Source organism: Acanthochromis polyacanthus, chromosome 10 (genome assembly GCF_021347895.1).
Source record: "Acanthochromis polyacanthus isolate Apoly-LR-REF ecotype Palm Island chromosome 10, KAUST_Apoly_ChrSc, whole genome shotgun sequence".
In the NCBI taxonomy this organism is placed as follows: domain Eukaryota; kingdom Metazoa; phylum Chordata; class Actinopteri; family Pomacentridae; genus Acanthochromis; species Acanthochromis polyacanthus.
The window spans coordinates 25,901,378-26,144,262 of NC_067122.1; the positions used below are offsets into that span (position 1 = coordinate 25,901,378).

Sequence of the window (242,885 nt, forward strand, 5' to 3'; positions counted from 1 at the left end):
TGATCTGCTGTTTATTTGTTCCCTCAAAACAACTAGTTTTTTTTATTTATAAAGTTGAAATGAAGAAAATAGGGAACAATCGCATGAGCACGAGGAGATAATAAAATGCAGTGTCTAGTTATAGTGGGGACACAATGAAAACTGTCTTTACTTGTTGTTCTTGAAGGTGCATATCACATCACTGTCTTACCACTTTTTAGATTGATAGAAGTTATCCTAAAATTGAAAAAATCAAGTATAGTTTTGCCATTTCAGCACTGTCCGCTGTACATGCTTCCTTCAAGCGTGGAATTGTCTATACGATAACTGTGCTTGTAGATAAATTTATCTGATGCAAAGTTTCACCAACTGATTATCAACAGATCAGTGTTCAGATTTCCTAGAATCTAGTAATAATTAGTTCTGCCTCAGTACATCATGTTCATGCATTCTGAATTTCTAATTAGTTAGTTGGGGTTCGTGGTGCCGGTAGCAGCAACAAAACCTCTCAGTTAGAACAAAAGGAGTCAACAGTCTTTGGAATGAATTACATAACCCTAGCCTGGTGGATGAAAAACATGCCTGGTAGTGGTAGTGACCCCTGGTGACTGAATCAAAACATGTGGTTAGTAATAAACTATCTGTTTTGATTTTGCCAGTTTTCAGGTTGTTTAAGTGTAGAAACTTTCAGCTGCTTTGTAGAGATTCTTTTAGAATGAATATAACAGAATGCAATATTTGTGTTGCACCTCTCAAAGAAGACAATCCATCCATCTGACCTTACTTTTGCCCAGTGTTGTGTACTATACAGACTGAGCCGAGACTCAACTTTTACTTCCTATTTGCAATGTCTGAGCAGACAGGAACTGCTACGAGGCTGGGTGTGTGTGTGTTGAGGGCCAGAAAACAAGAGAAGAGGGTGGGCCGAGGAACTGACCTGTGGCCTTGAGGAAATAAGGCTATGGAAAAATTTCTGAGAAAATGATGGGGTTAACAACAAGGTGAACACAATTCTACTCGATAATAGTACATGACACAGTGCTGACCTGTTAATACGTGACCTCAGGAAACTTCATCACTAATATTTGTTTCTGCAGCTTCAACCTGTAACTCATCGGTCTGATAACCTCTCAGCTTTGACTTTCATTTGCCAGTTAAAACTTTGAATGAAGCATTTACACATAAGTTCTTCCCTGCTATGATAAAGGATATAAGCACCTTTTTAATTTTCAATGTAACATCTGAGGATTGATATACATATTTACAGAGGTTTAATACAACAACATTTAATTATTTAACTAAATCAGTATACACTACCGTTCAAAAGGTTAGGGTCACCTAGGCAGTTTCATGTTTTCAGTGAAAACTCACACTTTTAGTCATGTGCTAGCACAATTGCACAAGGGTGTTCTAATCATCAATCAGCCCTTCAACACCATTAGCTAACACAATGTGGCATTATAGCACAGGAGTGATGGTTGCTGGAAATGTTCATCTGTACCGCAATGGAGATATTCCATTAACCCTTGTGTTGTCCTTACCAAAAAATGTTGATGCCTTGTCTGAAAAAAGTCCAAAAATTCAGAAAAAATTTCCCCAAATTTATAAAAATTTGCGAAATCTTCAGGAAGAAAATTCCTGAAAAGTTTCTCTCAAAAGTTTTATTTTTTTAAACAAAAAAATCCCCAAATTTGACAGCGAAATTCACTGGATTTTGGTTGATTTTTTTGTGAATGTTCTTAAACATTTTTTTTCATTTGTTTTTTTCCACCAAAAAATGTTCAAAAAATTTCCTAAAAAAAATGTGAAAATGTGGAAGTTTTCGCTGTGAAAATATATATATTTTCCACATTTTTAAAACTTTAAAGCGGGTCACTCTGACCCGCAGGACGACAAGAGGGTTACAAATCAGCCATTTCCAGCTAGAATAGTCATTTGTGACGATTGTGATGACCCTCCACCTGGACAGGTGTCCCTGTCTTTCTGGAGCTGAGGGTCGTCAGCTGATGAGCTACACCTGGGATCAAGTGGCTCAACTCTAGATAACCTCCCTCACTTCTACTGCAGCTCTCTCTCTGACAGAAGCGGCTGCCTGCGGGAGCTTCAGCCACATGCTTTTGGGTTCTCTGTTTGCGGTTTGTTGTGCCCATTTTGAATTGGTTGGTTGCAGTAGAATAATTTTTATTCACTACACTGTGTTTGTGTTACAGCTTTCGAGCCGAGTTGTAACACAATGTTTAGGCTATATTTCTGATTAATGTTATCTTCATTGAAAACTCTGCTTTTCTTTCAAAAATAAGGACATTTCTAAGTGACCCCAAGCTTTTGAATGGTAGTGTATATATATTTTTACAGTGCACATATTCAACTCTAGTACGAGATGTGCTATTTGGCGCTAACCTAATTTTTAGCAATGAAATAAATTCCCTCTTGACAGTTATGCACTAAGCTGTTCATTGATACGTGTCTGCTTTGAAGGTTAATTTACAGTATGTCAGTACGATATTATGTCACATACATATGCACACAAAAACACATGTCGAAGAGAAGAAACAAAAGTAGCTTCCAGCCACTAAAGCATGAGCCAGACTAAAAAGCTGTAGCTGTGAAATCGATATGGTCTTTGTCATTTCAGAACTAGCTCATGTTGCTGAACATAGGTTCAGGAAGAAAACTTAATATCAGTTTCTATTGTTACTAGAGATTTTTAAAAATCTAGTTTTAAGGAGAATAGAACATCCAGGTTTCTGACAGATTGTAGCAAAAAAGACAAAATGAAGGAGATAGTTCAACTTGAGAATGAGGCAAATGTATTGAAGTGATTACAAACGTGTAAGTGTTGAAGTGTTTGAACCATGATCTTCCAAAGTTACTGAAACTGGCTTTAATTATGCCAATATTTAGTTAGTTCTCCAGCAACTTTGACAGAAATATTAATTATTGCAGCTTCTTTGCAAGTAATGTGTGCAGTCCGTTTCAGCATAGTAAACCTGACACACACCCATGTATACTTTGTCGCCTTCCAGCACACAAATACATTAAAACTGTGGCATTGAGCATGTAAACCCACACACCAAGAGTTGACAGACAGAATCCCTAAATGTACAGACTTTTATTTACAAAGGCTAGGAGCTTAGTCCAGAATATAAACACTTACAAAACAGTGTTTACATGCAGACTAAATGAAGACAGTTAAGAAAGTTTACAAGTGGCCTGTAGCTCTTCCCAGTTTCAACATTCCACAGATTCGTAGCTACCATCCTGTCATCCACAGTGTGAGTGACAATTAGGTGGAAGATGGCATGCAAGGATAGTGTGTTCTTCTGTGGGAAACATGCACTTGAAGAACCTGCTTCAATGGACCATTCATCTTCCAAAAAACTCCTGACATTGTGCAGTTGTCCACGTTTGCAACAGTAGCTTTGGTTTCATCTGTATTGCATGTATAAAAGTGTATAAAAAGTATATTTTCTTCTTTTTTATGTAACAAAATGTGACCGTACCATCTTACACACTCTTGAAAAAGGATACACCTGTAGAGGAGCTAAATTGAAGTGTTTTGCTCAAATTCTCTTGAATATTGAGTGTTTTGTCTTATTAATGTATTTGTGCTGTTAGCACAAACTCATTCACCAGTTACTGCTCATAAATCTTAAACAACAACCTACAAGCTGCTCATTTTTAAAGCAGCTCCTGTGGTCATTTATGAAGATCAATGCTACAGTCAATCACTGAACAGACACAACTCGTGCAGGCAGTATTTGTAATGAGGAGAGATGAGTTTTGTAATTGAAGACGGAAGGATAAAAGGCCACAGTATCTGATGCAGTCTTAGGATTTGTATGAAAACTGTTTATCACAGAGCAGTATTGATCATATCAATGTGGTGTAATCACAGGGCTCCATTTGGCCGCACTGGACTCCAGTCTCAACTTGTGCAGCCCAAGGTCAGTCCATTCACAGAGTGGAGAAGGTCACAGCAGGGCTGTGTAATTAGCTAAAACTCAGTTTGCATGGTCTTGTTGACAGTGAGTGCAGGTCGATGTTTCTTTCTGTAAAATAGTTTCTTATTGTAATCTCAAATCATAGAGGACATTCATAAGACACGAGTACTGCTTGTTTTACCCTTAGATGCATGAGTGATTGTACCCTAAACTCTTCCATAACTGGGTCAAAATGATCTGTATAAGTGTATCAGTGTAGTTTTATGTATTTTTTGTCATTTTGGTTTAGAGTAATAATTTGTATTATTGTTTGTGTTACATTTTTTGAAAAATGAGTTCTCAAAAAGAAGACTATTACTCAGAACAGCAATAGAAGAACATCAGCATCTATTTTGTTGATATTTTTCCACTCTTTTCCTGTATCTGTTACTGCTCTCCATCCTTTCAAGTTTGTGCATCACCTCTTGTATGATATTATCACTGATATAGAGCTTTGGGTAGTAATACAAACACTACAATTTCTTTAAAAGTATAAAAGGTACCTTAAAAATTTAAATGTAATGATATGAAAAATACTTTTAAAAAGAATAGCTGGAAATGAAAACGACCTCACCAGGTGGTTTTTTTTTTATCCACTCATACATCTAAGGGTTAAAGAGGGAGGATGTAGAGAACACCACCCCATGTAGTGATCGTTTTGTTGTATAACAACACAAATGCCCTGAAGGAGAGACTGTCTGAAGATGTGTGCTATTATCCCCGTGTCAAAATGATTATCATGTCGTGTCTTTTTGCCCTGCCTTCAATTGTGGCAGAGTGTAGACAGAGACAGCTAAAAACATTCGGGTTGCAAGGTCACTAGACAGTTAGTCTCACAAAGTAATTATTTTTGAGAATACTGTGTGGCCTTCAGCAAACCAGTTTTTAATAAGATAGATTTTTGAAGTCATTTTCTACTTGCATGGCATTTTTTGGTCATATTTTGTCACATCTTGCAGATTTTGCATTTCTGCAGCAATAAGGGCATCTGCTGCTGCTGCTGCTCACCCTAAAAAGGGGAAATGCTCATTCTTTAAATGTAAATTCTCTACTGCTTCCTATGAACTGTAGAGTTCAAATGGAGTCCATCGTTTTAATGTGAAAATCTGTCATTTCATAAAAAAATTTGCCACCAAGAAATTGCACTTAACTGGTGGTTAAAGCCATGAAATACAGATGCTAAACTTAGTCCACCAGTATAAGAAGTCACATACCACCAAAAGTTAATACTAATCCATTTCACCATAATCACTGGTAAACAGCATAATCGATTAATGGTAAAATTACACTTAATGTCTACTTCCCTGTCATAATATGTGCAAATGGCCAAAACAACTGGTGCACTGACTTGCAAGTGCACACAGTCAGGTTTAGGCTGGTTTTCATTATTTCGACACTGCATTTTTAGTTTATGAGTCCCTTTTATGTAATGTTTTTACTGCGGTTGACCCATCACCTACCTGCAAATACCCTAAACACTGGGTGTTAGGTTTTTGAACTAAAGATGTTGTAGAGAGAGCTGAGGTGGTGGAGTATTGATAATTTGATATATGAGGCATTCCTAGAAAATTTACTATGCCACAAACAATCATTTATCAAGAATGAAATGTTTTAGCTTCAGGAATCAGTTACATTTCAGAATTAGTTTGAGCTACCGTATAAAATCTTCTGTGTACAACACAATTTAGTATAGAAACACAGGTTTGAGGGGTATAATAATGGCAACAAATTCCTTTTTCTATCTACCAGTCTAGCTTAGATACCTTTTTGTTTGTTAAATCTGGTTTCTGTCAAGTACTTTGTAAGATAAAGTCTGCTACATAACAGTTTTGCCTGCTTGTTCACTAACGGCAGAGCCTATTGCTTGCTTTAAATGCAAAGAATAAGACTTAGGAACTGACTGAATGACTGACTGACCAACCGAGGCATTTAAGCTTTTCTCTCGGATCTTGGCCGCTGTCCTCACCAGAGCTATCATTAGGAGCAAACTGTGATCCTCGGGGGTGGCTTTACAACTGTGTGTGTGTCCTGGCAGATGCATGCCCATGTGTGAATATTTCTGACTGCTAGACATGTCAGCGTTTGTAACAACTGTTGGACGTCACTTTTCTGCTAAATGAGGTTTCCAATTACTCAGGCTGTTGGCTGCAGCCAGAGTTTGTTGCGTGGCTCTGACTGCACCCTATCTCTCTCCAAACAAGGAGAATAATCAATGCCTGTTGTCAGCATGCAAATCGGATGAGATTCTATCACAGAAAAACACAATAAAAGTAAATACAGGTTGAATTGGTAGCAGTGCACAGTAAACTATCACCATATGGAAAGCAGTTGTTCACCTTCTTCTCCATAGATTGAGGAACACAAGCATCACATGTCCATACCTTTGTGTGCTAAAACCTGGCAAGAAGGGGAATTCCTCTCACTCTCGCTCACCCTCCATCCGTCTTTGTATTCACACGCACACACCACGGGGCTCCACCTCAAAGTCAAGAGTTTCCAAGATTGTCAGTTCTGTTTTCGGATGTCAGGGAACATTAGTCTGGCTGGTTGGCTGACCACAGAATGAACAGTCATGCGAAACTGTCGAAGTAATGGCGCAAAGACAAAGAAATGAGGCTGACAAGGAGGAATCAAATGACACGGTTTGCCAGCAATTATGTGGTGATGTTTAAGCGTTTGTAACAAGATGGGACTAAAGAAACAACAGGAGTAAAGTGTTGGATTTCCTTGTTGTTTATGAAGATTTACGAGATGTATGGCCTGTGGGAAAGCTGTTAAAAACTGAACGAACAAAACCAAGCTGTGAAAAATGCATGATGTGCCCTGAGAAATGCATTTTTTTCTGAGACCAGAAGTGCCCTGGTGACATTGTGTACATTTCATTTTACTCAAGTGTCCTTAAGGAACACTTTAAATCATCAGCTATGCGGATGTAGTCCTCTCAGTGAGAAGATATCTTCATGTTATTGAGAATATAGTAAAATGTTTGAATACTATAGAAGGATGATGTGCAGAGATGACGTCAGATCAATTCATTGAGCGGTCAGTAAGATTTTTGATGAGAAACTTCATCAGGTTCGACCAACCCCATTGATTAAGCTTGGTGAATTAGTGGATTGGGGTTGTTGATACTGGTTTGTCTTTGGAAAATTGTTGCTGCTTTTTAATAAAGCTAAATGTACTACATTGAGTAACACTCTGAAGAAAATCCAGCATCTCACACTTTAAAGTCGTTGACATGAAGAAAAGTTACAGATCTTTGACGCTCTATAAATAAGAGAAGTGAGATCATTTGACCACATTATCGTCAGTTTTTCTGGAACTGTTTGGCCAACTAAATCTCATAAATTCCATTGTAGTTTTTTTTTTCCACAAGTGAGGTCAGTGTTCTATTGTGCCATGTTTTGTTCTTTACCAAGCAGAAAACTGACAGTGAACTGAAACATTTATTTTGGGTAAAAACACACAGACCAGAGGATTTGTCAGTATTCATCTGTTCTGATTTCCATGGTGGAAGTACAACGATGTCCACAAATTTTTTTAGAGACACAGGACAATAGGAATCGTGCACGCTCTTCATGCATTATTTATGGTTTTTAATAAGACCGTGACCATCTTGTTGAAGGGAGGAGTCAGAAATGCATTATGACTAACACAAGCAAGTCACTGACCTCATTCTTGGCTCCTAATTAGTTATGCAATCCAAATTTGCTTCTTCCTCTGATAAGTGCTGAACATTGTGGCTCCTGGCAGCAGAAAAAAAGAACTAGAAGCAGAAAAAATAAAGAGCACCATCCATCGACACGGTTCAGCAGCCTAAGACTAGCAGTAATCACTTCCCTTACGAAACCTGACAGAGAAGAGAAAAAAACCTTTTGTGAGAGAAGATCAATTTTCAGATCTCCTTTACCAGATGCACAGAAGAATAAGATTAGTATCATTTGAGCTGAGATGATACTGAACTCTACATTCAAGCTTACAGGGCTGAGAGAAATACCACATCTACAGTCGGCTTACATTTTCTGACCTTTAAATTTCTTTAAAGTTGTATCTGATTTTACGCTGACAACAGCTTACAAAGTTTATCCCATATATGTGTGTATATATATATATATATATATATATATATATATATATATGTATATATATTCTACGTATAGTACTTTTCCACTTTTACAGTTCATTCTTCTTCTTTGATTCCTCTTTGATTCTATTGCATCTGGCTCTTTTAAACATTTTATAAACCATCCTAGCAGGGTGGCTCTCAAGAATCTTATGCCGGTTTGTCAGCTTCCTTGGTTCCATACTGCCGTATCTTAATTATTGTTCTCTAAAATGTAGAAATAGTATATGTCACTGGTACAGGAATCCAAAATTCTGTTGTTCTAAATCCGGTTAAGTTGTAAATTGGGTTTATGACACCAAAACGTTCCCTTTCAAACCTAACATACTTCTAATCGGTCCTGGCTGTCCTTTGTGTTTAGTGTTAATTATCAAGTGTTAACATGTCAACATACTTACTTAATATGGCCTTTTTTTTATGAAACTTTTTTAATACAGGTGGCAGAATTAGTTGGCACAGTCGATTAGAACAAAGTTTTTCTCATTATCAATACATATCTGCTGTATCATTGCATCTGTCAGTTTTTGACAGATGCTTTGAAAAAGCAGCTTGTTAGCCAAAGGTAGTGGCAGCAGACTCCAATTTAATTCAGTGTAAAAGTTTCTTAAAGACCCTAGACTTTAGAAGTTTGCTGCTCTCTGTGCTCACATAGCTGTATTTTATTATAATCCAGTGCAATCATGGCCGCTGCTCTGAACTGCTAAAATCTGGATTTCATAACCGGGATGTTGTCTTAGAACTTACAATACACAGAAACCAAAGACATCATTAGATTTTCCTTTCCTTTTTCTCTGTGCGGAAAAATATCCACCGTCCAACATGCACGTTATTTAACGTACAAAGTTTTTACTCGTTAAGGAGTTTGATTGAATTTCAGTTTCTTTTGGAGCTGCGCTACTGAATGATAAAATAGGCTCTTGTTTTTATTTCTTTTTATATTGTTTGAGTTTAAACCCCTAAAACCCTCTAGTTTTGCATTTTAATAAGGAGAACTTTCTTTACTTTTGTACTATTGTGCAATGTCATGCAGTTTGTTAGCCTAGCCGTGCTAGACAACCCACGGCAACGAATTTAATTCTCTGCCAGGGTGGGTCTAGTTACCCTCCATAAGGCTCGAGGCTGGATTCTCCTAAAACTGGCCAGACGAATCACCATGACGTGTAGAGTCAGAAGGCGGGCGTAACTAAGTGACGACAGAGGCGCGACGATTCTGACAGAAACAACCGGAAACAACTAGCCTAGCCGCGCTAGACAACCCACGGCAACAAATTTAATTCTCTGCCAGGGTCAACAACAAAAACGACAACAGTCGTTGAGCTCCATTAGCACCAACTCTGAATAATCTTTCTGTTAACATGTCTGTAATATACTTGAGCTTCACCCATTGACTGTATAAATAAGGCTTCACCGAACTCCCGCATCCTCTGATTTCCGGCGCTCTAGGAGCCTATTCGTTGCGTTGATTGGTTGTATACCTACCCAATTGCTGCAGAGTGATTTGATATACAACCTTTTAGCCCACCTCCCTCCCTGTCGAGCGTGCCTAGACCCTTGTGCCTTCAGAACATGGGTCTAGCAGGGCTAGGCTAGCAGTTTGTCATAATATACCAAATAATTAAAAAAAAACACTTACAATTCATCATTTAGAAACTATGAGGTCCACACAGGTCAGACAGAACACATGTGAAGCACAAGGTGAAGAATCTCCCTTGAACTCACAGAATATAGTGGGACAGTAACGCTTGTCACCTGATATTCACAATTTACTGCCATATAATCATAGTGTAGTTTAGTTAAAATTAAGCTGCACAGCCTTTCCCCTGGCTTTATTTTAAATACAGAGCGCGTACCCTTTCTCTTTTTTTTTCTCCCAGTGAGTCGGGTCACAGATGGTTCACAAGCTGTACCCTCTTTGGCTTTGGCAAAATTTCATCAGTTCCACCATTAATGGGGAATTAAAGCTCGGTGAGAATTTGGTCTTGCAAGAATATTTCCACAGTGATGGCCATAAGCTATACTCACAAGAAATAAATCTTTTCAGTCCATCAAGAGACCAGCAGAGGTAATGTTTCATCTGTGAAGCATCACTCTTTTAAAGCCCTGTTTCTAGTTTCTATGTTTCTATAGTTTCTTATGTTTACTTTTTGCTGTTGCTTTTCTTCTTTCTCTGTGCGTTTGTGTGTGTATTTGTTTCACTCTGTATGTGTGTCTGTTGTCAGATTTGCAGAAATGGGTCAAAGATTAATTGATGACATCTGTGCTGGTCTCTTGTTTTGCACGGAGCAGTGATCTGACAAGGAAATGAAGAGGATGTGTCTGTTTTTACACAGGAAGTATTAACATAAATTTACGAGAAGGGCAGGAAAACATATTTATGTAAGAAAAAAGAAGGAAAAAAACAAGTGACACAAGCTTCTTCTGCTTGAACCTGCGATTTTGTACAAATGCAACACTGCATTATTGAGTCAAAAAGCCATTAGAGTGATAATGACGCTAATTAGCCTCATCCTGCAGGCTTGCTCCGTCCATCTTAGGTCAGGATTACAAAGGCTCATCACTGGCAGGCCGACTCTGTTACATTTATTGCCATTATTTTACTTAAAGCTGCTGTCCGGAGTTTGAATCGCAGCGTCTCCCAAAACACTGTTGGTCCCTCCCTCTGATGTCGCACCTTTATTTGTGCACGCGCACAGTACATGAGAGTGGTGCCCGGAGTGCTGCAGCATCTTGCCTGTTTTGCTGTTTTCCCCTCTTCTACATTTAGTACATTTAGTAAATAATAAAGGAATTACGTTAGAATTCTGTATTGAGTCTAACTTGTCCTAATACCAAAATAACATGAATCTGCTAGGACGAAAGAGTAAAGTTTCAATATGTGATTACACTCGTGTATCCCTCTCGATGACGTTGTTTATCAAACTTAGTGCATTTACGCGTGTATATGTGTTACATTGTTTATTTATTTCTATCTAGAGTTCAGAATTGCATGACTCCTCTGACGAAGAGTATGTCTCAGACGCCCCAACATCTTCCTCCAGAGGTCGGGCATCTAAACGAAGCCGTCAGGCGGGCTATGGAGGCCGTGGTCGGGGAGCGACGCGAGCACCCCGAGCCAAAAAACGTCCTGCAGTCTCTTGGCCTGACAAGCCGTGGGATTGGTAACTTTTCTGGAAGTTGCTGAGCCCTGATGCTCTCTCCTCCACAAGCAAAACAAATGTGTGCGCGGTTGCGTAGTGCGGAGCTCTCCCACAGCTCTGCATGGGCTTGCTTGCTGTGCGCGTAACCGTTGATTGACAGCATGACAAAGCTGAAGCTCGAACTTGATTGGTCGGCAGCCCTGGGGGATTCAACCTGATTCAAAGATTCAACCTGATGTCATTGATTTTACTTCTGAAGTGGTCTGCAAAGTCCTCACATACACACGTGGACAAAATTGTTGGTACCCCTCAGTTAAAGAAGGAAAAACCCACAATTCTCACTGAAATCACTTGAAACTCACAAAAGTAACAATAAATAAAAATTTATTGAAAATTAAATAATCAAAAACAGCCATTAATTTTGAATTGTTGATTAACATAATTATTTAAAAAAACAAACTAATGAAACAGGCCTGGACAAAAATGATGGTACCTCTATAAAAGATTGAAAACTATTTGACCAGAGTGACATGATTAACTCAGGTGTGTCATTTAATTGAGTGTTTCTAAACTCATAATCAGTCAGTCTGCCTATTTAAAGGGAGACAAGTAGTCACCCTGCTGTTTGGTGAAAAGGTGTGTACCACACTGAACATGGACAACAGAAAGCGAAGGAGAGAATTGTCCCAGGACATCCGAAAAAAAATGATAGACAAACATCTTAAAGGTAAAGGCTATAAGACCATCTCTAAACAGCTTGAAGTTCCTGTGACAACAGTGGCTCATATTATTCAGAAGTTCAAGACCCACGGGACAGTAGCCAACCTCCCTGGACGTGGCCGCAAGAGGAAAATTGATGACAAATTGAAGAGACGGATCGTTGGAATTGTATCCAAAGAGCCCAGAGCAACCTCCAAAGAAATTAAAGGTGAACTCCAAGGCCAAGGTACATCAGTGTCAGATCGCACCATTCGTCGTTGTTTGAGCCAAAGTGGACTTCATGGGAGACGACCAAGGAGGACACCACTGCTGAAAAAAACTCATAAAAAAGCGAGACTGGAATTTGCAAAAATGCATGTTGACAAGCCACAAAGCTTCTGGGAGAATGTCCTTTGGACAGATGAGACCAAACTGGAGCTTTTTGGTAAGGCACATCAACTCTATGTTCATAGACTCAAAAACCAAGCATACGAAGAAAAGAACACTGTCCCTACGGTGAAACATGGAGGAGGCTCAGTAATGTTTTGGGGCTGCTTTGCTGCATCTGGCACAGGGTGTCTTGAAAGTGTGCAAGGTACGATGAAATCTGAAGACTATCAAGGCATTCTGGAGAGAAATGTGCTGCCTAGTGTCAGAAAGCTTGGTCTCAGTCGCAGGTCATGGGTCTTCCAACAGGACAACGATCCAAAACACACAGCCAAAAACACCCAAGAATGGCTGAGAGAAAAGCGTTGGACTATTCTAAAGTGGCCTTCTATGAGCCCAGATCTGAATCCCATTGAACATATGTGGAAGGAGCTGAAACATGCCATTTGGAGAAGACACCCATCAAACCTGAGACAACTGGAGCTGTTTGCTCATGAGGAGTGGGCCAAAATACCTGTTGACAGCTGCAGAACGCTCATTGACAAATACAGAAATCGTTTAATTGCAGTGATTGCCTCAAAAGGTTGTGCAACAAAATATTAAGTTATGGGTACCATCATTTTTGTCCAGCCCTATTTCATTAGTTTGTTTTTTAAATAATTATGTTAATCAACAATTCAAAAGTGATGGCTGATTTTGATTATTTAATTTTCAATACATTTTTATTTATTGTTACTTTTGTGAGTTTCAAATGATTTCAGTGAGAATTGTGGGTTTTTCCTTCTTTAACTGAGGGGTACCAACAATTTTGTCCACATGTGTATATTGAATCTTCAATTATTACAAAATTCAGCCACACAAATGCTGACAAGGACCAGAGTGCGGGAGCATATTACGCCAGTTTTAAAATCGCTGCATTGGCTCCCCGTGCGCTTCAGGATCGATTTTAAGGTTCTTTTATTAGTTTATAAATGTTTTACTGGTCTTGGGCCTTCTTATTTATCAGACTTACTTTTACCATATCAACCCTCTCGAGTCCTGAGGTCCTCTGGCGCGGGCCTTTTATTTATACCACAAGTTAGATCTAAAACACACGGGGAGGCGGCATTCGGTTACTCTGGTCCCCGTTTGTGGAACAGCCTGCCGGAGAGCCTCAGGGCTGCAGAGACTGTTGATATTTTTAAAAAGAGGCTCAAGACTCATCTTTTTTAACCAGGAACTTGTTCTGATAATTCTTAACCCTTCTTCTTATGCTTTTTATTATTATTATTATTATTATTTATTATTACTCGATTTTTGAACTTTTAGGGTTTTATGGTTTTACATGTTTTAACCTTTATTTTAACTTATTTTTATATTTTTTATTTTATTTATTTCAGTTCTAGTGTTTTAATTCTCCAGTATTTTCCTGGCGGGGGGGCTCCCACACGGGAAATGGGAAGCTGTTTCTGTCCATGGGGGTGTAAACCCTTGGTCCCCATACCCCCTCCCCAATTGCCCCCACCCCCCTCCCCTACCTCACCCCCCTCCCCCACAACCCCCACTGTATTGTGACCCTCTCAGTGTGGTTGCCCCCCCTCTTCAAGGTAGTGTCTTCCTTCTAGCCTCGGTGCCTCGCCATGTACTGATGATGTCATGTTGTGTGTTGTGACTTTTTTTTGTATTTATTTATTGTCTTCTTTGTTTTTAATTCTTGTGAAGCGCTTTGTGTTGTTCTGCATGAAAAGTGCTATACAAATAAATAAAGTTTGAAATTTGAAGTTTGTATGCTCAACAATGCCCTCAACGGCACTAAGGGGTTGTTGACCCACAAAAGTTGGGGTCATGGTTTGTGCTCATGCATGCTGGCTGCTCAGTCGATTCTGACCCTCTCACGCAGCTGCTTTGAGCACGAACATGCACGGTTGCTTCTAACATGGTGAAGGTGAGCATCTAATTGGTAGTCAGCAAAGCACGAACAGTCAGCACTGCAGAAACGACACAGAGAAGCAATTGTCACTCCAATCTGCAGAATAAACACATGCAAGAGACGCAAACACCAGCAGCAGATGGTTTGTGACGACAGCATTCTTGTCTCACAGCCCACATGTGAATGCATGTTTAAAAATAATCGCATATTCTGATCTTTCTTTCTTTCTTTCTTTCAAGTTTATTTGAAAAAGGACAGCGTGCAGTTACATTAAAAAGATGGCTGCACCAGATTTAGCTTCATGCTAATTTCCATCTGTAGTCCTTGGTCCATACAAAACAAACATTCATTATTTAAAACAATGCATATAAAACACATTACATTAACAAAGCAAAACAAAATCAAAATCAAAATTAGAATATTTACAAATATGTGTGCAACGTTGTTGGTTTATAGTACAATTATCAAAATGCAAAAGTATAACGAGGAAGACTGTATTCAAACCAATTACAATATATTTAAAGTGCATTTAAATGACAAAAACAGAGTGCAAAAGTACAAAGTTAAAGTGCAGAGTTGTATGCGAAACAATAGTTTCGTAGATCCTAAAGGTGGTAGCTATCAGATGGTACCGATGAGGGTAGCATCTGATAGCTCTATACCAGATTGGTACTGTAAATACACGCTGTACTATTTTTACACTGATAGTCTGGTAGTCTGGCAGTTTCTCTGCATGTTTCACAATCTCCTCACCAAAGCAGATCATTCTGATTGTGCTCTGGAAACTGAGGTTGAATTTCACAAACAGGAGTCTGTAACTGTGCATGGAAAAAAAACCAGTGACCAACTGGGAGAGTAATGTTAAGTTCACACTTTGTTGGCAGTCAGTAACCCCCTACATACCTGTCTACACAGCAAAGAGGACTTTCTGGCTCTACTTCCAGGAATAGCCACATTTGAATCGGTGTTTAAAAAACTGATCTTCCATTGTAGAGAAAAAACAAGCAAGAACTGGCGAAAATAAATTGCTCTAAAATGCTGACATGCATAATTGATGTATATCGATATTCTCTGTTGCTATTTGTTGCTAATGCTAACACAGCAATTTAATCAAGAATCTCATCTACAGCATGGCCGCCAATTACATCACTCATGAACTTATCATCTGTGCACCATCAGCAATGGAATTATAAAAAAGAAGTAAAAGCAGAGTTCAGAATAAAATGTAGTTGTGGGTTGAAATTCGTGGCTTCAACAAAAGGAAACTCTGCTTTTTATAGTAGGAGAATATCAGATGAATTGCATTAATCCTGTTTTTTGAACGAAGTGAGATAACATGTAGCAGCCTCCTCCACAGTGTTATGTTAAGCTTTTGGTTAAGTTCCTATACCCTTTACATGCCCCTTCTTTTACTCATCACTGCTTCCTGGTCTGACTGTGATGTTCTATCGCAGCGACATCCTCAGTTGACAGGAAATCCCCTCAAAGGGAAACAGGAAACTGTTGGTCCGATTTTAGTCGGTACTGATGTGTTGCACCTTGAGCATCTGGCTGACCTCAGGCTTTGCAGATCCCAACCTGTGGAGAGGAAAACAAAGCTTCTCCTTTTCAATTTCAGGACCTGGTTGTTCATTTTATCTATACGCCAGACAAGAGTGTGACTCACTGGTGGCTCACTGCAGCAAAGAAAGAGCGGGAACAATCCTCTATTGAAGCAACTGTCATCAGAATATGCTACCTAGGAAGACACAATTTCAATACTATGTTGGTTTTAAATTAAGTTTTTTCTATTAACCCTAAGAGGAAAGTACGAACTTGTTCATACTTAATGAAAAAGTGGACTGATCAGCAGAAATTAAATGCATCCAAAAAAAATTCAGAGGACGAAAAAAAAGTTGCAGAGGAAGAGACTTTAAAGTATGAGTCCATCTGTGTGTGTGTTTCAGGACTCAAGCCGTACGTGACAATGGCTTTTCCATCTTCACAGGAATACATGTGCATGACTTGCTAGTGTGTGTTCATTTAGCTACTATGTTCCACAACAAATAACATTGCCAAACTGAGCAGTATAACACAAGAGGCTAGTAAATACTTCTTTGTCGTGTGGCTAACCTCAGTCACTGCTCCAAGAATGTTTTTTTAATTAGCACTATTATGCCCACTGAAAGATTAACAAAGAATCAATTTAATGCAGAGGCCACAATATAAATATGAATCCATTAAAATCCAAAGGAGTGGAGAAGAGACTATAACCCATCAGTAAAGAAAGCTGTTGTGTAATTGTTCTGTCCTCCTTATTCAGAGTTAATGTTAGTCTGACCTCCATCCTTATTTTCCTGGACCGACACCGTCATTTGATATATGAACAGATATTTTATCAGCCTTTAGGATCTTTGAATGTAAAGAATTAAGGGATTATCTTTGAGATGTTCTTTTGTGCAGCTGGTTTAATCTAATTAGTAAATCAAATTCAGGCTTGTTGGATGCTCTTGTATGTTCAGCTGCAGTATACATTGCACTGTAGCTGAGACAGCTGTGTTTGTATGTCCAATGTTTTCACGGCTGTAGCTGCCTTTATTTAACCCTATATACTGCAGTCAATTCCGCCTGAAATTTCTACTGAAGATGTACCCAAAGTAAATTGAATGCTGTTCTTGAACTGTTTGGAGTACATGCATGGTCCTGGTCTCATTTGAAAGCTGACAACCTGAATTTTCACCCAGTGCAGTCAGAATCACTTTAAGTGCTACTGGCACAGAGTATTTTATATTGGAACACACTCAATTAGGATGAATTTGTTTCCAAGGTTGGATTATGGCCGTTTTTTGTGGAATATTTTCATCTGTGGCTAGTTATGAGCCTTCAAAGGTGAGTTGTGCTGTTTATGTTATTTGTTGTTTGTTGGACAAATGTGTTTATATTACCTGCTGTGGTAATCACATCTGAAAGTGGTTTATACTGGTGGATTCATGAGAATCTAAGCTTTCCATGTGTGTATAATGTTTCTATCATCGAGTTTGCAGCTTCGGTCAGTTCCTACACAGTAAATCTAATTCAGAAGCACTGCCGTCAATGTTTAGCACCTCACAGCAAGGGAGTTCTCCATTAAAAGCTGCTGGGGTTTGCATGTTGTCCGGTTTTCTCCAGAAACTCCACATTCCTCCCAGAGTTCAAAGACATGCAGGTTGGGTTAAGTGGCTTGACTCTAAATTGCCTGTAGGTGTGAATGTGAGCTTGAATAGTTGACTGTCTCTGGGATGTGCTCCAGCACCCCGTGGACCTCAGGGATAAGCGGGTCTAGATAATGAATGGAATGAATGTCGCTGGACTCTGCAAAGCACTTTGTAGTCTATTTAACAATTTCCTTTCATGGAAAGTATGTGCACCATAAAAGTGTTAAAGACTTTTAAGGCAACATAAAAGCCTTTTAATTCATCTGATCAATGACTTAAATGCAAATATGCTCATAATTTCCACTCGTGCAAATTACACTTACAATGTTTCACTTTTATTATATATTTTAATGTCACATTGGTCATGAAGCTCATGCTTCTTTTGGCACATTAATTTTAATTTGAAAGAAATGAGCGACTTACCTGCTGTCTGTGACCAATTTCATGCTTCACTGCAATGAACTGCAGAGTCATATGGGATGTTTCTACTGCAGAAAATGAGATTTAAATGCTCCTCGCTACCATTGCTATATTATCCCTCAAAGTTCCTTGTAAGCTTACAACCCCAAAGCTTCAAAAAAAAAGTGTGCAGGCACATAACTTCGATCCAGACCTCATCTGTTCTTTGTATCACAGCAAAAATGGGCCTCCACCGGACTGTAATTGTTTCCAAAAAAAGTAGGACACAGTTATACAATGCAGTATACTGTAGATCACATAAAAAATAAAATAAAAAAGTGGCGGCAAAGCAGTAATTGGGGCACGATCTCTAGCTGTGTCAGTTTTGCTGCACAGTTCAACAGGTTTGTTTGTATTTTGTGTTGTACCACACATGTGGCTGCACAATTATCACTGCTGGACTTATCCTGATAACAGGCTCTGCTCATATACTGCCCTCAGATTTAGTATATCGTGATGATGCAGAAGAAACACACACCTCATTGTGGTTTAGACAAAAACAGACAATTCACAATTATTGTGAGCTTAATAAGTAAATATAATATGTCTTAAACTCCAAACAGCTCTGTAGCTCTGTATGAGCCAATTAAAATGCTTCCATCACTACTAGATACATAAAACTTAGTTTTATGCTTGATGTCTGCAGCAGCAGGACACACAAAGAGAAAAGCAGCATCAGAGGATAAAGTGGGGCCTTGCAGGGGTGTTGCAATCTCTCAAAGTTAATTTTGTGTCTTTTTTCTCTTTGAACTTCGTATGAGGTTGCTGTGAACTGTCTGATCCAGTTTTAATAATCTGAGGCTGTAAACAAAAGAATGGCAGACACAGGGCTGGTTCATGGTGGCATCTTTATTGCTCATTACCAAAAATACCAGTGCAGTCAGACAGATGGGTGGTACATTTTCACACAACAGAGTGATAAATAGGTGATAAACTATTGAGCTCTGTTCAACTGTTTGCGGTTTAGGCACTGCCAAAGGAATGGAGGACCCTCTTCTTTATTAGCATAATCCCGAAAACATAAAGATACCATCACAGCTGGTATGTTCTGCCCCCCTCTGTCTCTCTCACTGTCACTGTAAATGTGAAAAACACACTACAAGGAAAGGTAAAACGGAAATATAGCTACAACTTGATTATATTCCCATCTCATAGCTTTGGCAGAGGAACGTACAATACTGCAGCTAGTTGAATAGCTGCCAAATTAACACGGAGAAGCAAAAACCTGAGATTCCATAACGTCTCACATTTCTGTCACTTGTTGTGGTCAAAAGTTGATTATTTTCTATATTTAATCGCTACAACAGAAGCTTGAAGGTGGAACAGAATAGGAAGAGAGCCGTTTGAGCCGCTTCCTTAAGGGTTCCACAAGAAAGAAATCTGCCTGCAGTCTGTTTACTCACACATTAATCATTGTAGACGCTGGAGGAACAAAGGATTGTGCGAGTTCTTAATTTAGTAGAGCAAGTGAAAACAAACTGTGGAGTAAAAAGTTGCAAATGATGTGTCACTGGAGGTCAGAAATTCTAAATCTTTTATTCTATACATTGGGAAGGATAAATAACACCCTGTGGGATGGTCTGAGGGCTAACAATTAATTCAGGCGGGAAGAGAAAACAGCCTGCATCCTTATTTCAGTCCCATGAATACTAACTGGCACCAAATAAATCACATATAAGGTTAATCGCTGCACAATTGGTCCCCAGATGTCCCTGGTCCATCTCTTTCATTCAGCATGTTTGGGAGACAAAATAGTAGCTGCTCATTTATTTATATCTCGATTTACTTCCAGGACTTAAATGGCACTGAGATCTCAGAGCATAAAAAAACATTTCTGGAACTAGTTGAGAAAGGGGGATTTCATTTTTTTTAAGTAGTTAAGGGATTAAATCACTAGTGTTTTCCAAACAATGGATTAAGAATCCCCTCTGCGCTGACTAAAGGTTTGCTATTTGCTGAATGGTGCAGAAGGCACACCATAATTAAATCCTCACAAGGACAGCAGTGCATTACTTTTCTTCTCATACAATTAAACAAAGTAGTAATTCACCTCAGCCTTGACTTCCTAATTTACACTATTAATCCTGGTGTAAATCCTGCCTCAGACTCTGCTGTCTTCCAACAGGACACTCTGGTGAACCAATAGGTCACTGGGTCATTCCCAGCCTTCAACCTTTAACCTTCTCAAATGAAAGCCTCATACTCTCTGTGGCTGTTTCCTTTTCTATGTCTTGATCAGTAAGACTCCCATGAGGTCTTTGTCATGCCAAGCAATGAAAGAAAGAAAGAATTCTGCCCTTGGCCACTGAGTACAGTACTGTACGCTGGCATGGATATCACTTTTATTAGCATTACATGCCTGTGCAGGGAAGTGATAGCCGAGTGGTTAGGCTGCATACCACATGGCCTCATACGCTCTGAGCAGCGGATTCCTGCTTCGATTCCTGGACCATTTGTTGCATGTCAATCCCCTGCTCTCTCTGCGGCATTTACCATCCCTCTGCACCATATTGAGTAACGGTGAAAAACCCAGAAAATAAATCTCTACAACTGGTGATGTAGGGGAACTCTTACTGGGAATTGCAGGTGAAACAAGCTCAACTCTCCCGTATTTACAAGCTGTTAAGCAGAGCAATCTGTTATACACTAAAACATGACGGCATCCTATAGCATATACGTGTTACACTGGTCAGACCCTCTTAAAGTCTTTTTTTATTCATGCTTTGTATATGCGGAGCTCTCTCTGGAGGCCACGGGCCAAAAGTTGTTGAATAGCACAGTAAAATGTTTTTACAACCTCTTCCTCCGTCTGAACTTTATCAAGACGAAACTGGGTGAACAATGACTTGTATACCCGGTCAGTAGCTGTGTAGTCTATATATAGCCACATCTATTTAAGATATGCAAACGTGTTTTGTTCTGTTTTAAATTATGTGAACCACAAGCAATGCCAGCTTGGACGCTTCATGCAAATATGTTTGCATGAAAGTGCAAACGGCATTGAATATTTGGTTTTCGATGGTCATACATCCATTTGTTGTCGGGTGGAACCAGCCTCCCCATCCCATGGAGGCCTTCACCACAGAACCAATTAGTGGTCCATGTCCTGGATTATGCCCTTGAGGGAGGTCTTTGTTCCACTGAATTATAAGAACATGACCGACCAGAACAATAATTCCTGGAATCAGACAGAGATTGAATGAATGAGACACGAATGAACAGTCAGCAGGAGAGAAAATTATTATTTTTTCACATCATCACATTCAATTAGGGGATCATGTTCTGATTTTTTTCATCCTTTTTTTTGCCTTTTGGTCCACTGTAGATGACTGAAACTGATAAAAAATTATAGCTTGTATATGTATTTTGTTTTTACTGAGAGTCTTGTATTGTAACTTCCAGCAAGAAAACGTATTAGCTTTGGCAGTTTGTGCTTTCAGTGCCATTTGTCTACTTGTTTGTTTGCTTGCTTGCTTGGCTTATGCAAGAATTGCCAAGCTGAATTTCATGAGACTTGCTGGAGAGGTCTCTGGAGAGAATCTATTCTTTATGCATTTAAAAGGACATTGGCTTGGCTTTCTTCTGTCCATGCTGTACAATTTTTTTCCCCAATTTTTCCAATTTTTTTTACCAGTTAAAAACTTTGACATTTAAGAGACATTCAGGGGAAAGGGAGGATTTAGGACCTCTGATTTCCTCTCATGCTCCTGAAAACCTTTCCGTACAGGAACAATGCCTCCAGGTATTGTTTCTCATAGATTACAGGGAAAATATCGCTTTGGGAGGCGGGAGCAGCATGCGTAGGTCATCAGGCCAACACCACAACTTTCTATGAAAAAGAAGTAACGTGGGAAACAAAGAGGACTTTGTGAGGAGAAAAGACTGATTCATAGTAACAAAGTTTGATTGAACAGAGTCAATGCATGACAACCAAGTGTTGACATGATGTGAGACAGTTAAAGGGTTATCTAAATGTGAAACGGTTCTGCGCATAAGTGACAGGATACAGGAAGACAGATGTCACAGGTGGAGAGAACTCGTCATGATTAATTGAACATCAGGACTTGCATTTTCCAAAGCAAAATGCTGAACAGAAATTACATCTAGATAACATTTAGAAAATGCACTGCAGCTCTAAACTACAGTGATATGAAGTTTAATATGTGCAAGAGTTGACTGTTGCTAGACACAAAGGAGCTCAGGGCTCAAAGCCAACGTCACACTGTAGCAAACCCTCCTCCAAAAACAAACAGATCTTGTAAAGGTAATACGGTAGAATGAGTCTTTGCTGCTTCATTTTTCACATATCCTAAAATCAGTTTTTGTGAAGTATAACGGGACAAATGCATAATCTCTTAGGATGGCAACGGCAACACAACAAGCAAAGCACTGGATGTGTGCGGTGTTTAACGTACCCCCACAGTCCTACTGTGAGTGTTGCAAGGTGTTGATAACACACTGACTTAGCAGCAGTGTAGCTAAACACGGTGGGTTTGTCATGTATGTTGTGCAAGAAATAAAGTCCTGGGACTCACTGAAATCAAATGGGTATTCTGCGTGGAGCATTAGTTTGCTCATCAGATTTCATGGCAGTCTGTTTATTTTTTACCTCAAGAGGAAAAGCTCAAAACGCAAAGTCTTAGTCCCTCAGGATCGTAACAATGTGCAGTTTCAATTTCAGAGGAATGTGTGGATACATTTTTTTGACCCTTTTCTTTGTTTAAGTAAACATTTCAGTCCAGCTGTAGGAAGACAGGTCCGAAGGTCATCAAAACATTTGAATTAATCCTTACAATATGTATATTCATGTTCATGGAAATCTGCCAAGAAAAGTTGACATAGAATGAAATGTTTAACAAGACAAAAGGTCACAGAGGTCAACAGATAGCTTTCCATTTGTGTGATGAATATCTGTAGAACATTTTATGGTAATCAGCCAGCAGTGAGATTTTCCCAAAGAAGCTGGTTTCATGGGCCTCTACTCCAGGGGCAATATCAGATAATATTATTTTAAAGCTGCATAGGAATTTATAGCAGGAGATGGTGCATGGCTGTCTGGGATATTTATGATAAAAACATGTGTCACATAGAATAATTTCTTACATTTGTATGAGTGCCGAATATTGAGATTAAGATCATTGCAGTCATTGGTTGGATTTATTCTTGCGTCATGAGTCATGTGGAGTCTGTGAGAGCTCATTGTGGAGCACATGAAGGAAGCACAGTGCCTTTGGCATCTGCATTCACTGAAGGGCCGGAGCTCTGGAAACCATCATCACTTCCCTCGGTGAGCTTAGCAGAGACCTGTATTGCACATACACATGTGACACCCACAGTGAAGTGAAATCCATTTCCTCAAAAGCCTCTTCAAGAGCCATGGTCTAACATAATGGCGATGCTATTCAAAATCCTCATTTGATCTCCTGCTGAGCTGTATTTCAACAACATTGCCATGAGTCATGATTATTGTAAGAGAACTCCACCAGAATTATTATACAGCAAGACAATCCTGACACATGCTTATGTGTTGATGTGCAATTTCTGAATCAGCTCTGATCATTTCACTACAGTAATCTAGTATGAGGACAGAAATATAATAAATACTGACTGAAAAATCCTACAGCACATGCATTTTTGATGACTTGTAGGTACAGTCTTTCAGCTAATTGAGTTTAGCTCTCAATTTAAAGAAGATCTTAACTTGCTTTCTCCATAAATTCGTTCTCAGCTATGAATATATGTGTGTGTATATATAAACACACAGTGATAGTGATGGTTTTTAGAGCGGAACCATCATGCTGATTTGGTACGGGAAGGCTAAGAAAAACATCTGATCAGTTCCCCTTTTTCATCTGTCTGTGGCCGAGTTTGGTTCCAATTCTCTGTGCTGAAAACACATCATTAATACAGTTCATTAAGAATTTGAATTGGACTTCAGATAAACAGAAACCGGCCATTGAATAGCTAACAATTTTATCACCAAGACTTTGCAAATCTTTGCATGTAATGCAAATTTGTCCTGAATCCCTAAAACATACTTTCCATTTTGAGAGTATAGAGTGAGAGTTTGTTAGTGTCAAGCTGCTGGGGCCGCGGGTGCAGCATCATACCAGAAATAGGAGGGAGTTTTCTCTAGTTTAACCCTTAGACATTAATCCTACGTATCACATAGAAATAAGTGCTTTATTCTAATGTACCTGCAATGACTCATTCTACTTTTACAGTGTGTGCTGTAGTATAAATTTGTATGTTAAACAGGTAAAATATTATGGCAGAAATTTACACACGAACAAGCCAAGGTTTTGTCAGGACAAGAGAAATGGTAAAACTCAAACCTCCCAGTAAATCATAGATCATACAATCATGTTGGTTCGACTTGCCAGTTGGAAAACTCGTGAATTCAACCTTTTTTAAGAGGTGGAAAAAAAACAACAAAGCTTCACCTGCTTTTAATGCAATCCAGACTAATCGGAGAGAACTGTTAGACACGCCTCAGGGCCACGACTGCACAACTGGACTAAACACAAAACATGCATTCAAAAACCAATTTAGCATATTGTTTTTAAAAATAAAAACGTAATGTGAAGCTTTTCCTCGTGTTTGCAGATTGTGTCTCATGCAGCCCTGCAGCAGCGACTGCGGGGACAGTGTGTTCAAACTCCTGAGAGCTCTCAGCACCCTCCACAGGCTGGCTGTCTGATTGGCTGAGCACTGACCATGATGTCATCACTGCATGTTATAAGGGCTCTGACAAATAGCCTGGGAGACACATGAGAAGAAACACTGTTCAACTGAGGGACCGAGTTAGTGAGACACACGGAGCTCAAGAAAGACAGAAAGTAGGAAGTACATGTAAACCTCACTACTTTGAAGGAACTGTCTGAGCAGTGATATTTTTACTTTGTATGGGAGGCAGGAAGCAGAACAACTGTCTGTGGAGGTTTGTACTTATTTTTCTGTCTGACTTGTCTGACAAATTTTCAAAACTTGCTGGAGCCTAACAGGGTGCAATAAATTTGTTTTATGGGTTTTGGCGCCACATTTTTAGTTTGCTGTCAGTGCAAGCTTTAAATGCATGTATTATTTCTGGAAGCATACTATTTGCTGTTTTCTTCTATACCTATCAGACAGTTTTACATTTAAATAATGAAATTCACTTCCTTGTGTATGTGTGTGTTTTCCACATATGGTTTCTTCAGATGGGAAGTACAACCCCCCCAGTGTACCTCAATGTGAGTGCAGAGATGAACTCGTCTTCAGACCTCTCTAGGAATGAGGAGGGTTATAGTGAGGCAGCAATGATCCTGCTGGGCATGATCATGTCCTTACTGGTTTTGTGCATCGTCTTTGGCAACATACTGGTTATCATAGCGATTGCCCGCTTCCAGCGTCTCCAAAATGTCACAAACTGTTTCATCACATCCCTGGCCTGCGCCGATCTCGTCATGGGGCTCATTGTGGTTCCTTTCGGTGCCTGCTACATCATTTTCAAGACCTGGCACTTTGGTAGTTTCTGGTGTGAGTTCTGGACTGCGACTGATGTACTCTGTGTGACAGCAAGCATCGAGACCCTGTGTGTCATCGCCATAGACCGTTATTTGGCCATCACTTCTCCCTTCCGCTACCAGTCGATGCTGACCAAGTGCAAAGCTCGCATTGTGGTTGTGCTGGTGTGGGTGATCGCCGCCTTAATATCATTCCTGCCCATCCACATGAAGTGGTGGACATCAGATGATGAGAAAGCTAAGGAGTGCATTCAGAATAGTAGCTGCTGCGAGTTCTACACCAACATGGTCTACGCCATCACCTCCTCCATCATCTCCTTCTACATCCCTTTGGTCATCATGGTTTTTGTCTACGGCCGCGTTTTCCAGGAGGCCAAGCACCAGCTGAAGAAGATTGACCAAAGCGTTGGGCGCTTTCACAATAGCGACAACAGCAACTTTAAATCTTTGGAGGCCAACAATGGGCGTGGCCAGAAAAAAGTTAAGTTTTGCCTGCGGGAACACAAAGCCCTAAAGACACTGGGTATCATCATGGGGATCTTCACTCTGTGCTGGCTGCCCTTCTTTTTGCTCAATGTGGTGGTGGCCATATGGAAAGTGGAGGACATTGACCTCACCTTTAGGATACTCAACTGGATAGGTTATGCAAACTCTGCTTTCAACCCGCTCATTTACTGCCGGAGTCCTGAATTCAGGTATGCATTCAAAGAAATCCTTTGCATGAAGAGGAACCGACTCAGCACTCCCGGACACGTGAATGGATACATCTACAGCAGGCACAGCTGGCAGAGCGAGCAGCAAGGGAGGAGTAAGAACAGCTCAGAAGACAGTGATGCCAATGAAGGCTGTCTGGGGAATGAAGAGGGGGTCTGTAGTGCTGCGGACAGAGCAGTGGATCCAAACGGGAATTGCAGCAAAAGCTTATCGACTGTAACAACTGCCCTGTAAACTTGGAGCTCTGAGACTTCTGTGGGCAAGGAAATCCATGTGTTTACACTGCTATCATAAACCTTTTTTTTTTTTTCCAAATGACTGATAATGAAGGTAAGGCCAGTCGAACTGAGTGGCAGAATCTCTGTAAAGAAACTGTACAAACCATGTTCAACTGAGGAAAGCATTTCTTTCCCTTTTCAAACACAGTGAGTAAATACTGTAGGTAGATCACTTTTGCTTTTTGTTACATTGATTTAATTGCCTTTGCATCTACCTCATCACATCTTTCAATATTAGAATCTTAAGTGACATTCACATTAACTCGATTTCCACAGGAGGTTAACTAGGGCAGTATCTCAGCTGTTTATTTACCTAAATGTACTGTGGATTGTGTACCTGATATTCATCTGGCTTCAACTAAAATTGTGGGCATGCTATTTATCCCCAAATTCATCAAGAAAAAGCCCATGATTGTGATTGACTTAAAAAATGTTTTTGAATTGCAAAGTTAGTGGGGGTTGTCAGCTCCTATTGAGCACACCGGTTTGGCACGCCTATCAAGTAACTTGTTTCCATCAGAGAATGGAAGAGGTGCATGGCAGGATTAAAAATGATGCCTCTTTGGTGCTTTGTTTCAAGAAATACATTCCAAGTCAACCAAGATTTTAATCCTTTAGTTTGCTTTTTTTTTTATGATTGTCTGAGTGTGAAAGATGATCAGCAGCAGGTGTGACCAAACCTCACTCTATCTCTCCTCACTGCTCAGCAATGTTGTAAGGCCCTGCTCCCTGCTGTAGTCTTTTACAGGCTGTTGCATTTGAGTTTCTGCTGCCAGCAGATATCACCAAAGATATGAATGTTCGCAGTAAACTACATCTCTGGTGCATTCTGAGAAACGCCTGTGGACATCCTGAGTTAGTCATAAGATAAAACTTGCAAGTTTGTGTACACCCTATCAGCAAGATTCTGTTATCAGTGCGTAAGAGATCCAATATCTTTCACTGCAAAGCCGATAGCCTTATGGATAATGTGGCTGATACTGAATATTAAGCTTTAAATCTTGCAGCTGTTTCTTATATGAATTCCAAATCACATTTTTTTCAATTTTACTATGCACAGCCCAAACCTGTCACACCTTGCATTCTGTCGACCTGCTCTTCTGTGTGACATATAAACCACCATTTGGTACCCTGTCCAGCCATCAGACAAGTGTAGGAAAAACGATCAGTCTTTTCATTCCCCTCTATGCAACAATAGCAGTTGTCCCCTTCTTTGCACAAGCCTTGTTTGTTTATTAAATCTTGTGGTTGCTGCGTTTCAGCATGTACAGTGTTTACTGAAACCAGAGAATCCGTTTCCTCAGTCATGGCACAAGGGTACAAACCACACGTAATAATAAACAGTGCGTCAAAATAGCCAAGTGATAACAAAGTTCCAGGCCTGAGACATGACGCTGGTGACCACCCAGCCCAATAAACAGAGATGAAAAAAACAGTCAGTGCTCCTATATAGTGCACCTTTGTCACCACTCAGTGACAGTTCCCAGAGTCTCCTCAGTGTCTACAGACTCCTGAAATCAGTTTAAGATTCAGATAAGATTCGGAGGGGCCCACAGAAGAGTGCAGTTTCAGTTCTTTCAGTCAGTTTTGGTCTCTCTTCTCTAGACACTTCTTGATGACTCCAGGAAACGCCCTACATCCAGCTGAGCCCAGCCCAATAAACATGAATAAATACATTATCTCCGCTGTTTCGCTGCAGAATCAGATAACTTGCTTTGAAAAACAACATGAAAAAAGATTAGAGGATTACCAAGTATACAGTTTCCAATTTGCAGGTTTGATGAGGTCCAGAGGGCTAACCTAAAATGAGACTTTCTTTCTTATCGCCCATCTTGGGATCGCAGGCTCTTGGAAATGTCAGTTTTATACAGAGGCGAGCATTAATGGGGCATGAGCACTTAACCTTCAGGACTTTAACTGGAGAAATCAGCCACTTGTCCCCACATTAAATGTCTTGCAAGATTATTAGTACCAAGAGGGGTAATGAAGGTGTGGCTACAGATGTGACCCCTTTCCCCTGCCAGCATGGCTGTCTCGAGTATGTTCTGATCAAAGTGACAGCATGCTAAATGTGGCGACTGAAGGCGGGAGGTGGGGGGACCGGGGATTCTCTGCCAGTCTAAATTGGTGTCAGTGACCTGTGTTTTAGTGCATGTAGCATTGCCTCTGCATGGATAAGGTCAGATGACGCCATGAAACTGTGAACTTTGTTCTCTCAGAGGAATCTCTATGTACTGTATTGCTGAGTTTGATCAGTGCTGTTGTCACAGACCTTAGGAACAGACGTAAATACGGTGTCATCATACGTCAGTGTTTGCCATGTGAAAAACAAGCTTTCCACTACTTTGATCTTTTTCTGTTTTTCTTTTTACGTTTTACAGCAAAGTAAATGCAAGGGGTTGAATGTCGAAACAAGTGATCTCCAGCATCTTTTAAATGTTTTCACTGTCCAGCATGCACAAAGCACAAAAGATTGTAGACCAAGTTTTTTTTAATATGTTGCATTTATTTGCTTACAATCAATTGATGCCGTGGCTCTAAATGAAGTCCATGCTGTTTTTGAAAAAGTCTGTATCTAAAACGTGTAATTTCAGAAGCACTGCGGAAGTGATCGTTTGCATGTCTGCTTTATATTTGTGGTGATGTGTTTGTGATCTGTGTTGACCTAAGGTTATGAACTATATATCCACACTGCTCCCTCCTGGCAGTGCCCTATCCTTGCACCTCTGCTGTCTCAGAGTTATTAATGGTTACTGTTTTACCAATACGCCTGTATAATAAGGCATGTAATTCATGCCTTCACCTCCCCAGTTGCTGGAGGACACAACACTGTTATGTGCAATGAGTCTTGAATGACTAGCTGACACTACCACATTCCAAGCACAGCTGATGGTTTGGAACCATGCCTACTGATGCAGACAATGTACATTCAGTTCTCCTGCTAATGGCTGGTCCCAGATTCTCTATTTTACCCACTGGTATGGTTATACTGACTCAGCTAAAACAAAGGAGTCTTTTAAAAGTGGATTATGGGTCTCAGACAAGTCTTAGGATATTTTACAATGTAGCATGCACATATATTCAGCATAAAATCATGTATTTGAAAAGCATATATTTAAATATGATCCAAGTTTAGGTGAGGTAATACCCATGCTGTGCTCACTGATCCACTATTGTTTCTGTTAGATAAGATTCACTTTGCCCCATGAGAATAACTCCCACTTGATTCAGATTAAGCAGTTAACTTACTAAAAGCAGCACTATATAGCACTTTCATGAAATATCTGTTGAGACGTTGTACAACTAAATACACTTTTGAGTTCATGACTACAAACGATTTTGTCAAATCCCCCTGTACCACACTATTTATGTGGAAGTTCTGCAACACGAGATAAAACGTCATGAGAAAAGGATCACTGCAGCATCTCAGCACAAACGCTGCCAGAGGTGGACACTTGTAAATGTGAATTTTCTATGATAGCTAAATATTGCTTTCGCTGTTGTATGAAAACCTGTCACATGTGAACCTTTCCTGTGTGCAGAGTGAAAAAAAAAGGTCTTCACTCAGCTGAATGTTTACTAAATGTTTGCAAGCTATTTTCGCACAAGTTCTTGTCACTGTTTGTTGAGGTATTGGAGCCTGTGACAATATGTGGTGTCCTGTGGTATTTATTACAAAAACAACAACAAGTGTATGTAACATTTGTATTGAAATAAATTATTTACTTGTCGCATGCAACGTCTCCATTGATGTGTCCTTCGTGATCATTAAATAGCACAGAAGTGAGTGATGGATTCTCTCTTTGAAATGTGAAAGGAGGTTGAAGAATAAGGTATGCATTGTACATGGACGCTGACAGCAGTTAAGTCTATTTTAGTATGGGAAAATCATCAGCATGGGATCTGGATGGAAGGATGGACAGGAAGGAGATGGGGATACTATGACAAATGTTTCCATTCTTCTTTTAAAAGTGCATGCTTGCCCAATTCTCCAAATAATCATAGATTATACAGAGTACCTAGGGAGGAAGACAGTAGAGATATATAGAGCCATAAACATGTCTTGAAATTTGGCACTTAGTCGTAGTAGAAATTTTTTTTCATGCTTTGTTAAGTGTAAAATATGTCTGTCCTGGCCTGACCTTTGACCTTTTTGAATTTAAAATGTTACTTCATTTTATCCTGTTAGACATTTGTGTGGAATTTTGTCACAATCAGCGTATGGATTCTTCAGTTATGGCCAAAAACATGTTTTGTGAGGTCACAGTAAACTCAACCTTTGACCTCTGATCATTGAAATTTAATCGGTACACCACTGAGTCTCAGTGACCAGTATAACTAAATATTTATGTTGCCTGTTGGCTGTCATGTGCAGGAAGAAACATAAAAGCAGCATCATGATCTGGAAGGCAATCTGATAGAAAAACAAGAACCAAACAAAGTTTTGTTTCGTAGAAGTTGTCATCCTGAACAGACAGGACTGAACACTATTAAATTAGTATTTTAAATGACATATTACATCTATTGCTTTCTCCTTTCTTCATGTAACACTTGAAGGTACAAAATGAGGCATTTAGGCTATTCTTTGTATAATTTACATGCATATCTTCTGTAATAACTCTGGATGTATTTATCATGTTCATACAGTTTCTACTCATTTAGCCAAATGAGGCATGTGACCAGCTGTGAGGACTGAGAGTGCTGCAAATGTTAAGCTAACTTACTTACCTACCACAGTGACACTGCAAGCAAGCTTTACTTCCAAAGCCAAGTAAAACCTAATGTCACATTAGTTTGTGGGGCGACAGGTTACAACCTCAACAGAGCAGTATTTCCCAGCAGCGTGGGTGGTCTTAGATATCCTATCAGAGTGTAGACTAACCGTTGCGGCTCTTGTCCTTATTGGGAACGGGAACTACTCCTATGGAGGTGGATTATCTTGATCAAAGAAAAAGAAATAGAGTTTTCCTTTTGACAGTGATTGATGTCATTGAAAACTAATGCTTTTACATATTTTGAAAAGTAGTACAATTCTACAGTTTTATTTAACAGACGCTTTTATCCAAAGTGACGTACATCTGAGAATAAATACAACACGAGCAAGGATCTAGTCAGGAGAAAACAACCTAGATAAGAACCATAAAACAAGTTCAAATGTGATAATAAGACCGTGATGTCTACGTACAGGCAGTGCAGATGTAATACGATTATTATTTTTTTTTTTTCAGGCTGTCAAGTGTAAAGGTGTTTAATGAAGTGCTGGTTTTTAGTCTTTTCTTAAAGACTCAGGGAGACTCTGCAGATGGAACAGAGTTTGGTAACCCTTTCCACCACCGGGGAACCACAGAGGAATCAAGCTATCGGCCCCGTTTTTGTTGGTTGTATCAGGAGCCTTTTGTTGGTCAAGTGTTGTGAGCGGGAGGGAGAGTAGACCTGAATGAGAGGTAGGAGGGAGCTGTTTTCATTGCAGTCAAGTGTCAGACTTTTTAATTTTATGCGGGCGGCATCTGGAAGCCAGTGAAGCCATCTGACATTGGGGTGACATGAGCTGTTTTTTGGCTGGTTGAAAACCAGATGTGCATCTGCAGAGGTTTGACTGTGCATGCAAGGAGGCCTGTCAGTAAGGAGTTGCAGTAGTTGATGTGTGATATTACGAGAGCCTCGATCAGGAGTTGGGCTGATTCTTCAGACAGGAAGGGTCTGATCTTCCTGATGCTGCACAGGGAAAGTCTACGGCGGAGATGGGATTGACTGGGCTCGGAACAGGATCGTCAGATTGAAAATCCGCTACTCTTACAGGTGAGCTGACCAGATTATACCAGTACTAACATTCTCTGTGAACAGAAATAGAAGGTATTCAAAATTACTGTGGGTAACCTTGCATAGCCAGACCATTTTCAAGCACTGACAGCATTGTGTAGAATGGTCTGGCTGCACCTCATTATCATTCTGTTCTCGCATATTTGTATTTCTTTAAACCAGTCACAATTGTCTTAGATGGGGTAAGAACAGAATACACCAACAGTTCTGACTCAACATAGTGATGAGGAAATTGTTTTCATGGAATATTTGCATGAAGGAAGGCGAGTACTGCTATTAAAATGGAAAATTCATGGGGAAAAACTGAACTGTTTTGTTGCACAAGCCAAACTTTCAGCAAAACTTAATATTTTTAGTGAGTAGCGTACTGCCCAAAGGTTGTTGTTGTTGTTGTTTCCCATAGTGAAGGGGATTTTGTCAATCACAACCCATAGAAAGTAGAAAGAGATGAGAAATTCATGTGAAATGCATGGTCAGTACCCATAGTCCACTTCTGCTGAGTCAGACTACATTGTGGACTACAAGTACAGCCCTTGTTAAGTTAGTCTACATTGTGGAAGACTATTGGTGCCATTTTAACAATTTTTTAAATATTGAATTTAGATATGTTATGATAGATGTTGCTATCATTATTAGCAGTAGTGTTTTTATACAGCTGAAAACACACATTGTGGGGATCTTTATGTATGAAATACAGTGTTCATGTGTTGCTTCAGAAACTATGGAGCCAAACAGAATTATTTCTAAATGAATTCAGAGTTTGATCTTAAATTTTATTGAAAGTATTGCGAATTGCTTGGTTTTTTCCCCCCAGTAAAACTAGATAAAATATGATGAGCCCACTGAAGAGTCTAGAATTTTCAACCAACAAATGTTGCTGATGTGAGCTCAACCAGCCGCTACAGCTGATAAAATCTGCTAGCATCAGTTGCAATTTCAGCTGACAAAACTGATCATTGTTGACTAGAAATATCAGGCTGAAATCAGACCCTGCAGAAACTGTTCCTTATGGGAATGAAATCTATTTGCAGCAGTAACTAATGTGGGTGAGCTTAATAATTAGGCAATTAAAGGCAGCATGCTATGGCCTATGAAAACGTGTAAAACTGGAGTGCCCTAATTCTATAAAAAAATGTAAAAGCAATTTGTTAAAGCATTGTTGCTGTCTTGCCCTCTGCACTTGAATTTTACAGTGGAAAATGAGTGCTACTGCAGAATCATCTTCAGTGTAAATGGATTCTAGCCTAGCCACGCTAGACCCATGCTCTGAAGATGCAAGGGTCTAGGCACGCTGGACAGGGAGGGAGGTGGGCTAAAATGTTGTCTATCAAATCACTCTGCAGCAATTGGGTAGGTATACAACCGATCAGCGCAACGAATAGGCTCCGAGAGCGCCAGAAATCAGAGGATGCGGTAGTTCAGTGAAGCCTTATTTATACAGTCAATGGGTGAAGCTCAAGTATATTACAGACATGTTAACAGAAAGATTATTCAGAGTCGGTGCTAATGGAGGTCAACAACTGTTGTCGTTTTTGTTGTCAACCCTGGCAGAGAATCAAATTCGCTGCCGTGGGTTGTCTAGCGCGGCTAGGCTAAATGGATCCACTTCTGCGCCCTTATCTACTAATCCTACAAAACTCAAGATTTCCCCTGCAATTTCCGTCTAAGTCATGTCAAACACTCCGTGTCTTCCAGGGGTTTAGACATGCACTGAGGCCAATCCACCGGGACATGTGCAGACATAAGTCTGGAAGATCAGCCGCATGCTCTCTGGAGCTTGATGACCAATTTTCACTACCGACAGAGAAACTTCAAGCAATAATGTCTAACTTACTTCACCAACTTTCAGCTCAGGCCTTTAAATAAGTCCATGCATGGTAATATCTATCAACAGGCTTCAAGGACTCGAGATAAAAGGCAATTTTCCCACATCAAGACCTACCATGTTGTCTGAGTTATAGAAGAATAAAAGCAACAAGTGGTCTTTTTAGGCACAGTATGGCTATTTTCTCAAATATGTTAATCGTGGCATTGACAGATTGCATAGAGTGTGAGCATGTGAAAATATTGTCTCTAATAGATCAATATGTCCCCTGGTGACCACAGTGAACAAGGCACCACAATGTCTGCAGTCCCATCTCTCCCTGGGGCCTTACTAGCATATGTGCGTGAGTGTATTTGAGAGTGTGTGGATGTATGTGCACGCACTGGCGCATCTCAAATCGCAGTTTTTCCCCGTCTGAAAAAGTAGCTCCACCCGACCTGAGGTTATGAAAGCAAACATAACCTCGGAAGATGTGCTTAATTCTGCTTTCAAGGCCAAAGTAAATGCAATAAAACACATCTCTTCAAAAATATTTTACTTATCAAACATGCTTTTTTCCACTAGGATGATATTTTTACACACTACCTCAAATGCTCTGATCCATAACAGCGTGAAACTTATTGTTTCTATCTTCAGTCAGCCATAGCGCTATGCGGAAAAATTAGTGCTTCCCATGAAAATTGGTGACTTTTTTTGACATATTTGAACAGTAAACAAACATTTTGTCCTCTTGTTCACTCTTTTATTTAACAAAAATATGAATAAATGTAGTAGATACTTGTTGTGTGAGGAAAAAAAAAAATAATTAAACCCTTCACCTCAGAAGCTACTAATGCTATCTTTAGTCGAAATTAGTTCTTGTAGGTGCATAATTATCTACCACTCTCTGTTATTGACTTTCTGAGATTTGCTCTTCACTTCCTGCAAATTTTCCTCAGTTGCAAGAGCTTTTTTGCATGTACTTCCAATTCCATGTCATGATCACTGCAATATTTCAGTGGAATTCAAATCTGAGCTTTGATGAGGCCGTCCAATGGCTTTCCATTTCTTCTTTATAAGCTAGTCCTTGGTTGATTTGTTAGTGTGCTTAGGATCATTATTCTGCAGAAACAAGCCAAGAAGTTTAATTTCAGCTGTTTGAAAGATGGCCTCAGATCTCAGTTTAGTTGCTAACCAGAAGATGTTGTTAAGGCAAGAAAGCAACCTAGACCCAGAACATTTGCACTGCCAGGCCTCACAGAGGTTCTGAAAATCTGTCTGTGTGCACCAAACATCTCTATGCTTAAAAAGTGTTACTGTGATTTAAAAAAAAAAAAAAAAAAGTCCTGTGTTTGCCTTCATTATCATTGGCAAATTTGGATTGTTTTTTTTTTTTTACAAGAGTTACCTGCAGATATCTGTGATCAAATTTTGCATCAGTCATCCTGCTTTTAGGATTTAATGGGTTGGCCAATTCTGAGTCATTTAAAATCTAATTGTAGATGATTTTACTTTATGACAGATTTATTGTGTTAAGCTGAAAACCTGTCCAGGGTGGATCCCGTGTATGGTAAACCAGCCAAAACAGCAGCACAGTTTTTCATCTCCCTCCTTCAGCTTGAAAGGTTAAAACATTTACAAACTTGAGCTCACAGCAGTCCAGAGGACACCAGGGGCCTATTTCACGAAGCAGGTTTTACAAACTCTGAGTTTCTTCCACAACTCTGAGTTGATCTACTCTGAGACAGAAAACTCTGAGTTTTCGGTTTCACAACGGCTGATTTGAGTTGGGTTAATCAACTCGGAGTAGTTTGACCCGGAGTTACGCGCGTGCACCGCAAGTCTGAAAAGACAGCATCAATGGAACCCCGATTCGACGAGTCACCATGGAAACGGGGAAGCGAAAGTCTGCGTTTTTGAACTGGAAGTTTTTAACGCGCTCATATGGCGAGTTTGAACACGTTTTTAGAAAGAAGTGCAACACCGCTGCAGCTGCAAAAGAGAGAGCGACGGCGTGGAGAACACTGATGCCCGGATCAATGCCTAAGTTTAAATGTAGTCCTTTGTAATCGTAATAATATTACAGGGTATAACTGTCTGAATGGCAGCCTAGTAAGTTATTCCATTTAGGTGAAATCCCGCGGGGGAGAAGCTTAAGATGAAATATAAAAACATTGTTCAAACAGGTCAGACCTCGGCATTATCTCATGGAGGTACTTCATGTTGATCATGTTTTACATTGTAAAGTAGCCTAAATATTAAGTGGCTGTTTGACTGTGCAGTTGTTTTATCCACACATAGCCTAAATGTCTGCATCCATATCATGTCCTGTTAAATAATTAAGCCTATTTAAACTAACATAGACTTCTGCTCAGCCAACAGAAAGAAAGCAGATGCCTATAAAACGGTGGTATAAAATGTCATGGATGCATATATATATATATATGATTATTTAGTTCTCTTTTGTGTCTTTTTTTTGTCTTTTGGCCCCTTCACACCACAGACCTTGTAACTGTAAGTAGGCAACACTCCAAAGATTTATCCAAATGGTAGTTTAAGTGTACTGAAACATGTCACTGATCTAGGATGAAGAGGATGAAACTGTGTCAGCTGCCTTTACAGAGGGGGATCCAGAAAGGCATATAGAGGTATGTTACTGATAGTTCTCTTCTCATTCACATTTTGGGTGGAATATAGAGTGTGACATTTAGCCTACACTGAAGTATTGCACATTCTCATCCCTTTTAACAGAGCATGGCTGGACAGCAGCAGAATGGTTCCTCAACTTCCACTGCACAGACTGACACAGTGAGATGGATGTTCAGGAAACACCAGAGGTTCATTCTGTGGAATTCATGTGCAACTGTGTAATTTAATGTCCTCTATGTATTCCCAGTTATCAGTAAAACAGATTTACAAACTGCATTTGCTGAGAAAAATCCCAAAAAACAGATTAGGAGGGCAGATCTGGAAATTGAAAGACTGGAGCACAAGTTAGAGGTGGGTGATGGTCACAGGTGAATTATGTTAACTACTGGAACATGAACTGAACTATCTTTTATTTGTAGGAAATAAAGAAGACCAAATGAAATGTGCATCATGTCTTTATTTGCTGTGGTGGTGATGATGGTGACTTAAACTCTAAAGGGATTATTGCATACGGTGTCTCTGACTGCTCTGCTGTCCTGGATAGCTGCAGGTGGATGGGCTCATCATCTGGGTCTTCAGTTTGTAGGGCAGGGTGTTGCTCTCCTCTAATAGTGGTAATATTATGAAGAACAACACATGCCACAGTGATATCACAGGCCCTCTCAGGGGTCACCCTGAGGAGATGTAGGCGCTGAAAACGGGCTTTCAGCAGGCCTATGGTCATCTCCACCCGGGCTCTGGTCCTGCAGTGAGCCCGATTGAAGTTCTGTTGGGGGCCTGGTTCAGGGTCAGGGTATGAGGTCATCAGCCTGGGTTGGCATGGTAACCCCTGTCACCCAGCAGAAGACCATCAAACTCTCCTGTAATGTATAGTGGATACATCAGAGTATATTAAAGGAGGGAGACAAGAGAATTCTATTGTGAAAATCTTCAGGCTGCTGACCACGCTGCAGTCTGTTGCTCAGGTTAGACTCTCCATAAATCCTGGAGTCATGAACAGACCCAGACCACTTGGCCTCCACATTAGAAATGATGTATGCAGCATCACATATGATCTGGACAGTGCAGAGAATGACAGATGTTGAACTATGATGCAGTCTTTAACATTTAGAAACAGTAGTCAGTCTACCTGTAGCCTACCTGCACATTTATGCTGTGAATGGACTTCCTGTTCATGATGTGAGGGAGCTGTGATGGGGATGTGTGTGCATCTATGCATCCAATAACACTGGGAAATCCTAAAAGAAATTAAAATGACTTATCCCAGTCTGAGGCTGCAGCACAATGTCATTAACAGAATATGATTTAAAATGAATTTAACAGATCTCTACATCATTCACCTGCAATCCCATGGATCCTCCTTGATGCTCTGACAGGTTTGTGTCCAGGAAAACCACAATGACGAGTAAAAGTCGTTTCAGAGCCAGGAAAACTTTTCTGACTGTCCTGCATACAGTTGTCTTACTGTAGTGCTCTGCATCTCCGACATTATATAAAAACTTCCATTTGCAAAGAACCACAGCGCAACACACAAAATATCTGCTGGATGTGAGAGCATGACTACGGTTGGTAATGTAAATGTAAGGACGGATTAGGTTGTTTATGTAGATTATGGACTTGAAACGATTACGAAACGGTACCGCTCAAACCAATAATTGTCCGGAAATGCGAGAACATTTATGCTCGGTCTGATAACAATCTACCGACGAATATTTAATTATCTGTGCAGTAATGCTGCTCCTTTATCTACTGGATCGTTAATAAAAGCTGTTCTATGCCAAAACTCGCTCGCTTACTGACTGAATGAATGAGGAAATGAAACAGCGTGTGTGGCTGAAAGAGGGCGGAGACAGAGAGAAACTCGAGGTTTTCTCAGATAAACCTGCTGGTGAGCAGGTTAGAGTCATAGAGTCTGTTACTGCGGTAACTGACCGAGAGTTTAAGTTACCCCTCTTTGTGAAACAGGCTAGAGTTACCCCGCATTCCCTGGTTAGAGTTACCTCGCTTCGTGAAACGGAAAACTCTGAGTTTCCCTCATTTCAGGGTTAACAAACTCAGAGTTTTCCCTAAACCTGCTTCAATGAAATAGGCCCCAGGACACATCTGACCAGATGTGGAAAACAAAAACAGATCAGGATAGTGTGAAGTCTGTGTTCTCAGGAGAAGGCCGTGGGAAGATAAACCTCCAACGGATTCCACAGCACACACTTCCAGATGAAGACACCAAGATATGTATCTGAACCACATTTTGGCCCAGTGACTGACTCATACCCCCAGTTACTACCCAGACAACAAAGGACAAAACAGTCACCAGAACCAATCTGACTAGCTTTTCACCCTGCAGGAAGACAGGGTCAAAATCTTAATGAGCGGCATCAAAGGAACGACACTCACTCTTGGAAACTGACCCTTTGCCCTGAAGCACAACGCTTAAACTAAACCAATTTAACCAATCTATTTTCTTGGACTCAACTTTCCTTTATATTAACTCACAGAAAAAACACTTGTAGATGATGCGCTACAATAGTCTACTGTTTTGAAATTATATAAACCACTAGAAAATATCTTAAAAATATAGCCCTGTTGAGGACATCTGGACACCAGCCCTCTATGACAGAGGTTGCACCACGTCCCCTCCTGAGACAATGACAAGCAAAATTCAATTTTAAAGACCATTGCTGAAAGCACTATTTTGAGTTTTTCTCAACCTCTTTTTATGAGTACCAACTCAACCTTTCTCTTTGAGCTCTTTGTGAGATTTTTTTTTTTTTTACGTTGACCAGGAGGCTCCCCTCTGTCCACTGCTGATCACACCTCTCTAAATTCTCTTTCTTGGCAAATTGAATTCCACCAATTTAGCAGATGCTGTCAGGCATGGTCTAGTCATTCCTTCATCTATAACCCAATATTACATCATAATATTCACAGTAATATTCACAGCGCTGTTTGTTTGGTGTTGTTGTGTATCTTAGTGTGTGGTAATATTGTATTGTAGTTAATAGTTGCTATGATGTTGTTAGTTGAAAAAATGTTATTTTAAATGTGCTTAATTACATGTAAGTCCAATTGCGTGGATTGTTTGTTGTTTATGTTTAGACCCCAAATTGTATAGATACCAACATGTCATAATTAACTTTCCCTTTTAAATCACTTCGCCAATAATTCTGAAACTCCTATTTATGGCCAACAAAAAGAGCTGCATTTAAAGTATTATTATCACAAACTAACTTGATCATCTGGCTGAATGCAAAGTTGGATTGTGAGTCATTTATATCAAATAATTTGGAGGACCTTTTAAATCCCTTGTCAGACGAATGCGCATCAACGTTTTTTTCTGAAGGCCTTAAAGAGCTCTTTAGATCTTGCATGATGACACACACTTTGATGGCAACGAGAGCAGCAGAGCCTCAATTTCAACATGTCACTCCGTAAAGAAGTTCTAATCTGTGGCATCTAATCTGGAATTCATCATTCTAATTTGATATATTTGAAGGTGTGACAAACGTTGGACTGCACTAATTTCATATATGTGACTGATGTGGCTTTTCATTCACTTAAATTAAGAATTATGACTACAAAATTTCACTTTAATGTAGCGTTTCTTCGTGTATATAACCTCGCTTAATAGGTTTTGTCTCAAAGAGAATCAAACAAATTTGGCCAGTTATAGCAGCATGACAGTGTCTTCGTTCAAAAGACACCTTTCTTGCAATAGATATTCCCTAATTTGGTGTTTTGCTGATGGCAGTCTGTTCAAAGTTTCTTGTTTCTAGGTGTTGAGGAGTTGAGTTGAGATCTGGTGACTAAAGGCCACAGTATATGATTACATAATTTTCCTCATCATCAAACCACTCAGTGACTCATCACGCCCTGTGGATGGGGATATGATTTTACTTTCATCAAGATGGAAATGTGTCATTATAGGAGAAACATAATCGCTCAGAGTGACTTTGTATTGATTCACAGTGACCTTTTCCTCTACGGGGACAAATGGACCCCAGCTGTGTCAGAAAGTCCCCCCCCCCCCCCCCCACCAGTAAAACCATTGTAGTGGCCTGTCTTTTATTGTGCACCACCCATACTTTCGCCCACCTGTTGAGAATATGACTCATCCATACCACTTTTTTTCCATATCTTTGCAGACCAGTGCTTTTGTTTTTTCCTCAGATGAACTCTCAAATGTTCGATCATCTTTGTAATAACACTCACTGCCTAATTGTGGATGTACTGTTGCCGACAGTCCATTCACATCGTGTACTGCCAAATGTCAGTCATCTGAGGAAAAGCTGCTCTTCTATTTTTCTGCTTTGTGTGCTTCAGAACTTCAGAGGACAACTGTGCCCACATGGCAACAAAGCAGAGTAACCTAAAGAAGCGAATTCAAGTTCATGCGACTTGCGCTGTAAATCATTTTTGCAAATAATAAGATAGCAATGAGGCAGACTTGACATTATTGATATAATTCCCAGTGGAGCATGTAAGGGTCAAGAGTTAATCACATGATAAATGGTGTCTGAAATGTTCTCTGGGAGATAAATGCAGAGGGAGAGCAGATGATTATTTCTTCTTTATCTTTTAGTACTTCTTAAGTGTTTGCCCCACCAGAGAGTGGTACAAAAATGACTTATCTGAGTTTAAATGATCTTATCTATCCAGCTTATGAACTCACAACAAGCTCACTGACAGCAAAACACTTGGCCTGTTTGCGCAGGCTTTTTCCTGAAAAACCTTTAAAATCAAAAATAAAATTGTACTACCAGCTCTTAACTGTCTGAAAACCAGAGATTAGAAAAACCAGATGGTGTAACACATTTAGATCAGCACTCTGAATACAGCTTAGTGATCCAGTACATTAATACTCTACTGCTAATCCATTTTATGCATTCAATAAAATTATGAAACCTGTTATAAAATCCATTATCTATATCACTGGTTTTTCCACAAGTTTTAACATACAAAGTTATTGGCTTGTCGCACTCAGGAAAGCTTGAACCACAAAAATCAAACAAGGCCAACCTAAAGTATGAGCATTGGTCTGAACTTTTTCAATCTTTGTCATAACATTAGGAGAACTCCAATGATTCTCTTGTTTTTCCCCTTTGTTTTGCTATCTTTTCCCTTCTCTCTCTTTGCCCACCTTTACTATTTCCTTACATTGTTACCATTGTGTTTTGTGCTTGGCTGCGTGCAATAAATAAATGATTCCAACAGCATATAGTGTCTTGGTGTCGACTGCTTTATTTCTCATTTTCCACTTCTGTTTTCCTTGTGCACCCTTTTCTGTTTATTCGATAATAAAGTGGCTCTTGATTTTTTTTTTCTCTTCAGAGGCCACAGGAGTATTACATCAACACCTTCCCAGGGCGCTTGTGTATAGAATATATGAGCAGCTCTCCACAGAACAGACAGGCTACAAACTGCACACATCTGTTTGCGGTTTTCTGTAATGAAAAATGCATTCTGGCTATCGTTTCGAGGGTCAAGAAAGTTGCTGTAACTGAGCGTACGGGTGGTCACATATAATAAGTTAACTGCTTACAGTCAAATGGTAGGGTTGCATGAATTAATTTCAAGTGTCAGTCTCTTATTTCAAGTTTTAGTAGTCTCTTTTTTGCTACTGATAGTTGCAGGCACATTGACACCGACCAAAGGGAATGCAGTGTAATAATACCATTTAAAATGTGCCTTAGCTCTGTCTTTTTCTTTCTCCTCTAATGGCTCAATTAGACAAAATAACAGTCATAATTTGCTTCCATGGAATCAATTTCCCACCCAGCCAGCTCTAGTGCATTGTGTCCTTCATTCTAGGCCATTGTGTTTTTTGATGGCTTTGGGAAGTGCCACTTTTTCCTGCTGTAAAAAGGTCAAAGCAGTGGCTCATATGGTGCTGCAATACACTTGTGGACGTATGTAGTGGTGCTGCATGGTTCACTGTGATCTAAGCTGCAGGGAAGAAAGCATTTATCAGCCAGCAGCCTCATTGTTATACAGGGCAGTCATCAGCTCGACTGGCAAAATGGAAAACTGACATTAACCATGCACCTCAAAAGACTGCCCTGCAGCCGACACAGACGTAACAGTCCGACGAAAATCAGGTCATCGCTGTGCGTAAATGTGTCTCGTTCAGAAAATGTTCATTGTTTTAAATCATTGTTAAACTCAGGAACACCGGAAGGGGAATTACTGTAGCATTTTTGTCGTCTCCTAACAAGACTGGAAAGTCCTAGTCTTGATCCGTTGTAGCCAGACGTGTCACGACTAGACTCCGTGTGATTGCTCTTTATCCCTTTGACACTACAGTAATCCCCCCCAAGCATTCCCTGACATAATCATGTGGGACAAAGATGCTTGTCAGTTGGATGCCTAATATGGTGCTACAGATAGTGTGAGGCTGGTGTGCAGAGGTGGCCAACAAATGTTTCTAGATGTGTGTGTGTGTGGGGTTGTGTGCATGTATTTATGTGCGAGGTCTTTCCAGCTCATGGTTAGTGTCCGGTGGCAAAGAGGTATCCAGCCGTAAGCCACAACTCAACAGAGAAGCACTGCATGTGAAATGGAATCTATGAAATGAATTTTAAAACACGTCCAGTGCCAATAGTAAATACTTACTATAATACGGGCAGAGTGTTCCATCAGATTCAGGTCAACGAACACGCAGTACTTCATTTGCTATTCACATTTCCTAAATCTTGTCATGACAAAACAAAGTAAAGCCACTTTTTAAATATTTTTAAACAGGAAGTAGACCTACTGTATGACTTTTAAAAGGTCCCATACTGTATTTTCAGTTGTATTTGTCACTGAGTCAAGTCACATCAAATGTTCTGCTGCTGGCTACAAAATGAACACAAAACTCTTCAGGCTTTCCCAGCATCTGAAGAGGAACAACAACAGGCTAATCCTTAGTGTTAGCATGTTGTGTGATTAATGACAATCATGTTGGTATTAGCTTTGATCATATGCCTACAGGGCAGAGCTCATTGGAAACTGTTAAACTGAGATATTATAGAGAAGGCAAACACTCTAATATCAGTTTAAGAGTAAAAACAAAGGACTAGGTGGGCTCCTGTGTTTTCGTGTCTGGCTTCAGTTCAACCTAAACTCAGCTGGTGTTTACATCTGTTTGATTCTCTCCTGCTCTCTGTGCTCAAATATACTGCATTGTAACACAGCCGAATTCCAAATAAAGCTGTTCTCATTTGCAGATTTTTGTATTTCTGTCGTCAGACAATGGCGTGAATGTGAAATAGTGACAGCCAATTAAGAATGCATGTTAGCCAGCATTCACTTCAAAACCATGTTGAAGGTGCAGTTCTGCATCACTAAAATGCTGATTTTAAAACCGTAGTCTTGTGTGACAATCTTACTATACACAAGTTAAAAACAACAACCATGCTGTCAACTCCTAAACAGTAAAAAAAATCCCTCCTATGTCTGTGTTCGCTACTGTGCTGTCAGCAGTTTTGTTGTCAATCACAGATGCACAGAGACAGTCATCCTCCTGAAGGGAGTGTGGACAGCAGCAACAAAATAGTGATTGCTCAGCCACTTTTAAAGGTGCAGACACTGAAACAGCCCATTTAGAACAGGGCTAAGACTCGGTGTTATACAGTCACGAACCATTTCAGCTGAAAAATGGAGAGATGTTTGGAGACTTTTTAGAAAAGAGCCACACTATGAGACCTTCGGAAAGTAAAATGAATGGGGGATGGTGGATAAAAGGCAAATGAACCATTCCTACTTCCGGCACCTGTACTCATTTTTCATGGGTCAGAATACATACACACCCATCTTCAAACTCAAACTTCATTTTCATTTCAACAACCCACCTATAAAGTTTAGTGGCGGTCTCTTGCACTCTGTTGCAAAACCATGTTAATGGTAGGTTCTGGTACAGCGTGTGTCTCCAGGATCATATTTTGACCTGATGACACACAGAGACACACATAAGGTCAAAAACAAAACCAGTCACAAAGCCGCGGCAAGAATCCAGTTCAAACACAAGGAACCTGAAAAGCCTACCTGTAATGCTTTATCAGCGATAAAGCATCCAAGACAGTTACAACTTCATATATACATTGTGTCGAGTGAGAGGAGACATTTACTGTCAACATAAACCTCTTCTAATGAAAATCTGTGGAAGCAAAGAGTGAAACCAGAGCCAATCCTGCTGGCCAAACTTTCATCACAAGGTGCTCTAGCTATTCACCTCAACTCAATTGTACTTACAAGGTTGTACTGATTGAACGAAAATTTAGTCATTTGAGTCATTTGAGCTGGAGTAGTCAACCGTAGACAGTAATTTTGCTTAATACTGTAGAGAGCACGGACTCTGCAGTCACCCGTGATGGGACAAACTGAAAAACGATAGAGCATTGTGTGTGGTTTTAGTGCATATGTGTGTGTTGTTTGTGGTGGATGTGATGAACTCATTCACCTGTTACGACAGTGGAGGAGAACGTAGCCAGAGAAAAGAGTTATTATCCTTAAGGAGAGGTGAGAGATGTCATGGATGAGGACAGAGTGAGATAGAAAAGTCAGAATGAGTGCGTGCAACTGTTCTTTAAATGATGCAACTGAAGTCACACTGTGACAAATTAGCTATGTACCCTGTAACGTTTAACACTCAGTGCTTTTTGTTAGGATTATTCAATGAGAACTCAGCAGTGGCAAGTGCGTAAGCAGTAGCCCTGTTTACATTACCCTAATTAATAGTAATGTGGTACCATGTGGATCTCAAATACCATTAAGGGACTGCAGATGAAGCATTGAAAGCCATTAGCTCACAGAATCATGTTTGCTATGTGAAGAACTGGTTTATAGTAATTCACGTTTCCTTAGGAAAGAACTAGCGTACAGTTTAAATTTATACAAAATATGAAAGTAATTAGGTTTAGAATGTTCCTTGTATGCCATGTTGATTGCGACAAATAAACAATGCAAATACACAAACATAAACACACCTTCGAATTGTGCAACACTTTTCCCATTGTGTAAATAAAGTTAGTCATCCTGTACGTCATGTGGGAGTGTGGTATTGTGACCATGACTCTAACAGACGCAGGACCAACCAACCAAACTTCCCTAAAAGGATCAACTTGCAGCCTTAGCTGGCTTGAATACTTCCATGATCTTTCTTTTTGATGTATTTTCTTGTTTTTGCAACCTCATGTAGTGGACTGAGAAGCAGAATAAACAATAGACGCACAGAGAATCCAGAGACCTTTTCTCAGAGCTGTAAATTTGGTAAGAAACCATTTGAGAAGACAGCTAACTCAAAACTTTCACCCAAATGGAAGATCTGCATATTGGATGTTTACTTCAGACTGGCCGCTCACAGTCCTCTTGCAGACAACAAGACATCTCCTGCCTCTGCCAGAACCCGGTACTAGTTGTAAAATGTTGGTTGTGAAGAAAACCACACCTCTGGACGAGAGGAGGTTGCATTCTTCACTGTGACTTCCTGACCTTCTGCTCCTTCTAACACCCTGAACATTCTTATTAATTGAACAGACATGTATCATACTCTTAAACATTGTTGCAGACCACATACACCCCATCATAGCAGGACAATGTCACCCTGTCACACAGCAAAAACTGCTCAGCATCAGCTCGAGGAACGTGACCAAGAGCCATTGATGTTATCATAGCCTCCCAACTCAGTATATCTCACTCTGATTAAATCTGATCAGGAGCAAGCCTGGTCCATGGAGGTATCACACTGCAAATACTTAAAGTATCTTTTAGTTTGTGTCCTATATCCATGTCTTACACAACATTAAGGAGGTTTGTTTTCATTTTGTAGCTGATCAATGTATGTCGTCCACTGTGTATGTGTATGTAGTACTGGCACGTTGTATAATCTGTATGTGTATATATGTCAAGTCTTTCTGAGTACCTCCCAAACCAGTTTGTGCCATGTTTTCTTTTTGCACAAAAGCTTTCAGTAATGCAACAAGATTTAATTTACAGTACAGTACATTGGCATGCGGAAACCACTTGTTTGATAGATTTATAAAATAGCTTGATTAAATAAATCTGCTTCAGAGTTCAGCTGCTCTGACTGTTGTGTTCAGTTTCCTTCAGATCTTCTCCATCCCTTTGTCCTCAGTTGTGGGTCCAAGAGTCTTCATGGATTTTTTATATGAGTACACATAAATTAGACACAGATGTATAGAGAGCTGATGCTAAAATAGATTCTAGGCTTTTATCAGAGCATTTCCCCTCTTATTGAAAAAAATAAAAAATAAACAGATGCATTGTTTGCACTGATGAAAGTCGGAAATAGCTTTATATGCTTTTCAGGTGTATGTACTGAACAGGATAATTAATCTGCCAAGGAATGCAGCAGAGTTATGTGACAATCAACATATGTTTGTCTATTGATCTGTGCACAACATTACTCAAAAATGGAATGACGGATTTGGATGAAATTTCCAGGGAAGGTCAGAAATTAAACAAGGACCAAGTGATCAGATTTTGGCCGTAATGCAGCTTATAGTCTGGATCCACGGATTTGTTCAGTATTTCCGTATCATTGCGAGGTAGCAGCATGGCATCACTGTAACTATGACAACAAGTGAACACTGCTGCGTGCAGACGATCGCATGATTGCAATCCTACTACATATCCATCTCTGCAGACTCATCTGAAATAAGACAAGGAACAATTGATTAAATCATGGGAGTGTATCTGAGTCCCGTCAATTCCCGCCGGCTGCTACATGTTTAGGCCACCCGATTTGGTAACCATGCGTAATCTACACGTGCATAACACACACCTGTGGGTGGGTACATCAATATCAAATGGTCACATTCTATAGCGCTGTGATTTCTGATCATCAGTAACTAATAAAAAATGCTGCATTTCTGACAATGACATATAAGGGACTGAACAACCTTCTCTGAGTCCTTTTCTTGTTAAGGACTGTGTACAGTGACATAAAACATTTTCAGATCATATCAGCACATAGATATTTAAGCATTCAGTATACTTTCGGTAACACAAACTGTTCTATCTTCTTTCCCTTGGTAGGGAATCACAGCTCAGAACGGCAAAACAACCCGACACAAGAACAGTTTCTTCCCCCATGGGATCACTCTGATGAACATGTGAACCAGTGTAATGGCAAGAACTATTTTTAAATCCCAGTCCTGAACTACTGTACATGCTTTCTATGCTGTATGTCACATACCTGTTAATATTTCATGCCTGTAGTGCTGCTCTCTGCTCAATTGCATCACCCACCCACCTTGTGTAGATGACGTCTCGGTAACTCTCTATTAATTGTGTTGATTGTGGTGTGTGTTTTATTATTATTAATATATGTGATCTTTATGGATTAATAATGCTGCTGTATAATGTGTATCTTGCATTTTACTGCTGCAGAAGTTGAATATGAAGATGATTTTAACTACTAGATATACTGTTTGATAACTTGTTCTACAGCTGTCTATCATAGTCTGTAAGATCATCATATATTAGTGGGGTCACTTCCCTGTGACAATCATGTATCTCGAAAAAACCATGAGCTCAGAAAGAAAACAGTCTTGTTTTCCTTTTGGTGACAATGCAGTTTCCAGCTAAGCCACCAAGGTTTTCACAGTTTATTTTGCTAAGAAGTCACAGACGTCTCTCTACCCACACATAAAGGAACACTTAATTCTTCAGTTTGTGCTCACAATCACCAAATTTGGAGACACACAGTTTTCACTCAACAAGAAGGGGTATGAAATATTGTATGAGTAGAGTAATTACCGGCTAAAGCTCTCAGACAAATACACTATAATTAAAAAAATATCTGTCTCTGAGATGTAATGGTTTAGTGTAAAGCTGCATAACATGGAAATACATGGACGTACAAGTACCTCAGATATGTACTTGAGTAACGTTACTTGACTACATTCCACCAGTGGATGTGTATCACCGTTGAACGGCATAAATATGCTGTACAGCTGAATTGCTTGCTGATATTCCTGGCTTACATGATGAGACTAGTTACAGGGTCCCGCTAGTTTCTATGGTATCTCCACTGGTTTCCAAGTAATGCTATTTTTAAGTGTTTTCTCTCAATCTGAGAGCACAACTGAACACAAAAGGCTGTTGCTAAGAGCTGGGAGAAGTTAGTCACCTGCTTTTCAAGCTCTAAGTCTTGAAAGAACAACAAAGAACATGACAATTAATGTATGTTATTAGAGTATTTAACCTTTACTCTCTCCATTGCCAAACAACTTAGACAATAAACATTCATTTTGTGCACATGTGGTTTGACATGTTTCTTGGTGGAGAATTTGGGTCACATGAGATTATTCAACCTTTTTTTTCCCCAGTTGTTGGTGTTAATGAGCTTCTGTAGTTCCTCATATGGAGTGTTAAGTGTAAACTTCTTATGTCCCTAAAGATCATTTGAATGTTGTCCTGGGAATACTTAAAAAGGAAGAACAATTCAGTGCTTGTTTTGGCACAATTGGACTTGTTTTGAACTTGTTCGAAACTCATGCCTGTGGGGGGAAGGAAGATGTCTTGCAACTTTGTTCAGCATGCTGATCATGCATGCAAACATTCCTTTCCTTTGGCTCATTGTGTTACAATAAACTAATCTTGAGCAGGTTCTGTTTGTTTGGCCTTGCTCGAACTCTCATTCTTGCTCTGCCATCTTCCACTTTGCCAGCACTGAACTATAAAATGTGGGCTTGTCAATGTCTCACTGCTGTGATTCAAGAAATACCATCAGACACAGTATACTCTTGAGTGTGGTTGCAGCAAAGCAGCACCATCAAAAAGCTAGATATTACTGGCTGTATTTTAAGCTCATCCAGACGGGAAATGTTTCTCAGTAAAAGAAACACAGCTTCTTCTTACTTACTCTTTATGTCACACAAGGAGCATCCTGTACAAATGAATGTCATTACTGCACTTTAACTAAACCGAAGCCCAAAGTGTGACAGAGAGGACAGTTTCCATTACACACTGACTGGAGTGCTGCCATTGCCAGGAGGATGAATCTGTGTCTCTTTTTCACCTCTGTCCCTCTCATTCACCTGTTGTAGGGCAGCTGATGTAACACGTTTCAGCCTGAGACATTGTCCTTCACTGCCCACTTCTGGTGAAAATGACAACTGCATCGTGAGGGTTTCACGGAGCAGCAAACTGCAAAATCAATATAATACTGCCCTCTTATGGTGCATTGAAGACATGGCCAAGGTTATCACACTCTCCCTTAAAAACACATTAACTCATATAACTCATCGTATTTACTTAAACGCAGTTAAGGTAAGATACTTTTATTGTATTCCTTGCTTGTGCTTGTTCAAGGACTTTTGTTGTCATATAAAATATTTAATTGAAGCACTTTGTCATACTTTCCATGAAGTTTGATGAACTATGCAAGGACATGCTCATTATTTAGAAAATATAGTAATCAGATGCTGCCTTCTAATTGGAACTGCGTGTGCATGATGGGGAATGTCAACATCGTGTAGTCCTTCAGAATGAGTTCAGTTCAGTTCAGATCATATCAGTTGAGCTCACTGCAGTTCAGGTCAGGCCATTTGGGAGAGAGTGGGTGTACGGTATTTGTGAGTGGCCAAGGAGGGTAGAAGAGGTGAGTAGGAGGGAAAATGCAACCTAAGCTGAGGCAAAGGAAGAGGAGAACCCCAGAGATTTGTAAAAATAAGAATACTCATGCTCTCTTAATTACCTGGAAACTCAAAAATCTAGCTGCTTCTTGGTTTCAAAGTCACTCCAACATGACTAGAACTTAAACTGGTTTTCCAATCCCTCTTTTTTCAGCTCCGTTTCTCACTATGTTCTTCTTAAACAGTGGACAGTTTCAAGTACCTGGGTGTTCACCTCAACAATAAACTGGACTGGTCCCACAACACTGATGCTCTGTACAAGAAGGGCCAGAGTCGCCTCCACCTTCTGAGGAGGCTGAGGTCCTTCGGAGTGTGCAGACCTCTACTAAGGACTTTCTACGACACTGTGGTAGCCTCTGCTTTCCTCTACGCTGTCGTCTGCTGGGCCCCGGGCAGCACAGAGCGGGACATGAAGAGACTGAACAAGCTGACCAAGAGGGCCAGCTCTGTCCTGGGCTGCCCACTGGACTCTGTGATGGATGTGGGTGAGAGGAGGATGTTGACCAAGCTCTCATCCATCATGGACAACAGCTCCCACCCACTGCACCGGACTGTAGTGGAGCTGAGCAGCTCCTTTAGCACAAGACTCAGACACCCTCAGTGCAAGAAGGAGCGCTACCGCAGGTCCTTCATCCCCACTGCCATCAGACTGTATAACACTACTGTGTAGTTGTTATTATGTGCAATATTTATTATCTTGTTCTTGCACTTTCGTGACTTTTGCACTCCTCTGTTTTTTGTTTCTAAGAGCCCTGTAATGTTAAATTTCTCCTTTGTGAGATTAATAAAGTCTATCTTATCTTATCTTATCTTATCTTAATGCTGAGTTTATTCTCAGCTTACAGGCGTATCTGATTTATCTCTTCTCGTCCACCCTTCTTTCCTACATTTCCTGCTCAGTTAGAAAAACAAGCTGTTTTGTACATTTTCCTCCTCCTTTCTGCTACGACTACTTCTGTAGGATAGACAGCACCATGTCATCTCTGATGACATGTTAGAAGGCGGTCTGACACTTTACAATGTTGAGAGCATCAACGATCCGTTCTGTAGTGGCCTTCGTGACACCAACAGACAGTTTGCTGAGCTTCTAGGATTGCATGGTTAATAGGAGACAAGGAGGGAGGTCTGGGAATTACATCCATCATCACTTTTTGTAGGCTGAACACATTAGAGCTGAATGTCTCTCTCAGAATAGTGACATAATCTGGTGCTACTGTCATTACCTAGCAGTTTAACTGTTAATGTTTGTCAAATGTGACATTTTTTCACTGAAAATCAGCAGGTAAGGCCTCAGGGGACTTGAGGAGCATCTTGGCTTCAAACTCGACATCCCTCATTTTCTTGCTGATGCTTACTGCCACACTGTCGTGTAAAATTAGATTTGAGGAGCAGTTTAGAGGAGAAGATGAGCATAATGCAACAATTTACTGCAGATTATTGTTAAGTCATCTGGTGCTGGTAAGTCTTACCAGCGTCAAACGATGGTTGGCATCATCCTCATAAAAATCCTTCAGTTTAAATGTCCAAAGGTTTTACACACAGACAAAACAGACGCTTTATATCAGCTTTTACCTGTTAACCTGTTATTGATTACAGACAGCTTAGTGTGACATGAGTAGAGTTAAGCGACACAATTTCAGTAACTAACCGTTCGTTCACGGTGCTTGTGTTTGTCTCCAACAGTGAGTTGATCATGTCTTCAGCAGTCGCTTCAAATGGAAGCAGGTTTTTCTACTGAAGCTTTAGGAGTTCCACCATTAAAACAATCTCAAACCATGAAGGACACTAGACACATTTAAGTGTGTCAAGTCTGAATTCACTAGAATTTACCAAAAATTTCATGTGAGTTTTTAGCTTGAAAGGATTGTAGGCCTGACCTGAGACTTGTAACTATTAATAGTCTCACAGAGCTTCAGAGTCTGATCATATCTGGGTGCATCAAACAATACCTTTCAGAGAAATAAGACAGTGCTACTCATCAGTTTTAGTTAGTTTTAAAAATACACCACAATATCTAACTCTGGTAAAAACGAAAACTGTAGCATAACTTGATGAATCTGTAGATTCTTCTATTTCCTTTAAGAAACTCCATTGATATTTTGTATCTATAAAACAAATACAACTGTCATACTGACAACTAAAATTTCTCAAGTATAAGTTTGACGATAGACTTGAGAAGGCTCAAACGTGGTTGATCTTCCTGTACAAATGGGCTAAGTGTGTTTAGGGAAGATATTGTGTACGTTCTGAAACACAATTACGGTTGTTAATTCACAGAAACAATCGTAAAATGAAGTTCCCATGTCACACCAAGGAAACACTTCCTGTTGTAAATAAAAAGTAATACTTGCTAGTGCTGGAAAACGTATATAAATTCAATAAGGAGCATAATTGGTAACACATGCGCCTTTTTCTGTTGGTGCCCAGCTGTTCCAGGAAATTTTGGAGCCTTTTTGAGAAAAACAGAACCTGTTCATCAGTGACTTGATCTTAATTTTGTAAAAAGCTGTGAGCTTGGCATGCCATTACGTACTGAGAAATACACTAAAACATTACTAACTTTGGATTCTTCATCATTTAAGTAGGAATAGCATATACTGGAAACAGCAGCAGAAAGAAATAAAAAAAATATATAAAATGACGTGCTTTCTTTTTGTAAAAGCATTTGTGTTTACGATATGTTGTTATTGCCAAATAACCTCGTGTTCTGATTTAATCATGTACATGATGTGTGCTGCTCAGGGTCAACATATTTCTTCCATATTTGAATAGACAAACACATCAACATTTAGCAAAGTAAAAATAATTTTGCTTTTATGTTTCTGTCATATCTACCAGAGATACAAAATGTAGAAAACATATATTACAAGCACAGTGCACTATAATTACCACAGTGTATATTACAGATAAGGCACATGCTTTGAATCAACTAACTCTTTGATAGCTTTACAATATTAACATCATCTTTCATACAATTAGTGCCATAATGAGAGGCTGGAACGCTGCAACCAGTTTGCTGGCCAACAGAGATGTGGCCAGATGAAGAAAATGTCAGTGAAAAACATACATAAAGTGCCACTGGAAGACTACTTGTTGACGTCTGTGTGTTTGCTGTGTGTCTCAGAAACATCTTTTCCTGTGTATTTGAGAATGCTGTCCTCGCTTAGCTTCATCCATTTAGTTTAGTCAACATCAGGCTCCTTTTAAAGTCGATCTGTATGAGGCTCTGTCTCTGTTGTCGGAGTGTTTTGTTTGTCCTGAATATCAGAATCAGTGTCTCTGGCATCTGCATGTCCTGTCATGTCACTAGTGTGATTAACAGGTATTTGACTGTTCATGCTGTGGCCAGTGTCAAAGTCTTTCCCATCTGTTGCATTTTGGTGAGTTTGTAAAGTCTCAGTGGAGCTGCTGGAGTCTGAGATCTGCTCCTTAGCTGTATCAAAAGACTCAGTGAAAATACTGTCACTGTATGACCGACTGGCAATGGTTTCTGTCTCAGAGGCAAACACATCCGGATAAGGACTGTCTGTGTCGGAGAGATAGTGATTGTGATCTTCTTTCACATTGGCATCTCTGAGATTAGTGTCTGATCTGTGCTTTGAGTTAACATGGGTTGTACAAGTTCTTAAAGGTGGGTCATCTTCACACTTTGCATCTTTAGGTACGGAATCAAAAATGCCATTTCTCTTAAGTGGAATTTCTGTATGTCCCATATCAGCATCCAAGTTCTTTTCCTTCTTTTGGCCAGACTCTGTGTCTGCAGAATCCACGTTTTCCTCTCCAACAGCAGCGCTTTCCACTCCAGCCAAAACTCTCTTCAGACTCTGGGCTCTGTCTCTGTAAACTTGGCACAGCTGAGCGTCGGGCATGTGGTTGCCATGGATCTCGGCCAACTTCATGTACACCACATACAGAGCCTCGGGGTTAGCTTGGTCCTCAAGTGCTGCCGCCAGAGCCAGCTGGAAGTAGCCCACTGCATCAAAAGCATCCTGCAAAGGGAACACAGGTCAGAGCTGCTCTCATCAAAATTAAATGTATAATCTTCACATTGGAAGGTTGGATTTTGGCTTGCTCATAAAAGAACAACAGGCAAAGTTATAGAGTCCATATTATGGGCATCTGCAGGTTTATAAATTCATTTTTGAGTCTCCAAAAAGACAATAACATGCTTTACTGTTTTTTTTTTTTTGTCACATTGTATACTGCAGCAGCACCTCTTCTCATCCTCTGTCTGAAACACTCTATTTCAGCTCCTGTTACTTTATGGCCCCATCTAAAAAATCCCAGTCTGCTCTGATTGGTCAGCTGGCCAAATGAAAGCAAGGGACCTACTGAAACGCCAGATCTGTGAGTATAGAAATGCAGCTCAAGCAGAAGTGGCTTTAACAAGAAAAAATGTTAAATTGTATATTTTTTTCTTTAAGGGCAAAACAAGCTGATAGGCTTTGCAAATATATGGGATAGTGACATAAACAAGAAGGAAAGTTTGGATTATAATAGGCTCCAGCACCCCCCGTGACCCTAGTGGGGCTGCACAGTGGTGTAGTGCTTAGCAAGACTCCCTTGTAGCACTTTTGCCTTGCAGCAAGAAGATCCCCGGTTCAAATCCCGGGGTGGGCCTGGGATCTTTCTGCATGGAGTTTGCATGTTCTCCCTGTGCATACATGGGTTTTCTCCGGGTACTCCGGCTTCCTCCCACACTCCAAAAACATGCTGAGGTTAATTGGTTACTCTAAATTGCCCGTAGGTGTGATTGTGTGTGTGATTGTTTGTCTGTATATGTAGCCCTGTGACAGACTGGTGACCTGTCCAGGGTGTCCCCTGCCTTCGCCCGAGTCAGCTGAGATAGGCTCCAACACCCCCCGCGAACATAGTGAGGATAAAGCGGTATATAGAGGATGGATGGATGGATGGAGTTTGGATAATAAACTTGTCATGTCAGACAGGAAAGGGGCCATGTTTTAAATACCATTTTAACAGTTTTTTTTCAGAGAGAGGGTATTTTGAATTATTTGAAGATATCGCATTGATTTATTACTCAAATTGTTGATGAAAACTGATTAGGAAAAAATGACTTTAGAAGAAAAAAATACATTCTCTTTGCTTTGTGACAAATTATTCAGAATTTTGTAAAACTAATCAGATTACAGAAACTGAAACTAAATCGTTTGCTTAGGTGCAATCCTTGATTTTTATTGAAAGCTTGAGAAGGAGTGATTCAACAAAATACTCAGTTATGCTCATAATATATAGATATGTTATTCCCTACTGCCACAGAAAAGTACTAATACAACAAAAAGTATTTTTGCTATCTTTTAAAAAAAAATTATTTATTTTTTGGTCATTTTTAAATTTCTGTATGAAAGAACTGACATTAGGGAGATAAAACCAGATTAAACCACATAAAAGAGATAAAACTACAGATGCTGTGTCTCCTTGTGGGTGCCTTCAAAAGCCAGGGCGCCCTGTCATGAAACATTAATACTGCTTCCATGTATTTAAAAGATTCTTCAGTTAATTTAGCTGCGAAAAACAGTAAAACGCTTGACTGAGGAGAAAGCCTTGCACTGTGGTAATTTCACTAGCATTGTGTTTGCCACTTTCTCACAGCACTTCCTGTACCTTGAGTTTGTGCAGCGTGATGTTTCCCAGTCTACTGTAGACCTTAGTGTAGTAGCGAGCCTCCACGGGGTGCTGCAGGACAGGTGGACACAGAGACAGACACTTCAGGTAGTAGTTTTCTGCCATCTCATACTGCTGCAGGCTGTAGTAAATTGTAGCCAGACGATGGTAAGCTGTCCGCTCATTCTCCCGCACTCCTGGGAGAGAAAGCAAAATAGTGACTAACAAAGTAGGCACATCGTGAATTCCCATCTTTATTAAGACATGCTGCCACTCTGTACCTGTTTTGCTGGCGATCTGAACAGCCAGCGTTGCGTACTGCAGAGCCTCCTCCTGCTCTCCTTGATTCATCAACAGCTCCGTCAGTTTACTTAACAAACGGAACTCTGAGTGGACGTCTTTGATGCTCCGTGCAAATGGCAAACTGCCATCCTGAGAAAAAAATCTGAGTTTATTTTAAGATCCATGGTGCCAAGAGGGAAAATAATAAAACCACAACTTAATAGTTTGAAAAATACTGCTGGGTGTACTTTTTTGCATCGTCTCACCCTGTAGAAAGGCAGTGAGGCCATGCGGTTCCTGTGGCCTTTAAAGTAGACATCTCCTGCCTCCTCATAGATGCTCAGAGCAAAGTAGGAATCATTCATCCTCAGGGCTGTCTTCACTGCTGCCTGTCAGTCAAATCATATTGTTAATCACATGTGCTATTTGAAATGCTTGTGATTGTCAGGGAAATATTACACTTTATTAGATTTTTAAAAAAAAAACAAAGAAAGCGGTGAATGTGAAGCAGAGGGAGCACAGCAGGGACGCGATAAAATCAATAATCTCTGCTGCTCAGGAATGAGGAGTGCCTGCATACACCGGATGCCAGTTTTATTAAAGAGCAAAGGGCAGAACAAGGAAAAGAGAATGACTAAAATATGTTCCACTCCACACTCTCATATCATCCTTCATTCGCACCTGCAGGTACATGTCAGCCAGCTCGTCCTCCTGGATGAGATAATAGATGCGTCCCACCTGTAGCCAGGTCTCTGACTCTTCCTCTCTCTTGCCCAAATCAATAGAAATCCTCAGGCTCTGCTTGGTGTAGTCAAGAGACTTGCGAGACGATCTGCAAAACACAATGCAGAAATAAAAATCAAATAAATGACTGAGATGTTTTAATAAAGATGGACAGAGAATCTGGGTGAGTGGGAAGGAAAGTCAAATATTCACTTCTCGGTATTGAGCGAGAGGTAGAGGCTGCTGAGGATTTCCAGATACTCTCCCTCTAGTCTCTTGTCCTTCAGCTCTCTAGATACCAGCACACAGTGCTCGTAGTAGACGATACTCTGACCATAGAGCAGCATGTCGGCGTACAGCCGGCTTAGCACCTTGGCAACCACCATCTGACCTATGAAAAGTAGTGATGAAAATCACAAGTTGGTCCTGAGACAACACATACTGGTACATTAATGCCACTGAAAAAGAATTACATGAAGCACAGCCTGGTCTTCTCATTATTATGACCTGAATTATCAGACATTTCAACTTTCCATAAATATATTTGGGATAGATTTCAGTAACAAAGAATGATTTGACAACACTTAAAAACATTCTTTCCACTAAATACACCAATTGGAAATAATTAGTACTCCGCCAAGGAATGCAACAGAGTTATGTGATGAGCACTTGTCCGTCTGTCAGTCTGTTAGCAACATTACTCAACAATGGACGAACGGATTTGGATGAAATTTTCAGGGAAGGTCAGAAATGACACAAGGGTCAAGTGATTAGATTTTGGCAGTGATGTGGCTTTTAGTCTGAATCCACAGATTTGTCAAAGATTTCTGTATCATTGTGAGATAGCGACTCAGCATCACTGTAACTATGACAACAAGTGAACACTACGCCAACTGCCTCCTGGAGAGCACATGATCGCAATCGTGCTACAAATCAACTGGTCTGGACTTATCAGGACTTATCTATAAGAAATCATACGACTGAGCAGTCTTGGCGGAGTACTGCGCTCTCTGAGTGCTTTTCTTGTTTGAAAACTGTGACCACTGTTCCTGCTTCTTCCTTTTTTTTGTGTTTGGTAGAGTCATATTACGTTTTCTTCTTGAGGTTGTATTTAACAATGGCTTCCTTGCTCTACTGCTCTTCTGCACCAAGATATCTGTCTTTTAGTAATCTCACAATTCTCGTCTTTAAACAATGTAGTCTGGATTATCTGTTGACTTCACATATACACCCCCTGTCAAACGTTTTGAGACGGGTTCTAATTTATTTGAATAAGAAAATGTCTCAAAACTTTTGACAGGGGGCATACAGTTTTTGCACAAAATAATAGTTGCTCAAAAAATGTTTTCAACCATGTAATGTGAAGGTTAATTTTTTAAGTTTCAAAATGTCATATTTTAACATATCTTATTGCTTGTGTTGGCAAATTATAAGATTTTTTTCATGTATTTTCAAATATGCTGTAATTATTTACGATGAAATTCACAGTCTAATAATTATTTTCCAAAGCTTCAGATTTCATTATAATTATTATTATTATTTAGCTGTAAAACGTATTGCTTAGTTGATGGAAGACAAATGATAATCAGATGTTTAATTCTTTAATTTGATAAAGTTTTACATATTAACATTGGCACCATTTTTTTGTTTGTTTTTTACTGCAGTAATTAGGAGCAAATGATACTTGTGTTTGACCAGAATAAATGGCATAATAGTCTACAATTGGATTTATGTTACTTTCTGTGTGTCACAAGGTTGGTGTAGTGTGTGTGTTTGTTGGTTTATGTGCCCTGCTGGTGACTGTGAAAAATGTGCCTGAACGGGTTGTCCAGCTAGTCAGGTTCAGTGGCTAAGCTCTGGGACTTCAAATTACATGTGCTCACTTTCAGTGGTTGAACTTGTACTTACTGTGCAAGTTTCTGGCGTGTAGTGCAATTAGAAATCCCATCTCATAACAAGCCCTGATGTCCTGACTCCTTCCCCTGTCCTTGTAGCTCCGCCCGAGCCAAAGGTAGGTCTGGACATGCTCCTCGTCTGTCGGGCTTTCCCACAGCTCCAGAAAAAGGCACAGGGATCTAGATAGGATTAAAAAAAATGTACCATTTTAAAACATGATCTAGAAACTCTCACTCCTTTGCAACATTTTTTTTTCCATGAAAGAACAACTATCTGACCTGACAAGGAAGCGTTCTGCAACCCAAGATGCTCCCACAACCAGTGCCAGACAGCCCAGGTTGGCCAGTGCCAGGGCCTGATTCCTCTGGTTTCCACTTTCTCTGGAGATTACCAAAGCAGAGTGGAAATGCCAGCCTGCTTCTGGGATGCGACTTTGATGCCTCAGACACAAAGCCAAGAGGTTATGGATCACACCTCGCTGAGTAGGACAGTCAGTGCCCTGCACAAAGATTCATTTGGAAAAGACACACTGCTTATACAAATGTTCGCCATTTTCCCATGTGATTGTCATTGCTCGCTGTTTGCCTTTGGTTGCTGTACCTGTAGTGATGTGAGCAGTGGTTCTAGGAGACTCTGGGCCTTCTCAGCCTGACCCGTTAACACCAGCAGCCACCCAAGCAGCACAGACGCCTCGAAGCCCTCCTCCTCATTGATGTGGCCTCCCGTCTCCACAGCTTGTTGAGCACAGCACACTGCTTTATCCAGAGCACCGTACTGCTGGTAAATTGAGGCCAAGCCCAAGCACAGATCCCTCTGGGTCTTTTTATCATCCACCTGCTCAGCTACAGCCAGGGCCTGCTGCAGGTAAACAACAATCTGAGCTGGAAGCAGGGAGGTCCCTTCCTTCCAGCACGGGTTCAGACGAACAGAGTTCCTGATAAACAAGTCAATCCTCTGGAAGACATTGTGGAGGGAGTGGTCTTGTCTTGAATCCAGGCTCAGAGAAGCCAGCGCTAAGTAAGGCATGTATTTACGATGATAGAGCCAGCTCAAGAGCCAGTTGAGGTCCACTGGAGCTATGGGCCGACCCTCGGTGGCAGAGAGAGTCACTGAGAGAAACTGGAGTCGCTCGACAAAGGGAAGAGCATCATCAGTCTTCCTGAGAAGCAGGAAGAGGCTGGAGATGAGGTAGCAGACGCGAGCCTCCAGGTGTTTGTCCACCATCACCACTGATCTCCTCATGAGGAGCTTCAGGAGTTCAACTTCATCTGTGGACGAGAAGGAGTGGCAGGGGAGACAGAGGAGCAGGGCGCTGGCCTTCTCCAGAGTCTGGGGCAGTTTGTCAGTCATGCGTTGCTTCAGGTAGACGGCAGTGAGGTTTGTGACGAGAGCGATGAGGAGCGGCGTGTCAGAGAAACTCTCCACGCAGACGCTCAGAGCTTCCTCGTAGTAAACACGTGCCTGAGAAGAAATGGAAACGCGAATGTAGGAGATGATTTCAAGAGATGCAAACTGTAACAACTGGCCATTCCAGACATGAATGCCTCTCCATGTAGAATTTCAGTAGTAATCTGTGTTTACTGTATTTGTTTTAACCTTTGCTCTTTTTAAATGCTAATATTATTATGCTCACTTCACTTGATTGTCACTTCAAGAGAAAGTCACCTTAAAATTAAAAATATGATAGACACCGTTATGACAATTACCATAAGATTATATGAATGCTACCGTATCCTGTGGTGTCTTGTTCCAGACTCAGTTGCCTTGAATTATCTAAAACAGATACCTGGGAGAACTTGACCTTCCTGGCACACAGTCTTCCCAGGAGAAAGCATGCCCGTCGATGCGCCCAATGCATGCCCAGTCTCTTGGCACACTCCCTGACACTCTCAAGGTGTCCTGACAGCTCGTCCTCTGTCTTACCGCTAAAGGTCACCCACAAGAAGGAATACTGTAGGTCGTACAGAGGCAGAAATTCCTCCTAGAAGAACAGCAAACAAAAGATTTCAGTTACGTAACAATGGAGTTAATGGGATTGAGAAGTGTCAGTGTTCCTTTCATGCTTTTGTTTGTGAGTTAATTCTGAATCTTGCTACACAGAATGTGGTAAAATTTGAAGAATGTGTAGCCATTTTCAAGCTGATAGTGAAAGTGTGTTTGAACTCCATTCAGCTTCTTCAATTCCTGCCTTGGAAAACCTCTTAGTAAAGTCAGGAGGCTGTGCTGACTGATTTGTTGAAAAGTCTCTATAAAGAGTGGGCTGCAAAACCAAAACAATAAGCTGAGGAGAACTACCAAGTAATTCTTTGTGGTCTCCGTGCTCACATTTGCACTGTAGTCTTTGCAAATACAAGCTTGTGCTGATCCTTGTGATTTTTATGGATACAAAAGTTCAAGAGTTACAGACCAAGAAGTGAGTCGAAAGAAATAAAGAACAGTTGTGATGGTGGAGGAACTGTTGCAAACATGCACACAGGTACAATCTTTTTACTACTGGCAACACAGAGAAAGTACATATTTAGAAACTGCATTCAGCATTATTGTTTGTTACATCTTTGACTGTAAATGTGGCTGGATTAAAAATATTATAAGCAAGAAGGAAAGAAAGTAAGAAAGAAAGAGCCTGACCTGGAAGTGTTCGTGATTGAGCAGGGTCAGTGTTGGATCACTGAGCTCGGACTCCTCCCCATCCCAGCTGTTCTCTTCCAAGAAAAGAGGAGGATCTTCTTGGAATTCGTCCAGTTCTCTGAATGTGTCGTCCAGAGTGAAGGATAGCCGCTCTCCCTCTCTCGGCAGAGGATTGTGAGAGTGATAGACGGACACACGAGGGGAGGACTGAGAGACAGACGGCCGAGGGGACGACTGGTATGGGGGCGTCCCTCCACTTCTCTCTGACATGACACTCTGACGGGCGCTTGTAAGAATCTTATGATCTTTTAAAAAACAGATACAGTACTTTAGTGTATTGCAGAGAACAGAGAAGCTTTTCAAGTTGTATGAATGCATTAAGATCATAACTAAGATGATAACTTTACCATGTTTAGGTCGACTCCTGACGTACATGAAATCGCTGTCATCCAGTCTATCTGCAAACACACAAGGTAAACCCATTTAAGCATCAGTTTTCCAGTTGGAAGTAGAAAATGGAAACTATTCCTCCCAAAATGAATCCCAAACTATTTAGGAAACAAACAGAAGCTGCACATGAAACCAAACATGACCTATATTTCAGTTATGTGGCACAGCTCCTTTCCTTTCCATTTCCTGAAAGTATATCTCTTGATCAGTCCAGTCATTCCTTTACCTAGCCTGTACACGGAGCTGATTTCAGACGGGAAGAGTCTTTCCAGCAGGCTGCTGTCAATCAGCTCAGAGCCACATGGGTTAACTTGACCCAGGCTGGCCTTCTCCTCCTCTGTCAGAAAGAGCAGTTGTTCATCTCTGTGTGAGGGAGACAAAGGCAGCATTATTGTTTCAGCCATCTTTCCAACCTCATGATCCAATCCACCCTGTTCAGACTGCAGATACACTAAATAGGATTTCATTAAAGATAAGCAACAGACTTAAAATAAGTCATAATGAATGTGGACTTGATTATAATAAAGTGCTTCAAAGTTGAAATGAAGCACAACATCGTAAAATGACTAACAGCAAGGCACGATATGTATTATTAATAGCTGATAGAACTGAAAATACGGAACTTCTTACAGGGGTGAGGTGTTCAGAGGCTTGACGTGGGCCTTGTGTACAAAGCCAGTGTGTCCTGTGGAAGCGTGTCTGCCTATGAAAATGTCCAGGCTTCGGAGCAGCAGACCCTGGATCTCTACAGTATCACCTTGGCTCAACTGGAGCTCATCTGGGGCACCTGGACTGTAGTCGACTGTGGCTACACATGAACCTGTCACTGAGGTGATAAGACGAATAGGACTGGATGAGTAAGATGAGTGTTTCCAGGCCAATAGTTAAACACATTGTTTGATCAGGCATAAGATGATCTTAAATTATAACAAGGAATGAATGGGACATTTAAAAAAGCTTAAATACAGATGGGTTGGAGGTACTTCTGGTAAAGTAAATTCCAACATTTGCGCAACTTTATAACAAAAGACATCCAGAAATTCAATCGTGTTGAGCTGACCTAATCATTTAACAAACATTTCCATCAAACTCTATGCTGTGAACAAAAGCATGTCGTGAAATTCCTTCCCAACCACCTCCGAAAGCTTTACTTTAAGTAACGCAGTAAAGTATGTTGTATGTGTGAAAATTACATAATATGCAGAATAGCTTTACCAATAGAATGTTCAAACGGTTCCTTGTCTGTCAATGAGCATCCAGCATGGCCTGGGTACTTCCTCAGGAACCACCTGACCAAACAGGAAGTACGATTTAACAAAACGACACCAACTACCATGTAAGAACGTCCACCACAAGAGAATGTGTTAATCTTATCACGGTGCAAATCCAGGAAGTGGTCACTTAAGCGGCCAATTGAGCAACATAAAGTGACTCACTGGTAGAAGGGGTAGGGCAGCGGCTGCATGGCGTTTACTGGCACCAGACCATGATTTCCCGTGGAGAGCATGGTGCCCTCCCACATGTTGTCCTGCCCGGTGTCCTTCACCATCAGCAGGTCGTTCTTTTTGAATGACAGTTGTTCTTCGTCGTACTCATCCTGCTCGCTTCTTGTAAACAGCGCCTTGGCAAAGAAAGAACCTGCAAAGAGGCTGATGTATCAGTACGCAGCTTCAGCTTCTGCAAAGCCCTACACAAACATATAGAGATGGTTTGAAAGCACATGAATACATCCAGACAGTGATTTCAGTGCAAAACCACTGCAGCTACCGTGCCCTCATTCAGTCAAAGGCAAATGATGGATGTTTTATATCCTACCCCTATTAAGTTAATGTAATTCTCATCACTATTTGCCAGCACTGCAGTCCTATTACACATTTCCGTGAAGCTTTTTGCCTTAGGGGAACGTTCAGGGGAAAGTAAGGCTGTCTGTGTAGACCAGGCAGGAGGGAAATCAATAAGCATTCACAGTGCAAAGTAGTGCAATAGTTTTCGCTTTAGCAGAACAAATTTTGCAATACATTTCAAAAATCAGATCCAATTTTGATGTCTGGTTTCAAGTTAATCCAACTGTGGAAAATCTTTAAAAGGCAAATGTATGTTTTTTTGTCAAAACAATGCTGACTTCATTAGAAGTCTTTCATATTTGAGAATTTTTTTTTTCTGACTAAAGCAGAAAAGCTCTTCATCTAAATATAAAGCACCCATTTGTGTGGCAGTCTGTTCATTACGTCAATTGGGGTCGGTAAGAAATGGATTAAAAATAATGGGATCAAAAGGCAGCTGCAGCTACTTAATAGATAATTAAGTGTCCAGATTTAGGAGTCCTCTGACAATGAGTCCTTTCAATATTTTTTTAAGGTCTCGCACTACAGTTTTGACAATGTCAGTAATGTGTTTGCATTTTGAAATAAAGACCGAAGCTTTAAAATCTGAAGTAAAGAATAGATTCAAACTTTTAAAACTCAGTTTGATTGACTGGATTTGATTTCTGTTTGCAAAAGTAGATCACTTTGTATCAGTGAAAAATATCATTTTCTCTCCCTCTGTTATTACTGTATGTGTTGTTGACACCACAAAACATCCATTATATTCCAGAAAAATCCACTGTGGACTCTGCTTCTCAACTCTACTGACCTTCCTGGAGTAAAAGTCCCAGGTAAAGGGTGGCCAGATGTTCCTCATCCACTGTTACATTGATCTCCAAGTCACTAAGCAGCTCTGGGTCCAGCCAGACTGATTGATCACACAGGAAGTTCTCCAAGCAACGAGCCACATAACCTAGGACAGAGCACATGCAAAGAAGCTAAGATACCACCTCAGCAAAGACGTAATCCAACACTATTGCTCTGATGAGGATAATAGGAAAAGAAATACAACATATAAACCAAAGCGTCTTGCTAAAGAAACCCGCTTCCTACCTAATGATAAGTAAGTTGAAAACTTCCAGATTTCCTCCACAGTCTTGAATGTGAGTACAAAGCTATCCTTCTCAGCATGGACAGAGACCAGGCGTGCAGACAAGTCCTGCAGAAACAAGTCTCATGTTACATAACAGGGCATGAAGCCATCTTTACAAAGTGCACATCCTTGTATAATATATCATATTCCATCAAATGGACTCATTAGTGTTTTTTGTCATATCAGAATGTTTAGAAGTGCAGTAAAGTCTGTGCAACTTCTGCACTGTCAGGTCTGACTGTCACTCACTTTAAAGAGCTGTATGACGTCCTGGCTGTTGCTCTCCACCACTCGGAGTCGGGTGCGCAGCGCCTCCTGTAGGGCCCGGTCAGGATCCACACTGGAGCGCCTCCGCCCCGTGAACAACAGCACGATTTCTAGTGAAAAGGCAGAAAACATGTCGTGAACTTTTAGCTTATTTCTTGTCGTGAAAGAGAATGAAATCAAAACATATCGTATGCAATTAACCCTAGAAAAGGGGAGGCAAAAGTTTTAAAAATATCACACAAACTGAAATGAAATTTTGTTCTCTACAAGCAGACAAAACTTTCAAGAGTTTGTTAAAGATTTTCTTGGAGAGCTTATATATCGTTGAGATGCTTTGTGAGCACAATGTGAGCCCCTGGAGGAATAACAAAGCTATTAGGCCTCTTACTGGACTCTCACTGTGGCCATTTACATCCATTTGAGAGGAAGAACCTGGGGGAATGTGATGGATGGAGCTAAACTGCTGAGTGAGTAAAAACATTAGTGGCAGAAGGAATGTGCTTAATCAGTATGCATAAATATAATATCCATGGGAAATGCCTTTTTGTATAATATATTGCTAGTCTAGACTTGACGACAAAGAAGCTGGTTTTCTATCTGAAAGACACAAGTCAAATGGGCTGTGATTAGTGCATTGTGAATTGTACCTGAAGAGAATTTCTCTCCCAATGACACATTGCTTCCTCGAAGAAAGGCCTCTTTCTTCTTCCAGTAGCTATCAGCCTCCACTCCACCTTCACCTGACTCCACGAGAGGTCCGTCCTCCTCTTCACAGGCTCCTACAGGGGAAATATCAAGGAAATATTGGCTGGGTTGAATTTAAATGATCATTGGGTCAAGGTCAAAATGAGAGCATGAGGTGGAAAACTCACTCCGTCACTGGTTAAGCCAGTGTTTCCTAAACAGCATATTGTTTTTAGATTATTTTTTTGTGTGTGTTTAAGACAGGTGTGTAGTAGACAGGAACTACTTTATCAAAACGGTCATCACAAGGTGATGGTTTGTGCAGAACGGCTTGTATTCCAAGTGCCAGACTGGCGTGGAGATTTAACCATAAGTGTTACCAGATAACATAAACTACAAATCACTGGTGCTATTTAAGAAAACAATATCTGTGGTTGGTATTTAGACAGGCTGAACGCTTGATTTAGAGCTTCCAATATTTTTCTTGGTTGTACCACCACAGTTGTCAAATGTGTCTCTACTGGCACCACAGTCATAAATTCCACAGTTTATTTCATTTATTTGAAACTGGAAGTTATTTAGTACCATAAATAATACAGAAATCATTATTATTTCTTAATGCACCTTAACACCAGTACAGATAGATGAGCATTATTAGACTTTTCAGCCAATTATCCATTACTTTTAGTCAACTTTTTAAATTGTTTATCTACTACTTTTGGCTGGTACAGTCATTTATTCGCCTTGTCATCTTTTTTTTTTATTTTTATTTTTTTTAACTTTTTAGCCAGTACTTTTAGCAATTCAGTTCAGCATATGAACAGGATCTTAATAGTTTCAAACCCTTAAATACCAGGCCAGATGGCTGCACACATTATACTAGCTGACTGTATTTTTTGCAGTAAAGTAGTGACGGGCTTCCCCTAGTTTGTTCCATTGTGCAGGGAGGATATCCCAAAGACTTCCTTGGTTTGCGACCACAGAAAAAGCAGAAGTGCCCCCTCTTACACAAACTTTACGAGCTGTTCATACTAGTAGAGAATATATAATATTATGATTGACAATTTCAGAACAGAACTGGCTGTTCTATGCAACAGAGCTACTTTACCTTGAGTCATGTTGTCATTTCCTGAGAAGTGTTCATTTAGAGTATACGGTGGCTCCCTCCAAAGAGCATCCAGCTCTGCGGGAGAGATATCTGTAAAAAGAAAGCAAATCAATGAAGAATAACAAATTTTGGCTCCTCTGTGCTCCCTTTTAATCAATTAATCATCAGATACCCACTATAAAGTTCCAAATATGCCAGTGCATCTTAAAGGAATAGTTTGACATTTTGGGAAAATATGCGTACTGGCTTTCTCTCCCAAACCACTCTTATGTCTGTATGGTAAATATGATGTTACAGCCTGCAGCTACTTAGCTTAGCATAATGAATGTAAAAAAAAAAGAATGCAAAGTGGACAAAATCTGTTTATAAGTATTCCTAAAGGTTACTTATGTATTATACAACAGAAACCAAAATGTTACAAGGGTTTGCTAATGAGCTTATTGATTGGTAGGATGAAATCACCAGGTAACCAATGGAAACTCCTAGAAGTTTTTCTATATATTAGTCTTTATAGGTACGCTTTTGTACTAATTGGACAAACAGTACATAACTAGTTAAGCTGCTTTCGTTAGTCTTGCTGTTTCTAGTATTAAATCAAGCCAAGCTCACTGTTTCTTGATAATAGATTTACCGTACAGACATTAAAGCAATGTCAATCTTGTTATCATGACAAGAAAACATATCAGGTGAAGGTATTTCTCAAAAATCCCAACTATACTTTCAAAGAAAGTAGGTTTCTTGACAGAGGAGAGTGTTAACATGACTGGGGGAGACAAACGCAGCGGTTTATTGTGGAAACGTAAAGTTTGAGCCATTGGTTAGTTTGATGAGTCGTCGGGTGGGGTGGGGTTGAGTGGGGGGGGGGGGGGGGGGGGGGTGTACAATGACGCTGAGTCCACACAGGCCCAACACAGACGCACAGCTGCACTGATATCAGAAAAACCTTCACACACAGCCGCCCTGCCCCTGAGGCATGTCAGTGTGGTCACACTATCAAACACCATTTACACTGAAAAACGAAGCAACCAAATACAAACAGAAATACTTTTGATTAGACTGCCACTTGTTCATTTCCAACATGCTTTGTCAGTGCAAAAACAAAACACAACAGGACATTATTATCTTGATGCAAAGCATTCCCAACAAGACAATGGGGCGCGCACAATTTAGCAACACAATATGCAACATGACATTACGCCAACGAGGACAACAGGCTATTCTTTCCGTCCTACAACACAGAGCACAGTTAGCAGCAACAGGACTGCTTGAGTCAACACAAGCAGAGTCATGTTGCTACAGTGCAGAGACACACCATGCCCTTTTTACCTTCTTGGCTAAGTGTGTTACCCATGTCGCATATAGACCTAAGCTCCTGCCTATGTGAACGTAGCCCGCCTCATGACAGCACATAACAGAGAGTGAGATGGGACCGACCTGTGAAGGAGGAGAGGCAGACTTTGATGAGCGGTCCACAACAGGAAGAGTTGAGGAGCGGTCTGCAGCAACAAGACGCCATCTGGCCCAGGAGCCGGCAGCTCCCAGAGATCAATGCCATCCCATCAGTTCCCCTCAGCCTCTTTAACAACAACTCACTCTCTTCCTCTCTGCTGGACAAGCCCCGGTTCCCTTCCTATTTCTGTATTCCCTTTCCTGCCCCTCTCACTCTGTCTTTCCACCAGTTAACATTGACTGGATGTGTCTCTACTGTCCCCCCTGCAAGCCTTATCTCATCTCTGTCTGCTTCTCTTTGTAATATTTCTGTCTCTTGCTGCTGTCTCCATCTTCCCCCTCCCACCAGTCTCTCTCTCTCTCTCTCTCTCTCTCTCTCTCTCTCTCTCTCTCTCTCTGTCTCTCTCTCTCTCTCTCTCTCTCCAGTAGCTGCCCAGCCAGTCACTGAATGCACAAAGCACTCTGTGATTGGTATGTGTGTGTGGGGGGCAGGCCTCGGTGAGAGTTTCCCTGTGTGTTGTGTGTGTGTCCGGGTTAGTGAAAATATGCACAGAATGTGTGTCACAAAGACAATGTTTGTGTCTTTTGTGTTTTTCTCTGGGATAGTGTGTTGCTGATCCACTGTAAGGCAATGCCACGAGAGGGACGGGCTGCAAGGTCACAGCAAAGTGAGGGTGAGAGATGCCGGGTGGCACAGATTGAGGATCAGTTTATCTACAGCGCACAGTTTTACCGAGCTCCGCTTTCCACCAGCAGATGGGTAACAGATATGACATGAACACAGCCGGAGAGCATCGTTCTACACTGTGAGGTCGCTGGGAAGAAAAGGACGGGTGTGGAAAGTCAAGATTGCACAGTGAAAAAGCCAATGGGGCTTCTGACTGCTCTCAGTAATGATGTTTAAGGAGGATGTACATCCAAGAAAAAGTGTTGACATGGGAAGGTCACGACCATTGACCTTATGTGGCCCTTCAACAATGGCTCCGTTCAGGGTGTGCATTTATTTGCAAAAACAAATATATATATTATGTTCTTGTCAGCATACTAAGTGTAGACAGAGGCCTTTAGTTTGACAGTGGTATTCAATGTTCCAGCACACTGTCTCTCCAGTGGTACCAAACTTAATGCTACATTGGGAGTTGTGTGGATTCCTGATCTGACTGTGTCAAAATGTCATATTACTGAGAGTTTTTGTCATCTTTCCCTTTAATTAAAGCTGCAAGAATGTGTTTTTTTGTCATTTGGTAGCAATGAAAACAAGTTGTTTTTAGCCTCCCTGAGGAAAACGCTGCTGAATGCTAAACCAGATGCATCGAGTGTGAACAAAACAGCTGATTGTTGCAACCATTTTCATCACAGAGCGAAACAAAACGGCTTAAGCTAGTTGCAGATTTATTTGTTAAGTCATTCTAGGTTCATCATTTCCTGAGACCTCCAAGTGTTGTTTGCACAAAAAATACTCATTAAAGAACTCGTTGAATGGATACATAGAATGAAATGACCAACTGATATGTCACTATATAGTATGATGAAAAATATTAAATCTGTATGCAACTGCAAGGTATATTTACTATGCTGTTTTATTTGTGTTCTATTGTACATACAGTTTTGATAATTTTATGATATACTATGAACCCAATTAGGCTAACAGAATATTAGCATAGCCTGTAACATCATTAAACCAAATAACAGGTAGAAGTCTTGAATTTATTATATTATATTATACATTTTTTTATATTATGATACATTTTACTGTGATAATTTACAGTTTACATGCTGCTACAGTTACTTATATAAAAATTTTATGCAGATACAGCAAAATAGGAATAGGAATTTACATATCATTGGTGGTCGTGTATTTATCGCATTTTTCCCATGATTTATCTGCCCCAGCAGACTGAGACATAATAATCAGTATTGAATTTCAAATTTTATCAATTTATATATAAAATCCATCTCTGGATTTAAATGCCTTAGACGAGCAAATTTGGAAATTAAAAAACCCTATTTGTTACTTTTCTGATAAAATGACTGAGCCTAACTCCAAAAAACACAACTGGACCCAAGATTTAATGCCAATGCAACTTAAAGCATCTTTCATTCGATGCTGTCTCTATAAATACAAACTTCAACCTTAACACCCCAAGTTTACACCTTGCCAGTAATGTCATCTTCAAAACGAAGAACAAAATATTGATCAGTTTTATGATTTAATGACGACCCCAAAATATGTTGAAATCTTTAATGCATAATAATTGTGTCAATTAAAGCATTGAAACATCTGTAAAGACTGATGGCAATACTGTGCATTACTTATGACACTGTTAACAAAGAAAAGAGAAAAACTAATTTGATGTGATGATTGAAACAACTCATGTCTGACATGACTTCTGTCAGCTGTCATTCCATGTAGTCACTGATGCATGGACAAACACATAAAGTTTCTTCCTCCTTTAAACCCAGACTGCTGCATTGCTTCAGCATACAAGTGGCCAAGATCTACTTGTCTGAGATCACGTCTTCATTTTGTTTATGTGGCGGCTGATTGGTCATGATTGAATCTGTGCATGTGCATCTTGTGAAGCTGAAAGCTGTAAACAGACTGAAGGTGTGTCAGGGCATATCCTGACACTATCTAAACTCTCCTGCTTGTTTTTCATAGTGCAACAGATGTCTAATCTAATAAACACAGGGCTGATATGTGCATTCACGGGTCTTTGTTAGCCACAAAAGCTGCACAAAGGTCACTCGCTGTCCCACTTTCAGGCATACAGATTATCAATAAAACAATGCAATCTGTTTAGTGATGCTGTATTAGTCACAATGTCCTCTTTACGATACACCTGTGGATCTAGCTGCTGTTTCCTGGCAGCTGCAGCGTCAAAACTCCTTCCTCTTCCGAATGACTGCACTCTGTGGCACAACTTCACTAAAGTCTCCAACAAACAATGCACGTGATTACAGACTAAACCCCTAACTTATTGCCTGTAATGACAGGCAATAAGTTAAGTCTAATGACCACATACCATAAATGACCCTATAGTCTCGACACAGTCTGAAGCCACAGCAAAAAGCCGGGACTACAATTGTGACACTCGGCGGTCCGTGACAATAACATTCAGCCTAATGAGAAACATATGGTGTCAGCACTGTGTTCAAATGCATGACAAGCACGGGTTGTTTGAGGTGTTTGTGTCTAAGTGGGTCTGTGTGTGTGTGTGTGTACAGTGTGGGTTTGTAGATTTAGAATATGTTGCAGAAGAGTTAGTGGAGAGTAATATGAGACAGGGGTTATGGGCTCTAAGTTTAGACTAAGCCCCTGTTAGCTCACCACCATGCCTGTGTGTCTGGGGTAGAACTCCCTGCAGGGAGATTCCCACACTGTTGCATAGCGGCATTTGTAACTCTGAAACAAACATTGTGGAAGTATAATTGTACATTCTTGGGCTTTTGAGGATAGATCAGTTATATTCCCATGGTCTGACATTCTTTCATCTATTAGAACTAACGCATAGAGCCATAAGAAGTGTGTCATGTAGTGTGTAAGTCAGCTTGAATCACCAGTGAAAAGAAAAAGGAACTAAAATCACTGCTTGAAAATCGCTACCCATTTACAGATGCACTGTTTATCCTGTACACTGTGGGCTGACAGCAACTTTATGGTTACGTGACTAAGCACAAAGTACAGCAGTGATTCCTAAACAGAAGTAGTCTTATGGCACAGTGAGAGTTAGGGAGAAGATAAAGGCATTAAAAGCAGAAAAATACACCCTTACCTCCGTGCTGCTGCCAGCTCTCTTCCCTCAGTTCATTCCTCGTGTGCGTGGCAGAATGTGTCTATATATCACTTTGTGTGCGCGTGGTTTCACCGTTGTAATGGTGAGTTGCATGTGATGACAGCTGCTGAAACTGCTATCATTCTCCACAGCCAAAAACAAGACAGAAAGTCTGTGAGAGTCTGCTGGTATATGTGTCTATGTGTGTTGCAGAGGCAATCCAAGACAGCATGTCAGTGACTGAGGAAGTTTTTTGCTGTAACTCCTCCCATCATGGCTTTGGGACAATGGTACGGCCTCCTCTTCTCCCTCTCTCTCTTTTTCTAACTCACCCCAATTCCCCTCTCACTCAAAATCTGCTAAGGTGTGAGCCTACGAGAACCAATGAAAAGAGGTTGTAAGGTGGAAGTTATAAATAGAGTAGTATATAGCTTTTCAAAGCAGTTAAACCCTGGTAATTATCTGCTACCTCTTCCCAATTTAGAGCAACAAAAAGAACAATCACACACTATGTATTTCCCCATTCTACAACACCGGTCGCACCAGCTTGGTGTGTCGCACCCCCCAGAGATGACAGCAGATGACAGGCACAAACACTCGCCTGGTGTGAACAATGTCGAGTCCATACCTGAGGAATCACTTTTCTTCATTCCAAAGGTGAAAAGCCTTTGCGAAATCCTGCCTGTCAAGTCGAACACACACTGCCTGCATTCCAGTAAATGTACTGTAATGCCTGTAAATGTCAAGTATTTACCCTCGTGTGTTGTATGACAATGCGACAAAAAAGGGCAACCTCTCGTCATTCATTTTCTGGGTCATGTCCATCCCTATCTGTGCGAGGGGAGATAATAATCCCCAAGCCGACAGTCACTTTGGTTTCTCATGTTTTCTTTCTTTTTTTTTGCCTGCTTAGTTAAATATAAACTCAGGAACTGATTGTGTATACCCAGCCCCCAGTGCACCATGACAAAGTCACCCTGAACACAGAATATCAGCCGTGCACTGCACATGTGATAATGCAATGGGCTATGCAAGACTGCAGGACACAGACCATTTGTTCTGCTCTGTTTGCAAAAGTGTGTGTGTGTGTGTGTGTGTGTGGGGGGGGGGGGGAAGAGAGAGAATGTGGGTGTATTAAATAGCAACAAATTAGAAATAGGCAGGAATGGGTGGAGATAGTAGTGTAGCATTACAGCCCGGTAAATTGTGTGTGTGTGCATACTTTCCTCTGACCATGTGGACAGACAAAGGAGGTGGATTGTGAGACTTAGTGAGGAATGCAGCATACTGCTGATCAGTGCTATTGATGGTGGACACATGACCTCAGTGTAATCGACAAGCAAAGGACGCATAACCTCCAACAGAAAAACACTGAGCGGATGATTAGGCTCAAAACAATGCAGCAATACATTCAGACTACAGCCAAATCTTGATCATGTCTGTCATGTGCTCAGCAGTTCATGTGAAACATCTTTTGTGCTGACTGCTCCTCGGCACACTTAAAGAAACAGTTTCCATAAGAGGGACCAGGGTGATGTCAGGAATATTCCAGTAAGAACACCCACAAGGGGATGTTTACTTTTATTGTCGATCATGGGGGCACTGGCGGCTTTGCAGACGGTGACAACACTCCGCTGACCTGACGGCCTGCTGCCCCGCTGCCTTCAGTGCACAGGAAGACCAGCTTCCTGTTTTTCTGCCCCATCAGTTTGGAGGACAAAAGCACAACATGGGATTGACACAGGAGCACAATCAGTACCCGTCAAGTCCACAGAGCAGCCACCTACACACCGTCACAACCGTGCAAACAACCCAGGGATGATGGTTCATTTAAGTCAATCATTATCCCTAACAATCATAATCAGCCTTGACCTGAGCTGCAACAGTAAACATATACACTTACTCACTGGAATCTAGGACACTTTTATTGAGGTGTGCTTCATCTGAGTTATTTAAGCAATGTCAGATAATGTTTTAATTGGCTCAAGAGCAACCGGATGTTCATCATGTTGGTAAATCTGTTTGTTTTTAATGATTCACCATCATTTTCTCTGTAACTGAAGTCCACACGCTAGTTTTCCAAAGCTTGCAGATGAACCTAACTGTGTGAGTGACTGAACGACAAATTAAGAACATCATATAAAGCTACTGAGCTGGACAGCCACAGAGGTAAGACTGTGCAGGGCAGCAGAGAGAGAGAGAGAGTGAGGCGCCGCTCACATCCCGCCATTGTCCAGCTTCCTAAAGGCTTCAGAACCAGGGCTTCCTCAGGACACGGAGACAAGGCAGTGTGTTAACTTAATAAAACCACACACACAACCTAATAAAACAGCACACACATACACAGAAAATGTAGAGTTGGCTGCCAAATACTGACCGCTTTTGGATTTAATGGCCATTTGCAACTATATTAAACATTCAGAGCAGTAAGCTCTTCGGTTGTCCTTCATTTATATGTTAATTATCTGTTTATCATGTAGGCACACATTTTTATTTATAGTCAGAGAAACTAATTGCTTCTCTTGCCCACTGCTTATGATGATGGGAAATGTGTCAGTTACACAATAGGCATCAGAAATAGGGACTTGAGGCTTCCTCAGGCGGAGTTTTAGCTTGACGAGGTTACTGATAGTCAACTTATAGAATTAGACTAATCTCCAGGCTCAGTTAGGGGGATTCCCTCTCATCTGTATAAGCTGTTTTCTAAGAAATGTAGGACTTAGAATTTGTTACATGATATGGAAATCCTAAAATGGAGCTAATTGGAATGAACCAATAGAAAAAAGAGCTGTTGTTTTCTTGTTTTTCTCTTATCATTCTATTGCAAAGTAAGGGATTCATACTGCACCACTACGCAGTCTGATAAACTCACCTATGATACTGAGCTGTATGTTGTTTTTATCCAAAGTGCAATTAAATTCATGGTGGAATTGCTCTGAATAATCTCTCTCACTTGATTATTTCTGCAGTTTTGCAGGCAGTGCCTTCTTACTTTATCAGTATAAGGTTAATCAGCTCCTACCTTGTTTTCTCACATTCTGGATGTTGTTCAATGTCTGGGGTCATTGACTTCTCCTTGCATTGGACCAACCTCACATGTTTTCGTCTGACTAATGGTTGTGGGAAACAGCGGATGGGTGTCTCACCGTTACATGGAGATCTTTCCACGTTGATACCGCTGAACAAACACAACACTGAGCCCTGAATGCATAGATGGCAGCTCTGTTTTTAATACTACAAAGTATCAGGACCAAATCTGATTTATACCCAAGTGTGCTGTCTGGGTAGAACTTCACAGGCCAGTTAAGGCAGTTCATCTATTGTGATCCTTCAGTCAATACCAGAACAGCAGGCCCGTCAACAGTGTCATAATTAACCTGGCCTCCACCTCCTCCTTCTCCAGCAGCTCCACCGTAAATAATCCAATTAACTAATTTGCTTACGTCTGTTTTCCAGAAGAGGGCGGTGTCACGACAGTTTTAGCAACAAGCCCAGCCCAGCACTGCAAAAACACCAACAAGTCCTTTCACAAAGCCTCCCCGGACTCCTCAAATCAATTTCAAATATTCCTTGTAGTTCTCTAAATGTGACCATGGTGATGCGTAATACTGTGTCCAGTTTAAAATAAAAGTGACTTGACTAATTCTTAAAATAATCTAAAATGTTTCAAGCACTCAGGATGTGTAGTTAAAGACCCACCTGGTGTGACAAATGAATTCGGACCGGGCTCTTGTTATCATTTCAGACTTCTTTCTGAGTGATGTAGGGTACAGCGTCCCCAAAGCGCTCACAGCAGCTCAGGGTGACGTCGCCAACCCGGGATAAAAAGAAAGTGATCAAGTGAGCCATAGTGAGACAGAGCAGAACCGGGAACCAGGATGTTTTACTTTCACAATAACACGTGAAGAAAATTCTAAGAGATTACCTTCAGAAGCAATTAATGACAGTTTGTGCTCCTTTATAAATCCCAGAATAACATTAGAGCATAGCATCGTGTGGTTGGAGTAGTATTTAGTGTGAGTGGTGACACTGGGCTTCACATGAGCTGCTGAACACCTTATTGTGATACTGATAATAAAGAGACTAACTTTGCTAAGACAAAATGCAGTTTAGTATAAAACTAGAAGTGCAAAAAGAAAAAAGAAAAAAAAGAGGTGACTTAAGGCAAAGGCAGGGGACCCCCAGACAGGTCACCAGTCTATCAAAGGGCTACATATAGAGACAAACAGTCACACACATTCACACAATTTAGAATCACCAGTTAACCTCAGCATGTTTTTGGACTGTGGGAGGAAGCCGGTGCATAAATAATGCATATAGTTTATGGAGAATGTGAAATAAACAGTATGACAAGATATTACCAGCATGAACAGAGTCATATGAACATGTTAACTATGGATTAAAATCAGCTGTAGGTAAAATAAATATGCTAGATAAATAACAATGTGAAGTAAAATAAATATGAGAAATGGTAATATGAACAGTGCAAACAGTATGAACTCCAGATATGATAGTATTCTATTTAAGAACCTTTGTAATCAATGTTATCAGAGAGTTTTATTTTGATATTAATGAGCAAATTCAGTGATCCTGTTCTATTGTGCTTAAAACCCTGTTTTAGATTAAGGTTTGCTCAGGAATAAATGAAGGAATAACTAAAGGCAGGGACTGAACAACAAAAACAAAGCCGTGCATTGTTTATGTATGTGAATAAGACATGCTGTTTTTTCTTTTATATTTATTCTTTTTGAAATCCCATCATATTTTATTTAGTGTGTCAAAGTTCTTAACATAAATATGATTGGTAAAATTCAATAAAAAGGGAACAATGATTGCAAAGACCTTTTGTGTTTGAATTTGAGGATTTTACGGTTTCTATTATTTTCAAAAAAGCATTTGTGTAACATGGAATTTAAAAAACAATACAAGTAAAGATGGTGCTACACTAATGATGCCGTATAAGAAACATTTTTAGCTTCAGAAAAAACCTCTTAGCAAGAGGATCTTTAAAAAAACACCAAAAAATGGTTCCTTTCGGCACCTCAAGCAGCACTCAACAGGACTTAAGCTGAAACAAGTTCTTTCTTGAACCCTTTTCAAGAGTTAATATGGACCCATCTGGTTTTATTTTGATAATAGCACTTTGCAAAAAAAGAAAAAGAAAAAGGATTTAATGTAAGAATCTGCATAATTTCTGTTAACATATATTTAAGATTCGGGTTGTGGACTGTTAGTCAGACATAATAACATTGTACAAGACACCAGCTTAGGAGATGAGAAACTATCTGACAGGGATTTGTTTCTGTTTTCTGCTGTTTTCTTTAACAAATGATTAAATGATAATGAAAATAATCACAAGTTCCAGCTCTGATTTTTTTGCCATTAGCTGCCACCAAAAGTTCAATAAAAATGGAGAACCTTTAGCACTTTTTAAGAAAAATTTAAAACACATAAAACATTATTATTATTATTTATTATTATTATTAAGCTTGCTTTATGTTGAAAGGGAGCGCCGGAGCCCGTGCTGAACGCGTGTGAGAGGCGCTCGGTGACGCGCCGGGGAAGCGCGGCGGAGCTGGGATCAGCCGGGAGCGAAAATGTGAAGGTGGAATCCGAGTGAGCAGCATTCTGTTGTCACTGTTTGCCAGAAGAAGGAGGAAAAAAACACAGCCGACGTTCACACAGCGGGGAGGGGAGATTTTTTCCGGATTTTCTATTAATTACAGGAATTATCCTCGCTGATATTTCTTCTCTTACATTTTTTATACCCCTATTTCTGTGTGTGTCCACCTTCTCAGAAATTGACTGGAAGCAGTGTTGAGTGCTGAGAGTGAGGAGCATCATTTAATGGATATTCATGCTTAATTGCACAATTTCGGAGGGAATAAACTGCCTTCGTGAAGATTTTCTCGCGCTTTATGGGATTATTGTCTGACGGAGCCGCTTTGTTTTGGATGAGAACACATTGGGCATCATGAGTTCCAGTGGTAAGTCCATTCTTGCGCGCTTTATCTCTCCACTTGAAGCGCAAGGACAATACAAATGGGTGACAGAACTACCACAGAACAATAGCAGGATAGAAGATATCACATTTGCTGGAATATATTACAGATGACAAACATTCTTTATAATAAGGCTGGAATCAGTGTTTGACTTTAATGTCAAAAAACAGAAATATTAAATGTCATAGTCACATAAAATTAACATTTTACATGGGACTAATGTGCAAGTGTCTGTAAATGTTGTGTGCCGAACCCCTACAGCAGACTTGGAGAGAATAGTAGAGCTAAATATATCTGGAGGTCAAAGTGGCATTTGCTGGGTTCATCCACAAAGATGCATGATTGGGATTCTCCATCCACACAACAGCTGTTGCTTGAACCTTCATAATATCTGCTCATTTGCTCTTCTTTGCAGTTCTTTTTCATCCTCCTTAAAGCTCTCAGCTGTCGCCTCTTTTTGTGAAAATCCACCTGTCTTCTCACACGTTCATCTCCGGTGCAGGAAACCCTTGAGTCTGAGGTTTTGTGACCTGGTCTCATGGAGTTTAGTTGTGTGTGATGCACCGCGTGATGAACAAGTCTGACATCCTCAGGGCTCCTGTCATACTTATCCCAGAACACCCCGGGGTCAGCCATGATGCTAAGCTGACCTCGTATCAGCTGACTGTGACCCTGATCCTCTGACAGCTGAATCAGGGCTTTCCCTGCACGGCTGGAGGGTCAGCTCGTGTGCGCTCATATGCATGCCTCCACTATGTTGTGTTTACAAGTTGTCACTGGGTGATTTACAGGTCAGATTGTGTAGATCTGAAGGTTAACGCTTTAGGAAAATCCCTCCCTCTCTCCTGTCCCTTAGCTGTCAGGAGGGCCAGCTGCAGTCTGTTGAAGTTGATCTGCACCAGGTGCTCTGAGAACTGGCGGTGTCAAGCGCTTCCTGTCCGCCCTCCGGTATTACTGCATCATTCATAATCTGGGCTGTCATTGTGTGGCACTACATTATTCATCCGGTGCTCTTAACTCAGTGGTACGGAGACGTTGCCCGACTGCCTGACGGGAGTGAGGTTTGCAGCTTCTTGCGCTCCGAGACAATGAGCATAGTTCTTTTGTTGGGCTTCAAAATGCTTCTCTCAGCTGACACCGAGGGGGAGGAGCAGATGCAGCCAACATGTGGAGAGCTGTCATAGGCCCTAGTGACTTTTGCAGCAAAAGGATGGCACCTAAAACACACACTAGAGCAGCATGTGAACATGTGGTGTAAGGATGGACGCGTGCATTTAACAGCACGTGGGTTTGTCAGCATTGTCACGGCACACAGACGGTGGTGTGACGTGTCTGTACTTTGGCTTTAGGCGTTGAAGCACTACAGGCTTCTACACTGAGGAAAGAACATCTCCTCCTCCTCCTCCAGTCAGTCAAACATATGTCCCCCTCTTTGCTTTCAACACTCTCAAGGTTTGGACATGAATGGGCCTGCTACTCTTCGCTGTGTGCACTGTTTTCCGCTGCATTGGGTGTGATTGCCTTGAGGCCTTCGACACACACACGGAGTAATTACACACAGCTCTGACTGTCTGTCTTCATCTTCTGGGCCGTCTGTCTCTCATGGTCACTGGGTTTTGGGCGTACGTCTGGACTGACTCCTATTTTCTGCCTGGCTGGCAGACGACGCAGCACTGCGGGTGGAGCAGGTCAGCGTTTGATGGAGAAGGACCTCGGTTTTTACATACTTACTGTGGTGACACGGAAGATGAGAAACAGCATCGTCAGTGATGATAATAATAGTGGATTCTGAGAGGTTTCCGTGGGATTGGGTATGTACAGTTTGTGTGTTTCAGGGGAGTGATAAAACACATGTTGATCAATATACTGATCATTGAGCTCAGGGACCTGAGGGGATCTGCAGAGCCATACATCACAGGCAGCACTGACTCTTCCTTGCTCTTGCTGTTCCGCTACAGAGCAAAGTTCTCAGGTGTCAGACAAAATATGCATAAAAAACATAGAGAAATTTAACACAAGCATTCTTAGTTTAAAAAAATGTTCTCTTGAGCAAGCTACAGCTAAGACATTTATAGCAATCTAGTCTCGTGGGGTTTTATAGCCACTCAGAACTGCATATCAGTGACATTTCATAATAAATATCCACCGTTTCTAGACAACGTATCCTACAGACTTTGGCAATATGTGACATTTCAATCTGTGCGCCAATTAGCAAATATTGACCCATTAAGCAAAAACTGTGAACATCATAAACATTTCACCTACAAAATACCAGCATGTACAAGACCCACTGCTGAAAATCAAGTTTTTAAACCGCTTTAAACCTGATTTGACCTGCAGTAGCTTCAGCTTTGGCATCTCACATCTTGTCATTTATCAGAGTGTTTAAAGAGGGGAAAATGTGATTTTAAGATGGTGAAAAAAACTAAATGTCACAGAGTCCATAAAGTCATAATCAATGTTCCTATGGGATCCATGAATGTTAAATTTTATAAGGTAATTCATTAAATGAATTTGTTTTATTCTATATTAACTTCATGAAGAAATACAATAAACAACATAACACAGAGGCTCAGTGAAGGATAAGTACAGCTGAGTAGCTCATTTGTCACTAAAGGACATCTGTAAATGACCCTCTGACAGACAGTGTCCTTGAGCGTAAAGAAGAGAAGAAAAAAAATCCATACATAGGACTTACAACTAGATTAAATGGTCCATCCATCCATCCTCTATACACCGCTTTATCCTCATTAGGGTCGCGGGGGGTGCTGGAGTGTATCCCAGCTGACTCGGGCGAAGGCAGGGGACACCCTGGACAGGTCGCCAGTCTGTCGCAGGGCTTATATTAAATGGTGTTTTTTTTAATTCTGTGCTGTTTAGCTGTCAGTTATGCTTTCCTGGTTTTACGGGAAGAATCCGCTGGAACAAGGGCAGACAAGGAGGGGGGCCTCGTCATATATGATCCCTGCGCTTCTGCCTCATCTGGTGAGCAGTCCCAACCAGAGCCAAACACCATTTATCACTCCTGATGCCAGACGCCTTAGTTCAATAACACCGAGAACAAAGGTGGGAGACAAAGATGCACAGCTGCAATCACAGATCCTGGGATGGACCGATGAATATTCATGTACAGTCGCGTACAACTGGTTTGCATTTACAGGCCAGCTCCAGAACAAGCACATGATTTTGTTGTTCATTTGAAGCTACAATCATTGTGGCAACTGCACTGGTATTCAGTTTGATTTTTGCAAAACAGTTAAAACCAGCAGGGGAATGGAAATTTTGAGGACAGCATGGAAATAACAGCATTTCAGCTATAAACTCGAGGCGTTTTTTTTTTTTTGCTTGTTTGTTTCTTTGAATGAAAAGATTAATCAGGAGACTCATTCAGCTTAGAGCCAAATCATTGTTGTGTCTTGGAGGATGATGCGTCCGTGACCTTGGCTGGCGGAAGGATTGAGTGATCATTCAGACTGTCGGTAGCAGTCTGACCTCTCTCTCTCTCAGCAGAATGACAGCATGTTTGTGATATCACTGGACACTCCCATCGCTCTGATGAATGCTCCAACCCAAGGTCCTGACAGAGACAGAGGGAGATGAAGAGAGGGGATTGGGGGAGGCATGGAGAGGTCTGATCATTGGCTGCATTAGGTTGCAGACAGGGGAAGACATGGTGTTTTTTATTGCTAAAAGAAATCTTTTCTGTTTAAGAGAGAATTTGCTTTTTGGATGATGCAAAAGGCACTTGGGTTGTCTTTTTTTAAAAAAAAAAACAAAACTGTCAAATATTTGATAGTTCTAGTTTGTCAAATGCTAGAATTTGATGTTTTCCTTTGTCAAACATAATAGTAAAGTGAATATTTTAAGAAACAATACATCTGAAGATGTCACCTTAGGATGTGGGGTGTTACAACAGGCTTTTTCTGTATTTTCTGACATCTTACAGACAAAGGGAACAATTTACTACTCGCTGGTTGTGTGTTTGCAACTCATCAGCTCGTCTCTTAGTTACTTGAGGCAGTAAATCTTGTGACTTGTCTATAAATGGAGGCATTTTCGGCTGTCCAGTTGTAAACAGATGTGCTTCTGTTTTAACCAATACAGCGGCCCACATAGGATAGTGTTTTGCTTACAAATTGCTTGGTTATCTATCATTCAGGTCTGTTTTCTTATGTTTTAGGTGAGTTGTGATTGCGTATCGTGCTCCTTGCACAACAGTACTGTGACTGAAAGCTCAGTATAAACTAACGGAGGAATGAAACTGCTGCTTTCACTATGCAGTTGGTGTCGACAAATTGTAGACAAACTGTATTGTTTCAACTCTAAGGTGCACCTGAAGTAGCTATGTGGTTCTTGTTAGTTAATGCATTTTAAACCTGTCACCAAAACCCATATTAAGCATTGAGATTTCAAAGAGAAGATGGATTTTCCAGTCTACTCAACACAATGAGAGTTTTTTTAGTCAGTATGTAGTTGCCATTATGATATTGGAGTGGCTTCAACTTTTGGAGTCGCTGGTTGCTGCTCAGATTTCACAATACTTCAGAGTTTTATTTCAGGATTTAGTATCTGGCGCAGAAGGTGCAAAAAAAAAAAACTGAACTTGAAAATCCCATCAGCAGGGTCTCTGAATGGTTTGCATAAAGTTTTACTTGGTGGACTGCTGTATCAACTTTTTAGAATAGATGAATCTGTTATCAGATGAAACAATATTGTTTTTATTGCTAAAGTTTGATGGTGCATTACATTTTCTTCTTCAAGCCGTGCCAGCATTTGCATCTCTCATCTCGCTCACATTCTCTGTGCAGCTCCATCTCCACTGTCCCTCTGCGTTTGCGTGCAAAACCACCACCGGCTCACAAGTTCTCCTGCTGCACGGAATGAAGCACTGTGCAGCACAGATATAAATAATATCTCAAAGTTAGATGCATGTAAACTTAATGTGACAACTGCACATGGGGCAACGGTTGACAAAGTTGCCATTTGGATTTTGTTGGAAACACCACTGGCTTCCCCTAGGTGCTTAGTTTATTTGGGATATGGGAAATCTGACAGCAGGGTGGAGATCTTGGGTTCTTGGTCATGTTCCTCAAGGCATTCCACACCAAGGAAGTTGCTGGTGATGAGAAGTGTCGTTGCTTTGGAGGGTCTGCTTCACACAATGTGTAGATGGGTGGTACCTGCCAAAGTAGCGTCTACATGGACATCAGGACCCAAGGTTTCTCACCAAACATTGCATTGTAACAATATGATAAATGTCATAAAAATCACCTGTCAGTGGTTTTAATGTTGTGGCTAATCGTGTACCATGTATCTCAATTCAGTCTAAAAATACCAAAATATGACTTTCGGTCTGTATCGCCCAGCCTTACTCTCAGCTGTCTTTGATACATCCTAGAAGTCACAGATGAGATGTTCACACTCTGTGATGCCTTGTACATTAACCACTTGCTCACCAGCTACCACAGAGTTGTTGCTAAACTGAGAAGAACACAGCAGCTTCACGTATACCCGCACGTCTTCCACACAAGTCACATCTTTGTAATTGTCCTGCTAATAAACAAACTTTTCAGGTATAATTGCTGCGCTTAGGATTACAGGCATTAGTTGCTGATCATACTGAAGACTTCAGATATTAAGCACTAACAAATAAGTGGCTTAAATATTGTAATTGAGTTAGATTTGTTGTTTTTCAATTCTGGAAAAGTGCCTGGAGCTTATACTGTGAAATAGTACAGCTGAAAATAATGAACATGCTAGTATAAACTAAACAGAACTTTAAAAAGTAAACTTCAGTTTTATGCTTTTTTTGATTCATTTTATCTCCACACCATCTTTGTGTTTCCTCTGTTCTGATTCTGCCCCGCTCTTCACTCCCCTCACTTATCACCACCAATCTCCCAGCGTCCCTTGTGACTGAGCTCCCAGCATGCTCTTCCCTGCGGCTGTCAGGTCAGGGGCAGAAATAGCAGCAACCTCTCGCTCCGCAGGAACACTGTCTGACCGCAGCGCTGTTGTTATCACCTGTCTGCCAGCGGCGGTATTGTCCTGAGGCACTCTCTGCTGATTTAGAGTCAGTGAATTGCACCTGTAGTCTGGTGGCTATCATTAGAAGAGTGACTCAACACCTCAGCATGGGAGAGCACGGAGGACTGTTTGAGAGCTCTGTAATGGATTTGGACAAGGAGAGCTTTGCTGCATTCAATGAGAATGAACACCCTGACACAATTTGGTGGAGATATGTAATCCTTCGGCCCCCTAAGCTGATTGCGTACCTGGATTCTCTGCTTTCCTGCCATGCAACAAGTTAAATAAGCATCTCATTCATTAAAACATGGTTGATGAAAACTAGCAAAAAATCTTATAATCTTATCTCCACACCTTGCTCAGTTTTCATGCATGTTGTTAGTTTTGCACAACTTTGCCTTGCTGAGCTGCCAAAGAAGAGGATGTTATGCTGTGCCAGAGGTTGGTTTTGGCCTGCTTTCAGAAGGTCAGTATTGTAAATACATGTCCTGTGTTTTCAGTAGGTGTTGGCACAGGCTTGCATGTTGTGCTTTTAGTTCCCATTATCTCTCATTCACACCTGATGGGATCAATGTTGCTCGTTCAGTTTTACGAGGAAAAAAAAAAACACTTTCAAGGGAATGTATTGAGTTGAATGAGTGCTGGGGCACTTATGAGGCTGGCTAGTTGATCCCAGTGCTGCTGCCAGCATTGTGAGGCAAACAAAGAACTAACACAGACTTGAAGATGGGAGATGGGTGATGAGTGGGAAATAATAATGCTTGCATATTTCCAGTGCCCACGCTGCTGTCCTGAGAAGGGAAAAAAAAATCCCAACTAGATTCATGCATACATTTTCACCCACACCCATGAATGTATTCCCTCGCGCCCGCACACGCTGCGAATATGCCGTTGTCAAATTTCAAGCATGCAAAGAGTGCTCAGGCTTTGACACGTGAAAGGCTGTTAGACTTTTTAAGTGATGCAAGTCCTCCAGGATTCATCCAGCGAAATGGAATCAGTATTTCTGTCACACCAGCCCATATGCTTGTGCTGCTCCGACTGAAGCAGCAGAGTCCTTCAGTCAGCTATTCAGGTAGTCATGCCAGCTGGTTACCCTGCCATTATACCCCTTCCACAGAGAGTAGGACCACTCGTGCTCCTCAAGGAAGATGGAGATAAGTAAGAGACTGATCCCAGCTGCTCTGACTCAGTCTCAGTATTAGAAGCCTGCTTGTCTAATAACCTGAAGGTGCAAAGAGAATCTGTTTAAAGCCCAGAGGAGGTGATGGACCTTTAGAGAGCCTCTAATAGCCTATAAGTGTTTTGGATAAATTAATTTTCCTCACTCATCTATGATCGAATTAATGTATCTTTTTGACTTCTTTTTTCTTGTGACAGCATATATTCAAGTACTGTTAAGGCAGCATGTGAGAACTTGCTTTCCTGACTGTGTAAAAAAGCTGTCGGGCGTGCAGGAGTCTGACATGTAAGCTAATGTATAAGGGGTAAGGGGATCCAATCGCTTTCTCAAGTGACACAGCAGCGTGTGTGTGTGTGTGTGTGTGTGTGTGTGTGTGTGTGTGTGTGTGTGTGTGTGTGGGTATGAGTTTGTGAAAAATAGAGACTGTGGGAGAGAAAGCCTGGAGCTTACCCAGCTTACATAGGTGTCAGACCTCACAGCTTCACAACAAGTGTTGACAGAGCTACACACTGATCTTACTGTGTGAACTGCACTCGGTACAGTATGCGGTGTAGTCAGGCCCCAGGTCTGATGGTGGACTGATACATAAATTTAAGAAATATGTGATTAGAAAAGCAGTTTGCTTATGCCTGATGCTGAAATCCATCCTGATTTTTAATAAGTATACATTGTTTCAGCACCAAAAGGCTCTTTTTCAGGACTATTCTTCAAGAAGTCTGTCCAATAGAACATAATTTACCCTAATTTAGAGTTTTTTTTTAAAAAAAAAAACAACTGCATTTACAAGACACAGAGTTTGCTGACATCCAGGCTCCACTTGTGCTCAGTAAAATAAAGGAGGAATAGAAGAGACACACTGAAAAGGAAGGTTTAGTTGTGTCAAAGAAAGGCATGGTCAGTTTACTGGAACATTGATCCCAATCATAATTGTGACTTCCCACAATTACATGAACCAAGTGCAGTGTTGTGTAAAAGTATTCTTTTTTTTCTTATTTTCTGTGCTGAAGCACTTCCTATGAAATCCCCCACTCATTATAGAATGATTCATTCTTTTCAAGTACAGCTTTATTCAAGTCATCTGGCAACAATTTTGGTATTTTTTCACAATACATGTTGCAAAAGAACGAAATATCTCAATATTAGTTTTTCCAATATCACACAGCCCTAATTTTAATCTAAACAAAATGTGTTTTTCAGAAATGTTGAGTATGGTTTGTATGTGATTGCCAATATCAGCTTGCATTTAATGACTGAAAGCGGTGAAAAATGTCATTCAGTGTTTCTCAAAGCCCAAAAAACATCATCAAATGTCTCATTTTGTCCCCAACCCAAAGATGCTCAGTTTAGAGTGTCATAGAGGAGTTAAAAAAATAGAAAATATTCAAATTGGGGAAGGTAAAAGGAGAGATTTACAATTTTTTAAAAATAATTTCTCAAACTAATTAGTAGGTTTTTAAAATAGATGATTAGTTTTTTTTGAAATATGCTGTTTTTTCCAGGCAAAAAGATGTCACTTATATTTTTACTGTATTCCAGTAACTAAGTTAAACTACTTGTTTTAGAGGACGTAATTTACCATTTGTGGGCCCGTTAAGCCACATGTTTAAAATTCTCAAGACTTACAAGTAAAGCTCTCACTGAAAACTGCAAATGTGCTTTCAAAGAGTAGACAGCTTAGGTTCAGCTCAGTTGTGATTGTCAAGCCAGCTTGCAAAATAGTGATGAAATGTGTACTTTTGTTTAATACACTTTTCTGTCTTCAGCAGCTTATCACCAAGGCTCAACAGGCGGTGAGCGGAGCGCTGGACCAATCCGGTGCCAGCGATGCCGGGAAGTATGCAAAGGGGAAGTGGTCCGAGTACAAGAGACCCACTTTCACGTCAAGTGTTTTACCTGCACCGGTAAGAAACTGAATCTGTAACAACACCACACAGCAAGCGTTAGAGAAGACAATCATCTGAAGTGACCAAACAAACAGGTGTTGTCTTATACAGTCCCCAATCCTGTGTTGTCCTGGTCATAAATGTTAGTAAAGTTATATATTGTTGGATAGGAATTCCAGTGGTAGACCAGAAACGAGACAGTATATCTTGGTCACATTATCTGCCTCGATGCACACACGCGGACACACTGACAGATCCACTGTATGCACTCATTCATCCATTTCCTAGTCTACACTACCAGTCAAAAGTTTGGACACACCTTCTCATTTATTGGTTTTCCTTTATTGTCATGGCTATTTACATTGTAGATTCTCAGTGAAGGCATCAAAACTATGAATGAACACATGGAATTAAGTATCAAACAAAAATGGGTGAAATAAGTAAAAACACGTTTCATATTTTAGATTCTTCATAATAGTCACCCTTTGCTTTGATTACTGCTTTACACGCCCTTGGTATTTTCTGGATGAGCTTCATGAGGTAGTCCCCTGAAATGGTTTTCCAACAGTCGTGAAGGGGTTTGGAGAGATTCTAAGCATTTATTGGGCCTTTTGTCTTCACTCTGCAGTCCATCTCATCCCAAACCATCTGGATTGAATTTAGGTCAGGTGACTGTGGAGGTCAGGTCATCTGACGCAGCATTTCATCACTCTCCTTCTTGGTGAAATAGCCTTTACCCAGCCTGGAGGTGTGCTTGGGTCATTGTAAACTAAATGCAAACCGGATGGGATGGCATGTCGCTGCAGCATGCTGGTTCAGTGTATCTTCAATTTGGAATAAATCCCCAATAGTGTCACCAGCAAAGCACCATCACCTCTCCTCCATGCGTCTCGGTGGGAACCATGCATTTTAGAGACCATCCGTTCACCTTTGCTGTGTCGCACAAAGACACAGCGGGTGGAACCAAAGATCTCAGATTTGGACTCATCAGACCAAAGCACACATTTCAACTGGTCTAATATCCATTCCTTGTATTTCTTGGCCCAAACAAATCTCTGCTCATTTCCTTAGTAGTGGTTTCTTAGCAGCTATTTGACCATAAAAGCTTGATTGGTCAGTCTCCTCTGAACAGTTGATGTAGCGATGTGTCTGCAACTAGAACTCTGTGTGGCATTTATCTGGGCTCTAATCTGAGGAACTTATCCTCAGCAGCAGAGGTGACTCTTGGTCTTCCTTTCCTGGGGCGGTCCTCATGTGAGCCAGTTTCGTCATAGCGCTTGATGGTTTTTGCGACTGCACTTGGGGATACATTAAAAATCTTTTTGCAATTTTCCAGACTGACCGACCTTTAGTTCTTAAAGTAATGATGGACTGTCGTTTCTCTTGACTTATCTGATTGTTTTTTATCCATTCTAACAGTTGTCAAATAGGACAGTCCACTGTGTACCAACCTGCCTTCTGCACAACAGAACTGATGGTCTCAATCCCATTAAGAAGGCAAGAAAGTCCACAAATTAACCTTGACAAGGCACACCTGTGAAGTGAAAACCATTTCAGGTGACGACCTCATGAAGCTCACTGAGAGAATGCCAAGAGTGTGCAAAGCAGTAATCAAAGCAAAGGGTGAAGGGTGGCTATTTTGAAGAATCTGAAAGATGTTTTGACTTATTTCACACTTTTTTGTTTACTACACAATTCCATATGTGTTCATCCATAGTTAGTCTTGAAAGTAAAGAAAAACCATTAAATGTAAAGGTGTGTTCAAACTTTTGACTGGTAGTATACATGCTGAGTGCTACTATTAGCAATCGGTGGGGATTAGAACGGATCAGAGGTGCCTTGTAGGGGACTTAGGCTCCTGCTAAGGTAGCTTGTTGTTGTGCTGGCAATTTGTAATGGATTTTCCTCTGGTTGTACGCTGTGGTCTAATGAGACTGACTTAACTGGCTTTGCAGTGCTACAGGTGAGCACTGGTGACCTACAATAGAAACAGTGGTGACATAATCACACATCCTGGTCGGTTATGTTTAACATTTTAAAAGGAAACTTACCAAGTAGTGTGGTTTATAGCAACTTTATTTTGAGAGAGATACAACAAGTCAAGCCATAGTCAAACTTTTGCCTTCAGAATATAGGCCTAATTTAAGTTATTTATGAGAAAAGACCAGATCATTCCTAATGTTGCAAGTAAATAATACATCAAATGTTTTTTTGCTGTCTTCTAAGGCTTACATTGGCCACATGCTGTAGACTGTGTGGGCAGAACGATTTGCTGGAGCTTCATGTTGTAAGCAATTGGCTTGAATAAACGTGCAAAATTTAGAAAACTGACAATCTGATGCAGGGGATGTTTTTTTTTTCTTTGGCTCAGCAAAATCACCCTGACTCATGGTTCCTTTCCAAACATGATGCTGACGTGTAAAACTGGCAACATTTGCTGAGTTAAGGGCAGGTCTGAAATGGGCTTGTGGCAATCGAGTATCTGTGAATGTGCAAATTAGAAATCAAAGAACCGAGGAATGCTATTTGTCATGCCGCTTTATAGCCTGCAGCGAGTGTGCTCAGTATTATGTTAATACTTTCATTTCTACGGCAAAGACAGTCAGCCATGGGTGACTTTTTAAGTCATTTGCAGATGAGTTCAGATGAAAAAGCAACAAGATATATTAAGAAGAAATATGTGTCGTCTCATCACATTTTTTCATCATTATAAGCTGCATTACGTGTATTTACTCATACATTTATTGAGCTGTGTAGATGAATGCAAAAGTAATAGTAGAGTTTGATGGTTCTTTCGTTTACGTGGAGAAAATTTTGGTACAAATGAACGAGAGTATGCAGATCTTGCACTGTTCCTTCCTACTGAATACATGTTTTTTGTCAAACAGCCAAACAAAGAGATCCAAATTGAGGAAGCTTGGATTTTCCAGTTTGCATTAGATTATCTCTGCCACAACAAAAGAATAACAGTTTAATATCAGAGAGTTTTTTTTGTCTTTTTATATTGTCTTTGGATATTGTGCTGGCTGCTGTCATTGTAAATCTATTTTTAATGAGACAGTTTGGCAAATGTTTGTGCTTCTAATTTGATCCCAGTGCCCATCTCGGTAAATCATTCAGTCCCATACACGTGAAAATAAATTCAGCTCTTGGCACTAGAAATTATCGTCAGCCCTTAGAATGACTTATGATGGGGCATTTTGCAAACTTCCCTGGGCGGTCTGTCACAGAGAAGCTGAGTAAGTCGTGTTTATCGCTGTCTGAGCTGCAGCACAGTGTTGTTCGGCAACCAGACGCTGTACAGTAGATGAACTCACTCTGGGCTGTTCATTGGAAGGTTGTTGTTGCATGTTCCCCGCGTGTAGCTGTCACACACGTGAAAACACAAGTGTATAGTTCGCTCATGCATGCAAGCATGCGCATCTATACATGTGTGCACGCTCGCTGTGGTTGTGAGTGGTTGCTGTGGTAACGGTGTGAAGGGGCACCCGGTCCCTGGTTGGTGGATATTCTCAGCATCTCTATGGTGCTATTAACCAATCGGAAGGCTCTCTTCTGTGCCCCAGAGGAAAAAAACAAACAAAAAAAAAACGAGGGGGAGAGCACCGAAAGCGAGCAGAAAGGAGAAGAAGAAGAGGGGGGATGGGGGTGCTGTTTATGTCGCCTAAACATTACATCATCACTTGAATCTGGTTCTAACTTTCTCGTCTTCCTTTTCCTTTTCCTCTCACTCACAGCGGTGCGACAGTCATGGAAAACTGACATTGATCGCAACATGTTAGCACACCTATCAAACAACCCTCCCCTCTCCTATTCCAGAGAGTTCTCCTCTTCCCATGAGGCAACGGGGCACTATTGTGCGGCCAGACTCTTCCACATCCCTGCCTGTAATATGCTCTCCTGTATGTGCTTCTGCACAACCAGCAGTTTTCTAAAGCTTTCATTGTCCAGTGTGTAAACCACCCCCAGTCTCACTCACAAACATGTTGCATGTTCTTTTGAACTTCATAAACTCCATCTATTCTCTGTTGTCTGTTTCCATTCTCTGCTTTTCATTAGTTCTCCACCTATGTTCTGAGGTTAAATGGTTCTGAATGCAACAGCAGGATGTAAGATTGGATTTCCATTTTTTATTCCATCTCTTTGTTGCTTTTTCTAACATTTTACTTCCCGTCCGTCTGTCTTCTTCTTCTTTTTCTCTCTCCTTTTCTTTCTTGATGACAGTCAACCAAGCATAAAATCAATTTCTTATCTTGGGACGGGATGACATTGGCATGCAGAGTGCACGATTTGGAGGCTAATGGCTAAACTGTATTATACCATTGCGCCGCAGTGGCAATCCACAGCCAGCATCCAATTGCCTTATCTACTACATGTGTTTATGAACTCTGTGGTTGGGATATGCCTCAACATTTGATTGTTTATCTGGGTTATTGACCTTGACCAATGATAGTGTATGTGCCTCAGTCCGCCTCAGTTTCCACTGCAAAACCATGACATAAAATCCTAGCTATTTCCTCCCCTTTTTCCTGCATCTCCTATTTTCCTTTCTATATTTTGGTCTCCATTTTCCCCAAAAGGGCTGACTGTGCCCCACTGAATAGATCATGATCATTCAGTTGGACACACTAACAGTTACATTCACCCACATTCTCTTGTAGCATCTAAAAATACGTACAGCCACCCCATCCATCATTTTATCTTCACTTTATCTTTGCCCACACTTTATGAAGCTACAATGCCTCCTGGATGCCACATTATCATAACTCCTCTCTCATGCATTAGTCAGAAGAGGAACAGATCACTAATCATGTGCATTTAACCTCTCATTTGAACCCATTATGCAGCTGATTATAGCATCAAGAAGCAGCCACGCAATCAGCTCAAGAAAAGAAGTCTGGAAAATGCTGGAGACAGAAGCCAGCTCAGAGACTGATGCATCAACTCCAGACAAAGAAAAAAAAGCAGTGGGGGTGTAAATGTGGATTATGTGACTCCTGTACCACTTCTCAGTGTGGCAGCGGGCTGTAGTGTATGGACCATGTGGCGTTCTGTTCCTGGCGTATGGGCTGACTCGTGCATACTGGCCCAATGACATAGTAACCACATTAACCCAGCCTCCGAGGAATAATTGGCACCCTAAGATTCCAGCAAAAACAGCGGGGCCTGTCAGTGGCACGAGTACAGTGCTAACTTACACATAAACTGCAAGCGACGGCAAAATAGGTGCCCATGCAACCGACTCACATCCAAACAGAGAACACAGAGGCAGAGGAGCAAATATACAAGCAGGGAAACAGACAGATGCAAACACAGACACGTTCACACATAAACTGCCAAGCCGCTCCCAGTGGTTATTTATTTTTGGAGACCCAATAGATTTTTCTCATAAAACAGTGCTAAAGGGAATAGCAGATTTACACAGACAGGTTAGATAAATACATGACTGTTCTGCTAAAGCTCCACTTCTGGGTAGTATTCTCACCAGGGCTCCTGTTAAATCGCAGCATCTTTTTGCTCTCTCTCTCTGCAGACCTGTCTCAGTCGCTCCAGCCTCTGTTTTGGATGTCGTTAGCCCCCGTAACTCAACCTCTATATCAATAACATCAATCTACTGTACTGTACCGCCGTTGCTCTCCGAAGGCAAGGGAGAGACTGTGATAGAGAGACAGCTTTTGGGAACAGCCAGAGAGAAATAAAAGACAAATGGAGACAAGTGAAGAGGAAAAAGAAAGAAAACAAGGTTAGAAACAGAAAGAGAGACAGCACAGAAAAAAAAATAACATGGGGGGTTACAGGGAAGGGGAGCTTCCTGTAGCTATAGCAACCACTGATACGCTGGTCCAATCACCACACCAATGCATGGTTGCTAGGGAGAGATTCCGACGAAGGGAGAAGGGAGCGCGGCAGGAAGCGGTGCATCTCCCTGACGACTCCTCTGGATTTGGGACAGATGACAAGGATTATTCCTCTGCTTGATCCTCCCAAGCGTCACCATCCTGAGGGGTTTTCATACACCGAGGCCCTGACTATTTTCTTTATGTGTGTATTTATCTTAGGTGTGCAAGTGTCTGGCTCAGAGAAAGAAGGAGGGATTTCGGAATGATAAAGAAGATCATTAACCGACTACCCAGACACACACACACACATATACACACACTAAACAAGTGCATCATCTGCTTATTGCAAAGCGTCATCTCAGGTGGTGTGTTTATCTCTGTCTGTGATCTCATTCACGCCTATTTTCCCCTCAGCTGAATCCCTTATCAGCTCTCAGAGGGTTAAAAGCTGAAGGCCTCAGCAGCAGGGCTGGTCTTCTGGTATGAAGGGACTCCACTGGGCAGCCATCTGTCTCCATCAACTACAGCAGCCAAATACGAGGGGAACCCTGTCACTCACGCATGATTTCTCTCTGCTCTAGCCTTTAGCCGCCTGCCTCCCTCTCCTCTCTCCCTTTTTCTATGACAACATCTCCTTCTGTTGTCTGTGGCTGTTTTTCTTTAACCATGCTTGCAGCGTGGCTTTAGGGACAGCAGTGACGGTCAGACAGTCCACAGCTTTGATACAGACTGAACTATCAGAAAAACCGTTGTATGGATTTTCATGATATTTTGCGTAGATATTGATGGTTTCAGGAGGATGAATTGTAGCTTACTTGATTTTCACTGATCCTCCTCTAGTGCTATCACTAATTCAGTAAAACATCTTGACGGATTAGTACAAAATTTGGTATGGTAGTCTATACATCCGTAGATAGTTTAATCGATTTGTTACAGGTTCACTTCCCTAAAATACCAAATCAAATTTGTTGTTTGTGAAAACTTGGCAATGAAACATTCTGATTCTGATTCTGAATCTGAATTTTTGAACGAATCAAGAATGAATCATTTAGACTTTAGCATTTGGGGTTAACTCTACTTTTTCTTCTTGTGCCATCATCAGCACAGACTTCCCAGATACTTCAGAGATATTTGGTCTACGTTTCAACCCACATTTATAATCGTTATCTTTGGGTAGTGACCAAAGGAAGGAGATTGCTGATAAAAGTAGCTGAAATGGGTTACCTGAATAGGTTGGCTTGGTTCAACCTTAGAGGAAGAATGAGGACATGCAGAGGAAACTCGTTGTAGAGTCACTTCTCCTCTGAGTCAAACGGAGCCAGCTGAGGTGATTCTGGCATCTGATTAGGATGCCTCCTGGCCGACTTCTTTTGGAGGTTTTCCAGGCACGTCCAACTGGGAAGAAGACCACAGGATAGACCTACTACTCGCTAGGGGGATTGCATATCTCATCTGACCTTGGAACACCCAGGGATCCCTCTAGGAGGAAATGGAAAACACTGCTGGGAAGAGGAACCCCTGCCAGGCCCTGTTTAACCTGCCTCCACTGCAACCGGAGCTGACGAATGGAAGAAAATAGATGAATGGACGGATAGTACAGGGTGACACAAAAAAGGGAACTTTTTATCAATCCAATAAAACCAAAAGTGAAGGAAGAAAAAATATTTTATTCATAGTAATTGAAACCTTTATACATGCCATTTAGAAACATGGAATTTTCATTTTTTTTTTAAATTACTTCCTGTAGATGGCATCCTCCTGTACGAATGCATTCTTGAAATCTGCTGTTGAGATTCCTCATTGACCGCTGCAACATCTCAGCTGGGATACTGTCAATTTCATCCTGAATTCTCTGTTTTAACTCACCCAGAGTTCTTGGTCGAGTCGTGTACACTTTACTCTTCAGAGAGCCCCAGGTAGATTTCAAGAATGCATTCGTACAGGAGGACGCCATCTACAGGAAGTAATTTTTAAAAAATGAAAATTCCATCATTGTTTCTTAAATGGCATGTTTTAAGGTTTCAATTACTATGAATAAAATACTTTTCTTCCATCACTCTTGGTTTTATTGGATTGTTAAAAAGTTCCTGTTTTTTTGTTTCACCCTGAACTTGTATTTTCCATGAATTGTTGCTTGTGACCAAATCCTTCCCATCAGCCCTAACTGTTCTTGATTTAATCAGCCAACAGTAGTGTGCTAACATGTTAAAACTAAATGATGAGGATGGAAAACACACCTGCTAAAGATCACCATGCTGTTTATATAAGGCACTGGGCCTCACAGAGCTGCGAGTGTGCCTGTAGGCTTTTGTTTCTCTCCTCCTGTCTGTCTGATCGCTTCTTCTCCCTCCCCACCATTTGGCACAACTTGAGAAAACACATTATTTACTCTTGAAGTGTTTCCTCCCATCAGAGGGCCTCAGATCCGGGGGAAGGGAAAGGGCAGAGGAGCCAGGGCCTTGTGTTGGTAGCACAGATGTGGGGGTGAATAGGTGAGTCCTTCCCCTGATGAAACTTGTCATTGCCCAGTTATATACACATCCCTTTGCTAAACTGTCTGTGGCTGCCTGTATTGCTGTGATAAAAAAGCCCTGGAAATTAGCATAATGTTGACAGCAGCACTAAAACAATTAGAATACACAGTGGGGCCACTTTGACATCCTATCCAAACCATGTCCATTTACTTAATAGCACTTTATGAAGATCTAATAGGAGCATATTGACCTGAGGAAGAGTAACGGTGAGAGGAGCTGGAGGGGGACTGAGGATAGAAGAGAGACACTGTGAAAGAAAGGCAAGGTTACACTGAGGTTGAGCCCCCTAGTCGCGTGAAGAGAGGGTGCAAACAGAGATAAAGTGGAGACCTTGTGCTCCGAGCCACAAAGATTTGGAAGCAGTTTTGAAACGGAAAGACAGAGAAAGAGAAGGGGAGGAGGGAGGGAGGGTGTCGGGACTATTTCGGGGTTCCGGCCCGGGCCGACATTGAGAAGGGAATTTTAATTGCGTCTGTTGGCTGGAGATAAATACCCAATCAGGCAGACCCCCTGTGGATGCCTAATCAGTGCAGTTCTAATGACCACAGCTGCAGACATCAGCCTACATGTTAACCTCTAATCACTAGACTTGTGATCTGTAGATGCTAACTTCCTGCACTGCCCCAATAAAGAGCAATATGAACGGGAGAAGCATTTCTTTGAGCTTCCCTCATTAGAATGCCATTCGGGGAAAGATCATAAAAGGAGCAAATAGATGAAATGAAGCCTTTAATGTAATTTAGTTCTATGTTTGCCTTAAAAAAAATATAATCCTGATACAAACAAAACTTTTTATTAACTGAGGAATTCAACATGACCATGATATTTAATAACAGCTGCACACTCTCCCATGAGCAACTGCAGTACAAATCCCCAAAGGCCTTTCATAGGACAGTAAAACAGACCATACTGGTTCCAAGCTGGTTGTATCGGGCTGTTGTTTTTATGGGTGGGCATCCACACCATGTGGTGCTGGTTGTGTGGCTGTGACCAAAACCTTTCTTCTTGGAGCCAAGCGAAGCCGCCACTCTGCAGCAGCAGAGGCACTAAACTCTCTCCCAGCTCCACCCACTGTGTTGGCAACTAACATGTGGAGGGAGTTTAAAACATCTGCTTGATGGTTATGACTGAACTGAGAGACATGGAAAGTAGAAGACCTGCGTGCAAGTAGGCTGATAACAGTTTGCTTTTGAAGACATGTAAGAAGATGCATTTAGTTTAGGCTAGGAGTGTCCTCTAACAGGAGCAAGTGTCAGTTCCTTTTTATTTTGGGTATTTCGGGTTAATTTTATAGTTTGATCAGATCCATCATCTGCAGTTGTAATGATAGTGATTTCTATAACATGAAAAAAACTCGCAAAAACAGACGAGTCTTTAAATGCAAACAAAGCAGCGACTAAATCTCAGTTAATGTTCTCATGAGCTATAAAAGCTTTGTTTATCTTAGTAATGTTTGCAATCAGCTGTTGGAACATTTACAGTTTGCTTGAAATAATTTTTTATCCTTGCTTATTTGAATAAAAGTCCATTCCATAAATTACTAGCAAAATGTACCCAAAAGTTCAAACATAAACATGCTCAGTATGCAGAGTGCCCCCTTCAGTGTCAAATTATGTAGCTCAAAACATAATTATTCACTTTTCGGCGCAATAACCTATGTGCACAACACTTAAATTATCATTCCAGGCCTTTTATTTTTAACAACATGTCCTATTCTGTAAGTTATTGTCTGTTTTGTAAGTAAAATCACAATACCCTGCTTTAAAAAATGCATAAATTGGAAAGACTATTGGATAATAGGGATGGTACACAAGTATTTTCACCACTAATGTATTTCACACACTTACACACACACACATGTGGATGTACTTTTGTATGTTTGTATTATTTGTGGACGGTGCTTTTGATCATTTTTTTTTAATTTTCTCAGTTGTAACCCACATTTTCTTGTGGTGAAGTCGGAACAAAATACCTCAGACATTGATGGCCTCGTAGTTTTTGTCACATAGAAGTGAGAACATGGTATTTCAGTCTGCTTTTTGGTTCTAATCACAGATTATGTTTGGTAGTTGAACCACAGCACCTGCAAATATGCCACCAGCACATCAGACCTAGCTGTCTCTGGGGCAACCATGGAAGGCTTACGTCTCCTATGGCAACTGAGGAAGGGGGACGTCCTTAGCAATGCATCCAGCCAATCGTCCAGTCACAAGAAAACAATGTGATTACCCAACAGGTGAACCATCCATCCACCCCATCCAATCCAGTCTGAGCCGATCCGGTCGACCGGCTGTGGTTTGGTCAGGCGTCCGTATGCTAATGCATGCACCGCATTAAGCTAATTGAGCAGATTCCACTCATTTGAAAAGCAATCTGGGCGGAGATTGAAAAGCAAATCATTTTGAGAGAGAGGGCGAGAAATCGAGTGAAAGGAAAAGAGAGAGAGAGAGAGAGAGAGAGAGAGAGAAATAAAAGAGAAGCAGAGAAAATTACAGCAGTCAAATTTCTACAATTTATTTTTAGAAGAATAAAACATTGTTTTTATTAAATGAATGGCATTTTGAAGACACAATGATTTTTTTTTCCACGGGGAGGAGCTTATTAGATGTGGAAATATTTACCCTCTCGTTCCCCTTTTCCACGAAGGCATTGGATAGCCTGTGATTTAGGTTTCTGGTAAGAGCTTTAGTTAGTCTGCTTCAAAATGCAGCGGGGACACTTTTTGAAGCTCCGTGCCATTGTTCAGCGGTTCTGGAAATGTGGTTGCACACACACGCATTTTTATAAACCGGCTATTTTAAAACATAGAGCTCTGGTCTTCCTTATGCATCCCCTTTCCTTCCTTCTTCTGCAATCCTGCAGCCACCTTCCCTTGCTGCCAATGACCCGTCACAATGATAAAGATCCATGATCATGTCTCACTGTACACATTGTCCCATTTCATTATCCTCTCTCTCCATACGCACACTGCCATCTCATCGGGGATGGATTTATGTGTTTCTGTCCTCCTGAGGGAGCTGAGATTGTTTTGTTTTTAAGTGAGGGCCCATTGATCTTTTATTACACCATTAAGTCAATACGCTCCACTCATAAACAGCTTGAGATTAAATGAGCCCCTTTGAAGGGTTTATGTGCATGTGTGTGAGTCTGTGTGTCTGTGAACTCTCAGCCTGCCGGCTAATACTGAAAACTTGGTGCCTATAGGGAGCCAAGTGTAGCCTGGAGCAGCAACTCCAGCCTCAATAGAATATCAGTCATGGCAATAAGTTACTGGTAGTTGAGGTGCTTCATTCCGTAATTAGAAAAGGGATGCTTTGTTAAATTTAAAATGTTTATTCATAATGACACAATCTACTTTGATTTGGGGGCAGTGTAGTCGAAGCAACTGGAAGCATCACCAGCTGAATATGGTAGTGTTCTCGTGGCTGTTTATTCTTGCTGACAATATTTCATTATTTTCATGCTGGTTGGCTTCAGCATAGAAACAGCATTTTCCAGTATAATGAATACTGCTCAACTAACAATTTCAGGATATAATTTGATGAAACACACTCAGACTCAATTTTGGTCCATTTTTTTGAACAATTCTTTTGTGCTGCCTGTATTTTTTGGTGTTACAGGAGTCACATGTTGCCAGGTACAAGGATGTGTTTTTAATTAATTGAACTATTTCCTTTTATTTCAATCCATGACCTAATGAGCAGAAGTCAGTAAGATGCAAAGATTTCTGTATACCAAAGGTTCATTTATCTTTGAAGAAATCTACAACATCACAAATAGTTGGATTTCCATTGATATCTATTTTACAACTATTGAAAAAAAACTAACTGGTGTCAAATTTTGCAGTATTTTTCCAAGTGCCCACAGCTGTTAACAATACAGGACACAAATATGACTCATTACTTACATTTTTCATTTGTTTCCATATTGTCTCCTTTCTGCTTGGTGCACAGCCTGCAGTTCAACCCAGTTTTAGTCAACAGGCTGCTGGTTGCAGCTGAGTCACCAGTGGCTCCTAATATGCTCTGAGCAAATGGTTCATTTTTAGCACAGTATTGACTAAGACGTAATAAAATGATTTTGTTGAAATATCATATTTTAAGCTTAAATAACTTTTCCAACAGAAAGCCAAGTCACAAAATTTCACAGAAAGTGATTCTTTGTGTTTTCACAGTTTCTGTGAAATTGTGTAATTTGAGTGATGTTACGTAGTGAAAGCTTCTTGAATCATGACAAAGGCTCGGATGTCTTTGTTGAACATTACTGTTCAGTTTTTATTGAATGGAGTGACTGAACTTGCAGTTTCATTTGTAGTAGTCCGTACTGCGACACAACGAAGCACAGTTCCAGGTAGACGCCTTCACAGCAAAACACTTCCGGTTTTTCAAAATAAAACATTTGTGGCGCCTTTCTCAGTATATCTCATCAAACCTTTGGAATAATATACAATCATGTTCAATTCAATCAATAATCACAAACTGTTACACTCAGAGCAATAAAATGTAAATAAGTCACAAGTGATTTTTGGGATGCCTTTCAAAGCTGCCAGTGAGTTCTGGAATTAAGAGGGGTAACATAGACCCTTTATTTGTTTACAAACATTGTGACGTTTTATGGGGGCGGGGCTTATGCTGGAGGCAAAAGCGGAGCGAGAAGTCAAGCGGGACTGGGAGTATATAGTTTGCGCTGGGAGTTTGCGCTGCAAACTCGAGCATTTTTAACCCGTTAAACTTCAGTGTACCGCCGGCGGTACACTTACTAATTTGCATAGGAATTTAAAGAATGTTCGAAGGCTGTAAACGCGATTATATAAACACTATACGCCGATGGAAAGCTTAGATTCTCATGAATCCGCCGGTATAAACCACTTTCAAATGTGATTACCACAGCGGGCAATATAAACACATTTGTCCGACAAACAACGAATATCCATCCATCCTTTCTCTGTACACGGCTTTAACGTACACAGCGCGACTCACATTTCCGGGTTCATTATTACACACAGATGAAAATATTCCACAAAAAACGGCCATAATCCAACCTTTTACATCCAGACGACACAAGCCAGTAAACTATTTTGTCCAAAGCATGTCTTTAAGTCGGTATATAATCCACGAATCGGTCGTTTTCAAGGAAATGCACCTCGCGATGCGCGTCCAATATTCCCTGTATTTCTCGTCATATTTAACGGGTTATTGTTTTTGATTGTATTTTTTTCTGTGTCTTGTTGTGTCCTTGTTCTTATGGTGTGTGTATTTGGACCCGGTGTCTGGAATAAAGCTGAATTGAACTGAATTGAATATTTTTTGTTTACAAATAGAAAATTAGCGATTTTTTTGTACTGAAAATGGCTGGAATTGACTGCAGCTGATCGTCTCTGTCCAGTCTTTTCGCCTCAGTGCATTTAACCACAACTGTCTTCATTCCCTCTGAGCACGAGTGTCCTATAAAACTTTAATTTGCCTTCGCCAATGTCATTCCTCCTATTCTGGCATCCAAAAACACAGCAGGACGACATTTTAGAAAAGTTGATAGAGCCTAGTCCCTCAGTCTTTCGCCTTTCGGTCACGGCCGCGGGCTTCCTCTTTTGCCTCCAGCTAAAGCTGTGATGTCATTCGTGACGTGGGTCATTAAAGGGTCTATAGGATGTACAAATAAAGGAATTGCTTCAGTCATATGCTCGCTCTCTATTTTGTCAAGAGTAATGTGTAGATATCAATACTACTTTCATAGCTTTACAATAAATACGTCTATGTAGCTGGAGCTAGTTGCTTAGCTTAGCATAAAAACTTGGGACAATAACTTTCTGGACTAAAATGCAGATTTTTGTACCAATAAAGCAAACAAGACATAGCATGAGCTTAGATATGTAACTCTGAAGATGTTGTTGCTATACAACCAGGTGATAATGTCTCCATGTTTGTAGTTTTGGAAATTTTTGAACTGTTCCTTTTATGTACAATCCATTCTCTACCAGCTGAGCTGTTTCATCGCTGGTTGCAGATGTGTTTCCTGCTAATTGTAGCTATGTAATAATTATAGTGTCAGTGTCACGCCAGGGGAGTCACCTTTGAGTCAAGGCTGTAAGGGCCAAATAGAATCTAAATATGTGGTGACCTTCATCAGCGCTGTGTTTGTCAGGTCATAGCTTTTTTTGTTTTTCCAGCCAGAGGTTACAATAACTGTCAAGTCTTCCTGTTGGTAAACCACTCAGACTGGGTGAAACCAGACACCAGCAGCCACACTGGCCACTGATCTGTGAAAATCCTTCTCAGCTATACTGTTACACCCACTGGAATCTCCTGTCATTTACACAGCAAAGGCCTCTAGCGTATATATTCTGCTTAGGATACACAATATGGATACACATGCACAAACTGTGCACTCACCCAGTGCTGCAATATACAGCAAGTAATTTCTGTGCCTTCCTGAGTGGTATGTAATGAGTCTGCAGTCGATGTTCTGTTGATGCTCGGAACTTGTGGTTTGTTGTTTTGTCTCCGTCTTCACATTGTTCAGTGCAAAATGACTTTTCCACTGATTATGCCATTATATTCCCATCAGACCAAATTGGCTCACCACTGTCTGGAAGTGAATAACTTCCCTGGCAGCCATGTGTGAAGACAAACATACACACAGGACAAGCAAACAACCATGGCCACACAAACAGGTTCAGCACTCACACTGAAACAAACAGGGCAGCCTAGCGTAGGTACCAGAGCAAAACTCAGAGAAAAAGGACTCAATACTGCTGAGTGGTATGTTGTTGAATTTGTGTGGCAAGCCAGAAATAGCAACACTAATATCCACAAGTTGCTCCATATGCTTCTCTGTTTGTAGTGTCCCACTCTCACTCTGTCTCCACCTGTTCTCTCCACAGTGTGTAACTGTGATCTGGCACGATCTGGCTTCTTCCAGAAGAAGGGCGAGTACATCTGTACGGCGGACTATCAGCGTTTGTACGGGACACGCTGTGACCGCTGTGACAGCTTCATCACAGGAGAGGTGGTCTCTGCTCTGGGACGCACGTACCACCCCAAGTGCTTTGTCTGCAGTGTCTGCAGGTACGCAATCACCCACAAACAGCACACACACACAACAGATATTCTTCTACATGCAAGGTTCCAGGAGCGCATTTGGTTGGCCAATGTGAACACGATGGCAGACATTATTTTCTTTAGCTGCTAAATGCTCCACCATGTTCACCAGATTGTAAATAAGTTGACATATGATACTGCATATTATCACATGAATAAGTTTGTCAGTTTACTGTACTGGCAAACATATTTTGAAAAAAATGTTTTCACACATCACTGAGTGTGGCTGTTTTGGTGCAGTTTTGGATGTTTGGATAACTTTCACTCCGCCAACGAACGCAGTAGAGTTGCATCGCCCTCCATAATTATTGGCCCCCCTGGTTAAGATGTGTTCTTTAGCTTCTAATACTGTAAATCCATCCATCTATCCAGCCATCCATCCATTCTCTATACACCTCTTTATCCTCACTAGGGTCATGGGGGGTGCTGGAGCCTATCTTAGCTGACTTGGGCGAAGGCAGGGGACACCCTGGACAGGTCACCAGTCTGTCTCAGGGCACTGTAAATTCAGTTTTTTTCTAAATAATATAGGACCACAATGAAAAAAAGAGGAAAATCCAACCTTTAATTCCAGTGCATTTATTCAGTGAGGAAAAAAATCACACATTAAGAAATAATTATTTTACATCAAATCATGTATGCCAAAATTATTAGCAACCCTGATGTTAATACTTTGTACAACCCCTTTTTGCCAACAAAACAGCACCTAAGCACATTTTTCTACAATTTTCAGTGTGAGAGTATGCTTCTGCAATAAAAATTGAATTCAGTTTAAGGCTTTTAACACATCTTAACCAGGGGCGGCAATAATTATGGAGGGCGCTGTATGTGAAGATCGGCGTACGTTTGTCTGTCCTTCTGTTATTCCCTCTGTGTGCAGCATTACTCAAGAACGGACTATCAGATTTGAATGAAATTTTCAGGGGAGGCCAGAAATGATACAAGGACCAACTGATTAGATTTTGGCAGTGATGTAGCTTATGGTCTGGATAACACGTATTTGTTAAAGATTTATGTATCATTGCAAGATAGCAGCACGACAACAAGTGAACACTACTTCAGCTGCCTGCTGAAGATCACGATTGCGATCCTACTACAAATCAACCACTGCCGACTTATCGGGACTTATCCATCTGACATTTTACAAGGAACAACTGATTAAATTGTGGGGGTGTTTCCGAGTCCCATCAATTCCCACCACCCGCTACATATTTAGGTCATGCAATTTGGTATCTGCCCTGCGACAGACTGGCGACCTGTCCAGAGTGTCCCCTGCCTTCGCCTGAGTCAGCTGGGATAGGCTCCAGCACCCCCCGCGACCCTAGTGAGGATAAAGCGGTGTATAGAGAATGGATGGATGAATTTGGTATCTGTACATAACATACACATGCATAAGACATGCCTGGTGATTTTGTTTGTGGGTAAATTTATGTTAAACGACTACATTCTATGTTGCCCTCATATCTGATCATCAATAACTCATAAGCAAATGCTGCATTTCAAAAATAAAATGGGGGAACGAACAGCTTTGGCAGAGTACTGCGCTCTCTGCGTGCTTTTCTTGTACATTATTGTGATTAAGCATTTTAAATCGTTGTGTGCAATTAAGTGTGCAGAATTTATTGGCTACTTGGGAGCAACGCAGCATTTACTCACCTTTTAGCTTTGTTTTGGTCTCCACCAGTTCAAAATGACAGAAGATGTCTGGTTATTTAGCTGCTCACTTGCTAGCTGCTAAGTATATCCGTTAGTATTTTGATAAATAGCAAACAGTTTGGTTTCTTCTGATCCCATGTATGCATCTATTGTTAATATAAAATGTTGCCTATTTGATTATTTAGTTCATCTTAAAATTGCACTATAATGTTGCATACGGTAGCTGTTGCCCACTAGTAGAACACATTTAGCCTCCTACTTCACATAATATACAGTAAATATCTGTGCCCTGTGCGCATCACTTGACTTCTTTATCTGTACTATCTCGATTTCTCTTCTGTGAGGATTCATTAATAGCCAGTTAGTGAATAGTGTGATAGAAGAGAGGATGGAGAACAGGGGACGGATTGTGGAGACACTGAATAAGAAATCTAAGACTGTTTTCTATTTCTCTGCCATGATTCATTATATTCTGCCTCGTGACTCTGCAGTCTGCCTGAATCGATGCAGCACAAGTTTAAAATAAGAACTAGCAGGATGGCTTATGTTGATGTGGTTTGTTTAAGAATTAATGCCAGTCTGCTTATGATTGACATCGTGAGTGTCAACAAATGTGATAGATAGATAGATTCCCATTTTGCTCAGCTTCCAACAGGAGCATTAACCTGCTGTTTCGCACTGTTTGATTTAGTAAAAGTAGGCCATCTCTCTTCTGACCTCCATCAGCGTTCACGTTAAGCTCCTCCAGAACGAACACTCAGCATCACCGCTGGCTTCTCTCTTCTTTTGATTTCATCATTTTCACTCTCCTTGCAGATACGTGCATGTTGTACGGGATTACGCATCTCTCTCATTCGCTCTCCATCCCCGTTGGTTTTCATGTGTTATAGGTTTTGACATAAGAGTGATCTTTACTTACCTTGCCTCCAGGAGAGGAGTGTTTGTCTGTTGTCGGGTGTCTGCTTGACATTGGCTGATAAACACACGGCCATGCCCAGCAGCTGTGGGCAAGAAGAAAAAAAACTGAACTGACACCAACTGGCCAAAGACAGTCAGCGGAGCAGTCCTGGCAATGACAGGGATGTCTGTGTGTGTGTTGTCAGTGTACGTGGAGTCAACTGGAAGAGACAGCCAGAAGCCGAAGGGTGAATCTCCTCTTTCGTGCTCCGTCTGCCCCCTGTCACATTGCTCACAGTTCTTTCTTGTACCTCCTTTTATTCTTATCCCGCGCTCCTGTCTTTTTTTTTCTCGACACACCCTCTTTTCCTCTCGCTCCTCTTCATCATCCTCATTATTCCTGTCATCATCTTCATGCTCTTAATCATCCACGTTGTCTGTCTTTATATCTTCATCGTCATCCCTTTTGCTCCCTGTCATCACAGACTTTGCTCTAATGAAGGCAGATTGCAAGTTTCTAAAAAAGAGCCAGTGATCAAAGCCAGAGGGCATATCGCTAAAGCCAGAAATAGCTTCACTTTTGTGACCATTTTTTTTTTAAAAAGGAGGTAAAAAAAAAAACATGCATTAAATATGTAAACACAGTAAATTTTTAAAGTGCTGAGAAAGGCTGACAAGGCAAGAGCGTCTTGAGGGAGGGAGAGTAACATGCAGGTAAAGACAAGGTCAAATACGGACTGAGACACTTTTCTGCACCATCACAGCATTTTTGTTACTCAAGTTGGAATAGATGGTCAGACACTCATACATGGAGAAGATTTAACTTGTCAAAAACAGGCACCTATGTCAAAATCTGGCTCCTCCAGCTTTGCTTTGCTTTTCGCTCAGTGTAGCTTGTCAGTCAAATTAAAATCATTTCAAAAAATTGCCTGAGTTTAAGAACAGATGGTTAACCTTGGGACCAGCTCAGGGGTGAAATTAGAATAAAGCCTAAATGAATAATAGGCATTATCAGTTTTCACCAGCTTATTTTCCTTCCAGTATTTACCAGGGCCTTTGTTGAATAATTTGTGCGCTGAAATGTCTCTGCTGGCTCATCTGTTCAGCTCACTTGTCCGTCCTTTGTGTTTTATGTATGGACGTTGTTCTTCTTTGAATACAGTGAAAGCACACAGGAGCAAACGTGTAATACTGTATGTGCCAGATCCTCCCCGCACAGTTGTAAAAATGCTCCTGGCTCGCTAGAAGCACACGACTTTCTATATCCTCCCCTCTGAATGTCTCTAAGTGACGACATGGATGTACAGCACTCGTGTGTGCTGACTGTGAGCTCTGCTGGAGACTCAAGCCTCCCTCTGGGTCTTGGCTCCGGCTCCAGGCCTCGACGGGGGAGTAAAAGGATTACTGCCGTCTATGTCTTTTAAACAGCCTTCCCTAAGCCTTTTAGCTCCCCATTCATTCTCGCATCCTCCCTAGTCATAAAGAAATCAATCTGCCTCCTCGAAAACGAGAGGAAAGAGAGTCAAAACAGTACATCGTGATATGGCAGAATTGATTTTGTTGTCTTACTGTCATGTTCTCAGCCTGTCAGCACATCTGTGTGTGTGTGTGTGTGTGTGTGTGTGTGTGTGTGTGTGTGTGTGTGTGTGTGTGTGTGTGTGTGTGTGTGTGTGTGTGTGTGTACTTGTTTCTGCTATACCGGTGGGGACTTTGACCTGACTATTTGCTATAAAGGTGGGGACTTGTCTTACGGTGGGGACCTAAAATGAGGTCCCCACGGGTGGCAACACCGTTTTCTTGGCCATATTGTTGTTAATAAAAAATGTAAAAGTGCAAAAACGTTTGTTTAGGGTTAGGCATTGATTTGGTGATGGTTAAGGTTAGGGTTAGGGTAAGGGTTAGGAGTTAGATATGAATGGGAGTCAATGGTAAGTCCCCACCGGTATAGAAAAACAAACATGTGTGTGTGTGTGTGTGTGTGTGTGTGTGTGTGTGTGTGTGTGTGTGTGTGTGTGTGTGTGTGTGTGTGTGTGTTTCCTCGTCTTTATTGTCCTGTGACTTTAAGAAAACACTGACCTGGTGGCTCCCATTGTTTAGGGAGACAAACTGGATGGCTAGACTGAGACAGAAATTGGCGGTTAAGATCAGTATGCGCTCCACACAGTCCCCCTAATAAGTTTTTATTCTCTCTGTGAGACAGTTTTCCTTTTAGAAGCCTTTGGCAGCGTCACATTATTGCCTCTTTAATCACAGTGCAGCCAGGTGCTCCTGCAACAATCAACGTCCTATTAGTCCGTCATCACAACTGTTTGCGAATGTATTTTCAGGTTCATAGAGGATGTCAGCCTGCTTTCAGCTTGTGTCAGCAGGATTATGGCCTGTCTGTCACCCAATCATGTTCCTGCCAGCGCCCATTTGTTATTTTCATGCAAACAGTACACTTGGATGTAAACACAGAATCACTGCAGGCATTCTGTCCCCTATTGTGCTCTGGTTGTTAATTCTCTCTCTCTCCCTGTTTTTTTTTTTTTTTTTCAGTAAACCCTTCCCAATCGGAGACAGGGTGACGTTCAGTGGAAAGGACTGCGTGTGCCAGCAGTGCTCCCACACACTTGTCAAGTCAAATGAACCGATCAAGATCCACGGGCCCAGCCGTAAGTCCGGAGTCCGCCTCTCTCTGTCCATTCTGTTTAGGGCCACCAGGCGCTACCGTGCGCCGAGTCTAATACGATGTGTCCATAAAGCCTATTTAGCTCATTTAGCTAATGAAGTGTCTGTCAAATCACTGCTCTGACCTGTCGTGTTGATCTGCCAGCTGAGAATTATGCAACACAAGCAGACCCATCATTCATTCATTACCGTCAGTGCAGGGAATAGAGGATTTTACGTATTCACTGCACATTCATCCGTGTACAGTTGTTAGCATAAGTAAATCATGAGCTGACTATTTTGTGTGCACGTGTCAGGGTGCGCAGTCTTGCTTTTATTCAGCAGGAAAATGACAAATTATCATCGCCCAACAGCGAGATAGTGACTGATAGTGAATCATTTGTTAAGTATACAGACAGCAGGCTGCTGCTCACTGGCTGTGCAGTAATAACAGATGGTAGAGAGGCAGTGAATAACTGTCCCCCCCAGATTGCTCCATTCACGAGAATAATATCTAAACAGCTCCCCAGGTACATGTTCATCATTCTGTCTTATGAGGATGCAATTCGTGAGACGGGACGCAGAGTGGAGTTACTAAATTTAATGCACTGCCTCGTTTCGCAAAAACAAGCAGGATATTTAAGAATGCAAGTATTTGCTTTGGGTGGAAAAATGGCAGGCATACATTTGCAAAGTGCAAAATAATTATTTACATTGGAATAACCCAGTGTAATGCATTATTAGTTGAAATTTGCTTAATTCAGCACAAATGAAGTAGAGAATTAAATTTTCCAGTCATAGATAGATAGATAGACAGATAGATAGATACTTTATTAACCGAGGGAGATTCAAAAAGAGTCTTAGCTAGAGTTCATGCCCTGATCTGTCTCAAGGATGACCCCAATTAACTCCCGAAATCTCAAACCAATTCTGAGCGTTTCTGTTCAATACTGTAGGCTAATTTTTTTTACTGCAATATAAAGTTCTAGATCTCTATGGAAACAGCACAATCGTTGTTAGAAATAGAGGGAATTGAAAAATGTCTTTTCTACAGTATAACAGAATTGTAATGCCATAAATCAGGAAATAGAATAAAACAAAAACAAAAGTTTCATTTCTTTGATCATTTATTTAAAATTTAAAAAAATGAAATCAACATATGCAACATTCTTCCAGCTGTCCACAAGTGTCACAAATGCTGGAAAAAAATGGTGACTCTACGTGCTGCAGATATTTTACGGTTTACATTTTTATTTTATTTCTATGCTTCCATAAACACAGCCTGCAGCTCAGCCTAAACATCCCTGAATTTTTGTCATATTATTGTTATTAGCAGCTTAGTTGCTATTAGCTTCACGGATCTGCTGAGGAGCATAGAATTTTTTAATTTTTTAATTTTTTTGCAGAATCTGCATGCAGCAAATTAATTTTACATTAGACCGGTAAAATAAAGTGTGTATGTGGAAAGTTTTCCACTGGAACCACATGTCACATGGGATTCATTCACAGACTGCTGCATAGTTAAAAATCTGGTCATTCGTTTACAGTCTCTGGCTCTGATAAATGGTGTAATTTTGCAGTCTTTCACAAGAGAACATACCTTTCAAACCAAATGGCGGATTTCGGGCTGGAGATGGTTAATTCTAAAATTGTATTTTATGTCTTTTTTTATGGCTCATCAGGAAATTATCGAGCAAACTGGAGTGACACATGGATGTTATTAATTACAGAGAAATAACCTGCTTAATGTAGTGAATCTTCAATGCGAGAGCCAGTCTTCAATGACTAGACTTGACACTCAGTTAAATCCAGTTGAGGCTTTGGATACTTCTTATTCAACATCATAAAGTTTATATTTGGGTGTCACATAGGTCGCCTATAGGGTTCGTGTAAACCTGAAGCTTCTGCATGCCATCCCTCTCGCTTACTCTCTAGATTTTCTATGTGCCTCTTGCCTAAATGCTGCTATAAACCAAATGGAAAAACTGTTTAAAAAAGCAAGGATATATGTGTATGTCTTTATATACTGTAAAAATAAAAGAACATATAAAAGTCAAAAGTTGCACTTATGACCCAAATCAATAATGTTTTTTTTTCTGTAGGGGTACTTATATACTTCTGCATTCATCCAGTTGCCTCAGTTAGCAGTGAAATTATCAATAAATGGCAGTTTGCCAGTTCCATTTGCAGGTATACATGCCGGAGCGATAACAGAAGCACCTCTATATTTGACAGATAAGGTGGTAATGTTTGGGTCATGAACTGTTCCTTTTCTTCTTTACACTTTTCCCTTTCCATCACTTTGATAGAGGTTGATTTTTTTGTTGAATTACTTTTGAACCTTTGCAGTTTGGACGCTATGTGTTAAAATGGTTATTTCACCCACACAGTTCTTTCTAGGTTGATTTGCACCCACTCAAATTAAAACTGAGACTTGGCGCTTTAATCTAGAATCCATTAATTTTAAAATAGACTGCTGAAGCACGGAGCCCGAAGAACAAAAATTCTGCCCAAATAAATATAAGGTGTGAATTGTATAAACTTGTTTCCCAAAATGCCTCCTGTAGCGCTGATGTCTTCATGCTAAAACTGCCAAACATTTTGAACATCTGCCTGTGCCCAAGTATGTTGATTTGACAGCTGATGAAAACTACTTCAGTTACATCACAGGTGAAGGTGTGGCAAGAACGGGGCAGAAACAGCTTTCTTTCCTTCCTCATTTAGTTTTATGTAACCATATCCAACCATTCCTTGTCACAAATTCTGTTGCGCACTTGTAGATGATCGAATACCTTATTTTGCTCTGTTTCTAAAATAGGAACTGTAGAATGACTCAGTAGAAAATCACAATCTGCGGCTGAAGCACTGGACCTTTTCCACTCAGCACTATCACCACCGAATGACAGTAAAGATTTATTTGGACTGCAGAAACCAGACTCTATACACTGCAGTTTTTTACCGCAAAACGCTGTTTGTCTTGGCTGACAAGGCTGAGTGGAATAGTCCCCGGTGACTAGCGTGCTTCTCTCAGGGGCAGCAGACCGGGTCAGAAAAGGTTAAGCTAAGCCAAACGTCTTCCAAATAGAAACAAATGGAGCACTGACCCTTTTCCAGCTTTTTGACACTCTGCAGCCATGCATCATTGGGAGCCTCCGTGCTGTCCTTCTTCTTCCTTACCCAGTTAGTGATGGTCAATAACACCTGCTAGAGAATCTTATTGAGAGAAATAGAATGTGCAGCAGGCTTGTATACCGTGCAGGCGGGCTTATGACTGAGGAAAAGACATAGATAGAGATTCATACACGGCTCTTGTGAAAGGGATTTTTATGAATCTGTTTTAGCCCCAGGGCTATTTAGCCTGCATGAAATCATATTCAGCGGTGCTTACAGTTGAGAGACTGTGCAGAAATACAACATCCCACATTAGTGCAGCTGTTTATTAAGGAGGTGGCTATACCAACGGGGTGGAAAACTACACTTAAGAGCACTGTGGTTGTTTAAATATGTACAGTTACACCCCTTTTCTGTCTCTTATCATCCCTTTCAACTCCGCAATGTTTCTTCTTCCGTTCTGTTTGCGTCTCCTCTTTCTGTCACTTCAACTGTTCGTCTTTTTCTCTCTTTCACGCCCTCCCCGTCTGCAGACTGCGCTGGATGCGGAGCCGAGATCAAGCAGGGTCAGTCTCTCCTGGCGTTGGAGAAGCAGTGGCATGTCAGCTGCTTCAGATGTCGGACCTGCAACATGGTCCTCACAGGAGAGTACATCAGCAAGTGAGTGGTAATAGGGATAAAACATAGAGCGAAACAACATGCAAGCAACGTACAAATACAAAAATGTCTGATGAGAAATGTATGGTGTTTGCTTTTGATGGCATTGACTCTGCTTCTTCTTCATATCCAATTTCGCCAGATACGGTTAACAGTGCATTTGCCACACTACAGCAGCTTCCTTTATATGTTGCAGGGATGGAGTCCCGTACTGTGAGGCAGACTACCACGCCCAGTATGGGGTGAAATGTGAAACCTGCAGCAGATACATCAGTGGAAGGGTGCTGGAGGTGAGAATGCAACCAGATTTCAACATGAGATGATGCCAGCGGAGATTTACATGCACCAAATCTGTACAGATCTGCAGTGGTTTTGGAAATCCAGATTGGGACTTGACTGTGTGTAATCGGCATTATCAGAACTGCGCTGTTGCAGTTTATCCTCAGCTCTGTTTAAGCCGCCCTGTGCTTTAGGGAGTGAGCGACTTAAGATTGAGAGGTGATAAAAAATAAAACATTTCTCCGCTTTATTAAGCCAAAACAAATTCAGCTGCTCTGTGTTAGTCCAACGTTGGTCTTTTTCGCTGTTTCTTCTTTGAGCGGCGCGTACCTGCACTAACACGAGGCTAAAAGCTCGGCTGAACCCTCAAGATTGTGGAAGGAGTGGAAAGTGCAGGGGAAGTTATAAAAAGATCAGAGGGTAAAGACTGAAGGGAAAAGATGGTAGATGGAGGGACGCACACCGAAAGCAAATTCTGCAGTGATAGAAATGAACATTTGAGCATTTTTTAAAAAGAGATAGGAGAAGTAGTCAGCAGTGATGTAAAGACAGCAGAGGAGAAGGAGCTGCTTCGGGGCGGACGGAGGAAAGAAGTGAAGGGAAGGTAACGACGGGAAGAGGGATGAAAATAAGGAAAGTGATAAAGTGCAGATGCTAATTAAATGTTTTGGAAGAGTCTCGGGAGGGTCTCGTTGGTCTGTTGGGACCTGTGGAAAGGGAGCAGACGTAGTAAAACTTTGTGAGACACACACACACACACACATCTACACACACACACACTCGGGGCCTTGTTGTCCCTGTGCTCCTTTGCTTGTCAGAATGGCTGGTGTAAAGTGCTTTGTTCCTGACTGTCAGCCTCTCTGGGCTATTTATAGACATCGGGACATGTCAGCCTTTATCCGCATGTCTCTCCCTCTCTTTCTCTTCCCTCTATGTCTGTCTCACTTGCTCTCTAAACATGTGTGCGCTTGCATGCCTTTGGTCTTTTCTTCTGTCAATTTTTGATACCGTAATGATGCTCTTAGTTAAGATGCAGCACGCAACTGATCTCAAGCAGCCTAAATCCAGAGAACATGGTGCCCAGGCATACAGAATAAAGTCCATTCAGGAGAAGAACAACTTATGAGCTCAGTCTTGCCACTGTAACATGTACCAATAAGTCAGTCATATGTCTGTTTAAAAATGTAATGCTATTGTGATTTTTGGGAATTTGTCTAAAATCTTTGCTGTAATTATTTCCCTGCTATATGTGTGAAAAACCCAGACTAATTTGTCTGCACAAGTGGCTGTGCTGATGATTAGGCTTGTTGTAGAGCATCTCGTCTGCCCAAATTTCCAGAGCCAAAGGCTGTTAGTTTAATGACTAGTTTTAGAGAAGGTGGAGAAAGGGGAGAAATAAAGTGAGGAAGTGGAAGACAGAGGGTCATAAAATCTTCCTTCCTTTCTTGAGTTTCACTTCTCATCTCAGTTTGGCAATAAATTTAGCAGCTTGTTAATGCCACCGGAGAAAATCGGGGGTCTCATTAGAAATGGTAGCAGCAGCTGCTGAATTGATACTATGTGACCACAGTTGGTAAGCGCTCTGTTGCTCGGAAAGCAGGAGATGGAAATGCTGCATCCTCTCCTGGCTTTCCTTTCACAGTAACCTGAGCCGCTGGAGGAGCACGGTTATTGGTTAAGATGCGGCTCAGATACAATTAAGAACCCTGCTGCACGCTGGCAGTTCTTGGAGAGAGCTCATTCGTCGAAGATTACCGATTTCCTGCGGATCACATGAAAGCATCTGTTTTATGGAGAGCGGGATAAGTCAGTGCAGCATAAAAATGACATAATAGCCCACCGCCCGCACACAATGCTGGGTGCGTTTGCTTGACACAGTTCAGGTCTCAGCAGTGCTTCTATAAATAGACATTCTCTTATGGTGTGTCAGGGAAGGCAGAGGTGATGGGACGGGGCCACGCCTCGGCCATCAGCCCCACGGAGACACATGTGAGAAACATCAGGACCGTGAACTGCATCATTTTATGTGTCCATTTCAGCTGTGCCATGTGCTCCGATATGTTCCCTTGAGGTGCTCTCGGTGTCCAAGGACATGTTTCACACTCTTGTGTCCTTCACTTATGTTACCGCCCTCCTTCTCTCGCCATCATACACAGACTTTTCTTCATGTGACTGACCTGCAGGGATCTTTGCTCTAATTATGGCATGGGGGAAGAATGGGTGGTGGCAAGCATATGATGGCTGCATGCTGATGAACCTGCTACAGGCTATTCAGTAATGTCTTCATACTTTATGAGGTCATTGGTGGTCAGGTGATACACAGTAGAAAACATATGGAGACAATGACCTGCTGATGGTGGGGGTGCAATTTGTAGATTAGCCCTCAACCTGTGAAACTATTTATGATGATAATTTATGTTCCGTCACGCCTCTTTTTCGCTCCTCTCCTGTTCACAGGCGGGAGGGAAGCACTACCACCCGGCTTGTGCAAGGTGCGCCCGCTGTAACATGATGTTCAAAGAGGGAGAGGAAATGTACCTGACAGGTAAAACGAAATGCAGCCACACACATTCTTTAGAGCACACTTGTCCTTGTACAATGCAGAATGCAAGGCATGTGGGAACACCCAATGCTGAAATGTCTTCCTTCTTTCTTTTGCTCTTCAGGATGTGAGGTGTGGCATCCATTATGCAAGCAGGCGGCGAGGGCGGAGAGGAGACTCAGGGTGAGCCACAGTTTTCAAATGAAAACGCTCAAATGAAATCAAAGTGTCATTTCCTGACTGTGTACGTTTCCCCCCTTTCTACTTCCATCTGTGTTATTGTACCTCACAGCACAGACGCCTGTCAGAGGCCTCCATCTCTCCGCCGGGTTCCTCCATAGGTTCTCCCAGTAGAGTTATATGTGTAAGTAACCTGTGACCCTACAGCTTTCAGTCGCTTTTGGCTGCCACTGCCACTGAACTTACCCCTTAAATCACACCAGAAACACAAGCACTACCCGTACACCTGCAACGGTTAAACACAAGAGGCTGCTCACTCCCTTGGCCTGTTCACTTGTCTTTGTCCCAACCTCTGTTTTCATTAATGGTGTGGCAGTTGTTGAAAAATAGTCAGAGCTTTGTTAATGTTGTTACAGTGTGAACAACAAGAAAAATGACGCCAGCACACACCAATAATGGCCCTGTTCTGTTTCCCTTATTTTCAAAAGAAATGAACACATTATTGATGTGTCATATTTGTGATGTTAATTTTCAGTCATCAGTAACCAAAATGCACGACTATGTACTGAAAGCATAGCATTTTAGCATTGCTAGCATTGTGGCTGTAGGGATGTCACTACTTTAGTCCAAACAAGGTCAATGACGTGTCCTGCCCTGTGCAAACCTGCTGCCCACCTGCAAACATATACTGTATGACCCAAATTCTGTTTCTCTTACTGACTTTAAAGATTGTTTGTTTTGAGTGAAATATCTGTCAAACTTCATACATTTTCCGTAGATATGGAAAGGTTTCAGAGGAAGAAACCTACTGACATCGGTGATCCATTGACTTTTCATCTAATACCATTTTTAGGCCTGAATTTGCCCAGTTGTTTGAAACTGATATCATATCCATCAAGCTCAGCTGTATTATACATGGATATGAATTCTCTGAGGTCAGAAGTTAATCAAGATTAACATGCAACCCCTAAAACATTTTATAAAGAATCATAAAAAATACTTTGGTAATCAGCAATGCTGTTAATTTAGGACAGTGGTGGCAAACACCTTAGATTGAACCAATATCAACATTTAATCATGGTTGATTTTATTTGACTTTTTTGACACAATTTTGCACTATAATACTTTATTGTTTAAGTGAAAATGGATTCCTACAAGGTAATGTCAATTTATTAAAAATATAAAACCCAAAATGAGTGAGTGCGTAAGTATTCACCTCCTTTAATGTGACTCACTGAATACAACACCAGTGCAACCAGTTGGTTTTCAAGTCCGACAATCAATGGAATGGAGATTGTCTGACTGCATGAATGTGTCTCATGATTGTAGTATAAAGATATTGATATCCAGTAGTTCTGGTCATTGGTGAATCGGTACAACCTAGCTATAACTACAGTATACGAAGACAAAAGTGCACGCATCATTACAAACACAGCATGCCACTGTAAAGCATGGTGGTGGCAGCATCATAATGTGGCAAAGCTTCGATCAGCAGCAGGCCCTGGAAGGCTTGTAAAGGTAGAGGCTAAAATGAATGCAGACAAATATAGGAAGATCCTGGAGGACAAACTGATAGAGTTTGGAAGAGAACTGTGACTTGGGAAAAGGTTTATTTTCCAGCAAGAAATGACCCAAAGTATACAGCCACAATCACTTATTTTAGGTTAGAATGTTTAATTAGTTGACATTACTTTGTTGAAATATGTTTTCATTTTAACATGAAAGAGTCTTTTTTGTTAATTCTTATCAACAATGGCTAAATTATGACCATGATTACATTTTGAAAAGTTATGAAAGATGTCAACCTTCCAAGTAAGGTGAATACTTTTTATAGGGCACTTAACGATATATGTATATACTCTATAAGTGCACTGAAGAGTTGGACCAGTTCCATTTTAAAACTGGACCTCAGTCCTTGTGTTGCTGTATGACGGTAGTATTAGCATGTCAAGAGTTGTCTGCATGCAAGCAGGAGTCCCCACTCTCTGCTCAGCCCTGCTCTACTCTGCTCTCGTCTCATAATCAATGACCTTTCTGTTTAAGGTGATGGATGAGGGAGAAATGCAGCGTAAGCACGCTTGTCGTCCATACTGTCTCTACTCCTCCTCCCTGTCTCTTTCTCTCTCTCTCTCTCTCTCTCTCTGCTTTTTTTCCCACATATGCTGAGCTCCTGAAGGTCAACAACTCGCAGTGCTGTCAGCTTCTGCAGCGTGCATGTGTGCGTTTGTACTTGTATGTGCTTCATCAGCTCTTGCTGGCCCACACTCCTCTCACTGCTGCATGATCTGCTCACTATCACCAGTGGAGCTCTCATTCTACTTTTGTTTCTGTGCATTGTCCCTGTGCTTGACGTTGGGTCTCGTTGCTGTTGTATCTGTCTTTGGTGGGTGTATGTGTGTCCTCTTCCCAGGCCAGAGTGGAGAATGAGATCCTAGATTATAAGGACCTAGCTGCCCTGCCAAAGGTCAAGGCCATATATGAGGTCCAACAGCCAGACCTCATATCCTCCTCATACCAGCCGTACCACAGATACATCTCTGATGACAGGCTAGACACTAACAGCTATGGGGAGGTACTACTGCCACACACTCCAGGCCAGACGTAGCATCGCTCTCATCAGTGGTCTATTTTCAGAAGGAATGAAAGTATTTGTCTTCATTAGACGTCTGTCATGTAGTTTGTTGGGCTTATTGTTTTGCTGTTTTTGCCATTGTTTTCTATTTGTCAGAGAAAAACTGTTCAGGAATTTTTGGTTCTTTATTTGATTATTTTGATTTGGTCAGATGTGACAAAATTGAAAATTTGGATCTTAAATTGTATCTATAAACTCCATCTGCAGAGCTAGTTTCACAAGGAGGCACAATTAAAGACATTGGTTTCTCTCTTTACTTTCTAATACAGGAAGTCTGCTTTCAATTTTGCAAAAGGTCCTTGACAGTTAAAAAAAAAAAATCATGAATCTTGTCCTTTTTGCAGAACTCATATTTGAGAAGAATATTTTTTGATCAAACTTCATTTCAAATTTTCAATAGAAATCTGGTAAAAACTGAAAATGATGAGCCTCAAGTGCTGCCTGACAGTCAATTCACATTAGTTTCTGGTGCATTTCTTATTACAGATGGATCACACACAGGGATAGTTGGGCATTTTTGAGAACTTTGCTTTCTTGCTAAGAATTAGATGGAAGAACGATACCATTCTCATATCTTCTGCTAACTATTAAGCTAGAACCAGGAGATGATCAGCTTAACCTAGCCTTACGAGTGGAAACTTGGGTAAACAGCCAGTAATCCTATGTCTAAAGTTAAAAGAAAAATCTACGCATTAGCAAGTCCTAACAAGACATACATATCACCCAATAAAAGCACTTGACAATTTTACATTCTAGTTTCTGTATAGATGAGAAAAACACATATAAAGCTTTAGTGAGTCTGACAAATATGAACGTTGTCCTCAAGTTCTCATCTAAGAAAGCGAATAAGCTTATTTCCAAAAATGTCAAACTATCCCTTTTATCAACTCCAGTATAATTCCATGTCTACTTGAGATCACTTTGAAAAACTGTCTGATAATTCCTTGTGTTCAGGTAAATACATATGTGAAATATAGTTGTTTTCTTTTTTTCCCCCTACAATCTTAACCTACTGCTCCAATCTAAATGAAAACCTTTCTGTCTCCACTGATTTTGCAGTCACTTGGGACGCTCTCTCCCTATTCTCAGGTGAGCATTCTTTCTTTAAATGTAAATAGCAGATCAGTTGGGACAAGTTCAAACCAGTGAAGTGTTGTTATTTTGGCTGTCACTAAGCTATTTGTCTCCTCGTTGCCCCCCTGCTCTTCTTTCACTCAAACCATCTCCTTTGTTTTCGTCTAGGACTACGACAGCCTGGATGCAAAGCAGAGGCGGTGCTCCAGTCCAGGTTATATTGACTCGCCGACATATAGCCGCCAAGGCATGTCGCCCATAATGCCTCGCTCTCCACAGCACTATGGATACCCTGGTAAGAAAGCTGGCATTTAATCCTTGTCTGCTTATAACATCAGTGTTTAGGGTTACAGCTTCTGAAGTTGCCAGGTAACCAGTGGAGACACCAGGAAGTCCTTGGCTCCAACCAAGACACAGTCTGGACAATAACCCCTTTATATAACCACAATGTATCATTTTTTTTACAGTTTGTTATTGTAATAATGTCTTAGTTGGAGCTTTTAGAAATCGTAGAGTCATGATAATTGTTTTTATCCTAATTGTGAAATGATTCCTCTATTATACATCAAATTGCTTGTCATTTCCATCTGTTTGTCATTACCTCTATTTTAGCGACAATAACTAACCCCTCATATAGTGTAAGTCTCGTAAGATTTATAGATTCACCGCCTTAGGGCAGAATGTCTGTCGGAATAGTTCTCTGGCTGTCTCATGTGCTGCGGTTGCTCCTCTGCTTCCATTTCATTTAACTCTTACACATGTGCAGTGACACTTTGAAGAAATCTGCTCTACTGAGTCAGTAGTCTTTGTCGTTGCACAAGTGGAAAAGTTGTCACTTTGTAATTTGAACGGGAGCTGTTTAGTTTTCATCTGCATGTGTTGAGGCTTTCCTTCATGCTCTCGTTTCCTCTGCTGTGATTGGCTGTGGCTGGCTGCAGGCTCTGAGAGTGGCAGGAGTTCACCTTATTACGGCCAAGAGGGGCGGTCAAGCACACCCACCACAAACCAGCCCCCTAAACATTTTCATGTACCAGGTAGGAGTCCTCATCTCCTCTCTGCACTCGATTTCTTTTGATTACTCTCACAGAGATTTCATCATCCGTCACTCACTACTGCAAATCATACAGAAAGGTTCTGTTACGTTCCGTGGGAAAGAGGATGTGTAAAAATGTGACTAAGTTGTATTTTTATACGACACATTACCGCTCTGGCATATTCTTCCCCTCGTACCGCATCTTCTTTTTATCTTCCCGTACAATCATCCCTCTTTCTTCCTACTTCTCCCGTTACCATCATCCCATCCAGCAGTTCACATCCCCTCCTCCATGTTTCACGTCTTCATCTCCTCTTTCTCTCCTCAGCCACAGGGGATCCCAACATCTACAGGAAGCCTCCCATCTATAAGAGAACGGGTACAGTGCAGTTAGCCCCGCCTTAGCCTGCCTGTCCTCCTGTCGGTTTAGTCATGCTGTGTTTTGGTGTAGATGTTTTTACCGACCTATCGATGTCCCTCAACAGCCCTTCATACTAAAGCATCGATTAGTATTGATGTTCCAGTTATTGCTGAAGCTGAAGCCTTCACCAAGCAAAACAGATGACTGGAATGGATTGATGTTGTGCTAGAGAGAGGAAACAGAATTTGACAGCTTGTTTTGAAAAATGCAAAAGAAAAAAGAAATATCAGTCGGACTTATTGCATTAGTGGCAGTAGAGCTGCGTTTTTAGTGTGCATGCCACGAGCATATGTATGCTGCTTCTGCGTGCAGCTCCCGACAGGTTCCTGATGGCAAATAGGGCTGCAACAGGCCATGAATGAAGTGAAGGTTGCTCAGGCGTGACAAGTGTTGAGTACATGGGACTCTGAGGACACACAATTCACCAGAATAGAACAGACCGACGGAACAAAGCACAGTGGAAAACTGCATTATAATAGGAATTTATATTTGCTTTGGGGAGTCTTCTTGTATTCGTCAGTCTGGCCTGGTTAGCCAGTTTACGGTTTAGGGCTACTGTGTTGTAAAGGATTAGGCAGAACCTGGAGACAGCTATTGAGCTAATTGTAGAAAACAAATGTGAGTTGTTGCTCAATTAAATAGCATGGCAGCATGGTTAAAACAAGATGCTATTTGTGCCTCTTTTTTTTAACAAGTCATTAAACTTAAATGCACTGAAGCCATCTGGATAGCGTGCTTGAGTATAAACATGCATAAGAAAAAGATTCATTCTTCCCTCATCACATTGCACTCGAGAAGGCTTTTCAGCTGAGAGTCACAAGATGTCCTGATTGAGAATAGTGTATCTTTGTTGTTGTCCTGCATGCTTCTCTGTACAGTATGTGTGGGTTTAGTTAGTGAACAGTGTGTCCACCCGTGTGCAGATACTTTCATTCTTCTCAGTTATAACAATTATTACATCACTGGCTATTATATGTCTGTGTACAACCTTTATCTTTTGCATAGAATTAGGAAAATAATATTACAGCATATTTTGTAAATGTCAAGTTTATGAACTTTTCAGCTTGCCTTCTTAGAACATGTAACTCAATCGTCCCCATCAGTTATATTGATCCTTACTGCCCTGTAAGTCTTCCTAAATAGCTATTGATTGTGATTTTCTCTTATTTCAGCACTAAACAGAATGTAAAGCCACGTCAGATACATGTGAAGTTGCTTTGTGCAGCGAAGGCCAGTTATGTACTAATCTTGTTTGCTACCTGTATGGAAAGGAGGCTGTGTCAAAAGCCCGTTTTTTTTTCTTTTGGGGGGGGGGATTTACACCTTGTGCTCTGTATGGGTAGCAAAGCTCTCACATTCTCACATCTCCCTCTGGGATGCCTCCAATAATGTTTCCCTTTTCTTTTCACCTCTTTTTTATTGCATCCAATCACTTTTATTCACTTCCCTCCTCCACCTTCTGCTCCACTTTACCCGGTGACCTTACCACTGTAAGTATCTCCCTCCTCTCGCTGTTTCATTCACTGTTGGTAGATAGATATTTCATATCTGTGTGTGTGCGTGCGTCTCTCTCTTCCTGTATTTGTCATCCAGTGTCAATATTTTACAGCCACGATTCCTCTGATGGAAGTTTCAGTCTGCTGTCAATCTTTGCTCTGAATGTGTTTCTTTGTGTGCGTGGGGCTCAGTTGAGGTGAAAGTGTGAGTCTTGAAAATGAGAGCGTCCGCCATTGTTGTCATGCACCATGCGTATAGGAATTCAGTGGGTCGTGGATTGGGGCTGGCATGGCTAATGGCTAACAGAGTGAAGAGCGATCTATGTAACATTACACTGCATGTTACGTCCATTGACTTCCATTGACTTCCATTGACTGTGCTTCAGTGCGGAGTGTCATCAACATCATCATCTCACACCACTCATGGAATGACTGTGTGCCTCAGGCTGAGCAGTAACTGAACTCACTTTAATGTTATTTTCCCACTGTTGGCTAAAATATTGATCTGCCCCGACAGAAGTGGTGGATATGATGACTGAGAATTTGCTGCGTAAATGTACTCTCTCGCTGTACATTTCTCTGCTCTTCATTAATATGTTTTGTTTGGCACCGTAAAGTGCTAAGTCTTAAAGCAATAGTTTGACATGTTGGGAAATTCACTTTCACACCAGGAGCCAGATGAGGAGATCAATGCCAATCTTTTAAAGCGTCTGTCTTTTCAGGATGCAGCCAGGAGATGACTGACTTAGTTTAGCATGAGAACTAGACACAAAAGAAAACTGAATTCACTGACACCTCAAAAGTTGACTAATTAACATGTTTTGTCAAAAACTGGGCACAAGGTCTTCCAGCCTTTTCATGATAGTTGAAAAGTACAGAAGGTCACTGCTTTAGCCAAGAAATGCAAGAAATGGCAGATGACTTTCTTCCACGCTCTGGTTTTTCTATAGATGAAAGAAACAAGATACAATGGTCTTTTTGAAAGTTAGATAGAGACGTGATTGATGGAAAGCTGGAGCCAGAAGGCAATTTAGTTTCAGGCTTTGTATCAGCTGTTCTCAGACTTAATACTCAAAGGTCCTTATCTGATTTTTTTCAAGGTCAGAGGTTAATAACAAAATAACTGCTTTCAAAGTCACTCCTTACTTATAAGCAACAGACATTCAAGTTCAAGACCGTCAAACCTAGCGGGAGAAATGTCACTGTTTGCCTGCAATAAGTCGCATCACTGTGACTACCAACATCACTTCATTAGTACGGATTTATTTTGATTTAGATGTGATCTTACATTTACATTAGTTGTAGAAATTGATAGAAAAAGATATATTAGTTATAAGTTCTGTTTTAGTTGCATATCACTGCATTACTTGGGTTATTCCACATATTTACAACACTGTAGGGTCTCAGCCTAAATATTCATTATGCACATTATACATAAAGAAGTACTTTGTTTTTTTGTAGAGTTTTACTTAATTAGTAAGATTAAAAGCACACTATAAATAACAATATAGAGTCTTAACTTCAAAAACCACATGTGTTAGTGGAAGGTACTTTGACACAATAGCTGTTAAATGTGATATATAAAATGTCTAAAATCTTGATTTAGCCGTTTCATCTTGTTTGAATCTGTTTTCATCACTTGTCAAATGTGGCAGTTGTGTTAATGTAAAGCGCATTGTTCCTTAAATTTCAAAGGATGCCATATGATCAATTAATCAATTAATCAAGTTGATTAATTGACAGATTAATCAACAGTGACCGTAATTGCTAGTTACAGGCCTGTTGTGCACTGGAAAAAACGAGCCATTCTGTGTCTTTGATTTAGAAGTTGAGTACTTTCTCCATTGTAAAGTTAATCGCTAGCAGCAACAACACACAATACTTTCAGAAGCAGTTAATCCACATTTATCTGGCTGTAGGATGACTGTAAATGGTCTCTTACTACACTGTGCAAAGTAGAAAACGTTACACTTTTCCTTCTTCAAGTCAAGTTAACTGACTCGTAATTCTAGGTTCCTATTGAACCAACAGATACGAGAATGGTTTCTAATTTCTCATTTAACTCTTGGGGAGAAACTGAAAGAGCATATTTTCCAAAATGTCAAACTATTCTTGAACAGAAGTACTCTTTTTTGTGTTTCTGCTTGTTTTTTTTCCTTGATCACTCGATCCATCTTTTTCCAGACAATCATGTGGAAGCAGCCACCAAAAGCAGGACCAGCGAGGACATCCTCAGATCCTCCAGACTGTCCACCTACTCTCCAGAGCCATATACCCAGTCAGAGTGTGACTACTACCCCTACACCAGCTCCCCAAAGGGTAGGAAACCCTGTCACTTCACTTATTTAGAGCTGCCAGCTACATCTTTTTTTTTTCTCACAGACATCGGAGTACAGTTCACTTTGTAACCGTGTTGTCATATTTCTCACTTACTCTGTTGCTGTGTTCCACTCGGAGCTGTGCATTCGTACGAGAGAATCTCTTTTATCTCTTTTCTCTCTCAGCCTATCGGGCGCCGAGAAGACGCTTCTCGACGGGAGGAGATGAAGAGAGTTGGAGTCAGAGTCTTCAAAGAGTAAGAGCTTCATTATTTTCTATCTCGCCTTCTTCATCATCACATGCTGGAGTCCCCTCCTCAAAAACACCCATAAATAATGCACTTTTAATGCTATGGAGCCTAAACTATCCTCATCACTTTATTTGCTTCTCTCGTGATTTCTGCCGTACGTTGAATTAGCAAATTTTCCCTGATGTCGGTTTCATTTTCTCTCCCTCCTTTCTGCTCCTTTCCTCCCTCTCTTCCCTCTCAGATTGGGAGTGGCATCGGGAGGATGATCCTAAAGGAGGAGATGAAAGCCAGATCTGGTTCCTATGACAACGACCCCTGGGGCAGTGCGAGGAATTCTCGAAGTGGGAGCAAGGAAACACTGAACACTACGGGCTACGGCACCACAGCGTACAACAACACCATTAACGGCTGTAAGGATCCACCCTGCCCCCCTCTGCGTATCACCCTCTTTTGTCTGTTTCTGCAAGTTCAGGGACGCCGGCACCTCCGACTGTATCCCTCAGTGTGATCATATACGTTGCCACAAGGGCTTTTATTTCTGTTTTTTACCATCTTCAATATCTGCTGTCGTTGGGGTTTGAGGCGAGGGCAGTGAGGCTGTGGATGCAGGTCGCAGAGGGTCACGGCTGCTGCAGGCTGCTGGGGGGGTTTATTGAGATGGAAAGATGATGAGTGAGTTGAACAGCTGCTGCTGAACCCGCGGTAGGCCAGCAGCGGCACCAGATGTGGCCTGTCGTTGCTGTGAGGATGTCCGATCGCACCGATTCTGAACATTTCAAGCCACTGAAAGAAAAACGGCGTTCAACTGAGTGTGCAGCAAACGCCAGATGTGATACAGTCAGACCTGAAGCTACCAGAGTTGTTGCTGTTTGTAATCGCCAAGCTTCACTGCTCATGCATCGGGGCTATTGTTTCAGCCTCTGATATCCAGACATCGGCCTGTCTTCATCCTTTCATCACTTTCTTTTCTAGATCTCCATCAAAATCTCCCTCCTCACCTTGCATCCTTATCACAGCTTCCCCCCCCCCCACCTCCCTCTTCTGAAATCTCTCTCTGTATGCTACTCTGCTAGATCGCCGTCCATCCGTCTATCTGTGTATCTATCTCACTCTATCTGGCTCTCACAGCTGGTGTCCCATATCCTGTTTTATTTATGAGCCGTAAGATCTCTCATTAAAGCTGTTTCTCAAATGGGAGGAAGCACAACTGAACGGGACTCGGCTGGCTGTGGTTGAGAGGCAACAAAAGCTTGCAACCGTACAAGCCTTGTGTTGTGCGATTAGACGGTGAAGCATGCAGTGTGGTTTTGTGCTGGTGTGCATGTTTTTGGATTTTCTTCTCCTTTTCTTCACTGAGTCTTTGCCTGGCCTCTTTCTGCCTTATTGCCCCTTTGATGTTTTGTGTTCCTCCCAGGGCTTGATGAGTTCTCAACTTGCTCCTTTTTAGTTTCTTTGTTTGGCCTCTAACTAGACAGATGGCTGTCAAATGAGTGCAGAAATTCCTTTGAATATTGGGGAATTTAATCAAAATTTAGAGCAGGCTAAAATGCAACAGCAATTGTAGTTTTTTTGTAGAGTGTAAGATGTCATGTAAATGTATGATCTGTTTATTTCCCAGCTCCACGATCACAATACAGCACTGATAGTGGTAAGTTTATTATTTTGAAAAGCTGCAGTGATTAAGCTAAAACAGTTTACCCTGCATGTATTTCAGTTTGTGGTTCTGGTGTATTTAAACAGTAGCTGTTAAGTTTAAATTTCCAGTGAAAGTTGGTTCATTAATGATGTGTTCAGTGACCCCACATCAAACAAGCACACATCTGGAACTATAGGAATTTTTTTGTTAGTCTTTACCGCCATCTTCTGGCACTAACCAGGGACTGATGTTTGATTTTAACCCTCTGAAGAAGCATGACAAGAAGTAGAGAGAACTCACAAATGTCTCCTGTGCAGTAACACACACCAAAATGACAAAAAAGAATGAAAGTTGTGTTTTTTGATCAGATATTTTACAAAAATAAACTGTAATAAAGTGTGTAATTAACACATGCAACATTTTTCCAAATGGCAATACTGGAAAAAACTGTGCCTCTACGTGCTACAAATTGCATTTTACAATCTACATTTTGACGCTACTCTGTACATCAATTCTACAAAGGTATTTCACCATCCTGGATGTGACTTACAACAACTTGCTCCAATGTTAACTGTCTTTAACCACAGATGCTAAGGAACACAGAATTTTATTTTGTTTATTTGTTCATTTTTTAACAGATAACTCCTTATTGTATGTGAATTTTTCAATGAGACACTTAGAACATATTGGTTTTTGATGAAAGATGTTTATTTTATGCTAGGGTTTGGTTACTTTTTGTGACAGAAAAACACTTTTTCCACTTTCTGGCTCTGACAGATGGTGTGATTTTGGCAAAATTATCACACTTTTCAAATCCACTAGCAGGATTTGAGGTTTTTAATGTGCCAGAATGCATAAAATATATCAAAAATGTAAGCAGCAGTTGGTAATATTTGACTGCTGCTGTTCTCTATTTTAGATTTTGGTTGTAAGTCAGCTTCACTACCAGGATACCGGCGCAACGGCCTGCAGCGGGTGAGACCACAGTGAACGTCACATGAATCACATGACATGATGAGCTGCTTCTTTGACATATTTCATATTATGTGTCCGAATATCATACAGCTCTTTTCTGATTTCTGCTTTCTCACCTTTTGCCTCTTCCATTAGGCTGTTTTATTAGGAAATTCCCACCGCACTTGTAAATCTCATTGTCCTTGTCTGCCCCTGCAGCCTCAGAGTGCAGATTGCTACCAGTACCAGTACGACAGTGGCAGCGAGGTCAACTGGGGCAGCAGAGGTAATTTAATCTGAATTTAAAACACCTCACCCATGTTAGATTGAAGCCTTTAATTAGGGGCTTTTTCTTCTGTTGTACTGACTTGATTTTCTTTGTTTCTTCTCCCAGCAGAGTACAAGGTAAGGTTTTACACTTTACCCCTCCTTTTTTAAGCAATTCAATCCATGTCAAGAAGTCTATATGTTGAATAGTCCCAGTGATTCTGTAACTACACAAGTGTTTGAAATGTTTGAAAATGTGGTTCCTCTCCTTCCCTGTAGATTTACCCTTATGAATCGCTAATTGTCACCACCAGAGGGCGGAACAGGCTGCCTAAAGATGTAGACAGAGCCAGACTGGAAGTAAGTTCTGAATGGGACAGTAGGTTAAACAAAGCTGGGAGGAGAGTCCGGTTAAAAACATGAACAGGACCACACTTTTCTATTCGAATTCTGCCAAACTGCCAACCACAGTTTGTGAATATTAAAAACAGTATTCAATTAACTGTCCTGTCTTCTTTAAATTTTGTTTCCTCACATTATGCATTTTTTTGGCCACATAGAGGAAGAAAGCATCTACAAATATAAAGATATGCAGTATAGACATGTTGTTTCATTGACCATCTAGAAAAGAGGAGGAAAATCCAACAATGTAGCTGAAAAAAGACGACTGCATAAATGATACGTATACCTATTCAAAAGTAAATGTCAATAATAAAGACAGTAATTTTGTCAAAGTGTCATAGTTCAACTTTTTGGACGTAGCACCAGCACCAAAAATGATATCATTGGTTTTTGAAGTGGTTGGAAATGACAACATGCACAGATTACTTTTTACTGTACCTGGACCGGTCATGTTTGCTGTTTGTATGTAGTCATTCCCTAAAGGCCCATTCTCAGCCAAGAAACCCCCTGATTACTTTCTGATGCCGGGAAAAGCTCAACATGTGTGGAATCATTGAACGTACACTCATATTTCGGAGGTATTAATCCCCCAAAATTTCCCAAAACATTGTGAAGGACGAGACCTTCTGGAAATGATAGTGTAGTAAAGGAATGTGAGACTCAATTGGGTTCTTTTGAAAACTGTGTGTCTCCTTGTCCCTGTGTTTTCAGCGTCACCTGTCCCCAGAGGAGTTTGTGCAAGTGTTCGGTATGACCATGGAAGATTTCGACCGGCTGGCTCTGTGGAAGAGGAATGAGCTAAAGAAACAGGCCCGACTGTTTTAATCGCTCACGGACTTCCGTTGAATACTGCCATAAGTAGAGCCAGACTGCAGGAGGGGACAGGAAGATTCTTTTACTCAGTTACACTGCCATGCCTGAGATCCTGTTCTAGATCTCCTCACACGACAAACCAAATTCTGGTCACACCAGAGTGGACTTCCAGGACACCGAGGGAAGGCCACACGGACATTATGCACAGATGGACTGATAAACTGTTAGACGGTTGCCTGTGTAGGTTCTCATTCATCCAGGTCATGGTTATTCAAAGTAGTTTAAATCAATCCACTGGACTTTAAGAAAATTCCTTGAAGACGTTTCACCTCTCATCCAAGAGGCTTCTTCAGTTCTGGTGGTGGTTGGTGTTGCCTCAGCATTTTAACCTCTATGAGGTGTGTCCAGGGCTATTTTCCAGACTAGTGTCTGGTGTGTCTGAAAAACTGAGGAGGATTTTCAACAAACACCAGATCCCTGTCTTTTTTAAGCCAAATAACACCCTCAGGCAAAGACTGGTCCACCCAAAAGACCCCACACCACACAGCCAGAAGAGCAACCTGGTGTATGCAGTTAAATGCAGCGAGGAATGCTCAGATCTCTACATAGGGGAAACCAAACAGCCACTTAACAAGCGCATGGCTCAACACAGGAGAGCCAATTCCTCAGGACAGGATTCGGCATCCATATCTTCACCTTAAGGAAGAAGGACACTTGTTTCAGGACACCAATGTTCAGATTCTGGACAGGGAGGACAGATGGTTTGAGAGAGCAGTGAAAGAAGCCATCTCTGACATTGTCTTTCACCAATTTACAATCAGGTCCTTTCAAAACTCCCCAAAAGAACTACTCAGCAGACTCATGCTAATGACCACCATTAGCACACAAGGGTTCAGTGACATCTGTGCATTTCAATGACCCCCACCGATACTCACAACGACCATCGTTGAGTAGTCAGACGAGTTTTGGTATCGGTCGTTGGAATAATAACCCTGGACACACCTCACAGAGGTTTAGAAGCTGAGGCAACACCAAACACCACCAGAACCGAAGAAGCCTCTTGGATGAGAGGTGAAACGTCTTCAAGGAATTTTCCTAAAGTCCAGTGGATTGATTTAAACTACTCTGAATGTTAGACGGTTGCGATGCAGCCGCAGCTACGTGCAGGAGTGGAGTGTAAGCAATAGAGACTGTCGTACGGTGGTGTTGTGCTTTTCTAAGCCTGGAGGATGGAGTGGAGGATGCCCCTATAAGGCCACATGAGAGTGTCTGTGACCAGAGCTGCAGGACGAAAACATAATGAGGAGAATTTTGGCTTTGCCTTATTTGTTATGCTCTCTTAGTTATGACTGTGCAGCACCAGCAATCTGAATGAGTAGAATGTAGATACAGTATATCATTTATGACACTTTATCGGTGTGAGTGATTAGAATGAGTGGGAGCCTGCAGCATCACTTCGCTTTGGTTTATGGATGCATTTTGTTTACCTGGTCCCTTGGGTTTTTTGTTTTCTTTTTTTGCTCTTTAACATGAAATAGCGTCCCCTCTAGTTTACACTAATTGATATGGAAAGAAACAAGCAATTGGAGGTGGACAAAACCTTTTCAACTGTATGCGAGACCTGCATTGATTTGTGTGAAAATGAAAACCAAAGTGAGAATGCAAATATACAGTTTAGCAGATCACTTCCATGTAAGCTAAAAGGTCATCAATAGATACAGTTCACTGTGCAGCTGTACGGTAAACCTAAAAGAATGTGCAATCCAGTAGATGAAATAGAGAAAGAAAACTGCAGTTGCATCCTCCTGTTCCACGTTTTCTACTCATTGCAATAGAATGATGACTAAATGTTTTAGGCTGAGGGCTGTAGTCATCCATACATTCACTATTATTTATATTCTTTTAGAATGATAATCCAATAATTTTGTAGCTACAGAGATTATATTCACTCACAAAGAAACGCTCTGCAAGGAATTTAACACACCGACCAAGATCCAGGGTTGTTGAAGACTTTACTTCCTTTGAATACTGTTATTTTTGATTTTGTCACGAAAATTAAACTTCAAAAACTTCAAAATCCGTCTGCTCAGTTTATTGGTCCTACTTGCTATAGTCTGTTTTTTAAAGAAACTATTTTGCTTATTCACTTCACAGTTTAATGTGAAGATAGGCAACCATATTATGCGTGTAGGTGGAGGCAGCATTCGTTAGCTTAGCTTAGCATAAAGATCAGAAACAAGGGTGAATACAGCCAACACTAGAATTTTAGTTTCTTAAATATAACTTTTTGTGAAACCAAAATACTTAAATAATCAATTGACAAACATTGTAAAAAAAACTAAATAAGCACTCAATAGAGAAGGATAGTTGAATTTAAAAACATAATTCCTTTATTTAAACACAGTGCATATTACAAATTTGGTAAACCAAGATAAGATGCCCCCCTTAAGAACAATACTATCTTTTAAAATATATATACTCTGAATATCAATATAATATACATACAAGAGTGCTTAAAGGCATTATGGAGGATTTTTTTTGTTTAATTTGTCTGATTCACATAAAATGAATATACTGACCTTTAGTGGACTTGTATGTATGGTTTCTAAAAAAATTAAAAATTAAAAAAAATAACTGTGGACATGGCAGGACCTGAAAAACATCAGCCAATCAATGCGCTCGGACCGAAGCGTTTGGTTTGCTCCCTTTCCTGTCAATCAAAAATCTTCCGGCTCAGGCCTAGTTACGTAGATTACGTACGCCTTGGACTTACGTGTTGCTTTGGTATAGCTTCGTAGTTAGCTGGCGACTTGTTTTGCTCATCTTTTTTTACATAATGGCAGATAAAGATCCAGGGGGACCCAGCCGTAAAAGACAACTTCAGGAGTGCTACGCAAGTTTCTGGAGGGGGGCGTTTCTTCGTAAATGTTAAGAGGGGGGAGGTTAGAGGGGGGTGAGGGAGAGGTTGTATGTGCGCATGCGCATGCTACATTCAAAGTCGTGGGAAATTAAATCTCCTTTAATGCCTTTAAGTAAACACATTTACGTAGTAATTAAACCAGGTGCTGCCCCTACTGGGGAAAGAGAAGTCTTACTCCGGTTTGTTAAGAAATAGTTGCAAACTATTCAAAATAGCATACAGTCAGCCTATATAAGCTATGAAAGCAACAAACTTGGTCTGTAAGTTGAGACATTGACAAATGAGCACTGATGCAGATACAGTGGATGATGTTTAAGGCTGTGGTTTCTCAGTTATGACCTCTGCAGCTGCAGTCGCATCAGAGGAGGGAGTGGATTTATCTGAAGTCTCCCTCAGCAGCCATCATGTCAGCTGATGGGGTGGATGGTCCTGGTGGGTGGAGGATACTCCAAAACCCATCCATGGATGGATGGATGGATTTTGGAGTAACCTCCCTCCATTATCTATACACCGCTTAATCCTCACTGGGGTTGCAGAGAAGGGGGCGGGACTGGAGTCTATCCAGGCTGATTTAGAGTGAAGGCAGGGGACACCCTGGACAGGTCAGCAGTCTATCACCGAGCTACACATAGAGACAAACAATCACACTGACATTCACACCTACAATGACAATTTAGAGTCATCAAATAACCTCAGCATGTTTTTTGGACTGTGGGAGGAAGCTAGAGTACTCACACTGTACAGGGAGAACATGCAATCTCCACACAGAAAGCTACCAGGCCCAGGCCAGGATGCAAACCAGGGATCTTCTATCTGGGCACCACTGTGCAGGCCTTCCTCAAAAATATTTCATTAAATATAATAAAAACAGAAAGATTAAAGAAAGGAGAAAAAGCAATGAACGCAAACCTTGCTCATATGGACTCCTTGGAGGATTTTTTATTTTTTTTTGGTTATCATGGATATTTCTGTAGGAAGTAACTTTCGCTCTAAATTAGTCAGATTAGCTTTCAGAGTGAATAATACTGTGGGGCTTACCCTTATTACTCATTATCACAGTAAAGTTTTATTTTGTGTAGCTATTGCAGTGTTTTAACACTTAATCTCTAAATTACTCAGGTACATTGACATCATAAATAACACTACTGGGTCTTGTTGGGTTAGTTTGTAATGCCACACATTGGTCCAATGGCCGTTAAATGAACAAAATAAAAATTTGAGTGATTTGACTTGACACAAAAGTGACACACAAGGTTGACTCCCCCCAAAGTAAAAAGTAACTAACTAACTAACTAACTTAAAAGAACTCAGAGAGCGCAGTACTGCTCAGTCGTCGTATGATTTCTGATGGATAAGTTCACAGCGGTAGATTTGTAGTAGGACCACAAGCATGTGATTGTCACCATTCACTTGTCATAGTTACAGTGACGCCATACCGTTATCTCACAATTTTACAGAAATCATTAATAAATCTGTGGATCCAGTCTATAAGCTGCATCACTGCCAAAATCTAATCACTTGGTCCTTGTGTCATTTCAGACCTTCCCTGAAAATTTCATCCAAATCCATTATTCAATTTTTGAGTAATGTTGCACACAGATAAACAGATGACCAAATGTACGCCAATCATCACAGAACTCTGCCGTGTTCCTTGGCAGAGTCATAATAATAATAATAATGAATGTGAACAAAGACAAACACCCATGCACTCCTGGAAAGTTTAAATGTTGCTGCAAAAAGTAAACACAAAAAGTAAAGAAACTAGAAGTCTAGACTTGTTATTCCACAATAAAAAAAATTAGGGGAAACAGCCAAATGCAGACAGAATCACAACACAATCTCCGTAACTTTCAAACTTACAATTTTGTCCAAGTTAAACAAATGGCACAAAGCACCTTCATGTAGTAGCCGTCTTGTGTAGATTTAGTTGGGACACAAGGGACGCAAAATTGTCCTACAAAAAAGCTACAAAAACCTATATACCCTCCAGGAATGAAGCGGCATCAGTGGTAAGAATATCACACTTGCATCCTGTCAGACTTTATCAACTTCAGGAAACCATTTCTTCATGAAAAGGCTCAGACTTTAGGACCCAGCAGAGCAGCAGCAGCGGCCTGCAGCTCTCGACCTGTGGATCTGTGTTGTATCGCCTCTATGTGTCAGCAGCAGTAGCTCTCCACACGCCTTCACACGCTCAGTCACTCATGGCCCTGCAGTAAATCTCAGCACATGGACAGCATCAGCAGCACGATGGACTCCAAAGGCACCAAATGTAAGTCCAGGCAACTTGTTGTCACCCTGGAACCCTGCTGCAAAACGTCAGATTTGGATTTGCATGTTTGTTTTATGTGTGAAGTTAATTTCTGGTGGCTGTCAAAACCCTGGTGCCCTCTGCAAACACACACACATCCACTATGCGTGTTTTTCCTTCCTCTCACACTTCTCGCTGCAGGACCCTCATTGCTTTAACTCAGCTTTACTAAAGTAGGAAATTACAGCTGGATCTATGCTCATTCTCTGCTGGTTTTCCACTACATCCATATCTGTTTAGAATCAGTTGGAAACACCCACCTTTAACCTGTAATTTGCTCTGAAGTTGTACATCTAAGAAAACTCAATGATAGTGCAGCTTAAACACATAAATAATGCTTCTCTGGTTTCCCCCCTCAGCTGCTTGGACAGCCAGGAAACCAAATCCTCATCCTCAGTTTGATTGTTGTTCTAGGAAGTGAATCTCACTCATCCTGAGTCAAGTTAAATATCTGGATGAGGAGATGAGATGTTTACAGTTTGGGCGGTCATGCTAGTAATTGTTTGATATCGGACACCACCAGCAGTGAGTTCTTCATAAGGATCCCTGGAGACACACCGTGCGTTTGTGTTGAAATAGCTGCAAATACAATGAGTTTCCACCACTATGTGTTTTCTCTGGGAGGAGTACGGTTGCCCCCCTGCATAGTCACATTTTTCCACATTGCAATGAAAAAATAAATATGTTCCCTGGGTTTCAGCAGGAGCTTTAATTAGGCATGATGTGACCAATGCATTAGATGTATGATTTCATCTTGTTTTTGCACTGTGTGCTTTACAGAGCTGTAGTCTTGAGTGTTATTTGTTGCCAGCCGCCAGGCAGGTAAACATGTGATAGTGATTATAAATTCCAACTTAATAGACTTTTTTCTTTTCTTTTTTTTTAACTCAACTGACTAGAGCTGCAAGAAAAGGGGACAAACTGCACATGTGCTGCTTTATCTTGTTTCCACCACTTTATAACAGCCCCATTTTTTGCCACATTTGCTACTTCTGCCTCTTCTTTGCTCATTTTACCTCTTTCCCATCCTTCCTCGCCTTGTCAGTGCATGAGGATTATGTGGATGTTACTAAATGTGTTTGGTGTGTATACAAAGTGTCGTTAAGCAAGTCTTCAGGTTTTGCCCAGATTGGAGGGGAAATCCTCGTCTGTCACTCCCGTCTCTTTCAACACACACATACAAACACACAAGTGTTGAGGTGCACCCCACCAGGGTAAACACGCGATGATGCATGGAGATCCCTGAGGATCACCCAGCTGTTTATATGCTCTTTAAGTCTGCTGATTAGCTGCTGCTAAATGGCTTTTGCTAGATCTGATGTTTACTTTAAATATTAATTGCTCAATTTTTCTGTTATCTAGTTTGTAGCGTGCCAGAATATGAAGCAAAACAATACCTATTTCAGACTCACATACAACAAGGTGTGACAGGTGTTTCCAGTTTCTTGTTTTGTTTGTGGTTATAAAACACAAGGAAGTTCAGGTTGTAATGATCAGTGGAAGAGAAAAGTTGCAACTCCTGTCCTTGTAGAATCAAGATTTGAGAATTTTTTGGTGGTTTTATTTGAGAAATTATTTTAAGAAAATGTATTAAAATTTTAACAGCATTGAACATCATCTGATGAAGGTTTAAGTTGATTTTTTATTAGAGTTGTGGTTTTGTCCATATGGGACACTGGAGGATATGACATTAGAGAGGTCATTTCTGGTTTCACTCTGGGTTTCCGGGCCTACAACAGTGGTTGACTCCTTGCTAAGGTACGTGGTAAGTTATGCTGGAAACATAACCTGCCCCGGAGCAGGTTATGTTCGATATAACAAGGCAGCACATCCAAACACACCTACTGCTGTCTGGTCAACACTCTTTGCCAACACTAAAAGATCCTGCAGAGCTTGGTGCATGGATTGTGGGACAGTCTCCAGATGGGCATGAAGTTTTAAAGAGTGTTTAAATCCTTTTCTTTCCTTGACAAGGAGAGATATGAGATATCTAGATTTTCAGTAGAATGAACCCCAGTTTTTCTCTGGCTTTATTTCCCGTGATTCCCGAGAAGAAATTTAAAGGTAACCTCATATTTCTACAGGCTTTTGTATAGCTCTATAATCCTTAAGTAGAGACTAGTTAAAGCACTAAAGTCTACTGACCATTTTGAATTATGGTTTTTTATGTGTTCTTCTACTTGCCCCCAGGGCTGTATAATACCTGCAGGAACTGCACCTGAAAGAATTCCATCTGTGTACTTAACTTGTCCGGCAATACATAAATCTATTGGACGACTGATTTAAGGCTGATCTGCTCGTGGGGCAGTAAAATTGATAAGCCTATTAACTTATGCATTCACACAGTCAGCATTTGCCAGCTTTACCTTCTGACTTTGGCTGCAGCCGCAGTTTATCCTGCAATATATTTACACATCCATACACCAGTTCAGGACTGCAGGTTGTAACAATTGTGTGACTTATTAGTGTCAAGGCAGTTGTTTTGTGTAGCCAGATAACTAAAACACATACTGATGATGTTGAACTTGCTTTGTAGGGCAAATCTTTGATGAGTTTACACCCCTTTTAGCTCCGTTTTGGTCTCCATGCACCGACCTTTGTCTGGCTCTTTAGCTGCTAAATTCTGCACTAGGCTCAGCAGCTAGTCACTAACTTTTCTCGTGTTGTTTGGTGCTGGGCAGGAAGTATACACTGGCTTTATCGTAGCTGTTTTTTGTTGCTGGAAACAGCTGCCTGCAGATGAGAGCAGTGAGCCAAAACAGTAAAGTTGTGGGCTGTAAAACACAAAACAGTGGGCTGAAGGATGCTAAAAGGCTCCATAGAACTGAGGCAACCTGCAGAGTTGGGCGGTAATTGTCTGTGGGTTTCTTCCTTGCAGAGACACAGTTTGCAAATTTGAATAGAAACATAATAATTGACACAGTTAAGTATTGTTGTCGATTCTTTTGTGAATGGACTTTATCAAAAGTCTGATTTTGTGCTTATCTAAAAGGTTACTTTGATTTGTGTTTTAACCTTCGCAGGTTGTTATGGGGCGTTTCATGAGTTCAAATCAAGTTTGATGAGTTTGACAAGAGGCAGGTAGGAGCTTGAATAGTTGGAGCCTTTTAATATGCACTATCCAAGCCAGCTGGAGCAGCAGTGTCATAAGTTTCCACAGTCACCTCGGTGTACGCTGCGAGAAGCAGAGCAACAGGTGGGCGTGAGAGGGGAGAGGCTGTCCCAGCAGAGATGCATTGCAGTACTGGGATTGACTGTGATTTAGTCCAGCAGAAAGGATGAATCGTGGCTATTGTCAAGGATTTTTGGAGCATGTGGAAGAGCTTGTGGACAAAACAATCATCTGAGAGAGATAATACATAAATGTAACATGTGGCTGATGCAAGCACGAAGTCTGCCACATGCATGTAAAGTTGAAGAGCTTTGCATAGCCACATTCCTCTGAGTATGAATGAAAAGAGAACCTGTGTGTTTGAGTTCTGAATTGCAGTGTATTCTTTTTCCTAAAACAGAGCTGAGTCTTTGGGATTATTGAGACACAACAAAGATTTGAATTGGTAGCTTTCGAGTTCAGCCATGAGTTCAGAGGGTTTAAGTTAGCAGGGCAAAAGAGCGCAATTAAAATGCAGCCTGCTGTCGTCATCTGGCTTTGGTCAGTGACCTCACTGGGTGTGCATTTATTCCTTATTTGTCATTATCTATTCAGTGATCTGCATCTTCACAACACAAAAGCAGTGCCTACAAAAGCAACTGTACTTCAATTTTATTTTGTCCTTAAACGTGTTTTACAAACTGGATCTTGCCGTAAGTTTTAAATATGAAGTAGCTGAAATGTCAGTGCCCATTGTTCACTTTCCAAAAGAGCCTTCACAACAATAAAAGCCCATTCTGTGGTTCAGTTGGATGTCAAATTCTCATTCAGTCTGACCTCTCTGTTTCACATCCTGCTATAAACTGTACCGACAAGTAGCTCAACATAACAAAGACCGTTTTTAATGAATTTTGTAGCCAGTAAAAAGAAACACTCACCTTCATTTACAGATCAAATTACTTTTCTGACTGTGATCAGACTCTTAAAAAGCTGCGTGTTCTCCACCGGAAAGCTGTTTCCAGTTGAGCTCCTGCATTTCATTATCTCCACAATGATGCAATGCATACAGTGTTGTTTTAACCAACTTGAACATCAGCTGCAATAATTAGACTCAGGATGCAAAGAGAGGGAATCTGCCTTCCTTAGAATTTTTGTTTATGCACTTAAGGTTCATAAGGTTCCCTGTTTTGTTTGCTCTATCTGATTGTATCTAAAATTTCAGACGTAGAAATGCTTTGCAGCCATTCTGACTAGCACACATAGAACATATAATAACACATTAGGTATGATATATATGTGCGCCCCATCGTCCATGAGCTGTAAATTATGGATGATTGTAGACCAGCCCTATAAGGAGTGGAATTCCCCTTGAATCCTAGTGAGAAGACAAGATCACTATGATTCATATGGCTACAAAGTATGCAGGATACATGTGTGTACGTGCACATTGTGGGTGTGCACATGTGCATTGTGCATAGGCAATGGTCATTCTCTGCACAGCTGTTTATACTGGGCTTCCATTGAGATATACTGCACAACACTGCAGCAGTGGACTAGGGAGCGCATATGACACTCAGAAATGTGGTGCATTTTCCTGCTGCTGAGGCAGAAAGGTGACTGTGCCTGGGGTGTGCGTGCACACAGGTACAAGCAATACTCTAAGGCAGAATTCAGATTTATTAGAAAGACTTGGAAGAATAAAACTTGCCCAGCCTGTTATTAGTTATGTTGTTCTATATATTACTTGACAACAGCCATAATTTAGCGTGATTCATGTGGATATACAGTTAGAGAAATGGAATTTTTTTGGCCTTAGGGGTAAACTGAAGTTAGCAATTAAAACTAAGTTTTTCAGACAACATTTGGCTCTGCTTTGAACCCACAAAAGATGAAACTGAATTTCTGGAGAATTACATATTTTAGCCCAAGCGAACATCAGTATCTGTATTTGTTTAAAAATGAGTTATTTTTAAAGCAGTTTGATTATTTAAGTGGAAAAACAATCATATTTCATACTTAACATTTTCAATAAAAGCATGTGATATTTGTTTATAGCTTATAACTTGAACTATAGGTCCATCTTTTGTCTTTTTGCTTTACTTCTACTTTTGCAAAAAGTAGCACATGTAATGTCCTATGGGAGTGCTCTTTAGCATGAAAAGTGGTCGACATTGCCATCTATCTAGGTTTGTTTTCACATTTTTTTTGTTGGTAATACATTAATGTGACTGGAGAGATTCATAAAAGGTTTGAGGCAATCCTGGTTTTCATTTGTTTAGCACGCATATGATCATCTGTGAATTAGTGCATATGATTGGAAGGTGGTAAAATTTCCTCATTCTTTATTTGACAAACATGACTCAACATAACAGCTCTCCTCATATCAACCGTTACAGGTCTGCCTCCAGGTTTAACAGCTGGTAGCAGATGCTGTTAAATAGATTTTTGGCTGTTATCTCAACATAACGAAAAGTAAGAAGTGAGAGAGAGCTCATTCAACAAAATATATTTTCTGTGATTGATTTGCCCAGGGCTAGTATCAATAATGCATACATTGGAAACTCTTGACTAAATTTTTTTGGATCTCTTGACACAGACAGCTTTTCTATTTTGTTTCATGATATTTTAAGACTTTCCCAATCGTTGCTTAAGGCTTCTTGACCTGTTTACCCTGTTGGTCTCAAGCTGCATTGCAAACTGACAGCATATTGTAACAAGATGATTTCCGATAGATGCATCCTGATTAGTCCGCAGTGGTCGACTTGTAGTAGGGTCACAATCATGTGATAATCAGCAGTCAGCTGACGTAGTGTTCACTTGTTGTCATAGTTACAGTGACGTGGTGCTGCTATCTGACAATGATACAGAAATCTGGAACAAATCTGTGGATCCAGACTATAAGCCGCGTCACTGCCAAAATCTAATCACTTGGTCAGTTGTCCAATCCGTTATTCCGTTGTTGAGTAATCATTGTGCACAGACACACAGACCGACAAACGTACGCTGATAGTCAATTTCAGTCATCACTCTGTTGCGTTCCTTGGTGCAGTAATATAGTGAAAATGAATCACTTGGCTTTGCTCTTCAGAATTTGTTCATTTACTAAAATTTTCCTCATTATGTTTTTAAAAGCTCTTGAACTACACAATACAATGCTCAAGGACCGCTCATACCGAACATGAAGCTTAGTCTTAGGCAAAAGAAAGAAGCCGAGAGTGTGTCTCAGTTTTCTGGGGAAGAACTAAAGACAGTGCTTCGGTCAAAATCCTATTGACACATGAAATCCCACTTGGACACAAAGCAGCCTCTTTTCTCCTGCTGTGCATGTGTGTGTGTGTGTGTGTGTGTGTGTGTGTGTGGTGTGTGTGTTTGCAGGCGTGTCTGTTCTGTGTATATTACCCTTGTCTGTGCAGCATCAGTAAAGCAGCGCTTCCACTTGCAAAATAGCATCTTTCTCAGTATGTGAATACTTTTCTGTGAGGGAGACATAGCATTGTGATGATCTCATAGGACTCTGGGCAGATATGGGATCTGAATAATACTGACTGCACTGTAGGGCCTTTGTCTGGCACCAGGCTGAGTCAAGCCCTCTTTGCCATCCCGGAGCTGAATAAATCAGAGCAAAGGATAAAAAATGAGCGAGAGGATAAGGAGCTTTAGCAGACATGCATCCCTACAACTTGGTCAATTCTGTGACCTTTGACCTTTACCCTGACGCTGCACTGGGAAATACCCTGATGCCACCTGGTCAGCCCCACTTTTCCATGATCTACCCATCTGTCCAGTTTTTCTGCTACCACAGAAACACTGGCAGAAATGGCCTATTAGACAATACTTTAGAGGAAAGAGGGAAATTCCCAAGCCAGTCCGTTGCAATGGTAACACACACACACTTGATCATCAGCTGCTGATTTGTGCATTCATCACACACACAGTAAATTTGACACGGTAGGATTATGGGAGGCATGAATTTGAAGATTTTGGGGAGGAGGAGAGAAGACAAGCCAGAAAAAAACAATGGCATCAGAGAATTGTGCAATATGAAAGATCCCTTTATTGCCAGTAGTCTTCCATGTTACACTATACACACCGAGATCATTTCATTGGTGTACATCTTCTGTTTATGGTGTTGGTCAGGTCTACCTATTTTTTCGAGCTGATGACATGGAATTCAATCCCAGGTTTAAGCCAACTACAGCAATGGAAAAGCGATTGAACAAACATGACAGACGTCAAGCAGGAAAATGACCCGCAGTGCTTTACTGGCATGACCTGTAACTGAGGCCCTTGAATCTTTGAGATAGCAACCCTGGCTATCCCAGGTTACACAGCTGCTTTGAAACCGTGCTTAGCGGTGTGCTTGTGTGTGTGTGTGTGTGTCTGTGCATGTTTGAACATCTAAAGTTTGTGTGTTTCATGGCTGGCCTTCAAAAGCCAGTTAATGATTAAGCAGGTGAGTGGGAGTGCACAAACCCATAATTCTTCTACTCTATCACCATGGAAACGCCCCAGCTGCTTAAGAGGCCTAATGACTTTGAGTAGATTTCTCTCTCTGGTACAAACTCATTATAGTGGCCTCATTAGAGGGAGTGCAAATGCAGATTCAAGCCAGAATTTGTTAGAGACAGCGACTGCAGGATAAATACACACACCGTTTAACTGATGTATACAAATATTTGCAACTATAGGATGAATTTAAGCTCAGTGTTGTTGGATGTCATGCAGATTTATGTGAGTTTGGAGACTAACTGTGTTGTGGAATGCCTGCACAATATTACAGGTTTTGCTAAATGAAAGATGGTAAAATGTAAGGGTGTAAAAGATCACAAGACTCATGGGTGATGGAGAGATGGAGCACACCCAATTAAATTTTGGTGTTTGTCTGGATCGTTTCCTTTATAATTGCAAGATAGCGCACTGGCACGATCCTTAGCAGAGCACTGGGTTCTCCAAGTTCCCCTCATAAACACACAACAGCAGTAAAATTGTATTTCACACTATGATGGTCAAACTTTTGCCGTGTGGTAGGAGATCCAGACTGTTCATTGCACCCCTACATTGAAATAGGTTCTTTGAAATTAGCAATCAGATGAACTGCCGGTCTGTAAGTTGATGCACCAACCTGTATGTTACTGGGAAAAATAAATATCTTCAGTAGAAAAATACCCATTGTATTCACTAAACTATGTGCAGCCATGTCTAGTGTATTTATAGCATTGTTTGTACACTTGTGAGTGCATGGGATGTGGGATCCTTGCTGTACTTTATGATAACCTGAAGCTTCTTCCTGAGTGCAATAAAAACAGTGGGGAGAACTTGTTTTTCCTCCTCTCGTCTTAATTTGTACACCTTTACAACTCCTCCAAACCAAATAAGCTTTTCCACATGCTCTCTTCACCTGCTGCCCAAATCCTGCTTTGTGGTCTGCATTTAGTATGTGTGTTGATTCTAGTATGTTTGTCTCAAGTGTCCACCCACATAATAAATGTACATGTCAAAGCCATGAGAAAGGAATTCTTGCTCTCAAGGGATCAACCTGTGGTTGCTAAATAAAGATTTGTAATAATGGTACATTCAGGAGCTCCATTATGTTGTCCTCCCTTTGAAATACAGCAACAGAAGCAGACTCATTCAACTGTATCGAGTGAATGATCTAGACAGTGCAATGAGAATGGGGTCACTAGAGACAGTACTGTAAAAGTGGGAGTGGGTCAGCTGACAGGAAGAGGAAACAGAAGGCCGGAGGTGATAGGTGATGTCGTCGGGAGAGGGAGGAAGTCCATCTCTATAAGGGGCAACCCCATACAGTCGCTCAGCGCTTTAACCAATGTAGGACAGGAAAGGCATTTTGTTGGCAGCATAGAGAATAAGATTTAAATCAGTCTCTGAGGGTCTTCAGCAGTTAGCTTATCAAAGCATCTCCACTGTGGTGATTTTCTGCTATGTTTCTCTCTGTATAGGTGCCATTGTTGCTATTATGTTTTTGTCAGTCTTGGGTTTCTACCACATTATCTGATGGTTTTCCATTTTCTTGTCATTCAAGACATTCTATTCAAGTTATACTAATGAACAGACAGCACTTATGGTGGTTTGCCATCGCTGGTGATGAATGTCTGAGAGAAGTAGCTGTGTGTTTTCTCTCCAGGTGCTGGTTTGATGGTTTGTGCTGCTGTGGGATGTCATCTATTCTTTGCACAGTGCACCTTTTTGGTTTTTGATCATTTAAGATACTACCATACCTTTTAAAGCCTTGAATACTTCGAAACTTTCAAACTGAACCAAACTGAACTTTGCTGCTGCCAGTTTCTAAAATCATAGCCCTGACTCCACCTGATTAAGAACTGAAGCCAAAAATGCATGATGTAGCAGTTACGACTTTTAAAAACCACCTTGATGCATTTTCTACATTAACATTACCAACTTGGCCAACTAATTGCTGTAGGCCTACAAAATAATGAGGATAATCAATTTTACTGACTTCTCTGGCAAGAAGCCAGTAATATTAGCAGATAATAAGATGTAATTAAACCTGCATTCACTATGTTCAACTTGTAGCTCAGTATTGCCATCCACCAACCCCAGAAAGAAATATTTAGCATATAATTGCTAACCACAGTTAATCAAAGTTTTAGTTCACACGCTCAAAAACAAAACAACACACTAAAAACAGCTAAAATACTCAGCAGAGCTTAAGGAAGCTGCAAAGTCAGATGATAACTAAGGTGTGTGACGAGACAACCCATTTCACATGTGTACAGTCATTCAATCAATGGCTCAATGATCTTTCATAATTGTGGGTGTGTTCATCCATCCGAGATACTGTCGCAAATGATGCAAAGCAGCAACAAGAAGACTGCTGGGTCACATTTACAGTCATCATACTGATTTGTATCGTTCTCTCAGTGAACCAGTTCTGTCTCTGTTTATCTGAGGTGGGCTCCGGTGATATCAGTTTGTGAATGCCCGGACACGTTTTCTCCTGGGGTGAGGAGAGGAGAACCGTCACTCCTGGGAAATGCCTGGAATCTGAGGAGTAGAGTGGGAGGGGATTTCATCATGATAGGGCAAAGGCTGGTGAGAGAAGACATTGTTGGCACAGCTCGTAATGCAATTAAAAAGCTGGAGCACATCTGGCCATCTGGTTTACTTCACCTTTGTTAGCATGTAAACCACACACACCTCAGTCATCTATACAGCACAGAGGGTTATAATAAAGACTGTGGTTTCTGAACACAGAGAGATATAATTTCCCATGTGTTTCTTAAGCCCCTTTCAGACCTGCGCTCCTTTTCATTAATCTGATGAGCTCTAAACATGTCGGCGTCATGTCTGAATGAGCATCCTGCTTTTTTCCTCTAAAAATCAAGACTCCAACCTTCTTGGGTTTGACCTAGCAATATTTCTGGTAACACTGACATATTACTTTCAACATGGCACAAGCCTGAAAGACATGCAGTTGCATTATCAAGCAGGTTGGTATAGTTATGGGAGCACATTCATTCAAACAATGAATGAGCGACTGCTGCATATAGCCTGCCATGACACTGTAAATCCAATATTTATCTGCAGCAACAACAAAACCAATTACAGTTTTTTTTTTTTTTTTACTGTAGTATGTGGATAAGAATTGCACTTACAATAATATTCGGATCAAGTGCCAACCTCTGAGTATACCAAAAAGTGGAGTGGAGTTCCTTAAATGGCCACTTGAGGCTGACTCAAAAATCGAGTCAGTCCCCATAGATGCCCATATTAAAAGGCTCATCTACACAATATAAATAAACATATTTACAGCCTGGTCTAAAAACGGTTTTGCTTGCTGTAACTATTTCCCCATTCATGATATCTGTACAGGGGTTGGATTCTCATATAACTCAACCATTAAAATTGTATTAAGTTCTTAAATTATGCATAATTACAGATGTCACTGCCATTTTTGGGACAGATAGGGGCTGTTGTCATAGGGACAGTCCACGGTCCAGAGATGGCATGTCAGTTCCACTTGTGTGTCAACTTTTTTGTCTTTTTAATTTGCCAGGAGTTAGGAGTCAGGCACTGCCTCACACGGTCGATGTCTGGAGCAACCACTCTGAGCTTCAAAGCTACTGATAATCTAGGGGCAGGTTGGGCCATCTTTATATCATGACATCTGTGATCTAAAACTAAGCTAAACTGTGCCTCTGTGCGTGGCAGCTCACCTATCTGAAGTGAAAAAAGGGGCAAAATGTCTTTTCTTGTTTGATCAAAACTGTTCCTGTTCTTCATGGTGATAAGCTTGCTAATAGTTTAGTATTTTGTGCTATAGCTCAGTGAACCTTGATGTTCTGTCCGGTCATGTGTATATGACAAATACTCGTGTGCTGTGGCTCTCTCCTTTACTGTTATGGGTATAAATAAAACTATGAGGAACATTCATGTAAAGGTGACCTGTTTCTGAATGACAGAATGCCGTCACTTTACCAGATTGTATCTCTTGTCTGCAAAAGGCTTTTATGTTATGACTCAGCTATTTTCTTTAAATGTCCGTGTTCCAGCTTTGATGACTGAGTTGGATGGTGGTATTTACATAACCTTCACACGGCATGAAGATGTCACTAAAACCTTGTTGTCTCTTCACTGTGAAACCTCTCCTATGACTCACTTAACATGAGATAAGATTCTGCTTTTTTCACAAAAAATCTTTTTTTTTTTTTTTTTTGCTTTCCTGTCAGAAGTTGTGGGGTCACATTATCAAGCTGACAAAGAAAGACTCCCTCGCTGTGTTTCTGAACACCTCAGTGACTTCAAAATGCAGCGTTCTTTCATGTCAGATCAGGTTGGGAAATGGTCGTATATCCAACATGTCCAAAGACAACAAGGAAGGGGAGACTTCCAAGAAAAATCCAGCAGTTTTCATTAGATACTGATCTCTTGTGGAGTCACAGATGGTACAGTACTTTTTCTCACAGCTACTTTGTCTGTCAGGACTTACCTCTTTATGTTTCTACCTTTTGTTCTGTTTTGCTTACTTGACTAATGATACTGACTGTGTACGCGAATTTAATTTATCAGTTACCTTAATATTTCTATCTCAAATGCTCTAGTTTTACAAAAAACACATGAGATCTATGCTACCAAGTTGTAATGTGAGGCAAAGTGGTGCGGAATTTACAGCTTAGTGTGCTTTCTTGTCCTTTTCCTGGTATCCACAGTCCTATATGGGGTCAGGACTTTACTGCAAAGGTCAGAGTTCACATTCAGTCACAGTGAGGAGTGGTTTCTAAGGCCGTAACCAAGCCTATTGGGGTATGTCTGCGGTATTTGTCACAGGAAGTGATGAATTTGTAAAAGTTGGGAAACACTACATATGCCTCAGGGAAGGTCTGGCTTTTGTATTAAATTAGATTTTAAGAGAAGTTCCTGTCTGCATCAGTAGGCCGTTGACTGTAATGGGAGCATATAGGTTTTATTTCTGTGCATGTATTTTTAGTGTGATTAATTTGTCATTCATTTTCCGCCATCCTCAGTTTAGTGGTATTTCTGCAGTGATTTCCGTGAAGATTATCTTGTGCTCAATATCTATCTTTTGCCATTTTGTTGTCTCCTTTCCTCGTAAGTGTCCAGAGTCTGAGATTTATGTTTTCATAACTGGTCCCGATGGCGTTATGGCTCAGTCTCAGATCTCAATTCTAAAATCTGTTGCTCTCAGGTTCTAAAAGCTGGCATTGGATGTGTGGTCATACTGGCAGTCTCAATTACCTTTTCTTCTCTTTTCTAATGCAAACCACACTTTTGCCATTTAGACTGTTAGTATAGTTCAAGTTTTTTTGTTATTTTTTTGTATTCTGACAGCATTAAAAGACACAATTTTAGTATCAATTTTAGTATCAATGCTCATTTTTGCTGCCCAGTTAATATGTATCCCAGGGAAAAAAAAAGTAAAACTTAGACTAAAAGTCAATCATTCTGAGTTTCTAGGATTTATGAGGTTGTAAAAAATGGAATCAGCAATGTTTTAATTTTTTTTTGCAATCCATTTAATCATTGATATGTTTGTTCTGGACCACTACAAATTGGCTACGTTATATCCAGTTAAAATCAAGTTTTTGACCTAACAACATGTCCATATGGTGGTGTTTATATGCTGGAAAACAAATCATGAAAGAAATAAGCCATTAAAACCAAGGGTGTTGTCCACCTTGAAACTATTACAACCATTACTATTGTACATTGCAGAGTAGCTTCATGGTGTTTGAGCAGACTTGTAGGTGAACTGGTGTGCTCGAGCTGAGCGATTAGAAAGGCTGGTTTGGAGAAAGAGGTGGGGACTTCATAGATCTATGCATTCAGGAGCACCCCCTCGAAAACGAGATGATTCATCTCAAGGGGTTATCCTGTGAATAAAGAATAAAGAATAAAGCAACAGTATAGAGTTCTATTCAGATTCATGGGAAGAAAAATCATTTTGCTACATGGAGCTGAGTTCAATAAATGCCCAGAGAGCATCAGCACACGATCAGTACAAAAACTGTATAAAAATAACACATTGTGGTTTCACTGGAGAGTTGTTTTTGTTTTTTGTACAGGTGATATTACCTGTTAACTACCAAGTATTAAATGCGCAAATCTGTTTGTCATTGGACAGAGCCTGGGGAGATGTTTACCACTGTTTCTAGTCAATAAGCCAACCTCCCCTAACTCTCAGCAAGGCAGTGAATGCGTATTTCCCAAAATATAATCTTTTCAGTAAGATGTATTTAATCAGTTTTATCCGAAAGCGATCATACAAGATTCCAGTCAGAATCGCACAATGAATGTTCTGAAGTTTTGTGTGTCAGGCAGTTGATAGTAAAAGCATAAATGTAGGAGAAGGAATGTGTTGTGTTAATGTTTGTGCATTTTCAACAATTTAATTGTGTATTGGTTTTGCGAGTGCTCGAGAGTTGTTTGTGCAGCGTTGGTGCCAAAGTGATTGAAAGCAGCGTGTTTCGTCGTGTTTGGGCGTATGAGTCTGCCTCCAGGCAACAAGTCATCCACGTGTAACTCTGAAAAGTCTCAACTTGCCCCAACCTCCAATACACAGCACTTGCTAAATCCTGTCTGTATAAATCAGTGCACCCAACAGAAGAGACTTCCAGTGATATCTTTACGAGTAAGTTGCTGTAATGTGGAGCAGCAGTACAATGCCCTACTGTAGCCAGTAAGTCAGTGGGTTCATTGGCATCCTATAGGTGGCAGCTAGTTAAAGGTTAATCACGTTAAAGCTGGAGAAAGAATGTGAGAGAATAAAGAATGTGAGTTAGCTATTAGGCAACGTGTGTGTGTGTGTGTGTGTGTGTGTGTGTGTGTGTGTGTGTGTGTGTGTGTGTGTGTGTGTGTGTGTGTGTGTGTGTGTGTGTGTGTGTGTGTGTGTGTGTGTGTGTGTGTGTGTGTGTGTGTGTGTGTGTGTGTGTGTGTGTGTGTGTGTGTGTGTTTACACAGCAAGCCTTTCCCAGGTGCTATACAATCCCTGGGATTACAGTGGAGGGCGATCCAACACACACACACTCACAGAGTACCACCATCTACCCCCAAACGCAAAAAAAGAGGAGGGGAGACGGAGTGGGAGAGGGAGGAGGAGGGAGATAACAGGTCAGATGGAGGAAGGGATTCAGCAGACTGGAGCTCACCTCCACTACAAAGACTTCACAGGAGGGAGCACACAGGGGAGGATTTGACTCTGGAATATCTCCTACAGTTTCTCTTGTGTGTATGAATGTCTCTTCTGTAACTTTGGAGAATGGTGGGACTCTCACCCACTGCTGTTGAGGGTAAGTGTTGAAATAATGTTTTTATATTGCTTGAAAAGACAGCAGATATCTAAAGCTAAAGAAAAAAAAAGTGCAAGGATTTGTAAAGATGGAAGAGGAAAGTATTCATTCCAGCTGTGGGGATGTTAAGGTGGTGAAGGATTCTTGCCTTCTCAATGCAACAGAGATCAGGTGATGTTTACTTCATGCCTTCAGTGTCATGCCAGCTGGCTGAAATACCTAGAAAAGGCAGTAACGCTGGATTGTTGAGAAAGCATTTGCCACCCAGACGCTATAGTGAAACATTGTCATTTTTTAAATCTCTAAAGACCCGTTGTGGGTTGCAAATTCTTGTGTGATTAGCTGGAATGTCTGTCTGCAATGATATTGTGAAACACAAGTTGCTGCTGAACGGCTCAATTTTGTCACTTTCAACACACTGTGAAATAATTTGTGTGTGTGTGTGTATGCATGGCAAGAAATGTAGGCTCAGCATGAAGGAAGCCTTTGGTATGAGGAGGGAGTGAAAAAAATAAATCCCGGTGCACCCGATTGAGGTCCTATTATTCTTCAGATCAGAGTTTGTTGGACATGTTAGCACAGGTGCTCAACTCACTGACATTATTCACCCCTCCGCCCTCACCCCCTCCTCCCCTCTGCGCCTTACAGCTTGTACAGAGTCTGCAAATGTAAGCTTCTTGGTAAAGGCCTGCGTCTGCACTGTTAAACAAACTATTCTCTCTGCTCCCCAAATGTGCACACAAAGCCACTATGCAGAGTCTCGCACTTTTAACAAGGTGAGGAATGTGTCTGGTGTTTAACAGCAATTGTCAGGCAAGTGTGAGGATGTAAATGTTTGAATGTTTCAAGCTTTGAATGGCTTTTCACAATCCTGCGCCAGCGTCTGTGAGTTTCCTTTTATAATTTGAATGAGATCTCGCCTTAAATTTGTTTTTTTTAGCTGCAAACATTCCAATCTCACTTTATTTGAACTGTATCCCACTTGATTTTATGTAACACTATGACATTATAACTTGTGTGTAGTTCCCCTTCAGGTTTTAGGCTAAAAAACAGTTTTATCTGAAGACATCAAAGGCGCATGTCATGCACAAACACACGCATGAACAGTTGCGGCATAGATTTAAAGGATCATGCCTTGTTTTTGATGTGCAAGAACCTGTGTGAGTAGTGTGGTGTTGATTATAAAGACATGACTGGAGACTTAAGGGTGGTCTAATGTACCCCGCTTGCCAAATACTACGAAATACTTCCTCGCTGCTTTTTTTGGCACAAGCAGAATAACACAGTAAATAGAAGAATCAGCTTTTTTTCAATGCGCCGGTTCCAAATGAAATTGTGAAATAGCTTCATGAGCATGGTGCTCGCTTTGAAACCTTGATTTCTGGGTTGCATTTGATTTAGTGCTGACTGGTGTAAATTTCAATTCCTCTCCACAGCGCATGAGTCACGCTGTGGATGAGGTTTTGTCTTACGCTTTGTTAGGGGAAGCCCAGTGGTACGCTAGAGCCAGAATCTAAACAGCTGGAACCTCTGGCAGGGAGACAACATTTCACCAGGCCAAGACATCCCACTCTCATGAGTTTCCTCTCCTTCTGCGAACTCCACTTCCTTATTTCCCCTGGGTGAATCGGATCTTAATGAGGAGACATTCCACATCCCATGAATTAATTCCTCATGCCCATTTCTCGGACGCTCTTGTAACAATGGAAGGAAACCACACTAGTAAAGAAGACACATGCGAACTCACACCTACAGCTCTGCTTGACTGGCCTTGGCAGGGCATTGTTTGACCCATAGGAAGACCCACCTCAGGAAAATATGTCTGTCTTTAAGGAGTGGGAGCTCTAAAATGCAAAACATACGTCACTGACAAACAACAGACACATCTCCCGGTTTATCTACATGTCATTACGAGCACGATCACTGTGTTAAGAGTCACGCATTTCACCTCTGTTTATTAATAAGCTCTTAAAGCCTGCACACTAAAGTGGCTTGGGCGCTTTTTCTAGAATATGATGTTCACTGTTGACACACTTCACTAAATACACAAAATGCCTGCAAGCCTGTGAGCTTCAGGCTTTTGTCCATGCATGTGTGTCTATGTCTGCATGCGTTTAGCGCAACAGGTCTCGTTTCCATATGACCGCCACCCCAGAACAAAGAGGTTTCTGGCTCAGCGGCTTGTCCCGTGCCTGACCTCAGCAAGATGCATGGTTCAGTAGGTCTAAAGGCGGCCGGACTGTGAAAATGGGGCAAGAAGGGGGAGTGAGTGAGTGAGTGAGTGAGTGAGGAGTAGGGGGGTTGGAGGCAGACAAGTGAGCCAACAGTGACTCAGCCTGTCGTCAGGTTTCGCTGAGAACTTTAAAGAAGTAAAGAAATGTGTGTTAAAATGCAAAGATGTTAAGAAAACAGCCAAGGGCGAAGGGGTTGTTTGATGGCACTTGCTTGTGGTTGAAGAAAAGATAAAGGGAGGAACATCAGCAGCAGGTTGCTTTTCTTTCTCAGGGCGTCCAGCGGTCGACGGGATCGAGGTGGTTTATTTAAGTTTTGTTGTGAAAACAGGGAGTGGAGCAGTCCCACCTCTCAGATCAACATACGATGTGAATCATATATTCCTATAATCTGAGCCCCTCAAAGTTCCAGCACCTTGCAGGCCCCTGTGAAAGCCTGTCTGAGCCAGCTTGTGTGTTTTTGTGAGTGCATGACTTCGATCTGCCAGATAAAGATCGGATCCCGGTGAATGAAACTCTTCTTGTTGGTACATTTGGCTCATTCTGGGCTCAGTAAAGTGGTCCTTGTGAGAATCTTATACCAAACCATACCATTAGCTGTACCCGCGTATCCATTTTAGAGGCTCACGGGGCAAAAAATCTCATATTTCTGCCAAAATGCTTCACAGTTATTTTAGCCTCTTAACGTTGAGAGTGGCAGCTGATTGAAGCTAGTTTTCGCGCCCATTTGTCTGCGAGCCAGCAGCATTTCAGAGCTGTGTGTTCTCCAACTCTTCATTCAGGAAGTTGTGTTCAAATGCAGTTGAAGTGTTGCTATTTTTGGGCAGCTTCGGATCTACTTACTTTTTGGGTTAATGAGCAATTAGCAGGCTTGCTTCCTGTCACCGAAGCCTCTTTATCATTGTTTAGTCTGCTTAGACAGAGGAGGAGAGGAAGGGAGGCTGAGGCGGCAGATCGACGCTGACAAACTGCGAGACAAAGTGACAGAAAATGAAAGGAGGACACGGGAGAAGCAAAGCAGAAACAGGCTTTCGGACAGACACCTGGGGTTTGTTTGGATTTGTCAGTCTGGCCTGTGACCTCTCTGCTGATACACTGGGCCCTTGTCCTCCCGCCTTCTGACCTTTTGCCTCATCTCTGTACAGCCATGGAGGTGTTGGTGAGTGAGCTGGGCACGCTGCTGAAGATGCTGGACCAAGAGAACCTCAGCTCCTCCACCCAGGAGAAGAAGACGTCCGTGTGGAACCTCCTGCAGCAGATACAGCCATCAGGTCAGAGAAAGGAAAAGAAATGGAACAAGTGACTCAGTTCATCTGTAGGATATTCAAACTAGAGCTGCAGCAGTTAATGGATGAATGGATTTGTTGTTAACTTTAAAGTTTTTCACCAACTGTTTTAATAATGGATTCATCAGTTCCGGTATTTTCTAGACACATGAAGTCAAAATTCTGTGGTTCTAGCTTCCTAAATGAGATTTTTTTTTTCTTTTCTTTGTGTGTGGGTTTGTGGGTTTTTTTGCTCATCTATGACAATAAAATAAAAATCCTTGATTTGTGGAAAAATTAAGACATTTGTGAACTTCATTATGTTCTTTGGGAAACACTAATAGACACTGTTTTACACGTTCATGCATTTTTTTTCTATCCTATAGATAAAACGACTAATTAGTTAACTGAGAAAATACACAATCAGCTCATTAGCAGTAAAACTAATCATTAATTGCAGCCCTCGTTCAATCATTATCACTGATAATTTCATTTTTGTATGAGTTGTTGTTGCTTCAGGCAGACAGAAGCGTTTGTAGACCTAAAAACAGGCAGAATGCACACATTTTGTTGTGTTTTGTGGGATAGCAGAAGCAGCTTTTATTTATTTGCCAAATTTGTTCAGTGTTTAGCTGAATGAGTGTCATCTTTTCACTTATTTTAATATGTATGTGGCTACTCTAAATGCCTGTTTTTTCTTCTTCTTCCCCTCCAGTGTCAGGAACAGATTACATCTACATGAACTCATCAGTGTACAGAAATGGCACGAGCTTTGTCGAATCTCTCTTTGAGACATTTGGTGGGTTTAGTGATGTAAAACGTACACATACCTATATGTATATCAGAGGTGAAAATATCATAATTTGAGTGTATGTACAGCGGGAATTTATTGTGTTATTTGCTGTCTTTTGTAGACTGTGAGCTTGGAGATCTAAAGGATGTTACAGATGATCTGAAGGAAGACAAAAACACACAAACTGACACTTTAAAACAGGCAAGTGGAGAATACGTGCTAAAGTTTCATTTATATATGCACTATTGGCTTCAAATGCCGAAACGGCACAGTGTGTGTGGGCTCTGTGTTTTTTTATGTCCATATTGTCATAACTCACTAACCCAGTTCAACTTTCCAAATAATTATTGCACCTCCTTCTAAAGGCTTTGTAGAGAAAAAGTGATGGAAAACAGAGAGATTGTATTCCATACCGTGGGATTTTCCCTTGCTCACACGCTCATCAATCTGCAAGCTGTTAGAAGATTTAGAGATCCACCCTGAGCCCATGTGTCAAATTTATGGAAATCATTCAGAGGTTTATCTCTTTGATTATGTAGCTCTAAATGTGGTTATTTGAGAGTCATGTTTGTGTTTATGTGTCTCCCTTGGCAGAGCTGTACAGACTCCCCCGCCCCACATTCGGCTGACTCTCCTCCCCCTCTGCCCACAACGCCTCCTCCTGAGGAGTACTACGAGGAGGCAGTGCCCCTCAGTCCGGGAAAGATGCCCGAGTACATAATCACACGAGGTCAGCACGCTCCCGCCTCGGCTCAACTCGGTAACCTTAGTGTCAAATCTGCAAAAAGCTTTAAGTCGGTGCTCAGGCCTTAAATGATACAAACATAATCATATAGCGCTGCATTCCAAACTCAATTACAAAGTAGCAATTACATTAAAGTAAATGATAGAACATTGGGTTAAATTCAGTTTTTTTCTTCTATTTCCAGTCAGAGCCAGCCCTCCCAACTCTATAGAAGATGGATACGAAGACGCTGAAAACCACTACCCAACTACCTGCATTAACTCGCACCGCAAAAACTCCTGTAAGCCAAGAACACTCGTACCCACAAGTTTCCCACATTACAGGATCAACCCTCCGTTTGCTTTTCTACCTTATCTTCTCTGTCGTTGCTTCCTAGACAATGACTCAGACGCCCTGAGCAGCTCTTATGAGTCCTATGAGGAAGATGAGGAAGAGAGGAGTCCTGGCGTCAGACTCACTCATCAGTGGCCCTCCGATGAGAGCTCCATGCCTCCTGCCCGAGACTGTCGCATCTGTGCCTTCCTGCTGCGTAAGAAACGCTTTGGCCAGTGGGCCAAACAGCTCACTGTCATAAGGGAGAACAGGCTGCAGGTGAGAAGTTCACTTTCACATGCTTTTTTAACCTTCTGAACCCCATGCAGTGTCTGGGCGTCTCTTTGCTCCTGCCACATTTTTACTTGCTGTGGGCTCGTTTTTCATTGCACTAGAGAGTCCTGCTGCTCTGTGGAAACAGCACAACCATGACTGGAAGTGTATTTTCCACAGTAAGACTCAGTTATATTATATTATTTCATTTACAAAAATTTAGAAAATTGGAAACAACATGTACATTTTTACAGGTTTTTAGCAGAATGGTGACTACATACTGTGGAAATTGTACCACTTACATTTTAATTTGTTTCCATACTTGTCTCCTGTTGGCTTTGTGTAAACATAGTCTGCAGTTCAGCCCAGGTCAGCCTAAAAATCTGTGATTTTCTTCTCATGTGACTGATGGTCACAGTTGCATCAATCATGGCTTTCCAGATGCACTAAGGAACACAGAATTTTAATTTTTCTTTTCACAGAATCTGGTTTGAGCAGCACTATTTTTTTAAAATTGTATTCTGATTTAGTTTCCTGAAAGAGCGTCACAGATAATTAGTTTAAGGACTTTTGGAAACACTCTGTTTTTACAGTTTCTAGGTCTATAAATGATGTATGTTTGGTGGTTTTTATTCTATTTTTTTACACATACCATAACTTTCAAACCAACAAACTATTTGTGTTGTAAAGGATTAAAGAGCGCTCATAATAATTTTCTTATTTCTCACCTTTAAACCTACACAATCCTGTGTGTCCTCCTTTTTGCAGTGCTATAAGAGCTCAAAGGACACATGCCCCTATGTGGACCTACTGCTGCCCCAATGCACTGTAGTCTACGCTCCCAAAGACAGCAAGAGAAAGCACCACGAGCTTCGTTTCACTTTACCCAACGGAGATGCACTGGTGTTGGCCGTACAAAGCAAAGAGCAGGCTCACAGATGGCTTAAGGTAAATTTAGCATGCTACAGTATGGATGCAAAATGCTACATGTTCCTTAGGAATGCAGACTGGGAAGAAAGGCATCAGTCGCCACTGGAAGTGGGTTTGACAGCAGGAAAGGAAGGACAATTTACTGTACAATCCAGAATAACGTCTGTAAAATATCTCCACAGGTTGTTAGAGAGGTCAGCGGTCAGAGCGCAGGGCCTGAGGAATCTGCATCTCCTGTCGTTCCAAGAAAAAATGAACTTGACAAGGTAAATGTAGAGGAGAGGATGTTTATGTGAGCATGTGCACGTTGTTTTTATCCTCAAGACACAGTTCATCGTCACAGCTGAGGTGAGGAAAAGTCTGCAGTAAGCTGCAATTGTGCTGTCACCATCAATTTTCCCTAAACAATTGTTTGGCTCAACGCAGTGAACCGCAATACCTGTGTTTGGCTTGTGGCACAAACAGGAGTTATGTTGTGTAAGTAGGTGTTAAGGCACCAATGATAGGGGTGACAGTGAGTCACACATCCTTTTTGAAAGCTTACCAATCTGTGTGAATGTAAACTGTAAAAAGCTCTGACACAAAAGCACCAACCACAGACAGAAGATTCAGCACAGAGTTGAAGGAAGAAAAAAGCAGAATTACATATGAGAAGGATTGTGTAAGTATAGTTGTTTAGCTCTTTATTAGTCAGAGACAAGCGCAGACAGGCTTCGCTCTAAATTGAACCCGGCAAACAAAGAGACCCAGTGTAGAATTTGGCTTCAGCTGCTGAAAGTCTAAACCTGTGTTTGTGTGCTTCCTCCGCAGAGGTTATCTGCAGAAAGGAACACATCAGATTCAGACAGTGTGGGTGTGTCAGCCGGAGAGAACTGCAGGGAGAACGGTAAGACTGAGAAGCACAGCCTTGAAACAGTACGGCAGCTGTTTGACACAGGAATATTAACTCAGGGTTTGTTTTCCAACTGCAACTCTTTCACGGTTTTCATCAGTAGAAGGAGTTTGCTCAGTTGTCATTTGCCTGACAGTTTCCATACTGGTGCGATCTCAACCATCCGTGTAAGATAAAGGAAGTTGATGGGAAGGATTCCATTTTTTTATCGCATGTGTGACAAAATCCAATAGTCTGGAAGCAAAAGGAAGACAGAAAATAGACCTTAAGCTGAAATAACCCGCTGTTTGCTCAAATACAGCAGCAGTTGCAGTTTTACAGCACAGTCTTTAGGTTTAACCGGCCCATGGTGCAATAAAACTTATTTCATCACATTTTATCGCACATTTTCAGTGAATTATAGTTCTCACAAGAGGAATCTGGACAAAAAGCACCTGATTAATCTTTTCATTTTCGATGCAGGTAAAGTAAAGCGGGGTGCTTTAGCTGCAGGCCGTAAGATCACACGCATCATCAGCTTCTCCAAGAAGAAGCCCCCTAGGCCGGGAGATCCACGGACCTCCTACAGTGACCCCCGACAAGGTCAGAACCTGCCTCACTGCTGCCCGATTAGCTCTCTAAGTTGGCAGATGCATCATTTTCCATTTCCCTCCTCACCGTGCAGGCTACCTGTCCGTGCTGGTGAACCAGGTGTGGCGGGAACAGTGGTGTTGTGTGTGCAGAGGCTCCCTGCACTTCTACCACGACAAAGGAGACCCTCGGGCCTCCCTGCCTTCCCTTCCTCTCCATGGCTGCGAGGTGGTTCCAGGGCTTGGACCCAAACACCCCTTTGCCTTTCGCATCCTGCGGAACAGCACAGAGGTGGCTGCTCTGGAGGTAGACGGCTGTTCATTTGCTTTTTGTTTTAAAGCTGCACTACTAAGGAAAAATGCACAGAGTTATCACCTGACTGACCTCTGCTTTATGGAGGATTTTCAGAAACTTTAAGCTTATTGTTTAGTGCATGTTTTGATTTGCTCTCGTCCGCCTTATCTTGATCCACACCAGGCAGCTGTTTTCAGTTTAAAAGCTCTGATAAACCGACTCCAGAGCACTTAATGAGCCAGATGTTTCTCTCAGGAGTAGGTGGAGACCAAAACAAAGTTAAAAGAAGAGAGAATATTGGACCTATAATATGAAAGCTTTGTGTTTAACCTTGCTCCACGGCCACTAAAAAGAAAAGCACAAAATGAACTCATATGGTTTTAATATTCAAATTGTTGAGATTTTAGGAATTACATTACAAATCTGATTTATCCTGCGTGTTTTGTCAGGCGAGCAGCTCCGACGAGCTTGGACGGTGGCTCGGTGTCATCCTGGCAGAGACGGGCTCTGCGACAGACCCGGAGTCGCTGCATTACGACTACGTAGACGTGGAAACCATCGCTAACATTCGCGATGCAGCGAGACATTCCTTCCTGTGAGTGAGGCAGACAAAGGGGGGGAGGTGTTTGAATGTTTACACAAGGTCAAATCAAGGTCACAGAGCAGAGCGGTGATGTTTTGACCTCGTGCAGACATAATTTCTACTTTCTCTCCGATCCTAGGTGGGCTACATCCTCCAGCAGCACCTCCACGGATTCCAGAACATACGATGAGGTCCCTAATGAGGACATACAGGTAGGACGGATGCACACGCATTTTACGAGTTTAGTTAAACCATCTGCTTTACTTTGATGTGACCAGATTAGAAACTGTGTGTGTGCAGCTGTTGTGTGCTGTCAGTGTCTGAAAGCGACACCCCATATCAGTCACCCAAGTTAACAGACAGTTCTCTGTTACATGCCTGTCAATGATCTCTTTTTGTTGGAAAGAGCATGCTGTGGCGCATAGGAGAGGGGGGAAAAAGCCTGATGACACAAAGGCAAAAGGTCATATCAGTTTTACAGCCTGTAAACCCCCTTTTAACCCCACTGACGTGCACTTAAACACATCTCTCACCGCCCACAGCCAGAAACAAACACACCTCAACAACCTCAAATCATTATAAAAACATCAGTTTTTTGCTTTGCCTAATATGCACACTTTTTTTTTCTTTTACCCTCTGCCCTCATCGTCCCACATCTGCCATGTCCTCCCACCTCCTCTCTGCTCCACCCAGTCAGGGGAGAACCGCAGGCAGCAGTCTGGGAATCAAGGCAAACGACGCTCAAGTTTCTCAAGTAGCGACTCTGACAGAACCAAACCATTAGTCTCCCTCAAGCGAACAGGCTCAAGTAAGTATGTTCAGTTGGTTTTCCAAAGCAGCACTGCAGTAGCTCCAGGGGAACTGAGCCCGTCCTCATAAACTATCTCGACAGAAAGATTGAAACCTATAATTACACAGTGGAAAGGCACTTAGTGTGCACGCCGTCTTGCCATAGTTAACAGTTAAAACATTCACATTCAACTGATGTTTGTGTAATAATGATAGAGATGAACTGTGACTCTTCTAAAGATTGCTCCATTTGCTCGGTGTGCAGAAAGCATGAACAGATTTTCTTTGGGTGGTCCAAATTCTATTATGGTCCAAAAGCAGATTGATCTGTGGACATTCTGGCAGTATAGAATTTCAGTCTCTAAGTTACAGAAATATGGACTTAGTTTTTTAATCAATGTTTCCCAAATAAAAAGGAGACATGTTTCCCACCGTTGGGATAGATATGTCAAGTTTACAGTTTGTACAGCATGCATTACTGTGATGAAATGAATGGTCCTGTGAATAAGTGGCTTTTTGGCTTGATGAATGTAGACTTAGCCAGTTGTTTTTGACCATTTTTGAAGGAACACATTTTATTTAAACCGCTTTATTGGCATCATAGCATTTGTGGATAAATGGTCAGGCACTACAAGAATTAGAAAAAATAATTTAAAGTTCCTCTCATGTCATTGATTTAACTCCTAAATCTCATTTCGATGTTGTACCTAAAATACGTACATATCAAGAGTTTCTTACATGAAAATGATTCCTTTCTGTCTTGAAATGGCTTAAATGTAATTCCACAACATTCTGTCCTTTAGAATGAATAGATCTATTATGTTAGGGGTGTCAAACATGTGGCCCGTGGGCCAAAACTGGACACCAGAGGGTCCACAACACCAGAGGCTCCACCCTTGGGATGGCTTTGTAAAGTTACAGAGAAGTCATCATTTACAGTGTGTTTTTTGTCTTTGTTTGTCTGACTTTTGTCGTTTTGATCAGCCATGGTGTTATTTGCTTATTTCATTCACGATGCGTCTTCCAGCATAAAAAAACACCATATGGACTTTATTTTTACCAGAAAAGCTCTATAAAGTCAATTTTGCATTTTTGAGGGCTCTTTATGTTGAACTAATTGCCATTTGTGTCAGCATTTGCACAGAAAATTTCATCAACAGATAGGTGGAATCAACTTTGTTGTTTTGTATTTCCTTTTTGTCTCACTTGTGTTTTTTTCTTTTTTTGCTTTATTCATTGTTTTGTGTATGTATTTTGTCATTCTGTGATTCTTTGTCTTCCTTGTGTTGTTTGTCCATTTTTTTGCTTCTGTCATTTTTTTTCTCATATGTGTAATTTTTTGTCTCGCCTGTGATGTTTGTCCATTTTTTGTCACTTTGTAACTTTTTGGTCAAATTTTTTGTCTCTTTTTGTTTTGTTTCGTGTCATTCTTCTCATTTTCTTTCTCGCGTTTGTCGTATTGTGTCTCGTTTATGTAGCATTTTTTCTTGCTTTTGTTGTGATTTTGTCCTTTTTTGTCTGACTTTTGTCATTTTGATCAGCCATGGTGTTATTTGCTTATTTCATTCACGATGCGTCTTCCAGCATAAAAAACACCATATGGACTTTATTTTTACCAGAAAAGCTCTATAAAGTCAATTTACATTTTTGAGGGCTCTTTATGTTGAACTAATTGCCATTTGTGTCAGCATTTGCATAGAAAATTTCATCAACAGATAGGTGGAATCAACAGCTACATGCAGCTAGACCTGGTCATTAACTCAGCTTGCTAAGGAAAGAAGACCCTAAAACGGATCCCTGTGGAACCCCTTAGTTACTGCTGAGATGTTTATATATCACACAGTGTTTTTTCAACTTTTTGCCCATCCTGGCGTTCAAACTGTGCCACTTAAAAGAACACAAAAATAATGAAAAACAAGGACGACAAGCTGCTGCTGGAAAGAAGAAAAAATAATACAGATGGTCCCTCTTATTTTACTTCACACAGGATTTGTAGATTCCAGTGTTACAGTGCTGTTACAGTCACTCCTTTCAGCAGTGGACCAGTTTACTGACAGCCATAAAATCTGAGCCTTTCACCTGGCTCTTTCTTCTTTTCCCTTCGATCATCTTCTCACTTTCTGTCCATAATCTCTTCCATCTCCCTTTGCCGCTCCCATTTGCTCTGTTGTGCCATTTGGTCTCTGCTCTCTGTGCAAGCAGAGGGGATGAGTGTCCTGGGTTTTAGAAAGTGATATCAGTGTGTTTTTCTAGCACAGAGCTCTTCTTAATGCAGTTTCTGCACTGTGGCCTTCACTGTCACATTGTGATACATCAAAGAGGCAATGCTTTCCAGGGCTGAGAGCTTCAGGATGTAACCTGAGATTTATTGGACACTTGCATTAGATCCGCTGTCTCACCACCCGACCCCTCAGTCTGCAGGAGTCTGTGTGTTTATCTTTTATTTGTGCATGATGTCATTGTTCTTCCCCACAGATTCTTTCTGTCAATTATGAATAGAAGTCCAATTAGCATGCCACGCTTTCATGTGACGAGACAACATCATTCTCTTCACACATAGAACATAGATTTAATTCTACAGGCAGGTCAGACAGATCGACGTGAGAGGTTTTGCCTTCTTCCCACAACCCCTGCACGTCTGATCTTTCACCTTTGCTCCCACCCAGATGCCAACCAGTACGGAAGGTATGGGAAAACGCGAGCAGAGGAGGATGCCAAGCGTTACCACAATGAAAAAGAGGAGCTGGAGAAAGAGAGAGATGGGATACGAAATGCACTAGTGACCCTTCGACAGGAGAAGAGGGAGCTGAAAGAAGAGCTGAAGACAGCCTCTGGTAAGACGATGAAAAGCCTCACAAATCATTCCTGGTAATTGCCAGAATTCGCTACATAAATCAGGAAAGTAGCTGCTGAAAATAAGAACAACAGAGCTAGTGCATGCATTGATTGTATGTCCCCTATTCCTAATAACGGTGAAAATAAAGAGACAAGCAGAAGCAGACATTTTTCAAAGCACAGATACAGCCCAGAAGCATAGAACAAATGAAGATATTAGTCATTAAGTCAGATTTTTGCAGCTAGATAGTTCAGTATTTGTGAGCAAATTTGCATACTGTTTCAGTGCTCTTTATTCAACCCTGTACTCTGACCTCTATTATTAGAGGGCCATGTGAGAAGACAGTTCTCCCACAGGGATAAAGAAAACTATTATTATTAAAACCAACAACATGGTTATGAAAATGTCTTCAATGCTTAATTAACTAATTTCCTCTAGTCCCAGTGCCAGTAGTAGCAGAGGAAGCATCCCTGTCAGAGAATTAGCATACACTACTGTATATCAGGTTGAAGTATTGTGTGGAATATAGTCATTGAAATCTATTAAAATTAAGATACACTAACATTTAAGCAGTATTTTAATGTTTGAACATATTTTGGGAAGAGTAGTGTTTCATAAAGCTTCATATTTTGTAAATTGCCTTTGTGGCAAATAAAAGCATCTGTCTGAAAAGTAAGTGCCAAATAGATGCAGTGAAAAAAAAGTAGAATATTTGCATCTGAAATGTCGTAAAAAATAAGTATAAAGGAGGAGCCCATAGTTACACTGACAGTTAGTACTCGAATAGTGCTTTAAATCTGTGGAAATTTCTGTGGCGCAGAAAGGAGGAAGCCCTTCCTGAACAAGCGAGTGTCCCAGCTGGAGGAAGCCTGTCGAGCCAAAGAGGCAGAACGGGTCGACATGGAGCTCCGACTGACTCAGGTCAAAGAAAACCTGAAGAAGAGCCTTGCAGGAGGAGCGCTGGGTGCACCAGTGGAGGATAAACCCCCTGCGAAGGTATATTTCTTGCTTTATGTGTAACGACACGTCTGTCGTCATGCGCATTTCATATGTACTCCTTTACTTTATCATCTTGTGCAGGCAGCCAGTAAAAAGATCCAGAACATCTACAGCGATTCTTTACCAGTAAACTGCGCCTTGGAGATGCGACGGCGACCTCCATCTGTTTATGCCTCTTCTACTGGAACCGTCATGCAGAAAGCAAAGGTAGCGGGGATCAAATTTATCGCCCCATCGCACACGCACTTCCTGAACAATTTCTCTGGCTGCCACTGTGGACAGATTTTCCTGTCAGTCTCCACAGAGAGTTAATAGAATCGCAGCAGCACGCAGCATCGTCTGATGGGTTTTCACAGCCGACGCGCAAACAGACAGTCTCTGTGCGGCGGTGCAGTCACTTTAGACATTTAAAATGAAGTGTCTGTAAGTGTGAGAGTAAATGTTGAGGGTTTTGCGTGAGAGGAAGCAGCAAAAACATTTTTACAGGTGTCTTTGTGCTTCAGTTATTAAATAATCTCATGATTGATCTGATAATTTTAACAGTATGTTGTAATACCATGCAGCTATTCAACCCTATTTTATTTAATCATTTATTTAGCTTTTTTGTTTGAATTTCTGTTGTAATTTAACAAAACAGATACATGCTTATCTAGTTTGTCAAACCAGTCTAACTTTTTGATCTGATTATCCTAATATTTGTGAGGTCTTTTCTATAATATTATTTTCTAAATTTGGATATTGCTTTTTATCCACACTGCTTAGCACTGCCATTTTGCTGCATAAAATGGAAAAGACTCAAACTTAATTTGTTTGCAAATATGTGCCATGAGTTTGGATGTTTTTCTTTTTCATTTGAATTTATTTGAACATAAATCCCCTGTTTCTGCAGGAATGGGAGTCAAAGAAGGCAAACTAAGAGGAGCTGCATGGAATGGACTGCAGACTAAATGGATATTGAGAAATGACTTTTCCCACCTTCTCTCCCACTAAGAATAATCTTCCGTCTGCATCCCCGAATCCCAGACCTGTTTTGTTTTGGATGATAGAAGAAATATAGAAACTGTAATGGGAGAAATCAGCCACTAGGTGGAGGTACATTATAGTGAATATTTACTCTTCCGACGGCCTTAAAGGAATATTCAGATTACAGGGACTGTTCGCTCTCGGTGTCCAAATATTTTCACCATCTTGAGAAAAAAAAGTTTAAAATATAGGGGGAAGGGGAAGCACGAAAGCAAAGTTTATGAAAGAAAGACACAGAAAGTGCATCAAATGTATTGTTGAGAAGCACAAATTGTGTTGGCACCAGAAATGTTTATATGTGGGGAAAGACAATCTAAGTAATGTGATGTGTTGGAAGATTAGAGGACGAGAGGCAGTTTTTTATGCCATAATAGGCCTTTTTAATGCCAAAGGTTTTTTTTTTTGTTGTTCTGCCTGTACATAGTGAGCCATGACTACTGTTTTGTATGTTTTATACTTTTATACTGTACTGTGTTTCATTCCTCATCATCATCGTTACACGAGACATGCAGCACTGTGCAAAGGTTCCAGGCACTAAAGTAAGGTTAGTGATGCCGTTAGTAGGTTTAATTTATCTGTTAACTTCATGCAAAGCAAAAATATCAGTGAATTCAGAGTTTGATGATTTAGTTGTTTCCGCCTTTTTACATAATCTCAGATTGACATATTGATGTTAAAATCATCCCATTTTTTGCAGGAATCCTTCTTCTAGCTTCATTTGGGGCCGATCACATGCCTCCCTGATTGTATAACGGGATGAAAATCTAGATATTTCAAGTGCCTAAAACTTCAGCACATTACTGTATCTGATGTATATATTTGGCTATGTGTCTTGGAGGATGATATTTTATCTTCTTGTCACTGCAAAATTCAGCTTCTCGTGTTGGGCTGAAGCTGTTCTATTAAACAAAACCATCTGCAAACAGAATCCTTCAATCCCTTGACCCTCTTTGACACACAATCGAGCACAGTTTAATACTCCTTGAGTTACTAACAAAATGGTCCTCCATATTTCATTTTAACACCTTCTCTGTTGAACTTGTGGTCGATTTTTGCACTTTACTGTTTTCCTACCTGGATAAGGGAATAATAAATTTGCATCTTTTTTCCAGAAAATCAATCTTGAGTCGTTCATTGGCCTAACTTCTTCCTCATTAAAATGCGCCGACACATCCCAGTCACTGATATATTCCTTTAATTTCTCATGATATGCTGTGAAGTAAATATACAGTATACAGTCTCATACAAACAATGTATCACAGTCAGAACAAGAAAAGTAAAACACGTCGGTCACTGAATGAAGGCAATTCAATGCAGCACAGTAAATGTGGTGCAGCTCAGGCAGGCTACTGTTTGTAACTAATTAACTCATCTTCATTTGATCTATGGATTTGTCTGTAGATAATGGAGGCTATTTATCACCACTCTCACATGCTAATATTTTGGGAGCCACCTATTCATACATGATCAGTAATACAGTAGCTTTAAATACAAAGCGTGATACAAAGAGGAATTTCTGGTTTGCAGTCCCAACCCACTTCTTTTCACCAATTTGTAGCCCTAAAAAGATTTTGTATGCGTGGTACAAAAGGTTGCGTCAGATCAGTTCAGATCCAGGCAATCGCGACTGGTTTTGGGTCTCAAACGAGGAGGTAGAGCAGCTTCAGGATGGTGAAATGAACTATTCCACTTCCGCTCAGAACCAGCACTCAGAGAAGGAGATAGTACAGCCAATATAAGATATTGACAAAGAGGAATGCTGTGGGGAAAACAGTGCGGGCGTGACGATCAATATTGTGTGGGTTTTCCACAGTGAAGACCGATGCCGCCCTACGTGATGCATTCTTCACCGAGGACAAGCCGCAGCCCTGATTCGTCGCCTTCTCTTTCGGCCTGGTGTGGTTCTTCCGGTCACTGTCGACTGGCTGCTCAGCGGGCTCGTCTGCGGTGGAGCCAACGTCCACAGACTGGTTTGGTTGGGTGGCGCTGACGATGGGGATCGAGCCGTTTCCATTAGACTCACTGAACTCCCTCAGAAGGTCCTGATTGAGGGGTAGACAAATAGATGAACAGAGGGATCGGTTCTCACAGTGTTTCCATTATCTAACGTAAATTTTTGCATGTCACTGCTCACCCTGTGTAAATCCTCTGATGCAGGTAGCAGTGCCTTGAAGACATTTAGCCTCAATGCATATTATTTAGCTCCTTAATTTGCATTTCTGATTTGCTCTCAATGGAGCACTCTGTACATGGATAGATATACAGATTTTGCAGTACAAGTGGAAGCATGTTGCTCACCCTCTGTAAATCCTCCATGGTCTGGTGCTGCATGGTGTAAAAATGAGCGCAGGCGTACTCCAGCAGTGCACCAAAGATGAAGGTGAAGCAGATGCCCAAGTAAACATCTATGGCCTTTATGAAACAGTTGGCATTGGGCAGGGAGGTGCGAGCGCCCATCATCAGAGTGGTCATTGTCAAGACTGTTGTCACTCCTGAGGGACACATCAGAGTTTTGTTATTTTCTCTAAATAGGAATGAGGTTTACTCCTTTTTACTGGCAATGAAATCCAATGTAGGCATTTCTTTGTTCAGCTCCACTCTCTCATTGTATTCTCTGATTCCTTCCATTGCCTTTAGCTTTCTTTTGTTTATCTTCTGGTTTCTTTTCTTTATCATTTGAATTACATAAGCTTTCTGCATCTATGTTTTCACAAGGCCATGACAGCTTGAATGTCTTACTGAATTTGGTGTACTGAACTTCTTTTATTCAGCTCCCACTCCCTACTTCAGTTGACAAAAGACAGCAGCAGTTATTGAGTGGCTAAGGTCAAAGTCATCCTTTTGTTTATAGGTCAGATGCCACATAGCAATAGAGCTTCAATTTAAAGTAAAAAATCTAGTCAGTAGAATAAGTAATCTCTTCCCTCAGTCAAATCCAGAATTGTAGCATTTATGGCATTAAACCAGCATTGTTTGGCACATAAACTCACTTTTTGTGCTGCATAAGATAAGATTCTGTTTAAATGTTATTTTAATTCTAATATTCTAAGTACCACCTAACCTTACATGATCAGCTCGAAGCACTCTATGAATCTATATGTAGAAATGATAAGTGTATGTACTAAAAATCGCAACACGTAAAAGATCTGCTACTGACCGATGCAGGTTCTCGCTGGCACAGATGACTGGCTGATCCAGAAAGAGATCCAGGAGAGAGCCACCAGCAGAATGGAGGGGACATACGTCTCCAAGATAAAGAACAACACATTTCTGCGCAATGAAAAATGCAGTACCAGCTTCGGGTATTGTCCTGTGGAGAAAGACAAAATGGCACACCTCAGCGCTGCGAGAATTTTTCATTGAAGCACTGCACATGCAAGAGGACTGGTGGGGGCTCAGGTACAGCACCTGTTTCATATACAGCCTGTGAAACTGATGTATAGTAGCTCTCCACGCTGTACTGAGCCAGCCGCAGCGTGTCCAAGCCCTTCACTGAGTCATTCCCTCTGGTCCAGTAGAACACCACATCCTGGACGTTATAGCCCCCTGACAACACAACACACAAGCTCTAAATGCGCTGCATTCACTCTCGCCTGCTCAGAGCAACGCTGATTGTTCAGTTGGATACTCACTACACTGATGGTGATGAAAATGGTGATGGTGAGGATGGCATGATGATAATTTATGTCCATGTACACACTGGATGGAGGTCACAGGCAGTACTCACAGCTCTCTAGCTGCAGGGTGCACACCTGTTTGTCCATGGGGTACTTGGTCAGGTCCATGTTGCAGGCGATTGTGGCTGTGATGCTGTTGGGTATTCATAGGCAAATCATTAGCAACCTGTCTAAACTCCTGTGAGAAGACTCCTACACTTCTGATGTAAGCCAGGACCATTAGTCATTAGTGAACACAGAGAAGTCTCTTCCCTCGAGCACCAGTCCAGAACAAAGACTTATTTCTGAACTGTCGGCTTTATATTTCAGTATCTGATGCATTAATCATGCATGAGGGGCTACGCTGTTGGAATTCACGGATAATCTGCCGTTGATATGTTACTTATAACAGTGGACATCACAGCATAGGAGTTCTGTTGTGCTCCAAAAATGAGGACAGCTTCGTGAATCAGGCAATATTCAATCCCAACTATAAAATCTGACAATGTTAACAGTTCATGAATCAAAATGAGTGAGTCTCTTGCACAAAACTGCCCTTTCTGCTCTCAGTTAAGGAGTCGAAACAAAGTTCTGTGGCAGCAACAAGACAGATTAAACGTCAGGTTAGATTTTTACCGTGACTCTGAGTACTCTCTGAAAAAAGCCTGAAATGTCGAAAAGGTGCGAGACATACCAAAAGGCAGCTCCATTCCCTAAAGTTATATGACTGAGTGATGATACATAAGGGATTTTTTGGCTTTTTTTAGTAGAACCTTGAGGCCAATTTCCGCTCGATTGCAACAGCAAGCAACAACATGAAAAAGAAAGAAAGAAAAAAATCTAAGTGTTTCCCTCCTTTCACTTCAGCTCCATTAGATTTTCTGTTTTTCCAGGTCAGTGTCCTCAGACAAGGTCAACAGGTTCTGCAAAGCTTGTTTTCTGACATGTACAGTGGTATGCAAAAGTTTGGGCACCCCTGACAATTTTCAAGATTTTCCTTTATAAATCAATGGTTGTTCGGATCAGCAGTTTCAGATAAATATATCATATAGCAGATGAACAGAGTGATATTTGAAAAGTGAAATGAAGTGCCCAAACTTTTGCATACCACAGTACAAGGCCATCAAATGTCAGGAAATGTCAAATCAATTAGCCAAAACCTTTACAAAGAGTTGTACCGCAGGGCATAGAGAACAGTTCCGTTGCTGAAGATGCGTATGAGGCGGTTTTCTACGGTGACGTCGTGCAGAAAGGAGCGCTTTGAATCTGGGATGAAGGTGTCAGGGATCCAGAGCAGAGACACGAGGCGTCCGTCCACGCTCACACTCTCATTTCCCGGGAAGACCAGCCGGGAATCCCGCCAGCGTTGACGAAGGAAGATAGTTGCAGTGTAGTCCTGAAAAGATGATGAAGAGAAGATGATTTATTTCTTTAATTACACACATCGCATCTCTCCCATTTCATCCAGTGACACAACAATGAAAAAACAAGAGTGGCATACCATATTAATTTCAGAGATGGCATCAATGCTGGCGATATCAAGGCTCATTCCAATTTCCACGGGGCCTTCTGCAGGACAGAGGCACAGGAAACTTTGAAATACTGCTTGTTCAAAAAAAAAAAAGCCCACTTTAAAATGACTCCTCTATTTTGTACCATTAAAATTAGGTCTGAGGTAGCGGTTGTATCCTTTCATGAGCTTCTGAATTGTTGGCTGAAGCTGAGAGTCGTTCCATTCTCCCCAGTGGTTGCTGGAGAACACGCAACCGCTGGAGAGATGAAGAAATCAGATACAAGTCATTGGAAAATTGATTTTAAATGTTGCTGCAGAGCATGAAACTGCATTTTAAATTAGTATGGATATCAGTATTCATATTTGTTCTTAACACTGCTCATGAATTTTCCAGCTCGGGCTCCTCACCCCTGTTTGAAGGTCAGGAAAAGGATCAGCAGCAGGTGCAGCTGGTTCATCGTGGATCAGCAGGCAGAGGTCAGCAGCACTGCACAGGAACACTGGACAAAGGTCAAGACATGAACACGTAAAACACATCCTACAAGTCATTTTCTTGCACGACTACAATTTACAGGATAGAACATTTTCACCAAAAGGTGGCAGCACCTCGCTGAATGTGATTGCAAACCTCAGGGGAAATCTGCAGCACAGCAGCAGTTCTCAGTCTTTGATGTGATAAAACTGGGCTTTCTCTGTGCCCCTTGTAAAATTCACTGGCATCTTGTATTGATCCCCGCCTCCCTGCTCCCATTAATATACCAGTAGCTGCTCCATTTAGGTTCCACACACATACACACACACACACGCAGAAACACAAAACAAATTGAAGATGGCACCAAAGATAAGGTTAGGAACACACTTTCATTTTTACATGTCTGTTTTTATACGTTTCTTAGCATCCAAGTCTTAGGTTTAGTCAGTCACCTGCTGATTGATGTAACCACAACCTCATGGTTTATTCACCATGCCTCCCAGAGAACTAATCCTGTCTCTAACTCATCATTCCCTGTTGTCTAGTTGCTACTCACCATGGCTTCCCTCCCTTCTGCTCGTCCAGATAAATCTCAGTGTCAGTAACACACTGCAGCCTTCTTACTTTCACCCAAATTATGCAGCTCTCTTATGCATGTGTTTGTCTCTGAGCCATTCCCCAAAGAAAACGGTCTTTGCAAACACTGGACTGACATGTTGACAGAACCTCAGCAAAGTTAATTTATTATTCAATGCATTATTTACACAGCGGTGTCCTTCTAAATGATCAGACATATGAACACTATTGATTTCCTTTCCGAATGGTCTAAATAACACTTAAGGAGCTGTGTGATATTATTGGATCTTATTAGTTTTTCTTCATGTCAGTTATGATTAATTCATGCCAGCATATTCTTTTTGGTTTGTTTCTGCATTTTTTTTCTTCTTATTTGCCGCTTTGCAGCTTAGGCTGAAGTCTCATTTGTTATTTTGCATTGTTTTGTGCATTTTTCAGCTTATCCTCTCATTCCTCTTCGAGTCCACCGGTGCCTATTATTTCTCTTTTGCCGTAAACTACAGAAAAGCATACTGGCCAAGCGTCTCTTTGTTTTCCTCCTCTTATCTTTTTTTCACATGTGCATGAACATCCAAATAACCATCTTTCCCATTTCACCTTTTAGCCCTCTATACCATCAAAATTCATCATTCTCTGCCGTGTTCTCACCTGTTTTCTTACCTGCTTTGGTCTTGCCACACTTCTTCTTCTTGTTCTTCTTCTTCTGGCTTTCTTTGTCCACCTCGGGTCACTCCTGCAATCTCCCAGCTCTACCCTTTGTTTCCTCCTCCACTCTTCTTGCCTTCCTCTACTCCAAGTGTTGCCAAAGGCTGAGATTGTTTCCCCTTTTCCTTGGTTACTTGTGATGTGTGATTACAATCCCGGTGTTTCCTCCATCTACCAATAAACCACAGTTGCAGGCTAATGTAGTCCTGGTGTGTGGGCTACTGCTGCTTGTTTTACTGTTTGTGCAACTCCCTCTGTCTCTCTGCACCGCTATATTCATCTCCCCACATAGGCTCTGTGCAGCAAAACCCCCCTCCATCCTCTCTCCCTCTCCATTTTTTATGCCACTCAGCATCTCATTTGCTCTACATCTTTTCTCACTGTCCTCCACCTCCACACATGCATTAGCATCTAGTTTGACCACCCTGTCCCTTTATTTCTGAAATTGTTATTATTATCCCCCTATTTCCTTTTGGCCCTAAATCTGTATCCACCTCCTGTGCTTCCAATTTACACTGACACTGTACCTCCTTCTGGGCTTGGAAGCTCCTCTCTGTCTCATTCCCTCATACCCTCTCCATCCTCACCTAAAACTAAGCTGCCCTGCATCAGTGTCACCATCTGTATTAGTTTCCTCTAATTTTTTTCTCTGTCTGAACTTCCATAAAACACCCAGATGAGATTTTAGACTCAGTTTTCTCTCAAAAAACTTTAAGAATACCTTCATGTATGACCATTTCTACTGTAGCGCACAAATGTATGAATTACACAACCAAGTTGATGACTGTACATTTATCCTCTTGACGGTGATTACAGGCAATAACCAGCAGCAGCAGCATCTTGCTGTTGGTAATGGTGACAATAATTGTGATGGGGATGACTTATCCACACACAGCAGTCAACCCACAGTCCCAAGATCCACGCCCTTTGTGTGCTAAACGGTCAGTCATTCATCTCCAGTAGTGCTGACATAGTGTGATTAATCTTTATGAGCTCCTCGCTCTCCTCTGGCTCTGTAGCAGAGCTTCAGCTTTAATTATATAGCCCGAGCTCTGAGAACACACTAGCTGGAGCCCCTGCATGTGTGAGAAAACCTTTAGGGCATCCTGCCTTACAGCGCCTTATGCGATTTCTGTGTAAATACTTATACCTGCTGCAGCGCATTGATCCCCCCTTTGTCAGCACTGACTAATGATGCTAACTGGCCTCTAACGAGCTGATAAGTCACTAACACCAGGTTATTTGGCGCATTAGTAACAGACTATAAAGATCAAACTCTCTTCTTCTTCTTAATTTCATGCTCTAATGACTGTATGAGCTTGACCCTGAACCGAGGGAATGAGGGGGAAAGAGGGCAGAAAACACTAAAAAAAACAGAATAGTCTAGACAGGCTTCCCAGCAGTAGAACGGGCGTTTGGGGGATGCAGACATAGAACGACTGAAACTAACTGACTCCTCTTTTCTGACTCTTGATGCTGATGGCGAACAACCCATTATCAGGTTTGCATCCACTTCAGGAATCATGTGAATTGCACAGGAGAGCACAGTTCCTGGCAGTGAACAAGATGAATGGAAGCAGTTTGTGAAGCACCTGAAGGGGAGGATGTACATGTTTTACCCGTGAGTCAGGGGGCTAACGAATAATTAGAACCAGAGCAGTGAGGTTCGAGTGCCAGACAACTCAGTCAGCATCCAGCTGCTTGCCTCATTCTAACTGTCTGTTTCTTAATTCCGCTGTCACATCTAGATGCGATTGAGTATGCATTCCTACAATTTCTTTCCGCGCTTACAAGCCTGAAAAATCCTCGTTTATCTGTCTGCCAGCCTGCCCATTTCTCTCACTTGTTCATTAGCTCGCTGACTTTGCATAATTTAGTTAGCTTTTCAGTCTATGTCTTTGTGTTGATGATTGATCTCATGTAATTTTCCCAAATTAGCCTCCTTTAGGCTGCTTTTCTTCGCTCAATTCAACTTTAACATCTAGTTATCTCATCTAGGAAAAGCTTGAAGTCAAATTCAAACGTCCAAGCTTTGGAAAAGTGACAATATCTGTCGAGGGCAGAAGCTGGCTGAGATACAAATGGCACCAGTAGTTTTGTAAAAGCCTAATGAAGTGCTTTCTGGACTTCGAACAGGCTGTGCCAGCTGTACATAAATTCAAACTTTCAGACTTTTGAGTTTCAGTGGTGCAACGTGATTGAGCTAATAGAAAATATCGTTTCAAACATTAGTTTTCAGGTTTTAGGAATAACTGATATCATCAAGTTTATATTAATAGGATCTTCATTTGTCTTGGATGTACATTTTTGTACAAGACGAGAGCCTTCTGCTTTCAGCGTCACTTTTTCAGGTCCACAAATTAGCGACTCTTCCCATTTGAGCACTCCCTTTGTTCACTTTTCATTTTTAATACATACAGTTAACCTTGCTGGCCTGCTGCCACACTAACCTTTCTTGGGCCATCCAGCTCCACCCACCTGTCATCTTCCACTCAACAACACTTCATTCTGATTTTTTTTTTGCTCTTCTCCATCAATCCATTGTTGCATAAGACTTTTTTTTTTCTGAAACTCTTTCCCTCCCTGTCTTACCTCAACCTCTCTTTCTTTTCCTGTCTCTATCTCTCCACCAGTACGAATAAGCATTTTAAATACACTATGTTTCCGGTGATGTTAGTCATGTCTTCCTCACTGAGGGAACACAAAATTGAAACGTCACCGCTCGTACACCGTCCCGGTGATTTGCTGTCATGTGACAAATGGAAATGTCATGGGACTGCCCACGAGAGGGACAGAGATAAATCTCTCCTAAATGACTGTGACGGCTGCCATGTCCAGGAGGGTGACGTATGAATTAATGTGGCATAGACGCTTTCCCTCTGAGCCAGCTGTCCTCTCTCCTTTTGCCTTTTGTCTGTACTTGTGAGGAGGATAAAGCAATTTCTGCAGTCTGTCTCCAGCTGCGAACGTGAAACTGTGATTTAACTGTAGTTTTCACGCTTTAAGATCTACTAGGCAAGGATTTTGGCTTGCACTTACGGGTTTTACCTGCGAAACTGAGTGAGCTATCCACTTTCGTGCTGCGCAGTTTCTCAGAGAATTCTTCTTCTGTTGTTGCACTTGTTGATCTCGAAGTGTCAGGCTCTAGCCTTGCCTCTCTCCTATTTTATTCTCATTGTGGTTGCTTTCTTTAAGTTCCTCTCCAACAGAAATCTCACAATGACTCTTACAGCCCCTGTATTTCCATATCATCCCTCTTTTCATCTCTTTGCTCTTTGCTGCTAAAAGTTCGCCAAAGTATTTCTCATCTCTCCCTTGCAGTTTGTTGCTTGTGTGATGTTAGCTATCTGGTCTTTGAAGAAATATATGCACAAAAGTATAATTAAAATGCTTTGAAGAGTGTGTTCATAGAGCATGAAACAACATTCTGTTTGGGACTCTGAGCAGAAACCTAAGGACTACTAAGCACAAGTGCATTTGGTGCATTAGCTTGTTAAAAGTAGACCCCAAAGACTAAGAAATATCATTTAAAAAAAGATGGCTAATGGGAACCACTGACTCAGTCCAGGAGTGTTGGAGAGTCGAATTCCTTTGTTACAGACTGGAACGAGCACTTATATTAGCAACTTTGTGCTTAGTCCTTCATGAATCAGTACAAATATGGATCTAATGGTAAGTTCACTAACAGGTTGTTTGTTCTTGTTTTCAGTTACGTGAGATTTTCATGGTTTGTGCAGCCAGTGAAACAAAAATATCCAAACCAATCAGTTTATTCTTTTAAAACGCAAACTACATCTGTAATTCAGCAATATGAATAAAGATTAGGCTCACTGACCAACATTTATGTCCAGAATACACACTAGAGATGAGGAAAATTCTGAATTAATTCAGGAGGGGTCACTTTTTTGCATTTTATACCTTCTGCACACAAAGACTGAGTGTACAGTGAAGAGTTGCTGAGTCTGTGAAGAAGTGCTGAAGTTCTAAAGATAAAAAGACAAACTATTTTAAAGGTAGAAGCCACATTACAAACACAATGAGGCTATTAGAAGAACAGCTGAACCACTGCTTTCCTGTGAGAACTTTGGGATTTGAAGTTCAGCCCAGAAGGATGAGGGGAAAAAAAGAATAATTTGGTGTGAAATAAGCTGCTAACTCCCTCGATGTTAACATTGCTTATTCTGTATTTTGCTGGCGGCCCCTTGAAATGGGTGCAAGGTTATTCTAGGGTCAAACCACCGAATTCCCCAAATTGAAAGACACGTGGAGAACTCAGTGCAACAACAAAGCAATTGAAATGCATTTTGCAGTACTGTATCCAATAATGAACGATAATTATCTTGAAGAACTGACACTGTGACATCCTATGCAGACAGGCATCTACCTGAATAAGTAACTCATTTACTGTTTGATCTGAAATTATAGCTTGTAGGCCAAAGAAAACGTGCCAGATTTTAACAGAATGCTAATTTTGGTCTGCAGATAATGGCAAGCAATTACCCATCTGACTCCCATCCTATCTGCATCGAAATTGCGTTGATCTTTTTTATCCTCGGGGATCGACTTGTACATTGGGAAAATTTTGTGTTGGTGGGGTAATAATATGGATTGTATTCTGTCTTAAATGAATTTACACTGCATTTATTGTGACCATGTGCAGGCTTCTACGACACATTCTCCTTTCTACTCGGCTCTGCCCTGTAGGTTAGCTGGAGTATTTTATTGGTGCTGTCAGCAGCAGGAAAGAATGAATTCTCCTCTCTGGCAGGACCCAGCAGGAATGAAAGTCTTACTACCATATCAGAAATTCAATTTTTATCTTCCCCTAGCATAGCTGTGGGCCTTGACTATTCCCCTAAGCCATCATACCGGCCAACCACATGGGAATACGAAGCACTTCAAGGGCAATTAGAGTTTGCAATCTCTCGCACAATCAATCTGACGTTTCTGTCATGGGATAATTCCATGATCATTGTGCTTGAACATAAAGAAAAACATAACATAAAGAAAAGTGAAATAGGGATTTACATTTCCAGGGAAATGTGTTCAAATGTGCATATCAATGCTAAACCATGAGGCACCAGAGGTAGTTACCTGTAGGTGGATGTAGCTTGGAAAAAACTGAAATATCGAGAACAGCCTCCAACGAACTGAGCGCTCAAGTGGGAGAAGTTCCTGAAGGGGGAATTGTGCCTTAGGAAAAGTATTTCCACTCCTATTACCCAAGCTTGAGGATCTTGGACATTACCAACATCCTGAGTTCCACCGGTCTGCATTCTGCCTTTATTTTTCCTCCTGTATCCATTATTGACTTAGCTGTCAGGGTTGTGGTGTGAAAACAAGCTAGTTACCCCATTTCTTCCTCATTTTTTAAATGCTGCTATACAATCTAATGGGACTACAAAGGTTAGAGGGATAGCCTACTCTTGACATTTTGAAAATATGCTTATTAGCTCTCTCGGTTGGTCATTTATATATATATATATATATATATATATATATATATAGGTGTAAATTGATGTGGTATTTAGCAGATTTTGTTTCTGTCAGACATGGTCTGACTTGTTTTCCCTAGTTTCTAACCTTTACAAAAACAAAAACAAACAAAAAAAACCCCAAATAGACAGTCAGTTTTGGCTTTCTATCGACCATGTAGAAAATGTCATTCCATGCTTGAACAACAAACAATAATTACAGCTGCTCTTTAGATTTATGCTTACTCTAAATGGCTTTATAACCTTCCTTTCTGGAAGCAGAATTCTCAGATTTATTACCGTGAACTTTAGAAATCAGCCAAGAAGATATTCTTGCACGTTTACAGTGAGACAGAAAGCAAAATCTTGTTCTCTACGTGTCTCTCAAGACTTACCAAGTGTGGCAACGCTTAAGTGCCAAGACACTGTGAAACACTATAATTTTCTGACTCTGGTTCTCTCCGTGTCTTGTACTTTTCCTCAGTTGTCTCCATTGACTGGTCAAGTGAAATGCTTTTTCCCCTGCTCCCCTCCTCTGAGCACTCCAGTCTGTTTATATTGAGTAACTCAAGTGTGAATCCATCAAGCTGCCTGGTGGATCTCATGGGATTTAATGCAGATCTGTGTCATCTTATCAGCCAGAACATTTTCCAGAACTGGGGAAAAGGACTGGTCATGGGTGTTAAGTCCATGTAGACACAGTTTTGCAGTAAAGAGCTGTTGTACCGTAGCTATGATGGATTTTCTGCTTTCTTGCAGATCAAGTCAACCAGGTTATAGCTGATTTTGTCACCATTCATTTCCCTTTTTCCAGACATGCACCTCTGGATTTGTTTGCTTTATTACTGACCTCATATGTAACTTCTTGGCCATATTCTCTTCATCAGGACACTTACCTTTATCAAATCAGTCTACTGACCCATGGTCTCTCCTTGCAGAATTACAGCCTCTCCCCGGAGCTAGTCCTGTCCCTTTTGCTTTTCTAGGCTACTTGAAATTCAGATGAGTGGAGTGTCAGGAGTGGTTATCGTCTGGACCCCAATGGAATCTCATTTAATTCCACAGTCGAGAGGGGAGGTGTACAGGGAATTGAATCCCGTCACCTTCATCCTGACAGCTCTGGTGGACCAATGACACTGGGAAGCTTGTCTTTGTGTCATGTATTTCATGGAATTTGATAGGTTGTTGATGTTTGTCTTTATTTTTGATTTTTTTTGTTTGTTTGTTTCTAGGAAATGGATGTTTCTGATTTCTTTCTGTGCTAACTGTTGTTTGAGAGGTTGATTTGACTGCAACCAAACTGTAAACACAATTATTAACACAGACAAAGCCAGCAATTTCAGTGGGAGGGATTCATACACACCAACATGCATGTGCGGCTGGACAGGCTGCCAGCAGAGAAACCAGGATTACAAAACATGCGGAAGAAGTGTTACTTCACTTGTTCCTAGGAAGGGCATTATTCCTCTATATCTTAACATAGCAGCTGCAACAATAATGCTATGTTAATCTTCAAAATGTTGCAAATTGCACCTTGAACAAATTTCCTATAGGTCGGACCTGTTTGTGATGGGAAGTGTACCCACTTTTTTATATTTTTTTAAACTGTTTTTGAAATAAATTACTCACTTTTTCGCTGGGGGATACATGAGAACTACTGGCAGCAAATTAGTTGTTTCACTCTGCATGCAGACTTTAATTTAAGATAAGCTGTCTGGCTGCTGGCTACCCATACATTTAATGGATAGATGTGAGAGTGTTAGTCTGTGGCAATAATAACTCTGTGCCCTATTGTTCTCTCTGTGATGACCTGTTTTGAGTTTCATCAGCCACTCATGCAATATAGCTGTATCACTGCAGAGAATTGCTTTATCATGCATTATATATGCTACCACCAACCGACAGTTACAATCATTTCTGGTCTGCTGCATTGACACTCAAGCAAATTAAGTGTCAGCTGTTCAAATTATCAGAATTTTCATATGCATCCTATGCTTGTTATAAGTCCTCCACACACTGCAAGTTATGGAAACACAGACAAACCACAAGAAAACTAATAAAGCACCCTCACCACTCTGACTACACGTGGATGGTGGTACGTGCCGTAGTGTGTGTGCTGTTGTGGCTGCTTTCTCTTCCTCTGTGCTTCCCTCAGGTGTTGCTAGTCCTACTCTTGCAGCAGATACCTGAGCCCAGCTGTCCCCACCTGCTCATCACGCCTCAGAGTACAAAGGCTAAGAGAAGAAGCAGCGCTGGTGCCAATGGGCCATTTGGACAGCATTCAGATTGGGAACGTGCACATGTGCATGCACTGCAGCTGTTGGGAGCCAAGTTTTGGTGTGTTTTACTTCCATTTGAAGGGAGTGTAATGTTGTTTGTGGTGTTTGATGTTTAGGTTTTGAGTTCATCCTTTTTCTTTACCATGAGTTTCCATGATTTGCAGGAAACATGTTTGATTCATTCTGGTTTTTTGTCTGGATTAAGTTGAATTTGTAAATAAAATTACACTTATAGTATTCTGTTATCTCTTGGTCTTTCAATCCTGGTTAATATCAAGTTTTTACTCCCTTTGTCCCCTAGCCTTGTGGGGAATGCAACAATTTTGGGGCCTTATCCAGAATATTAATGAAAGAGATAAGAAAGATGATTTATTATATATCAGTAAATAGGGCTGAGCGATATGACGATAGATATCGTCTGGACGATAGAAATGTCTATCGTATTATGTGAAGATCCTATCGTTTATATCGCAGTGTCGCAAAACACGCTTTACGGCAGTATTTTACATCACCGACCTACCTTACGGCAAGCCCAGGCGCACGCGGCAGTGTTGCCAACTTAGCGACTTTCTCGCTAAATCTAGCGACTTTACAAAGTGTCCTAGCGACTTTTGTCAAAAGCGACTAGCGACAAATCTAGCGACTTTTTGTGCCGTTTTGGAGACTCTGACAGGAAAACTCGGATCATTCTGCAGTTACTGTCCTCAACAAGCAGCAGTTGCTGCTGTGAGCTCCTCCCTCTCCCAAACCACAGGCTGTCAGTCCAGTAACCCCGCAGCAGTCCCAGTGTCTGATTAGGGGAGACCCACATCACTCCGCAGCCAGACGACAGATAAATCGCGCATGCGCAGTCACTACAGATCCCATCCAGACTTACGGAGCGGAATATAAATGAAAATGTTTTCTTCACTGTCATACTAAAATAAACCATAGCATTTAGCCTCTAGTTCAAAAACATATTTTGGGTGTTTTATACTCACTTTTTGGTCTCTTCCACAACATTATTCCTCTCTCCTACAACGTTGATTACAATTACATGCAAACTGGGACATATGCAAATTAGGAGATGACATCATTTAGCGACTTCTAGCGACTTTTAGGACAGCCAACAGCAACTTTCCTTACTGAGGAGTTGGCAACACTGGCACGCAGCTAAAACATAAACAGCTATGGAGGAAGACGGTGGACTCGACTCAGAACAATGTAAACAACAAGATGACGAACAACCAGCTCAAACCGACGAGCTCGTACCTAAAAGAGGGGGAACTTCTGTCATATAGCGGTGGTTTGGATTTAGAAAGACCGACAAGGATCAGACTACGTACTTTGTAAGGTATGCCGCTGCCCGGTCCCATTCATTCATTGAATTTACCAAAAATATGCTATATCGTGATGTATATCGTATCGGGATATAAAATAAGCTATATCGGGATATAAAATTTTGGTCATATTGCCCAGTCCTATTAGTAAGTACATATTTGTGTTATAAATATGTGTCTGAATGTCAATACAGTGGAGGACCAGTTTAGCTGTGTAAGTTTTTCCGTCAAGCACTATTTTTTTCATTTTGTCTTGATCTATTTTTTGTCACTGATATTTGGTTTTAAAAGCTGCCTCAAGACACATAGGTTAGTGTGAGTCAGGTAAGATTTGAGAAGTTTGTCATATCCCGTTGCTGTTCACCGGCCCGTAGGCGGGCCGTTTTGATATCTGCATAAGCATTTTTCGAAATAGAATGGCACTGCCAACGCGATGATTCAAACACTATACACTGATGGAAAGCTTAGATTGTCATGAATCCGCCGGTATAAACCACTTTCAGATGTGATTACCACAGCGGGTAATATAAACACATTTCTCCAACAAACAACAAAAATTTAAAGGGCACAGCTCACCTTTGGACGCTCTTTGGATGCTCTTTTACTGGTCAAAGATGAAAATAATCCACAAAAACCGGCGTGTGTGGTGTTCTCCTTGTGACTGTAAATATGGAAATGTGTACTATTAACATGTTGTGAGCAAACAAACCTCCTTTGAGTCAATGGGATAATTGCACAAAGAAGATTTATGTGAAATAACAGAGCACTATGGTCTTCCTATCTCAAGTTCTATGGACTTTAATTGGACAAAGAGAAGTGTAAATGTAAATTTCAGCTCTACAGAGAGTTGGATTTAAGAAAGGTATGGAGGCAAACACAGCCATAAAAATGTGCTAGTTTGAACCATGTACTGGATCAGTTTTTTTCTTCCTCCAGTGGACAAGTACCAGTTGGTTCTACTGTATTTAATACGGATAAATTCCTTTATTACTCCTCCAAAGAACACGGGGGAGTTTTGTGACGATCAGCGTATGTTTATCTGTGCCCAACATCACTCAAAAGCTGGATGAAATTTTCAGGAAAGGTCAGAAATTACACAATGACCACCTCATTAGATTTTGGCAGTGATGCAGCTTATAGTCTGGATTCACAGATTTGTTAAGGATTTCAGTATCAATGCGAGAACGCATGGCGTCACTGTAACTACGACAACAAGTGAACACTACATCAGCTGCCTGCAAATCGACTACTGCAGACTTATCGAAAATGATACAAGGAACAATTGATCAAATCGTAGGGGTGTTTCCGAATTTCATGAATTCCCACCACCCACTACATATTTCGGTCATGCGATTCGGTGTCCGTAAATAACGTACACATGCATAAGACATGTCTGTCCTCAGTGCAAGGTCATTTTATTTGTGGGTACATCCATATTAAATGGCCACACTCTATAGTGCCGTGATTTTTGTCACGAATTTTGTCAAAATTTCATTTGTAGGAAATGATAGAACGACTGAGCAGACTTGGCAGAGTACTGTGCTCTCTGTGTGCTTTTCTTGTTCCTTTAGTTCCTGGTTTCCATGAATCTGAGGTTGGATCCTACTTTGGTGAGTTTTAGTGCATCTTTCTCAAAGTGCCTAATACTTGCTTTAAGACTTTCTTTTTCAACAGTTTTGAGTCTCACTGGGAAGGCTGAGGAACAGCGGCTGGTTCCAGCATTTAGAAATACTGTTGGCTCACAATCTTTAATTGACTTTCAAGTCTGAATGGGATGCAAATACTGCTGTGAAGGATATTAAGATGAGTTTTGTGCCCACATCTAATCACTACCTTCATGTGCAGTCTAAACCCGGTGGCTGTCCATCCTTGCTCTCCTGTTGATGATGCGGATTTTATAATGGAAAATGACATAGCTGTTGGTGAAGTTCATTCTACACCCGAGGAGGTTGATAGTTTCATTTATGATGATCTGGTCCAGACCTGCTCTGATTCACCAGATGTAGCCTGTGGTATAAACCTGCCATATGCTGCTAATTTCATCCCCTTTCTCCTTTGGGTATCTGCTTTTTACCGTTTTCAAAATTCACTTTCACCATGTGAAACAACAACAACAACAACCACTACTCTAGCAACCAACCACACTGAAATTTTCAAGTTTTGCCAACCATTTGACCTGAGTCTTTATTTATTCATGCACTCACTTTATATATTTTTTTATTTTATTGACAGTACTTGCTTCCCTTCATTAAAATGTTTTCCCACAACAATTTCACAGACCAGTATTTTGAGGGTACAAAATTTGTGTAGCTCATTATACCATGTTCACATTTATTTACCCTATTGTGCAACCACGTGTATTTTTAGTTAACGTGTTGACTAGAGTGTGTTTTGTGTGCTGGTAGATTGACACCTGTAGAAAGTCATAATTTGCATCATGGCCACTGACCACTGAGGTCTTCATGAATGCCACAAAAATTGATCCATCATTAAGTCAAGTGATGAACCGCTGCTGCTGAAGACATCAGCATGTTTTGTTTGTTTCTTTTTTAAAAAAAAAAGAAGCATGTCTTTGTCGATAATGTGTTGCTTGAGCCCCATTACTCTAATGAAGCTTCCCAAGGAGTGCAGGATAACACACTGCTGTCCCTAACTTAGCATCTGCTGTCTTCATTTGCAAATGGCCCATGTCTGATGGCGATTTGGCAGTACCCTCTAATGACCAGAAGTGTGGCAGGTTGTGCATGCTGCGCTTTGTATTGGCCTTGTCAATGTGCATTTTTAATCCTTTTACCATCATGTAGTCCAAACCACTGTTTGGATCTTAAAGGCTGTTCTGCAGAGTATGTATGTGTGTTGCTGTGGCTGTTTTCTCTTTGTCCTCTGTACTTCCCTCGGGTGCCGCTTGTTCCAGTCTTGCAGCAGGTAGAAATGAGCACAGCTGTCCCCTCCTGCCCATCACCCCTGGGAACACAAATGCTCAGAGAGGAGGCATCACCGGTGCCAATAGGTCATTCGGGCAGCATCTCGACTGTGTGTGTGCTGTTGTTGTTTAGAGCCAAACTTGGATGTGCTTTACCACCATTTGGAAGGAGGGTATTATCTCTTTTACATTGCTTGTGGTCTTGCTTTTTAGTTCATCCTTTGTCTTTTTTAGGTGTGAACCATGGCTTGTAAGGAGTTTTTTTTCCAGTTTGAGTCATGATGGTTTTTCTGCTAGTGATTCAATTTTGTAAATAAAACAGTACTTATCTCTGTTTCTCCTGGCTATTTTCTCCCAGTTAACATGGAACTGGTACTGTCCAGCACACACTAATTCGTAAAATTGATGAAAAGAACAGGAAGACGGCCAAATAGAGAAATTCATTTACTTGTTACCATAGCGACTCATCAAGTTCCTGAAATCTACTATTTGACAATGGATTTGTAAGGTTAAAATGTAAGTTTCATTTTGTTGTTGTTGTTTTTTTAAAACATTTTGATCACATGATTTATTTGTGCAATTAACCCTACATTGTTTATGTATTTGGTTGTGTTTTCAGGATTTGGCAGTGTTTTCTTTATTGCATTGTATTCCAGAATTTGTGTAGTACTTGTATTTGCTTCATTTTCTCTGTTTGTGTTTTCTGTATCAGCAGCTCATTTTCTTTGTTTCACATGTGTTGTCATGTTGGTGGAATATGTTTTACTCTTTTTATGTCATTTCTTAAAGCATGTGCACGAGAATAAATACAGCATCCAGTACATTCAAGGCCTTGCGAAACAACTTCACATAACGCAGATTGCGCCCAGCAGCACCAAGTAAATCTCTGCACTTTGTATCAGAGTTTTAAATCTGGTTTCTGTGGCAACATCCCAGAAATGGAGCGCAGGTCGCAATGCATTTTACATCAATCAGCAATGATTGGTTTTACAAAGCTGAAACGGGCAGCAACTATGAGACACATACGGTAACTCAATGTACGGTAGAGATTACGGCTGAAGAAAACATGGTGAAGGTGCTTATGTGATTACTCACTGTCAGAAGAGGGTTATGAAGGTTTCCACCGCAGCTTTAAGTTGCAGTGTGTTGGCTTCTCAAAGCCACCATCCACTGTGGAGGTTTTTACATCTTTGATTCCTGTCTTCGACTCCTCTCCTTATATCTTAGTCCCTCCCACCAGAGATGTCAGTGGAGGAGACATGAGGAGAGAGGAGGCAACAGGCATTTAACACAATGACACATCCTTGCTTTGAAGCCATTATTTCAAAGCGATGTCGATTTAATATGACATGTGGCACAGCTGCATCACATGTCCATTGTCTGTGTTTCACTGGTCTTCTACCAGTGCACTTTCTTCCCCTGGGCAGTGGTGAGTCAGCAGTTGAGGTTCTGGGCTACTGGTCGCAAAGTTGAAGGTTCAGATGTATTTGTGACTTATAAAGGCTTCTTCTTCTTCTCTAGGCCCTTGTATACACAAACAAGGGGCTAAAGAAGAGGAATTCTCAAAACAGAAATCTATACTTTCCCTATTTTTATTTGTGTCAAACAGGATTTTGGAAGTAACTTCCTGAAGAAGTAATGTCCTCAAGTGCTTTCTTTTCTCTTGTTTGAACATACCCAGAAACCATTCTACCTCTGCCATCATGGAGGACCTTCAAATTACATAAATGCTTCTCAAGGAGACAAGAAGCAAGATTTTGACTGAGGAAACACAGGTGTATCCTATGCAGAAATCTATTATCAGGTGGTGCCGCGTATAAACGACGCACCTTCGTGGGTGTCATTGGAGGGTGATACAGCTGTGCAGCAAGTTTTAGGTAACTGGTGTCACTCAAGACTGATGCTGTGAAACAAAGGATTTCACATTTGGCAACTCTGGCTCCTCCATCCTTATAAGGAAGAGACACAAGCAAGGTGACACAATGATATAATGAAAGGCTTCAAATCTTTAATGTGAATGTTTGGTAAATGCTGGAAAATGCTACAAAATGTATGTACAGTTGGAAGAACATGGTTTTCACCTTTGTGTAGGTGTTAGTGGCCACAAGGGGATGGTGTCTGAGAGGATCTACTGTACTGATGTGAACTGTCTAAGGAAGGATTTTTCCTGCAGCTGTGGGATCCAAATCATCTGCATGGTCCAGTAGATTCCCCCACCCACACACAAACAGTCACACATGCATGCACACAGATGCGCACTGTTTGTGTCCTTTTTGCCACAGGGGTAAGGACACACCAATTAGTATGCACCAGTTGATTTACTCAAGAATTGGAGAAAAGCCCAAAGGGAATATGAAGGTTCAGAAGGCCAAGGCTGTGCATCTAGCCTGGACAGACGTAAGCTGACATAAGAGTTGCACTGCACTGAGAATAATTAGGTACACAGTTGTTTCCTGGATGTGTAATGACTTCAGACAGAATTTAAACTAAATAGCCAATCACTGGGTAATGGGCATGAAGCTGGCATAGTCGCTGTCATCTCTTTTTTTTTTCTCTTTGTAGCCACAATCAATTTTCCATTAATTTCTCCCCTGATGGTTCTCCCACATCATTGTGAATACTGTATGTAAATTGTTTGTCATACGGGCGATGATTTATCCCTGCCATGTAACCACAGCAACAGCTTTTCAGGAATGAGGAAATGAGGAAACCGTGTTCTCTCACTGACTACTACTCGTGTGTGTGGTTTGGTTCTGCTTTCAAAGAGCAATGGAGCTGTGGAGATGTTCAGCAATTGGAAGTCTGTCTGAATATTGAATTTATGGGTACAAAGTGTTCTGTGCAAACATGCCCTCTGCATTGTTTCATGCAGGTAGTTGGATAAATTCAATCAGATGTGTGTCACACGGTACAAAGTTTGATGAAAGCGCTTCAAAAAAGCCTCATATTTGATACGTTGTTATTCTAATTCTTTGAACTTCCAGTTCAATATGACAGGAGAGAGGATTTTGTAGATTTGACAGACCCTAAATTAACAAAAACAGCCCAGTAGAAATATGCAGCCACTCTATGTGCAGAATATATTTAGACTGATAGGGATTTGTGTTGCACTTCTTTTGAATGTGAGTGTGCTGTTAAAACAATTTATTGACTGGCAGTCGACTTAGGTGTGAATTGGAATCCCTGGGTAGATGAGAATCTTGGGAAAATATATGCAGTTTTACCAACTGCCATGTGGAAAGTAAACTAATTTATTCCAGCTCAGGAGCTACTTGTGCTCCCTGGTGTTGTCTCACACTTCAGTGGCCTTTATCAGTATAAATGGTCTTCTTCTTTCACTTGTCCTGTAACCTCTTTCCTTTTTGTTTCTCAATCACACCTTATTGGATACTTGTGAATAATTCTGTCTTCCACCCACACTTGTTAATCCTCCTGACTATTTTTCTCTCTCTCTCTGCCTCGCTTCTCTAATTTTCTTCATTGTCTCCCTCCAAACCCCCAGATCCCAGACCTATGCTGTAATGTTCTGTGCGTGTTCTTTCATGCCTTATTTATATGGAAATTAGTCAATGAGAAAATTTTATAGTGGTGCAGGGTACAGTACATGTAATGGATACATGTACACTGTGGAGGTGTATGTGAGGCTAGTCATCCAGCCATGCTATGATAAAATAGTATAACTATAAAATCAGCCTGTATGCATACAAAGTAAAATCCTACATCTCGCAGATACCACAGATTACAATCACGAAAACAATTAGCATCTCACTGCTAATAACACTGCACGGCTCATACAGTATATTCCTCCACATACATCACTAATATAGTCACTACAATACATTACATTCTTGCATTTGCTGCATATTCTGGTTTGTGATATGTTTATTTGCTCACTTAATGACCACTTATAAAGATCTTCCAGTGGATTGATTTTCTGTCCAGTTTAGCCATGCGCAAAACTTGCAATTCACTGGGACGAACCGGCAATTAATTTTCCATTGATTCCCACTCTGACCTGCAAAATAATGAAAAAGCAAATGGACTTGCTCAAAAAGGTTTTTTGTGCCTTCATTAGCTGACAGCAGAACGTTGTTGCATTTTGATCCAGTGTCACGGTACAGTCACTGAGCTAATAACGCCTGAGATCGACATGGAAACACACAGTGAATTTACCAACCTATTATAATGCCCTTGAGTGCCCTACAGTGTAAACTTCAAAAGTTCTTTCAGTGGCCACTAGATGGTCTCTTTCCATTTTAGAAACCTGTTCCTACACCTGTTCAGGTTACTACAAATGGAACGAGAATCTGGCAAGACTGAATGTCTAAATACAGCGTTTTATAACATCCATGTGCCTAACTGAGCTGAAACAACCCCTGATGGTACTGAACACTTGCAACATGCATTTATATGTATTAACTAGAATTGTCATTGTCAGTTAAGGTCGAAAAAATGCAATATACTCTGAAAAATCAGTAGTACAAAGATACTCACAGGGAATTTACTGGATCTACAAATACAAATACAATGTCCCTTTAGTATACATTGTTAGACAAATATCAGATGTCTTAGAGTGTCTTCAACTACTCTTTCTGTATTTGCCAGTGTCTAACAGATCTTGCAGTGGATGGAAAAAAAGGAGATCTATCCAATGCAAACATTGTTCTGTTGTTCTTGAACAATTCAAGAACTATTATTGTTCTTAAATGGCATCCTTAAAAACGTTAAAACACACTTTCAACGCTTTCCTGAATATAAAGTATATTTGTTCTGCTAAAACAAGATCATTGATCACCCACCAGTATAATATGAAAACCTAGTCTGGAGATGACTCATCCTGAGCATTTACCAGCTAATTGCATGAGGGACAAAAATTATCACCCTGTTAGATCTCAAATGAGCTTAAAACAGACTGTTAATCTGCAGCGACAGTGTCAGACTCACTTAATGATAAACACGCTGCTCTTTTGCTAACTCAACCAAACCAGAGGCAGACGTGAATCGTTTAACTTCAGCAATAAAATTGGCATTGCGTGACAAAACATCAAGAAAAGACTTTTAAATTGTCTCATGTCTATGTCCAAGAAGATGAGAACTTGGCTCTGGTTTGTGCAGCTTTTACACATCAAGTAAACGCATTACAAAGAATCAAAAGTATTTTCTTAATTACGGACTCTGTATTTGCAGGAAAATCCCTCTATCTAACCAGAACGGTGCAGTCAGGAACCTTGTTTATGTTGCTGAAGTCAGAGAAGTGTGTCATAACACAGGTTATGAGGGTTTGGAAGACGTATCTGACACTGTTGATCACGCAGACCAACAGCTTTGTCAAGACTTTTACTGTTGTTCGCACAGTAGACGTGACATGTGGCCCATCAAGGGCAACCTTCAGGCACTGTATCGGTAGCAGAATGTCTTTATATTGAAGGTTTTATGACTATAAGTAATGCCCTCTGTGGTGATATTGTCCCCTTGACACCTATTGAAAAGACACTAAAGGTTGGCAGAAAATAAGGTAAACTGTAGGAACAGAAGTGTCTGCATATGAGAACATTTTTACCATTTACCATTTTCATTCATCACTAATAAGAATGGTACAGTATCAGCAACAGGCAGGGACTGAGCAGCACTTTTAAAAGTTAGAAATCTGCTTTTTAGTTAACATAAAAATGAGCTATTACAATGCGTATGAGTATAAACTAGCTGAAACAAAGAGATCTGAAGAGAACTAAACTCTTACTTGAAAATAACTTTAAAAAAGGTTAAATTCATTATAAAATCTGTCAGAGTTTCTGTACATTGTTAGAAAAAACATGCACTGGCTTTGAGCAATATTTTTTTAAATGTGTGTCTTGTTTAGTTGCAGACATTGCTGAATACCTTGTGTATGAATACAAAGCAAGAAGGAAAAAGCAAAGAGTTGTCAGACAGCCTTCTCTTTAACGTGTACCACAAATAATACCAGAAGATAAATACAAAGATAAATAAATAAAGACGAAACTACAGCAACGCCTCTGAATATTAAAACTGTGAGGTTTAGCATACGGCTTTATATTAACATATTAGTTATGTTATTTTTTTTAATGAAAAAATGTGTTAGTTTTTTTTCAGTTCTCTACCAAGCCAACCACACATACATGAGTGTTTCTGCCTGGGGCAAAAATGTTGAATTAGAGTCATAGCTAAAGGCTAATTGCCACATTTACTGACTGGAAATTGAGGTATGCTTGGCTTGTTTCTGTATACCTAATCTAAATGTATAGATTAGGTATAATCTATATATTTTATGTATATTTGTACACACATATATATATATATATTGGTGCAGATTTCTTGTAGGTAATTTATCATCAAAACAGTCAGAAACCTACGCATAATGTCTGGTTCCGTTTCAGATGCAGTTAATGGAAATAAATGTATCTCTCTTGGGCCACATATGGTTTATTAATGCATGCCGCCTACTAAACAGATAAGTCCACGCCCTGCATGCTAAACTACAGTCTCCACTCATATGATTCAGCTGGCATCGAGAAGACCTGAACAGAATCTGCTGCTTTTACATCAGAAAATCATTTTATATTTTGCTCCAGAAAGAATAAAATTAGCTAAAACTCCCTGAGAACAGTAAACAATGGCACCTGGTATTTCATATTTTCTCTTTTCCTCCAGGTATAGTGAGGGAAAAACACAAAGTGAAATGCCTAAATATGCAGTGCAGGTTTGCTTTAGTCCAGTTAGTCTTCATTTTCTTGATTTTCCTTCATAGGATTGTTATAGTACACTCGACGTGACCTTGGACTCATTCCTCAAGTGATATAGGATAAGTCCTGATGAGCCAGTGACACAACATGGAAAATCAAGAGATTAATGTTGTCATTAGGATTCAACCTCTGGGCCCTCTCTGGATATGTGTTCAGAGTTTCATGATGCACTAATATAACACAGCTGGGGCTCAGGTGTTAGAGCAGGTTGTCTACTAATTGCTGTCTCTGATAGGCGAGCTCCTCGCATGGCAGCTCTGTGTCGCCATTAGTGTGTGAGTGTGTATAAATTGGTGAATGAGAAACATATTAAAAAGCACTTTGCAGAACCTATCCAAAGTTCAAAAAGGATGTTACATAAGAGAACCCAATTTACCATAGCGTCCATTTCAGAATTGTCAAGACATCTCTAATTAATGATGCTAAAATAAGAGGTCAGTTTGCCTCATAGTCTGGGATATGAATCTGAATACAAATTTAATTGCAATGCATCTAGTAATTGTTGAGATAATACAGTTTGGACCAAAACAGGAGGACTGAGAGACTGACAGACCGACACTGTCATGTGACCAGCATTACTTTTAAAGACTACACTACCAGTCAAAAGTTTGGACACCTCCTCATTTAACGTTTTTTCTTCATTCTCATGACTATTTACATTTCAGATTCACACTAAAAGCAGAAAAACTATGAATGAACACATATGGAATTATGTAGTTAAGAAAAAAATGTGAAATAAGTCAAAGCATGTTTTATATTTTAGATTCTTCAAAACAACTTTGATTACTGCTTTGTACACTCTTGACTTTCTCTCATTGACCTTCATGAGGTAGTCACCGGAAATGGTTTTCACTTCACAGGTGTGCCTTGTCAAGGTTAATTTGTACAATTTCTTGTCTTCTTTGTTAGGTTAGGACTATCAGCTGTGTTGTGTAACAGTCAGGTTGGTCCACAGTTGACAGCCCTATTTGACAACTGTTAGAATCCATATTATGGCAAGAACCAATCAGCTAAGTAAAGAGAAATGACAGTCCATCATTACTTTAAGAAGTGAAGGTCAGCCAGTCAGGAAAATTGCAAAAACTTTGAATGTATCCCCAAGGGCAGTCGCAAAAACTAAACTGGCTCACATGAGGATCGCCCCAGGAAAGGAAGACCAAGAGTCACCTCTGCTGCTGAGGATAAGTTCATCCGAGGATTTATTTAAAACTGAAGGAATCCCATCCAGTTTGCGTTTAGTTGGACCATCAACAGAACAATGACCCCAAACACCCCTCCAGGCTGTGTAAGGGCTGTTTGACCAAGAAGGAGAGTGATGGAGTGCTGCGTCAGATGACCTGGCTTCAACTGTCACCTGACCTAAACTCAATCCAGATGGTTTGGGATGAGATGGACCGCAGAGTGAAGACAAAAGGGCCAACAAATGCTCAGCACCTCTAGGAAGTCCCTCAAGGCTGTAGAAAAACCATTTCAGGTCATTAAGCTCATCAAGAGAATGCCCAGAGAGTTAAGCAGCAATCAAAGCAAAGGGTAACTATTTTGAACAATCTAAAATCTAAAACATGTTTTGACTTACTTCACACTTTTTGTTTACGACATGATTCCATATGTGTTCAGTCACAGTTTTAATGCTTTCATTGAGAATCAACAATACAAATAGTCATGAAAATAACAAAAAAAAAACATTAAATGAGAAGGTGTGTCCAAACTTTTAACTTGTTCTGCATATATTCAGACTTTAATTCAGAATTTTAAACAGATCAGTTCCAATGATCAGTACTGTCTTGTTCAGTGTCTGTAATAATCCCACTCTAGTAGTTAAACTGTGACAAAGCAAACTGCTCAGTGTGTCATAAGTTGAAAAAGAATTGGGGAAAATGAAAACAGGCTACAAGAATACAAGGGTTACATAAGCCCACATTCTCATTCAGCTCAACAGATATGAGATATGTATACACTTTATTCCCCCTCATCTTCCTTCTTCTCCCTCCCTCACTGTACACCCTGTTCATATCGCCATGTTTACTGCATGTTGACATAAAAAATATTTTAGGGTGAAATAGCAATGATTCATATATACACACAGTCTCACTGCGTTCTGTGTTTGTCTTCAAACTTCACTTTTTTCCTAAATCGTGTATATAAACCATGTTGAGGAAGGGGAGATCACTCACTCCCTTATTCTCTGGACTCTGAGACACAAGGATGTACTAATTTACAGGGAAAGAGCGGCTGGATTTTTAATGTTTTTTCTTATGGAAAATGATGGAATTTGGGCAAAGTCGGACTTTTCCTATATGGACTAAGGCTGCTGGACATTGGAGTATTCAGGCATTGTCAAGGATTATATTTTTAAGCAATTTAAGTAGGAGCATTCAACTGTTTAATCATTAAAAATGGAAAATGGAACAAGTTTAATGTGTGTCGCACCTGTTCCAAAAGCACTTGGATGTTGTGCTCTAGAGAAACTGCACAAACTCTGGTATTTTTCCACTGACCTCTGACAAGCAAAGAAAACCTAAAGGTTGTTCAGTGACTTCCAGATCTTTGGAGACCGATTTCGCTCCTTTCATCACCTGTATGCGTGTGTCTGGAGTGTGTGTGCATGTTTACACATAACAGCAAGCTGGTAATGCAGAGCAGCGGCAGTGAGCATGACGACATGTCTCCAGGCTTCACGTTCCCTGCCTCCGTTTACTAAACAGCTTTGATAGGACATGACTGTTTTAGTAAATAGAAAAGACGCGTGTGTGTGTGTGTCCTTGTGTGTGTTGTCGGTTGATTTGGTAGCAGGTAGAATTAACTTTTAGTTCAAGGTAGCCGTTACGCAAATGTCAAATAGTGCATCACTTCACTTTGGGAGGAATAAACTTGCCAAAATCCATTCACTAAACAGTGAGGAGTGATTTTTTCTTCTTTTTTACATATCTATAATCAGGACAGATCCTACACACACAAATCTGTCATGCATAACAGCTCAGGTATAATCGCTTTCTGTCTGAGTTTATATTATAAACACTGCACACTTGTATGCCTTGCACTTAACAGATGCACACACACACACACACAGACATCATTCGTGTGTGTGTGCGTTCCGTTAGTTCGACAGGTGTGTGGACGACTGCCACGAGCCAGGCGGCAGGTGGAGATGAGGATTTATAGAGTTTAATTGTGTCACGTTGTTGAGCAATAATTTTAGTGCCTGAGGCAAGGAAGGTCCATAGCTGGACTAGCTTATGATTGATGGATGTTGTGCTGGCATCCCTGAATCATATAGAAGTCACTGTGTCCCATATGTAAATTACATTTCACTAGAATTTCCTGTCAGCTTAATTTTGCATCATAATCAGTTTTCCTTTTCTTGTCTTTTCGGGGTTTTTTGCACTGAGCTGAGGTGAAGACAGAAAATTAAACAGCTGTTGTGAGTTTCACACAAGCTAAGGTGTAGCTCTCTACTGAGGGGGGAAAAAAGCATGAGAAGAAATGCCAGAAGAAAAAGAAAGCATAATAATTGGATGTTATGTCAAGTTAGACAAGTGTGTAATCTGCAAATTAAATTAACTGTCCACATAAAGCAAATATTCAGCGCCAGTGAACAGACAAACAGTTGAGGGAAGTTCCAAGAACGTAGTGTCTTCAGTCATAGCAAACTGACTCTGATGTCAGGCAGTCTGTAAGGTAAATCCCTCAGGTTTTACCGTTTCTTATCAGCAAAGCTCCATCTACAGCTCCACATTCTCTCACTGAACATGTCATCCCCATGCACGCTGTGATTATCAGTTACAAATTTGCATCAGTTTGAAATTGTCTGAATGAGACAGCAGAAGGCTGGTGTCTGCTGTTAATGAAGTCCTTGAGACGAAAGCCATATAATGTTTCCGTTGGCAGGTACACTCAGGAAGAGCTCACGCTGGATCAGCCAGGCAGGAGGCCTCCTCTATTTCTGATGATGCACCTCTCACCTGCCAGCACAAAGTCTGAACAAGATACGGTGAAAAAACACAAGCTAATTGGCTGCACAAACTACTCAAAGTGCCAAGACAATTTGGAGTGGCAGTGCAACATGTTGGAACAGCAATATTTTTATATTTACCGTACTTTTCTCCTTGATCCCCTTTTCTCTTTACTTATCTCCCTCATCTTTCACTCTGCCTTCTTTAAAATGTTCTTGTCCAGTCTGAAAGCATGAAATCTGCAGGAGAAGTTATTATATTTGCATATGAATGAACCCCTGAGTGCACTTTAAGGCACAGTATGGGACAGGACATTACACACAGTTAAATCAGATACGTCTGACACAACTAATAAAGCATGACTTTATGATCCATCTAAATGCAGCCTCATCGTCTTGTTTCAAATCAGTTATGCAAATTTTGACAGGCTGACCTCCTACCACTAACACACTTGTGCCAGGATGTTAAATTCCACTCAACATGGGCTTGAAGTGCCTGCTCTTTTCTTTTTCTTCTTTCTTTTCCTGTGTTTAGTGTAAATGGCTGTCATGCTGCCTGTGTTTCAGGGTAAATAAAGGCCTGAGGGTGACATCGATCAAAGGTTTTCTATTTAATTAAATAGCATATGCGCAGATAACTGTTGATGATTATGTTGAAGCCTAAATTTGGCAGAGTAGTACATAAATGACACATATATACGTTAATACATTTCAATGCAATGTTTGAATATGAAATAGAATCTATTATCTATTACTATGTGGATTACAAGTGTAATATCCAGACACATAGCAGAAAATTTCATATAAAGTTGAATTTCAAAATTTACTGCAGTTTTGTAATCTATATATCTATATTATTTTTCACATTCTTTACATTATCCTATATATATTCTTCTATCTATACCACAAAATAGTGCTTGTTTTTCCCAAGTATTTTATGTATTAATGACAGTCACAAAAAAAAGCAAAACTTTCTCTCTGCAGTTAAAACCTGTTTCCCTGACAATGAAGCTGTAATTCTACTAAATATACACCTTTTGTTAGTTCAGAATTGTTACTGGTGGGAATTTGAATAACTTCCTGGTAGTAAAATTCACCCAGCAATTATGAATGAACACGTTGAGCACTGTGACTTTTTTTTCATTCAGCGGTTATTTCGCATCATCAGAATCCTTTCTGTCTTTTTACAGTTGCTCCCCTTTGCCCCAATAAAACTGCTTACATGCAGTCAACAGTATCTGTGCACGGATGGCGTGTCACAGGGAGGGATTTTGGAGTTTAACGGAGGGAAGAGGGACAGCATGGGAATGTGGATTTTCACCGTTTAGGAGATTCAGTTAACTATCCATCACACAAAGATCAGGTTACGCAGACATGCAGGTTCCACACTGCTGGTCATCGCTTTTCTGACAGGACTGTTTTCTGTCAGTAGGTGCTTATTGTCTAGTTTTATCTTTCTCCACTTTTTCTTAGTGTTTTGTGTGAGTTTGACAGTGTGGGCTGACCTGTCTCGGTAACCCATCATTCATTCAAATTCATAAAAATAATGCAACTGTAACTCTAAAACCCTTTATTCATATCAAAAACACAATACACAAAGCATATGCCATACATTCCAAATCCATTTTGTACAATAAAACTTGAACAAACAACCCAACAATCCATATGTATAACATTACACAACACATTAACATATTTACAAAGCACAATTAGCAAATGCGTGTCACACTTCAAGACTGTAAGTTAGTCAGATTGTTAAAAAAAAAAAAAAAAACAAGACAGAATGTCTATACTTTTACTTGTTCTTGATCTTTCATAGCAGTGAGAACACAAGCTTTGTAGAGAATGGTGTAATTTAACTACTCCTCTAAATGTGCTGTCTGAGCATTGTAACAGTGATACCATCAAAGAATCACAGATAGCAGAGTGGAATGGCCTGATGTCAGCAGATCAAATTCAGGATCAGTTAATAATGAGTCAGATCTGATAGAGACTAGCCTTAGTTTGAATAAAAGCTGGCTAAGGATCTGATAGTGAGGCCGACTACGGCGTCAGTGAGTGACAAACATAGTCGGCTGCAGCTGACTCAGCTGTTCCTGTGGGAATCAAAGACTTTCGACTCTGCTGTCACACGCTATAGTGATCGCAACTGTCTCAGTCAGCGCAAACATACCTGCCGTTTGTGTGTGTGTGTGTGTGTGTGTGTGTGTGTGTGTGTGTGTGTGTGTGTGTGTGTGTGTGTGTGTGTGTGTGTGTGTGTGTGTCTGTCTGTCTGTCTGTCTTTCTGTCAACAGAATCTTGCTTAAACAACAGGCAGGTAAAATTTCTTATCAAGAGTCTTTTCAAACACAACTTTCCCCCCTTCAATGTCTTATTAAACCTCTGTACCCTCGCGGTGATAGATGATGCCTGTCGAGCTCAGTGTGGGATAGAAATGCCCGCCGGAGCCACTGTACTGGCTGAGGATGGGGCTGGTGTAACCTAAGGAGGAGTGGGTGGGTGAGGAGGAGAGCCCAGGGGGAAGTGGCACTTGTGGCACCCACTCCGGGCCACCTGAATTGGGGGAGTAGCCACTAAAGCTCCCTGGCTGCGTGGATCTAAGAGGTCCATCTAAAGGAAGGTTAATCTGCAGCGGCCTGCTTAACCCATCACCTCCCACATCACTGGTTCCTCCAGCAGACACTCCAGGCATCTCGGACAAGAAGCTGCTCAGGCAAGACGCCGGACCTGACAATGACGGGGAGGGAATCCTGTCCGGTGTGGGAGAGATGTTCAGGGCAGGGTTGCTGGAGTGCTTGGGGCTGCCCCTCTCGCTATCACCTGACTCTGGTTGTCCTGAACCGCCATCGCCACTGGAGAGGGAATCGGACTTCCTCTTCCTTTTGCGACGGAAGTTTCCATTGTCAAACATCTTTTCACAGTTTGGGTCAAGAGTCCAGTAGTTGCCCTTACCTGTGATATCAAAGAGATTTGAAAATGTGTAAACAGATTTAATTACTCACATAAAGAGAGAAACATTTAAAGCATAGCCTTAAGTACAAAAATGAATAGAAGCAATTACCTGGATCATCCTCATCTCTTGGTACTTTTTTAAAGCAGTCATTAAGTGACAGGTTGTGTCTGATGGAATTCTGCCAGCCTGCTTTACTCTTGTTGTAGAAAGGGAAATTATCAGCGACGTATTGGTAAATTTGGCTTAATGTCAGCCTCCTGTCTGGAGCTCCATGGATAGCCATGGCGATGAGAGCAGAGTAGGAGTAAGGCGGCCTGACCAGCTTCATCAGGTCTTCTTGTGAGGGCAGAGAGAACCAGCTCAGCTCCCCTCCAGGACCCCCGGGTCCAGCTGGACCCAGGTAAGGCCTCTGCATGCCGTAGTGCTGAGGGACAAAGGGTGGGCCGGGATTACCAGGGGGGCCGGTGGTGGCCAGGTATGGCGGTGTGTTGATCCCAGAGCCGTTGAACCAGAGGTAAGGGTTCGGGGAGGAGGTGGTGTAGTCGCTCAGGTCGTAGGAGGTTGGAGTGGTGCGCTGAGGACTCGGCAGTGAAGGAGGAGGGTAGTAACAGTCACCATACATGCTGAGCTCAGGGGCCTCCTGGCCAAGGCTGGGAAACTGTGGGCCACACCGAGGAGGAGACTGGCCCTGGCCCTCAAATGAAGACATGGTCAAGTTTCTTCTCACCACACAGCTGCTACTTGACCCTTTGCCTTTGGATGTTCTTCGTCTAAAAACCACACTCTTCTTGTGCTGATTTTGTCGTCTCCAGAAAATTTTCTTTCTTGTTCACTCCTTTGGAGATGTTTGAACGCAAGCTCAGCCAAGTGATTGTTTCCAAGGTTCCAAATGCACTCTTCTCCACTCTGTTCTGGTCTGTTTGTCCTTGTAAAATGTCAAGATGTCAACCGTCATACCTGCTTTATCTTTTCCTCTGGAAACGCCCACTGTCTTGTTTCATTGGTTGTTTTCTCAGGTGAGTAGTCTGTTCCTGTTTTCTCTCTCTTTTTTCCAGCTGTCAGCTACTTTAGTCCCTCCAGGGGGTTTTCTTCACTGTCAATGAAATGTTTTTCCACTCATGCTGTTCGTCCAGCATTAATTCAGTTAAGTAAATTGTGATTAAAAAAATGACATGTGAGTATAAAAAACAACAGAACAGTCTTATTTCCATTTGTATTCATGGCGGGGGCGGCATGGCTCAGTGGGTAGAGTGACCGTCTTGTAACTGGAAGGTTGCCGGTTCGATCCTCAGCCCATTGAGCTCATATCAAGGTGTCCCTGAGCAAGACACCTAACCCCTAATTGCTCCTGATGGGTTGTGGTTAGCACCTTGCATGGCAGCTCCCACCATCAGTGTGTGAATGGGTAAATGTGACATATCATCATGTAAAGCGCTTTGGATAAAAGCGCTATATAAATACAACCATTTACCAAGTCATATAAGACTTTTTTGATGACAATAAGACAAAGTTAAACAGACTGAAATAAAAATAAATAAATGAATAATTTTTTTATCCCTTTCCCATATTCAAAAATTATTATTATTATTATTATTATTATTATTATTATTATTATTATTATATTTACACTTGATGCTTGTTCTGCTATCATGGATGGATTTTTAACAATGAAAATAAATAATTCTCCACAGTGACAGGGGAAACAATTTTTTGAACATTTTGTTACTGTTTCCCTATTTGTCTCGAATATATAGAACATTTAATATTACACTTAAATGTTTTATTTGGAAATTCTGTGAATAACAACGGTAGTTCTAAAGAATGCAGAAGTCAGGCCTTGGCAGCAATTTTGAGGATTGTATCTCAAAATAGTGACACAGGGACCATGGAACTATTTCTTTTCATAAAAGCTAGTCAATCTTCCACATTTGTTGGTTGTCTAATAGGTCTAACTGAATGCGTAAATTTCATCTTTTAATAATGTTCTAAATTCTGTATACAATAGCATTAATAACTACATATAATAATTATAGTTAATTTTAAAATGGCTAGAATGTCTTATAAAATAACTGTTAAAACTAAGCCCCCCCCCCCCCCCCCCCAAAAAAAAAAAAAAAAAAAAAGTCTCGAAGCTTTTTACGTTTTTCACATTAACGTTTATCCCCCTCAAATTACGCGAGAACTTCTTATCCGGACAGAGCGTGAAATCAACTTTCTCAAGGTACATTCATGTCTAAGATTAAAACATGAATTGAGGTGAAAAATACCCTTTTAACAACACACTACGTCACGTCAAAGTCCAGCTAGGAATCGTAAATACCGTTTCATTTCTTGACATATCACTAATGAGTGAGAATATTCACTTTAGACTAGGATGCGTTTGCTACCATTTTCAGAATAACCGCGCTAGTAGCCTCGTAAGCTAACTGACGGTTATCCTTGTTGACATGACAAGCTAACGTCAAGGAGGCTTGTTAGCTTTAGCTTTATCGCGGAGAATTGCCTGTATGACGAACTGACAGCTGAATAAAACACCATGCCCGTTTGTAATTTAGATGGTCGATTCACCTTCATCCCACGAACTTCCACGGAGCAGCAACGACAACTTGTTGGAGCTGAACAAAGATTTGGAGAGAATGATTGAGGAAGCTGAAAATATGTCAGGTATGAAACTTTATCTTGTTTCAGCGCGAAGCGATGCCGGGCAAGCTTCTTGTAATGTTACAATAAACGATTGCAGACGGCTTTGGGTTATGAGTGTGGAACTGTGGTTACTAACATAAATGTTTGACAACTGCATTGCCATCCTCTTCTTCTCTGTCCACCTGTAGTGCAGCTGACTTGGATGGCTTATGACATGGTGGTACTGCGGACCAGACCCGAGCTGACGGATGCAATAAAACAACTGGAAGAAGCTTATCACAGATGCAAATATGCTCTTGATGGAGACCCAGACCAGAAGCCAGAGATGGACAACACGTCCTGATTCTGCTGCTACTGTACCTGCTCAAATGTGATGCTTATTATCAGTTTTCAGTTCACAAGTATCACACATTACTGTGACTGCATTGTGTTCAAGTTCATATTGCAGTTGCTGCAGCACTGTTTGTGCACGTTGATGTTTTGTGGGTCTTTATCACTTGGTTTTGTCGGTGTGTTTGCAGTAAAAAAAAAAAAAAAAAAAAAAAGGTGTTTTAGTGATTAATGACAGCTACCACTTGGTGTTTGCATGTCCTGGAGTTGTTTTGTAGGCATGGAAGTGCTCTAATCTGTTCAGCCTCATAACTAAATAAATGAATACAAATGGAAATAAGACTGTTCTGTTGTTTTTTATACTCACATCATTTTTTAATAACAGTTTTAGTGGCAATATACCATCATCATTTAAACTTGCACTCCAGCTTTGTGAGATTTTGTGTGTAGTATATCATGATGTTTTGTTGTATGTAATCATTTTTCAGATGGACAGCACAGAAAAGGGGGCAGAACAAGCTACCTCCACGGCCCGCGTTGATCTGGAAACATCCTGAGAGGGCTGGACTCCTTGTCTAACTGCATGGATGAACTGGCAGGTATGTTTGACTGGGTTTTTTTTTCTCTGTCTTGTTGTAAACCTCCAAAATGTCAACAAAGCATCAATCATGACAGTAAGATGTTCTTGACAATTGATTTGCAATTATGCAAAGCGCATGATGAAACTACCATCTCAGATCTGAAATGCGATAGCTTCTTGTACGCCAGCTTAGCCTTGCTTGTAGATGACAGCGGTCCAGAGTTACATGATGCCTGTCAGATTGTATTCTGCTGATGGATAGATAGGAGTAACTGACGGATTTCACACGTAGTATATCCATCAGACTGTCTGATGTCAGATATGATGTTGCAACTTCTTTTTTTCGCTGGAGGGGACAGTTGTGGGCAAAGAGGCAGTCGGAGTATTATGCTTACTTGTCTTCTTTGATTAGAACTATTTGCTCATTTAAATGACTCACAGCCTGGAAACAAACATCTGAGGTTTGTAGTATGTGCAAACATTTGTAGGTGGAATGATTTGTGGCACTCTTGACACTTGATTCTATGTCTCTTCTTAAAAAGCTAGTGCAAAATTTTGTGCACCTGCTTTACCGTGTTGTAGAACTAAAAGTCATGCAAAAATGTATTCTTGTCAGTGTAATAGAATTTTAAAAGAGGATGCTAGTTTTAAGATAGTAGACAAAATATTTGAACAAAGATTTAATGCTCAAATGTGTTTTTCCAGGAATTCTGTTGTTGTGCAGAGCATTTGTGGGCCAATATACCAACACCACTCTAAAATTTGCTGGATTTAATCTGCACAGTGACATGTTTTTTTTGTAATTTTGTCACTTTTACAATATAAATTTGTAAATTAGTTTGTATAATGACATAGGGCTACAGAAACATACTTTACTGGCAGTCACAGTAAAATGTGAGTGTGTTTTGAAATAACAGGAGAAAATAGAGAGGAACACAGTATTTATTGTTACATTTTTGTCATTTCATACAGTATAGCAATACATAATACAATAAAAGACACTTATTGATTCATTATACAGTGTATGTACATCTCTGTTCAAAATGCTCAAGTTAACAGACTCTGACATAATGTTTTCTTTTTGGACATGACAAAATGTCATTTTTGTCAATTTGTCATTGTTTGGTCTTCTGTGCAGTAATAGTTGGTGTAGACCTGAGGCAATTGTAGAACAAGATATTTGCTCTCTGCCGGCAGTGCAAACCCATCTGAGACAGTGTGACCTGATCGTTTGTGTTGGCCACCCTGACAAGCTGGCGTTTCTCAGAATCGAAGAGGCAGTGAAGCAGCAGCCCCCAGCTTGACCTGAAACTGATCTGTGAAGAACGAAGGTAATGCGGTGTGTCATGAATGCACAGTTTAGCAAAACATGCAAACCATCAGCCCTGTGAAAATCATTCTTTTTCTCTCGTTCGGTTTTCTAAAAATGTGAGCGAATGTAGCAAAAACAGGAATTATGTAACACTGACCTTTGAGATTGTGGCATTTGTTTAGATGTTCCTAAAATTTTCTGAACAACACACATGCATACACACAAATTATAATAGACACCTACATTTAGTAGGGCGTTGATTCTGGTCATAGTCCCGCAGGGTGCAGCAGGCAACACTGGGGTTTCTCTTCAGAACTGTGGTCTTGGGCATCAGCAAGCTGCAATGGGGTGTGTGCGTGATGGGTAATCATCTCCTTCACCCCGGGGAAACTCTGTAGCACAACAGCACACACAAAAGATGACAGGGGCCTAATGACGCAGAGCAGCACAAGTCAGCATCAGACGTTCCCCGAGGCATGCCGCAAGATGTGAACTTTTCCGTTTACTCCGAGTGAGCGTACTGACTCCATCCCTTCGTTATGACATTGCAGGTAATGGTATCATCGTTTTTGGTTTACCTTTGTGTTGCTGAGGCCATTGCCGAGCGAGTAGGAGTTGCCTTGGTTACGGATCCTAATGTTGTAAACCTTGCCTTGGTTCAGCAGCATCAGGGTGTAGGGGTGCTCAGACAAGCCTTTGGAGCTGTCCCTCACCACAAATGCTCCATCCTTAAAGACACATACATGTAGAAAACCACACACACAAGCCCAGCCACCAGTTCACATTGTTGTAATCGTCTAAAGTTTTGGTTGCGTGTTTGTGTGTGTATCTTTTGCAGAATAGGAAGGCTGTGAGAAAGCTGCATCTGACCTTGTTCACATCTCTAAGGATGGCTTCAGCGTTATATCTGGTCATCATTCCTCCATACCAGCTGGGATCCAAATCCTGGATGGACCATGATAAAATAGCCAACGTAAGGGATTAATTAGATAATTCTGGCTTGTTTTCTGTTAAGTGTCAGAAGAGTTTCATGAATAACCATCACAGATAATTCCAACTAGTCAGCCTAGTCATTAAAAAGCACTTTTGCTTCTCACAATGGATGAGTTCCTACTGTTGGATTATTTTACAATGTCGCCATCTGCTGTTTCCCTTCTGAAAGTGTTGATGGTGTTTATTTGAACACATGGCCTGTGCACTAACTGGGCTATTGTGTCTGTCCTTTCATTAGTATGTATGGAAACTGTGGCTTTATTGTAACCTCACGCTGTATTTTTACCTTCTTTGGATGGGATGTTGAAATGTTCCTCTTAGCTGGCTCTGGAGGAGCTGGAATGAGTTCACGTGGTCTGGGAGGGGAGGGACTAAATGCAGAACAAACGAGAAAAGTTGATTATTCACATTACCAAGGGTCAAGAGGTGACTAGACTCTTAAGCTGTTTAGATTTTCCTACCCGAGGGACTTGTCTGTAGGCTTAGAGGACCTTCCACGATAGAATTTGCTTCTCAATGAGCCAGGAGCCTTGACAGCACTGCCCTCTTGTGGACATTGTCGATAATATGAAATGTAATTGTTAAATATTGTGCCAAAATTCAAGCATTTATCTGTCGAACTACAACATGCACATGAAAACATCACATAATATACACGACATACTCAATTTAGTAATGTCTCTCTGGGTTGGGACAGGTTGTCCAGGCTTTTTACTCTTGTCTATATGTAGATTGGACTGGGGAGCTGGCATTACAAATGGGGAAAAAGAAACATTTTACACAAGGTTTAGATCAGCTATCAATAATTTTTTCATTCATTAGATCAGCTAATAAATCCAAAATTAGCATAGTATATAACTGATAAATCAAGTGCTTGTGGAGTGAATAAATGTGCAATCACCTGGTGCTTTGGAAGGTTTTTGAGGAATATGGTTCCTTTGGGGCTGAGGTGGTGGGTGTTTTGAGCTTCTTTCAGCAGGCAATGGTACACAAACAGGATCTGAACACATTTCTTTAGTTACATGTGCCGGAAAAATGAACACCCATTTGGATTTAAAAAAAAATAATGCATGGATGTTTTCACTTGCAAGTGCATTTCTTTGTGCTCGGCACTATTGTCAGAGCTGCTAGCCATTACCTCTATGACAGTTAGGAGGTTTAGGCAATCTTGAGGGTGGTGGTGGCCTCATTATTTCTCCAGCAGCAGGCAGCCTCTGGTGAACTTCATATGTCTCGTCGTCACTGTCTTCTTCCTCCGCTATTTGTGGCTCAGTTAAAGCACAGATGTAGTTGTCCGGTCCAGGCTCCTCGTCTACACCCTCATAGTCATTATCACTTTCATTGTCCTGATCACAGCCCAGACAAGCAGTTTACTTGAGATCACAACAGCATTTTTCCCCTTATGTGTTTCATATTAAGTGATGTAACTTTGATAAAATTAAATTCTTTGACCCCGTTTGTGACAAAATCTTGTTTACAAAAAGCTAACTTACAAACTCGTCAGAGTCCCAAACTTCTTCCTCCTGCACAAATACTGCTGGAAAGTAAATTGTAAAAGGAACTCTGTCAGGCAAAGATTGCTTTAGTTTATGATGTTAGGGAATTAGTTGGACTGAAGCTTTATTTACCTTGTTCTGGATACTTCTGTGCCTTTGATCTGCACGAAAAACAAAGATGAAAGTTAGGCATTGTTGTTTGGTTAGTCACGGAATCAGCTGAAGTCATAAAATGCAATTTGTTTCCTTACTTATGTCCAAAGGATTTCTTCTGCTGTCCCTTGTTGATTTCCCTTTGGAGCTTGGTAATTATTCTGTAACGATTGAACACCGAAACATCAGTAAAATATTAAAATCAAAGTTACCGCTCTGCTACTGAGTGTGATGTACTGTGATGCACTTTTTCTTGCTGATCATTTGTCAGTACTTTTATTGAAATAAATATGTATTTAGTCAGACTCACGGAACATAGAGGCTGGGAAACGCGTGAAGTTCACTCTCCGTCATGTGCTAGATTATGTAGATTTGCATATTGTAAAAGTTAGAAAGTCAGAATGTTTCAAAATAGTGAAAGCTGAAAGAAGTCCAGAGGGTCACACACACACACACTTACCATGAACTCTTCTCCAGTTATGCTGCTCTCCATCACCGCTCTGTCACAGCCTGATAATTTAAGCTGAAAACATATGTGATATAAGATGTCAGGAAAATGAGCTTTCTTTAAGAGATGACTGAAACAGTTTCATTAAAAAAGTAGATTGTATTAGGGAATGCCACTTTTTCTTAATTTGATGTTATGATATACAGTATACTAAAAAATGTAAAAATATATAATTTACCTTGGCACTCAAATTTGGCTTCTAGTTTTGATATGTTTGTAAGTTGCGCACATTATATCTTGTTTTTATAGCTCCTTTAAGATAAATATTTGAACACGTTGCATGTCAGGAAGTAGCAACAGAAAGCTTGTCCATAGTGTCGCTAACAGCCTGGTTATTGTCCAAAGCAAGAAACAACTGAAAGCGCCCCACCTTGTAATAGAAATTCTGATCTCTAAATGCCATGTAGAGTTTTCACAGTTACTACGGTTGTTTTTTTCGAAACTGTAAATCAAGCCTTCACCTACCTTTGACATGTCGAACCCAGTGGCAGACAGAAATGCAAAGTTAAAGAAAGACTTATAGAGAACCTATGGTGTCATTATTTGTAGCCATTACAATATGCAGTCAATGCTTGCTTCATAAGGATAAGCTGAAGCGAAAAACTTGTCAGTCGCCACTTTATAAACAGGACTTTACGAAGATAGAAAAATGTAGTATTTTAACTTAAACATACTTTTTTTTGTTGTAATACTCACATTCCTCAGGTAGTTGGCAAGACGGTGGGGACTCCATCCCATCACATCTACTTTAGAAGGAACCTGATTCAAACTCATACTTGTGTCTTGTGAATGTCACATCCACTGAAAAAGCTAAGAGTTTACTTGTCATTCATCAGCATACTCAACCTGTCTGATGGAATGATGGCTTTTGCTAAATCATCGTCTGACGCATCGTGTAAAAGAAGTAGGAAGTTTTAGTGGTTTCATGAAGAATTATTATTAGAGCGTGCACACACTGCAGACCAGACTCTATAGCTCTAAACAAAGAAGCTGCTTATTTCCTTTCACACTGACGTATGCTACCACAGGTATGCTAGTTGTGCTGAGTCTGTTTTTATTTAGGTGTCACTTTTAAATGTGGTTGGTTTTAAATGAACTGTGCTGCTCAAACCAAGCATGCATTTTACACTGACAGAAACAGGAATAGAAATGAACAGTGTTATTTATCTGCATTGATTAATATTGCTGCTCAGAGATGTGCGGCTGTTTGTCACTGTGACCTCAGCGTACTTTTTATTCTAACTGATAACACTGCGTTGTTGTAGGTTGTGTCCGAGCTTGTGTTCCAGCTGCAGACCGTCCTGTGTCAGGTCTCTTGGTATCTCACACCCAGGTGATAGAGGAGGGCAGCTGGGAGAAGTGGTGATCAATCATTCTCCGATACCTCTAGACCCCCAAGCCTGTCTGGGTGAATACATGAGTTCCCCTGGGGGGTCCTTGTGAGACATCACCGCCTCCTTCCCCTGTTGTCCTTCTCTGTCCCGATGAGGAAACATGAAAGACATAATACTGTCACTATGGATGAAGCAAAAAAAAAAAGTGTAATTATTCAGTAAGCCATGTGCCAATTTTGTCCAAATCAGTGTCAGATATAACGTTTGAAGATTTGTTTTTATTCAGTCCAGCATGTTTCTAGATGCTAATTTGACAGTTGATGGTATGTGAGGAGTCTTGGTCATCTAGCTAATCTTAATGCTCAAATGAAAGCAAATGAACTTGCTTGAGTTTGTTGGAGTCCTCAGCAAACTCGAGCAAATCCGGTTTCCTTTGTTTAGACATCTTAGAGATCCTCTTTGGAGTTTGTCCCACTTTGCAGGGAAAAGACGGTCTCATGGGAGACACATCCATGCGACAGTATCATAGGGAACCAACATGGAGCCAGTAGTGTCCTCAGCGGAGAGCAGAGATAAGGGGTGGATCGGTGAGGGCCTCCAGTGGGGCACAACCTTCATTAACGCACAGCAGGACAGCATGGGAAATCCAGGGCATCCCCAGAGGTAAACAGACAAATGGGGAGGTATGGGAGGGAGCAGTTTAGGTGTTTTTTGGGCTCTGAGAGAGTGTTACTTTTGCAGTCGGGATTTATTTCGGTTAGCTGCTTTTCTGTCCTTTGGCAGTGGCAGAACCTAGTTTTGTCCTGAAAGTTCACATCAACATATGCAGTTTGTTCAGTGGCGTTGCATAACTGTTTGTCGAGGTGTCACTGTGCGTGTGTGTTTTTAATGTTTTCTGTAATCCCTGACATGACTTGGCAGTTTCTAATCAACAAGCATGTATGGAAATGGGAGAAGTACCCTCCATGTACTGTCTTGCCACAGTTCTCTACAGTGTAATGATAAGTCATGTTGTAATGTCTCACTTCTATATTTACTGCTTCAACACTAACTGCTCTGTAAAGATAGTCAAACAGGCCCATTTCTGTTAGTCTCCCACCCCCTCTGTTGCCCCGCAGGCGTGGACCCCCTGATGATGCTAGTATCCATGCCATCACTCATTTAGCTGAGACAGCGGCAGATTTATGACACATCCAGCTGAGAGGAAGATTTTTGGAGATACAGGGGGTAAGAGGAAAGAAGGAAGCAAATGAATGGCTCCTTTAGACACAGATAGGCCAGTGGGCGGAGATAAGGCTCCTCTTAGACCTAATTACTTGCAAATTATAAATTAAGAAATTAACTTGCCCAAGGTGGAATGTGAGTCACGCTTATTTATAACCAACTTCTCCATCTTATTGGGAAGAACACTTCAGTTTTCTCAATAAAAACCAACCAAAAAACGCCTTTCTCCTTTGTACTTTGATGTATTGTCATACATTTACATTCCCTGTGGGATGTGAGTGGGATTGGTAGTAATGGCCTGGATTATTAGGCTAAATACCTTACTTCTAGTGGTGGAAATGCTTCCCTGATTTGTCTTTCAAAGCCTCTCTGCTCTTTGAATGCAATCAATCCACATTCACATCAAAGTGATAGTGGATCAACACCTTGGTTAGGTGTGAGCTGCACCATGTTATCCATGTAATCCTCTATTTAGTGTATTCACTTGATTCTTACTCTAACTTGTGTCTTCTGTCAGTGGATGTGGAATGGCCATGGGATTTATTAAGCAGAATAATGAAGTTTATTTTAAATAAAACATAAAAATGACAATTTTAGATTGTTTTTAACTTTTATTTAAAGAAAGCAGAATATTCTTAAATAGACACACGTATCAGGAGAGGTGGAAAAGGGAATACAAAGTGCAAAAATTGATAACGGATCCAGATAAACTCAAGTTTTATTTGGGTCCACGGTATCTCCGTCTAAAACCATGCCCGTCTCCAGCTTCCCTCCTGGCGCACACGTGTTTGACTATAACCTGAGAACAGTCCTCACAGTTCACCTTGCAGCACCAGTGGAATTTGCAGTTGCAGCTGCTCACCACCTCCGTGCGCGTCTCCTCCACCCTCAGGCCGCATTCATGACACAACCTGCGGCAGCTCCTTCTCTCCCACTGGGTCAGACCGTCTCCGTGCTGCAGACACTCCCGGTCCTCTGTGCCGTACAGACCCAAGCTGCTGTTCTTCCTGCAGTAATCCGGAGAATCCTCTAAGTAGATGAGCTCAGTCGGCGCAATGCTGCCGAACGCGTCCACGAAGGCACCCCGGCTGTCTGCGCTGTTGCCAGCCCGCATGCGCTTTTTGTCGACGTCCAGTTTCTGGGCTTGACTGTGCTTCATCTTTAAGTAGTTCCCGATTTCTCTAAAATCGGACAGCTGCGTCCAGCACGTTTGGACACTGCAGCTCTCGGACATGCCGTGGCATCTGCAGATGCGCTTCATGGTTGCCTTCACAGCCTGTTGGAAAGCCAGGGACATTTAGTTGCAGCGAATGACTTTAAAAGTGAGTGATGCTGGAGAAATATGTGTGGTTTGAAAGCAACTTACCAGCCGCCCAGCCGCGTTGTTGTGCAAATTGACAGCAGCCCTGGAGTCCTGTCCGGTCTCCTGCGCATCCACATACTGTTTGGAGATTCTCTCCCCGAAATCCACGTTATCACTGCAGCCTCCCCACAACCACCCACGACCGCCTGCACACACACAGTCACTCACATAATTCAATCATCGCAATGAATACAACTTTAAATGCTCATATGTCGAAATAAGTTATGTTCTCCTTAAAAAGCTTCAGTAACTTGTTAGAGATTAAGAAAATATGCGTCATGTTATTTTTCTGTAATCCTCACCAATTTTTCCATTTTTTGAAACATCACAGCCACAGTTATCCAGATCTCCCAGACTGCAGTTCCTGGTCAGAGTGTACATGACCCCTGCCGCACTGATGGCATGAACGAAAGACGTCTCTCTAGTGGCTAAATGAGAAGAAACGCATAAAATGTTTATGGTATTGCATCATAGGGCAAATACATGTCAAACATTTATTATTTCCATGAATACGCATGCATAATAAACAAAACCCATAATAATGATCGTGTTAAAAGATTAATGCCATCTTCTACATGTTTGAATTTACTGAACCTTTAAAATCACCATTTCAGGTTTGGCCAAACGGTATAAAAAGGGAGTTTATCCTAAAGAAGTGCTGATGAAGGCCTACACATTCAGATTTTTCTCCACTATTGTAACACGATTCTACTTTTTCCATATGAATAATACTTTGTTTCTTATTTGTTTCTCTGATTTTATAAACCTGCGCACATGACCGAGGAAAGAAATCTTATCTGAAACCACAACGTACCTCTTCTCAGTCCTTTCTGCTGGGTTGCACTGTCGGGACAGTTCCATCTATCCCACGCAAACTGGTATTTACACTCATCAATCCCATTCTGTGTGCCTACCTGCACACTCCCTGCATAGGTGAGATAGGCCTGCAGAAGAGGCAGCCAGACTCTTTTCATTTCTGAATTGCGTTTTGAAAACAAAGTTATCAAACCAATATAATCAATATTTACCTTAGGTCCCGTCATAAGAAAGTTACTTGCCACCCTGAGAAGAAGAAGAATAAAGAGTGAGATAATTTTGTCTTTGGCCTCCTCGTGCGTAAAAAGATGCTGACAGTATATATCTTACCAAGCATGTCCTGGGTACATTACGCATAGAAGAAACAGGAGCCAAAACAGTGACTGCTCCATTTTTCATGTGTGCTGTTAACCTATGGAGGCCGTGGTATTTTGACCCGGTATGCTGAAACTTTCTCGTTTATTTGAGTGAGGGACAAATGGAACTCTTGTTCTTTGTTCCCGAAGCTCGAGGAAGCTGATTGGATGGCTGGTTTAGGAAACGCCTATATGCGCACTTCAAGGCTGTGTGCCACTGGGGTATACCAATATACAAAAGACAGACACGGAATTTTGCCATTAAGAAATCATCCTGAGACATATATATATATATTTAGAAAAATATTTATTATTGTGACATTTTCAGTTAAAATTAAAATACTAGAAAAGCACTCAGAGAGTGCAGACTTCCGCCAAGGATAGAGAGGAAAACAGGAAACCCATGCAGTAAGAAATCATAAGCTGGAATCGAACCTGCGTCTCTGACACACCTTCTTTACCATTTGAGCTATCTGGACACTTTGCTCCAATTTGTTGGATGACATACTAACCTATGATGTCTTTGTCATATTTTGGACCACATATTAAAACATACTAAAAAATTCAAAGTGATCCAGAATCCAGGATCCTGTTCGGATTGCCACCAGAATTAAATCAGCTCTTCCTCTTACCATAGTCTACATCCCCTCACAATTTCATGTGAATCTGCCCAGGCGTTTTTGAGTTATCTTGCTAACAGACAGACAGACACACAAACGCCGGGGGTCACATAACCTCCTTGGCGGAGGTAATTAGGCAACTTTCACAAACCCCTAAAATCCACCAAGTGTCCCTCCAAAGCTCCAACATGAAGGAGTGCTTGGAGAGTCTGGTCCCTAAAAGCTATTTATGTACAGTCTTATCAGTTAGATAAAGTGCATCAGATGCTTAAGGTCGTGTGATAGTGAAGAATTGCGGCAGACATTCTTATAATGCAGAATAATTCCAACTGAAGTCCATAATGCTCAACTTTAGGAACACTAATGAGAATGCAAAGTTCATGGTCTATGCAACAAGTGGAAGTCACTGTTGGCGCGCACGGTGCCTGCGCCTTGCTTTGTTTTGCTGCTTTCTCTCACCTTCTTTCCTTGCACAGTAATATTTAGTAACGACTTGCGTGCATTGTTCACACTTGACTGTGCAGCACCAGTGGAATTTACAGTTGCAGCTGCTGACAACCTCGACGCGCTTCTGGACCACTCTGAGGCCGCATTCGTAGCACAGCCTGCGGCAGCTCTTCCTCTCCCACTGGGACCTGCTCTTGTTGCCCTTCAGGCACTCTCGTCCCTCTGTGCCCTGCAGTCCCAGGCTCTGGTTCTTGACACAGTGATCCGGTGAATCCTCCAGGTAAATGAGCTCCGTCCTGGCGATGCTCCGGAAAGTGTGGGCGATGGCTCCTCGGTTGTCCGCGGTGTTCCCTGCCCTCGCCGGCTTCTTGTCCATCTCCAGCTTCTTCGCATGTGCGTACTTCATCTTCAGGTAGCTTCCAACATCTCTGAAGCCAGCCAGCTGCATCCAGCAGGTTTGGATGCTGCAGCTTCCAGACACTCCGTGACACTTGCAGACTCTCCTCATGGTAGCTTTGATGGCCTGTCAACAGATAGAGGTTTAAATGTAACTGCCCTGCACATTTATCCTTCTTGGATTTGAGCACACGCGTAAATGCCGCTAAAGACATGGAGTTGCATGGGGCTTTGTAACATCTTTTCTCTCTCACATACCTGGGTTATTAATAAATGACTGCATTTCAAAAAATGAGTGATGCCAAGCTTGAGTCAGAATCAAATCTTACCAGCCTGCCGGCCTCGTTGTTGTGCAGATTGACTGCTGCGCGGGAGTCATGTCCATCTTCCAGCGCATCCACAAACTGTTTGGAGATCTTCTCTCCAAAAGCCACATTATCACTGCAGCCTCCCCAAATCCATCCTTTACCCCCTGAGAATGAAAAAAAAAAAACACAAATAGGTAGTGTTATTGCACTGTGGGTCAATTTTATATAGTTAAATCCTCCAGTTTGTAAAACACACAAAATAGATATGTACCTGTCTGTCCAATTCTGGAATCATCGCAGCCGCAGTTGTCAAAGTCGCCCATACTGCAGTTCTTGGTGAGCGTGTACATCACTCCAGCAGCGCTGATGGCGTGGACAAAAGACGTCTCCTTTGTGGCTACAATAAGTGACAAAGAAAGAAACCCGCACTGTTTTATTTGAGCGTCCAAAAATGTGTACTATTTGCGCTTGTATAGTGCCTAAAAGACATTTTACGCAAGAGGTGACAGGTGAACGCATCACCTATCACCTTACTACAGCCTCCGATAAGTATTGTACACATGTGGGGATCATCTTACCACTTCGGAGGCCGTTGTGTGTGGATAGCTGAAGCGTGCTCTCTGGACAGTTCCACTTCTCCCAAGCAAACTGGTGTTTGCACTCTTGTATTCCACGCTGGGCGCCCACTTGCACACTACTCGCATAAGTCAGAAAAGCCTTTGAGGAGACAGCAAATGGTATTGTTATTTTTTATTTTTTGGCTGGATGCAAAAAAAACAAGAATCAAAGATAATATCTATTCTAATTATTATTGCTATTACAAAACCGAGTAGCCTAATATATTTGAATTTGTGTGCCTCCGAAGAGGTTTCGCGCACAGTATATCCTATCTGTATAAACAGAAAAATGTATTTACCTTTGGTCCAGTCATGAGAAAGTTGCTCACTGTCCTGCAGAGAGAAAGCAAAACAAGCATTTTACTCCCAGGTCACTGTAGCCACAGTAAATAGGAGTTACACAACTATTTGGAAATTAACTTCTCCAAAGATAATCAACATACCACGCAGATGTCAGCTGAAAATGACAGCTCATGAGGAGAACCATGGCTGTGTGGAGATCCAGTGGTCCCATAGCAGCTGTATAACCCAGTCAGAGGCCTGTTTGTCTTATTCCAGATGTGAGCGCTCAGAGAGAAGCAGGGAAATGAAGTTGTTGTACCACTGCGGACTGATGATATTTATGTCTTGCCCCGTTGATTGACAGATTGGTCCTGCAGGTAACGTTTCACTGTGAAATTTCGTCGACGACGACACTGATGGCCACGTCCTATCGACAAATAGGAGCCGGCGGTGCACTTCAAAGAAGTGATGCAGACAGTTTAACAGCCCCTCATTCATTCGTTCACCTGTCGTTCCCAGGCTTTATTCCTATGCTTTTCCCACGAATTGAAGCATACATATGTGTTATATATGAACGTTACAGATAAAGAAATATTACATACATATAAGAACCACTGAATTTTAGGTTTATTAAACTACAGGTAAAGTTGAGAAGATGAAAATGATGCTGCTGGACAAATGGTCAAGCATCTTTGCGCACTGAGGTCACTGCAGAGCTGCGACTTTACGCATAGCTGCTATTATTTTAAACTGAACGTGCTGCAGTGATTTATTGTGAGGGCATTTCAAGAGGGACGGGCTGCTGCACAGAACCCAATAAGGCACCATTTACAACACAACACAAATTGGCCTTACCAGAAGTCATTGAATAGGGTTCATAATTAATAAAGGCAGTCATACATTACGGAAATACAGTAATGAATGCCATAGCGAGGCTTCTTGTGTTGTTGAAATGTTTGGGAAATGGCACCAGTGTCCCAGAGGGACACACAGTGACAACAAAGCTTTAAAGTCTTTCAGGAGTGAAGGTATATAGTCATGTAAATACTGCCTCACACATCGGCGAAATTGGCATCGCCATGATAATAGAATAATAGATGTTTCCCTGGGAAACAACCTGGTGTGAAAACAGTCTGGAATTTACAAGAGTATAAACACATTGGAGCTTTAATGTGTCAGCTGTTAAATTTCAGTGTAGTGTGTTTAGTCATTTTGTTATATGGTGTATTTTGTTCAGACATAACCTTTATTAAAATACATAAAGTTGATACTGATCATTTTTGCAGTAAAACTGGATTATCTTTAGTCTTATCACGTTTAATCCTGCTGATGATCTTTCTATAGAAGCAGTCATCATGACAGTTTCTGTCATTACATGCGTTTAGTGATTAAGAGTGCGTGTTATTTTCAGCAAAAACAAACGTATCGTTTACATTTGTCAAATCCTCTTTAAGCCACTCAAAATCCCGCAAAACAACAATTCACTCAGCGCGCACGACAATACACGGACGGCTGGGGGAGGTCCTGCGCACAGAGCTGGGGAGGTGCAGGTGAGGATAATCCCCACTAATTAGGTATCACCCACATTCACTCTGCAGTACCTGGAGCCCCGCTACACAATGCAGAACGAGTCTAATCAACCTGGGATTTCTCAAAATTTCTGCCTAACTGATTGCTCCTTTCACGATTTTAATGGGTTAATAACAGCAAATAATAGTCTTATCTAACTAATCTGAGTGGGTGCTGGGTGTGTCATAAACATCGAAACTGTCAAGGAAATAATCACGTGGGGGCATTTTTAAATAATTAATTGACGATTTGATTAAAAAAATGGCTCATCCGTCAAAACTATAATTAGATCAATATTTATGTTATTGGAATTAATCATATCTACACTGTGGTTGTAGTCTTTTTTTCCCTCTTTGTGCACTTTTGGATGATAAAATGACGCACAGGAAATGTCAAGATGTCAGATTCAGGACCTTTGAGTTACACGATTCTTAATGGAACAAAACGCACCTTAATGGCATTGTTCTACGAGACATTCGACACACATTAGGCTGTCTAGTGAGCAGTGATGGATGACTCGCAGCGCAAGGTGAGAGAAATGGAGCAATAAAGACGCAGGAGGTGACAGGTTTTACAGACCGAGGCTAAGTGGCAGGAATGGTGACGCCGGTCAGCCACACCAGTCAGGAGATTCTGGGCCATAAATCAGTCTTTTGGTGTAAAGTATGTAGCTAGGCTTGTTTAATGTAGGGGACAGTAGCCGTAGAATTCGGTACGTTTGTCAAACATAACAGGCTGCATAAAGAAGTTATAGCTCATCTGTGGCCTAATGCAGAGTTGCATACATTTTGTATCAATTTTCCTTGTCAAGTGATTTGTGTAAATATGTAAGTTAGGTAGAATGAAGTTCCATGAAAACTCACACTTCTATTCATTCATGTGCTAACATAATTGCACAAGGGTTTTCTAATCATCAATTAGCCTTTCAACCCATCAATTAGCTAACACGATGTATCAGTAGAACACAGGAGGGATGGTTGCTGGAAATGTCCCTCTGTCCCCTATGTAGACATTTTATTTATTTATTTATTTATTGAAAGGGATCCACATTAGCGCAGCAGAGCTGTCGCTATTCTTCCTGGGGTCCAATAAAAACAGTTCAGCGGATGCTAACGTCACTTTGAATTACAAAGTTGGAATGCAACATTTAAAAAAAAAAATTATAACCATTGCCAAAACCCAATAAATACATACATACATATACACATACTTTTATATACAAATATATACACATATATACTTGTGCACATATACACATCCATATCCTCAAATACACACACACACACACACACACACACACACACACACACACACACACACACACACACACACACACAACACCTTCCACTTGTGTTTGTTTAATTTCAATGCATCAAAAATAGCTTGATTGCAGATTTGAATTTGTGTGTTTGTTCTACCCTTGTTATTGTTTCTGGGAGCTTATTCCATGCATGCGTTGCTCTGTATATGAACGTTTTCTTAATGCTGTTTGATTTTACTGCAGGTAAAGTAAATTTCCCCGCTTTAGAATAATCATGCTTATCATGGCTAAACGTGAGATTTTCATAAACAATTACAGGTTGTTTTGATGACATAATTTTTTAAGGAAAGACAATAACATATATAGAAATCTATCCTGCACAGAAAACCACTTGGCTTACTCAGCATTAGTTCAGTGCTGGTTCTATAATCGCAGCGTAACACTATTCGAGCAGCTCAATTTTGTAAAGTTTGTAACTTTATTAACACCCCGGATGCAGCATTTGACCACACAACAGGACAATAGTCTAAATAAGATAGCACCAAAGCTTGTGTCATTCTTTTTGTAGCTTTCCTTTTTAAGATTTTGTTGTTTTTTGTCATATCCAGTTGTCCCGAACATCTTCTTATCATTGAGAGGCCTTTTCCCATTTTAGTGATTATGTTATCTATATGTTTGTTCCAGGAGAAAGTGTTGTCCAAAGAGTTTTGCCTCTTCAACCTGCTCCACTGGAGCATTATCTACTTTTAGGTCTAAGATCGGGCTCAGTTTCATTTGTAATTTTGAACCGAACACAATTGTTTTTGTTTTTGTTACATTCAAAACTAATTTGTTAGAAATAATCCATTTCATTTTGTTGACATTTGGTTTTTACAGAGACCATATTGAATATTTCTTTGCCACCTCATAAATCAGAAATTACTGTCAACAATAAGGAAAAAAACTATATATTTTTTAGATATATTAGATGTATTTTTTTAGATGTAGCATAATTTATACATCAGGTAAATGATACAGTATATGAACAAAACCCTCTGTAAAACGGCTCAGAGCATAGATAGCAACAACGTTCGGAAGTTTGTTGTGCTACTAAAATGGAAATTTCTGGCCCAGAGCATGTGGAAAAAGAGAAAACTGCTTTTAAAGATATAAAATACCATAAACATTCATTGGACACCACTCTTAATGGGTAAAAACTTCAACCAGTAGATACCCTGGCTGTTGCTTTATGAAAGTAAATTTTTAATCTTAGATTTTTTCGAGAACAAAAAAAGAAAATTTAAATAAGCAAACAGGGTGTAATTGCATTTAGTAGACCTGCGCCATATTTTACATTAATGCTCAATAGAATATGATGTCTATTTTGGATGTTTTCTTACCATCAGTCCAAAAGAAGGCCAGAATATATGAAATTATCATTATTGGCGTAATTCACACTGTTGTAATATTTTTGGAGCATTTTTTCTTCAGTTTACTGCTAGTTTAATTATAGAAATAGTTTCTTTTTAAATGTTCAGTGATATTTTAAAAATATTTAATGTTTTTTTCCGTTGTCGTTATTGTAAAAATCCCCAATTCTCATCCCCCTTGTCTTATAGCGACCACATTTTCCCCTCATCCTTTTAACAGACTCAGCTAGTGCCTGCTAGAGTAACTAACAGCCAGTGTTACAAAACAGAAACCATGAGCTCTCTTCATACTTCATCCAATGAGAGACTTCAGACACAGCTCACCTAAATCTGCCAGTTCTATTCAACATTATTAATTTCGGTGATTAATTCCTAAGGCTGATGAAATGCATAAAGAAATTAGTGAGAAATGACAAACACATTCCTACAGAGCCTAATATCACATCTTCATCTTTGTCCAACCAATAGTTCAAAATGTAAAGTCCGTCTATTTACTCTAGCCACTGCACTTTTGACACTTTTTGCTTAAAAACATTTCATTGCTAAATAATTTGCTGTCGTTGTTTATGACTAATTATTGCATTGTGTTACTAGCGTCACCCAAAAAGCCTAAAACGCAAGCAAGGTACTATCATCTCACCTGGCTTTATAGTCTTGTTGAGCTGTTGGAGAATGGGAAGATCTGCAACAATGAATGAATAACAATTTGGATTTATCTAACAAATCTATGGTTATTTTATTAGGGTGTTAATGTTTTATAGCCACTTGGATTGCATATTTTATATAAACAGTAGAATATGGACATTTTTTTTCTTGCATTGACTTTGGTTTATATCTAGAATCTATTGAACCTTTAAGCTAATATGCAAATGTCACTAAGCTTAGAGTTTGGACTTGAGTATAAATGCTTATGTCGATCTTGTTGTGTGTTTGCCCTCAGTTGAGTGTGTGTGTGTATGGATTTCCACGTCTGTATAAATGAGACAGCAAAATGCACAGGGCTGACTGGTTCCATGTCTTCATATTTATTTCATAAAGAAAAGTAAAAAGTTTATTAAGAAAACATCCCACATGATTAGACTTTGATTGCTCCTATGTCTGTAGACAACCCTCACCTCCCCCTAGCCTGGATGCCTGCCTCCCTCTCTGTGCTACATCACTACACCACTCCCCAGTTTGGCAATATTGGAGACATGTTAGCTGCGGGCTAACAGTGCAAGACAGGCACCCAGGCTCAAGTTTTCAGAGTGGTAAGAGGGCCCCCATGTGAGGATGCCATATACCCTTATAGCACCCCAGGGAGCTCAAGAGCACCCCTTATTCTGAAGACAAATGTACGAGATTCAAATACTGTGATAATCAAAAGAAAGTGCTTTTTGCTGTGGCATCTCAGCTTCGTTTCTTCGTGTGCTCAAGTCATGGTGTGGCGTCGCCTTTCCTCTCTTGCTCAATGGCTGGAAAAGAAGAGAGAAAAAAAAAGAGATGCTGTTGGCAGGCTTGTGTGAAGAGGATGCAGATATTTTTATTGTGGGTTTGCTGCATATCAATGAAGTGCTGATGCTGCAGCTATTTGTTTTTGTTGCTTGCTGAGCATGTGCTCTTTCGACAGCACTGGAGGTGATGATGAGTAGCTACACAGGGGGGAAAAAAAATGTTGCAGGGAAACCGAGCCTTCAACACCGTTCTGAAACACACACACACACACACACACACACACACACACACACACACACACACACACACACACACACACACACACACACACACACACACACACACACACACGTACGCTGGAGGGAACTCACTCTCTTTGGTGGGCAGAGGGTTTTTCTCTTTTGTCTCCGTCTTCTTCAGCTTTGTCTTGTCAAAACGGGCGATCTCGGTCATGTCAGGCTTGTCAGACATTTTGGCTGGAGGGGGAGGAGGGATGAGAAAGATACTTGAGGCACACACGTTTGACCTTTCTTGTCAAGGATCACACGGATAATGCAGCACTGACGGCGATATATTTAAAATTCAAATGGACGTAGTGATTTGACGAGGCATCAAGAGCCCTGTCTGATATGTCATAGTCTTTGTAGGTGACTGCACATAAAGGGAGTGGCTACAACATGTGCAGCTCAGACTACCCCCACATGGCCGCCTCTCACACATGCTCTGTCTTGAGATTCGCTCCTTCAAAATGCCCATGTTGCTCACATGTGCCTGTTTCCCCCCTCGGCTGTCCGTTCTTTCCTTTGTCGCTGCTTTTCCCTGTCCGAGGCTTCCAGTCTTTGTTCTCTCCCTCCGCATCCCCTCTCTCTCTCTCTCTCCCTCCCTTTCTCTCCTTCTGCATCCACCCCTGCAGCCTCGTGGACGTAGGCAACGCTCCACGGGCTCCACTGCAGTCATATTCCTAACCTAGCCTCAGGTCTGACTAATCTGTCTTGCACAGTCTCGCCCAGTCACGCCTGTTTGAGCCGCTGCTTTGTCAGAGATCGCCGTGGAAATGTGACAAGCCCACAAGCCTGCAGCCAGTCATTTGCAAACCAATCTGCTTTAAAAAATATCCTCACTGGTGTGAATTTGAATGGGGGCCTAATAGAATCAGTTTGACATAGAAATACAACTGTTGGGCACCTGGCCAGATTCTTAACATATCCACTTTATTTTAACAGAGCCACCCTCAATCATTCCTTACATACCCTCAGCTTGAAATAGTGTCTACATCCACCTCTGTCAAGCATTTATATTAACACCAGCAATCATAACGTCGCCCTTTTCTGTTCATCAGCAACCCCAATTATCCAAACATTTGCTCTATTGTTCCTTTATCGCCACCACCATCACCCTCATCCTCAATATCCCCTCTTTCTCATCATTTCCCTGCTTCCATCAGCAGCCAGCTTCTGCCCATCCAGCCACACCCCAACCCTTTGTTTGGCTAAAACAGCATCAGAAAGAGACACACGCACACAGAGAAACGAAGAACACACCAAAGGAGAGATGGGTCTTTCTTACCAATGTGTCCACACAGCTGTGGGCTAAAATCCACCGGCGGAGAGAGTAGGGAGGTGATAGAGACAGAGAGATGGAGAAAGGAGAGCGAAACGGAAGCTGAGTGAGTCTGCCGGTGTGCGCACGCCTGCCTGCATCCAGGGTGTGGGTTTAAGAGGGAGGGAGGGGGAGAGAGAGAGGGAGACAGGGGGAGAGAGAGTGACTGAGAGCTTGGTCAGCCTTTCTTTATGTCATCAATATTCATGTTCACAGGGGGGACAGACTAGAGGAAAGCAACCACTGATAGGAAACAGCTGTTGTGTGTAGATCATCTCATATTGGTTATGATGAATTATTGAGGGAATACACTGTGTGCGTTATAGGTTGCCCTATGCAGTGTATTGCTGAGTAGATACTAGACATAAGATTTGACCTGTTTCTTTGGATAATCACAATGATCACTGAGAAGATCTATAAAGTACTGTGGCTTCTCTGGTTGTGTAATAATCATTACATGATGGTAATGAGTTAAAAAAAAATAATGAGTATTTATAGAATTGCCCTTAGTGGTTTATTTTTACTGGGACATGTCATGGACTAATGCCACATACCGCTGCATTTATAGCCTAAGCTAGTTTGTAATCCTTAGAAGGGCTTTCATACAAATATACAAAACTAAACTAAACTAAACAAGGAAATATAGCTTCACAAGCAATCATGTAATACTATAATTAAACAGCCAATCTTTTTTTATCACTTTTATTTCTGTACCTCTGTATTTCCTATATGCTGAAAAAGTGTTACAATTTCTGGTATTTATAGACTTAAAGGCAACATAATTGTTTATCCTTGTGCTAAATATATATCACCATTCATTTTTACAATGTTAATCTATATAAAAACAAGCATGGAAGACTTCTGCGTACCAAAGCATTTATAGCAGAAGATGTTTTCCAGTACCTCATAAAAGGTTCTCATGCAAATACACAAAGTAAGAAAACTAAATGATAGAATACAGACAAAACGCCTCAGAAACAATGCTATAGCAAAGTCATAATGATCATTTATATGTACCGTGACTGAGCTTCTTTATAACTGTAATCACTACACATCTGTATAATCTATACTCCAAGCTGGAAATGCATCAGGTATCGGTATTTACAGAATTAAATGATAGGTTCACCTTGCACTAAGTAAATATCACCTCAGGAGAAACAGTTGCTATAATGTTTGAAGGGTCTTATGCAAAACACAAAACAAGAAAGTGCATACAGAACAGCACAGCACTCAAGGAACTGCGTTATCGGGGATGCTCAATATTGGATTTTTGCTGATGTCTGACATTTTCCAATTCATTTTGGCAGATTACTGACACAGATACCAATATATGCTCATAGTATTTTTACATGTGAGTTTAGAGAAAATACGGTCTCTCATGGGGAAATGAGCATGACATATACATATATCTACCTTAGTGTGTTGGCCAGCTGGGAGTTGTAAACATACCGTACAACAGTTTTCAAATATGCACATTCAATAATCAAAAAAGGAACAGCTTTAACTTCAATGAGAAAAATCACTGATTTGTTTTTATGTAACACTTTCTAACAAAACTACTGTACGAGCTGCATTATCTGCCTGTCATTGTTCATTTTGAACAAACAGCAACATTTCATTTTAATGGCTTTATTGGCCAATATTAATGATGACACCAATATCATCATACATCCCTGCATATAATACAATATTCTAAGATAGTAATACCAGTAATAATCCTGCAATATTATAAATACTAATATGCGTAATATTTGCTTGTTTTCTTTGAGTTTAATCTTAGAAAACATTTTTTTTTGTTTTGATTTTGTTCTGTTAATCTGACAAAACCTTTTAAATCTTCTAAACTGTTTGATTACTGAGAAAATAATGGTCAGATTAATGGATAGTGGTCATAATCAGGAGTTAGTTGTTGTGGCTTTGTCACATCCTTTATTTTGAAACTGATGAAGTTGCTCTTGATAACATCATGCACTAATAAAGCGGTGATGCGTGGAGCCTCTGCTGACATCATGAAACCTGCTGGTGTTTCCTCTTTAATCTTCCCAGAGGTTCAGTTACAGCCTGCTGATGGCAGCCGTTGAGGAAATCTATCAGCATAGGAATGATGAGTCAACATGACCTCAGTGGAATGATGTGATTGGACAGTTGATACAGAATGACCGCCACTCTGCTGCCCACACACACAGTAACCCCTCTCAGCATTACGGATTCATTTTTGTTGTATTTAGTTTGTTTTGCACAATTAAATGTTGCATAGATGTGTTTTGCTTTTGCCCTGACATGCTGAATTTGTCTCTCTCTTTCTCATGTTATATTTTAAAACAGTTTCACATTAATATGAAGGTATTTGAGAATATATATATTTTTTTTTACAGTAACTCTGTCTGTTATTTGTGATTCTGCTCAGTCACTATCTCAGTCATGTTAAGTTTTGCCACTGGTGACCTTCCTCTGACCTATATATAGTTTCCACGCATTTTGCCCTTTCAACATGACCTCTATTCTTGAAATACTAAAATGAGTCAAGCAAAGTGAGCCACATTAGATTCTGGTAAGCCCTGCGTTAAAGTGCGACATGATATTACCGGATGACTGCAGGTTTTACTGGATTACATCAACGTCATTATGACACCATTGAATGCTATGAAAGGAATCTGCAGCACCACCTAGTGGATGAAACCCTGAACTCTTTCACTTAGCAACAGCCATTTGTGCATTTTAATGTACACTTTAAAACAAAACGAATAATAACCTCCTGCCTTGTTACACATTGTCTTGACACACACAGCGTTCAGATGCCGCACATAGTCCCTAAATACTGCAGACAAACCTACGGGGTTGCCCTTTGGAGCTCATTATATTTCAATGCTCTTCAAATCATGATGCAGCCTTTCAGACACGTGCTACCGTTAAGTTGTTTGTTTCTTTGTGATATTCCAGAGGGAACAAAGATGTTTGACCTTCTCTAATTTGCCCGGGCCTGTCTATTAACCTTTCTGTTTGAAATGTTGCCATATTTGAAGCTATAGGAGACGAGAGGATCGCCAACAAGGGTCAGACTTAGCAGTCAAATCACTTGTCAGAAAAATCTGACAACCTCCTGCTTGTTAGTGGGTGGTGATAGACCGGTAAAACCTTTAGTGGGATCAAGCCTGTCTCTGTGCTGTTCGTCAGCGTCGAGATGAGTGATCCTGGCAGAGATGAGCACATATTGAGGGCCTGCATTAGGACAGCCAGAAGGTGGCAGCACCATAGACAGTGGGTGTCTGCGTTTGTTACATCCATGCGGTCTTTGTTGTGGAGCGTTAAAAACGCTCATGTCCACATCTGGAACTAAACACAGGATGGCAGCACAGGACTGTTGTAGACTTGAAACCTTGGAGTGTCAGTGAAGTAAACAGTGTATGAGGGACCACCAGGGCGCACTCATCCCTCAGCACGAACCAGCAGCTTGTAACAGCTTGAATCCTACTGTCACAAATGTGATTAAAAAAAAATCCTCACACTCCTCCAAATGCAGTTAAGTCCATACTTGTCTCTTAATAGCAAATTCGAATTCAAGCCAGTTAGCTTAGTGGTTTTGGCACTAAAACACTGAGAATCAACAGGAAGAGAGTAGAAATGGAGGTTGTAGGAATTGATGTCAATTCAGCCTAAAGTAAAGGAACATTTGCTTTCAAGAATATGGCTAATAAGGATGCAATATGTGACTGAATGTTTTCTTTTACAGCAACCCTTTTAATTCAAGGTTAGTATTTGTCAGGCAGATAATAATAAGTGGATGTGAGTTAATTTAGGGTAGTGAATCGAGAAGGACAGAAGCTACAGCGAGTCATATTCAGGCATGTATTTACGGTACTTTATACGGTCACTTCAGGGGTTTTTAAAGTAAAAGAAAAGAGATATTTTGGGGAAATGTGCTCATTACTGTCTTGCCAAGAGTCAGAGCAGTTGATTGATAAGTCTGTCTTGTCTGTACGATAAATACGGAGCAGCTGGTTAGCAAGAAGCCTGGGAGGTGTTACAGAAAAATCAAAAAAAGTAATTTGTGCGCATGATTTAGCAATTTGTGATATCTAATTAATAATTTGTGCTTTCAGTTTAGCATAACTTATCACCGTCATGCCATCAGCTTTCTCTTTTGTGTACCTGTCATTATGGATCACTGGAATTTAATACACAACATCTGCTATCTTTGAGAAGTGGATTTTACAAGATAACTAACTTTGGAGACATAAAACTTGGATAACGAGGATGCCGTCAAGCACTTCTTCATCACGTAGCCAAACCTTAGAACTTGCAGATGATTGACTCTACCAGCACTCACAGAGAGTGGTGGAAGCAAAAAAATTCTAGTGTAATATTAAATTGCTCTTGTCTTGTACATTTTTTTTTTTACAACAAAAACATGAATTATTACCTTGTGGAAATGCTTTTTTGTTCCAAGACACCTTTCCACCTGTTAGCTTAGCACAAAGACAAGAAGAAATAGGGGGTAATGACTAGCCTGACTCTTTCCAAGGAAACCTGCTGGTTGCCTGGCAACTCATAGGAGCAACAGTACTCCAAGATGTTACAAAACAAAATCACAGGTATACACACAACTTGCCATTGTTGCACTTTGTACAGATTACAATCCTTCTGTGGTCATTATTTAAACCACTACAACTCATCTTTACATATCACAGTTGTGTATTTTTTTATTTTTTTTTAACCATAAAAATGCTAATTTCCTCTGTTAATATGGGTTCACATAGCACCATACCATTGCTTTCTCTATAATGCACAGATTTATGAGCTTCTGTCTACACCCACCCATCCACCACTCACTGCAGCTCAAGTGCACCGGCTGACAAATAACTCTGCTCACAAACTGTTAAACTACTCTGTGCCTTAAAATGGAAAGTTGTAGTGGTGGAATAATTTAGCCATACATGTTTGAAAAGGACCCTGATTCCAAAAGAAACCCTGAAATAATAATGATACAGAAAGCCCCACTCGGAAAGTTCACAGGGTTGGTTCTTTAAGTTTGCAGTGTGTGAAACCCTGAAAGTCTTAGTTTGTGTTGTGTCATGCGCACACTGCAGTTTCGAGGTGGAAGTGCTCAGCCAGAGTTTTGACCACTTGTTTTCCTCATGATGTGCCCTTTACTGTATAGCAAACACCATATAAACATGTTAACAAGGCAAAAAAACTGGATTTAAACTGGAGAGGGTCTATAAGAAAACAAAGAAATCCAAATAATGCATGTTAATTGTGAGAACACAGGTGCTGGTTGGATCATTTTATTATATTATCTTCTTGTTTTCAGTCTTTGTGCTAAGCTAAGCTAACCAGCTGCTGTCTGTAACGTTGAACATGATTGTGATGTCTTGTCCACTAACTCTTGGCATGAATGTGAATTTTTGTCAAAGTGTTTGTTCAACCATTCATTCACGCCTTTTTATTGTCAGAATACTCCCTTCCCTCTTCTCATTTTTTTCTTCTTTCGGTCGAGTAGACAGATAAATGCTTGTACCTCTTGTAGACACATTAACGTTAACAGGCTTCGACACAGACATGTGCAAACACATGTACACTTGCACACAGGTTAAGTCATCTTCCATCATCCAAGCTGATGGAAGATGCTTTTAAGTGTTGGAAATTGAGTGGGCAATTTGCACCCCCGAACAAGAGAGAGGAGACATTTTTATTCAACAAGAAGAACTGTGGCTGAAGTGTAATTACTAACCACATTCATACAAATTAAATCCTGCCCAGCCAACAGAGTGAAGGAGCTCTAATGCAGATATGCAAAATCCTTCTAAAACAATCTTTTTTTTTACTTTGTCAGCCATTGTGAGAGGCTGAGTTGTGTCTCAAACAAGTACGATTGCTGCACATTTAAAGAGAAATTAGGTGTTGAACAAAACGGGGTCATTATGCAGACAGCCTCGAGCCGAGTGGTTTTCAGGAGAGTTGCTGGATGTGAAGGATGCTTTAGGACAGTGCAGGATCAGTAAGACCAGATAAGCGCGCTGCCTCGCCTCATGATGGCCACGACTAATGATGCAGCATTTGATTGGTGCCCTGTGTTCCATCACCCGGCCAATGAGCCGAGAGTATCTCGGTGTGGAGGAGTTATCTCACCTAGCCAGCTGGAGGACAGTGACAGAGATGAAAAGAGAAGGAGGAAAACGGCGGAGAGGGAGGAGAGGAGATGGAGAGAGCGATGAGGGGTGAAGAAGGGAGAGAATGAGATACATGGGCGATTAGAGCACTGCTATAAACAAAACAAAACAAGTTTCTGCTACAACTTGTCAGGCACCAGAAAGTAGCGGCAAACTCTGAATTTGATGCCTACAATAGTCCCTGTTGGTGTTGTGTGTGTTACATCATTCTCACTGAAAAATCTGCACTTTTAGGGTGAGCTTAGGCTTTGTTTGCGAACACATCAAAGTAAAACATCTTCTGTGCATCTTCGCTTTCACCATCCCTCCCCTCGTTTCCCCCCTCTGCTTTCTCTCAGGGATAAATGCAGTACGTTCAGCGAGCACACAACCTAAGGCTCCAGTGAATTAAGCAAATGATCAATCCTTTAAATCCAGGCGTCTGTAAATTAAATGAACAAATGAGTGACACAGCAAACAAATTCGCTCATTTGTCAAAACTGAAAGCAAGAAGGCTATTGAGCGTAATCTCTCGCCTAAAGGAAAACGAAATTGCATATTGTGTTGAATAGTTGTTCATCACTGACAGTTAAAATAACACTTAGTCGCTAAATGATGTTGCCGTAATGCAGTTTCATAATCCTTATATCTGTGTGATTTCTTACAATTGGATCAACGGAGCGCTTAAATCTCGAAAATGAATGAAGCGTTTCACAGCATCAGTGGCTGTCAGATGAGAGGAGTGTGTTTTACTGGGAACATGAATATGCCTGATCTCTGGGTGCACATTCACAGTCTGCTTGAAACTTATTGCTCTTGTCTGTGATGACAGATACTGTGGTGTACAGACTTCATTTCAGAGTCCAAGTAGTTAGTATTTGGTTTATAAAGCTCTTCTGTTCTTGCATTCACAGAGGGAATACTTAATGCATTATTAAATAAACATTTTCTTAAAGAAAATAAATGGTAAACCTTCTAAGCTTCATTTCAAATCAGTTTTCTACACTTTCCTTACTTGCAATATCTCCCGTTGTGCAGTGACTACTTTCTTCTACGGTTTCCCCGGATTTTTCAGTCTGTCGCTAAATAACCACACAGTTATTGTTGCTGGATGTTTCTGCTGAAAGATCAATCTCTGCTTTTGATCTTTGATCTCACACGGTGAACAGATATTCCGCCGGTTTGTACTCACAGTTCAGTTCCACAACATCTATGTTTCTGTTGAGTCTGTCTTTGATTTTTTTTTTCAGTTTTCCGTTTTGCTGGTTGAATAATTTTGTTTTTCCTGAATCTTGCTCCGAGGGCCGTAGGAGATTTGCACTGCGTCAAAAGGGCTCAGATCTTGGGTTTGTATATATATGTATATTTAGATAAATATACATACATGCACATTGCTTTCTCTGTTGGAATACATTTACCTATATATAGCTGTATCATTTCTATGGCAATCACATTGGCAGAGGATTATGCATCCAAACCTCTGGCATCCACAGATCAAGGATACAAGGACATGCAAATGAACAGAAGAGGGAGCTGAAATTACACCGAATTCAGCAGCACCTAATACCACAAAACACTGTCGACATGGCAAATGAATAAATAAGTTAATGGAAAAGAGGTAAGGAGAAAAGCAGACACGTTTAGAAACCAAGGTGTCTATCTGGGGAGATGTGATAGACTGTCAGTGATAAAAGTATTAAATATCACAACATCCTACTGGCTGCAGTGTAATAGTAACATTACTCCTCGTCTACAGGAGGAGAAAAGGGTTATTGTGCAATGCTGTTTGTAGCCGAATATAAAGGGTCTAAGTTTAAATCTTAGACTGTAAAAAAAGAAAACGCATAAAAAAATTCATGTTCTACTTGGGGACTTTCATAGTGTTTCAGGCTAAACCAACCAACAGCAAACACTCTCCTTTTATCTCAACAGTTTGCCTTTAATCCATAGTTTCTCCTTTATTGATTTGGGGTGTGTAGTTGAAAGAAAAAAAATCATCGAAATTGCATTAATGTTTAATGACATGTAACTTTAGCATCCTTTTACAAATATGTTAAAAAATTTGCATGTTAAAAATCAGCCTAAATACTGTGTTAAGTTATTTTTCTTCACATTAATTTCACACAAGCTAGCTAACTGAATGCGGGAGCACTTGCAGTCTTTTACATAAAATGTATTTAGTCTCTGGATTATTCAGCCAGCGTTTTTAAATCATTGGAGCAGAACTTTCGTAAGTCTCTGACAGGAAACGCGAGTCCGGTCTCGAGAAACAACTCCCAAATACATGTGATGCATGCAAACAGTATTGATTGGTTTTCTATCTCAGTCTGATTCTTTGTTTGTTTTGAGGCTGACTGACACAGTAGTGCATCCATCCGTTCATTAGCTATAACCCCCTTATTCTGCACAGAGTCACTGGGGACTGAAGCCAAGCAGAAATGAGGAAAACATGCAAGCTCCATGAAGAAAACCATGTTCAAGCCCAGAACCTTCTTGCTGAGAGGCACCACCAAAAATACCTCCACATTACAGAGCAAAATGCACTCCTATCTGTGCTACACCTCACTTTAAAGCCCCCTTCCCTCTTTATCATACCGGCACGAAAAGCATTTCATTTCTCACTTTCTCTGAAATTAAATAGAAGATGTGTTCTGTGCTCCTCTGCTGTGCCAATGAACCTTCCTCTGTCAATAGCCAGCGATGATGTAGTCCTTTGTGACCTTATACAGTAAGAGGGCTTTTAGTGGTTTACTGTAATATTCAAATAAATGCTGTGTGGGCTGAGTGAGTCATGGTGGCTTTTCAAAAAGGGGATTATTCGTTAAAGGAGCATCTAGTTATTTATAACGTATTGCATAAACATCTATTGGTGACCAAGAAACTGCAATATCACCTCGTCTCTGTCTCTGTCAAAGCTTATGGCCTTCCATGGACAGAAACAGTCCTGAATTACCAATTTTCTTGTAGGAAGGGAATATTTTAGGATATGACTTTACACATTTTCTGTAGCACTCATGCACACATTTCCAACTTGTAACTTGCTTTTGCAGAAAGAACAAAAGAAAGGCTTATACACACAAGTCTTAACAATTGCTCCGAGACATTCCGGCACAGACTGACGTCTGTTTGATTTAGCCATGATGAATTGCAGTGGCTCTGTCAGCTCTGCCAGCCCGTGTCTCTGAGCCTTTGAAACGGCAGATCAATGCAGAGGTTGGCTTGGCACCGGATATGATGTGGCAAGGTCAGCATGAAGACGTAGTGTCAGTAAAGGCAGCCAAGAGTTTGGCAAAAGACGACAAAAAACCCCATATTTTTTTACAGTCAAAGAAAGGAGCAGTTTCACAGTGAGATGCGGGTCTACAAACACACACACATATGTACACGTTTAGCAAAATAAAGGACACACATGTATACTTAATTTTGTTCTCATCCCCAAAGGGGGCTGCTGATCACCAAGGTAGCAGCTGAGTTCTTGTTACCTTGATAATGAGGAGTCAAATAAAAACATTTCTGTGTGTGTGTATGTGATTGCATGTGTCAGAAATCCAAAAAAACACACCACTTACCACGTCTCCCGTTCCTTGCTTTTCAAAAAAAAAGTCTTCATCTTTCTGTCAGGCACATCCAAGCTACTCGAATGCCTTGAGGAATAATCGAAATAGGTGAAATTGAGCCGTGATAAAAAAACAAAAACAAAACACAAACTAGCAAGTACATCTGGGAGAATGGCGGTAGTGAATGGGGGAACAGGAAAATTGGAGCTTTTTATTATGCACCTTTCTGCAGCAATGGCAACAAAACAAAGCTGGTTTTGTTTTGTTGTTGCAGCTCCACGTTAGGTGAATACGAGGTGACATCTGTTCAGGAATCCCTGCTCATACACCTGAAAGGCTTTGGTGCTCCTTTTCTGAAATAGAGAGATTAATAAATGTCCCTCTGACTGCTTTAGGATTAAAAAAAATACACATAATACAAGATATGTGTGTGTGTGTGTGTGTGTGTGTGTGTGTTTGTGTGTGTGTGTGTGTGTGTGTGTGTGTGTGTGTGTGTGTGTGTTTGCGTTCATGTGCAGGAGCATCATCGTAGGCACAATATGCTGTACGTTATCTCCACACAGCCACCTGTTTATATGAAGGGAGTCAACAAACGTCATATGAATTCCAATAAGGCTCACCCTCAGAGTACACACACTTCATCATCATGGAGCTAGCACTGTTCACTGTAATCTAAATCCCTTATTTGAAAGCTGCGTGCGTGTTAGAGAGACGGGAGGACGGTGGCAGGGAGCGAGATTAAAACTGACAGTTTTCAGTGGTTTTAGGGGCAACGCGAAGCGTGGGGTTAAGACAGTAGGTCTTTAGTATCAGCAGAGGATTGATCGTGGGGTTAATTAACCAGAACCATCATGAAACTGACAGGTAAACCAGAGATTTGAAGGTGCGTCCTCAAAACAGACTGAGAGCATTTTCTCATTCGAGTCCGAGACCTGTGGTCGTACTTCTCCTGCAGGGAAAGCCCCTTTTTCTTTGACAACAAAATGTTTTGTTGTGGCTGTAGGCCAAAGTTTAAACAACCCTTTAAGAACAGAAACAAGGTGCAAACTCTTGTGTGACTCTTGAAATAGTTGAATATTCACCTCGTGCTTCTCCCATTTTCAGCAAGGAAATAAGACTTTTTAAACTGGAAACGTGTTGAGAATTAAAGCTGCTAATCCCGAGGATTAATACAATTGAGTTTGCTGGATTGTGGTAATGCCCTGTTTCCTAAGCCTTGCCCATTAGGCACCTGCTGCTGTCACACTCGGATAGCTTCGCAGGAAATTGCCTGGTTTTAGGATGGCGCAAGCATGCCTGGGCATTTGAACTCAAACCCCACTTGCACACTCGCACGATACACAAAGACAGGAAGCGAGATTTTGCTGTTCTTGTCCTTTGGCTTCATGAGCCCAATTACCAGTTTGTAAGTGTGTGTTTGTGTGTGCGGATGCGTCAGTGCATGTCTGCAGGCAGGTGCGTCAGCAGACCCTGACAGTCAGATTTCATGCACCACAGGCTGTGCCACAAGCAGACGTACTCCGATTCAGAGTAGAAAACACGATTGGCCCACCGCTCCTCCAGGAAGCTTTCTCAAACATGACAATCTTGAGGAGCCAATTGTGAATGAGCCATTGGCCAACGATTACCATAATTCCTCACCTCACCCCTTTGAAGCACCTTGAAACAAAGTTGCAATTATTGGCCTGCTCATCAGTTTATACACAGCTAGTGAGGTAAGAAGGAACCAGACGGATGCTGAGATTAATACTCAGCACTTACTTCAGCTATAACTGGTAATAAAATGCTGCAGTTATGCTTTTATCCTATTGTTTCAGTAAACAAGAACTGTGTGTTAGACTTGTGGTGACTTAAGCTAACAGGTGGTTGCAGATGTGTCATTGTAATATTGTTACTTTTAACTATCATTACTAATTATTCACAACTTTTTCAGCCGTGGATTAAAAGTGAAAATGCTAATAATAGTAGCAGCAAACGTTAGTGAAAGTTTAGAAAAATTAATGAGTAAAAATCCATCCCATGGCCACAAACTCTGTTTATTTGAGATGGTGGTGTTGTGGTAAAATAGAAAAAGGAAAATCTCAGTCATAGACCCTTACAAAGAAAACCTGCAGCTGTAAAATCGAACATGCCTATACTGTAGCTGGATTTATTTGGAGTGTTGTAGGTTTTGATTTATAGTTCATTGTTGGACTTCTCCCACCACCACCACTAGGAACAGTAGCTGTATGTTTAAATTACAGTATACAACAGAAGTCAACACACTGCTTTGCATGAACTTGCATGCAAAGTGATTGAGCATCGTACCACCTTACAGTAGTTGCATTTCTTCTAAGTTCAGATTTACTATATTAAAAACACAAGGACCACACCAGAAACCCAATGCAACGTGTCCAGATCTACTTTCGAAAACAGACTCAGTAATCCTCGGCTTGACATGAAGGATACTAAATTTCTGAAGCGATGATCTGACATTCATCAGAGACTATTTTTCACAGCTGCTTATTGCTGGAGACATCGTATTGCTCTAACTTTGACTTAAAAATACCCTGAAGGTGTTTTATTGGATTCAAGTCAGGGGAAATGCTTGACCAGACTAGAGGTTCCATTTTTTATTTATTTTTTGGCTGTAGAAACTCTAGAATATTTTTCTTCTGCCAAGCTTCTGCAGACTAAGAGACTCTTGTCAGCCAGTATTCTGGTATATTCATAGGTGCTGTTGATGCCATCTATAAATGTTATGTCCCTGATCACATTTTGTACCTATACAGCCCGTATCGTCATATGCCCACATCCGTGATTCACCGTTAGGGCTATGCATTCACTATGGTAATCCTGGTCAGGTTCATGCCAGACATGCTAAACCCCATCTGGGCAGAACAAATGTATCTAGACCATCATCTGGCTAAAGATAACCTTTTTGATATTTATTGAGCTTCTTTTCATTTATTTAGCTAACTTTAATGTGGGAATTTTGTGCTAAAGCACAAGCAAGTTTCTGTTTTCTTTTTTCTTGGATGCCATTGTTTCAACACGATCGTCCTGTATCCTTTTAGCTTTTTTGTGAAGTCCCACAGTTATATATATTTTTTAATCCTCTGTTTTCCATGTGGAACTATGATGCATACATGCAGATAGACACAGTCCAAAGGTCCAAAACCGAGAAAGTTCTGGTGTCCACAGTTCATTTTCATAACCATGTTCATGCAGCTAGGCCAGCTGAAAATCACAGCTGTATGCTTGCTCAGTTTTGTTTCAATGATCACAGGGTTTCTAACTTGTCTCTCAATGTCCATAGATATATTGGCTGTTGTTGTATTGCATTTTTACATTGGGGCCCTTATTTTCAGTCTAGCCTTTGTGAAGTATTTGTTTTTGATTGCTCATGAGAGGAAATACTCCACTGCACATTGTGGAATTAATGTAATATTAAGAGGTGATACAATTCTGAGTCATTTGACATTTAATTGATTTGCACAGCGGTGCACCGGCTTCTGTTACACCACGGTTATTCCTCGCGCACACTGCACTTAACATTTTCTTTCATTTTGCTTTAAGTGCAATGGTAGCTTGATTGTTACATTTTACATGGTGGTAGTATCTGACTGTTTGGTCCAAGGCCATATTTATGCTACTTTATCCACTCTAGTACAAATATGTGATTCCTGTTCGCCATGAAAAAGGCTGAGGTGGATGCATATGTTTCTGATTTTCAGTTTGCTTCATATTGTACTTGTCCTGATCAATTTCTCATGGTATCAGGAACTTGTGAGGGAAAAATCCGGCAGCTCATTGCTGACAGTTTTTGTGATCCACACGTGGTATCTGTTCAGTGGCTGTAGCCTTGATACGTAGCTACATTTCTGAGGAGAAGCTCCTTGCCAACAACTTGCACAAATCCAAATCAGCTGCAGGTCAAAACATGCTACTGCTGTTACTGTCATTTCCTTTAAGTGTCAGAGGTTGTGTAAAACGAATCTGACAGTGACTGAACAGCTCCCACTTGTGGAGAATCTGCAAACTAATAAATAAAGAAGCGTGAGGGTGTTGCAGTCCAGTTCCACAGTAGGTGCAGCTGTTGTAAGGGTGCCTCAGATGTAACAGTGTAACTATAGCAAAACTTATTCTTCTGACTTACCCCGGTGGAAACTCATCTGCTGCTTTACCATGAAGCATAAATCAAACCTTTTTGAACCTGTTCACCCATTTGGCATCCTGTTTTCATCTATCTTTAAATCATACACCAGCGAGAGCAATGCATCACCCAACCACACATACAAATCTATCACTGCCAAAGCGGATAAAAAAAAAAGCAACAGATTCGGTACTCCATGCCTGCGAAAGTAAACAAGTAGCTGAGGAGGTGGAGAGCAGCTTCCTGGAACACTCCATCACCTTCCTATTCCACAGCATTCAGATAGAAGGATGCCGTGTACTCATGTGCTTTCACACTTGCATTTTGCTCTTTCCTTCACACATTAAGCCCATACACAGAATATAAATAGGCCAGCACAAGCCGTCATCTCCCCGTTTTTGTTTCCTGCGCAGATTTTATCCCATGTTACGCTGCCACCAGAATTTACCAGTCACTTCATTATATCTATGGTGATGCCTCTATTGACCCCATTCTCATTTGTCCAGCCCTCCTCTCCCCACAAACCCAATGCCATATCCACGTTCAGTGCCCTCGGGAAGGCAAAGTAGTAATTAGCATGCTGATACATGAGCCAGTGGTGTTGCTGTAACTAGTTGAACAGCTATTTCCACCTCACGTTCTGCAATGAAAGCACTGAAGAAGCCTGTGCTTGTGGGTGTATGTGTGCCGGAGTGTGTCTTATAATGAGGCTGAAGTAGCACAGCAGTACATACTGTTCTTGTCACAGTGAAAGGTATAACGTCGATGACAGATGCTCTCACTATGTGGTCTAGCACTGACTCACTCCCATCTATCTGTCTGTCTTTCTGTCTGTCTCTTTCTGCGTGCGTGGGGTTGTGCAGTTACATAAGAATCCACACAGATTGCTGGGATATGCGCTCTGTTCGTTTGTGCAAGCAAAGAAGCGAGGGAGTGTTACCATGACGATGGCATTAGAAACCAACCTTACATCAAACCATGTGTGTATATTTGTGTCTTCCTGTTGCGTGTGTGTGTGTTTTTTTTTCATGTTTGTGCTTCTACATTTGCTTCCATTACGGGCAAACTGCAGAAATACGGGCCTCTTGGTGCGCCAAAAGCGAAAAGGAAGAGGGTCGGAAGAGGGTGATGAGATGGAGAGATTTGTTGTCGGAAAGACACAGGATGGAAAGGACAGGATGGAGAGCAAAATGAGGATGCAGGGGAAGTTAATTAGAGGGAGGGGGATACTGATTGTGGACCCAGATGTTTCCAAATCATCCTTTCATAAATTCCCTCCCTCCTCCCTGCAACTCTTCCTCTCTTTCACGCCTTTGAATATGTCGTTTTGCCAATGCTGTGAGGAGCCTGTCCACCTTTGCCAAAACTATGAGTAAGCTGTGTGTGGGCTTGTGTGTGTGTGTGTGTGTGTGTGTGTTAGTGTACTTGCCTGAGAGTGTGTGCATATATTTGAACTGACCTACTCTGGTCAGATTAGTAGTGTTTTCTCCAGCCAATGCTACAGGGTGTGAATCCGTGCTTGACCCGCAATGTGGGTCGCCACTGCTTTGCCTCAGACCTCCCACATCCCCTCGTTTCTTTCGCCACACTGACTGACTCGCATGATCTTAGGTACCACAAAATGATATGATGAGATATTACATTTTCATTTTTCCTGCTCTTGGCAGCTCTTTAGTATTAATATTCTAATCATACTAAGCTGCAGTCAAATATCCCTCAATGCTCTAAATGGTATGAATGGATATGCATGAAATTGCCAACATTTGCACATTGATTCAGTTGATAAGGTGAAGGTCGGCCTGAGTTGTCATTCATACTGTGTGTACTGGTACACTCAGCCACTGTTTCACTGTGTTAATACACTGTGGAAAAAAAGAGGCTACTGAGTTTGAAAAGCAAAGTTATACTGCAAAAAATATGACCTAACTTTGGCCCCAGTACAACCATCACATCGTCTGGCAGCGGTTGGTAATTTGGCAGTGTTAATGGTGAATCTACCATTTTACTCGTTACTTCTTAATTTTTGAAGATAAGATGATTAGACATGCAATTGGTGTTGTTACAGAACCTGTTAGACAGACTCACCCTCATTAAATACAGTCACTATCTTTATATACTATGTGTGTATTTAGGGCTTCTTATTCACCCTCAGTGACAAATAATTTAGTCCAAGTAGACTTTTGACAAAATCTATCAGGCTAATTCCTGTCTTCATGTAAAAATGCAGCCAGGTAATACAACTGCAAGATTTACCGCAACAGAACCACTTTATTTAACAATACCCACATTAATGTTAGCACAACAATGAAAAACTTGCATGAATAAAATAATTTATCATTTACAAATAAATTAAAATAAGTTGGGATGTAGCAGCAGGTGAAATCTGCTTTGATGCAAACTGACCGAGCATTCGTAAGATGCAATAAACAAGATATTTCAAGATCTGTGCAAAATGCACATTGTAAATGTACCCAAAAAATGCAGATGTTCCATGTAACATTTTGTAAACTTTGGGTACCTGGAGGTTCATGGAGCGCAACCAAGGACGGTTGCCGGGACCCTGGACCAACCTCCATCCATGTCGAGTCCCTTGGAGTAGGCCATAGGTTGAGGTGGAGGTGGTGGAGGACACATGGCAGTGGGCGTATTAAGACTATGAATCTGGTCCCTGCTGGCTGCAGCTTTCACTAGGGGAAGACTGTAGGTGCAGACAGGGTTGATGAATAGATTGGGCATCCACAGACTAGCACACTTTGGAAGACCTGGACAACAGTCATGGGGCGAGCAATGGTGGGTGAAGGGTTCTATTAGCAAGGTCCAGGAGTTAGCACACTTGAAATTTGTGCATGCAACCAACCTTTGTGCTTATATTTAGTGTTTAACAGTGGTTTTCATTTGATTTTTTAAGTTAAGCTGTCAAACATTCTGTCGAACAATGTTTTTATCACTGCTGATGATATCACATATCGCTGTTGTTTTGTTGTTCAAGCCTACATAAAGATAATCCACTTCATTCAATAAGATACACAGTACAGAATAAAGAGAGAACCTGAGAGTAGCAAAGGACCTGCTGATGTTTCAGAATCAGGATAGATAAAGAGAATTTTGCTAGTGTGTCTCTAAAAATGACCCTTCATGAGTTAGTTGTCAAATCAAGTTTCATATTGCTATATTTTAGCATTTGCTGTACCTTTAAACCTTGTAATATCTTCCCACTAGTAGCTCAGTACTCACACGCTCACAGACAAAGATGGCATTTTGATGGACATGGTCAATACTCAACACCCATACACCAAACAAGCCCACTCTCACCCCCAAATTGTCACATATGGCTGCATTGTCAAGTTCCCTTGGTGTCACATTTGAGCACACCAGGTACCCTTTAGCATCGTTTTTCAGTGTGCAGCGAAGTTGAACAGACCTTTCAAAATCTGTGAATGTCAGAAACTGACGCCAGAAGAGACCATAGCCAAATGTTTTCTGCTGGTGTTGTCATTGTCACACCTTTTCAGGCAGTGAGAAGTTTGCTGTGTAACATGTGGGTAACCTTGTGAAAGGATGTATTTCAACCCAAATAGCCTGGTGCACAAACTTAACCAAACTGCAAGTGAATACCGAACTTGTAGTGAAAAAAATCAAGATCTGATAGGAGATCCTAACCTCACTCTCCCAGGTAAAAGTCTTGTGAATTTGGTAATACTGCAAAACTTTGCAGAACAGTTGGTCACAGGGCTCTGACAATGTAATATTTCCACTCTGACAAGGTGATGAATATGGCAAAAATCTGCATGTGACATGGTGACACCTAGAATTAAATCATATAATGAGAACTGCAGCTTTATTGACTGGCAGGAGTTCATTATTTCAACTGTATGAATGATTTCCTGCTCACCGTCACATGGGATCTGTTGAGCTCTCATAGGAGTTGTGTAACAGAGTCATTAGATTGAAATGAATGGAGGTGTGAATTGTTGTGAAACCACTGTGGGGGTAAAGATGTCAGAAGTGCATTGTTCTGTCATCCAGTTGTTATAGTAATGCTCATTTTAGTTCTGGCACGCCTGGCTCATTTGTATGTCCACTTAATCACAGCGGGAGTTACTGTGATTAGGTGATGATCTACGCAGATCAAGTGGAGTGCCACTTGAGTAGCTTTGGTGCTCTTGTGTAAGATGAGAGTTGTTTTGAGTTTTGCTTTACTCCTACGTGGCTCTGTCCTGATCTCATCATCTAAATACTGTTTGCTGCTGCTTTCTAAATCTGGGAGTTAAATGTTTATTTTACACCTCAATCGAAATTGGTCTTACAACAAGCAAAACAACCTTTTGACCCCAATGAAGTGAAACATGAATATGATTCTATGAAATACTGTTTTGTTCTACAGTGAAATATAAATAAATAATGTCCCTGACATAATATGTATAAATATTGCTGATAAATAGCAACATGTATTTTTCATGTTAAATAAAATTGCATTCCATAGTGTCTCCTGAAAAAAAAATTAAAAGTGGTTTTAGGAAATTAAAGTCTGTAGAAAAAATAAGATTAAATAAATAAATGTGACATTATCAAATAAATAGTGACTTAATGTTTATATTTATTGATATATTCCCTACTAAAATTAGTTTTTTTCAGGATCTGACATACTCATTTTTATTTTTTCCATAGCAACCTGGATTTATTTATTTTTAATATTAAATAATAATAAACCTGCATCATATCCAACAAAATACAGCTAATATATGCAACACAACTTCAAAATGACTTAATAAGTGGAAGAGAACAATGTCAAAATTCATGGCAGCGTATTTCCAACTAAAAAACTTTGTAACTGTTGAAGTTCCACATTGAAAAGGAATTAACTCATATTCCAATGTTGAAAGGTTTGTTGTTGTTTACGATTTAATTTAATTTGAAATTTGTGAACATGCGGATATTTATTTTGAAAGAGTACCTGGCGTTGTCAGGAATTGTGGGTAACCGCGCTCTCAGAGCAAGGTCAGAGCTACCATGACAAGCTACACAACAGTTCCAGAGGCGCACACGGTAAATTATTTTGTTTTATGTAAAGATTGGGTTGTTTTGATGGTATTTAAGTTCTGTTACTTTATTTATGTCGCACTGAGAGAACCTTTGTTTGAATTCTTTTCCAGTTTTCACGGTGTCCATACTTTTATGTGTCCACGGTGTCTGTATGAGGAATATATGTCGTCGAAGGAATGGAATTAAATTAAGAAGTGGACATCAGTATGAATCGTGGCCTTATTTGGGAACTCGTGTAGTTATAGTGAAAACGTGACGCTAACATGGCCAAGTGTTAAGCGACGAGAGAGCTGCGTATGTTCGGAGACTGCTAAGCTAGCAAGCTAGAGCAAGCCGGCTAAAACTGCACGTGCCTGGAACGTCCAGGAGCCGACTAGAGAGAGAGAAGACGGAGGCGCTCAGCATCGGAGCACCTTGACTTCATCACGGCTTGCTGGCGAAAGAGAGACGGCGTTGGTGTCATCACGACCGCCGGCTACAGAGAGAGAGAGGACGGCGGCGCTAACCACCGGAGCACCCGACTTCATCACGGCTTGCTACAGAGAGAGAGAGAGCGGCGGCGTCAACCACCGAATCATCGCGACTTCACCATGGCTGGCTAGAGAAAGAGAAACAGCCTGACTGTCATCACGACCTGCTGGAAAAAACAGAGAGCACGGCGGCATCAGCTACCGGAGCACCGCGACTTCACCCCGGCTTGCTGCTGCGAGAGAGGACGGCAACGTCGCCCGCGAACTACCGCAACTTCGCCAGCAGAAAGCAGGCTGTCCAGCGAATGCTACAACTCTTCATATATCCTTACCTGGCTCCAACTAGCATGGTTTTCAGCCTTCTGGCAGATAAGAGCAACTCTACAATAATCATTTAATTTGAGAGTATCAACCTACAACTGTATGAACATTTGTAAAGGTTGTAAGAGATAAGTTTTGAGCATCTTGTGTGAAATCACAAATGTTTACGGTTCGCCTTAGTTTGAATGTTCTATGGTTTTTGACTTAAGAGTATAAATGCACTTTAGAAGTGCACCTAAAGGGTTTATAAGAGTAACTGTTGCTACAAACATATGCTAGCAGTAATTTGTTTAAATGCAGTAGCATTTTCTTTCATTGCCATGTCAATCCATAGTGAAGAATCACAGTGTGGTGGTCCTAGCGAACCTGTTGGGTCACTCCAGGCAGAGTTGGTTAGACTAAATGAGAGGTTAAAATCTCAGATTGAGGAAGCTGAAATAGAGAGACTAGAGTCACTTATTGATGATATCCATGCAAAAATAAACGTTCAAAAGGTATCAATAACACAGCCTTCCTCCAAAGTTGAACCTCGTAAATCGTCACGAGAGAGAAAGTTAACTCCCAAAATGCTGGAGCTGAAACAGCAAGAGGTCTCTCAAAAGGAGAAGAAGTTTATGTTGTACGACAAATGGAAGGAACAGGTTAGAGCAGTACGCCGCTCACTCAGAAACGATTGCTCTGACAAGGACTTGTGTTGCTTGATGGACAATGTTGAAGAGTCAGAAGCCCACGTGAAAGAGGCATATGAAAATATTCGAGCACAGTCTGCACCTTCTACTGATATTAGACGTAAGATGGATTCCTGCTCAGCAGTAACTGCAGATGTGATGGGACTGCTTAAAGTGCGCATGAGCGAAGTGGGACAAGATGACTTTGATACAAAGGCAGAAAATGCAAGATTGCACATGATGCTTGACAAAGAATATGCCCAGTCAATATTTAGTGGCTCAATCCCCAAATCTGTTGGTAGTCAGCAGTCAAAATGTCCATCAGAACAGCAAAGCATCACAGCAAAAAGAATAGACTGCGTTGCACAACTGGCCGCAAAAAGAGCAGAAATGGAAATGGAGTCGGCAATTGCTGCACAAAAACAAGAGCTCAAAAGACTGGAAGATCAGCGAGATCTCCAAGTGATCGCTGCTAGGATGAAAGCTTATTCTGAAGCAGGCTCAGGTGAGATCCCTGGAATAGATGAAGTGAGTTGTCCCCCTGTGATTAATAACAAAGAGATAAAAGATGAACAGTTACATTACACTACAAACTATGATAATGTACAATCAGACAATGCTACAAAGGAAGTTTCTTTAGTACAAGTATTACATGACACAATGGCACTCACCAGACTCCCAGCGCCTGAGCCCTCGGTCTTCTTAGGAGACCACTGAAGTTCATAGAGTGGAGCGCTAGTTTCAAAGCACTCATAGAACGAAAATGTACAAATCCAGCAGACAGACTGTTTTACCTTCAGAAGTACATCAGCGGTGAAGCACGGTCAGTGCTTGAAGGAAGCTTCTACAGGAAGGATGAAGAAGCTTACAGCCAAGCGTGGGAAGCACTGAATGCTCGTTACGGTCATCCCTTTGTGATCCAGCGTGCATACAGAGAAAAACTGAATAACTGGCCAAAGATTAGTTCACGAGATTCTGTTAAACTTCGACAATACAGCGATTTCCTGACTGCTTGCAGCAATGCCATGTCACACATTAAAGGTCTTCACATATTAAATGATTGTGAAGAAAATCAGAGGATGCTCCAAAAACTCCCAGACTGGGTGACTTCTCGATGGAACCGTCATGTAACAAAGCAACTGCAGGACACACAGAAATATCCTAATTTCAAAGAGTTTGCCAAGTTTCTGGCTCATGAAGCAGATGTGGCCTGCAACCCTGTAACATCCCTTTGTGCCTTGAAGTTGTCTGAAGAAAGGCCTTCCAGAGACATGAAATGGGCAAAAGCCAATGTGTTGGTCACAGACACAAAAGAATCTGAAAAACCTAACACAGTAATGAAAACTCAAGCTGTTGTGGTGAACAGCATGAGAGATACAATTGAATCAAGAGGTTTAACATGCCATTTAATTCCTCTTCAAGCCCAGTTAAATGCATGTACTGTAGTGAAAGTCATTCCATCCACAAATGCCAGACATTCGCTACTAAGACATCAGAGGAAAAGAAAGATTCATTCTGGAGAAAAATCTGTGTTTTGGCTGTCTTAAGAAAGGACACAATTCAAAGGACTGCAGAAACAAAGCAACCTGTAACATATGCAAGAAACGCCATCCAACACCGATGCATGAGAATCGCAACACAGCTCCAGAGACATCTCCTCGTGCTGTTGTGCAGACAGCAGAAATGTCAACTTCACTCTCTTGCTCTGTAGACAAAGGTGATGGTGGGAGCACATCCATGATAGTGCCTGTGTGGCTCTCATCGGTCACAAGCCCTGAAACGGAGACATTAGTATACGCTTTGTTAGATACGCAGAGTAGCACTACCTTTGTAGACAGTGGTGTGTGTGAGAAGATGGGAGCAGGATTGAGCCGGTCAAGTTAAAGCTTACCACTTTGATGGGAAAGGATTCCATCGTTCAGAGTGACAGAGTTAGTTGGTCTTAGAGTCAGAGGGTTTTCCTCACATAGCTTAGTTAACTTGCCACCTGCATACACCAGAGAATTCATCCCACTTGAACGCCTCACACATTCCCACAGCTGCAAACAGCACAGAGATGGAACATCTGAATGTATAGCACAAGAGATACCAGAGTTGTTAGAATGTGAAGTCGGACTCTTAATAGGCTATGACTGTAGCAGAGCATTAGCGCCACGACAAGTTATTACTGGTGGTGATGAAGAGCCCACTATGCCATTAGGACTGACTAGGATGGAGCATTGTTGGTTAGACTCACCAAATGATTAATGTCATACAGAAGTGACCAGGTCTCTGCCATTCGTGGGTCTGTCATAGAGCTTCCATCGTGTGGAACACCAGCTGTTGTCATCAGAGTCCTCGTAATTCCTGGACTTTATGAGACACAATATTTATGGGGAAAAAGACTATTATCACAAGATGATATCTCTTACATGCCAAATCCTGAACCAGACAATACACGAGAACTCAGATGGCCATCTAGATAATGCCACTTACCTTTTAAACTACGTTCCACACCTACCAGAAAATATAGCAATCTGCTCTAGTGCGATCTGAAGCACCTTGAAAAGGAAATTGTGGGGAGAAATCCAAAGTTTAAAGCCAGGACTATGTTAAGTCATGGCTAGGGCGTCACTTGAAGGCTGGAGAAGCAGAGAGAGCTGAAGATGTGCCACAAGATGGAAATGTGTGGTATATTCCACATCAAGGGGTTTATCACCCGAGAAAGCCTGAAAAAATTAGAGTTGTGTTTGATTGTTCTGCCAAATATGAAGGCACCGCTCTAAACGACCACTTACTGACAGGACCTGATCTCACCAATAGTCTGACAGGGGTTCTCTGTAGATTTCGCAAACATCCAGTAGCAGTTATCTGTGATGTGGAGAAAATGTTTCATAGATTTCATGTAAGCAGAGAGGACAGAAACTATTTGCGCTTTCTTTGGTGGGAACAGGGCGATACCAATTCAGAGCCAAAGGAATATCGCATGAAGGTTCACCTTTTCGGGGCAGCATCGTCCCCTGGGTGCGCGAACTATGGTATGAAGTTCTTAGCAAGTGAGAATGAGAAAGAGTATCCATCTGCAGCCAACTTCATTAAGAAAAGTTTTTATGTTGATGATGGCCTCATCAGTGTAGAGTCAGCAGATGAAGCCAAAAAACTAGTGAAAGAGACACAAACTGTGTGTGCAAAGGGGAAACTGCATCTCCACAAGTTTATCTCCAACAACAGAGAAATCCTAGAGTTCATTCCTGACTGCGAACGAGCAAGTGGAGTTCATGATGTAAATCTCAGCCATGGCGATCTACCTGTGCAGACTGTGTTGGGAGTAAAGTGGAATGTGAGCAGCGACATTTTCTGTTTCAGTGGATCCCTCGAGGAAAAACCAGCAACTCGGAGAGGAATCCTTTCAACCGTTGCATCTGTGTTTGACCCCCTCGGCTTCCTTGCTCCATTTCTCTCCTAGGAAAGAAAGTGCTACAAGGAATGTGTCAAAAGGGCATAGCATGGGACGACCCGCTGCCCCAAGACTTACACCCACAGTGGAAGAATTGGCTGAATGATCTAAAGAGTCTGCAAAAACTCCAAATCCCAAGATGCTTTGCTCCTGAAGCTCTAACTAAAGCTCAAAGAGTTGAGTTGCATCATTTTTCAGATGCAAGTAGTTATGGATACGGTCAATGTTCATACATACGAGTGGTGAGTGAAGATAAAGTTCATTGCTCATTAATCATCGGCAAGGCCAGAGTCGCTCCCACAAAAGTTGTAACCATACCAAGGCTTGAGCTAACAGCCGCTGTGGTGTCAGCAGCAGTCAGCAGCATGTTGAAAGAAGAGCTGGAACTCAAGATCGACCAGGAATACTTTTGGACTGATTCAAAAGTAGTTCTAGGCTACATCGCTAATGAAGCCCGTAGATTTCACGTTTTTGTAGCCAACAGAGTTCAGAGAATCAGAGACATGACAGATGTAGCTCAGTGGGATTACATTGAAACTGATCAAAATCCGGCTGATCATGCCTCCAGAGGCCTCAGGGTGGCAGACTTGATCACTTCCAACTGGTTTACTGGACCAAAATTTCTCTGGGAGAGAGAAATTTCCTCACCTAAAGCAACTCCAGAGCTTATAGTAGGAGATCCTGAGATAAAAACAACACAAGCGCTGCAAATCAGTGTAGTTCAGGAAGAGAATTTCATGGACAGATTCAAACGATTTTCTAAATGGCACACTGCATTGAATGTAGTAGCTCGGATCCTACGGCTAGCGCAAAGGAACAGATCACAAGATCTCATAACAGTTGAGGAAAGGAGAAAAGCAAGTTTAGTGCTTGTGAGGTTAGCACAGAGAGATG

At 41.0% G+C, this 242,885-nt stretch overlaps 9 protein-coding genes and 3 long non-coding RNA genes across 25 annotated transcripts; 4 read left to right on the forward strand and 8 right to left on the reverse strand.

Moving 5' to 3' along the window:
* The first annotated feature begins 24,629 nt into the window (after positions 1 to 24,629).
* On the forward strand, positions 24,630 to 30,089 carry adrb2a (adrenoceptor beta 2, surface a). Its single transcript, XM_022214039.2, has 2 exons — positions 24,630 to 24,789; positions 25,049 to 30,089. Exon 2 carries the CDS (start codon positions 25,049 to 25,051, stop codon positions 26,300 to 26,302), a length of 1,254 nt encoding a protein of 417 aa, XP_022069731.1. The 5' UTR covers positions 24,630 to 24,789; the 3' UTR covers positions 26,303 to 30,089.
* Positions 30,090 to 53,053: 22,964 nt separating this feature from the next.
* Positions 53,054 to 72,764, reverse strand: sh3tc2 (SH3 domain and tetratricopeptide repeats 2). Of its 3 annotated transcripts, none has more exons than XM_022200373.2 (22): positions 72,728 to 72,764; positions 66,875 to 66,964; positions 65,730 to 65,861; positions 65,065 to 65,192; positions 64,776 to 64,881; positions 64,492 to 64,635; positions 63,294 to 63,495; positions 63,073 to 63,146; positions 62,488 to 62,683; positions 62,084 to 62,220; positions 61,815 to 61,865; positions 61,408 to 61,712; positions 60,566 to 60,760; positions 59,380 to 60,240; positions 59,058 to 59,278; positions 58,792 to 58,958; positions 57,097 to 57,274; positions 56,842 to 56,992; positions 56,427 to 56,549; positions 56,160 to 56,310; positions 55,879 to 56,075; positions 53,054 to 54,245 (listed from the first exon to the last, which is right to left on the reverse strand). In XM_022200373.2, the coding sequence occupies exons 1-22, from the start codon at positions 72,747 to 72,749 to the stop codon at positions 53,460 to 53,462; spliced, it is 4,617 nt and encodes a 1,538-aa protein (XP_022056065.2). In that variant the 5' UTR covers positions 72,750 to 72,764; the 3' UTR covers positions 53,054 to 53,459. The 3 variants fall into 3 exon arrangements, with proteins under 3 accessions (XP_022056065.2, XP_022056068.2, XP_022056066.2); XM_022200376.2 differs by lacking the exon at positions 72,728 to 72,764 and adding an exon at positions 72,100 to 72,332; XM_022200374.2 differs by lacking the exon at positions 72,728 to 72,764 and adding an exon at positions 68,309 to 69,344.
* Positions 72,765 to 77,638: 4,874 nt separating this feature from the next.
* ablim3 (actin binding LIM protein family, member 3) lies at positions 77,639 to 130,010 on the forward strand. Of its 8 annotated transcripts, none has more exons than XM_051954630.1 (22): positions 77,639 to 78,086; positions 87,075 to 87,212; positions 102,449 to 102,632; positions 107,757 to 107,872; positions 111,512 to 111,638; positions 111,832 to 111,925; positions 114,372 to 114,459; positions 114,581 to 114,639; positions 114,749 to 114,820; positions 117,047 to 117,208; positions 118,328 to 118,357; positions 118,511 to 118,637; positions 119,281 to 119,376; positions 119,704 to 119,754; positions 123,495 to 123,611; positions 123,797 to 123,867; positions 124,103 to 124,271; positions 125,480 to 125,509; positions 126,417 to 126,472; positions 126,671 to 126,856; positions 126,998 to 127,078; positions 127,832 to 130,010. In XM_051954630.1, exons 1-20 carry the CDS (start codon positions 78,074 to 78,076, stop codon positions 126,749 to 126,751), a joined length of 1,881 nt encoding a protein of 626 aa, XP_051810590.1. In that variant the 5' UTR covers positions 77,639 to 78,073; the 3' UTR covers positions 126,752 to 126,856; positions 126,998 to 127,078; positions 127,832 to 130,010. The 8 variants fall into 8 exon arrangements, with proteins under 8 accessions (XP_051810590.1, XP_051810588.1, XP_051810589.1 ...); XM_051954628.1 differs by having other exon boundaries at positions 117,047 to 117,207; positions 118,318 to 118,357; XM_051954629.1 differs by having other exon boundaries at positions 87,078 to 87,212; positions 117,047 to 117,207; positions 118,318 to 118,357.
* A 2,986-nt stretch (positions 130,011 to 132,996) lies between these two features.
* afap1l1a (actin filament associated protein 1-like 1a) lies at positions 132,997 to 163,699 on the forward strand. Of its 2 annotated transcripts, none has more exons than XM_022200388.2 (19): positions 132,997 to 133,125; positions 151,421 to 151,546; positions 152,256 to 152,339; positions 152,455 to 152,534; positions 152,928 to 153,063; positions 153,263 to 153,358; positions 153,455 to 153,669; positions 154,432 to 154,611; positions 154,776 to 154,859; positions 155,404 to 155,479; positions 155,948 to 156,067; positions 156,150 to 156,361; positions 156,799 to 156,944; positions 157,072 to 157,144; positions 157,626 to 157,740; positions 160,388 to 160,555; positions 161,378 to 161,553; positions 161,638 to 161,763; positions 162,446 to 163,699. In XM_022200388.2, the coding sequence occupies exons 1-19, from the start codon at positions 133,083 to 133,085 to the stop codon at positions 162,470 to 162,472; spliced, it is 2,283 nt and encodes a 760-aa protein (XP_022056080.2). In that variant the 5' UTR covers positions 132,997 to 133,082; the 3' UTR covers positions 162,473 to 163,699. The 2 variants fall into 2 exon arrangements, with proteins under 2 accessions (XP_022056080.2, XP_022056081.2); XM_022200389.2 differs by lacking the exon at positions 132,997 to 133,125 and adding an exon at positions 147,883 to 148,044.
* A 58-nt stretch (positions 163,700 to 163,757) lies between these two features.
* Positions 163,758 to 170,049, reverse strand: gabrp (gamma-aminobutyric acid type A receptor subunit pi). 3 transcript variants are annotated; one of them, XM_022200393.2, is made up of 10 exons: positions 169,457 to 170,049; positions 168,157 to 168,235; positions 167,892 to 168,004; positions 167,737 to 167,804; positions 167,414 to 167,631; positions 166,307 to 166,389; positions 165,988 to 166,125; positions 165,737 to 165,889; positions 164,878 to 165,071; positions 163,758 to 164,621 (listed from the first exon to the last, which is right to left on the reverse strand). In XM_022200393.2, the coding sequence occupies exons 2-10, from the start codon at positions 168,204 to 168,206 to the stop codon at positions 164,289 to 164,291; spliced, it is 1,350 nt and encodes a 449-aa protein (XP_022056085.2). In that variant the 5' UTR covers positions 168,207 to 168,235; positions 169,457 to 170,049; the 3' UTR covers positions 163,758 to 164,288. The 3 variants fall into 3 exon arrangements, with proteins under 3 accessions (XP_022056085.2, XP_051810788.1, XP_022056083.2); XM_051954828.1 differs by having other exon boundaries at positions 168,157 to 168,248; positions 169,445 to 170,049; XM_022200391.2 differs by having other exon boundaries at positions 168,157 to 168,248; positions 169,457 to 170,048.
* A 23,959-nt stretch (positions 170,050 to 194,008) lies between these two features.
* Positions 194,009 to 195,871, reverse strand: foxi3b (forkhead box I3b). The gene is made up of 2 exons (XM_022200370.2): positions 195,271 to 195,871; positions 194,009 to 195,161 (listed from the first exon to the last, which is right to left on the reverse strand). The coding sequence occupies exons 1-2, from the start codon at positions 195,869 to 195,871 to the stop codon at positions 194,584 to 194,586; spliced, it is 1,179 nt and encodes a 392-aa protein (XP_022056062.1). The 3' UTR covers positions 194,009 to 194,583.
* Positions 195,872 to 199,641: 3,770 nt separating this feature from the next.
* Positions 199,642 to 202,449, reverse strand: LOC110955394 (uncharacterized). Its single transcript, XR_007944692.1, has 6 exons — positions 201,482 to 202,449; positions 201,307 to 201,391; positions 200,898 to 200,972; positions 200,606 to 200,755; positions 200,271 to 200,419; positions 199,642 to 200,031 (listed from the first exon to the last, which is right to left on the reverse strand). It is a non-coding gene; the product is annotated as an uncharacterized LOC110955394 (long non-coding RNA).
* Positions 202,450 to 206,326: 3,877 nt separating this feature from the next.
* Positions 206,327 to 208,447, reverse strand: LOC110955395 (protein Wnt-8-like). Its single transcript, XM_022200369.2, has 5 exons — positions 208,127 to 208,447; positions 207,913 to 208,042; positions 207,401 to 207,526; positions 207,102 to 207,244; positions 206,327 to 207,011 (listed from the first exon to the last, which is right to left on the reverse strand). Exons 1-5 carry the CDS (start codon positions 208,139 to 208,141, stop codon positions 206,454 to 206,456), a joined length of 972 nt encoding a protein of 323 aa, XP_022056061.1. The 5' UTR covers positions 208,142 to 208,447; the 3' UTR covers positions 206,327 to 206,453.
* Positions 208,448 to 208,560: 113 nt separating this feature from the next.
* LOC110955407 (protein Wnt-8a-like) lies at positions 208,561 to 216,067 on the reverse strand. Its single transcript, XM_022200395.2, has 6 exons — positions 211,102 to 216,067; positions 210,958 to 210,991; positions 210,620 to 210,758; positions 210,313 to 210,438; positions 210,063 to 210,205; positions 208,561 to 209,860 (listed from the first exon to the last, which is right to left on the reverse strand). Exons 1-6 carry the CDS (start codon positions 211,170 to 211,172, stop codon positions 209,294 to 209,296), a joined length of 1,080 nt encoding a protein of 359 aa, XP_022056087.2. The 5' UTR covers positions 211,173 to 216,067; the 3' UTR covers positions 208,561 to 209,293.
* Positions 216,068 to 216,181: 114 nt separating this feature from the next.
* Positions 216,182 to 218,326, reverse strand: tmsb2 (thymosin beta 2). Its single transcript, XM_022200396.2, has 3 exons — positions 218,180 to 218,326; positions 216,985 to 217,089; positions 216,182 to 216,633 (listed from the first exon to the last, which is right to left on the reverse strand). Exons 2-3 carry the CDS (start codon positions 217,082 to 217,084, stop codon positions 216,596 to 216,598), a joined length of 138 nt encoding a protein of 45 aa, XP_022056088.1. The 5' UTR covers positions 217,085 to 217,089; positions 218,180 to 218,326; the 3' UTR covers positions 216,182 to 216,595.
* Positions 218,327 to 222,896: 4,570 nt separating this feature from the next.
* On the reverse strand, positions 222,897 to 228,261 carry LOC110955400 (uncharacterized). Of its 2 annotated transcripts, XR_002595989.2 has the most exons (3): positions 228,141 to 228,261; positions 227,931 to 228,005; positions 222,897 to 224,349 (listed from the first exon to the last, which is right to left on the reverse strand). It is a non-coding gene; the product is annotated as an uncharacterized LOC110955400 (long non-coding RNA). The 2 variants fall into 2 exon arrangements; XR_007944863.1 differs by having other exon boundaries at positions 227,931 to 228,261.
* An 8,612-nt stretch (positions 228,262 to 236,873) lies between these two features.
* LOC127535892 (uncharacterized) lies at positions 236,874 to 237,295 on the forward strand. Its single transcript, XR_007944774.1, has 2 exons — positions 236,874 to 237,099; positions 237,207 to 237,295. It is a non-coding gene; the product is annotated as an uncharacterized LOC127535892 (long non-coding RNA).
* Positions 237,296 to 242,885: the final 5,590 nt, after the last annotated feature.

Excerpts from the sequence above, each read along its gene's own strand:
- adrb2a (XM_022214039.2), top strand. The coding sequence starts at position 25,049 with ATGGGAAGTACAACCCCCCCAGTGTACCTCAATGTGAGTGCAGAGATG.
- tmsb2 (XM_022200396.2), bottom strand. The coding sequence starts at position 217,084 with ATGTCTGACAAGCCTGACATGACCGAGATCGCCCGTTTTGACAAGACA. Across the intron at positions 216,634-216,984 it reads CCCTCTGCCCACCAAAGAGA|CCATTGAGCAAGAGAGGAAA; the intron begins GTGAGTTCCCTC and ends CTTCTTTTCCAG.
- sh3tc2 (XM_022200374.2), bottom strand. The coding sequence starts at position 68,429 with ATGGCATTGATCTCTGGGAGCTGCCGGCTCCTGGGCCAGATGGCGTCT. Across the intron at positions 60,761-61,407 it reads TCAATCACGAACACTTCCAG|GAGGAATTTCTGCCTCTGTA; the intron begins GTCAGGCTCTTT and ends CTGTTCTTCTAG. Across the intron at positions 56,311-56,426 it reads CCTCACTGCCTTTCTACAGG|GATGGCAGTTTGCCATTTGC; the intron begins GTGAGACGATGC and ends TTTTTTTCTCAG.
- gabrp (XM_022200393.2), bottom strand. The coding sequence starts at position 168,206 with ATGAACCAGCTGCACCTGCTGCTGATCCTTTTCCTGACCTTCAAACAG. Across the intron at positions 166,390-167,413 it reads ACTGTTCTCTATGCCCTGCG|CATCACAGCCACAATCGCCT; the intron begins GTACAACTCTTT and ends AATACCCAACAG. Across the intron at positions 165,890-165,987 it reads ACAGGCTGTATATGAAACAG|GACAATACCCGAAGCTGGTA; the intron begins GTGCTGTACCTG and ends CTTTCTCCACAG.
- foxi3b (XM_022200370.2), bottom strand. The coding sequence starts at position 195,871 with ATGTCTTCATTTGAGGGCCAGGGCCAGTCTCCTCCTCGGTGTGGCCCA. Across the intron at positions 195,162-195,270 it reads AAGAGATGAGGATGATCCAG|GTAAGGGCAACTACTGGACT; the intron begins GTAATTGCTTCT and ends TTGATATCACAG.
- LOC110955407 (XM_022200395.2), bottom strand. The coding sequence starts at position 211,172 with ATGGGACCACTGGATCTCCACACAGCCATGGTTCTCCTCATGAGCTGT. Across the intron at positions 210,992-211,101 it reads TTTCAGCTGACATCTGCGTG|GACAGTGAGCAACTTTCTCA; the intron begins GTATGTTGATTA and ends TTCTCTCTGCAG. Across the intron at positions 210,439-210,619 it reads ACACAACGGCCTCCGAAGTG|CCACAAAGGAGACGTCTTTT; the intron begins GTAAGATGATCC and ends CACTTATTGTAG.
- ablim3 (XM_051954628.1), top strand. Across the intron at positions 119,377-119,703 it reads TAAACATTTTCATGTACCAG|CCACAGGGGATCCCAACATC; the intron begins GTAGGAGTCCTC and ends TTCTCTCCTCAG. Across the intron at positions 125,510-126,416 it reads ACAATACAGCACTGATAGTG|ATTTTGGTTGTAAGTCAGCT; the intron begins GTAAGTTTATTA and ends TCTCTATTTTAG.
- afap1l1a (XM_022200388.2), top strand. The coding sequence starts at position 133,083 with ATGGACAGCATCAGCAGCACGATGGACTCCAAAGGCACCAAAT. Across the intron at positions 151,547-152,255 it reads GCAGCAGATACAGCCATCAG|TGTCAGGAACAGATTACATC; the intron begins GTCAGAGAAAGG and ends CTTCCCCTCCAG. Across the intron at positions 156,945-157,071 it reads GCAGCGAGACATTCCTTCCT|GTGGGCTACATCCTCCAGCA; the intron begins GTGAGTGAGGCA and ends CTCCGATCCTAG.
- LOC110955395 (XM_022200369.2), bottom strand. Across the intron at positions 207,245-207,400 it reads TTCAAAAAATGGAAAAATTG|GCGGTCGTGGGTGGTTGTGG; the intron begins GTGAGGATTACA and ends GTGTGTGTGCAG. Across the intron at positions 207,012-207,101 it reads ACAACGCGGCTGGGCGGCTG|GCTGTGAAGGCAACCATGAA; the intron begins GTAAGTTGCTTT and ends GCTTTCCAACAG.